The sequence below is a fragment of the Natator depressus genome, chromosome 3 (assembly GCF_965152275.1).
Source record: "Natator depressus isolate rNatDep1 chromosome 3, rNatDep2.hap1, whole genome shotgun sequence".
Lineage (NCBI taxonomy): Eukaryota > Metazoa > Chordata > Testudines > Cheloniidae > Natator > Natator depressus.
Window position 1 is genome coordinate 60,554,739 of NC_134236.1, and position 288,358 is coordinate 60,843,096.

Here is a 288,358-nt window from a genome sequence, read left to right on the forward strand (position 1 = left end):
TGATCAGCCAGTGGCAGGGTAAGACCAACAGACAATTTCAACTTCAGGAACCTGCATATACTGGGTATATCAGAGACAGGTACCTTACACAGAAATACACACAGGCGAGGCCACACAAACGCCCCGATACACACACACACTTCCACACTCCCTCGTCTGTACACGGGGCTCACAAGGCAAAAGCTATACAGAGAAAACGTAGCAATACAGAGTGACTCCGGTATCTGGAGGCTCTCCCACCGCCTGGAGTCAGCCAGCCACACGCAGACTTTCTCAGCCTCAACACTCCCAAGCCATAGACACGCTCCTGCCGAAATCAGACACCCGGGCACGCTCCTGCACATACCGGTGTGCATTTGCAGTCACTGACCCACAGCTCTCGCCTTCCTCCACCCCAGAAGCAGCCTGATTCATACCTGCGCTCACCCATCCAAGGCAGCCTGCCAAACACCAGGAAACCCCTCCGGGCACTGACACCGCCCTCTTTGAAAGGCAGAACTGCAGGACACGTAAAATAAGGTGATTTCTTTTTACAGCCCTGCCCTCTTTAACGCGCAGAGGCAGAGCCGTGTTAGTCGCATGGAACAACAAGGCTTTTTTGCAGGCTACATTTGGTGCTCGGTATGACTTCAAAGCCTTTCAGTGTTTAGCCTTTATATGCCATTTACCACCACGTGTGCAGGAAATCGTAAACATTTATTACAGACGGTTACACTTGCAGGAGGCTTCCCCCCTTCAGATTAAAGTGGGGGCTTCATGGTCACGGCTGGGCGCCAATCTTTCCCCATCCCCAGCAAGTATTTGTAAATTAGGAAGACGCACAAAAGCCAAGCGCACGCACGCACACACACACACACACAAGCTGTGCGTTTGCCTCTCAAAATGCAGCCCGAAGTGATATTCAAATCAGCCAAGACTCGCAGCCACACAAGCTGCCCCCCCCCCCCTTTGGTGTATCCACTGCAGCGGTGTTGCAGAGACATTACACCTGGATGCTCCATCCCCAGCACTCTGCCTTTTCTCCCCGAGCTAAGAACAGGAGCGCCACGGTTCCAGCGCTGCTGCATCCGTGGAAGATACTAGGACTAGGGACCGGATTTCTCTCGCTCGCTCTATGTTTGAAGGTTTTCCCCTCCCTCTATACGAGTTCTCCGCGGCAGCGCCCGCAAAAGAATTAGAGTAGGAGGGGGAAATTGGTCCTAACATTTATTATCCAACAGCGCGATCTAGCGGTGGATTTAAACAGAGACTAGTTAGGAGGCAGGTGCCATCCATCCGCTAACGTGAAGAGGAAGGAAACGCTTCAACTTAAAAATGGCAATAAATCTTGTGAATTATTTAAAAAATTAAACACAATGGTCAAGAAGGACAACAATAAGAACGCCATACTAGGTCAGACCAATGGTTCTTCTAGCCCAGTAACTTGTCTTCCAACAGTGGCCAATTCCAGATGCTTCAAAAAGAATTAACAGAACAGGGCAATTATCAAGTGATCCATCCCCTATGGTCCCTTGTTAGCATCTGGCAGTCCGAGGTTTAGGGACACCCAGATCATGGGATTGCCTCTCTGACCATCTTGGCTAATAGCCATTTGATGGAACTATCCTACATGAATTTATCTAATTATTTTTAAACTCAGATAATAATCTACATGGTTCACCATAATGAAAGAGGAGCAAGAAAACAGAAGCTACTATCTTTCCGTTTATATATTTATATTGCAGTAGTGCCCAGAGACCCACCACACTCAGGTCAGGCTCCAATACTGGTCCATCCTGCAGACATACACAAAGGCATGATCCCTGTTCCAAAGAGCTTAGAATCTAAAAAGACAGAAAGACAAAAAAGATGAAAGGTGGCAAAAGGGACAGGACATACAAGCAAAGGGTGACATTCACTCCAGCACAGAACACAGACTTGTGTACCATTTATGTACCATTTAAGCCCTACTATGAGGATTTATGTGGTACTTAAGTGTGCGTAAGACTTGTGCTGGCCTTCCGTACAGAGCTTAATTTCACACAAAGCAATCAGAGTGATGGCAGGTGAATGGCATGTGAGTCAATGGGACTAAATAATAAAATGGGGTCAAATTCTACTCTGATATACACTCTATTTAGCCCCTTTTAATTGAAGTACATCTCTGCACAATTTGAACCATTGCATTTGTTTAAACTCACTTCTGTTCCATTTAATTTTCCCTGAAAACCTGAAAATGCAACTGAGTGCAAATAAAATTACAATTAAGACTTTAAAGGGCAGGTTTGTTGGGATTGACCTTTCCCAAAAATATCTTAAGTTTGATGGGCCAAGGGCTGCTGTCCTTACTCCGGCTGTAGTCCCATTGACTTCAATAGACCCAGAATGTTTAAAAAATAAGAAAAAAAACATCAAAAAGAGGATAGGCATTTAGAAATTTGGTCCCCCTTTCTAGCATACTCAGAGGAGGATGTCTGTCCAGCTGGCAAGCCAGAATCTTTAGCCAAGGTCTTTGAATATTAACCTGATCCTGAACAATTAATGTACAATGTAGTACGTTTACACTTTATTGTAATTTAACCTTAATAAACAGTTTTCAGAAAGAAAGAAATCTTAGAAAACGTGCATGGATATTTCCAGACACTTTGGAAGTGAGTCAACCACTCTTACAACATACCACAAATTCAACTGTCTGGTATTGCTAAAATGCACTTTCCAGAACTTATACCTCCCCCTCACCGATGGATTATCAAATACTCTTGACCTGCTAACCCCTAAACCAGATTTTCAATTTTAGTTTCCTTTTAGCATTTCAGTATGAAGGATGTTCATTTTTTTAAAAACCCATCTCTGTTATTGAAAATAAATTTTTTTAAAGAAATAATATTTGTTGGTGGTGTGTTTTGGATTTTGAATTCTTTTACTGGGTTGACATAACAAAGACTTCTCTCTAAATTCAGTATGCCCCCAGGAAGATTGTTCCAGAAAGAGGGGCATCATTAACTACATTGAAATATTTTTCCAAACAAAAATAAATGAGTGCATCTCAGATGTTTCCCTGTCTTTCACAGTGAAACCACATTTTTCAGAAATGTGCTTTCGGATGTTAGGATGCCAAAGAGTCTGTGATAATCAATACATGAATAATTAAAATAATCTGGATAAAATGAAATATCAGTAATTGTATCTAAAAACAAAAATTAAATTACTTGACATATTTTTTTAAATGTCACATAAAAGAATTTGGTCACCCATTCTGCAATTGGATTCATATGGATGGAGACCTTTTGAAGTCAATGGGACTCCACACATGTGCAGGAGTCTGCCCACATAGATCTAGATGCAAGACCAGGGATTCACTTCCTATCCCTACCAATTAAGCAGTTTCTATGAATTTCTTGGGCGAAATCCATCTCCACTGATGTCAACAGCAAAAATTCCATTGACTTCAACGAGACCAGAATTTTACCCCTTTCGTTTAATATTTTGTTTAAATTTATTTTATTTTGCCTCAAGATCTTTAGCTATTAGAAGCCAAATATATTGAAGAATTGGATTTAGAATTTGTGCTTTCATATTCTGCAATCATTTGAAGGTAAAATTATATGATTATTTTTAATCTCCTCTGTTACTGTGTACTTTCATAGTCTGAGTACCTAATATGTGATGCAGAAGGTATTTCTGAAATGCATAAACATTTACTGACTCTCTCCTGTCTGCTTGTTTCTTGGACAAGTATTAAACACATTAAGACCATGCACTCTAGCTCCAAACTGCTCTTTCCTATTTAAAGTGAATAAATGGAAACTCTGGTGACATTTACTTAGATATAAAAGCTCCATTTTTAAATAAATATTGTTACAATTTTAGTAATATGTTCATGTCTTTTTATGTGGTTATATGTATACGGGAAACTACAGATTGATTAGAAAACGTGAGCTGCTCTTGAATTTAAAGGAACTTTATAAATGGTGCTCTTGGCAACTTTTCCCATGTTCCCTCAGATTGTATTGTCAGGATAATGCAAAACAGAATATTCTGCAATTCAGAACCATAAAGACCTGGATATCTCTTCCGTGTGGCTATCACAGTGGATTTGGCCTTAGTGGTTTCCTGGCAATTGTGCTTGTAAATGTTATGTGCTTTATGTGGACACAAAGAATCAATTTATTCAAATGCCAAACAAGGAATGGTTTTAGAATTAGGAAAAAAGCATTATCTCTAAAGCTATTCTGTTGAGCTCTGATTTACTGTGAAGTTTCTGCCTATGAGCAGATCCACCTACATCCTGCCTTGTTTCCTCCTATGGATTTAAAGAAACAGTACACATATCCTCAACAACACTTTCCAGTTTAGTTCAATGTGCTGAGGTTGTACAGCACTTCACAGCATGTGAGAGGCTCACGCCCTGAGAGAGGAGGAACAGAACCCAATTATATAATTGTCTGACATGTATTGACATTCATTTTTATTAATTATTATTATTTCTATTCAAGCAGCACCTAAGGATCCCAATCAGTAATCAGAGCCCACTGCACTAGGCATTATAGCAACACATAACTCAAAAAGAACTCATGCCCAAAGAACTCACAAACTAAGACTCAGATAATATACAAGATGAATAAATTATAGAAGGATGGCAATGTAACATGCAGAAGCTGTTACAGTGGCCTTAGGAGTCACAGACAGTCAGGACAAAGGGATTAATTAAAAGTGATCTGCAAAAAGGGGGTGAAATGGGGGTTGATCTCCATTATGATACCCCAAGAGGGATTCCCTCCTGTGACAGGGCGTCCACCCCACACTGGCATACAAGGGGTTAATAGAGCCCTAGGGAGGCTGTGTGGGGAGCAGCCAATAGGAGAGAGGCTGCAAGGAGCAGCCAATCATGGCCCAGTGGGTTCACATAAAAGGAGCTGCAGGACCAAAGTCAGTCAGTCAGTCACTGTTGGGAGCTCGAGGAGAGAAAACTGCCCCAATTAGGCTGCAACCCCATAGCACCTTGGACAGAGCAGTGCAGGCAGGGACCTGGGGAATAGAGAAGCAGCTCTGGACGGGCTGCTGGTACTCAGTAGGGTGCTGTGGCCATGGGGAAGTGGCTCAGAGAAATGCAACGGTAATCAAGGCAAGGAACACAGTAGGTGACTGTGATTCAAAAGGTCCCTGGGCCAGGAACCAGAGCAGTTGGTGAGTCCCCCCCACTCACCACTGTGGAAGTGCGTGGATAGTTGATGCAGATCCCCCAGAAGGTGACATGGCCAGAGGGCTGTGTCATTAAGAGGGTGCTGTGTTCCTTGGAGTGACATGGGTCTGAGAGCAGCCAGGACAACAAGTGAGGCACCATTGGGAGAGAGCGTACTGACCTGCAGAGCTAATCCCCAGAATGAACAGTAGGAGGCGCCACTCTGGTGAGTCATACCTGTCACACCCCCAAAAAATAATGTTTTTTTTTTTTTGCTTTTGTAAACTTTAAATACGTAAGGTCTCCCAGATTTTGCTGGATGATTCCTTAGAAGACTAGAGAACTTGAGTGGGATCTTTCTCAGTGCTCAATTTAAGTAGCAGAGTGTAGAAACTTTCAGGAAGATCTTTCCTCTGATCTGTCAGCGACTTAAGCTATACAGGAGTCAATTCATCGAAACTAAAACCAGAGTTTTAAACAGTCTGGCTACAAATTCCTTACTCATGTTTCACTTCTTTGCTACTTCTGCTAATTGTGTTTATTTAGTCTATATTGTAATTGGTATTTTGTGTAAAATACCAGTGTTTTATTACTACTGGGTAAGGTATACTTGGCTATACCTCTAGGTAGATGCTAAAAAATGCTAGTTTGACCAAAAAAAGACACTGTTAATCCATTGCTTGTTAACTGTTATGGTTCTGGATAGGCTTGTTACCCATTGTAAATGTCTAATCATTTTTGGAATCCCATTAAGCTCTTGGCCTCAGTGATATCCTGTGACAGAGTTCCACAGATTAAGTGTGCACTGTGCGGACAAGCATTTCCTTTTATCAGTCTTAAATTTACTCCCTTTCAATTTCATTGAGAGTCTCCTAGTTCATGTATTGTAATAAAGGGAGGATGAGTGTCTAATCTAGCCTCTTTCTGTCATTCATTATGTTAAATACCTTTCTCATGTCCCATCTTATTAATCTAATCTTTGATGCAAACAGTCCAGTCTTTTCAGTCTCTCAAGTAATGAGACAAATTATACATCCTAACGCAGGTTAGATGGCACACCAAAGTTTGACCCTGATCCTGCAAGATGGCAGGCTTGGATTTCTGTAATTGAGTCATTTCAGCAGGTACATAATAAATTAGGATACAGTAAGACATTTTATTACCGCCTTAACCCATGAGAAATTACCCATCTTAGAAAAGCTGTTCTTTTCCCAGCTATTCCTTACAATATATATATGATCAGTTTCCTTTCCAGTGGTTTTTATATTCCTTGGTAAATTAGGCATTAAACTAATATTGCACATGCCATAAAATGCACAATAAAAATAGAATACATCTTTTAGGCCCTACCTTCCATGAGATTTCCAGCCAGTGACATGAGAAGAACTCTATCCTGCATTTATTTATTTGGACAATTTCAGATCCTTCCATTTCAATACTGGAATTCAGAGGGCAACACTAGTCTGACCGCCCATTATGAGAAATCGCGTCCTAATTTACCAAGCTCAAATTTCCAGCACTGGTTCTATCTTAAATCTCAGCATTTACTGGACAGGATATGAAAGCAGAGCGTCTCAGGAGAGAGCTATGGCAATGAAATCATTGTTTAGGATAGCTCTCGCCAGGTGCATTTTCCTTAGTAACTGTTAACTCCATTTTAGTTTTTATAACTGATCTTTCCCATCATGTAACTTTCTGAAAATGTAAAGTGATCACGTGGATAAACAAACAAAAAGATAAACTAAACAAGTCAGTCAAAACCAGAGATATTAATAGAAAGGAACTAGATTTCTAATTTGATTGGGAAGTTTTATAAGAGCCTGTGCTTTTTAAACAGTCATTGCAAAAATTAATGGTTTCTCTAACATTAACATTGAAACATGAGGAGCAAGAGATGGCAAATGTGAATGCTCCCAATTTCCACATTAATTTAAAAAAGATTCCAAATTGAGTTGTATGTTCATTTATATTATTTCAGAGAGATTGGTTTGTAATTTTAGGACTCAATCTTGGACTTGTTACTCAGGCAAAATGCCCCAGTGAAGCCAATGGCAGTTTTCCCTGAGTAGGAAGCGTAGGAAAGGCCTTAAACTAGACAAATAACAGCCAAGACCACTTCACATTTACCTGTCAATCTGCCAAGGCTCAAATGTAAAACATGGTGTGCAGAATTGTATCCATAAAAGGTCACATAAATTCCTTTGATGAAATCTAACACAATCAGCTATGCTGTCTATATTCAGCTACTGTCATGGCTAGGTTTTGTTTATGCTGAGTTTTTATACTAAGAAAAGAAGAGTCTTATATAAAGGACAAATTATACGTACTCTTTTATATAACCATATACACTAATCCCTGGTACTCTAGTGAAGTTAGACCAGAGATGAATCTGGTGCATTCAGTTTAATTATGTCTACAGCTATTTTTCATTAAATTTTTCCACACATAATGTTGTTCCACAACACCATGACTGTGATCCCTGGTTTTCCTCTAACTGACAGGTCACTGGGTGATCAACAATCTGCCAGGGAGAATTTATCATCCAAAAAGACACATGCTTTCTTGAATTATACTGGCCAGTAGTTATTACTTGTGGAACATTGTAACACAGTATACCTGACACATCCCCTTTTATCAGACATATGATTAAAGGATGATAATAATCAGAACTGGTTTTGCTTGCATTTATTAATTTTTGTATTTCTTAAATAGTGTCACCCCCTACATGGAATTCCAAAACATTAACACAAAAAGAAGCTTGAAATGATACAGGTTTAATTTCTGAACATGGATACACCGATTTGTAACCTCACTTTCATGAGCCCATGTTTCTGATGTCCACGAACTTCAATACACATTGTGATGGCAGATCTGCAGAGGGGAGGGAAAAAGATACATTTATGTCTAAGATGAGAGGCATCCCTGATATAGAGGCACAGAGTCAATGGTTAGAGATATAAGTGGATGACCAAACCATAGCTTCATAGCCAGTGGGTGCTGGTCCTATATATGGTACAATTAATGGCACAGTGGTAACTTTAAAAGCCATTAGGTCCAATGCTGTCCCCATTTAGCTCTCCCCTTGGGTATAAAAGGCCTTAAACACAACAAAACTACCATGGTTACACTGCTTTGAGGGGACAAACTACAAAATGACCACTTAGGGGGACTCTACTCCCAGAGAGGTTTAGAGAATGGCAGGGGGCAACATGACAAACTCTCATAGATATCAACAGGTCATGAGACAGGTCCATAGCACTAAACACCCTACACAGGGGCCTCGGACACTAAACACCCCCAGACTAATTACACAAAATATATTGGTATGTTGATGGGCCACCACTGAAAATCCTCTATGGTATATTTATGGAGAGCATCACATTTGGGGAGTTATATACTGGCAGCCACTAGAATGTAATAACTAGGGCCCTACCAAATTCACGGTCCATTTTAGTCAATTTCACGGTCACAGGATTTTAAAAATCATAAATTTCATGACTGCAGCTATTTAAATCTGAAATTTCACAGTGTGGTAATTGTTGGGGTCCTGACCCAAACAGGAGTTGTGGGGGGCGGGGGGGGGTCGCAAGATTATTGTTGGGGGGGGGGGGTTGTGGTATTGCTACCCTGACTTCTGCGCTGCTGCTGGCAGTGGTGATGCCTTCAGAGCTGGGCAGCTGGAGAGTGGCAGCTGCTGGCTGGGAGCCCAGCTCTGAAGGCAGCAACATAGAAGTACGGATGGCATGGTATGGTATTACTACTCTTACTTCTGTGCTGCTGCTGGAGAGGCACTGCCTTTAGAGCTGGGTGCCAAGCCAACAGCCTCTGCTCTCTGGCTTCCCAGCTCTGAAGGCGGCACTGAAGTAAGGGTGGGATTACCACGACCCCCCCCCAATAACCTTGCGACACCCTCCCCTGCAACTCCATTTTGGATCTGGACCCCCAATTTGAGAAACGTTTGTCTCCCCCCGTGAAATCTGTAGAGTATACGGTAAAAGCACACAGACCAGATTTCATGGTCCGTGATGCATTTATCATAGCCGTGAATTTGGTAGGGCCCTAATAATAACTTACCTTAAGTGACTGTCATCCTATGTCCTTTAGATCTGAGCACAGCAGCCGGAAATGAATTGCATTTACAGGGAGAAAGTGGCCTCTGGAGGAGATGGATTTTTTAAATTTTGCAATTCTACTTTGAAAAGTGACTTTGTAAAAGTGGCATTGGAGAAGTCTGCATCTCTCAATGATTCCATATAAAATTTTCTTAGTTTCAAAGTAAAAATATTATTTTTTTTTCATAACTTGCAGCTCTGCAAACTTAGCCTGGGATCTGAGGGTCAAGCTAGAGTCTTTCCTTTAATATATCATCACCAATAATAAAAAGCCTGCTGGCCTAATTATGTCCTCAATAACACCTGTGCAACTCCCTTATCTTCATACCATGCCCTCATTTACTACTATGCAGCCTTACTGAACAGCAATCAGACTCTAATCTGCATTCCTTGCATATCTAAAATTCCTATGGACCTCTGTGAGTTTTCAGTGAACAAGGAATATAGGATCAGACATGAGCTGAGCTACTTAATATAAAAGCACTGTCTGTCATTACACGCAGGTGTCAGTGTAACCCACACACCTTCTGGGTGTGGTGTTGTGTGCCATCCAGTGGCACCAAGACCACGAGAGAGAGATATTAATGAGTTGCCTCTACAATCTTAGCTACCAGCTAGTGGACTTTTAGCTCATGCGGTAGAGGCTCATGCACTAAGCTCCAGAGGTCCCCGGTTCAATCCCGCCCGGCAGTGACTGGGGTCTGTTGGCATTACATCAGCAGCCCAGTCACTTGAAAATGCCACATCAATTATCCTTAAAATAAACTTGCCATCCTGCATTACTAATATTAGAACTACTCTACTGTGTAAACAATTGAGGGGGAGGAAGCTTAATGATAAAATGAACTCTTCTTGTGCCCTCTCTCATACGTGTATCCTTCACACCAGTGGTCGGCAACCTTTCAGAAGTGGTGTGCTGGGTCTTCATTTATTCACTCTAATTTAAGGTGCTGGACGAGCACAAGTCCATGGGGCCGGATGTGTTGCATCCAAGAGTGCTAAAGGAGTTGGCGGATGTGATTGCAGAGCCATTGGCCATTATCTCTGAAAACTCATGGCGATCGGGGGAGGTCCCAGATGACTGGAAAAAGGCTAATGTAGTGCCCATCTTTAAAAAAGGGAAGAAAGAGGATCCTGGGAACTACAGGCCAGTCAGCCTCACTTCAGTCCCTGGAAAAATCATGGAGCAGGTCCTCAAGGAATCAATTCTGAAGCACTTAGAGGAGAGGAAAGTGATCAGGAACAGTCAGCATGGATTCACCAAGGGCAAGTCATGCCTGATCAATCTAATTGCCTTCTATGACGAGATAACTGGCTCTGTGGATGAAGGGAAAGCAGTGGACGTGTTGTTCCTTGACTTTAGCAAAGCTTTTGACACAGTCTCCCACAGTATTCTTGCCAGCAAGTTAAAGAAGTATGGGCTGGATGGATGGACTATAAGGTGGATAGAAAGCTGGCTAGATTGTCGGGCTCAACGGGTAGAGATCAATGGCTCCATGTCTAGTTAGCAGCCGGTATCAAGTGGAGTGCCCCAGGGGTCGGTCCTGGGGCCGGTTTTGTTCAATTTCTTCATAAATGATCTGGAGGATGGTGTGGATTGCACCCTCAGCAAGTTTGCAGATGACACTAAACTGGGAGGAATGGTAGATATGCTGGAGGGTAGGGATAGGATACAGAGGGCCCTAGACAAATTGGAGGATTGGGCCAAAAGAAATCTGAGGTTCAACAAGGACAAGTGCAGAGTCCTGCACTTAGGACAAAAGAATCCAATGCACCGCTACAGACTAGGGACTGAATGGCTAGGCAGCAGTTCTGCAGAAAAGGACCTAGGGGTTACAGTGGATGAGAAGTTGGATATGAGTCAACAGTGTGCCCTTGTTGCCAAGAAAGCCAATGGCATTTTGGGATGTATACGTAGGGGCATTGCCAGCAGATGAAGGGACGTGATCGTTCCCCTCTATTCGACATTGGTGAGGCCTCATCTGGAGTACTGTGTCCAGTTTTGGGCCCCACACTACACGAAGGATGTGGAAAAATTGGAAAGAGTCCAGCGGAGGGCAACAAAAATGATTAGGGGACTGGAACACATGACTTATGAGGAGAGGCTGAGGGAACTGGGGATGTTTAGTCTGCAGAAGAGAAGAATGAGGGGGGATTTGATAGCTGCTTTCAACTACCTGAAAGGGGGTTCCAAAGAGGATGGATCTAGACTGTTCTCAGTGGTAGCAGATGACAGAACAAGGAGTAATGGTCTCAAGTTGCAGTGGGGGAGATTTAGGTTGGATATTAGGAAAAACTTTTTCACTACGAGGGTGGTGAAACACTGGAGTGCGTTACCTAGGGAGCTTGTGAAATCTCCTTCCCTAGAAGTTTTTAAGGTCAGGCTTGACAAAGCCCTGGCTGGGATGATTTAGTCGGGTATCGGTCCTGCTTCGAGGAGGGGGTTGGACTAGATGACCTCCTGAGATCCCTTCCAACCCTGATATTCTAAGGTTTCAAGTGCCAGTAATACATTTTAATGTTTTTAGACTGTCTTTCTATAAGTCTATAATATATAACTAAACTATTGTTGTATGTAAAGTAAATAAGGTTTTTTAAATGTTTTAAGAAGCTTCATTTAAAATTAAATTAAAATGCAGAGCCCCCGGGCTCGTGGCCAGGACCTGGGCACTGTGAGCGCCACTGAAAATCAGCTCGCGTGCCGTCTTTGGCACGCATGCCATAGGTTGCCTACCCCTGCTTTACACATAAGTTTCTTTCTAGTACCTCAGTATCTCCCATTTGCAAATAGATTTCACACCATTATGCTAAAAATTCCCTTTTCTATTGTCTTGAAGTATCAGAAGAGAAAGTGATAGTCCGAGTCATCTCTCTTTTTGGAAAGAAGCAGGGGCCAACCCTCACATTCCCAGAGAAGCTAAGGCAGCAGCTGGGAACTTCCCCAGTACTTTTATCTCTAGCAGATACTTTAGCAAAATACTAATGGGGAGTGGACATGAGTTATTAATAAATGGATATTAGTGCATAGGTAAGGTGCTGGATTAACCTCCAGGAGAATGGGGTGCTCTGTTAATCTACAGAATGTCTACAGTTCTGACAACAGCAGTGCAAGCTTCAGTGCATCCTCTTCTCAGTACCTCAGACCTAGCCCAAAGAGGAGATAGGATTTTTTTTGTTTGTTTTTAGTTTGTTATTCCATAAGACCTATTCCATCCCTTTTCTCTGGACCAAGACTGCTATCAAGCATGCCAGTTGTTTCCAATTGTTGTAGTGATTTTGTAATGTAAACATCTGCTTACTGGAAACTGGCACGAGCCTAGCACATTTATTTCAAATAGATCAAGCAGCCATCAGATGATAGTGAGTTCCAGTCACTACCAACCTGGACTAGATTTGAACAGCAACACAGAGGTAAAGGTCTCTCACACAGGTATCCCAAACTGCACTCCACTTTTAAAGAGCGCTGTATTAAGGTTTTCTCCCCAATAATTTTTCAGTGGATAAAGTCTCTGCTGTGGGATCATATATGTTTTTAATAGAATTTATTTGTAACCATTAACTAATGAAGTAATATCAGAGAAGGCTGCTCTTGCCTTGTCACTTTCCCCATGTGAGGCAGTCCAGTCAGAGTATGCATGCTATCTCCAGAAGTTAGCAAATCCAAATGCTGATTATGGTTCCTGATTCTGTTTTACCAAGAACTTCTTGTCATGGGAACTTTTGTATTACTTACCTGATCAAAATCAACAGGAGCTTCTGGGTGCTCAGCACTTCTGAAAAGCAGACCATTTATTTAAATACCTAAATACAGATTTACAGGTCTAAGTTTAGGCCCCCATTTCTGAATATTTTGGCCCAAGTGAAAAAATATACTCCGGTACTTCTGCACTGCCCTGTAGATCTGTGGCATAGCGGTCCAAGTTGGACACATTCAAACCACACACAGCACATACTAGTACCCCACACTCTATTTAGCAAAATGTGTCTCGCTGCTTGTAAGAGATCACTGAGAAAGCCTTGATAACAACGTTGGCCTGATCCCTACACAGCTTGTAATTTTTCCACTGAGCAGCAGAGATCAGTAAAATGTTTTATGTACTGTATTTCCATTTAGCATACTGTTGCAATAGATAAGATTGTGTGTGTGTGTCAGCCTTTCCATTATAAATGTCTATTCCCAAATGGGTAGACATCCACAGTAAAAATTCACATCATGATGAACCTTGACATAGAAGCATTTTGTTTTTTAATCAAATTGATTTTAAAAAAATCTGCAGTTAAAAGGGCTTGAGCCAACCTAAACAGCCTCCAGAGCTGCCAGCACATGAAAGCTCCCTGTACTCAACAGGAATGGAGGCTACTCACCATTCTTTAGAGAAACCCCCTCTCTCAGCAGCTGAAGGCGGCCTGATCAGGACTTTGCACCTGCTCCTTCTCCAGAGAAGTGTCTGCCACAATCTCACTGTTCAGAATTACTTCAGTGAACTTCCTCAGGAAGTCCTAGAGACATCCTTACATGGGAGTGAGCACTTCACTAGCTGATCCCACACCAGTCATCCAGCCAATAACTTTAGATGGACCATAGCCCAGAGTTTACTCTAAGGCTCTTCCCTAGTTGGCAGGTCTAGCCCCAGGGTCAGCAAATAAGAGCCATTTATATTAGCTACTTAGTTTCTTTTTTTTTTTGTTCCAGTTTTTGTGAGGAACAAGCAGTTAGAAACTTTTGCTTTACCCTCTGAAGCTGTCCATAGTTTTCTTCCTACTCTGAGGGGGCTTAGGAGGGCTGTAGTCCTACTAATGCTGTGTCTGTTTCCTATACAAATGCATCAGAGTCAGGTCACTATTGTTCCCTCCATATCTTATTAATTCCTATTCTTATGTGCCGGGACATGGTTATGTGAATGAATAAGTGAGAGTGGTTTATAAAACCAATCGGTTTTTAGGAAAGGTCATTAAACCTAATCATTTTCTGAGAGAATGGTCAATGGAAGATGGGTGACATTATTGCATACGCTGTGTCAATGAGGGTTTCCTTGTCATTTCTTTAATTTTTCTGGGCTGTGACTGTCTGAAATTCATCTTGGGGATTATAAATTTAACACTCTAACTGTCTAGTGATGGTGCAAACCTGCTGAGTGATGACAAACTGCTTGAGTTGGACTTTTTTCCAACAGTTCACATGATGCGAAACACCCCATTCATAAGCAACCTCACTTTACTTGATCATGACAATTTGTGAAACAAAACCATGGTCAGCCATCTGTGGAGAACAAAACACAGTCCTCCCAGCAGGTCAACTAACTACATAATCATCAGACTGAAAGGGAGGAAAAATCTCTATGCAGTACAAGCTCTATAAAAGCCAGAATCTCAGCTGGGGTAAATGGCAGGGCTACAGTGGGATTACTCCTGTGCTTAACATTAGGTATGTGCTTATGTAACCCATGCCTGCTTGGTGTGGCACTCTGTCCCCCTCTAATGGTGGCTAGACCACCTAGAGATTGATTGAGCTTGCTATAGGCTTGGTTAAGAGGAATACGCTTTTAAGCTCAGGCAGTAGAGGCTCATGCATTAAACTCCACAAATCCCTGGTTTGATCCGAGCCAATGATGACTGAGGTCTGTCACTTACGTACCTTCCTGAATTGGAGCCAAATTCTTTTGAATGTAGCACTGTATTATACAAAGATAATGGTTTAATTCAGAAAGTGGCAATGTTGCTGTAATACAGTGGCTAGACTTACATAATCATCAGTAGTTCTCACTCAATAACCACCTTTCCACAAAGGCTATCAGTATGCTCAGAAACAAAGTGGAGAGAAATTTACTAATAGCCCTTGCTACAAGAGCTGGTTTTAAAAAAAATTTGTGAATTTTTAAAAAAAAAATTGAATTTTTAAAATTTTTCACGTTTCATTTTTCAATGTAAAATTTTTATGAGTTTTTTTTAAACTGAAAAGGTTAGATGGGAAAAACTTCTCTCTTTTACCTTTTCTCTCACTGGAAAAAGGAAAAAACAGTGGAAAAAATAAAGGTTAATAAAAAAATTTTTTTAAATCAATATCAGTAATTTTATGTGGGTTGAAAACCACTTTTCACCAGAACTTCATGTGAAATTTTGTCTGTCTCCATTTGCTACACCAGTTTTATATTAACTAACAGCCACTGAAAAAAATCAAACTTACAAAAATATGTTAGGTCTCACAAATGGATTTTCTTGTTGATGGACATTCACTCATTTTAACTTTCTTCTACTATCCTCTTTTGGAAGAGCAACTAGACATGACATACATGCTCCCTGTTTGGATGCTTGCTATCAAGGGACAAAAGATATGATACAGGTTTTTAAAATCGCACCTTGATGGAGCGATGAGTGGTTGTTCTTGTGGGAAACATCTCTTGCACCTCTAGAATGTGAGATACTCGGGCCCATAATCTCAAAGCTATTTATGTACCTAACTCCCATTAATTTCAAAGGGAGCTAGGAACATAAATACCTTTTGAGGATCTGGACCTAAGTGTCTTATTTACTAACTTCATTTTATTCCTGCAGGTCTTCAGGAAATTCTTAGATGTGATCTACACTTAAAATTTAGGCCAACATAGCTGTGTCATTCAATGTATGAAAAATCCATACCCCTGAGCACTGTAGCTATGCCAGCCTAACTCCTGGGGCCAGTATAGATACAGCTACATCAATAGAAGAATGCTTCCATTGACCTAGCTACCATCGCTCAGGGACGTGATGTTCCTACAGCAACTGGGAAAAATCCTTACATGAGCGTAGACTATGTCTACTCTGCAGAGTTATGCTGACATAGGTATGGTGCTGTAGCTATGCTGGCATAGCCCACTAGCATAGACAAGGTGTCAAGCTAGAGAGACTATGGCAGGAGAGGCTCCAGTCATTCTGTGCTCTGGATCTTTGTGGTAAATTAAGCTATTTTAGTTAAAGACACTATCAAAAGTTTCTTAAATTTCTACAGAATTTTTTACTGTGGACTAATTTCTTACACCCTGCTCCTTGTGCAATCAGTGGGAACTATATTTTCACTATCCAATGGCTACAACACCTCTGACGGCCTCTGAGAAGAGATTACTATATAGTGTGGCTATTTGCAACCAGGAGTATCATTTTATTACAGTGAGAAACCATGGGGACCATTTATCTTTGACCCCTGGGAACAATACTCCTGTGGCACTGAAATATGAGTTGACAATTTCCCATTACAGACAGAAAAGGAGTACTTGTGGCACCTTAGAGACTAACCAATTTATTTGAGTATAAGCTTTCGTGAGCTACAGCTCACTTCATCGGATGCATCCGATGCTCAAATAAATTGGTTAGTCTCTAAGGTGCCACAAGTACTCCTTTCTTTTTGCGAATACAGACTAACACGGCTGTTACTCTGAAACCTGCCATTACAGACAATATTTAAATACACTGCTTTCCATTTTCTGCAATGTACTATTATAACATTACTGTGTCCTTGGCTCTTTCATGTTTTGTTTTGCAACATTCCTGATTGCTTCCAGAAAGCCTTCATTTGTTTGGGTTTTTTTAAACTATAATCTCCATGTCTTTCTGCACAGTCATTTCTACTATAGCCCCTTATGAGTGTGTGTGTAAACCCTAAAGAGACATGATTGATAGTTATATATATATTCTAATTTTAATGGAAGAACTTGTTCTTACCTGATCATTCCTTTTCAGGTATTCCACATCCACCAGTCATCACCTTGAGATTTTCTATGTCTAAGGCATATAGCAAACCTGATTAGACTTGTCAGGGACTGGCAGGTGGCTCAGCTCCACTCCCAGAAAATCCCATCAGTGAAGATTCCAGAGCTGTGAATTCACTAAATGAGCTAGTTTACACTTAAATATTAGAACAACATAAATTCTGTGCATTGCAGAGACAAGACAGAAAAATATATCTTTATAAAGAGATACAAAAAAGATCCTGCCATTTCTGAGAAATCAGACTGATGGACTTGGGAACCTGAAGAAAGGAAAGTATCAGTTAAGAACAAATTCTTCTTTCTCCTGAATTCCCTTGGGCATGTAACAAGTAACAAATGAAACTTCTGTTAAAATGTACTGTGTATAAATATTGATGCTCCACAGGATGATAAATTGTTTTATCAAGGCACCACAGAGAGCAGTAAATACTCTTCTACCCAAGGCACCAGCTGCCACTATTTTCAAATTTATCTTGGTGGTGGTTTCTAAAGGAGTTGGCTTGATTGCAAGGCTTCTTTGCAAATATCCTCATAGAAAGAGATTGGATTGTACATAACCATTTAGCTAACACATGCCAATTCAGGCCTATGATGATTTAATCCAACAGCAAACATATCGGTGTTAGTCATAGGAATGAGCCATCACCCAAACAAGGCTTGACAAATAGGGAGACAAGGTAGAAGAGAACAGGCCTCAGACTGTTTCCTCACCCTGCTGGGTCTACAACCTTGGGGATTCACTTCTTACCTCAGGAATGCACAAGTATTCCCATTTGCTGCAGAGTATCAAACAGGTAAATATTTTTTTAATGGTACAGACAGCTGGTACCATTAAATATATTGACAGGTACTCATTTGCTGAACACACACTGTACATTCAAAAGCAAAGGATTTATTCTGGTTTCTTTTTAAAAAATAAGTGATCACAGATGATTGTTCTGGAGTTTTTTTGTCTTTTGGGGTTTTTTTTTTTGTTTTGCTTTATGCTTCAAACAGACTTTAGGGAAGCTAAACTAAAAAGGGGTTTTAGTAAGCAGGACTGTCTGAAAAACAAAAGACTGCACAAGCATTCACATGAAAGGATGGACAATAATATATGTTGGAAATGTACATTTAGTTCTGACTCACAACGAACCCTCACCACATAAATGACTTCTTTGCAGTCAGATTTGACTGATCAGGGTCGGTTTGTGCATAATTTTGTCTGACTCGCTTTAGCAGTTATACAGCACAAGCTCCATCTCTTTGATATGTATATACAGCATAATCAGGACGTGATGAGGGGAAGGAAGAATAAGGCACTTCTATCTCAATGACAGAGACTGCTGAAGCAATAGTAAGGAATGATAATGATGGCCAGTATGACAGTTTAGAGAAGCAATGTGGGGCGAGGGGGACCCCATAAGTTACAAGGCCAGAAGGGACCTAGCCTGACCTCCTGTACAACACAGGCCATAGGACTTCCCTGAATAAATTCCTGTTTGAACTAGAGCATCTCTTTCAGAAAAACATCCAATCTGGATATAAAAATTGCCAGTGATGAAGAATCCATGACAACCCTTGGTGAGTGGTTCCAATGTTTATTTACCCTCACTGTTAAATTTGCACCTTATTTCCAGTCTGAACATGTCTAGCTTCAACTTGCAGTCATTGGATCTTGTTATACCTTTATCTGCTAGATCTGCATGTAGTAAGGTGAATATGTAGATCTCATTGTTTAGATCTCCTGAAGAAATGGTAGGTGCCCTCAAGGCTGCTTTTACATCTTTCAGTTGGTATATCTGAAGAGGCTGGCAGCTATGTACAGAGCTGTGGATGAGTGGTTCTATTCTTACCACAGTGATCCCAGAGGATGGCACTGGTCAGCTCAGCATCTGCAGGCATCTCTTCCATCACGGCTCCTGTTTGTGAATGTGAGGCTGCCTCAGCATATGAAGGGGAGAATGAAGGGATGATTTGGGCTGCAGCTCCATCACGTGCTAACACTCAGTCAGCTCCCCATCTTGCAGTTACATTGAGACAATGCAGGTACGGCTCTCCCTCTCTTCCTCCTGTCAATTCCATTCCTCTATCCTTCAGCCTTCTCGTCACTCATGTGTGCCCTTTTCATATACATTGACCTCCCTCATGCAGCAGTCTTCTCTCCTTTAAATCCCTCAACACCCGTTTATTAGGATTGCTGTTTCCTCACTAGTCTCTCCTTATGGCAACAGGCTGTGTACATGTGACAGTTTCCTGGAAGTCTTAATGTGAAAATCTATTCTATTCCTTCCTCACGTCTCTGTTCTATGTATTGCTCCTGGACACACAGACTTGTCATATTTCAGTTGTCTAAAGTAGCACGCTTACCTGTAGCACTCCAAAACTCCATGATTTCAACTGTGATAGTAGTGAGATGTATGATGGGCAGAAATGCTCTGAAAACAAAATATGAAGTAGGCTGGCACCCAGAATCTGCAATCACCTTAGTTTCACTTAGGACAGGAGGGAAGAAATGTTTAAAAACCCCAAACCTTTGCTTGTTGGTCATTTAAATGTGTGCCTAAGTCTTATACCAATAGGCAAACAATAGATATTTTACAAATTGGAAAAAAAAATGACTGGGTAAAAGTTTTTCCCCAAATAAAAAGTTAGTTCTCTGGGATATTTTAGTATGAAAGGTTCCTCAAACAAGATGACATGCCCCTTGTTCAAGTACATTCCAATTCTTTTCCATCAGCTACAGCACTATCTGATTCTGGCTACAAAAATGCTGTTTGGTTGTCTTGCTGGTGCAATTATATACACTAGAGAATTTTCTATGATGCCTTTCTATTGTTAAATGAAGTAGAGCAGTAAGTAATGGCATTTAAAAAAAAATCTGACGTTAAGTCCTGCCCCACTCACTTTCACATTGCTCATAACCCAACACCATTCATTCTCTGTAATGGTAGGTATCTGTGTATGTGCTACTATAATAGGGAACAATTCTGACCTAGGACTTTGGTTACTAGTGAAGTATAAGTGTCTACTATTATAAAACCACCTGTAACTGCATTAGTCAGGGGAGTTGTTCTGGATTTACACCTGGAAAACTGAGATCAGACTCTGTATTACTGTGCTGGACTTTCCTCCTCCAGTTTCGTTTATTGCTTTACCCTATACCAAAACCCAGTATTGCTACTAGTTGTGAACATGACAACAAGAACCAAGTAGTTTACAGTTGACTGCTTTGATTTATCCTGATCAGTTTAGAAGCAGCCTTGTTCAGTTTGAGATTATAGAAGTCATAAAATAAACTGGTATCTCTTACTGCTGCTGAAACGAGCAGAAAACACACTTTTCAAGTATACACATGAGCAAAGCAAGTACACAGAAATAAGATACAGAATTTCATGAAATAGACAAACATGGGGTTTTAATAAGTTGTTTAAGAAAAAGCACCAAGGAGAGCAACCAGAGATATGAATTTAACCCAAAAGCTCCCACCATCACCACACAAATAAATAAATATAATTTTCATTCTGTAAGTATAGTGTGTTCCCTTGCAGGCTGTGATGCTGTCTTAGCTTGGTGAAGCAGTGAGAGGAAAGATACTTTTTCTGTTTTTAAACACAGAGGAAATTCTACTCCTCCTGCAATATCTCCGTTTTCAGGTACTTTCAACATGTTATTTTAAAACCAAAATGCTTAACATATGGCCTATTAAACCTTCCAACTTAAATTTTCTTCACTTCTGACCAAAGATAAAGTTAGATATCAATCAAAACTTAGAGAATTTTATTTTTCCTGTAAATTACTGTAAGGTCTAGCTTAGACTTCAATTAAACTAGAAATCAAAAGTTAGACACTTCACATTTTCTCCTGTATTCAAAACACTTTCACTTTTTACTGAACTCTGTACCAGATGACTGGAGGATCGCTAACGTGACCAATTTTTAAAAAGGGCTCCAGAGGTGATCCTGGCAAATACAGGCCTGTAAGCCTGACTTCATTACTGGGCAAACTGGTTGAAACTATAATAAAGAACAATATTGTCAGACATACAGATGAACATAATTTATTGAGGAAGAGTCAACATGGTTTTAATAAAGGGAAATCATGCCTCAATCTACTAGAGTTCTTTGAGGTGGTCAACAAGCATGTGGACCCAGGGGATCCAGTAGATATAGTATACTTAAATTTTCACAAAGCCTTTGACAAGGTCCCTCACCAAAGGCTCTTATGCAAAGTAAGCTGCCAAGGGATAAGAGGGAAAGTGCTCTCATGGATTGGTAACTGGTTAAAAGATAGGAAACAGAGGATATGTATAAATGGTCAGTTTTCAGAACAGAGAGTGTTAGATAGTGGTGTCCCCCCAGTGGTCTGTTCTGGGACCAGTCCTATTCAACATATTCATAAATGATCTGGAAAAGGGGGTTAACAGTGAGGTGGCAAAATCTGCAGATGATACAAAATTACTGGAGAGAGTTAAGACCCAGCAAACTGCAAAGAGCAACAAAAGGATCTCTCAAAAGTGGGTAACGGGCAACAAAATGGCAGATGAAATTTAATGTTGATAAATGCAAAGTAATGCACATTGGAAAGCATAATCCAAACTATACATATAAAATGATGGGGTCTAAATTAGCCATTACCACTCAAAGATCTTGGAGTCATTGTGCATAGTTCTCTGAAAACATCCACTCAATGCAGAGGCAGTTGAAAAAGCAAACAGAATGCTGAGAATAATTAAGAAGGGGATAAATAATAGGACAGAAAAGATCATGTTGCCTCTATATTAATCCATGATATGCCTACATCTTGAATACTGTGTGCAGATGTAGTCACCACATCTCAAAAAAGATATATTGGAATTGAAAAATTCAGAAAAAGGCAACAAAAATTATTAGGGTTATGGAATGGCTTCTGTCTGAGTAGATATTAAGACTGGAACTTTTCAGCTTGGAAAAGAGATGGCTAAGGGGAGATATGATTGAGGTCTATAAAATCATGACTAGTATAGAAAGTAGATAAGGAAGTGTTTACTACTTCTCATAACACAAGAACTAGGGGTCACCAAATGAAATTAATAGGCAGCACGTTTAAAAACGAACAAACAAGGAAGTATTTCTTCACACAATGCACAGTTAACCTGTGGAACTCCTTGCCAGAGGATGTTGTGAAGGTCAAGAATATAAGAGTTCAAAAAAGAACTAGATAAATTCATGGAGGATAGGTCCATCAATGGCTATAAGCCAGGATGGGCAGGAATGGTGTCCCTAGCCTCTGTTTGCCAGCAGCTGGGAATGAGCAACGGGATGGATCACTTGACGATTACCTGTTCTGTTCATTCCCTCTGGGGCACCTGGCACTGGCCACTGTCGGAAGACAGGATACTGGGCTAAATGGACCTTTGGTCTGACCCAGGAGGGCCATTCTTATGTTCTTTCTTTCTTGCAATTTATACGCAAGATGAGTTGTTTAAGCAGAGTACTTACCATAATGAACACAATTAGTCACACTTAATAAATACGAATTCACTGTTAGGAATCAGAACTCTGAGTACGTAGAACGTGTTTGACAGATTTAGATTACCACAAAATCATGTAAAAACTGCTTTATTGGTTGCAGTTAACATGTTACAATAAATATTGATCCCAAACATGAAATCAACCATTGATGACAAGGACAAGCAAGATCCCTGAAGAATTACGTGAAATTGGACAACGATGTTAATTAAGGAGGCATCTTGTAAACTGGAATCATTTCACTTTCTTGGGCATTGCAGCTACAAACAGCTCATAAACAGCGTAGCATGTTCCTGAAATGGAAAGAGACAAAAGATTAAGTTTACAGAAAGGTACACATACAAATTGAGCTGCAAGTTTGAGATTTTGTAAAGCAAAGACTTTCTTGCAGTATGTAGGATCCAGTTAAGAGACAGACCTGACCTAAACCTCACAGCAAGTGAGGTTATCTAGAGCCTCAACTCAACCTTCGCTTGGAGCACCGAAAAGTTTTTACCAATGAAATTTTACCTTTGCTTCTCTTTTCAGGAGCAGCTTTAGGGTAATTTTATTTTTTATATAAAGAAAACACTTGAAGTTGTATTTATGTGGTGAGTACTCCTAACAGACAGGTTAAATCAGGCTTTCAAAAGATTGTTTCAGTTTCAACCTAAGCTTAAAGTTTTTTGAATTTACGGTCTAACAACACTTTGCTTGGCCTTATTATGGAGTGCTTTTAACATGGGTGCACACGCGCGCGTGCACACACACACACACGACTTGCCATTCACATTTTAAGGCAACTACTTTTCAGGTTACACAAGAAATATAACTGTTTAATAATACAGTTTTCTATCAAACCTTACCAAAAACCGTTAGAGCCATGGTGGTTCTATACAGCAAACCATCTGCTAGTCCACCCTTAAGATGCACTGGCATTCCATTATCCTCCTAATGGAAAATAATAAAAAAATAGGAACATGAATAATCTTATGTGCATGCTGTTTAAGTTGTTCATTTTAGATATTCTAAATTTACCAAATATTACATGACCTACAAATAATTATTTTTGAGAGCTAGGTAGCCATATCATTCTTTCCAAATATTGTTAGTTTTCATTCTTTTTGAAGAATCCTTTTTAGCAAGTATGTTCCCACATATTTTTTAAGTCAGTAACTTAAAAGTCAATCTTGTCCTTCAAGTTCTTTTTTTGAATCAAAAGTTAGATACTACATTCTGATGTTAAGGTTATTTGGAAGTTGCAAATCTCAGCATCTTTCATCCTATTATATCAGTACATTATGTTAATATAGCATCTTTCATCCACAAAATAAGCAGCCCCCAAGGTGCTTTGCAAACTTTAATAGAATTTTATCCAGTGCAAATGATGGCACTTGTGCAGTGGAATGTGGCAGAATGTTTAGTGCCAGAACTCCCTAGATGAGTTCTCTTTAGAATGAGAATTGTAGAATTTCGCCAACTGAAATGACATGGGAGTTTAGGTAGGAAGAGCAGTCACTCAAATTAAGGTTTGGGCTAGGATACTCCTCATCTTGTAAGAGTGCCACAAGCAATCAATGCCCCAATCATCCAAAAGACAGCAGTCTAACAGGAAGTCCTACTTCCACCACTATGTTGGGATATTAATTCAGGTGGAAACCATACCTCCGGCTGAGTCTCTAATACCACTTTCTATAAGTCTTCTCCTGGGACTTGCCCCATCCAAGTTCTGAGCAGGCTCAATCTAGCCTATTTTAGGAGATTTGATATGTATAAAGTTTATGTTGGTATGGCTACAGGCTAAGCATTAAAAACCCCACAATCCTTTAACTATAGAAATACATCAGTAAGTAGTGAATTTGCTGTGTGATGCTTTTTCACATGCACTACCTAAGTATTTACAAAAACAACAAGGAGTCCGGTGGCACCTTAAAGACTAACAGATTTATTTGGGCATAAGCTTTCATGGGTCAAAAACCACTTCTTCAGATGAATGGAGGCCTAAGTATTTGTTTTCTCCCATACATTTTCTACTTTTCATTTGTTCTATGAACACACTTTTTGTACCTGAACTATTTCATTTATCCCATCAGAAGGCTAGTTCAAGAAAGTGAAACAAATTCATATATTTTAAACCATGTAACACGATCACTCAAGCAGTCAGATTGTATAACAGTTGACAAGTCAAAAGATGCACCTTCTTCCATGTACAGAGCACTTCAATAACATGAACACTGCTTAGTCAATTTGAAATATTAGTTTTCCAAGTTATTCCCATTTAAAATGTGAAAGTAGATCTTCTCTACTTATTCCTCTAAACTATCTAATTAAATGCTAGAATCAAAGAACTGCACAAAATATCGATACAGTCTATCAAAGTCTTTTCTATTTGCGATAAAATTACACACTGATCGTGCCTATTCAATACCTGAAAAAGCTTCTGCTTCTCTGGAACTCTGTTCGCAACTTGTCTGCGTGAAGCAGTGCTTATGGTCCTCTGGGAAATTTGCCGAAGAGCCTACAATTACAACATATAGCACTTTAAAAAGCTAGTTATACTTATCCACATTGAAGTGAAAGAGTTTTCACTAACTATTTACGGCTTACACATATTTCTAAAATTACAATGATGAGGGGGTCTTAGCTTTCCAAAACTTGGGAAATGCATAATATTAAGACTAGTCAACTGGAGGACTCAAGTTTTATGGAAGAGATTCAGGGTGTTTTTTGTTTTATTTCCACTCCAACAAACGATTACTGTTTAACTGGTAAAAGCAGAAGTTATAGTTGCATGCCCTCTGTTTCTTCTCTTCTGTGCCAAAGACTAGGCTTATGCTGCAGCACTAAAGAAAAACAACAATCTTAATCAGTTTAATTTTGTTGCGCTGAGTCCTAAGATTACACAAGCCTAGAATCTCATTTAATTACCATAGCTCTGACAGAAAAAGCTACACGAACTGCAAAAATTTTATCTTGCTCATAGCTTTCTATTAAAGTCACCTTTCAAATGATCTCAGCCCAACGTCTCACCAAAATTCATTCAGTCATTTTTGAGTTAGGTACTCAACCATTCTGGCCTTGACAACTGACCAAATCACTGCTGATCCCCTTACATGACACAGATGGAGTGATGACCCATTACTACAATGGCTCAATACCAACTGCACCTTGTCCCTCAAAATACACCCCAAGTCTCAGATCTATCCTGTATTCCCTCATCTCCACTGTACACATAGGACCTCTAGAAGAAAAGAGAAGACACCAAGGTTATGTCTACCTCACTGAACACCTGCGGCTGGCCACTGTCAGCTGACTTGGGCTGCAAAGCTATTTAACTGTGCTGTAAATGTTCACCTCTTTGCTACACTTCCTCTAACTGTAGTGTCTGCCTTAGTTGGCAGTTTGAAACCTTGACCCAGAAAGTGCATCCCCACCAATAGCCTGCCTAGATGGCTAAATTCCTCCAGGAGAATGCAGCTTACAAAGCTCAGAATTAAATGTGTGACAGATTGAGATAATGAAAGAGGATCTTGCTATGGAATGAACTTCCGAAAGAGTCATGTCCAGAGTCTTCCCATCTTCACAACAAGATGCAAGACCCTCCATCCCTTTTGATAGAGCTTTTCCATCACAGACCTTCATGCAGATATTTAATTTACCTGGGAAACCCATCCCATAGCAATGGAGCCCCTCAGAAAACCCTAACCTTAATAAGCAGAAGGGACAACAGATGCTCTTCCATTTTTAAGACTGAAGACTATTTAACCCTTAAAAACCAGTGCCTAAGCACCACTAAGGAGAAGGCATTCATCATTTGAAAACTGTATCTACTGGAGTCATAACGGATTAAGCATTCACGTTAAATCGATCTTGCCCGTGACACCACGGGGCAGAGCGCTACACCCAGGCTGTTTCTCAAAGGTTCATTTCAGCTCAAAGGGCAGCCGCAGACAAAAAAGCAAAGGCGACAGCAGGCTGCGGCTGCCTACATAAGCCCTAACTGCGGCGCTTCCCGCTGTTTTGCGCGGACGGCGATGTCGGGCCGACATCCCCACGGGCCGAGGAAAGAGCCAGCGTGACCTTGCGGCACCCTAGCAAGGGCCTTCCTCAGAGCCGCCGGCTCCCCCGGGCGAACGGCGGGGCCCCCGGGGCCGCTCACGGTCAGGGCGGCGGGGCAGGGCTCCCCTGCAGCCCTCGGGCCGCCAGGCCGCTCGCTGCCCTCCGCCAGGGGAGCCCCAGGAACAGCCCACAGCGCCGCGAGGCCTGGACGGCGGGAGAGACCCAGGGAGCCGCCCGGGCAGCTGAGGGGCAGGGGACGCTGCGGCGAGGAGAGGAGACGCGCGGGGCCCAGCTGCCCCCGCGCTACCGGGGAGACCCGGCCGCGCTCACCAGCAGGTTCCGCAGCATCTTGGCTCTGGTCCCTTCACCTCGCACCGGGAAACAAGGACACCGGAAGCGGAAATCGCTCGGCTGGGGCCGGCCACAGCCCGCTCCTACGCAAACGCACAGCCTCCTATAGAGAGGAAGGGGAAGTGGCTAGAGCGGCTCTATTAAACTCCTAGAGCGTCGCTAGTCATGTGGTACCCGCCCTCCCGCCGAAAGCCCCGCCCCCGCCCCCTGTCGCCTCCGGGCTCCGACGCCTGCGCAATGCGGAGTATATGGTAGTGGGGCGGGACGTGACGTTCCGTGCGACGGCTGTTACCCCGCTAAAAGTCAGGGTGAGTTAGAAGTCCCGAAGGCCCATCGGCTTGCCGGGCTTCCCCAGCTTGGTTCCCGGCTTGTTCAGGGTGAGCCGCTGGCGGGCCACAGGAGGCTTTGTTTACCTGAGCGTCTGCAGGTGCGGCCGCGGTTCCCCGTTCCCGGTGTTTGCCCCGCCTGCTCTTACAAGTCTCCACTGAGGGCGAGTCCACCGCCTCCCTAGGTAATTTATGCCAGCGCTTAGCCACCCTGACAGGAAGCTTTCCCTGATGGCCAACGTAAACCGCCCTTGCTGCGATTTAAGCCCATTGCTTCTTGTCCTATTCCCAGAGGTCTTTTTCTCCCTCCTCCTTGTAGCAACCTTTTATGTACTTGAAAACTGTTATCATGCCGCCCCTCAGTCGTCTCTTCTCCAGACTAAACAAATCCAGTTTTTCCAATCTTCCCTCGGCCGTCATGTTTTCTAGACCTTTAAACATTTTTGTCGCTCTTCTCTGGACACTCTCCAGTTTGTCCGCATCCTTCCTGAAATGTGGTGCCCAGAACTGGACACAGTACTAGAGTTGAGCACCCGTGGGGAAAAAAAATACTGCATGCTCAGCATGCACCGGCAGCCCCGCGGATCAGTGCCTCCCCCTCCCCCCAGTGCCTCCTGCCCACCAAGGACCCGGCCCGTCAGTGCCTCCCCCTCCATTCCGCGGATCGGATGTTCAGCAGCATGCTGGAGGCGCTGGGGGTAGGGGGGCCAGGGGTGGGAAGAGGCAGGCAGGGGGAAGGGGTAGATGGGGAGGTGGGGCCAGGGTCGAGCATCCCCTGGGAACTAGCTAGAGATGTGAAGGGTAACAAGAAAACATTATACAAATACATTAGAAACAAGAGGAAAACAATGCACAAGGTAGGGCCATTACTCAAAAGGGAGGAAAGACAGTAACTGGAAATAGCAGAAGTACTAAATTACTTTTTTGTTTCAGTTTTCACCAAAAAGGTTAGTATTGACCTGATGTAGAGAATGCCAGTGAAAATGAAGTAGGATCTGAAGCTAAACTAGGGAAAGAAAAAGTTAAAAATTACTTAGGCTGTGTCTACACTACACAGAGTTTAGCAACGTGGCTGTGTTGCAACAGCCATGTAAAAGGCATGCAATGTAGCCGCTGTTTGTCGGCTCTCCTGCTGACAAAAAAACTTCCATCCCCAACAAGCGGCATTTGCATTGTCAGCAGGAGAGTGCCCCTGCTGACAATGCACTGTTCACACTGGCGCTTGTCACAGCAAAACTTTTGTCTTTCGGTGGGGGGGTGTCTGAAAGGAAAATTTTTGTTGTTCAATTTCCAGTTTAGTCATAGTTTTAGACAGTCTTCAAGTCACCAGGGCCTGATGAAATACATCCTAGAATACTCAAGATGACTGAGGAAATATCTGAGCCATTATCGATTATCTTGGAAAACTCATGGAAAACACAAGAGATTTCGAGGACTGGAAGACGGCTAATATAGTGTAAGTCTATAAGAAGGGGAATAAGGACAACCTGGGGAATTACAGAATAGTTATCTTAACTTCAGTACCTGGAAAGATAGTGGAGCAAATAATCAAGTAATCAGAGTGCAGACACCAGGTCCTAAAAGATAATAAGGTGATAAGTAACAGTCAACATGGATTTGTCAAGAACAAATCATGTCAGACCAACCTAGTAGCTTTCTTTGACAGGGTAACAAGCCTTGTGGATGGAGAGGAAGCAGTAAAAAAATATATCTTGATTTTAGTAAAGCTTTTGATACTGTCTCACAACCTTCTCCGAAGCAAACTAGGGAAATATAGCCTAGACCAGGCGTGGGCAAACCTTTTGGCCTGACGGCCACATATGGGTGGGGAAATTTTATGCAGGGCCGGGGCAGGGGTGTGGGAGGGAGTGTGGGGTGTGGGAGAGGGTGTGGTGTGCAGGAAGGAGCTCGGGACAAGGGATTGGGGCAGAGGAGGGGTGTGGGGTGTATGAGGGGGCTCAGGGAAGGGGGTTGTGGTGCAGGAGGGGGCTCAGGGCAGGGGCGCAGGAGGGGTGCGGACTGCGGGAGGAGGCTCAGGGCAGGGGGTTGGGGCGCAGAAGGGATGCGGGGTGCGACAGGGCTCAGGGCAGGGAGTTGGGGTGCAGGATGGGACAGGGGGCTCAGGGCAGGGGGTTGGGATGCAGCAGGAGGCTCAGAGAAGGGGGTTGGGGTGCAGGAGGGGTGCGGAGTGCAGGAGCGGTTCGGGCTCCGGCCCGGCGCCGCTTACCGAAAGCAGCACCAGGGTGGCAGTGGCACACACTGGGGCCAGGGCAGGCTCTCTGCATGCCTGCCCTGGCCCCACACTGCACCATTCCGGGAAGCGTCCGGAACCACGTCCGTGTGCAGCCCCTGGGGGATGGAGGGCACAGGGCTCAGAGTGTTGCCCTTGCCGTGCCTCCGGGTACCTCCCCTGAAGCTCCCATTGGTTGTGGTTCCCCATTCCCAGCCAATGGGAGCTGCGGGGGGCGGTGCCTGGAGGCAAGGGCAACGCATGGAGCCCTCTGCCCCCCGTCCGGCCCCTGGGGCCACAGGGACGTGGTGCCAGCCGCTTCTGAGAGCGGCGTGGGGCCCGTGGGCCGTAGTTTGCCCATCCCTGGCCTAGACGAACCTACCATAAGGCATAACTGTATAATATGTAAAACTGAACAACAAGCAACAAAGTTTACAAAATTGTTAAAAAACACATTGTGTTGTTATTTGTTGATTTAAAAACAAAATAGTTCTCCAACTTTGAACACGATAATTAGAAAACAATCAAATATTGTAAATAAAAATATAAAACAACAGTTATATTATAACACACTGAGACAAGGGGTACTCATCCAATACGGTAAAGGAGAAACCAAACTTCAAGTATGTGTCATCATACTTTCTTACTATTTTCTTTTTTTTGGTGTAGCTCTGATGGTCCGGACTTTCCTTATCTTCTCCACCAGTACACCACTGTTCCGTCTAAGCTGTGCGCGTGTGTGCGCGCACACAGATCCTAAACCCCGCGCACACAGTGAAACACCGCGCGCACAAAAATTTGGACAGAAGCACAATAATTTGCACAGAAGAAATTTTTTGTGCACATGGACTGTCAAAAATTAGAGGGAACATTGCAGTGCACCCAAAAATAAATGACTCCGTGTCAGACTGAAATACTGCTTGCCACTTTTTACAGTTGTAAATGGTATACTGTGTGTATGTTGGTAGGTTACCTTGCAGGGAAACTCACCATTGTACTTGCAAGAATTAAAATTGACATATTGCAGCTTGTTGGGTTTTTTTAATAAAGTTTTTTCTGTACTCTGTCCAACATACACAGCTCAAAACGTTACTTTTATATAGCTTTTACTTAGATTTCAGAGTTATGTGGAGTTAAAGATTTACTAAGAGCTTGACTGGAGCAGTTGCGCTGGCGGATCACTCCGGAATGTGGTGTGGCTCACCTTTGGGCTGCAGCCCACAGTTTGGAAGCCCCTGGGTTAGACAAACACCTGTCAGGAATGGTCTGCTTATTACTTAGTCTTGCCCTGAGTGCAGGAGACTGGACTAGATTACCTATTGAGGTCCCTTCCAGTCCTATGATTCTATGCCCAGAGGCAGAAACTTATGTGCCGAGGGGACTTTTAGTCTGAAAATATAGGTGCTGAACAATTTTAGACATGTATAGGCATCCGATGAAGTGAGCTGTAGCTCATGAAAGCTTATGCTCAAATAAATTTGTTAGTCTCTAAGGTGCCACAATACTCCTTTTCTTTTTGCAGATACAGACTGTCAAGGTTCCTTCCCCACTCTGAACTGTAGGGTACAGATGTGGGGACCTGTATGAAAACCACCTAAACTTACTTTTACCAGCTTAGGTTAAAACTTCCCCAAGATACAAACTATTTTACCTTTTGCCCTTGGACTTTATCGCTGCCACCACCAAATGTCTAACAGGTATATAATTGGGAAAGAGCCCGTTTGGAAACATCTTTCCCCCCAAAATCCTCCCAACCCTTACACCCCCTTTCCTGGGGAAGGCTTGATAAAAATCCTCACCAATTTGCATAGGTGAACACAGACCCAAACCCTTGGATCTTAAGAACAATGAAAAAGCAATCAGATTCTTAAAAGAAGAATTTTAATAGAAGAAAAAGTAAAAGAATCACCTCTGTAAAATCAGAATGGCAAATACCTTATAGGGTAATCAGATTCAAAATATAGAGAATCCCTCTAGGCAAAACCTTAAGTTACAAAGAGACACAAAAACAGGAATCTACATTCCATTCAGCACAGCTTATTTTCTCAGCCATTTAAAGAAATCGGAATCTAACGCATATCTAGCTAGATTACTTACTAAGTTCTAAGACTTCATTCCTATTCTGTCCCCAGCAAAAGCATCACCCAGACAGAGAGAGCCTTTGTTTCTCACCCCCTCCAGCTTTTGAAAGTATCTTGTCTCCTCATTGGTCATTTTGGTCAGGTGCCAGCGAGGTTATCCTAGCTTCTTAACCCTTTACAGGTGAAAGGGTTTTTCCTCTGGCCTGGAGGGATTTTAAAGGTGTTTACCCTTCCCTTTATATTTATGACACGCCCCCCAAATCTCAGCTAGGGTGAAACGCTGGCTGTGATTTCTTCCTGGAGCTCTAGGAGAAAACAGAGTTAATAAGACACATGCACCTCTTAATATACTACCAAGTATATAAAGGCTAACAGTATTTTCCACAGCTCAAGGACGATTTTAACCAGTTGATTCTGGGAAACTTTCACGGGAGAGTGCATCAGCCACTTTGTTAGAAGCTCCTGAGATGTGTTGGATGTCGAAATCAAAATCTTGGAGAGCTAAACTCGACTGAATAAGTTTTTTGTTATCTCCCGTGGCGGTATGAAGCCACTGTAGCGCAGGATGGTCGGTTTGCAGGTGGAAACGCCGTCCCCAAACATATGGGCATAGCTTTTCCAGAGCCTAGACAATGGCATAACATTCTTTTTCACTGACTGACCAGTTGCTGTCCCTCTCAGACAGCTTCTTGCTGAGAAACGCTACAGGATGGAATTCTTGATCCAGTCCTTCCTGCATTAAAACTGCTCCCACACCATGCTTGGACTCATCTGTGGATACTAGGAACGGTTTGTCAAAGTCTGGGGCCCTTAGTACAGGTTCAGACATGAGTGTCGCTTTAAGCTGGTTAAAGGCCTTCTGACACTCTTTGGTCCACTGAACAACATTTGGGTGTTTCTTTTTGGTTAGGTCTGTCAGTGGGGTGCCGATTTGGCTGTATTGCGGTACAAATCGTCTGTGATAACCGGCCACGCCTAAGAAGGATTGAACCTGTTTCTTTGACTTTGGGGCAGGCCACTTTTGAATAGCATCCACTTTGGCCTGTAGGGGGTTGATAGTTCCTTGACCCAACTGATGTCCAAGGTAAGTCACTCTGTTTAGGCCTATTTGACACTTCTTAGCCTTAACAATTAGTCCTGCCTCCCTTTTGCGCTCGAAGACTTTTCGTAGATGTTCCAGGTGTTCTGCCCAGGAATCCGAAAATATGGCCACATCGTCAAGGTAGGCGACTGCATATTCTCCTAATCCCGCTAGGAGACCATCTACAAGTCTTTGGAAGGTGGCAGGTGCATTCCGCAGTCCGAAAGGGAGTACATTAAATTCATACAGCCCGACGTGTGGTGAAGGCTGACCTTTCCTTGGCGGATTCATCTAGCGGTACCTGCCAGTACCCCTTGTTTAAGTCCAAGGTAAAGATGAACTGGGCCCGTCCCAGTTTCTCTAATAGTTCATCTGTGCGTGGCATTGGATAGTTGTCGGGGCGAGTTACAGCATTTAGCTTACAGTAGTCCACGCAAAAACGTATCTCCCCATCTGGTTTGGGAACTAGAACCACTGGAGATGCCCATGCATTGCCAGAGGGGTGGATTACCCCCATCAGTAACATATCCTGGATGTCCCGTTCTATAGCAGTTTTAGCTTGAGGAGACACCCGGTAAGGTTGGACTTTAATTGGGTGAGCATTACCTGTGTCAATGGAGTGGTATGCCTGTTCAGTCAGTCCTGGGGTGGCTGAGAACGTCGAGGTTATCCTAGCTTCTTAACCCTTTACAAGTGAAAGGGTTTTTCCTCTGGCCAGGAGGGACTTTAAAGGTGTTTACCCTTCCCTTTATATTTATGACACAGACTAACACAGCTGCTACTCTGAAACCTTAAAATTTGATCTGTGTGATGCATATGCTATCAAAGCCACTAGAGGGCTACTTCACTACTCAGAATGAGCAGAGCATGTCAAGAGTGTGAAACACTGTACCTTAAACATTTCTAATAAAGCCTTTTGGGGGTGGGGGAGAATGAGCAGAGCTAACGTGTGCTGGAATAGCAGAGTGGAGGCTGGGCAGATGTGGTGGGAGAGCTAATACCAAAATCATCTTAATAAATTTAGGAGCATAACACAAATTCTCTCTCTCTCTCTCTCTCTCTCTCTCTCTCACACACACACACACACACACACACACACACGACAAGGAGACTTCAAAAATCAAAACAAACCAAACTATTTTTTTTTTTGTGGGTCTGACTCATGATTATTGAACCTTTGGGATTGGCAATACTGATAATTTTACAGTTTCTCAAAGACTAGATTGCATACAGTATTCATCAAAATGATGACATATCAGCTCCATGTCTGTCACAATATGACCTTGCATTTGGCTGCATCAAAATATGTTGTTCAAAAGAGTCCAGCTGACTAAATCACTCGTAGAACCAACCTATTCTTATTATTTACCACTCAACCAATTTGTGTCATCTGCAAATTTGACCAGCAATTATTTTATGTTCTGTTCCATTGTGAAAGGTTCTGAATAGAATTGGGCCAAGAACAGATTCCTGTTGGAATCCTTGCTTCAGTATTTTCAGGTGAATCTCTGACATTTTCAGCTTGGCATATAAAAGCTGTTACCACCCCAAACAAATCTGGACCTGCATGATTGTTATTCTTTTTGAGGCATGCTATCTATTTACAACTTCTGTCCATCACAGCATATTTTGAACCAAACACAGCCTCAAGAGGAAGAGGTTGGGAACCATTGCCTTACAGGGACAAGTCTGAGGCTAAATTTAAGACAATATGCCCTTACGTCGCTAAACAGACTAGGTCACATGGGTAATATGCTTCTAAGAGATGCTGTAAGAAGTGATACCCTTAATTATAACAATAATTTTCCTTCACTGTGCTTCATCATGTAACAACACTGTTTACAAGAACAAAAGCTTACAACATAGAAGATGAAATAAAATGGATAAACAAAAATATTAGATTTATTCAGGTTATTGGAAAAGAAGAGGTTACTCATCTTATGCAGTAACTGGAATTTTTTTTTGAGATGTGTTCCCCTATGGGTGCTCCACTTCAGGTGCACATGAGCTCCCATGTGCCTTTGATCAGAGATTTTTGGTAACAGTGCCCATTTAACCTGTGCATGCTCCCTACACATCCTCATTCCCTATACTTGGGCTGCATGGGCAAATCATCCTTTGTTCCCTCTCTGTCACAAAGTCCCACAGAGGAAGCATAGGGGAAGGAGGGTGGGTAATGGAGTACACATAGGGGGACATATCTCCAGTAACTCCAGTTACTGTACAAAGTGAGTAACCTCTTCTTCGAATAATGTCCTATGTCAGTCCACAGCAGGTGACTCTCAAGCAGCATTCTCACAGGGAGAAGGGGACTTCGTAGAAGTGTCTAACACTGAAGACAGAACTGCATTGCTAACTGCAGCATCTGATCTAGAGGCATGAACCAAAGCACAGTGCTTGGAGAAAGTATGCACTGACATCCAGATTGCAGCTCTGTAAGTTTCTGCAACTGGAACATCCTTAAGTAATGCTACAGAAATAGAATGAGACCCTGTAGAATGGGCTAGCACACTAGGAGGAGGTTGAATGTTGGCAGAATTGTAATATGAGATAATACATCCTGAAATCCACCTTGGCTGTATTTTGGGTGGAGATTTGGATCTGTCCATAATTGAAATAAACAGTCTGGGAGACTCTCTGAATTGTTTGATTCTGTACAGATAGAAGGCTAATGCCCTTCTGACATCCAAAGTCTGAAAGGCAGCTTCCTGCCTACGCCGATGGTGTTTTGGGGAAAAAACTGTAAAACGAATGGTCTGATTAATATGAAATTCAGAAGACACCTTAGAGAGACACTTACAATGTGGTTCTAATGTGATCTTTTCCTTGAAAAATACCATAGAGGGGTGGGAATCTGCCATTAAAATCCCCAGTCCTCCTATATTCCTGGCAGATGTGGTGGCCACCAAGAAATCCGTTTTCGTGGTTAGATGAAACAACAAACGTGGTTAATGGTTCAAAGAAGTTTTTCATAAAGCAATTAATGACAATGTTCAAGTCCTGTATTGGAGTAGATTTTCTAAGCTGTGGAAGAAGATTCGTCAGTCCTCTGAGGAGTGTTGACGTGGGGTGGGTAAAAACCAAAAAGCCTTTGACAGGTGAATGAACTGCTGTTATAGCCACCAAAAGAACCTTGAAGGAACTAATAGTAAGACCTGATCTTTTCAGTTCTAATGGGTAGTCTAGGATGGTGGAAAGAGAACGAACAGGAGAAACTTGTCAACTGGTACACTGGAGAGGAAAGATCTTCCATTTCTTAACGTAAATATGTTGTGTAGATGCTTTTCCACTGTTTAACAAAACCTGTTTCACCAATGTTGAACAGGGAGTCTCTCAAGAATCATCGAGGACCCATGCCCGAAGTTGCAGTATTTCCAGATTAGGGTGATGCACCTGACTGGCATTCTGAGACAACAGATGAAAACCAGTTGGAAGTCTCAGTGGTGGACAAGAAGCAAGCCAAATGAGGTAAGGATACCAAACTTGTCTTGGCCAAGTCACTGCAATTAAAATGACTTTGGCCCTCTCTTGCTTGATCTGGTTCAGTACTTTCAAAAGTAACGGTGTTGGTAGATGTGTATAAAGAAGACCCATTGTCCATGAATAAGGAAGGCATCCTCGGATGACTGAGGGTCTAGTCCCCCTCTGGAGCAAAATTTCTTGCACTTTGTGTTTGCGGCAATTGCAAAAAGGTCCACATCTGGAAACCCCAAAATTACCATTCATAATTCTGGGAGAAATGTCTGCAGAGGTTGTTGGCCATGGTATTCGGTGTACCAGGGAGGTAGGAAGCAGAGATGACTATTACCAGAGTTTTATTGCTTTGGCACAAAATGAGGAAGAGTGAGCACCACGCTGATGACTGATGTGGAACATGCAAGCCCTGTTGTGTCTCACGAGCTTGATAGATTTGACTCTGATCAAGGAAAGTAAATGAATAAAAGAATTATTGACTGCTCTCAGTTCTAAAAGGTTGATGTGAAGAAGATGCTTTTGGGGACACTATTTGCCCTGGATGGTGTGTGATCCGAGATGCGCCCCCATCATTCCAAGAGGGACGTATCTGATGTTATAACAATGGTAGGAGGAGCCTGGATGAAAGCCTGAATGGAGGGGTCCTTCTACCAATTCAGTGACTCCAGAACCTGATGGGAAACAGACACCTGCTTGTCCAGATTGTGCTTGTTCAGTACATAAACCATCCTGGGCAAACCCTGGAGTCATTGAAGATGTAACCTGGCATATTGAGTTATTAAAGTGCAAGCTGCCACATGACATAGTAATTGGAGACAATTTCTTGCTGAGGTTTGAGGACTTATCTGAATTTTTGAAATGAGATTTCTTAGGATCACTAACTTGTCCGTAAGTAGTTAAGCCCTTGCTGTCACAACATCCAGAGAAGTTTCTGTGAAATATATCTGCTATACTGGGGTCAAAATGGACTTTTCAAGGTTGAGTCAGAGGCCTATACTGCCGTTTGTACTGCCAATAGGACCTTGTCGAGATAAGGAAAGACCATTATCTCTAGTTGACATAGGTGGGTGTCATAAATATAAAGGGAAGGGTAAACCCCTTTGAAATCCCTCCTGGCCAGGGGAAAGCTCCTCTCACCTGTAAAGGGTTAAGAAGCTAAAGGTAACCTCGCTGGCACCTGACCAAAATGACCAATGAGGAGACAAGATACTTTCAAAAGCTGGGAGGAGAGAGAGAAACAAAGGGTCTCTGTCTGTCTATATTCTGTCTTTGCCAGGGATAGACCAGGAATGGAGTCTTAGAACTTTTAGTAAGTAATCTAGCTAGGTATGTGTTAGATTATGATTTCTTTAAATGGCTGAGAAAAGAATTGTGCTGAATAGAATAACTATTTCTGTCTGTGTATCTTTTTTGTAACTTAAGGTTTTGCCTAGAGGGGTTCTCTATGTTTTGAATCTAATTACCCTGTAAGGTATCTACCATCCTGATTTTACAGAGGTGATTTCTTTACTTCTATTTACTTCTATTTCTATTAAAAGTCTTCTTGTAAGAAAACTGAATGCTTTTTCATTGTTCTCAGATCCAAGGGTTTGGGTCTGTGGTCACCTATGCAAATTGGTGAGGCTTTTTATCCAACATTTCCCAGGAAAGGGGGGGTGTAAGTGTTGGGAGGATTTTTCATTGTTCTTAAGATCCAAGGGTCTGTGTCTGTAGTCACCTAGGCAAATTGGTGAGGCTTTTTACCAAACCTTGTCCAGGAAGTGGGGTGCAAGGTTTTGGGAAGTATTTTGGGGGGAAAGACGTGTCCAAACAGCTCTTCCCCAGTAACCAGTATTTGTTTGGTGGTGGTAGCGGCCAATCCAAGGACAAAGGGTGGAATATTTTGTACCTTGGGGAAGTTTTGACCTAAGCTGGTAAAGATAAGCTTAGGAGGTTTTTCATGCAGGTCCCCACAACTGTACCCTAGCGTTCAGAGTGGGGAAGGAACCTTGACAGTGGGCAGCTACAACCACCTTGCTCTTTGGGAATACCTGTGACGTGGGCAGACCAGCCAACCTGTGTATTACCCGTAACAACAAGAGGCATTACAATTGTATCAGGACAGTTCACTCATATGTGAATTTCAAAGAGATGTACTAGACCAGCATCATTAACCCATTCATTTGTAGTATTAGAAACAAAGAATAGTTGCTAAGTATATTTGACTGTGTTTACCTGTGTCCTGTTAGAAGTTTAACAGTGTAACCAAATTATCTTTTAGATGCTAATTCCCTTTCATGTCTTAATTGCCTGATATTATGTATGCAAATATGATCAATTAACTTTAAGAACAAAGATGTGAGATACTGCAGGAAATTAATATTAATTTGTTATCTTCAGTTTAACTATCTCTGTTATAATGAAGGATCAGCTAATTGCCTTATGTGAATAAGTGTAACTAGTTTACTTGGGTATGCATAGGAAATAGAAGATAAGTGTGAAGCAACGGTCCACAGACTATTTGCATAGCGTATTCTTCCTCAGAGGAAAGCCCTGGTGATGATTGCTGTGAGGAGGCTTGTCAGCCTGCTAGAGAACTATAGAAACTGCGGGTCTGATCCTTTCATCTCAGGTCTGCTTAAACTTTAACAGGGAAGGTCTAAGCCCTAGGACCGAGATCTCCCAGTAGTTACTTGGATTATTCTGGAATTCTCATGGAAAAATTCTGACAGACTCTACACCTGAACTGCCTATTGGACTATAATCCTGTGGATTGAGTTGAGAGAGACTTTTACAAATCAGCAGCCTCAGCATCTCTACTCTGAAACTTAACTAAGGACGTTTTACTCATTCATATGTACATTGATATTGTAACCATTTATAACTCTCTTCTTTCTTTGATTAATAAATCTTAGATTTAGTTAATAAGGATAGTCTGTAAGTGTGTATTTGACCTGGTGGGTAATGTGTCTGATCCTTTGGGATTAGAAAGAACCACATATATGGTGAATAACCCCTCACTATATTAGACTTGGCTGTCTAGATGGGAGCCAAGGGCTGGAATGCCTAAAGGGGACTGTATTTGGCTTGTAGTTAAAAGTAGGGTGCTACAGGAGCACTTTTGTTACTGGTTTGATGACTCTAATTATAGAATAAACCACCAGTTTTGGGGAGTGTCTGCCCTATCTTTTGCAGTCTGCCCTGAGTGTGGCATTCTCAGTGTGGCCCATGTACACACCCAGTCACAATACCCTTGGGCAGAAAAGAGGCCAAAAGGGAGCACCCAGTACTGGGAGTGATTATGGTCGACTGTAGAACAAAGAAACCTTTTGTGAGCAGTGCAGAATCAGAAGACTTATGGTCAATGGATTCTAGAGGGGATGATAACTGTACACCCTGGATGGCTGACATCAGTATAAAAGGAGATCTCAATGAAAAATGCAGAGTCAGTGACCCAGAAGATATCAGTGCAGATAAGTGTCCAATACCGGTAAGTAACTGAGATTCTGGCTGATCTGACACAACAAGATGCTTTGAATATCTAAACTTTTGTGGTACTGATACATAAGTGGGAGTTAAGTGCAGTCCTGTGGAGACCAGCATCAGTATGAGGTAGGGACCTGTCTAGAATGTTTCAGTACATCAGACACCAAACACCTTGAGTATGACCAGTCTCTGACTCAGATGGTACTGATGTAGTGGTCTGGGGATCTGGTAAAGGTACCAAGTCTACTGAAAGATCTCATAGTACAGACCTTTTTTAAGTGGAATGTCTGCTTGTATGGACATGAGCACCCAGAGCAGAAGAGGTCTTGGTACTGAGTCTCATTTAGTAGAAGCTTGGCTCTTAGAGGAAGCCTTAGGCTTTTTCCTTGTACTGGGATCACTCAGACCCTCAATAGTACCCCTTTTGGGGGCTCCAGAACCATCTTCTCAGTCAGAGACCAAGACTTCTTGGAAGGAGATCTGATACTCCCTATCCTTTTGTTGGTACCCACAGACTTAGCATGCAAGGGTCTCAGTACCATGGGCATGTTTACACTGGCATGGATACAGTTGCTGTGTCTCATGAGGCTTTCAGTGACCAAGACCAAGAGATGGATTGAATAGCAGCATTTGCATCCCTTGAGACTCTCAGTAACTCGGATCCGGAGGTAAATGGGACACTAAATGTGGTCTTAGGGCTTGCTTCTCCAACTATTTTCTGTTTTACAAGATCTGTTCTTGAATGAGGAGCAGATCTTATACTTGGCTTGTATATGGGTGTCTCTGAAACCACTGAGACACAGAGTGTCCATGGCTAACTGGGATAGCTTCCTGTGAGGAAAGATAGCACTTAAAGCCTGGGGAGCCCAACGTTCCTGTAGCCTGAACAATTATTACATTTATAAGATTACAGATTGGGGTGCAACATGCCCTTGTCACAGATGACATGTTCTTTTCCTAGACAGCTACTCAGAGTTAATTGAGAAGATGGAATTTGGTGAAACACACACAGAAATATTATTTAATACAGACAACTATAATTAAACTCATAGGCAAGAATCAATATACATAACAATTAGAATAAGTACAGTGTAGTGGGTTTACTGCATTGTTCATACTTACAGTCATGTATTGGGCATACTTACAACTTATGGAGACCATTGGAAATAAAGATGAAAGGGAAAAATATGTGAAGCCCATCAGAAGCAAGGTCATGATTCAGTTTACACTGTCTCGGGTACCCAACAAACCTGAAGAAATGGGAACTGTGTGGTATTTTATACCCTTTCTTATGGTAATAGTACAGATATAAACAAGGTAAAGGACCAGTATGGTATATAAGAAGGTAAATAGCTGAGCCTAGCCATATGTGACCTTTAGGGTGCCCATAATTAAGCATAAAGCATTAATATTCATGATTTACATCACTTATTTCTTAATAATTCCTATATGTAAATGTTATCTAACTGCTTAGATACTGCATAGCAACCTAATTGCTAAAGCCCCCGCAAAACTCCTTTCTTGTGGAATCCTCTGGTATACTACACTTGTTTGTGGTTACTTGTTTGTCCCTCAAAATGAGTACAAAATATCTGACCTGGGCTTATCACTTTGGGCGTACACTAGTCAGTTAAATCCTAACCTTTAGCATAACTACTCCTACCAAGCTTTAACCTAATATAATAGGCCCTTAACTATAGCAAGCTTAATACCCATTTACTTATGTTCACCTGTTTGCTCCCCTCCACCCGCACCGTGCATGTTCCAAGCTAATAAGCAATACAGCTTTTCAGTCTTATGCTCCTATAATGCCATTTTACCTCTAGTAAGCATAAAATGACCCTCAAGACATGAGTCAGTGTCATAGATCATAAGATCAGGTCAGGGGGTCAACATATCCCAGATTATGAAAAAGTCCAGAACAACCCCTCAAAAGAAGGGGAAAAAACAAAGGGGAAACAACAAACCCCAACAACTATTTATCTAACGTACGCTAGGGATAAGTGAAGCGAGCATGCCTGAAGCTCCATCTCAGGCCAAAGGCCATTGAGAAAGAACTGAAGGCAATTTGCCTGCACAGCCCCATATAACCTTGATATGGGGCATGAAGGTGCTTAGGGCACATGTGCAGGCCAAACAGGCACTGCTAGCGAAAATCTTTGAACAAAGGCACCTGGGGAGCACCCAGAGGGACACTATCCAAAGAACTTCTGCTCCATAAGCCTGGGGAGAGGAAAACAGTGGCAAAAAGGTTTTATGCCACCCACATGTTCCACAGATTTCCCCTTTTTAGGACACTCCCTGAGCAGCAGAAAGTAACTAGAAGGGGCATCAAGGGTCTGTCCCCAAATTTACAAGCACCTACTGTTTAAAAAGTTTGACTTCACAATCTTAGAGCCTCATGCACAAGACTGGTAGCAATCTCATAGCTTCTCTTTGTTCTGAGATTCTTGCACTCCAAATCTCTTCCTCCTTCCCACTTTTCATTAGAGAACTACTGAAATCAGGTTGCCGTTCCACTGTGCCCATCTGTTATGCTGTATGATTGAGTATGACCATTTATATAATTGATATTGCCACTATTATACAATTGCAACAAATCTTGTACAAAATATGCCATGTAAGATGTCAATGGAAAAGTTACGATTTGCTAAGTATGCTTATACTGTTTATATGCATGAATCATCTTTGTAGCTGAAGTTATGAATATTGGCTATATACTGGTATCTTACACATGTTGTATTTCTGGATAACAGCCCCGTGATAAATTTACACTAGGGCTAGACAGTTATGTGCTGATGGCCCATTAAGGGCACTCAGCTCATAATAGGTCGTTGAAGAAATTGATTTCACTCACTAAGCCTTTCCTGCGGATGCCTCAGAAAAAATATGGGTTTGGCTGCCACTGTGAGTCATCAAAGCATGGAAGGGCATGTGGTATGCTCATTTGACCCTGGACTCCATCTTGGGCCAGTAATTTTCCATGCACCTGGGCTGTGGGCTTTGTTTGGGACAGCAACATTCCATGCACGTGGCAGAGGATATAAAAGGACCCCTGAGATATCTCCATTTTCATGCTTCATTTCTCTGAAATGGATTTCTAACAAGGAAGCTTTAAACAAGGACTGATGACCCTCAATCTGTTTGGGTAATTCCAGAGAGACTTTTGCAAGTTAGCAGGTTATTCTATCACTGCTTCAAACCCGATATAAGAATTTTGAAATCACTTGTATGTATAACCTATAATGATCTATTAACCATTTATAACTCTTTTCTTTTACAAAATCTTTAATTTTAGGATTGGCATCAGCATGATTATTGGGCCAGATCTGAGATATATATATTGACCTGGTTAAGTGACTGATTTCTTGGGATTGGAAGAACTCTATATCCAAGTACATTGGTTTTCAGTAACCACTCATCAGAAAGTCCAGTGTCTGGGGGGTGAGCCAAGGGCTGGAATGCCTAAGGAGACTGTTTTTGGCTTCTTGTTAACCAGTGTGGTGATACAGAAGTTTCCTTTTGTTACTGGCTTTACATGGTATAATGATAGAACCACCACCAGTTTGGGGTGAGTCTGCCCCATTTCTCAGCAGTTTGTCCTGAATTTGGCATTCTCAGCTGTGACCCACTGAGGAACACCATGTTATTTAAAATATTTCACCAACTTGGCATATAAAAGTTGAGCTGAACCAATTTAGTTGCAACACCATGCAGCCTGCTCACTTACATCCAACCAAAAAACCAGCTGTTTCTCCACCTTCAGATATTCAAAGGCCATTTCTTTTGTTTCCTGGCATCCTTTCAACAGAAACTAGGGTTTGTCAACTACAATCCCCACGGTTTTGTCTCAAAGCAATTAAGGTGTTCCTTGAAAATCTGATATGGTAATTTCAAGCCATTCATTTTGCAAAAATGCTTCTTAGATTCAGGTAATTATTCACTCAGCCTTTTACGCCCACTTATTTAGTTTCATTCTCATTGGTTAGAAAATAAAATTATAAAGAAGAATCAGATTGTATCAAACTGCCACAGCAGGTTTTGCATCAGCAATTATCCTAATCTCAAATGATGGATGAGACCTCACCTTTTACAATATAGTTTTTAAGCACAGGTTACATTGTGTTTAAGGTGGAACTAGGAGACAAGGGATAGAGGTCACATTTAAATATGGCTCCAAACAAAACCAGATGATGGATAAGATGCTAATTTATCTCAGTCCAGTTCCTATTCTACCAAAACAATCACCCTTACACTAGCACACTCTGGTAAGGTGCAAAAGAAGTGCATTTATAGCACAGTGGAGTGGAATCTTCACTTATTGCTCCCTGTGAGCAATAGAATGCTCTGCATTTGAACATTTTACTTGTACAATTCCAGCAGAAAGTGGTTCCCTATTACAAAATGATACCACCACATTTGGCAACCTTGTTACAGGATAGAGGCCAAGGCTAAAATGAGGTTGGAGATCAAACTGTTTTCCTCATCCCTGAAGATGGTCTCTACAAGTCAGAGCACAGGCACTTTTGTAAGGGTGGGGGAAGAATGCAATGAGACTTTTGGCAACAGTGGTTATTTCTTCACTGTTGCTGGAGAAGTTACATCGAACTTCTGTCTCTTGCTTTCACTTAATATGTTTCTGTGAAAAGGACTATAGTTCTTTTGTATTTGATTTTTTACCCGTTTAAATTAGTACAGAAGCTCAAAAGGACTAATATTTTCTTTCGAGGGTGATTTTAATGAGGTGGTATAAATTAGTCTTTGAAAAACTTCACCACATTTGAACCTCTAATTTATTCTGAATACACCCACAGAAGTCACTGCAGCATCTTCAGTGTAGAGAGGCATGAGTTGAGGTGGCCCCTTAATCCACCCAGAGATATTGCAAGGGGTACATTAAATATACCTGAGATACATCAGCCTCCAGTTATCAGCTATGTAAAATCCCTCATGGTTCTATGGGACCAGCCACCCAAGTTTCCAATTTCTGGCATGTATTTGTTATAGGGCCTCTACAGATCAGAGGCTCTTCCTGGTGCCCCCAATTTTGACTTAGGAAAATAGAAAGTACAGTACAGTTGTGAGCTGTTCTTTGGAAAACAAGCATTGAAGACACTAGTGCCTCAAGTTTGGTTAGGCACTCTTAGGTCTACTCTACATGGGCTCCACAATCCTGCATTGTGGGGCATAGCACCTCTCTCTGGTAGTCATTTATCTGAGCAGAAGTGGTCTCTGGGACAGCACACTATGTATCCAGTTACCCTTTTCTTTTTTCTATTGCAGGTATAGCAGCCAAGGAAGACCAGTTAGCAGATTTACATCCTCTCAGTGCAGCTGAACAATGCCAAATACTAATAATAATACTCATTGTAGTATCTGCCTGCGTGAACCAAATTATGTAGGGATATATTAATGTCTGCAGATGTCACTGGCTGCTTCTGCCCAAGGAGACTCCTGAATAGTGAGCCTGAGGCTGGCCTTCCATGCTTCTAAAGATAAACTCACAGAGCTAAAACCAGAATTGGGCAAGAGTACTCCAGGCCAAGACTTAGTACCAGTGCCACATACTCTGCCTCTTCCCCCTGCTAAAAGGCCCATGCCATGCATTGGCTTTTGACACTCAGGGCCTCCAAGTTTGAAGTTGGTAATACAGAGCGGTGGGTCAAACAAGTAGAGTTAGCAGGTCCCAACTCACCCAAGGTTCAAGTAACTTCTGATGTGGGAGATACTTATAGGACCACTGCTTGAAACTGGATGGCTGCCATAAATCTGCTCGGTTACAAATAAGTGGGCTTTAACAAGAGATCCAGAGAGAGCTTAAGGACCTGATATTACAACATAGAGAACTTGTTTGGAGAACAGGAGCAAAAGGAGAGAGGCCTCACAGTCTCTCCAGATATTCTTTCAAGGGAAGATTCTGGTTCATAAGCGGACTTTCATGTCAACAACGAACTTCAAGGAAACTCACTACTCCCCTGCACTGGGTGCACTGTCTCAGCTATGCCAGAATCAGAGGAATTTAGAAAATGTGCAATGGTAGTTAAATGAGGAACAGACATTCTGAGAGGACACTTCTGCCAATACCATTGTATAGGGTGCCTGATATAAATGAACAAGGTCACACCTGCTCACATCCAAGTATAAGTGGAAGGACTCCAGAGAGACACACTAACATCCTGGAGACTGACATTGCCCAGGGAAGGGTCAATCAGGGACACTGGAATTAAACCTATAAACAGACTGCATGCTGACAACCTGCAAGAGAAACAAGGTAAGGACCACAGAAGCTACTTGCTGAAGTGAAGCTAGGAGCTTTTACTTATAGAAAGAACATATCTGAACCCTCTATGAGATTACTAATAGAGTCTGAACCAAGGCCTTTTACCTACTCACCAAGGTTTGTTGTAGCTTTGCATTATATGCTTTCATGTTATTTGAGTTTTCTTTCCTTTACTATGGTATGTAAGTTTTACTTTTTAATTTGGGTCCTCAGATTGAGAACGTACAGCAGTGAATTTACCTCAAACAAAGGGAAATCTCTTTCTTAACTCTGACAAGAAGAGCAAAAAGTACCTCACCTGATCCACTTAGTTAAGAAGACCTCCAAAGAGGGACAAACAGGCTACATTCAGCAGGGGAGTGCAGGGGGAAAAGAGACAGTCATAAGTAACAGCAAGATTAGGGAATGAAGTTACATATTCTGCACACCAGAGGAAACATATTACCCTAAGAAAATATTCTCAAACTAGTCAAAAAGTGATATTTACATATTGCTAGAATCAGTTCTTCACCTGAAATGGTATTTCAGTTGTTGCATGTAACTCAAGAGGAAGCATTCCTTATATTTAACATATTGATTATGAACACAGCAAAATATATTCAGTTTACCTTTATTGAGTTGACAAATACCAGACAAAAAACACATTTATAAAAATCAAAATATTTAAATAACCAGCAATTGAGAGAAGTGCCCTTACTAGTTCAATGAATAAGATCTAGCAACTACTCTATAGTTTAAAGTGATTTTTTTTAACCTAACATCTTTTGTGCAGCTTTTCTATTATGCTGTGTGGAGATATTAATCAAAGTTGTATGCCCCAATTCTGTAATGACAATGACATTTATGAAACCAACTCTTTCAAAAAATAGTAAACTGTTCTTTTGGACATAAAATCATCGTGTGTTGCACTGCCACATTCTATGGTGCAGTCAAGTACATAAAATAAATGTTAGTTGGTATGTTATCAGTGAACAAACTATCTAAATCATTAGTTTAACCTCATTTCACATGGTATACAATGGAACTATTTTCACTGCTAACTTGAAATACTACACAAGGAAACAAGCAATTCAGTAACAAATGGTCAGGTCTCCTCAAAACTGATATACTAATACAGTATATTTCAGAAACTGACAAAGTTAAGCTACTAAAACATGATCAAAGTTTTTTTGCCACAAGTGTATATGATTTCAGAAATACTAAAACGTGGCTAACCTGCATTGAAACGGTACAGCTGATTCAGCAGAATACAATACATATTAATCCAGGCAAAAAAAAGTTTAAGGACAAAAGTTTCAACATAAATAATCTGCAGCATTTATTCAATCCTGAATATTCAGATACTTTATCAAGCCAGTTACATGTAAAGTAACCTCTGCCATGTAAATGTATAATGTGCATTATTTAAAATTACTAGAATGCAGTAGCTTACAATTTACAGTTAGCTTTGAATGAACCAAAAAAAGTGAAACTGGTTTTAATATTGAGATTAGAGGGAATAGCGTACACTACCTGTAACAGACATTTAAATGACTTTCAGGGCAAGCTCAATCTATGTAAAAAGAAAAGGGAGTCATTTCAAGAACTATGAATTCTTTCAGTTTAGGATTTGAACACTTACCTTCAAAATTAAATTTGTTTTATTTTTTCCAAATAATGAGGGAACCAAATATTACATTAGATTTACTATAACAAAGCCTGCTCTGAACATCTAAACCCTGTTTCTATTGAGAGCAGAACAAGGAAGGTCCTCCACCGGCAAGATAGTTATTCCACCCAGATTTATGATTGGAAAGAACTCCTTCATTTTTTCTTGATTAATACCTTCAAGCTGCTCATGAAGAGCAAGATCACAAGTACAATGGGTAAACTGTTCTAAATATGACTTCAAGCAAAAGAAATATTCAGAACGAAGTTGCTTTTTTCATCTCAACAACTGTTTTCAAGTTGAAACGAGACTTGGAAATTCACCCACACAGTCAGTTGACACATCTCCTGACATTTTCAGTGGATGTTAGTTCCCATGCCAGGCATATCTGATATCTAAAATACAGAGTTATGTGAATTTATAACAGCACTTTACGAAGATTTAATGTGTAACACACTTACACTTGACACAGGAAATATTTTATAACTTTAATATATTAAACATCTCAGCAAGGAACATAAAGCCTATGCACACAATACAGTGACATGAACAAACACTAAAGACTTATTTTTCCTTTCAATAGCACTGACATTGTGAATGGTTAACAGGTTATACTATATCCTAAAACAGTCTCCTTTCTCCACACAACCTATACATACAGTATCATATGGATATATTACATAGCACAGAAACAAGCAGCAGATGCATTAAGGGAATAGGGGCTATATGCATCATATAGCCTGCCTAGGAAGAGGCAAATGTCAGAAAACCATTTATGCAATTAGCATAGATACAATCAGTAGAGCTAATTAAATACCCGTCATTTTCAAAAGTCAATCCACAGCAAGGGGAAGAAAGGCTTTAGAGAGAGTTTTGCACCCAGCTTCAGAAGCAATATGAGCAGATTAAGCTATCAAAAACTGGGTCCACTCTGGACTGGCCTTGATGCACATGCAGTACATTTGTTTTCAGAATGCAAAATTAATTGGGAATGTCCGCACTATTGTTTCGATTTCCATATTTGTGATGAATGACTAGCAGCACAACTCCTAGAAAGAAGCATATGGACCCCACAGTGATGTAAGCAATTCCCAGAAATGGATTTTTGCCTCCCATCCACGATATGGTGCTCAGGATCATCCGTTTCCGTCCATCAAAACTGTACACAGGGTAATCTGAAGAATATATAGGAAAATTCACCCTAATTCCAGTCATTTCATTAGAAGTATGGCTGGCATATTACAACTTGAGATCATTTCAGTCGGTAACAGAATGTAACACACCGTCCCCCCAATATCTGATTTCCTTAGTAACCTAATTTTCATTCTCAGTTTTCATGTACTTTCCACTACTGTGCAGCAAAATGAAAGACAACAATAAGGATAATTACAATAAGGCTCTCTCACTGACCAGTACACAGCTGCTTGTCGCACAAATGATTAAGAATTCTTGTACAGACCCTGCTAAATTTTTAATATCAACCTCTGCAATGATTCCCTTTTCTTCCTCCTGTCTGGTATTTTGGATTCTCACCTACCTTCAGTCTGTCATCTACTTTACCTGCTGCTCTGACCATCTCCATCTCATTAAACCCCTTCACTGACTTTCATTCACCTTCAAGATCAATTTTAAGCATGTCCTGGAGCAGATCTTCAGCTGGTGTAAACTGTCATAGCTCCAGTGACTACAGTTTCCACAAGTGGAGGGAGATGGTCCTTCACATTCAAGGCTCCCATCTATTTCCTATTCTTTTCACAGTCTTTCTTACTCCCTTCACTACACCCAAACCGCCTGCTTTACTTCCCCCTTTTTCAGTATGTCTTCACTGTAGAAGTAACTGAGATGACTGAATCTGGACATGATTAGCGGCATAGACCTAGCCACAAAAGGCGACAGCGCACAGCTATACTCGAGTGCATCCACTGGACTGTGTCCACATGGGAGCTGTACTCTCACATGTGAAGCATTAAGACTTCTGGGGTAATACCCTCTGGTTTAGTGCTGTACGGCTCTATGAACTATTTCCACAGTGTTTTGTGGAAAAACTTGTTGGTCCTTTATGGGCACCTGTGCTGAAGTGGTCTTAGCCCACCAGAAGTAAACCATTTCCAGTCTGTCACATGCTAGATTTCTGTCTGTAGTCTCCATTCTAACTTGTAGCATGGCCTGAATCCAACACATCTGCGGTTGGCATTAATGCAACTCTCATTCTGGAAACAGGAAGCAGATGCAGGCATGACACTGGTAGGGGGCATTTTGACAGCGGCTTTTCACCCTGAGAATGCAGCAGTGTGCCTTGCTAAGGAGATCACAAAGACTGAATGCAGACATGGAGTATTGGAGATAGCTGATGCAGGTTTTAAACACTGTGGAATCCCTCCAACCTGACTAATGCTTCTGGAGCAGAACCACAAGCAGAGTGATGGGACTATATTGTCATGGAGAGCTGGGATAATGAGCAGAGAGGCCAGAATTTCCACATGAGGAGCTTGTCTTGGCCCATTAGGACCAGGAAATGCAGAAGAGACAGAGAAAAAAAATATACAGCCTGGTGGAGGATTGTGGGAAGGCAATGGCAGACTAGTTGTTCCTCAGTTGATTTGCCTGTGCCCACACTGCAAAATGAACTGGTTACCAGACCATGCATAAGCAGCACTATGCTTTAGCATATAGCCCCAGACAGGCCAGATAGCTAGGGCTGAAAGCATCATAACAGAGCTAGGATCTGTGTATATAGTCAGGAACTAGGTTAGGGACAATATCCAAGTAAGAGCCCAAGTTAACTCTGCAGCGAAGACAAGCCTTAAGTGTCCTCCAGCTTTGTCTCTGGGTTTACCATGCAAGCCCTGTACCTGGAATCCATCCCTTGCATTGCCATGCCTCCACCAGCTCCTCAAAAGGCACTATCGTTCTCTCCTCAGTGAAATATTAAACTGAATGATTGTCTTTATACCTGTCTAAAGGACTTAGCACATTACTGCCACTAAATAAATAATTCCTTACAAAAAACTAGTAAAAGAAAATGACTAAAAGTTACAAAGTCAAGCACTCAAAATTAAGAAATGCCAGGACTAAGGCTGCCACAAGATGGATTTACTTGTGCATCTGTGTATCCTGAAATCTGTGCAGCAGCATGCTTCTGAATTTCTTGACCAGGAACTGAAAACTCATAAATTAAACAGATTACACTAGAGTGTGCCTGACGCTTCTAATTTTCTGGAACCAAAAATTAATTGGTTTAAACAGCTTGCAGACTCCACAAGCATATCCTACATTCTTCCTGACCCAAAGTTATTCACTGTTTATGAACTTTAAAAACTCAGGCTGTTTGACAAAACCCATCAAGAAGTCTCTGCACACCTCAACATTCTCAGAGCTTCAAGTTTTCACAGCAAAAACCAATTCAAAAGCTTACAAAACAATCTGAGGACCAGTTCTCATTTGAGGACAAATCAAAAATGTGAAATGTTTAGGCCAGAAAGTTTCCATGTGTCTGATAAATGCCAGGCTTTTCTTTAGTGATTCATTTGGGCACTCTTTACAGTATCAAACTGGTTACTTCCACTATAGATGCTATGTTGCCCTCTTCCAACCAATTAACAGAGCACTGTTCTTTGCACAAGTAGTAAACTGGGCTGATAATTTCATTAATTTACAAGTAGACACGCTATGTGGTTCTGCTATGCAACTAATAAAATAAAGTACAAAAAGGATATTATTCACAAACATCCTCTGCATTAGCTTCTCTGAATTCATCTCAAAACAAAAGTTTCATATTACATGTTCTCAAAACTGAAATACTGACATCTGACAAATTCTGAAAGCTACAAATACATACATTCAAATATTCCAGATGATATTAGCAGTTTTAAAAGTTTCAATAAAGGATACTGTATGTGATCTCCAAAGAGTACTTTCCAGCTTGTAAGGTAGGCTGCAAGTTATTCTTTCTCTCAATCAAGCGATATAGTTTACGAAATGTAGGCAATGCTGCAGTACGCATCCACACAATAAAGTCTTCATTAATGAACCCATTGTTGTCTGATTCTGAATCCAGCATATACACTGGTTTGGGCCAGTTCACAGGCTTTGTTGTGCCTAAAATTAAATAATTCAATTAACTAGAAGTATTTAGACAAGAGGTACATCTTCCAGGTTTAGATACTGGTGTGCACTTAAGAACTTTTTTCTACGACTCTGAGGTGTATGTGCTTTTCCAGATATTGGCAATCAAAGGTAATTTAGTTTTTGGCCAATTATAAATCAATGCAAGGAATTAATACAGTTGCCAGAGGATCATACTCAGATCAATTTCAGTCAAAAAAATTAGATTTTAGAAAAAAAATGATTTTTACAGAACCTATCAACAGAAATATTTTTAAATTTAAGATTAGTGAAGTACTTTTGGTATCTAAAGAGTTGTAGGATTTGTCAGAGTTAGCAACCCAACAATTACAACGCTCTGCTAGCATATTACAATTAGAAAGTCAGAATGGTTCAAAACTAAGTGAAACGCAAAAAAGAAAAGTAGTTTGAGTGATACAAAATTACATTATTAAAATATATAGTAATCCAAAGCATTATTAGCAGCATAAACAATAACATTTTCTTATGGCTATGATTTTAAGTCAGCATACCTTTAACCATGACACGAAAAGTTAGAACCAGATATCAAAGGATTAACAGAAAGGGTGAAACAAGCAGAAATTAAAAGTAAGCTGGTAATTAAGTGCAACATTAGCTGCACTCCAGCATTAATTGCTAGCTGAATATTTTGTTTCCAACAATGTTTAACTCTTATAAGAATGAGCGTACGCCTGAAAGCCATGACTTTCATGATGATAATTTTTGTTTAAATAAAGAGCATTGCCCCACTCAGTCTCACACAGAGCAATACTCTTCCATAAATATTTACAAGTTAGTTAGTTGTCAAATGCAATGAATGTGAGTTTTTTACACAATCCATATTATAAAATAAAGGATTTGACTTAATTCCCCATGAGAGTTCATAAAGTTAGAATAGCGTGCCTTGATTTTTCTTTTTATGTTTATGACATGTTTTGCTTGACAATCCACTAACTTTACTTAAGAGATTTTCTAGAATTTCAGAAAGATAGGCAGGGAATTATAACATGTTCTAATTCCAGCATTTTAAAATATCTGTTTCTTTCGACGACTGTACTGATTTTAAATCATTAATAAAAATACTACAGTAAAATAAACACACATATGATTGTCTGAAAATGACCGAAACTATCTCTCTGCATGGCAAAAAGTGTTGAGCTTGGTATTTTTAGCAGAACCACAGCACAGTTATATTAGGATGCCCACTACAATGCTTGTACAGAAAGAAAAAAAATCAGTAACAATAGCTTTTTATTAAAATGTGTTTGACATGTTTTCAATATAAAATTTTAAGATCTTACCTTGGAAAAGTGCTGTCAAATTATTTGCATTTCCAGAAGGATTCCTGAATTTAACGTTTTTATCTGTCCACCAAGCAATACCTTTTTTATTCAAAGTAATAGGGATCCTTGTTTCATTAATAACATGAAACAATGCCAATGTATCTAATATGAGAAATTCAAGTTAGAGAAAGGGGGTAGAAAAACCTTCAACTGACTCTAGTTTCATCTTTTTATGATTATTTGATACTTCCACACAAACTGGAGAAGGCAGCATTTATAGCCATGACTATCAGAGTAAATGAATTGTTTCATAGGACACGTGTTACAGAATCATAGCAATGTAGGACTAAAAGGGATCTTGATAGGTCTTCTAGTCAAGTCCACAGCACTGAGGCAGGACTAAGTATTATCTAGACCAGTGGTTCTCAAAGCCAGTCCGCCGCTTGTTCAGGGAAAGCCCCCAGCAGGCCGGGCCGCTCCAGGTCAATGGGGGCTGCGGGAAGGGCGGCCAGCACATCCCTCGACCCACGCCGCTTCCCGCAGCCCCCGTTGGCCTGGAGTGGCGAACCACGGCCAATGGGAGCCGCGATCGGCCGAACCTGCGGACGTGGCAGGTAAACAAACCGGCCCAGCCTGCCAGGGGCTTTCCCTGAACAAGCGGCAGACTGGTGTTGAGAACCACTGATCTAGACCATCCTTGGCAGGTGTTTGTCTAACGTGTTCTTAAAAAGCTCCAATGACAGAGATTCCACAGCCTCCCTAGGTAATTTGTTCCAGTGCTTACCTACCCTTATAGTTACGAAGTTTTTCCTAATGTCTAACCTAAATCTCCCTTGCTGCAATTTAAGCCCGTTACTTCTTGTCCTGTCCTCAGTGATTAAGGAGAACAATTTCTCACCTTTTCTTAAAGCACCTTTTACATACTTAAAGACAGTTATCTTCCATCCAAACCCCCACCCCCCCTCCAAATCTTGTCCTCTCCAGATTAAAGAAACCCAATTTTTTCAATTTTTCCTCATAGGTTATGTTTTCTAGACCTTTAATATTTTTGGTTGCTTTCCTCTGGACTTGCTCCAGTTTGTCCAATCTTTCCTGAAGCATGATGTCCAGAACTGGACAGAATATTCCAACTGAAGCCTTATCAATGCTGAACAGAGTGCAAAAATTACTTCTTGTGTCTTGCTTATAACACTCCTGCTAATACATCTCAGCATGATATTCACTTTTTTTGCAACAGATTTAAATTGTTGACTCTTAATTTGTGATGCACTCAACCCCCAGATCCTTTTCTGCAATATTCTTTCCTAGGCAGTCATTTCCCACTTTGTATTTGTGCAATTGATTATTCCTTTCTAAGTGTAGTACTTTGCATTTGTCCTTCTTGAATTTAACAACATTTCTCCATTTTGTCAAGATCATCCTATTCTCAGCTTGATATCATCCACACACTTCGTAAGTGTACTTTCTATGTAATAATTTAAATAATTTATGTAGATATTCAATAGAACCAGACCCAGGACAGATCCATGCAGGGCCCCACTCTGATTTGCCCTTCCCGCTTGACTGTGAACCATTGATGACTACTAAGATAATCGCTAATGGCTCAGAGATTGGGGGGGAGGGATAGCTCAGTGGTTTGAGCATTGGCCTGCTAAACCCAGGGTTGCGAGTTCAATCCTTGAGGGGGCCATTTGGGATCTGGGGCAAAAATTGGGGATTGGTCCTGCTTTGAGCAGGGGGTTGGACTAGATGACCTCCTGAGGTCCCTTCCAACCCTGATATTCTATGATTCTAGAGATCTCTTCAGCCAGTTCCTTACCTATTCTAGGATGGATTTAATCAGGCCTTCCCAACTTGATGACATCTAGCTTGTCTACGTAATTCTTAACTTGTTCTTTTCTATTTTAGTCTTAGATCCTACCATTTACACTGGTGTTCACTATGTTAGTCATCCAATCACTGTACTTGTTTTTGGTGAAAACAAGCACAAAAGGCATTTAACACTTATGCCATTGGTGCAATTTCTTGTTTCTGTCTTTCCCTCCTCATTAAGTAATGGGCCTACTGGGCCCTTGGTATTCCTCTTGCTTCCCATGTATTTGTTACCCTTTATATTCCTAGCAAGGTTAATCTTGGTTTGTGCATCAGTCTTTCTACTTTTGTCCCCAAATGCTTCTGGTTTTTTGTATATTCATCCTTTGTAATTTGACCAAGTTTCCACTTCTTGTATGACTTTATTGAGTTTCAGGTTACTGAAGATCTCCTGGTTAAGCCAGCATGATCCCTGCCAAACTTCCTATCTTTCCTACATTTCCCACACACTGGGATAGTTTGCTCTTGTGCCCTTAATAATGTCTCTCTAAAAATCTGACAACTCTTGTGAACTCTTTTTTTCTCCCTTTGATTTGCTTCCCATGGGATCTTACCTACCAATTCTCTGAGTTTGCTAAAGTTTGTTTTCTTGAAGCCCATAATCTTTATTCTGCTGTTTTCTCTCCTACCATTCCTCAGAATCATGAACTCTATCATTTCATGATCATTTTCACCCAAGCTGCCTTCCACTTTCAGATCAAATAGTTCCTCCGTTTATCAGAATCAAATCTAGAATAGCCTCTCCCCCAGTTGCTTTCTCCACCTGCTATAATAAAAGGTTGTCACCAATGCATTCCAAGAACTTGTTGCATAAGCTGTGCCATGCTGTATTATATTCCCAACAGATGTCCAGGTAGTTGAAATCCCCCATCACCAAGTTGTGTGTTTTTGGATGGATTTTATTTATCATTATTCATTGTTTAAAAAAAAAGCCTCATCCACCTCTTCTTCCTAGTAGTCTACAGTGGACACCTACCATGACATCACCCCTTCTATCCTTACCCAGAGACTTGCAACAAGTCTGTCGCCTACTTCCCTGTCAACCTCAGTGCAAGCGTATACATTTTTGAATATACAAAGCAATGCTTCCTCCCTTCTTTCACCTGCCTGTTGTTCCTGAACAAGCTACACCCTCTATCCAATATTCCAGTCATGTGAATTATCCCACCAAGTTTACGTGATGCCCATATTTCTTGCATTCGTATATAGATATCCATTTATTAGATTTCCCCTCTACATTTCCTCTGCTCTCCTTTGTCCCTGCTGTGTTTGCCCACGTTTCCCCACAGATTCTGACCCTTCACCCAGAGCTCCATATATTTTATTTTACATACAGTACTATATATATATATATATATACACACACACTCACATACATACACACACACACACACACACACACTAGATAAATGTAACAGCCAGTGCCATGTGGAAGTTATCTCCAACCCTTGCTGCCATAATTGAATGAATCTGATAACACAGTTTCAGAAGGAAAATAAGCAGTAGCAGTTCCCCTAGCATGTTTCCCCTCCAGCACTCAAGTATAACAAAATCTATTTGCTCTGCACAACTAAAGCTTGTCTAATTTAAAGACAAAATCCTCGAACATTTTTAATCAATTTCAAATAATTTATAGCACAATTTGACGTGTGGACCAGATTGCAAAAGCGTCTTGATATTTTTATAAGGTGGTTTAAAAGAAAATACCATACCATTAAACATACTGTTGGCAATAGCTCCACAAGGAGCAATGGGTTTACCCTCACTCGTGCGGTAAGGCTCACACTCCTTACTGGGATTCTAATATTTAAAAGAAAAGAAGAGATAGTTGAGATCTGCAGCTAACTAATCCCATTATAAACTACATTTTCTGTATGCCTTGAACATCATAACTTGAATTGCCAAAAGTCTAAACTATTTAAAATATCATTTTTAATATTAATTGTAATAGTTTTTACTCACTAAACAAAAACTGAATCAGACAGAGTTCAGAACCCACATAGTGCATACATTGTAGACTATAAAGGTTTTTTTTTAATCAATGCTCTATATAGTGGAGTTTTTGTATGCTTTTGATCTAATGCTTCAGCATACCCAAAATATATTTAAATAATATTTCCACCATTAAACCATTGAGAAAGTTGAATATCAGAAAAAAAGACTTAGGCACTTAACAGTAAAATATTTACATACCTATAAAAGACGAATAAATATTATTAAATTAAAATGTAAAATGTTTTGAGACAAAGCATCCAAGTTAAAAAACTGACTTCAGTGGCACTACAGCCACTTACTGGAACTCTCCCACCCTTTTATAAAGGTCACAGGGAACAGAGAGAGAAGTATCTGCTGGAGCCACAAATAGCCAACAACTCCCTTATCAAGAGCCTAAGGCCCAGTCTTCACTTAAAAGTTAGGTCGACATAGCTACAGATATGAAAACTGCATACCCTGAGCACCACAGATATGCTGACTTAATCCCAAATGTAGATGCAGCTAGCTTGATGGAAGAATGCTTCCACTGACCTAGCTATAGCCCCTTGGGTACCTGGAGTTCCTACAGTGATGGAAAAACCCATTCCGTCACTGTAGTCTATGTCTTACACTAAAGGGCATAGCTATGGCACCACTGCTATGCTACTGTAGCACCCATAGTTTAGACATGGCCTAATTAAGAACATAAGAATGGCCCAGATGGGTCAGACCAATGGTCGATCTAACCCAGTACTTTGTCTTCCAACAGTGGTTGGTGCCAGATGCCTCAAAGGGAATGAACAGAACAGGCCAATTATCAAGTGATCCATCCCCTGTCGTCCAGTCCCTAAATCGCTGACTGCCAGAAGCGGGAACACCCAGAGATTGAGGTTGCATCCCTGATCATCTTGGCTATTTGCCACTGATGGACCTATCTTCCATTAACTTACCTAATTCTTTTTTGAACCCAGTTATACTTTTGGCCTTCACAACAACCCCTGGCAATGAGTTCCACAGGTTGACTGTGCCTTATGTGAAGAAGTACTTCCTTATGTTTGTTTTAAACCTGCTGCTTATTAATTTCACTGGGTGACCCCTAGTTCTTGTATTATGTGAAAGGTAAATAACACTTTCTTATCACTTTCTCCACACCATTCATGATTTTATAGATCTCTATCATATCCCCCTCAGTCATCTCTTTTCTAAGATGAACAGTCCCACTCTTCTTAATCTCTCCTCATACTCATTCTTTTTTGCCATTTCCTATACTTTTTCCAATTATATCTTTTTTTGAGATGGGGTGCCCAGAACTGCATGCAGTATTCAAGATGTGTACGTACCATGGATTTATATAATTGCATTATGATATTTTCTGTTTAATTATCTATCCCTTTCCTAATGGTTCATAAAATTGTTAGGTTTTTTGACTGCTGCTGCACATTAAGCAGATGTTTTCAGAGAACTTCCACAATTACTCCAAGATCTCTTTCTTGAGTGGGAACAGCTAATTTAGACCCCATCATTTTGTATGCATAGTTGTTAGATATGTTTTCCAATGTGCATTACTTTGCACCAATCTGCCATTTTGTTGCTCTGTCACTCAGATTTCTAACTCTTTGCAGTCTGCTTTGGACTTAAATATCTTGAGTAATTTTTTATAGTTCGTAAATTTTGCCACCTGTTAATCCCATTTCCCAGATCATTCACTAATATGTTGAACAGTGTAGGTCCCTGTACAGATCCTTGGGTGACCCCGCTATTTACCTCTCTCCACAGTGAAAACTGACCATTTATTCCTATCCTTTGTGTTCCCACACCGCCTGTAGAAGATAAAGCATGCCTAAAGAGTCCATGAGAAACTTCACATAGTTGTTTTGAATACATGCATTTTAGTACTGATATTTGATAACTAGTAGCTAATCAACTGGAATGCTGAATCTGAGTATCCAATTCTAAGCATTGAAATCTGCTATCTAGCTGGGCATTGTTCATTAGTGAAAGATAAAACTTCAGACAGAACAGATGGAGCTAAACTGGTTTCACTGCCTGAAAAGCACCACAGATCTAAGCTAATCAGAACACATTTATTTGCAGTGAGCAATGATCAATCTAATGTACCACAATCCATCAGATAGAAGTACAGAATGTCCATTTAGTGGAACATATATGAAGTCACCAGTATAACACTGATTCTTTGACAATGTCTCCTACTACGTAAAGAGAAGTGTCTATTTCACCTCAATGTTGAAAATGCTTCTGCAGCATGTTGATTTATGTTACCTAATTATTACTAATGATTAGACTTGAGCATAAATAAAGTTTACTTACAAATAAAGAACTATTATCGCCATTTAGTTGGCTGTCATCCCGAGACTTCACATAACGACGATGGTTTTGATAGAAGTTGGACAGTCCATAATACATAAACACATTGGTCTGCAAAATACAAGGTGGCAGATTGAAAGAGGATACTCAATAACACCAATACATAAGATAACGATCCATCAGATACATTAATGTGTTGATACAGCCAGGAAATTGACAAATATTTACATATTGATATTCTATATTTATTCTAGATCAGTAATATTCATAATATATTTGCTCAGGAGACAAATCAAAACAAAATGTTTTATACTTCCAGTATTGTAAACTCAGCCTGGCATCTGAAAGACAAGTTGTGTCCTTCTAGCCTCACATATCACAAGTCATTATCAAGAAATTCTGAAATACCTTACATTCGCTGTTTAACAATTCAGAGGCAACAATGAAAGTTTCTTTAGTGTCAATATCTAAGTTCAAGGGGCTTCCCACACTCACTGTATCCAATACTAAGGCCCATATCCACAAAGGGACTTAGGCACAGCAATGCTGAGTACTCAGCAATGCTGAGTAATTTTTAGGCACCTAGAAAAATCTCTGAAAGAATAATGGAATCCACGAAGCCTGAGTTAGGTTCTTAGCCTAGCTTTTCTATACAATGATTGCGGAGAGATAGGTTACTAAAGCTGTGATCCACACAAGCCAGCAAGTTAGGTGGCTCCTTGCCTAACCTAGCCAATGGGAAATGCCAATGAGAGTGGTGTATCATAAGCCCCATCCCTCTCATGGATTTTCACCGGCAAAATCTGGGCTGCAGAGAGGCACGTAAGCTTGCTTGTGATCCACAACTGGGAAACTCCTCTCCTGGAGTCAGACGGCTTAGCGCCTAAGCATGAAACAACGGAGGAGCAGCAGCCACCTTCCTTATAACTTTTAGCCCACTGGTTAGAGGACTCACCTGGAATATGAGACACCCAGGCTCAGTTGCTTCCCACCCCACCTGAAGGGGAGAATGGATTTGAACAGTGGTCTCCCACTTGTCAGAAGAGCACTCCAACCACAGGACTACTGGATATTCTGATCTGGATCTCTCTCACTTACAACACAGGAGTGATCAGGCAGCATATGGCCACACGGTATTGCACAATTCAGGTAGTCCCAATTTTCCAAATCTTTACATTATACAGAGTGTTTCTGAAATTCACACAGAAACTCAAATTTTCTTTTAAAACATAAGACCCGCAAACTTGTAAAACTGAATGCCCCTAGGGACATTCATAAAACTAGTTTGCAAGCCTTGTTTACAATGAGTTTATTGTCAAAATCTCCTTTAGTTGCACTACCACCTGGGCGGTTCCATCAATGACTGGGAGTGCTAATGTATGCTGGCCACTTGCATCTATACAACAGGGTCATCTAACCTTGGTTAATGATAGTTAAAACATCAGCAGGCAGTCTATGCGAATGCTCCTTCATATTGTACCATCAGTGGTGCAACAGAAAGAGAATTTAATAAAAAGCTCAGTACAGACTGTCAAAGACTCACATGGTAAATCTATGGATTCGTGACTCACGGATCCAGTTTATGTTACACATTTCCGGGTGATGATAAATAAATTAAGACCTGATTCAAACCTGTTGTACCAGATGTAGTTTGTGGAGAAGACATACAACACACAGGATTAGTTGATGGATGAAGAGAAGAGCATAACAGGATTTAATTTTTAAGAATAAGGCAAATATGATGTTCCTCTAACATACAAATTTAGTTTTTTGACTTAAGTAAGCAGATGTGAAGATAGCTAGTACAATACCTTACAAAAGCAATGATAAAATGCAAAAGGCATGAACGTAAAATTATGAGTAATTCTGATGGCAACTCACACACAAAGTAACAGACCTCAAAGGGATGATCCAGTATAAAGTCAATGGTGCAAGTACAAGGTGGTGTGCTATTCCAGGACACGTTCAAACATTTATTGCAGGGACTAGAAGAGTCAGTTCCTGTGTAATCAATCTGCAAGAGAAAGAGGATACTGAGTTACAAAGAGAGAAAGACATATATCACGATTACTAAACCAAACAGACTGACGTAATCTCTGCTGTTTCTCAATCAACTCCATCTCAAATCCAAAGAATATTCCTACACAGAAGACTTCATATAGAATTAAGGTTTCACAGGTGGATTTTTCACATCACAGAAGGGGGGGGAGGGGGGAGAATGTCTGTGCTAAAAACAAATCAACACCTGGAGGTTTACTTAATACACTGTTACTCCCCATTTAGGCACCTAAATGATGAGGCAAGATTTTCAAAAGCACTCGGAACCCAAACCTGGGAGCTGCTGGGTGCTTTTGAAAGGCTAGCTCTTAATGTAAGATATTAAGACAATGATGTTGGCATGTCTTTAAAGAAAGCTAGGAAGAACAGATTACCACTGGATAGTGGAAAATACCATCGGTATTTATTTGATTGATTGTGGATTACCTAACTTTTAAAATGATGTTATTCAAACAACATTAATATGAAGAGTTAAAAACCTCAGAGAATATATACATGGGTCAACTCATCATCCTGTTTGGTGTTTTCAACAAACCTTTATTGCAAAGTATGTAAATGCATGAATTTTGCACTATGTCTTGAAGGATCAGTGATAATTTGAACTGTTTGGATGGTTTTCTGAAAGGCTATTGCACACTGTTTTGTCTGGTCTATTGTTGCAGTTGAACCTATTGCCGACTCCCATTATCAACAATACTTTTTCTAGTGTATACCAGGTTTGAGTGTCGGCAAGAAGGTTGAATTAAATAGGGTTATCTAAAAAATAAATAAGTTGTAGGCCCTGTGTTCACTTGGAAGTAGCACCATTTCAGCAGCCTCTGTCAGCAATGTGTTTAGATATAGATCTGTAACAGTGCTGCCCAGTCTGTCCTGATCTATCCAGGCAGTTAAACAGCAGTTGAACTAGTATTGTACTGACACCTGTACTGACAACAATTGATAGTTTTTCTATGGCAATCCAAACCTAGGATGAAGTATCTTTCACACAGACCTTAACAGCTAGAACCCACTCTATTCTCTAGTCAGCCAAAGAGTCCTACATAAAAAACAAAGCTTGTTATTTTAAGGCTAAAAAGGCAGTTTGTATTTTAAAATGTCAGGTCTTTAAAAAACTGACTGTAAACTCTATGAAGTAGAAAATCTCTCTCTACATGTTTGTATACCGACAATGGGACCACACTCTTGATTGGGGCCTCTTGTCTCTATGGTAATACAAATATTAAACAGTAATTGATAGTAGCAGTAATGCAGAAAGAGAAAGAACAAACCCCATATTTTTTTCATTTGTGGGTCACCTATAATTGATAGCACACTTAACTGCTCTGTTATAGGTCAATTTTGTTCATCCTGATTAAGTAAATAATTGGACAACCATTCTGTATACATTATATTATTGATAGTTTAAAAAAAACTGCTTTAGACCTGGCTCAGTTTGCCAGTATCTTTTAGAATTGATTTTCAATGTGATGTTTCAGCTCCTGAATGATTCCTAAATAATTTAAATTTATCCAATACTTGCTGCACTGTTTCCTGGGTAGAGGAAAAGAAAGCAAGAGAAACTGGTAAGACACTGAAGACACCTTTTTGCTACGTTAAAGCTGTTGGAAAGCTTCCATATTTCAATTTATGACAACTGGAACGAAAATCAGTGTGAAACCTATATATTGTTACTCGACATTTAGGTGAGTGATCAGGACTAACGAAGTATGCTTAAATTGCTTCTTATACATCCCCCTTCATAAATAAAACCAATACAACCATTATTTTTTAAACAGGAGACAGAATAAACACGTTTGCTTACAGTAAGAGGTGGAATTATTCACTCACTCTGACTGCTATTAAATGTATTAGAATAGAGATTCTCAAACTGTGGGCCGTGGACCACCAGTGGTCCGCAAGCGCCATTCAGGTGGTCCGCAGATAGTTCCCTCTAAGATGCGTGCCTGGGTGACCGCACACAAGAGAATGAAGGGCCACACATCTAAATTAGTGGAGCCACACAGGCATGGCTCCAATAATTAGGTGCCTGGACCCTGGAGAAGACGCACATGTAAGGTGACGTGGTGGCCTTGGGGAGAATAGGGGGCAGGGGGCAATGGGGTGAGAAGAGGGGGTGGGAGGGAATTTGGGATGTCAAGGGCTGCGGCGGCCAGAGATAGGGGCAACTTTCCCCAGCTCCAGGGCTGTGGCTGCCAGGGAGAGACGGCCCTACTTCCCAGCTTCAGCTCTGTGGCTGCTGCAGCAGGGGAGAGACCCCACTCCTTCCCAGTCCCAGCTCGGGGACTGCCGCAGCGGGGTAGACCCCCTTCCTTTATTACTGTTTTTTATATAGCGCTTTTACACCGCTGATCACGGATTGGATGCAGATACAAATTTTGAATCCCCGCATGGCTCTATTTGTCAGCTCTGGATTATTTCAGAGAGGCATATAGGCTACTCTGAAATATGCCAGCTAGCTATGGCTCTGAAAGGACAATATATAAGCCAGAAATGGCCCTGGCACATTCACATTCCAGCCACACCCTTTATTCCATTCCAGGGACTGCAAGAATGGCATAGAAAACAACTAAAATGGTTCTCTGCCAGTTAGGGATTTACTCATGCCAAGGGAATCCAACAGGTCTGTTGCAGCACAAGGGGGCTAGACTGCAGAAGAAAATTTGGTTATGTATCTTTAAAAAGACAATCATTAAAGAGTCTGGGAAATAAATGAATGATCCCCATTGGGATATAATCTTTTATCATTATCACAACGTATATTCCATGCCACTGAACCTTAACTTGTCAAAAACACAGTGAGAACAGATTTATTTATTTATTTATTTTTAATTAAACATTCCTCTACAGCTAGCAGATCTATTTTATGTACTTATATAGACACTATGGTCTTAGTCTCAATATAAGAACCCCAAAAAGAAAATGAACAGAATGTTTCACAACCAAGCTGAAAAAGGCAAATAGTACATAAAATGTAAGAAACTAGGCCAAAATTTTCACAAATGGGAACTTCCAATTAAAGCTTCTTAGTCTATATTTAGGCCCCCAATCCCAAAAATACTTATCCACATGTTTAACTTTAACCAGTGGGACTACTCATGCAAGAAATGTGAAGCACGTGTGCAAATGTTTGTTAGGTCAAGGTCCTAGGCACCTAAATAAAAGCAGCATATTTTTCAAAGATATTAAGTAACTGAAGCACAACTGACCTCACACGGTATGTCTTCACTGTATCTGGCAGCAAGCTTCCCAGCTTGGGTTCACAGGCTTGTGTTAGCATGCTAAATTCAATACAGCTGTGTAGACATTGCTTTGACACTGCGGCTCCCAAGCCCACCCTACCTCTTAGGTTAGAAAGCCTGAGCTGCAACATTTATACAACTTTTTTTCTCACACTAGCATGAGCTCCACTAACACAAATCTGTGGACCTGGGCTGGGAGGCTCACTCCCAGATGCACTACAGACATACTCATTGAGGCTGGGAGGGCACAGCTTTTCTGAAAATCAGACTACATAAATTTAGTTATCTAAATATAGATTCAGAGCCTTAACTTCAGGCACTCTGCTCTGAAAAATTTGCCCTTTGATTTTAAATATTTTTTGTTGTAATAATTTATTCTCGAACAAAGCTAAGAAAATTTGTTTCTTTAAAGAAACGATCAGCTACAACGGTGGTTAATGTGTTAGAAGCAATAACTTTTTACTCTTGTTCCAATCATTAAAGTAACACTCAAATTTAGAGTTTACATGTCTATCCTAAGTGTTATTTCAAGAAGTTACTCTATCAAATCCAACCGGGTTCTTTTAAGAAGCTCAGGGTTGATTTGGAGATGGGATGTGTGGCCTCAAATCTGGGCAGAAAGGCATGTATATTTTTAGAAAGCAATTAAGAGCACACACAATACTGGGAGAACATGAAGTACATTTCTACCTTATCTTTCAAATTCCTTTCCTTTGAGGGTTTATTTTTAAGTAGTCTGATATTTATATTCCTTTGTATATTGTATTATGGTAGTGTTACACAACATTTTAACAGAGATATACAAATGAAAAATCTCAGACACTCTTTCAATCTAGCAAATGAAATCAATTCCACAACTACTCCATCTCCACTGACTGATAGACAGAAATGAACAATACTGTTTTTTATATAACTGGTATGATTCGATCTGCACACCAAAGTGTATTTTTAAGGGGCTCAATCTGCAGCCTCATATCCGCTTCACCTTATTACTGCGAGTAAATCCACTGTTTTAAATGGCACTACTGAAAGCAGCATATATGTAAGTGTTTGCAAAATCAGGGTCTAAGTCAACACAACATAGAGAAACTAAGAGCTGATCAGATTTAACAATGATGGCAAGTTTGTTTTTGATGATGACGTGCAACTTTTCAGCTTGGAGCTTTTTAAGAGTTGTAAAGCCAAAGCTTAAGGGTTTATATGAAAGCTGTAGCTAAGTACCAGATGCAAAGTATTGTCTGAGTATTTATACTACACTGTCACTGGAAAATGCAAACTGAAGAGCACACACCTTTGGTGCATTTACTGCTAAATTTATCTCTGACATGTCAGGCTTCTAGAGAGCATCCATACTAGGAAAAAATGTGTTTTTTATCATCAAAAAAATAAACACGACTTTTAACATTCTACAGATGTTTACCTCAGCCTGCTATTAGCATTAAACTACATTTGCCTTGTCCACACTAGGATTTTACCATGTGTTAGTAAACATGGAAAAAAGCCACCTTTTTTCCTAGTGAAATCAAGGTCCTAGTGTTGAAATGTATGCTGACCAGGCTAGAGCAATGGTCACCAACTTGTTGTTTGCAATTGACTGGTCGATCCTATGAACCCTCCCAGTCGATCGTGATCTCCGGTGGTGTAGTGGGGCTGCCGCTAAGCCAGGCTCCCTGCCTCCCCCAGCCCCACACCACTCCTGGAAGTGGCCAACGCGGCCCCATGGGGGAGGAGGAGACAGGGTTTTGCCAATGAGAGCTGTGGGGGCAGTGCCTGCAAAGAGGGGTAGCGTGTGAAGCCATCTTTCCTCCCCCCCCCCCCCCGCCCCGGGGCCACAGGGGCATGTTGGCCCCTTCCGGGAGTGATGTGGGGCTGGGGCAGACAGGGAGCCTGCCTTAGACTTGCTGCACCACCAACTGGGAGCTACCCAAGGTAAGTGTCGCCCGGCAGGAGGCTTCACCCCAACCCCCAGCCCTGTGACCCCTCCTGAAGCCAGCACCCCATACCTCCTACTACACCCCATACACCCTCCTGCAACAGCCATGAGCCTCCTCCCAGAGCGAGCACCCCAACGCCCCTCCTGCAGCCAACCTCCTGCCCCAGCCCTGACTCTCCCTCTCAGAGCCAGCACCCCATGCCCTCTCCTGCACCCCAACACTCTGCCCCAACCAGAGCCCCCTCCTGCACCCAAACTCCCTCCCAGAACTTGCACCTCTCACTCCCGCCTGCACCCCAACCCCGTGTTCCAGGCTCAGCCTGGAGCACCTCCCACACTGTGAACCCCTCGGCCCCAGGCCAGAGCCCGCGTCCCCTCCCAAACCCCAACCCCCTGTCACAGCCCAATGAAAGTGAGTGAGGGTGGGGGAGAGCGAGTGACCGGGGGGGGGGGGGGGGGATGGAGTGGGAGGGGCCTTGGGGAAATGGGTGAGGTAGATCCTAGCTTGCCCTTAAATTCAAGAAGTGATCTTGGGTGTAAAAAGTTTGGAGACCACTAAACTAGAGAAATCAGTACCAAGGGAGGATGCTCACGATAGTAGGCAAGGTCATCTTTAGTGTTTTGAGTCTACCACTCGATGTTCTTTCAACCTCCATTAGTCAGTGCAAGAGATAAAAAAGTAATTAAAAAAAAGAACATTAACATTTGACCAAATTGACAAACACAGTCATTTCCTACAGAAGCCATTTTTTCACCTCTAAAACCACATCAGCATGAAGAGACAGGAAGGATCTGGCAATGCCCAGTGGAACAGCAGAACCCGTTTAATCCTGCAGGCTGCTAGACTGTCATACTACCTACAAAACCTACCTCACCTGACCCTGGTCTGAGGGATGGATGCTCCATGTGGAAGACAGGGTCTTCCCGTTATTGCCCAGGCTGGGGATTTTTGTCTGTGTTTCAGAGTAGCAATTTCAATCTCAACCATAATGTGGTAAATTATGGAAGGCAGAGACGTATTAGCTGCCACCCCCCCCCGCCAGTACTGTACAGCTGGGTCCCTATAGGGTATTTCCCAGAAGCGGTCGGCCTGGGTTTAGAAAGCCCAGCTCCCTTCTCCCAACGTTTCCTGCGCTCAAGATCGTCCCCGCTCACCCTCTGCCAAGGTTTCACCGAGAGGCGCCCAGGGGGAGCTCAGGCACCAGCTGAGAACAGGGAGCCGGCAGCCCCGTCGCCCCCCGCGGCCGGGAGACCCCAGCGCCGGTAACCGCCGCAAGAGGAGGCGCCCGGCAGCCCGCGCCCCGTCCCGACCCTCACCTCGTACTCGCGGATGTTGTTGGAGGTGACGAAGATGCCGATGCCGATGGGGATGAAGATGAGGCCGATGATGAAGAAGGCGGGCAGCACGGTGCCCGCGGTCAGGATGGGCTGCCAGGCCGGCAGCCGCTGCTGCTTGAATGCCGTGTTATCCGGCTTGCGGCTCTTCCCCGCCCCGCCGGCGGCCCCCACTCCCGACGTATGCCCGTCCGCCTCCTCCTTCGCGCTGTAGTTCACCGCCATGGGGCCGCCGAGGAGGGGGAGCAGCCAGCGCTCCGCTCGCGAACCGAGGCCGCCTCCGCTCGGGCCAGTGAGGAACGGCAGAGCACTGCGCCTGCGCGCGAGGAAGGGGACAGTTCCGCACCCGCGGAGCCACTAACAACAAACAAACGTCACCAGCTCGGGTGACCGGGGCCACCTTCTTCCGCCCGCCTTCCCCCAACCTGCGCATGCGCCGTCGCAGTGGGCGAGGCAAGGGCTTGGTTGGATCTGGGGCGCATAATCGATGACGATAAGAGCCATTAACCTCCACCCTTCCGGCGCAGCCGGCGTTCCTTGCCCGTGCCCTGATGGCGCATGCGCAGAGAAAGGGCGCTCGCAATCTTTTCTCTCTCCCGCCCCAGTTGAGGTGTACGACGCTCAGAGTGGAGGCGTCGCGTGATCGAGTTGCGCTGCCTTACGAACAGCGACTCTTGTCCTGTGCAGAGACGCGAACACGTCATCGGGCGGGGAGGGGGGAGTCAATCAGGCCGCCTGAGCTGCGCCTTTCGAGTCGCCTCTCGCCCAGGTCAGGGCAGCCGCGGCCGCCCCTGGCCAGCGGGAGCGGGCACTGATGAGCTCTGCCCCGCGAACGAGACGCCGAGATGGCTGCCGTCCCAGGGCCCGGCGGGGGGACGCTAGTTTGGGCACGGCCAGCTTCGCCCCCCTGGCACCGCGGCGCGGGAGCGCCTCGAGCCCAGCCGGGCCCCCAGCGGCCATTCATCGCTGGCCACTGCCTGCGTCTAAGGGCCTTGCCGCGCCACTGCTGCGCTGGCGGCCCGAGCCCCGCGTGCAAACGCTTATTGCTCGGTTCAGCGATGAGGGAGGAAGCGCTGAACTGTCTGGGATGTCTACACTGCCGCGGTAAATCGACCTACGCTGCGCCACTCCAGCTGTGTGAATACCGTAGCTAGTGTTGACGTAGCTTAGGTCGAGTTACTGCAGTGTCTACACTGCGGAGGGGTCAGCGGGAGAAACTCGCTTCACTAGACCTGCTAAATTGACTGCTGGTGGATCGATCTCAGAGCATCGATCCGGGCTGTAGTGTAGCCCTGGTTTACACTGGGGGGAAGGGGGATTGATCTAAGTTAAGCAGCTTTAGTTATGTGGATGACTGTAGCTGAAGTCGACTTACTTAGATCGACTTACTATGGTGTCTTCACTGTGGTGAGTCGACTGTTGCCGCTCCCCCGTCGACTCCACTTGCACCTCTCACAGCGGTGGAGTACAGAAGTCGACGGGCGAGCGCTTGGGGGTCGATTTATCGCATCCAGACTACCGGTGGGTGGTGTAGACATACCTGTAGACCTGCCCTATTGTCGGGGAGTGTCCTATGGACAGGCCCTGCCCTCTGCTGGCCCAGGGTGAGGGGACCAATGAGGCAAAAGGGACTGTAAGAAGTCTGCTCTCCTTTCATGGCCACTCACATCATCTGCTGCGTTAGCACTGCCAGAATCACCACGAAGGTGGACTAGTGTAATTTTGACTGTACTTAGAAAGTGGCTTTGGCTTGGTACCCACTGCGGGAGCTAGTTTTGGTCTTTTGTCCAGTGTAACTATTTTGATTAGGGGTGTGATGGTTTTTTAAAAAACTGAAATAGTTGCACTAGTACAGTCCCTAGTGGGGCTGTAAATATAGCAGTGTAGCTTATTCCCCTTTTTGTGAAGAAGAAAACTATACTGGAATAAACACTTGTAGATAGATATTACTGCATCTACTTTAACAGAGTTGTATGAATTTCAGTATATACACAGATCGATATTATTTCCAGATTTTACATTAGGGGAATGGGGGAATCACATTTAAGCAAGCAAAAATAAAATATCACATGTAATTTCACATAGTGGTGATAAACTGCTTCCCTCAAACAGTTTTACTTTGTGGAGGGCATTAGGCAACTTGGATAGAAAATGGGAAATAAATACATTTTTTAGAAAGAAGGTACACACACCACTATTCCTTTTCCCCCAACCCCTTTTCTCCATCCCAGCCTATCAATGATCTTCTGTACCTATGCAGAGCTCAGTGTAAGACTGGGGCCTTAATGTGTTACATTTGTTAATCTTTGATGAAATGAAGACTATAGCTGTATCAATTTCAACATTCTTTACCAGTCTTTAACTAAGTTACATTTGAAAGTTAAAATTAATTTTTGGGTGTATATGAAAGAGACACTGTATGTGTAGGAATAATAAAATTTTAAGAAGCTTGCCATGTGGTATACTTCTTAAAATCTGTGTATCCCATTGAGTCTGAAAAAGTTTTTTTCTCTTATTGGTCAGTAACTGGTTAAAAGATAGGAAACAAAGGGTAGGAATAAATGCTCAGTTTTTAGACTGGAGAGAGGTAAATAGTGGTGTCCCCCCAGGGGTCTGTACTGGGGCCAGTACTGATTCATAAATGATCTGGGAAAAGTGTTAAACAGTGAGGAGGTAGCAAAATTTGCAGATGATACAAAACTATTCAAGATACTTATGTCCAAAGAAGACTGCTAAGAGTTACAAAGAGATCTCACAAAAGTGCATGACTGGGCAACAAAATGGCAGATGAAATTCAGTGTTGAAAAATGCAAAATAATGCACATTGGAAAACATAATCCCAACTATACATATAAAATGATGGGGTCTAAATTAGTTGTTACCACTCAGGAAAGAGGTCTTGGTGTCATTGTGGCTAGTTTTTTGAAAACATCCACTCAGTGTGCAGCGGCAGTCACAAATGCTAATAGAATATTGGGAATCATTAAGAAAGGAGTAGATAAGACAGAAAACATCATATAGCCTCTATATAAATCCATGATATGCCCACATCTTGAATACTGCGTGCAGTTCTGGTCACCCTATCTCAAAAAAGATGTACTGGAATTGGAAAAAGTACAGAAACGGGCAACAAAAATGATTAGGGATATGGAACAACTTCCATATGAGGAGAGATTAATAAGACTGACTTTTCAGCTTGGAAAAGATGACTAAGGGGGGCTATGATAGAGGTCTATAAAGTCATGACTGGTGTGGAGAAAGTAAATAAGGAAACGTTACTTACTCTTCACATAACATAGGAACTAGGGGTCACCCAAAGAAATGAGTAGGCAACAGGTTTAAAACAAAAGGAAGGATTTCTTCACACAAGGCACAGTCAACCTATGGAACTCTTTGCCAGAGTATGTTGTGAGGTCCAAAATTGAAGGTTCAAAAAAGAACTAGGTAAGTTCATGGAGGAAAGGCCCATCAATGGCTTTTAGCAAGGATGGGTAGTGATGCAAAACCATACTCTGAAGTTTCCCGAAGCTGGGAAATAGGTGACGGGATGGATCACTTGATGATTACCTGTTCTGTTCATTCCCTCTGAAGCACTTGGCATTGGCCACTGTTGGAAGATAGGATATTGATCTAGATGGATGATTGGTCTGATCCACTATGGCTATTCTTAGGTTCTGCAAGAATTTATTCCATCACATTGTGAACTTCTTTATTGCAACAAAGCTATAATAAATAATTAATATTAATAATTAAAGTGATCATTTATATTATATATGAATAATTAAAGCTATAATTATTATTCATCAGAATAAAACTTGAACTTAGTAGATACATCTGTATGCTGTTAAACCAACTGAAGTATAATATAAAATACCCAAACACTGCTGAAGAATAAAAGTTATCTAGCTTTCATAAAATACTTGAAATTTATGAACCTACAACATTCTTTTAAGTAAAAACAAACATTAATACAAAGTCAATTATTTAAAAAATGTTAACATTGTGACAAATAGACAAAAACCAGGGAATTCACAGTTGAAGATGGAGTGGTCAATGCACCTACGTTAATTTTCTGGTAGTTTCTGATTTTATACAATAAATATTCTAATTTTAGTTCCCCTTTAAGTCCAATGCTGTCCTGAGAGACATCAATTGTAAAACTGCTATTGACTTTAACAGGAAGATTTGTGTTTGCAGAACTGAAGAGTTTAGTTCACTCCCACCCCACCTCAAAAATTAAGTATATTTACTTAAAAAAAAAAAAACTTGAACCATTATATTTCCTCACATACAGCCATGTTAACAATTATTTAAAGGATCTGACTGACTATAGGGGCTTCTAAAGAAGATCATGTTCTTCACCAATTTTTCGTATTTTAATATTGTTGCTATTTATGGATTCAGTGTGGCATGTACATGGCTTCATCTGAAAACATCATGATTATTTCCTTTAAAAAGTGCATGTATAGAAAAATCATTTTTTTAGTATATTTTAATAGACTTCTTTCAATGTACCCCAAAACAGACTAATTTTTCATATTTTGAAGTCAGGATTCAAATCTGAATTAGGTTGCATTTGAAGTCACTAATACTAATTCACAGAAAATTAAAGTTACCCTCCATATGAAGACTCTCTGCACAGGTGTGATTTTCAACCAGAAGGTATTTGTTGTTTTAGAGCTGCTTGCAACGTGCCAGTTCAATCAAACTTTATAATTCCACTCCATATAGAAAAGCATAAGTAGTACCTATCTATATGGTGTTTTATTTTGGCCAGTGCTCTCAGTCTCCCTCTTAGATAAGTAAGACAGTTCATCCAAAATACTTTTAAAAATGGATTAGGATAAAATAAACTATAACTGCATTTCTGTTAAACACCAGCTTAACTTTTTAAACTTTTAAAAGTGTGATTATGGAGTGGTTGGATTGGGGGACGAGTGTTCCTAAAAACAAAAGGAAAATGTTTCTTCACACATACCATAACTAGATTTTTTGTTAATCCAGATGGAGCAGAAAGAAAAACTCATTCTACTGTTACTGAGACATTAATGCTATTTTTAAACCCAGAGAAACGATTTCAGTAGTGTTGCGTTACATTTCACATAGCTGTCAGGTTCATTATAGATTAAGTCAAACCAGTTCTTATCCCAGATGATTATTCATTCACAGGTAATGTTTTTTAAGGCAGTGGGCTTGGTTCATCATTATGTAAATTCCCATTTTGTGCTGTTGTAACTTCATAGACCTCAATGGCACATAAGTGGGTCTGATTCACCAGTCTTACTCCTGTTTTACACAGGAAGTCAATATTCCTCAGTCTGTGTAAGGAAATTGAAATATGCTATGTAAATTCTGGATGTCATTATAACTTTCCCATATTGATTACTATATCAGCACTTTATACCCAGTGAAAGTGAATTCTATATACAAATTTTATACAAAACAAAAGAATATTAGGATTTCAGGAAACTTGGACCCAAGCTGTCACACAAAACTGATTTTTAAAATGCTGTCAATAAGATATACAAGGGAAAAGCATGCTCCTGCTATTCTGCAGCTGTCGAATTTGCTGCAGAATTCCCCCCGCCCCAGCCTTGCTGCAGAATTGTACTCCAGAATAAAGTTTTGCCTTTAAAAAAAAAAAAATTCCAGTTTCAATTGTTGTGAAATAACCTTGCAAAGATGATCTGAATGACTATAAACCAAATGTAATGTTAACGTCTCAAGTCTGCAGACAGCCTGATGGGTTATCTGCTTCTTAAAATCTCAGTGAGATGTTAACATCTACTTATGACAAATTTAAAATGTCGTAATTGTTAACTATTTCACTTTTGATCATTTCAGCAAAAAGGACTCATTAATATGCTTATCCAACAATCTCAAGTCACCTCCCCAAATGCCCCAATAGTCCTGCATTCAGTTGCCAAATCTTCCAGTTTTCCCTGGCAGCTTTACAGTACCGTTATACACTAATAATACAAAAGTCTGCAGCAAATTGGAAACTGAAAATGTGGGGAAAATTTAAAATAAAATGAATTTATTATAAAAAATAAATAGCATGAGGGATACCATACAGGTTCTATTCAATTTCATATATAATTCATTTAAAAATCCATTTTTAATTCAAATGTAGCTGCCACAGAATTCTCATTATGCTTCTTCAGAATGCAGCATCAATCATCGAAGGGCCACTGCTCTAAAATTTAAGTGCACCTTGCAGTGGCATACATGGGGTCTTGTTATATGATCATTTGGCCATCTTTACAATACAGTTTCCTTATACTTACATAGATGTGATATTTGATAGCATAGTGAAAACTCAAAGTTAGAAACAGGGGAGTGGCATCATTAAATTTGCCAGATGATAGATCTTTCTTTATAGCACTGACAATATCTGGATGCATATAGTGTGCACTGTGATATTGTAATGAAATAGCAGCCTAAAGATGGCAACTACAAAAACCATACAATTCCTTTTTTATCAGTAGTACTTACTAGAAAATAAAACAAACAAGATTAACTTCAACACTGTCAGCCTTATGACATTTGTGGCATAATCCAAACACTTTGTTACATTTGTATTCTTGTGAAAATTTATTTGTTACAGTGTGAAGAAAATTGACTTTTTTCAGTACAGGCAGAAGTAAAAACACATTGTAAAATAATAATAATAATAATCACAGCTTAGTGAAAACTGGTTTACAATGTTTAAAAATAATCTTTAAAATCAGGTAGTACTTCAGGGCTTTGGTTTGTTAGTACTCAGTTTTATGCTGAATCTCTCCACAGTGCAAGAAAAATTCTATACCAGTATACCCTTTATGGCAGTCCTTTGAGCATTTAGTCTCATAGTCATATGGTGGCAGGAAAATGTGTTGCATACTTCTGTTAAAAATAAAGAAAGCACTGTTCAGATTAAAATTTAAACGTTCTTTCCTGTCTTTAATACAAAAATATCAATCAACACTAAGAATTTTGACAGTGTATTCTACAAATTAACATGCCATGGACAGTAGCATTTGGAAGGTTTGGGGAAAGTTACATTAAAGTGTTTTATAAAAATAAATTATATGGCAAACACCACCAAACAAAATCAAGCAGGTGCCTTAGGCTTTGCAAAATAAGAGTAACATTCAGTGGGCACCATAACTGCTTTTCTCTTTCTCTACATATTTTCAAAATATCAACAAGGCCATTATTTTTAAAAACTCTACAAATAATCATAATAATCCAATGGAAGCAGTAAAAAACTTCGGTCAGTGATCAGTAGCGCAGGAGACCATGGTGATAGTGGTAGAGGGCTTCAACAGTGATCCATCCAACTGGTGTGGAGAGGAAGTGCACACATATAGAATACATTGAGTATGGTATCTCATCTAGAGTTCATGCGTAACTGATGAATGATGACACTTTCTAAGAGAGAAGAGCAAAACATTTGCTATTATATAATTGGAAATACAGGTAATTTTTAATAAAGTTAATAGAACTTAGCATTTATATCGTGCTTTTTTTATCTTCAGAGACTCCTAATGATTTTAATTAAACATCACAACACTCCTTGGAGATAGCTATTATTCCCATATAAAGATGGGAGACTGCGATTGAGAAGAAATGTCCTGGCCAGTGCTACAGAGGGAGTCTGGGCTAGAGCCAACATTAGAACTCCGAAGTCTGAGACTCCAAGTTCAAAGTTCAATCTCTCTGTCATTATACACAAAAAGTAATTCAACTAAAATATGTCTATAAAATGTGCATATTGACTGTCTCTCCCCTCTTCTTCATAGGTTGATTGTCCTCTTAAGTACAGTTCATGTAAAGATTTACATGCAAAATTACTTTACATACTCCGTAGTCCCATTGAAGTCACTGAACTACTCACATGTTTAAAGACTTGCTTGCATGCTCAATTTCAAGGATGCAAGTAGTCTAAATGACTTAAATGGGACCACTCACATAGGGAAATCCTGGCCCTATTGAAGTCAATGGTACTTTTCCCATTGACTTCAACAGAGCCAGGATTTCACACATAATGGATAAAGCTATGTGTAGACTTTGCAAGATCAGAGCTTACATTTGTACTGTGCTAACATAAGAGGTCCTTGATCCTGATCAGTCTTTTGGTAGTACCACAACAAATATTAAATAATTAACTGTCCTATGGTCTAAAGTAATGTGTTTCCATTGCGCACAAGATGATATTTACTAAATTGGAGTTTAACCATAAATGTAAATTTCAATATGCAGTACAGCTTTAAAGAAACAATTTTTGGGGTCTTTAAATGATAAAATTGCAATCAGACATTTGAAATGTAGTATGATGTGCCTTCCAAAAGCATTTATTTCTATAGTTGAAACTTCTTATATAACTATGTGATTGTCTTCCCCGCCTCGTTTTCAAAAGCCATTTACAAGATACGCAAAATATAAATTCAGTGTATCCTTACCACTTTTATTAACATGTGCCTATGCTTCACCTTTTAAAAAAAATGTGTTTGTAGAATGTTTGATTGTGGGATTGTACAATATTGTAATTTTAAAACAGAAAAAATGTTCAAATATTTCATTTACTCTTTATGCCAGAACCTTACCACTAGATGGCATGTTTTCATTATTTTACTCATATGGATAAAACAAGGCTAAGACAACAATTAGGAGAATGTGGGAACATAAGTGAAACAATGGAATTTCCCAATCAACTGTATTCCTCTACATTTAATTTACCATTTACATAAGGTTTTTCCATCCATACATGTCCATATTTCCTCCCACATTTGAATAATGAACATACAAGAATCATAAACTGTATTAAAAGTTAACCTTCACCACCAATGCAGTTTTATAACTTCAGGTTCTTAGAGAATATGAAGCAAGGTAAAAGCTGTATTTGCTTAACATCAAATTTTACTCATTTCCAAATACATCTATTAATTTCAGTGGGAGTCACATGAGCTTATTTTAAGAAAATGGTTCTTAATATCCAGTATATACATTATATATCTATACACAGAGTTTGAAGACAAAAATTTACAATTTAAAAACAAAAATTTGGTAGGCAGAAAATGTCTTCTTACTTGTACAGGTCCAATTAATAACTGAACAGCGTAACTATAGTAAGGTTTCAAAATCAAAGTCTTCCTCTTATAGACCAAACATAACAAGTATGCAGGAGGAGGTCAGAGACTAGAGAGGATTAAGAATTCATACATTGTGTATGCTTCCATTATTCATGTGTTCACTAATTTCTCTTACACCTCACCCCTTCTAACATTTGACTTTGTAGTAATGTATGTATTCTTGCTATTAAAATAGATGTCCAAAGAGGTGTTTGTCTAAAATTTTCATAGGGTATAGTCCAGGGATGGCCAAACTTACTGACACTCTGAGCCGCATACAACAATCTTCAGAAATTGGGGAGCCGGGGTACACCTGCTGAGCCCTGAGTATCTGCCAGGCCTTGGGGCTTCAGCCCGCTCCTGCTGAGCCCTGAGTCCCAGTAGGTGCACTCCACGGGGCTGAAGTCCCAAGATCCCCCTCCTCACTGGACAGAAGCCCCTACCCCATCACCCTGCTGCAAGGTAGAGGTCCCAAGCTCCCCCCATGCCCATCTGGTAGGTGGAGAAGGGAGAGCCTGGAGGGGCTCCACGAGCCACACTTTAATTGTAAAAGAGCCGCATGCAGCTCGCGAGCCATGGTTTGACCACCCCGATATATTCTGGCACAGTGAGTAGGAATAATCTGGCAATGGCTAGAGAGAGTGCTTCTGGGACTATAAATTTTACAGCTTCCATGAGCTATACATTTACTTAAAGAAACAAAACTTAATTAATTTACTCTAATGAAAAAATTAAATGAAGACATCTGTATGGATAGGAGCAAATTCAGATTTAAATTATATTGGTATAAATCAGAGGTCGTTGTAGTTATTTGCATTTACACTGTTGTAAATGAGTTTAGAATCTGGCCCATAGCGAACAATTTGCATAAAGTCTCACCAATTCTGATAATAAAAGCAAATCACCTGACATTTTAACATTTGAAATGTAAATTAAATTTCTTTTTACAATTTACATGAATGGATAAAACCAAATTATACAAAAAGATGTACTGGAGACAATGTAAGTCCCAGTGACAAAAGTGGAACATCATGTACCAATATAACTATTTCTGAACTTTTAAAATCATGTTCAGAAGAGTTTTTAATATGGGGAGTTGCTCATACTTCTATCTTGCAAGAAGCCAAAAAATAAAATAAAATAAACCCACACATGGTCCTACATGGTTTTGTTCCTGCAGCTGATAGCTCCCAATTTGAAAGTAGTTAACCCTTTCCAAAAAGCCAAAGAAGAGCAGAGACCAAGTAGTAAGATAGTTTCAAAGTGAAGTCAACATCTATAATGACAAATGTTAGAAAGAGTTCTGTCTGGGAGAGCTCAGTTGAAGGGAATGAGAATTACTCACACAGATGGAAGAGAAAAACATTCCCCTAAATGAGAACAAGTTTAAAAGATGAGCTCATCGAAATTACTGCCAGCACACTACAGGTTTCAAACTGACTTAGTGATGTCAGCAACTGATATGCGATAGGAACATATAATTGGTCTGAAAACCATCCTTATTATTGTAGCCTGTGTTGAAAACATGAAACATGGTAGGACGGTAGCCTTCCCTCTTTAAAGATGTGCTCTTGAAATTCTGGCCAGTCACCGAACATTAGTGTTAACCTTGAGAGGATCTGAAAACACGTTTAATATGTTTTAGGTAATAATCTGGTATTTAGTCTATAATTGGCATGAATCTTTGCAGACCAATGCTGTTTTAGAGATTATGCACATGATATTAATCCCCAAGTAAGTGGTTTAAAGTTTAAATATTCTCATGTACATTCTGTATGGTCATATTTATAAAAGTCACAAAATGTTATTTGCTTTTCTAATAACAGTGAAGGACTGTGATCACAAAACGAAAAGAGTAAACAACTAAAGATCAAGGTGGCCATAAGAAGTCAAGATACTGGTTGCTTAGTATATTTTAAGATCTGAAAGAAACCCTTTAGACTAGAGCTTGCATGTCATTATGAACCAAGTTCTGCAACCTTTCTCACACTGAGCAGCACTTAGATCAGTATTTCTGTTTATGGCCATGAGACAATTCACATGAGCAAGCTGTACTTAGCATGAGTAAGGGTGACAGCATCTGGCCCTATATAATCCAGTAGAAAACTTGTGTTAAGGATCAGATTTAAAATCAAATACAGGGAAATTCAGTTAGGGAGGTTACTCTGTCCTTAACTCCACACATAGATGCTGAAACACTTTTGTGATGTAATCTGACTCATTGTTCTGTGACTTTTCTCACAGACAGAGTTATTGTAACAGTCATGCTTCTTTCACTAGACAAAGTTTTTAAGGTGCTGAGTGACTTATCTTATTGTAGTCAGTAACTAGATTGCTACCTTCAGAGGAAAAGGCACTCTGAACTGTATGATCAAGATAGCTAAGATTCAACTTTTTAAGACTTTTGTGCTACAAGGTTTTTTTTTTTTTGCAATTCCCTCCTTGCCCATTCTCTACTTAGAGTAGCAAACTTCAGGTAAATGAAAACATATTACAAAATGCTGAACTCACCTAATTTTTTAACCAAAGACATACACTAAACTTAAAACAGATATTCATAAGTACTTAGAGGCATACAGTTTTCTCCAGTTTATACAAAATATTTCATTTCCATGAACCTCCAATAAACTCTTACATGTCAATATTTAGTAAATAATTTACATTACCCTTTGGCTTACATCAACCCTTACACTTTATCTTTCTTTCCTTTTGAGAACCTTTGTAAATTGTGACCTACCCTCTTCTTGCTAATATTTAAACAAGATTAGTATGTTTTCAGGGTCTTTTCCTACCAATAGTCACAAGTTGTTATTTTTTGTTTGTTTGTGGAGTTTTTTTCCAGATTAGTTTCAAAAACACCCTTTTGACTGATTCTGATTCCTTGACCTTTTGCTAGGTTGGCTGTGAATCAGAGATTTTTCTCTGGTCTGGTCCTGGCAGTGGGATCTGCTACTCAATCCTCAAAATACTAGTCTGACTTGTCAATTCTGTTTCGTCTGGTGTTGCTGCATTCCTTCTCACATACCCTGATAACTCCACAAGTGGTAGTTCTAGTTTGCCTCTCCAATTCTAGGTGTGCTGTGGTGGCACTGGATATCCAGTTCCATCTGATGGTTTCTTCTTCAGATAAAGTAGTCTCTCAAATCCCATCCAAAACAGATGCTGCTTTCAAACACAGGCACATTTAGACTATTGTCCCATATATATAATCACTTAAGTTAAGAAGACCTAGTTTCTTTTTAAAAGCTATGAAAAAGAAGGTTTAAGCCATCTATAGTTCATTACTGTATCATGCCACATTACCAGGAGGCTCATCTACTTTGCAGCATTTAAAATTACTGTTTTTAACTGAGTGGAAGCTTTGGTTTAGCTCCGCATTTAGTGTGATAATGAACTTTTAGCTTCATGTTATTATGTTTAGAATGTCTGCTGAAAAAGCTCTGATACATTAGAAATAATAATAAGAACTCACTAATGATTAATTGACAAATTGAGGTATGGGGCATTTATTGGGCATAACAATTAGCTGGAAGGAGTTGATGCACTTCTGGTCACAAATTCCCAAGAAGCAGCTCCAAGTTTGGTTCTGCTATTAGAGAAATTATATATATAAAGTCATGAGTCTGTTTTTCAGATGTCCTAACACCTACATTTCCAAAGTTAATTGGAGATGCATGTTAATGGAAGATGCTTGAGGACTTGTGAAAATCAGAATCAATATTTTTGTGATGGTTTCAGAGTAGCAGCCGTGTTAGTCTGTATTCGCAAAAAGAAAAGGAGTACTAATCCCCCAATCCCTTGGTTCATTGCATTGACCCTGTACATCCTATTAACTGAATTTGCTTCCTTCAGCCACTTAACTTCTTCACTTCGCATTCTCCCTCCCATTCATTTTGAGTTACACTTGTATTCTTCATGCTGCATCAGTCATCTTCCTTTCTCTTCTCTCCTCCAGCTAGGGAACCCATAGTTGTGGGACTCTTAATAGCTCATTCAAATGGTTGAATCATTATATATTTTTAAAATGCACCCCTGGCCGAGTTACTTCAACCCAGAGTTCCTTTATTGTATCTTACTTGTGTGGAAATTGAGTTTTCTGGGGAAATTCCCTTGACAATTATGGTGCTAACAAACAAAATAATGACATCAATCATTTGCATCCACACCCATTTCCATGCTGAAATATTTCCTTAAAACATGCTAAAAAAAACACAAACGGAAAAAATGCAAATACTTCAGTATAACCAGAACAAAACAGAACACAAACTGGTATGCCATAGCACTGTAAACTGGGTCTGTATTTGAGATAGACACGTACCAAACTTCAGGGAACACGCTGGAATTCAGGGTAAGTTGGGTGCAAAGCCTTCTGTCCCCTACCCTCTCTATCTGAGCAGAGTTCTCCATCAATTACTTTGCACCATTAACTGTCTGTATTAAGGACTGTTCTAAGACAGAAGAACTCTAGATAGCTGAAGTCATATTACAGCACACTTTCTAATTATGGGCCTGATCCAAAGTAAACTGAAGTCAATGGCCTTGTCTACACTACCACGGTAAATCTATCTAAGGGTATGTCTATACTACCTGCTGGATCGGAGGGCAGTGATCGATCCAGCGGGGGTTGATTTATCGCGTCTAGTCTAGATGCGATAAATCAATCCCCGAGTGCTCTCCCGTCGACTCCTGTACTCCACCGCTGCAAGAGGCGCATGCAGAGTTGACAGGGGAGCGGCAGCAGTCAACTCACCGCAGTGAAGATACTGCGGTGAGTAGGTCTAAGTACGTTGACTTCAGCTACATTATTCACGTAGCTGAAGTTGCGTAACTTAGATCGATCTCCCCTCCGCCCCCGCCAGTGTAGACCAGGCCATAGTTACACTACTTAGTTACGTGAATAACATAACTGAAATTGACATAGCTAGACCCACTTATCGCGGTATCTACACCACGCTGTGTTGATGGGAGACGCTCTCCTGCTGACTTACCTTACTCTTCTCGAGGAGCTGGAGTACAGGAGTCAGTGGGAGAGCACTCTGCCATTGACTTAGCAAGTCTTCTCCAGACCCTCTAAATCGACACCGCTGCATTGCTCACAGCAGTGCCGATCTAGCCGAAAGTATAGACAAGCCCAAAGAAAGTAATTCCATTGACTTCCATGGGTTTTGGATCAGGCCCAAATGGTGGCTGTAACAAAAAATCAATTAGATCAGAGCTTTCCAAAGTGTAGTCTGTGAATCGCTGCTGATCCATAGAGAGATGGCTGGTCACATGGTCCTGGCTCTTCCTCTTTGTTTTTCTAGCTATGAGACTTCTTTAAAAGAAACCTAAAAATACATAGCTTTTCTAGCATTACTTCTCTAGGCAAGCAATGCTTTAGTTGTCTCAGGAATGTTAAGTGATCATGAAAAAGGAGGGAAAGTGGTCTATTTGATTGTGAATGAGATGGAAGGTGGTCCCATGAGACAATTTCTTAAGAAGTGGCCCACCCTATCAATACATTCAATAACCCCGAATTAGATCAATGTATAAGTGATGCTGCTCAGTCTGATTTCATTGTCTGCAAACATTATCAGCCTCCAAATAGCTTTTTAGCCCAGCATAGAAACAAAATTATATTGTTAAATTAAAGTCAAGACACACACACCTATTAGTTTGTTATGTTAAGTGACAGTTTCAGGACTTAATTAGTAAATGCAAACACCAGCAACTAACAGACCGGGGGTTGATTTCCATGGTAGCAGTAAAACCTGCACAACATACCCCCTTAGCCACTGCCCTCAGCCCTTCCCCCCGCCCAGGGAGGCAGAGCTGCTGGCTGAAGATTTCTTCAGTTCTATTTTCATAGACTGAGTCTCGGCACGAGGCTCGAATTTTGTCACATTTCCTGCTCCTGGGGCTGCCACTACTGGCTTTCCTGCTTTCATACCTTTTGACACAGGAATACGGGTGGGTGTAGGTCTCTGTGATGACCCATCCTGTCCTGTCTGCAAGAGAGAGAAAGGAAAGAAAAAGGATATAATTGTAAGCAAGATTTTTAGGATTTTTTCTTTAACAGATCCTAAATCTGTACAGTTCCTTATTTGTTTCTTCAAATTTTTAAAATATGCCTTGAAGCACCTATCCAGTGCACTGGGCACCACGAATGAAATATATCCACCCCAACCCAGGCCCTCCTTAACAAAGAGAGAGAAAAGATGGACTTTGCAAGCATGCCCAGAAGGTTAACAAATCTAGGCTCTTGTGTACTAGTGGTGGGGAGCAAGTTCCAAAATGGAGTACCCCTCACAAGGAATGCCCTGCCACGCAGCTCCCTTTCACTTTTCTTGGGAGGGTCCCAGTTTGAGTGCCTCGGCTACTCTCAACAGTGGCAGAAAATCACTGTCTAGGGCAACCAGGTCACTTTGGGCACCTAAATTATTTAATTAGTATTCAACTTTTGAATCAGGGCATCTCCTCTGGTATAAGGATGGTTGTGTTCTTTGCAGCATATTTAAATATTAGTGGCATGAAGCAAAACGAAAAGGTGAAGAAGACACTTCGTACCAGAACAATTACTGCACAATGGTGAATAGCATTCTAGAGACGGACCCAAAATGCAGAGGTCAGATCCAGACCTTAGTTTTCTGGTGTTCAGATCCAGTATTTTGGGTTGGCTCATTAGAGATGGGGATCAGGTACAAAGCTCTGGATCCATACTTTTCTAAAGTTTGGAGCCATTCAGATCCAGGGAATTGGCCTACTCTTTTATTTTTGAGAAAAGAGAGGAAAAGGAGAGAAAGTCTCTACTCTCTCACCTACATTAATGTAGACAAGACCAGCACCTCTACAGGAAGAGATGGACTAGAAACCTAATAGGTCTTTACTATTTCTTGTTCATCTGACAGGCCAATGCATTCTGCAGCAAAAGAATTTGGAAGCCATTTTTTGCCATAGAACTATAGGCCAGAATCTAACCATCATGTAGAGAAAACGTGCATAGCCTTCCTTCATGGTTGAGAACAAAACATAATGCAAGTGGTAAACTGATGCAGCATTGCACATCCATTGCCCTATTTATCTCAGTGGGCTGTTAAATTTGAAGCTTAATTAACAATATTAACTGCTTCACCACTGATCATTTTAAACAGAAAAAAAAATTAGTTATGGTCCTAATCCCAAAACTCCCAGAACACCTCCTCGAGTTCCAGAAGTCCCAGCTATCCTCCACCTAGAGGCTAAAATACTTCCAGGTTCCCTGACAATTTCTACATAGTAATTTTGCAGTGTGAAGACCAAGTCAGCAGCACACTGAAAACAGCAAATGTGGAAACAACATAGATGAAATTGAGTCAACAAAATAAACAGTGTTGGGGTCACTTTGTTGATTGTAGCATTTAGTTGCACATTACAAACCTTAGTTTAAAATAATCAAATGAATCTGCCACAGAATCTCCTCCCTGCTGCACCAGACTGCAGTAGAATCTAAGACCCCTGCCATAGAGTTTAGTTTCAAGTTGCCATGGAGCACACAGGGTCCTGTTTATACGTATGGAGCATTCCAAAAAGGAGGCAAACTACCACCATCCTTACCAGTCAATCAGCGCTCTCCATTACTTAATGTTCCAAGAACAGTACAAAACCACATGCATACATACACAAAATAAAATAAATGAAATCACAATTGGGACATTTGAATGCTGACAGACCGATGGGAAGCAAGCCATTTTCAACAATCAAAAGCAGTGTTTACAACAACATTTAAAGGAACTCACATTTTTATGTCAAAACAAGTAAGAACCATGGAACATTGTATGGCACAACATGCAAATACAGTCAATCGGAGTTGGAAAATATGTCAACATACCCTGGAGCCAAAATGACAAACATCCTGCACTCCCTGAAAGCATTCCCCGGTGTGTAAACATACAGCTATTAAATGAAGTAGCTGGAATGTCAGGCATTTCTTGAGTTTTAACGACACGTAAATTATTAACTGAAGATTCTGGCACTCTAGAGTTACTAGTTTCATGTCTAAAACACTCAAAAATCATTTTAAAGTATTTTGACTCTGCCCCACACCGTCCCCAAAGAGGCACACTAACACGTCGCTCAGATCACAGCGGACACCAGCTCAACACACAACTCCAAACACGTTTTCCCTGCTAAGTGAAGGGAAAATTAGCTGTATGCAGGTCCCCACTGTCTGGCCAATGTGACTGAATAAACATACAGACTGGGCTTCAAACAGCCTCAGCCAGTGCTGGTTCTAGGGGTGGGCAAGTGTGGTTGCCTTAGGTGCCAACTTCCAAGGTGTGCTGTACCCCTGTGCTGCTTGTATGTCTCTCTCTCTCTCTCTCTCTCTCTCTCTCCTCCCCTTTGCTGATTGGCCAGCTGTGGTGTTTTCCGGGGTTCAGCTGCTTATGGGGGGCATCTTAAACATTTTTTTGGTGGTTGGGAAAATGGCTAAAGCTGCTTCTGCCTTAACAGTGTCAGTTGTAGAGAACCTACAGTGCTGTCCCTTGGTATCATTTTGCAGGATGCAGTGTCCAGTTGGTTCCCTTCTGCCCCGCACGTTTGCAGGTGACTGCATTTTTTTCTGCTTTATGCAAATATACAGCATCAGCCAGAATTTGGCTCTCTAAACTTTTATGAAGTTAATGCAGGACACCTATAACTGCTACCTCATTAGGACTTGCAGAGTGAAGCTAAGCTGTTCTATTCCCAGAAGTACACACTAGTGGAACATTATAGGTACCCAGAACTAAATTTTAATGGAGGAATAAACATATGCAACTGCCAGGCTATTTACGCCCATAATGGTGGCTCACTGCAGAACAGGCAGACATGACTACAAGTATACTAGTCAAAGTGTTCACAATGAGGATGGTTGGTTAGTTTAAATAAACAGCAGTGATTTGGACTTTTTGAAAGGTTAGCATATTCTTAAGCAGGTTATAACACAAATCCTCTTGAGTGTATTTTATTACTATCTGAGAATGGCTATGTCACTTGCACATTATCTCTTGTAACATTTTTTAATATGTGAGTGGCAAAGTGGTACAGAGGGGGCAAGAACAGTCATAATGCAATAGAGAATTGGGTCCCAGGCCTATAAGAATGGCACAGAAGGTGTGTGGAACACACTGATGAGGAAATTACAGGACTGTTAATCATGGATTTTTGCGACTTGCATGAGTTAGCCAACCACATCAGCACTTCCAAGATGGTGTCTGTAATTTCATTCAAATTGAGCCTGCTGGAGGCACTTATATAGATTTTTGGAAAATAAAAATAGTTAGACAGACCAGAGGGGATGTCAATTAAAAAAAACAAACCCCTATGTCCTAAATGGCCCAGACATGAAATTACAGCCACCATCTTGGAATTTCACAGCTCAGGCAGGACTCCTAAAAATTACATGCTTGACCTTATAGAAATATCCTCCCTGTATAACTGGTGGTTCTGCAGAGTTTTGTGTGTCGTCCCCCCCCCCCCCCCCGCCATTTTATACAGTTAAGAAAAAGTTAAAACCATGGCAAATCCGTCATAAAACAGACAAGAGCCAGGAACTTCAGAATTAAATCTCTCACTCTGTTCTTTAAAAAGAAAAGGAGTACTTGTGGCACCTTAGAGACTAACCAATTTATTTGAGCATAAGCTTTCGTGAGCTACAGCTCACTTCATCGGATGCATACTGTGGAAAATGTAGAAGATTTTTTTATACACACAAAGCATGAAAAAATGGGTGTTTACCACTACAAAAGGTTTTCTCTCTGGATTTGTGCTGGAAATGGCCCAACTTGATTATCATACACATTGTAAGGACAGTGATCACTTTAGATAAGCTATTACCAGCAGGAGAGTGGGGTGGGGGCAGAGAAAACCTTTTGTAGTGGTAAACACCCATTTTTTCATGCTTTGTGTGTATAAAAAGATCTTCTACACTTTCCACAGCATGCATCCGATGAAGTGAGCTGTAGCTCACGAAAGCTTATGCTCAAACAAATTGGTTAGTCTCTAAGGTGCCACAAGTACTCCTTTTCTTTTTGCGAATACAGACTAACACGGCTGTTACTCTGAAACTCTGTTCTTTATTCACCCCACTGGGTATTGTATTGCTACATACATCATATCAATTAGTTGAGAGCTATACACTAGCTAAGCACAATGGACTAAGTTAAGAACTGACACCTACAAAAAATAGAAGCAGGGTTTCTCTCCGCATTGCCCCCTCTTCCTCTCTGTCCACCTCCCCCAACCACCATAGGAAAGTTTACAGCACCATCATTCTCTCATTTCCTACAGCTTTGCAAGAGCTTCCTCATAAGGCTCACCTCAAGTGATTATAATGAGACAATGCCAAAATGGACCATTTAAAACACAACAGGGCAAATTCTGCTCTAGTTATCCCAATTGAAATCCAGAATAACTCCAGTGAAATCAGTAACATTAACAGTTTTTTGCAACTGTTCTTCTACAAGGCGGTCTCACAGCAAGTCCATTTTATGGCTTCCCATCTCCCCACCATGAGTCTGGGCAGATATCCCATGGAATTCTCTGTTACTTACCACTGATTGTGTTCCTCGTGTGGATGATGTTGTAACTGGAGTTATAGTTATGGTACTTGTCACTTTGCTTGCTCCAGGCCTGGAGGAGAAATGGTTCCTGGGGGAACGAAGGACGGTACCAGTCATAACCTCCTTTTCTGCTGCAACATTAATTGGTCTGACTGTTATCACAGGACTGGCTCCCTCAGAAGCAGCACCAGGGGAGCGTTTAAACTGAGAACCTAAGTGAATGTGAATTTTGTTGTCCTCTGTTGTTATAATGTTGGCATTGGCATTGTACTTCCGGATTGGGGTTGGGACAGTTTGTTTTTCTGGTGTTACTTTGAAAACAGCCCTTCCCATGGTCATATCCTGCAATTCTGGAGAGACAGAGATTTCTGCTGGTGCTGCAGACGTAGATACTGTCATTATCTGAATTGGGGACGTGGGTCTTTCCATGAAAGGAGCTCTCCCTCCATCTGAGGACTTTTCTCTGGAGAATGTAGTTATAGTAACAGGTGACATAGCACGCTCTGGGCCCACTGAGCTCTCACCACCTTTTCCTTTTTGAGACACATTTGGAGAGGGAATGATGGTAATCCGTGGCTTCTGATTTCCCAAGGTTGGAATGACAGTGGTGCTTGAAAAGAATTCCTCAGATGTTGGGCTAGTTATCTCCAGAGTAGCTGTACTATTCTCATGATCTGGAGTCACCCGAATATGAAGAGGTTGCCCCTGCTTTGGGGAAAGGACAACCTCTCCAGGATGTCCAGGGCCACCATGTGTTCGGGCTCCTTTATCATGAGCTGCCTGGGACACATTCTCTCTTTTTCTCATCCATGGTATCCAGGATTTCCTCATTGCAAGCTCATTTGCTGCTGGGGGATACCTGTCAAGCACAGATGAGCGCTCTATGGGTTTTTTCAGCCCTACCTGTCGCAGATTACTCATGATGTGATTTTCCTCTTGGAAGGATTTCCTTATAAACACGGCTGGGGTTTCTTCTTCTGCTGCTTCACTGCTTACTGCATCAGTCTGCACCCCAGTGGATGTCACAGGAACATCTACCATTCTTCTACCATTCATACTGGGTCTGAGGACACGACTGTAACGCTTAGAAAGCTCTAACTCTTTTGTTAAGTTCAGGACTTCCTGACCCATATTTTTGTTTTTATCTTCTTCTTCCATAAATCTTTGCTGAAGAACGGAATAATCAACCTGGAGCTGGGAAAGCTGGTCTTCTTTGTTCATCAGCTCATGAATTTTTTCCTTAAGAGCTTGCACTTCTGCTTTCAAATCTCTGCTTTTAGCTTCTTCTAACCGAAATCTATGCCTCAACTCTGCTTCCTGACTCACCACTTCACCCTTCTCTATTGCTTTGTTTTTGGCAATCTGGAGCTTCATTTCCTCCAGTTGTTGAGAAAGGAAGTTAGCTTTGTTCTGCTCAGTCCTAAATTTCTGCTCCAGCTGATCATATTCATCCTCTGTCTTCATCAAGTCTCCTTCAACCACTTCCAATTGTTTGAGACGTTTTTTCAGTCTTTCAATTTCAGTGGTTAGTTCTTTAATCTTGTTGTCCTCATGATAAGCAAGTTCTGGTCCTTTTCTGGCTCGACCTCTTGCTATTTCTCTTTCTACTTCCTCTATACCTTCAATTCTTTTCTTTAACAAATCAACTCTACAACTCAGTTCAGAGGATTTTTCTTCTTCACTTTTCAGTTTCCCAATTAACTCATCTCTTTCCTTTGTTAAACTGGACACTTTTTCCTCCATTTCAGTTTTCAGTTTCAAAAGCTTCTTACTTTCATCTATTAGTTTCTCAGTCACATCCATAACTTTACCTTGTTCCACCTTAACATTTTTGTTCAGACCTTCAATTTTTCTTTCTTCCTGCTTTATTTTTTCCATCATATTTTTTCTTTCATCCACCAGCATGACAGTAAATGACTTCAGCTTGGTAAGGTCCTCCTTTAAGCTTAGTTCAGCTTTTTCCAACTTACTTTCTGAAGATTCAAGATCTTTCACTCGAGTCTTCACCATGTCCAACTCACTTATTAAGTCTTTGGTTAAATTCTTTTCTTTCTCCAGATTTAAGTGCAACTGGGTACATTCAGACTTACTTTTACTAAAAGCCTCTTCCAGCTTCTCCAGTTCTGACATTCTCTTCTGCAATTTTTCCACTTCAAGTTTCAGCTCTTTGCTATGATGTTCTTCCTCTTGCAGTTTCTTTTTCAGCTCTCTACACTGGGATTCAGTTTTTGTGATCTCCTCATCTTTGCCTTCCATTTCAAGTACACGCTTGCGTAGGTTTTCCACTTCAGCCATCAAGCTAGAGTTTCCACATTCTCCTTTTGCTATTTTATCTCTTAATTCCTGAAGTTCTTCCTCAGCCTTTTGAAGATTTTTGTTAGTTTCTTCTAGCTCCTCAATTCTACGAGTCAAACCAACCAGCTTAAGTCTCAGCTGTCTATTATGTGACTCTTGATTACCCAGTTTAGCGGTCATCTCCTCATGCTCTTGAGAAAACGATAATGTCTTGTGTTCAAGTTCTGCTTCTAACTTAATCAATTTTTGTCCATCTTCTTTTGTTTTTGAACTAATAACTTTAAGCTTTTCTTCTTCTTCCTTTAGTTTCTGAGCAAGATCTTGTATTTTCTGACTTTGCTGACCAAGTTGTTCAATATGCATTTGTCTCTCATCCACCAGCATGAGTGCAAATGACTTGAGTTTGACCAGTTCGTCTCTCAGTTTATTGAGTCTCTTTGTATGTTCTTTCTCCTTACGGGCTTGATAGATTTTTTCCTGTTCAAGAAGCTTCTTTAACCTGAAAAAAATGGAATAAATACATTATTCAAGTGCAATTTTCCCTTTACATTTCAAGTTTCAGCCACATTTTCTACAGGTTTTCATGTTTGCTTTAGTGTCCAAGAGCACTCTTTCAACACTTGGTTCCATATAAGTCTCCCAAAGCACAGTTATTTAAATTAGGAAGCTTACTGGAAATCACACAGAATCATTGAGTATCCTGAAAACAAGTGTCAGGTGTAAGACTTTATCCTCCCTACATATTTTTCCCTTTATCTGGGTGTAAATACATTATTTCAGATTTCCTCTTTAATCCAATATATATGTGGCATCATTCAGTTGCAGAATATGTTATTTTCAGTTGCAGAGGTGACAAAGAAGATTTTAACATACAGCTTTGAACTGAACTATTCTAAATGTATTTCTCCATCATCATCCCACCTGAAAAAGTGTACAGTTTACTCAACAGGACATATCTATAGATTTACTGTCCCATTTATACTGTGCCTACTTTATAAGATGGAAGCCTCATTACTTTGTTGTACATGCAAGAATGCGTGAAATGAGATCAGAATTGAGTGAGTAGCTTCAAGCAGCCAGGCTTCACCAGATCAACACTGGTCAGAAGTGAAATAGCGGAACAGAAGTACAGGATGTCAGAACTCGGTCACCATCTAGACATTGCAGCAGTGGAAAATTAATATAAAAATAAGTTTGTCTGCTTAATGACTGCTACGTTAAAGACTTAAAAGTGTTTATTTTCCTGGGCTCAATTCCACATACAACACAGTACACAACTGGTACCACTCTACTGACTGCGAGGATCAGACTGATCAAAGCTTTGGCTATAACACAAATTCTCCACTTGACATACAGAAACTAGAGAGCAATTGAATTTTCTGACATTTCACAGAATGTAAAGGCTGATATATGAACTAGATCTATTATTATCAGAAAAATGATTTAAATCTGTCTTATGTGCAATGATGCTTTTCCAGCCCTATTCATATAACATTTCAAAGCAGAAACAAAGCACAGTTTTATACATTTTAGGCTTGTGCTTTAAATCCAGAACACACAGATATCAACATAGAAAGTGCTAGTGCATTATTTAGCAGAGATTTGTAAAAGAGATGTTTTTCCACCGATATAAAGAGTTACTGTTGTTGTAGGGATATTTGTTGCCATAAATTTAGGAGTACTGCTGTAAAAAAAGTAACAATATTGTTTTAAAGAAGAAGATACAGATATGTTTACACAAATTACTGGGAAACTACATACTGTTCAATCCATTATCAAAGTACTCTGAGTTCCCATATGAAGATCCATCCAACAATACAAATTCATTTGCTTTCTTCAATCTATATCCAAAACATTTTAACCCTTCACAACCAAGTGAAGAGCTAATTTATCTGAACCTTGATTTAATAGCAAGAACTACATTAACTTGGTTGCCAGTGACAATTAATGTCTCACTCCTGATTCCATGGGGATCAAAAAAGACCAGGAACTGGGATAAAAAGCCATAAGAAAGGGGAGGGAAGCCAGAACACTGAAGGATGCACTAGGCAGGGGAGGCGAGTGTCAAAGAGTGTGACTGAATGAAAGGGTGGGATGGGACGTGGGTGGAAGAGGAGACTAGCAACGTTAGAAATGGAATTCATTGTTGGCTCAGGAGGAAAGGCAACAGTGGGAGCAGCAATTATCAGTGAGGCTACGTTTTAACCATGAGTATTTTTAGTAAAAGTCACAGACAGGTCACGGACAGTAAACAAAAATTCACGGCCCGTGACCTGTCCATGACTGTTACTAAAAATACCAGTGAATAAAACTTGGGAGGTCTGCCCAGAGGCCCCACGAGTGCTGGGGGAGGGCAGGCCAGCTGCTTGCGGGGGTTGGGGGAAGGGCGGCATGTGGGCCGAGACCCCCGCTGGTGATAGGGGAGCACGGGCGGCAGTGCATGGCCCAGGACCCCCGCTGGTGCTGGGGGGGGAGGTAAAGGGGGGTTGGCGGGGCCAGCAGGCTCCCTACCTGGCTCTGCACCTCCCCCCCAGCAGCAATAGAGTTTGGGTGTGGGACGGGGCAGAGGGTTGGGGCACGGGATGGGGTGAGGCAGGATCTGGGTGGCGCTTACCTGGGGGGCTCCCTGGAAGTGGCAACATCCCCCTCACTCAGCTGCTAGGTGGAAGCATGGCCGCCTCCACCTGCAGGCACCGCCCCCGCAGCTTCCATTGGCCACGGTTCCCAGCCAATGGGAGGTGTGAAGTCAGCGCTCTGGGTGGAGGCAGCATGCAGAGCTGCCTGCCCATGCCTCCGCCAACTAGCTGAGCAAGGGGTATGTTGCTGCTTCTGGGGATCCCCCCAGGTAAGTACCACCCAGAGACCGACTCACCCTGTCCCGTGCCACACCCAAACTCTGCTGCTGGGCACAAAGGCGCAGTGGCCTGAGACTGCCCCAGCAGTGGCCAGTGCACCTGATGCAGGGGCTGCCTGAGCTGTCCCTGAGCCAGGTGCACCGACTGCTGCAGAAGTCACAGAGGTCACTGAAAGTCACGGAATCTGTGACTTCCGTGACCTCCGTGACAAACTTGCTGCTTTAACCATCAGGTATAGGATGCTGTAGCACATAGCACAGAGAAATGGGAAGGGGAAAGAGAGGGGAAAATCAGGGTAGCTAGCAGAAGATAAAAGAAAATATACCAGGAACGGGAGTAAATCAGTTTGTCTGTTGCAGCCCCTAAGAGATGTGAAAAAATTAAGTGGAAAAAAAAGAAGATCCCCAAGCAACATGCACTATCTTTATACGTTCTAGGAAATTGTGCATAGGATGGCACTACCAACACCAACCTCCGGACTGCAAATTTCTTAACAAACAAGAACTGATGAACTAAGCTCTTATAAGGTCAGGTAAGCAAAAAGAACTGTATCCTTGAAAACTCTCAGGCCCCTTTTCCCCAAAAAGTTAATTTAAAACAGCCTAGGTGTTTGAATTACTGACATTCAATTAAGATGCACATCCCCTCTGAATCTGGCTCAGTGTAAATTAGATTCATGAGAACATAAAAATTGGTTCAGACCAATGGTCCATCTAACCCAGTATCCTATCTTCCAGCAGTGGTCAGTGACAAATGCTTCAGAGGAAATGAACTGAACAATGTAATAATTGAATGATCCATCCCATCGTCCAGTCCCAACTTCAGGTAGTCAGAAGTTTCGGGAGACCCAGAGCAGGGGGTTACATCCCTGCCCATCCTGGCTAATAACCATTGATGGGCCTATCCTCCATGAACTTATCTAATTCTTTTTTTAACCCTGTCATACTTTTGGTCTTCACAACATCCTCTGGCAATGAGTTCCACAGTTGACTGTGTCTTGTGTGAAGAAATACTTCCTTATGGTTGTTTTAAATTTGCTGCCTATTAATTTCATTGGGTGACCCCTAGTAATGCTATTACATACAGGGGTAAATAACACTTCCTCATTCACTTTCTCTACATCATTCATGATTTTATAGACCTCATTCATATCCCCCTTTCTCTTTTCAACCTGAACAGTCACAGTCTTTTTAATTTTTTTCTCATCGAGACGTTGTTCCATATCCTAATCACTTTTGTTGCCCTTGTCTGTACTTTTCCCAATTCTAATATATCTTTTTGAGATTGGTGACCAGAACTATGTGCAGTATTGAAGTTGTGGCCATAACATGGATTTATGTAGTGGCATTATGACATTTTCTGTTTTATTATCTATCCCTTTCCTAATCATTCCTAACATTCTGTTAGCTTTCTTGACTGCTCCTGCATATTGAGCGCATGTTTTCAGAGACTTATCCACAAGGACTCCAAGATCTCTTTCTTGAGTGGAAACAGCTAATTTAGACCCCATCATTTTGTATTTATAATTGGGATTACATTTTCCAATTTGCATTACTTTGCGTTTATCAACATTGAATTTCATCTGCCATTTTGTTGCCCAGACAACCAGTTTTGTGAGATTCCTTTCTAATTCTTCACAATCAGCTTTGGACTTAACTATCTTGAGTAATTTTATATTGTCTACAAACTTTGCCACCTCATTGTTTGTTTACCCCTTTTTCCAGATCACTTCTTAATATGTTGAATAACACTGGTCCCCTACAAATCCTTGGAGGCCTCTGCTATTTTCCTATCCACTGTGAAAAGTGACAATCTATGTCTACCCTTTGTTTCCTATCTTTTAACCAGTTACTGATCCATGAGAGGACCTTCCCTCTTATTCCACTTTGCTTAAGAGACTTTGGTGAGGGACCTTTTCACAGGCTTTCTGGAAGTCCAAGTACACAATATCAGTGGAATAAGTCTTGTCCACAAGTTCTCTGACCTCCTCAAAGAATTCTAATAGATTGGGGAGGCGTGATTTCCTTTTACAAAAGTCATGTTGATTCTTGCCCAACAAATCATGTTCACTCATAATTCTATTCTTTACTATAATTTGTCTGGTACTGAAGTTAGGATTGCCTCTGGAACTTTTTTTTAAAAAGTGGCATTACATTAACTATCCATCAGTGATCTAGTATTTAAGAAATATATATTGCAGTTAATAGTTCTGCAATTTCATATTTCAGATCCTTAAGAACTCTTAGGTGAATACCCTTTAGTCCTACTGACTTATTACTGTTTAATTTACCAATTTGTTCCAAAACCTTCTCTACTGAGAACTCAGTCTGGGATAGTACCTCAGATTTTCACCTAAAAAGAATGGCTCAGGTGTAGGAATCTCTCTCACATCCTCTGCAGTTAAGACGGATGCAAATAATTCATTAGCTTCTCCACAATGGCCTTGTCTTCTTTGAGTGCTCCTTTAGCCCCTCGATTGTCCAGTGGTCCCACTGATTATTTGGCAGGCTTCCTACTTCTGATGTACTAAAAAAAATTTTGCTGTTAGTTTTTTTGTCTTTTGCTAGTTGTTCTTGAAGTGCTTTTTTGGCCTGCCTAATTATACTTTTACACTTGACTTGAGAGAATTTATATTCCTTTCTATCTTCCTCAGTCGGATTTGTCTTCCAATTTTTAAAGGATGCCTTTTTGTCTCTAACTGCCTCTTTTACTCCGCTGTATAGCCATGCTTTGGTTTTTTTTGTTCCCTTACTATTTTTTTTATTATTTGGGGAATACATATAATTTGAGACTCTATTATGATGTTTTTTAAAAGTTTCCATGCAGCTAACAGACATTTCACTCTTGTGACTGTTCCTTTTAATTTCCATTTAACTAGCCTCCTCATTTTTGCATAGCTCCCATTTTTGAAGATAATGCTAGTGTGGTAGATTTCTTAGCATTTTCCCCCATACAAGGATGTTAAATTTAATTACATTATAGTCACTATTAGAGTGATTCATCTATATTCACCTCTTGGACCAGATCCTGTGGACCACTTAGGACTAAATCAAGAATTGTCTCTCCACTTGTGGGTTCCAGGACCAGCTGCCCAAGAAGCAGTAATTAACGATGTGTAGAAATTTTATCTCTGCATGCCATCCTCAGGTGACACATTCCCAGTCAACATGGGTATAACTGAAACCCCACAATATTATTGGGTTGTCTGTTTTTGTAACCTCATTAACCTCCCTAGGGATTTCACAATTACCATCACCATCCTTGTCAGGCGGTCAGTAGTATATTCCTACTGCTATAGTCTTATTATTCAAGCACGGAATTTCTATCCATAGAGATTCTCTGGTACTGTTTGATTCATTTAAGATTTTTATTATATTTGACTCTATTTTTTCACATACAGTGCCACTCTCCCACCAGTGCCACCTTTTCTGTCATGCCTATATATTTTGTACTTTGATAATCAATGGGACATGGTAACATCAAAGTTCCACCAATTTTCTATGATGCCTATTATCTCAATATTCTCACTTAATTCCAGGCATTCAAGTTCATGCAGTTTAGTATTTGGACTTCTTGCATTTGTATGCAAGCGCTGATAAAATGTATCAGTATTTAGTTAGCTGTGTTCATGTGATGTAATTGGCTGGGGCTCTCTCATTTGACTGCTTCTCTTCAACTTCTACCTGTACTTAATCAACTTCTATCCTCTCCTCTTTAATATGATATAGAGAATCCTCGTTAATAAATCCTCCCCTAAGCGATGCATCTGTCTGAACTGCACGCTCCTCAGCATTTGTTGGCTTTCCCCCAGTCCTTAGTTTAAAAACTCCTCTATGACCTTACACCAAATATTTGAATGAGCATAAAGGAAACTAAATGGGTGTCCAGTACATACCAAAGAACAAGAAAAAAGTAGAATGGATGATACTTTAATTTACTCCCTCTTTCACCGTCCTGTTATTTTCTTTTTTCCTCTTTATGAGTTACTCTAGTTAGACAAGTTTTCAGTAGGATTCAGTAGGCAAAATTTAAAGGCAACACACAGGGAGGAGATGTAAGTTAGTTTTGGTAGGTGGGTACCAGTCTAAGGGCATTTAATGGTATGTCTACACACTATGGAGACTATACTGGCATAGTTGTAGCTATGTTCACATAACCTTGTAGAGTACATGCAGCCTACACCCATGGAAGTGGTCTTTCCATTGGTGTTGGAACACCACCTCCTTGAATGATGGCAGCTACATCAATGGAAGTATTCTTCCATTGATGTAGCTATGTTGCCCTGGGGATTAGGTTGGAATAGTTATACCAAATGGGGTGTTTAATAATGGCTGCCAAAAAAATCCCCCCCCATCCAAATTTATAAAAAACCAAAATGACAACCACACTAACCATTGCACTTGTTCTAGTCAACATCCATCTGTCCTCTGGGGAAAAAACCAGGCCCCTTTTAGAGTATTGCAAATTGGGTTCCCAAAAATCAATCCTCAGTTTTGAAAATCTTGACCTAAATGAATTTGCTTCAACTATACACTTGCTTCTTGCATTCATTTCTCACTAATATCTGAATAAACAACCTTTACTGGCATAAATATTCACAGAAGAGGTGTCAAAGTCACATGGACAAATATTAGCAGAAATTAAGTATTTGCATCAGAAGTCCTTGCACACGCCAGGAAAGGTCATGTGACTTATCTGATTACTCACAGCTGACCAATGCAGTACAATCCACAATGTATTTTTAAATAGCAAGAAGATTATGACTTTCTTGAGGTTGATATTAAAACAGCAGAAACAACAGCTAGCCTTGTTGTGTAATTTGTTATAGATTATTCTCCATGATCTAGTTTTCTGAGACTGTTGGAAAAGGACTGAATGGACATGGAGATTAAACTACGCTAACAGGTGCTGTATCCAGGTTGTGTGTGTCAAGTTAGAGCGTCATCCGACAAAGATAAAGAATCACAGAAAGTGTCACTTCTAACACTGAACAAGGAATTTTATTAGCAAAGCCTATTATTCCCAAGGCTACTCCATCTCTCTCTGCAGTATTCAAGAGTTTCTGCCTAGAACTTTCCCCATACTCCCACTGATGGGCTTCCTGCTGTGTTTTTAAAAACATAGGATACCTACTTTCACTGAGGGTTATGTAAAAACTCTTTTCCTTTACTTATGAAGCCATGGTATAGTGCTGCCAACTCTCACTATTTTATCATGACTCATAATATTTAGTGTTATTCTTAAACACCCAGCTCCTGGAGTCATACAAATATGTGAGAACTTGAGCTTTCATTTAAAAAAAAGAAAGAAATAGTATGTTTCTAGTCCTCAGAGTTGCAGAGAAAAGCTTGGAAATGTGACCCCCACATATCCTAAAGGTTCAAAAATCAGAAGGCAAATAAAAAGAACCAAAATGGTGGGGTTTTTTTGTTTTTTTTTTAAATCTCATGATTTCTAAGCCAGTCTCATGGTTTTTGCATGCCTGACCCCTGATTTTCCAATGCTTATGGTCAGGGCTGGCTCTACACTTTTTGCCACCCCAAGCAGTGCGCCGGATTGCCACCCGAAGAAGGAAGCTGCCACCAAATTGCTGCCGCGGGACTGTGAGGATACAAGCTGCCACTGAATTGCCGTCACGGCGAGAAAACCCAAGCCGCCCTAATGACGCACGGACGCCCTAATGACTGCTCCTTTAAGATTGCGGCCCCAGGCACCTGCTTGGCCCTGCTTGGGGTTTGATAGTACTGGCCATCTGTCAACAATTGTGTATGCCAATTAATCTGCTAAGCAGAGTTAGAACCGTAACTGGAAACTATTAATAATAAAGCTCCTTACAGAAAGAACTGTTTATTAAGATAGAAGGGAAGTTGGGGATGAGATCCAGGAGCAGAGCCACGCAGGTAAGCTGGCACTGCCATTGTTATGCCATCCCTACTCAGAAAGCACTACTATTTCTGGGGCAGTCAGGCTTGAACCTTTCACAAACAGTACAGCTACTTTTAAAGAATTAATGTTACAGTACTTCTGTATGAATGAATGAATTAGTGAGTGTGTGCATTTTTACAAGTGTAGTGTTGGACCTTCAGAGCACTTAACTCTGTCTCTATAACTCTGTTATTATATATATATATGTGACAAATTTGCAGGAGTCTAGTATGGAATATGGTGCAATCCCAACTGGCAAACTGGTACATGATTAAGGTCTGGCAGTTGGGACTGAGATTTGATGGGCAAGTGTATCAATCTACAAGGTTTAGTGCAGACAGAGGTCTTCTTTCATCTGGGCCCCTAACACTCATACGATGAAGAACAGGTGAAAGGGGAAATAGGCTGCTGGACCTAATCTCTTATATAGTAGCAAAATAGGGGAAGCTCAGTGAGGGTTTCTTAGTTGGAATCTGCATTGGACTTGGTCTGCTGGGTGGTTTTACTCTCCTTGTAATGCTGATTGGTTTATGGAAAAAATAAAGTTACAGCCTTAGTTTACCCACATATTGTTGTCCTATGTCTTTTTCCTGCATCTGTCAAGTTCAATCTTTGACACACAAACATGGAACCCCACAATGCCATTTTCCTAGAGTCGCTTTTCAGAGTAGAGCTGGACTTCAACATTCATTACGTATTACAGGTGGAGAAAACATTTTTTAAAAGGACAGTGCAAGTGTGTCACCTGAAGAGTTTAGAGTAGAGTTGTTATGGAGATCTAGTTTACATGGGACTTACTTTGTTTGGACACCAGTAAGAGAAATACTGGAACCTCAACCAATATCGAGGGCCAATTTTGGCTGATGGAGGTGAGGAAAAAGGCCAGAGGGATTTCATTCAGTTGGCTGGTTGGTTCACAATATAGACAGGGAGAAACACTGTTCTTTGCTTCACTGAAACACATCAAGACTATTGCTGTTCATACAGTATGAGTACTTCAATACCAAGCAGTCAACTGCTGCTTATTACACAGCTAAATATAGCTAACAATAGATATAATGGACTGACAACTGAAGGTCTTCTTAAACAGCCAATCTGTTATCCTTTAAAACAGTGACAACCAAGTTTCTTTTGGTGTAGTTCACCTAATACATATGAATTCTTTTCTCTCAAATATATTGAAGATTTCAAAACAAACGTAAATTTTTAAAATCTTTCTGTGCTTTATAACTTCCAACCAATCCTTCTCCGAAGTGTGCATAGAATAAAAACATCATTCTGATCTAAAACATATGGAAAGTTTCTGCTTCAATAGCCATAGGGGCAATTTTACAATGTCATGCACAAATTTGAAATTTACTAAACGTACTTTGCAATGGATGGTGAATAAAAACCGATAATGATAGTTAGCACTTAGAGTCAATATGAGAACCTAGATAAATTTATAAGCCAGGATTTTCAGAAGTGACTAGCAATTTTAGGTGCCCAACTTGAGATAATTTAAAACTCCTGATTTTCAAAGGGAAGGTGCTCAGCAGTCTCTAAAAATCAGGCCCCTTTAGGGTGTTTCAAATTGAGCATCCAAAAATTCAAGTATCCCAAATGACTTTTGAAAATCGTTATAATAGATTATATTGCACTTTTCATTTTTATGTCTCACGGTACTTTATAATGCTGGGTAAACATCATTAACTTCATTATACAGATGTGGAGATCTGGGGCACAGAGTAAAGTAATTTGCCCACGCAAATCAATGGCAGCACCAGGAATAGAACCCCCAGTTCAGTCGGATAATGGATAGCGTCAGAGGAGGGAGAAACTGTGTAAGCTCTTTGGAGCAGGCACCGTTTTTCAGTTCTGTTTGTATAGTGCCTAGCACAAGGAGGACATGGCACAATGGCGTTAGTGGAGCTCCTAGGTGCTCCCGCAATGCAAAGAAGAAAAAATAATAAATTTCAGAATTACTGTTAAAGGATAGAAATACACACTTTAGCTATTTACGTTTCTAACACTGAAAACATCTGATGTTAGTATATTACGTTTCCTGTGGTTTGTGAATGGTGGGGGCATGTATATAAATAAAAATTCAAATCTATAGAGTAAGTTATTATGAAGATGAAGCCAGCTAATGAAAGCCATCTTCCTCTTTGAGGGGGCCTATTGCACCAGCTTACACCACTCCTGCCAGTCACACAACAATCTTGAGGAAGCACCAGGAAAGCAAGCTCCTTTTTCCTGTCTTTCAACTTGAGCCACAGAGCCAGAGGGTATGTCTACGCTGCAGTTACAAACCCAGGGCTGGCCCAGGGGACTCAGACGTTTGAGCTTGGTCTGCAGCCTGAGCTCTGGGGCTTTCCCACCTTGCAGGGTCCTAAAGCCTGGGCTCCAGCCCAAGCCCGAATGTCTACACCGCAATTAAACAGCCCCTTAGCCTGAGCCCCGTGAGCCCAACTCAGCTGGCACAGGTTTTAATTGCAGTGTTGTCATACAGGGAGTTTGTTTCTGCAGGAGCACTTGAGAGGCCATGCAACTCATTGTTTCCAGTTAGAACAGGGGTAGGCAAAAAACTGGCCCGCGAGCTGCACCACGCAGCTAGGCCCTGCTCCGGTGCTCCAGCTGGGGCGCAGGGTTGGGGGCCGCACCATGCGGCTCCGGGAAGCCACAGCATGGCCCACTCTGGCTCCTACTTCAATGGCCCCCTCTGGCACTCCAATGGGAGCTGCAGGGATGGTGCCTATGGATGGGGCAGCATGTAGAGCCGTCTGGCCGCACCTCCACGTAGGAGCCAGAGAAGGGACATGCCACTGCTCCCGCACCCCTGCCCCAGCCCTGATCCCCCTCCAAACCTCCAAACCCCTCAGTCCCAGCCCAGAGACCTTCCTACACCCCAAACTCCTCATCCCCAGCCCCACCCCAGAGCCCGCACCCCCTCCCATACCCCAAGCCCAATTTTGTGAGCATTCATGGCCTGCCATACAATTTCTATTCCCCAATATGGCCCTCGGGCCAAAAAGTTTCCCCACCCCTGAGTTAGAAAGTTAATTGCCCATCAAACCTTGTTAAAGAACACCTGAGTAGAATTTTTTTTTCAATTAAAAATGTATATGTTTTAAATAAAGCAATTCCTTCCCTACTTTATTCATGCTTAAATTACACAAATGATTTTGGAGAAGATATTATTTCATAGGTCACTGGGAAATCCTCTAATTGTCATCCAGATTGAGAGTGTGTGTGGTGGGGGAGGGGGTTGGGGTGTGTAGTGATTCCTAGATATTTAAGAACATTCACTAGTTTTGAGTACCTCCATTTTTGGATGCACATCTTGAGACACCTAGGCCCCGATTTGCATAGATTCTGAGCACCCACAATTCCAGTGAAAGTTAATGAAAGGTGCTGGGGCTCAGTGTCTTCCTGGGAAACAAACAACTAAATCCGTCCTACTATTAAAGGGGATACTCCAGAATATATGAAGGCACACAAAATTAGTGGACATTTTTGAAATTTTGGGGTTCAACCTCTCCCCCAAGTCCATATGAACTGACAAAGAGAAGAGAATGAATTAAATATATTTGTATTAATTCCTTTTCTTGCTAGTCCCTGAAATTCCAACACCATCTAGCACAAGGAAAAGGGAAGGTATGTTGCAATTATCTTGATACAGAATATTTATGAACAGCTGTTCAATTTAGCAAATTATAAATTGCATAAAAAAGTAAAGGTTCATTAAATATGTGATCACCAATGCTGGTAATCTATGGAAAAATGTTACCTGCATCATAAAATTAAAGCATAGACTATGTATGCTAAACTAACTGTTCAATCATGTATTTAGCTGTGACACTTTGAGTACATTTCCCAAATCTGAAGAGCTTTGTGTAGCTCGAAAGCTTATCTTTTATTGGACCAACTTCTGTTGGTGAGAGAGACATTACCTCACCCATCTTGTCTATCATAGGAAAACCACACATTACAAATTTCTGAGAAGTGACTGTGTTCAATGAAATCAGACTTGTACATTAATAATTTTGGCCCTGTGGAACTTCACAACCATTATCAACTTAGAGAGCAAAACTCATTTCCTTTATTTAGGAGGCTACACTCTGCTGACCTGAGACAGCAACAATAGGTTTTTGTTTTTTTCTTCCTTCTTTTGGAACTTGCTAGCTGACAGTTTCAGTTTTATTTATTTATTATTAAAATCACATTTGGTTAACATGGCTCATCACTCTTAACTTGTCCCCTCCTCTTTGAAACTGCGCACTGAGTAAGCTCACTATTTAGAGCAATTACACTTATTAGCTCCAATGCCTTGCCAGCTTTCCAAACTCCTTATTCACTTCAGAAAAGAACCAAGGATCTTCAAACAAACAAACAAACAAAATTGTTCAGTATGCAAGGTAATACTCCAAATACTCAATAGCACTTTACCCTGATTTTTTTTTTCCTTCTGGCTTTAAAAGAAATCATAAATTAAAAGATACAGAATTGCAGCATAGGTCAGAAAAGGATGTGGGCAGAAAACATTCAAAATACATCAGTGGGATAAGGAAGATTTAAAATTTAGATCAGAGATTAAATTCCCCCAAACCATCTTTGGGCTGAGGTTGTCTTTTCCTTAACACTTCAATATGTTGTCTGTGCGCGTGTGCACACACACAGAAACACACACAGAAGCACAAAATATGAGCACCAAAACAAGGTGTACCTTTAAATGGTCTTTGAATTCTTCAAACCCAAACATTCCAAATAAGTTATTTTAAGACCATGATGTTCCAGTACCTTAATACAAAAAAAAAAAAAAAAAAAGAAAAGGAGTACTTGTGGCACCTTAGAGACTAACCAGTTTATTTGAGCATGAGCTTTCGTGAGCTACAGCTCACTTCATCGGATGCATAGCATATTGTGGAAACTGCAGAAGACATTTAGTCTCTAAGGTGCCACAAGTACTCCTTTTCTTTTTTCTTTTTACGAATACAGACTAACACAGCTGTTACTCTGAAACCTACCTTAATACAATTTTTCCTCCCTTCCAAGTGAGTTAAAGTCTTGAGAGAGCTGTAACTTAAAAGACTGCAGAGTTCTCCCTTTAGAACATGTCAGATTAGTCAGTGCTTCATTAATGTACAAACCCAGTTCCCAAGCTGTTCTTTTCAATAACACTTACAGCTGTTTCCTTGCCAAGTAAACCCATTAACAAGTGAAAGGCGCATGTACAAGAACAACTAACATTTGTTAAATAAAAGCAGATCTTGATTTTCTTACCTTACAATTAGGAATATACATATATATATTTGCAAGAGGAAAAAAAATAAAAATAAAAAATAAACCACCCCACGTTTGCTGAAGAACTTTAGCAGGCCATGCTCAAACCCCTGCTCCACAGGGAATTAGCCATCACATTCCAGCCATGTCATCAGAACAATGAAAGGTGAATGTTGTGCAAAACAGCTTGGGACCACTCACTGATGATGTCATCCCTCCCTTATATGGTTCATTATTGTGCAGATTTACTTTGGTCAGTGAGAAGGGGTGGAGTCCAGTGACTCCAGAAGGGAAGGCAGTTCTTAGGAAAAGAAAATAAACTGGCTGCAGAAAGGCTTAGTAAAATGCATAATCTATTCTAGATGGGGGGGGGAAACTGCATCCCTTCCATCCTCCCCTCACTTTTTTCCCTTTCAGAAAAACTGGATTCCAGCCAATTCTATTCAGCCTGGCTGAATGTAAGTAGCAATCACATTAGCTGAAGATGCAGCGTTCTGAACTGAAGTTAGCCAGGGCTTAGGTAAACAATTGATCCATATACAGAAGTCCATCCAAAATACAACACAACTAATGAATAGCAAGCAACTTTTAAGTTACCTTTTCTTGCAGTTGCTTTCTTGGAAGTTATCTTTAGCAAAAATGGATATGAATAAGCTCTCCACGCTGACCTGATGCTTCTGAATTTAAATCAGTTTGACTATCGTCAGGGTTTGCTTTTGTCAGCATTCTGCTATAATCCCATCTCCCCTCTTTCCCCCCTCTCCCCGCCACGGCCCCAGTTTATTATTAACAGCTTCCCACCCTCTACCACCAGGTTTATAATTTAGCAGTTATAAAATATTCATTTGAAATCAGGGAGCATCTACAAGTTACGTTCTTTCAAATTAAACAAATATGCACCAAAGAGAAGTTTACCAGGCTGAGTTGCCACTTTTGTTCCTTTTTAGCTGAAGAAAAGCTTGAGGTGGTTTTTTTTGTTTTTTTTTGCGGGGGGCGGATGGTTAAAGTTAACAGTCATACTCTTCTTGATGATTTATTGACATCTATGGTCCATTCATAAAGGGATTTATATACTTATGCAAATAAAGGAAATCTATTGCTGCCCCCTCCCCAAAATAATAAACTTGCTTGTTTGTTTTTAAAAGCACATGCATGGCAGCAGGACTATCACAAGAAACAGTAACAGGACAAAAAGAAAAGGAGGACTTGTGGCACCTTAGAGACTAACAATTTATTTAAGCATAAGCTTTCGTGGGCTAAAACCCACTTCACTGGATGCATGCAGGGGAAAATACAGTAGGAAGCTATATATATACACACACAGAGAACATGAAAAAATTGGTGTTGCCATACACACTATAATGAGAGTGATCAATTAAGGTGAGCTGTTACCAGCGGGAGAAAAAAAAAACTGATAATAGCTCATCCATTGTTTCATGTTCTCTGTGTATATCTATCTATCTTCCTACTGTATTTTCCACTGCATGCACCCGATGAAGTCGGTTTTAGCCCACGAAAGCTTATGCTCAAATAAATCTCTAGGGTCTCTAGGGTGCCACAAGTACTCCTGTTCTTTTTGCTGATACAGACTAACACGGCTACCACTCTGAAACCAGTAACAGGACAGAAGAGCATAGTTAGTATTGCCAACTCCCAGTGTTTAAAAATCATGAATCAAGCTCCCCTCCCCCTCCAACAATTGAGATTTTTGCGTCCTTTTTAAATGCCCTTTGATCCTCTATGCTGTGTTTGGGTCACCTTTTCAAGCTTTATTTCTCCACAAGTCTGAGGACTAGAAACTTTTTATTTTTTTGAATAAGAGACTTTCAAGCTTTCATTAATCACAGGATTCCAGAAATAAAGAAATAAAATCAAATATATTGTGAGATGGAAACACTACAAGCACTCTATTATTATATGTAAATATTGTTAAGGTTGCAAAGTCAAGCACTCAAAAATTAGAAAATTCCAGCATTAAGGTTGCCTGTGCAACCATAATTCAGCTGCTTTGTGAGTATGTATTATGATACAGCCTTTAATTACATGATCACATACTTTTTTCCTACAGGACCCCTGCCTTGTTCAGTGCACAGAAAGGCACTGCTCTGGACATGAAGATTGGCTGTGCAGTGAAAGAGATTGTTGTAGGACTCCGGCTTCAGATGTTTCAGAAGTTGGAAGGTATATAGTGAATGAGGCAGGGGACTGCAGGAAAATAAAATTCAGTCTTACGGTTTAAGGCAAGTAAATGCTTCCATAGACAATTAGATTCTATCTGTGCCTCTGCCACAGAGTTCTTATGTGATGCTGGGAAAATCACTTCAAACCAAACTTTTCACAGGTGGTCACTAATTGTGTGTGCCTCATTTTCTGTGTTCCCAACTTGAGAAGTGCTGAGCACTCACATCTGCAACTGAAGTCAATGGGAGTGGCAATTTAAACATGTAAATGCTATAGAATGTGCAGTACTCTGAAAAATCAGGTACTAGCCATCTCAAATTGGGCACCCAAAATTAGTGGATACTTTTGACCTTAATCTCTCTGTGCCAAAGTTCCCTATCTGTAAAAAGGGGATAATAATACAAAATTTTCTCATAGGGCTGTTGTAAAAATAAATTCATTAATATTTGTAATGTAATCAGATACTACAGAAAAGCCTTCAGAGCAGGGTTTGAATAGTGGACAGTAAATAAGGCCTGGAACCACACTTAGAACAATGAGGAGAAAACATAATATTGAATAGCTGATCAATAATGAGTACCATCCATCCTATGCATTGAATGAGTTTGGGGGCCTGTGAAAAAAATAATGTGATCATGTAATTAAAGACTGCATCATAATGCATAGGTACTAGGAAGCCAAATGAAGATTACCCTTAATTCTGGCCGTTCCAAATGTTTGAGTTTTTGACTTTGCAACCTTAATAAATGTTCACTTAATGTAGTTTGTAAGTTCCTAGGTTTGTTAAAAAGCAAACTGACAACAGAAATTACATTATGTGGCATCATACTGACATCCACAGGGATCATCAGCAGGGTTGGAACCTTTAGAGTCACCAGATAGACTTCTGCCTCTTGAACTAATGGAGTAGCTGATAGCAGCAGCATGTTGCTATCCTCTTTATGGACCAACACGAGAGGCAGATGGAACACTTTGGCAGTGTATTTCACAGATCTTTGCAGACAGCCATGAGCAGCAGGTATAAGAGGCTTGGGGAGGCTAAGCCTCCCCAACGGTGCAAGAAATGCTGGATGGCCTGCCACCTTTGGAGTGCCACCACCGGCTGCTCCCAAGAAGCGTGGGGGCTACCGGCACCCAGACGATGGACCCGCCTGCGCTCCAACTCGAGGTCCCGTTGCCGCTCGGCCTCTTCCCCTGTGGCCCCACCTGCCCTGTACTTCTTCCCGCCCATACTCCACCTCTTCCCCCTAGGCCATCCCACTACCTGCCACTCACTCCTCTCCACCTGCTCTCCCCTCATCGCTTCTGCTTATGGCAGGAGAGGGTAGAAAGGAGTAAATGGCAGGGGACTCAGGGGAGACAGCAAAGAGGAACGAGCAGTTGGTGGGTAGGGGGAGTCAGGGGAGGGGGCAGTGAGGAACCAGCAATGGGCAGGTGAAGAGGGCATCGGGGAAAGAGGTGGAGTGGGGGCAAAAAGAGGCAGAGCAGGGCGGGCTCTTGGGCAGAGTGAGAGGCGGGGCCATGGTCTGGGTGCGGGTGGCCCCTCCCACTTCTAGGGAGCTTCTGGAGCTCCCGCCCAGTCTCCCCATATGCAAGAGGGAGAAGACAGCAGAGGAATGATGAGACTCAGGAATCTTGGGCTACGTTCCATGCTCTGAAGAGAAGTGTGTGCTAGTGGGCACAGAGTCTATTTCTCATTTCCCCCAAGGGTGACCCCTTCTTCTCCATTCTTTCTAATCTGTCCTTGTCCCAGTCCTGCTTCGTCCCCACTCCTGACTCGTCATCTAAGTTCCATTTTCCTCACCTGGCCAGTCCCGGTCTCCACTCCTCAGGCTTTTCATCCCAGTCTCAGTATTCTGGGTCAGCTCCTAGTCTTGCCAGTTGTGACTTGCCCCCCTGGACTCCCCATTCCAGTCCCAGTGTTCACACCTCAACGCCCCCTGCCATTACCCAGCCATTCTCAGTTCCCCACTTCTTCATTTCATCTCTTTCTCTCCTTCACCCTCGCCCCCCATTGTCCCCTCCCCCAACCCATATTCCTTCATCCCCACTGCCTCATAGTCACAATCTCCTTGTCTCAGTGTCCACCTCTTCCAATTCCCTATCCCTTGCCCACCCAGCCCCACTTCTCTCCTTCCCAACCCTCATCAGATTTGACTCCCCACCCCTAGCTCAGTCCCAGTATCCTGGCCCAGCCAGTCCCAGTTTCCACCACAGTTCTGCCTTTTCCTCAGTCTTTTACTAGCTCCCAGTCCCATCCCCACTAGCCCTATTTCCTTCCCTGGCTCCCAGTCCCACCCTCTCTGCAACTCTCAGTATCAGTTTCCCTCTTCAAAGTCACAATCTCAGCCTCCCCACCCTGTCCCCAAGGATGAAGCTAATCACACACAGAGACTACCAGTGCAGATCCAGCTCTCTTGTTCTGGCTCATTCAGTCAGGCAGCTTCCTCCGCCACACTGCCTGAGCTGGGGATCGTGTCTGTCTTTCTGTCTGTCTTTGAAAGCACAGGAGAGACAGGCTCTCTCTCTGCTTACAGGGAAAGTCCTGCCAGCCCTGGGCTGTAGCTTGTCAAGTGTTCATGGAATCTTTGGGGACATTTAGCTGCTCAAATCTAAGGTTTTTAACATGTGCAAACTGTGATTTTTCAAAGGCTTAGAATAACCATTTAGGCAGATATTCGCAGGGATGGCAAAAGGCACATCCCTGATATAAAGGGCACTTCACTGCCAAATTTCAAGTCCCTGCTGCAAGACTGCAGACCGCTAGAGCCTTGCAAAGAAGAGGTCACCAAAATTTTGTAACATGGGCAAAACGCTGTGTTTTCCCTAGCCTCATTCTTGGAGACAGCTGAACAGTTTGAGCTAAAATAAAAGAGAGAGAGATCAGCCTAAGATAGATATGTGACATGGAACATTTCAGCCCCAGCAGTTAATGTTTGGCAAAGTTATAATAACAACACCTAGGTCTTCCATAGCACTTTTCATCAGTAGACCTCAAAGCACTATACAAAGGTTGTAAGCAACATTATCCCCATTTTACAGATGAAGAAACTAAGGCACAGAGCAGTGAAGTGATTTGCCTAAGGTCACCCAGCAGGCCAGTGGCCAAAATGGAAATAAAATCCTTGTCTCCTGACTCCCAGTCCAATGTGCTACTCACTAGTCCATACTGCCTCCCTATAAACAACTGAAAACAAGGCCTTATAATGGGAAGTGTCAGGCAACCTTTATAGCAGGTGGTGCTTCCACCCCTCCTATGTATTATTTGTATCGCTGTAGTACCTAGGAGCCCAAGTTATGGACCAGTACCTCTTTGTACTTGGCCCTGCGAAACTCTTTTTTGTGTATTGACCTAGAGTCATGAGGCACATTAATGGGAAGAAATTTCTCCTTGTAAAGTTTAAGATACTGATACGTCAACTGTATTTGCATATTCATTTTAGGGCTGGAATTCAGCCAATATGCCCTGACTGCACTTTTTACTAGCTTCATACACAGCTCCAACTGATTGCCATATTTAGGATCAGGAAGCAATCTTCTCCCGGGTCAGAGGCCATGGGTTTTTTTTGTCTTCCTCTGCAGCATGAGGCATGGGTCACTTGCAGATTTAAACTAGTGTAAAAGGTGAATTCTCTGTAACTTGAGGTCTTTAAATCATGATTTGTGGACTTCAGTAACTCAGCCAGAGGTTAGGGGTCTATTACAGGAATGGGCGGGTGAGATTCTGTGACCTGCAATGTGCAGGAGGTCAGACTAGATGATCATGATGGTCCCTTCTGTCCTTAAAGTCTATGAGTCAGTGTATGTCTGTTTCAAAGTGTGTCTCTGTTCTCATGCTGGGTTTCAGCCAGCATAACTCTAGGCATATCCCCTAGAAATCTGGAGGGAGGAGACACTGGGGACTGGAGACAGTGGGGTTGGGGGCCTGTGTATAGCAGGATTTGGGTTAGAGTGTGAGTGGGGCTGGGGCCCTAGAGTGTGAGAAAAAGCAGCACATAGCAAGGGATGAGTCGTAAGCGAGAGAAGCTGAAGTGGCCTGCAGACGTAAGAGGTCAGGAAGGGAGAGAGGAAGGAAACTGGAGAGGCACACGCACACACAGTGGAAAGGAAGATAATAGTGAGGCTGGAGAATAATGAATCCAAAATACTGGAAAAAGGAGGCAAATAAAAAAAGAGAGAGAGAGAGAGAGAGAGGGAGGGAGGATGAAGCTGGAAGGAGGGAGAGAAGAAAATGACAAATAAGGATGATGGAATCAAATAGAAAAACAAGGATGTAACTATGTACGCAGAGTCAGAGATTCCAAGGTGAGAAGGGACCATTGTGATCATCTAGTCTGACCTCTATAACACAGACCATAGAACTTCCCCAAAATAATATCCTTTTAGAAAAACATCCAATCTTGATTTTAAATTTGTCATTGATGGGGAATTCACCACAACCCTTGGTAAATTGTTCTAATAGTTAATTACTCTCACCATTAAAAATTTACACCTTATTTCCAGTCTGAATTTATCTAGTTTCAAATTCCAGCCATTGAATCGTGCTATACCTTTCTCTGCTAGACTGAAGAGCACAATACATATTTGTTCCCCATTTAGCTATTTATAAACTGTAGTAAAGTCACACCTTAATCTTCTTTTTGTTAAGCTAAATAGATTGAAAAACTCCAGGAGCTCACTTACAAGACATGTTTTCTAACCCTTCAATCATTCTCATTCTTCTCTGAACCCTGTCTAATTTATCAACATCCTTCTTGAACTATGGGCGCCAGAACTAGATACAGCCTTCCAACAGCAGTCACACCAGTGCCAATACAGAGGTAAAATACCCTCTTTTCTCCTCAAGATTCTCCTGTTTATGCACCTCATGATCACATTAGCTCTTTGGCCACAGCATCACAGCAGGAGCTCATGTTCAGCTGATTATCCACCATGACCCCAAATCTTTTTCATCAAAGTCACTGCTTCAAAAGATGGAGTCCCATATCCTGTAAGTATGACCTACATTCTTTGTTCCCAGATATATACATTTACATTTAGCCATTGATAAAAATGTTAAATAGAGGAGGGCCAAGAAGTGATGCCTGCAGGACCCCTGTGGAAGCAAACCCACTTGATGATGATTCCCTGTTCACAGTTACATTTTGAGACCTATTAGTTAGCCATTTTTAGTACATTTAATGTATGCCAGGTCAATATTATATCATTCTAGTTTCTTGAATCAAAATGTCATGCAGTAACAAGTCAAAAGCCTAACAGAAGTATAAGTATATTATGTCAATACTATTACCTTTATCAACCAAACCTGTAATCTCATAAAAAATATATCAAATTAGTTTGACAGGATCTATTTTCCATAAACCCATGTTGATTGGCATTAATTACATTACCCTCTTTTAATTCATTATTAATCAAGTCCCCTATCAGCTGCTTCATTATCTTACCTAGGACTGATGTCAGGTTAACAGGCCTATAATAACTTAGGTCATCCTGTTTATTCTTTTAAATACAGACACCAACTAATACCCCATCTTGTGCTTTATCTGTTAGGACACTGATCCATAAACATTCAGGGTCATTTTCTTCCAAGTTTATCAGTTACTCAGAAACAGTAAAACCACTTTTGACAGAGTGCATCTCTCCCTACCCTTTTGCCCACTTGATCCTTTCTAACTAGGTTATAACCATTGATTTTAACATTCCAACTGTGTGAGCCATCCCACCAGGTTTCAGTCTTATCAACTAGACCAAGTTTATGCTCATAAATGAGCAATTTCAGTTTTTCTTGCTTGTTACCCAGGCTCCAAGCATTGGTGCATAGGCAATTAAATAATTTCTTCTCATCATGTCCTTTGGTTCCTTGATTAATTTTGTTCTTAGCATCTCTTTTGTGCTGCGTGCTATCTTCCATTTTTTTACCCTCCCCTTTTGCTATTAGTTTAACCCCCTCCTGACTACTCTAGCCAGCCTGTCCCCAAGCTGATTGGTCCCCCTTCTACTGGATCAAGGATCCAGGCCTAAATTCATATCAGTTTTTATGTGTTTAATGTTTTTATCTTTACTTGCTTTGTGGGTCTGTTACAGTCAGGTCTGTAACTGCATAAATCATGGCCCTTGAACCACACCACCTTTTACTCCCATGTGGAGCACAGATTTAATTTGATAAGTAAAAGTGAACAGCTAAAAAGCATTAAAATCCATTTTCAAAAATAACTAATTTTTTTCTCAAAACATATTGAATCAGAAAGAGCTTATCAGGTTTCAGCTGTAGATTTTATTTCAGTTTAAACTAGAACTCTGTGTGTTTACACATTCTTAGGCCCCAATCCTGCAAACTGGGCGGATGCCTGTGTAGCATTCCATTAGGAATTTCTGCATGAGTAAGGGTTCTGATTGTAGGATCAGGGACCTTTATCAATATCCACAAAACCCCTCACAAACCACCTTGCCTTAAACAAAATCTCCTCCTCCAATGTCCTCTAACTTTCAAGGAAATCCTGTAAAACTAGAGAGAGGTCTTGTTGTATGACATGAAGGTCAACAAATGCATATCATATATAGAATCCCTTGACTCTCAAACAAATGTTTTCCCCATACATTTATCATGGTATGTTTGGCTGGCTGCTTGTTGTGGTTCTTTGATATAGAAAAGCCCATCACGGTATCCAAGACTAAGAGCCTCCCTTAAATATGTCTTGTGTAGTGGGCTTAAGAATTAAAACACTTTCCTTCATTTATTTGAGCTATTGCACTGTGCCAAAGTATAATGGAGCACATGAGGTATAACAGCATGAACTAAGGCTGAATAGAGTTTCACCTTTAACCCTGAGAGATTCTTTTGAAGAGTGGGAATTAAATTCAGAGACTAAGCATTAAATGCCTTTTTAAAATTACTTTTTAATCTCTCCGTTTACACAAGAGGACTGAATAGGTCTAGCTTGCTCCCTACAAGATTTACAGGTAAGCACAACTTTTGCTTCTTAATCTCTACATTTAAGCTTCCACCAACATGAAGCAGTTTAAAACACTAAATTCCTGAACAAATTGCACTCACAACATTTGAGAAACCACATAAGACAAAAACCAGGAAAAGAAAAGGAGGCTGGGGGAGGGGAATCACAAATTCCAGCCTAATTCAAAATTTGTGCTACATTGCTGGGTACAATCTTTTGCTACAATGAAGAGGAGAAACTGAGAAGCAAAAGATGGAATTGATTTAACTGTTTAATGATGTGCTAATAGACTACACATTGCTCTGATTTGTTGCTCTCTTTTGTCGGTGTTCTTAAGTGTCTGTAGCCATTGCCCGTAGCAAATGAGTATTTGATTATAAAATTTGCTGTAAACACTGCTTTGTATTCTTTCCAGGGACAGCCCCACCCTCTCCCTTGCTCTTTATCTTCAGTCCAAGTACATATGTAACATTAATAGCAAAGGCAGTATCTGCAACCTCCCCAGATTCGCTAGCTATATTACAAATAACCCAGATGCTGCTACTAGTGCAAAGCAAAACAAAACAAAACAAAGATTTCTCTGAATTTGTATTTACTTACAGATATGAAAATGCACACCAGGTAGCTTGACAGACTGCAAATTACTGTCCATAAAAAAACCAAAGCAATGAAAACTTTTCATTATTAGTGTTCTCCATGATCTTTTAGGTCACTTGTCTTTGCTATGTTTCTGGATAATTAGCACTCATTTGTTAGGTGCAAATCTGTCTTCAAACTTCCACCTGTCCACATATCTTCCCATAGCTTAATAGATGTTAATGAATTCAATGGAACAAATTCCTGGTAGAGCATAAAAGAAGAACTCAGAAAAAAAGACTTTTTAATATACTGTTGAAAATATATTGAATTAGGTGGTTCCCTGTGCCTTTTGGGAAAAGTATACACTAAAGATATATATAGATATATATATACCAAATCCTTGAAACTGAACCTTGTAGGAAAAGCCTAAGTAAAAACCATAAGTTGGAATCTGTTCTGTTATATATTCTAGGCAATACATTTTTATGTGGTATACGTCATACGCCCTAAAAAACTTCATTTGGTGATCTAAGCTGAACAACTGGCTTTGTTCACCTTTCTTCTTATTTAAAACAGGTTGTTCCATGTAGCTATTTAAAAAAACCAAAAACGTTGTTTTATTATTCCCCAGATAATTTCTAAATAAGTCATGCTGCCTGGATTTAAGATTTTTCTTCTCTTTTCTTTTCAGTATGTAAATTTCACTACATTTTGATGTTGTTGCCTTATGGAAGTATGATCCAAGAGCTAACCATAAATGTTTCTTTCTTTTTGGCTTAAGAGAAATCATTCTTGCTTTCATGGAACTGCTATATGTCCTGATAATATTTCAAAAAGCTGATTTTGGAAGCAATGATATTACACACCTGAGTGGGAGATATTTACTAAAAGAAACAAAACAAACATGATTTAACTTAAATCATAGATAAATCATAGATAAATGCAGAGAATCATAATAGTTGGTTTATGCGACTAATCCTTTTATCTGCCTATGAAGAAAGCCAATGTCAGTGAGACTTCTCTGAGCAACGATGATTAAAGCTGAACATCATTCAGGACCTACCTAGACAGCAAGTTGTACTATGTCAGGGTTCTAATTGCTTTATGGCATGGTTTGTTCTTGCCAGTATGGACAGGATTCAATCATGTTATAGAGCAATATCACGGTTCTTTAACAACAAGGGCCAAGTATATCCCTGGATTAAGTGGCCTCAACTCTCAATGATTTCAGTGTGGTGTGTAGCTGCTAATGTCAGGGCTGTAGCATGGTTCCATGCTACCCCCTATCTACCTGTCTAGACTCTCATGCCCACCTCATCATTGTAGTATCTATGGGCTAGTCTACACTAGAATTTAGCGCTCCTGGTGAAGATGGTGTATGCCGACGGGAGAGAGCTCTCCCGTTGGCATAATAAATGCACCTCCATGAGAGGTGTTAGCACTGTTCACACTGGCACTTAGATTGGTGTAACTATGTCACTCGGGGGGGGGAAGGGCTTATTCACACGTATATAAGCGACAAAAGCTATACCGAAGCCAGTGGTACTGTAGACCTGGCCTAAGCAACTTCCATGTTGCTTCAGAGTACACTACTGATCCTCTCTTGCTCTAGTCAGGTTTCCTCCCTCCTTTTCCTCAACCCCATCTTCTTCTCCACCTCGTTTAGTTCTATCCGTTCTTCCTCCTTTTCTCCAGTTTTCTCTCCTCCCCTCTCCTATATCTTTCTGCCTTTATTTTTTAATTGTTTATGTAAAAACACTAAGTTGAGGCTGTGAAAAATGCTAAGGTTTATATTCTGCTCTGAAGGCCACGAGGTTAGAGGTCATTTGCAATGCAGCAGAAGAAGAATCCATAGTCTTGGGCCAGAAGAAGAATCCACACTCTGTCTTCCATTCTCAGAAGTTTGATCCTGGGGGGCATCAGTTTCATAGTTCTACTGGAATGTATCTGTCATGGGAGATGGGAGATGAGAGAAACGTGGTTCCTTAGGTAGCTTGAACCTGTGTCATGCAGGGCTTTAGAGATGAGAACTGATATCTTGACCTTGACTTGGTGTCATAAAGGGAGCCAGTGCAGTAAACAGAATACCAGAGTGGCATGTTCTCTTGTTACTGAGTAGACTAGTGGTAACATGCTGGACCAATTACAAGCTTTTTGAGGCTAGAACAGTCTTCCTTCCTCTTCTAGGTCTTTCTTCAAGGTCTTCCTTAAAAATCCCCAATTCCACTCCCACCCTCTTTTCAAGCAATTCCTCTTCTCTTATTCTGATCATACCAATCAATCCTTGATATTCTGAACACTGTTTAAAAGCAATTGATTCAGAGTCTCAGTATTTGGGTCTTTTTGACTTGTGTTTGTACAGCGTCTAGCACAAGGGGGACCTAGTCCATCACTGGGGCTCCTAGGCACAACCATAATACAAATAGTAAATCAGCATCATCAATAATTCTCACAGCCCCTCACTCCAGAACTGTAGTGTCCTATGTAGACTAAGTTCTTTAAGTTCTTACCTATTTTTATAAAGCTCCATGAAACCACCCCAACTCTCCAACATCAGCCCTGTTTCCCTTCTTCCCTTCACCTCTAAACTCATCAACACTGAATGAACCATTTACAACTGTTGCCTTGAGTTTCTTTTGTCCAAGCCAGTCATGGATCCCTTCTACTCTTTCTACTCAACTGAAACTGTTATCACTAAGGTCTCTAATAAGTCTTCACAGACAAATCTCAGGGCCTCTTACTCCATCCTCATCTTCCTTGACCTAACATCTCTTCACCATCTATCCTTCCTTCCATTCTTCCACTTGCACAAACCTTAACACATTCTTCTCTCTGACTACTTTATATCTAGCTCCTCTTGTTGCCCTTTCTTCCTTCACAAATCTTCCACTTGCAATCATTTCCCATGTTCACCTCCTCTTTGTTTCTGGTATCATCTGTCCTAAACTGATCCTCTTTTTATTCCTACCATCCTTTCCTCTCAGACCCCTTCCTTTCCCCCGTTATGCTGGTTTTAATTCTGCTGACCTTGTTTCCAGCTGCTGTTCTTTCTCATAATGCCGCCTAGAAGCAGCATGTATGAATCACAGGATGACTATGAGCTGCCAATGTGATGTGGCTGTGAAAAAGGCTAATGCAACCCTAAGATGCATCAGGCGAGGCATTTCCAGTAGAGATAGTGAAGTATTATTAACACTATACAAGGCATGGTGAGACCCAGAGGTGCCGACTTTCTGAGTTTGCGAGGGGTGTTCTGCCCCCACTCCACCCCTTCCCCCCTAAACTGCCCCTTGCCCTGCCTCTTCCCACACCTGCTCTGCCCCGCCCCTTTCCGCCCCATTCTGCCCCCTTTCCTCCCTCTCGTCCCAAGTGCCTCCTGCACACCGCTGAACCGGTGGGCAGGAGGGGGAGGGTTTGATCCGTGGGGCTGTCGGTGGGTGCTAAGCACCCACTATTTTTTTTCCAGTGCGTGCTCCAGCCCCAGAGAATCCATGGAGTCAGTGCCAATGGTGAGACCTCACCTGGAATACTGTATGCAGTTCTGGTCTCTCGTGTGTAAGAAAGATGGATTCAAACTGGGACAGATGTAGAGAAGGGCTACTAGGATGATCAGAGGAACGAAGAACCTACCGTATGAGGAGAGACTTAACGAACTTGGCTTGTTTAGCTTAACCAATGAAGAATGAGGGGAGATATGATTGCTTTCTATAAATACATTAGAGGGACAAACACTGGGGGTGTGGGAAGAGGAGTTATTTAAGGTAAGGGCCTATATAGGCACAAGAACAAATGGATGTCAACTGGCCATCCATAAGTTTAGGCTTGAAATTAGACAAAAGTTTCCAACCATCAGAGGAGTGAAGTTCTGGAACAGCCTTCCAAGGGGAGTAGTGGGGGTAAAAAAACCTAACTTGTTTTAAGACTGAGCTTGATAAGTTTATGGAAGGGATGGTATGATGAGATTGCCTACAGTGGTATATGGCCTATCTACAACTGCTATTAGCAAATATCTCCAATGGCTAGAAATGGAACACTAGATGGGAGGGCTCTGATTTACTTCAGAAAATTCTTTCCTAGGTGTCTGGCTGGTGGGTCTTGCCCACATGCTCAGGGTCTAATTGATCGTCATATTTGAGGTCGGTAAGGAATTTTTCCCCAGATCAGATTGGCAGAGAGCTCTGGGATGGGGGTGGGGGTTTGCCTTCCTCTGCAGCTTTGGGCAAGGGTCACTTACTGGTTTGAATTAGAGTAAATTGTGGATTTTCTGTAACTTGAAGTCTTTAAGCTTGAAGTATTGAGAACTTCCAGTAACTCAGCCAGAGGTTATGGGCCTATTACAGGAGTGAGTGGATGAGGGTCTGTGGCCTGTGATGTGCAGGCAGTCAGGCCAGATGATCACGGTGGTCCCTTCTGGCCTTAAACTCTCTGAGTCTGTAAATCTAGTGAACCTGTTATGGGGCTGGTGGACAGGAACTCCTGAGTTCTAAGCCTAATAATAATTGTCAGTCTCGTCATTGTCTTTCATTTGATACATCAGTTTAGAAAGGCAAATAAAATGAGAGGGCGAAACACACAAAAATGTGGGCAAAACACAGCAGAAATTGCTGTTTTGTGCCAATTAATCCCAAAAGTCAGAGTGACAAAAGTTCTGGGAGAGGAATGGATCTGACTTTCTGGTGAACAGTGTAACAGAGATGAGGGCCATGAACAGAAAAGCTCTCCAAAGCAAAAGTTGAGACTTGTGACTTAGGAAACCAGAGTAGCTCATGTAGCTGTGTATAATGGCATGAGAATAATCTAAGATTTAGGAGAAAAGTGAAAATCACCTGTGTGCAGAGAAGTGAGGCCAAAAAAAAATAAATAGTAGAATTTTCCTAATAGTAGAACAATTGCTAATTGGAGTGCAATTTCTTGGGTTGATCCCACCTTCACTGAAGTCATTAGTAACATTCCCATTGACTTCAATAGTCTAATATCAAGCCCTTCATTTTAGAAATTATTTTTCTACTTTTTGAAATTGTTGTTTTACCTTTACACTTTAATCTTAGCCATTTATATTGTCATTTGCCTATACAATGAGTTTATATTATTAATTCTTTCAAAGATGTTTCTTAGGGTGCCATAACAGAAATACATGGCTTTATTTACTAAGGCTTTTTTTTTCTTTTTAGCAAACTTCCCAAAGAATGGCTTTCTACATAATTTAGCAAAAATGAATTTTCAAGAACTGTGCAACATAAATCAGCGGCTGCTTCTGACCCCAGGTGAGACTAATAGGTTTTAATAACTTCAAAACTGAGTAATCCTGACTGTCACCACAACCTAATATACCATGCCACAACTGTCAGTAGGAAAGGCAGGAAAGGTATTTTCATTAATTTCCATTTCAGTATCTGTGGATTTTGCCTGGAATGCAAAAGAGCAAACACCTGTTCATTACATCAAAACCTGCACCACAAAGTCTCTAGTACTTTCTGTCCCCTTATTTTTTCAGTGTAATGAAGCTAGGAAGAGTAGGTTACATGGATAAAATGTGTATTTGTATCTACAGCCAGTTTTTCTACTGCTTCTTTGCTAAAATTAGTAAACTTCCCAAGTGATAGCTATCTTCTGTGTCTGTGTTAGCATGTTTATTGGTGACTGCAGAAGAAAATGGCTTCTCTGTACTTTCGTCTGTATTTTATGTTATTTCTAGTATTTAGAAATAGAGAGATAGAGAAAGAGACAAATTTTGCCTTCACATATGCAACTCCTCTTGACTTCCATTGGTACAGACACTGGAAGTGTTGAGAGAACTTCTCCCCCACAACTTCGTACTATCATGTTTGTCTTTCCTTTGAATAGCTGCAAGGTTCATGCATCTTCACCCACATCCCGCTCAAATTTTGTATCTGTTTGCCCCACTGTTGACTACTACAAATTCAATTGCCTTGTATATTACTATTGTTTTGATAGGTATATAGTGCCATAAGTATGAAGGTGCAAAGTCCCTTTCCTGAAAAGGTAAGAACCTAAAAATTACCAGTTCATCTGCAATGTGCAACACTGACTGACTGTTGTTATAAAAATAAATATACAGTATTTGGCTACAGAAATGCTCTAAAATTAATACGGTCACAAGTGGAACAAGTATGGTCTGCAAGTTAGTTTGCTAGAGTGGTAACTTTTATTCAGAGACTAAAAGTACAAACTGCAAGTAGGAAACAGCTTATCTGTATACTTTTAAAAAGTTATTATTCAGATTCTGATTGGACTTACACCAACTACAGCATTTGCTCAAGAAACTTCCTGAAAAAGCACAAGATCAAATCCGCACAGACACACCCCTGGAACCCTGACCTGGGATATTCTATCTACTACCCAAGATCCATAAACCTGGAAATCCTGGGCGCCCCATCATCTCAGGCATTGGCACCCTGACAGCAGGATTGTCTGGCTATGTAGACTCCCTCCTCAGGCCCTACGCTACCAGCACTCCCAGCTACCTTCGAGACACCACTGACTTCCTGAGGAAACTACAGTCCATCGGTGATCTTCCTGATAACACCATCCTGGCCACTATGGATGTAGAAGCCCTCTACACCAACATTCCACACAAAGATGGACTACAAGCCGTCAAGAACACTATCCCCGATAATGTCACGGCTAACCTGGTGGCTGAACTTTGTGACTTTGTCCTTACCCATAACTATTTTACATTTGGGGACAATGTATACCTTCAGATCAGCGGCACTGCTATGGGTACCCGCATGGCCCCACAGTATGCCAACATTTTTATGGCTGATTTAGAACAACGCTTCCTCAGCTCTCGTCCCCTAACGCCCCTACTCTACTTGCACTATATTGATGACATCTTCATCATCTGGACCCATGGAAAAGAAGCCCTTGAGGAATTCCACCATGATTTCAACAATTTCCATCCCACCATCAACCTCAGCCTGGTCCAGTCCACACAAGAGATCCACTTCCTGGACACTACAGTGCTAATAAACGATGGTCACATAAACACCACCCTATACTGGAAACCTACCGCTATTCCTACCTACATGCCTCCAGCTTTCACCCTGACCACACTACACGATCCATCATCTACAGCCAAGCTCTGCGATACAACCGCATTTGCTCCAACCCCTCAGACAGAGACAAACACCTACAAGATCTCTATCAAGCATTCTTACAACTACAATACCCACCTGCGGAAGTGAAGAAATAGATTGATAGAGCCAGAAGAGTTCCCAGAAGTCACCTACTACAGGACAGGCCTAACAAAGAGAATAACAGAACGCCACTAGCCGTCACCTTCAGCCCCCAACTAAAACCCCTCCAACGCATTATTAAGGATCTACAACCTATCCTGAAGGATGACCCAACACTCTCACAAATCTTGGGAGACAGGCCAGTCCTTGCCTACAGACAGCCCCCCAACCTGAAGCAAATACTCACCAACAACCACATACCACACAACAGAACCACTAACCCAGGAACCTATCCTTGCAACAACGCCCATTGCCAACTGTGCCCACATATCTATTCAGGGGACACCATCACAGGGCCTAATAACATCAGCCACACTATCAGAGGCTCGTTCACCTGCACATCTACCAATGTGATATATGCCATCATGTGCCAGCAATGCCCCTCTGCCATGTACATTGGTCAAACTGGACAGTCTCTACGTAAAAGAATAAATGGACACAAATCAGATGTCAAGAATTATAACATTCATAAACCAGTTGGAGAACACTTCAATCTCTCTGGTCACGCAATCACAGACATGAAGGTCGCTATCTTACAACAAAAAAACTTCAAATCCAGACTCCAGCGAGAAACTGCTGAATTGGAATTCATTTGCAAATTGGATACTATTAATTTAGGCTTAAATAGAGACTGGGAGTGGCTAAGTCATTATGCAAGGTAGCCTATTTCCCCTTGTTTTTTCCTACCCCCCCCCCCAGACGTTCTGGTTAAACTTGGATTTGTGCTGGAAATGGCCCACCTTGATAGTCATGCACATTGTGGGGAGAGTGGTCAATTTGGATGAGCTATTGCCAGCAGGAGAGTGAGTTTGTGTGCGTGTTGGGGGTGGTGGTGGTGAGAAAACCTGGATTTGTGCTGGAAATGGCCCACCTTGATTATCATGCACATTATAGGGAGAGTGGTTACTTTGGATGAGCTATTGCCAGCAGAGAGTGAGTTTGTGTGTGTATGGGGTTGGGGGGGTGAGAAAACCTGGATTTGTGCTGGAAATGGCCCACCTTGATTATCATGCACATTGTAGGGAGAGTGGTCACTTTGGATAAGCTATTACCAGCAGGAGAGTGAGTTTGTGTGTGTGTGTGTTTTGGGAAAAAGGGGTGGGGGGTGAGAAAACCTGTATTTGTGCTGGAAATGTCCCACCTTGATTTTCATGCACGTTGTAAGGAGAGTGGTCACTTTGGATAGGCTATTACCAGCAGGAGAGTGAGTTTGTGTGTGTGGTTTTTGGAGGGGGGTGAGGGGGTGAGAGAACCTGGATTTGTGCAGGAAATGGCCCACCTTGATTATCATACACATTGTGAAGAGAGTGGTCACTTTGGATGGACTATTACCAGCAGGAGAGTGAGTTTGTGGGGGGGGGGGCGGAGGGTGAGAAAATTTGGATTTGTGCTGGAAATGGCCCAACTTGATGATCACTTTAGATAAGCTATTACCAGCAGGAGAGTGGGGTGGGAGGAGGTATTGTTTCATGGTCTGTGTGTGTATATAATGTCTTCTGCAGTTTCCACAGTATGCATCCGATGAAGTGAGCTGTAGCTCACGAAAGCTCATGCTCAAATAAATTGGTTAGTCTCTAAGTTGCCACAAGTACTCCTTTTCTTTTTGCGAATACAGACTAACACGGCTGTTACTCTGAAACCTATAAATCTTGGGTAGCTCCAACGTCATCAAAGGAGTAGCACCAATGTAAACTTGTGTATGTGAGACCACTAACCACACCAATACATTTATGGATTAGTTGTGCACTCAGGTCTAAATTACAACTTCCTGAATTAGCTTGAGGCAAGGAGCTCAGATGCCATTGTAATGGACACAAAACGGTTCAGGGGTCCTTGGCCTGCCAGGTAGGAGGCGGCTATTTATCGAAACTGTTTGAAAGATATATTCATAGTGGAGGTCCATTGCTAACTTTTGGCTATAGAGAACAGGTTGAAAATATTTTTAAGGTCTTTTCAAGACACCACTTGAACTGGTATGCAATATCAGCATTTTTCTTATAGTTCCATCAGTTTCTGCAAGGTTTTTGAATGCAAAATTAAGACCAACATGCTCAACCTGCAGAGCCTAAAGTCAGAGAGACATGGTCTTTTATTGGACCAACTTCTGTTGGTGAGAGAGACAAGCTTTTGAGTTTACACACAGCTCTTCTTCAGGTCCTAACACCTAAATTCTTAATGCACCCCATTAATATGGGGTGCATAAGTAATATGTTAGCAGGGCTGAGCACCTGCCGCTTCCATTGAAACTGTGCTTCTAGCCTGTCTGTCTGAGAAGAAAACTTTCTAACTGTGACCCTGATTCAGCTAAGGTTTCCTGTGGCTATAGACTGCCTGAAAACATGACTAGTAGAGCTGTTAACGAACAGATTTGTTTCAATTATGTGGTAACCGTGAAAGACAATTTTAATGTCAATATTGCTAGTTATTTCACTCTGCGTGGAGCTTGCAATTGTGAGTGGAGCTTGAGTAGAGTAACTTCCCACCCCCACCCACACCTGACCCAGTGAGTATTTAGAGTGATGGATCTGCAGATGTAGTAAACTTGTTCAGAAATAATGCAATAGATCTCTTCTGCATAATAATTTTCTCTGAAGGCCTGTAAAGCTGATTCTGACTTAGAAATAATCTGCAGTTGGAAGAGTAGCTGAAATACCACATGATACTATTTTATGTGCTCCCAGTAGTGACTATAAGATCTGACAATTTTAAAGAATATCCAAGTGTGAAGGTAGGGATTTGGATTACCCCAAACTCATGGCAAATAGCACATCATGTTAGCCTCACAATATTTCCTCATTGTTTTAGTACAGCTAGATGTAGCTGTATGTTTTCTCATTATTTTAACATTTGTGGAACAGTCCTGTTTAAATCTGAGATCAGGATCACAAGCTTTACAACTCAGCTAAAATATACACCTCACAAAAATCACATGTTCCAGTTATTATCTTAAAGGTCAACTGAAACTGTTAGTCTGTATTCGCAAAAAGAAAAGGAGTACTAGTGGTACCTTAGAGACCAACCAATTTATTTGAGCATAAGCTTTCGTGAGCTACAGCTCACTTCATCGATGAAGTGTAGCTCACGAAAGCTTATGCTCAAATAAATTGGTTGGTCTCTAAGGTGCCACAAGTACTCCTTTTCTTTTTGAAACTGTAAAATAGAACTTGAAGAATGGGTGACCTCAGGATCTTTTGATTTACTTAACTGTTTGGAAGCAGCATTTGTTACTGTCCAATGTTTTCATAATAGACTATCATTAAACTTGAACTACTTAATCTACAATCCTAAAATTTTATCATATCAAGAGAAAAACTAATCTTTCTGAAGTATATAGATACTTATGTCAAGCTAAAGGAATGGGATGAAAGCTGTTTAATGATTGTAAAACTGTTGCCCTTTTCATTGTCATCTTTTTAATTAATTAACACAAAATTCAGTTTATAGACGCAATTACTGAAAAGTCAAAATAGACTGACTCAGTGAGTTACTGTTGCCAAAAGCATAATGGTAAGATGAGTAACTGTGGGCCATGCTGTGGATTCCTACTGTGCTGGCTTTTTCCTTCAGACTCATGATTTAGAAAGCAGGTCAGAAAAACAAATAAATGAGAAAACTCAAAGTCAGAATAAGAAAATGGCTGAGAAGTCTTGGATGGATATACGCAACTCTCTATCCGTGAAAGTTTCCAGAATTTAAAAGAAAAAATATGTTATATAATTAAGGGCCAAATTCTGTGCTATTTTATACGCTCCGGAGCCCCTCTGAAGTCACTGCATGGCATTACACTCAGAATTTGGCCTTAAATGTTAAGTCCGAGAGATTCATTAACAGTGAACATTTCAAAATGACCTATGTTTGGTTAGACTATGCTGTAGATCGGTCACTGGCTGATTGATACTGTGGCCTTTTCTTCATTTTACTAGTGCTCTAAAAATCAAAAGAATCTACAGGTCTGAAGGGGACCACGGGTAGAATCTCTACAACAATCTCAGAATTCTATCCCCTACTAGTACCCCCCGGCTGTCTTGGGTATATTTAAATAAAATGAAACAACTGAAAATGTTTAATAAAGGAAGGGCTTGGTGCTGGCTTCTCATGGGATAAGGGAGAGGAGAAACTTTAATAACAAAAGCAGGAAAAAAAAGGACTTTGAAATCTGCTAACATCGATACTCCCATTTTTGTTTCAAGAAGGTTGTGCTTTTTATTACTTGCAGATCAGTTTTCTTTGCAGGTGATGTGGGCCCAGCATTACATCACCAGAAGAGCAGCCAGGAGTATCTTGATGCCAGGATGACTAAAGCAGAGAGGAATGTATTATCACAGACCGCTGAGAAACTTGCCAATACATTCCTTGCTGGGGGTGCTGCTCTGGGGGAGGAGGAGAGGAGACAATTTTGCATGAAGGGTGAAAGAAAACTTTGTAGAAGAATGATCTGGGGTCAGAATCCTGCTGTCTCCTCTGCGCAGATCTAATTATAGTCATGTACTTCAAAAAGAGGGTTTAACTAAAGCCAGATTTAGCTGGGCATTGCTTAAGAAATACAGCATGAATTCTCAACCCTGCCTTGGAGGAAAATGCTAAATGCTTCTCTGTACTTGGAACATTGTCCCATTAGTTGCAGAGTGCAATTTGAGGCTACAATGAGAAATGCAAACAGCCAATTTAAATCTTTATCACTGTAATGAAGTCTAGCATAAATGTGTGTGTGTGTGTGTGTGTGTATAATTTATATATCCATACATACATTGGTTTTGTCAGGCTGAAATATTGGTTTTCTATATTGACAGATGGGAAAGACATGGTATGTGTTGTGCTATAAATGTTTTATCAGCCTGGCTTTGGGATGTTATTCCCAAGTGTCAAAGCCATGAGTGAGTTACACAGATCATCCCAACTACGTTCCAGTAAAACCCAAATGCCATCCCACTCCATCATGTATTCTGTAAAATATATGCCATGTATATTACAGAAAAAGCTATTTTAGGAATGTTTTAGAGGGCTTTCAGGGCTATTTCTTGTATTCTTCTGCAAGACGACGGGCTTGGGCCTGATCCTGAATCATTAACATCAGTGCCACTGACTTGAATAAGAGAAGGAAATGCGCTTATGAGTCCAACCAAATCAGAATTAGAGGGAGATAAAATTCAAACCAATAAATTTAAACACTTCCACCACTGATGCAAAATAGCTTTTCTGGGGCTAAAATTGTCAGGGTTTTAAGTCTGATCTCTCAGGCCTCTCCAGGACTTGTAGCAAGAGAAGTTTCATGGAGGATCTCTCCATTCCATTGTGCCCATTTCTAGCCCTGCAGGATCACTAGATAACAGACTTTAAAGTTTCAGAGTAGCAGCCATGTTAGTCTGTATCCGCAAAAAGAACAGGAGTACTTGTGGCACCTTAGAGACTAACAAATTTATTAGAGTATCATCTTTTGTGGGCTACAGCCCACTTCCTCAGATGCATAGAATGGATCATATAGTAAGATAGATATATATACATACAGAGAAGGTGGAAGTTGCCATACAAACTGTAAGAGGCTAATTAATTAAGATGAGCTATTAATAGCAGGAGAAAAAACTTTTGTAGTGATAATCAAGATGGCCCATTTAGACAGTTGACAAGAAGGTGTGAAGATACTTAACTTAAGGAAATAGATTCAATATGTGTAATGACCCAGCCACTCCCAGTCTCTATTCAAACCCAAGTTAATGGTATCTAGTTTGCATATTAATTCAAGCTCAGAAGTTTCTCATTGGAGTCTCTTTTTGAAGCTTTTCTGTTACAAAATTGCCACCCTTAAATCTTTTACTGAGTGGCCAGAGAGGTTGAAGTGTTCTCCTACCGGTTTTTGAATGTGATGATTCCTGATGTCAGATTTGTGTCCATTTATTCTTTTGCGTAGAGACTGTCCAGTTTGGCCAATGTACGTGCCAGCAATGCCCCTCTGCCATGTACATTGGCCAAACCGGACAGTCTCTATGCAAAAGAATAAATGGACACAAATCTTCAAGCCGGGCCTTAAAAACCTCTAAGGATGGAGATTCCACCACCTCCCTAAGTAACCCATTACAGTGCTTCACCACCCTCCTAGTGACAGGTTTCAGAGTAGCAGCCATGTTAGTCTGTATTCGCAAAAAGAAAAGGAGGACTTGTGGCACCTTAGAGACTAACCAATTTATTTGAGCATAAGCTTTCGTGAGCTACAACTCACTTCATCGGATGCATCATGAAAGCTTATGCTCAAGTAAATTGGTTAGTCTCTAAGGTGCCACTAGTACACCCTCCTAGTGTTTCACCACATCCAAACCCTTTTATACTTTGGAGAAATTCAGATCTTAATCCAAATATGTCAGCTCAGATCCATTTCTGCAAAATGAATCTGAACACCACCACCTGACACAAATCCCTCCGAGCTGTACAGATTCAGATCTGAACCTGAACATTCAGGCTCAGGCCCATCTCTAAAGCCAATCTATTGTCTAGTTTTAAACAACAACATCCAGCATTGTAGTATCTCAATTCTCAGGCCCAGATCAAAGGCATTTAGGTGCCTAATTCTCATTTGAAATCAATGGGAGTTAGTTGCCTAAATACCTTTGAGGATCTAGGTCTCAGAGCCTCCCAAATGATTAAAAATCAAGAATATAAACAGCCAGTGGCCTAATTTATTTTCTCCATGTGCCTCAAGATAGTTGGGGTGATTTTTTTGTTTGTGTAGGTTTTCTTTCTTTCTTCCATCTCTCTCAGCTCCCTCTCCTATTACTCCCTTTCTTGTTCTTACTTCTTGTCTTCAGCTCTTTCTCCTCCTCTTCCACCTTTTCTCTTCCATGATGTTGTTAGTTGTGACTATATGGAAACCAAGTCAAAGGAGTGAGTTTTACCTTTCATTCTGAAGGCTATGAGAATTGCAGTTGTGCTCATCTCGACTGCTAATGCTTTCCAAAGCCTTGCTCCTCTTGCCAAGGAAACCGTCTCCTCCTCTCATGGGTTTTACCTGTGAGGTTTTACCTGTGAGGTGCAGTGGAGAACTCCCACTGAGGGAGACTGCACAATGGAATCAGGCATTCTCTGTGACTGCATCTATTTTTGAGGACTGCACTGTCGCAACCTGCAGCATTGTGACTGAATCAGTGAGAGTCTGCAACGGTGCAATGCTTCCACCCTAGCCATCCTGCTTTAGGTGTACACAGCACTCCCTGCAAGCATTGCAGGTTCTGGGATTTGTTTCACTGATCCCATAATGCCTACAGCAGCTCCCGAGAAGCTGGGGCCATGGTCACAATCACCCCTGAACCACTGCCAGACTGACTCTGGAGTCGACCTAGAGGCACAAGCTGTATTATGAGAAGCATCACTGCCTATGAGTGATGATGCCTGAGACGTGAGGGACTGGACTGTATTCTTTTCATTCATTTATTCAGTAGTATTTTTCATTTTGGTTTTGCCATTAATGTTTTTTCAGTTCTTATTTTCCTGGTCTTTTGCTTTCATTTGTAGCTGAAGTAATGGCTTTCTTCTCTCCTGAGTGGAGAAAGGGGAGTGATCCAAGCCAGGATCTGAAGAGAGGCCATCTCTATAGGGTACCCTCCATTTAGCACATCTAGTTTCTCCTGCCCCCTGTCCCCCATACAATGCAGTAAGACTTCCAGGATACGAACCATTCCTTGCGGGGACAGTGAGGCAATGAATGGGTGCTGAGGCACCATGGGGAATTACAAGAGAGTAATGGGATTGGGTGACAGCAATAGCCTTACTCTGCATTTTAGCTAATGACCCCTTCCTGTGTTTGATCTCAGGAGTGTGGGAGACACTGAGGCAGTGGATGGACAGTGGTGGCACTCCCAAGTAGAGTGCACCGAAGGGTGTGCCCACATTTCTCTGGTAATTAATCTTTGATTTTTGTCTTTTGCTTTCCAAGTGAATCTCCAGGGGACCAAAGGAAGAGTTTAAAGTTTGTAATAAAGTTGTAGTTTTTGTTATATTTTTATATCTTTCTTTGCTATCTGAGGGTTGGGACTAAGCAGAGCTGAGGGCAACAAGCACTACCTCTTGGCTACACTAAGCCTTGCCCTGAGGAGAGGTTTGTGGGTGAATGAACAGAGCCAAGAACTGCCTCAGCTGCTCTCATGCTTGCATGCAGCCAGCTTGACAGGTGACAGAGCCAGTGCTCTCAGCTGTCAAAGCTGTGACTGAAGGATGGGGAGGATCATTGTGGGACTGTGCTGAAAGGATCAGTTGCAGCTGCTACACCAGCCCTTCCTTTCTATAGTGGCTAATTCTATTCAAGACCCCATCCCAACTCCACCCAGACCCCACTTCTCCCATCCCCAAGACCCAGCCATTCCTGTTTCCTCTGGACCCCACTTACTATTGATGTCTTTGAAAAGTGGCCCAGTGGCTTTCAGCCCTCTCCTTTCTTCCCAGGCTCTCTAGGGGGCCTTAGATTGCTGTTCTCCTCCACACTGGGACTTTAGGGGAGTTGGGGTGCCAGGCACAGGTTACTGCTCTTCCCACCTACTGAATTTTCTGTAGATAGTACTAGGCATTCTCCCCCAAGCCTTGGGCTGGAGGGATTGGCAGTCTGTGGCCATATACAATGTACAGAAATATTTGAAACTATACAAAGACTTCAGCCACGATTTAGCTGAAGGGATGACTGTTCCCTTCTCTGGACACAGGAAAGGGGCCTCCTAGAATCCCACCTCCACAAAAAACTTCATGAATGAGGAAGAGTTGGCCCTCACCTGGCACCTCATCTCCACAGAAGGCCCAGTGTGGTGTGAGTGGCCATCTTGTGCTACTCATCCTATTAACCCTGAGAAGGTGGGAGGGGAATGAAGACTACCCCACTTCCCTACCCAAAGCCACCAAGTATGAGTGAGGAAGAAGAGATGAGTGACAGGGTGCTAACCATGAATGGGAAGGCAAGACAATACCACAGGGCTATGGAGCTTGGATAGCCTAAAGGCTTTGCAGTAGGAGAGAACAACAGAAAGAGACTAAACAGAAGGTAAGGAGACTGTCAGGGAAGTGGCTTGGGAATAGGCCTGGATCTAGCTAATGTGTATGCTAGACCTCAGTGGGTGGGAGGAAAGAAGGGTGCCAATGGAAGTGCAAGGCCTGGATAGTTGGCTGAATGGAATGGTATCACCTGTGCCTAACAGATACTGGCAAATTTAGCAGGCAACCAGGCGTCCTCCTGAAAGACAGCACAGACTGCAAACAGGATTAATTATATCTAATAATATACCTCATTGATGGAGATATTGAAACAAGAACAAACAAGTAGTAAACTTTGCTTAACAGTAGAGGATAGAGAAGTACAGAACTGAAAAAGAGAATGAGGGTGGAGAAAATGGTGATAGAAGTGAGTAAGGGTAGAAAGATAGACTTGTGGTTAAGTTACAGGACTAGGAAACAAGATATGTGGTTTGTATTCCAATCTTTATAAAAATAAACTGTAGAGATATTTACAAAACACAATGGCCACCCTTTCTCTAGGAGCATCTTCTTTTGGAACTTCTGATTCCAACTCTTCCTAGTGTAGAGATGTCTTCTTACAGGATATTTTCCCCAGCATGCCTTTCTGGAGCTGGCTTTTTAAATTTGGTGAAGTCAAACAGCTACAGCCCTTGGGGATCATTTTGTGACTGGTTGCTGCTTGCTACAATTTCCTCTCCTTGATGGGTATGTTTTATACACTCCTGTTATGTTTCCACCCAGTGCTTTGACATTTTTTGATTGAAACTATATAAGTATTATAGCATTATAAAGTAAATATTATAAATGAGGATTGGGAAGATGTAAGAACCACGAGCCCTCTGATTGTTCTTAGAGAGCTTCCGATCTTTAGCTTGAGCAAAATGGTATGGAGCATGTGGTCTCTGAAAGGCAGCCTATAAAGTTATGAAAGGTTTGTTAAGTTCTTTGTAGAGGGAAAGAGACATATAACTTCTAAGCATTATCATCATTATGCCTGGCTCGTAAGAAATGGACCTTCTACAGGATTGTTCTTTCTCTAGGTGTCCACTCTCCATTACCACTGCAGATACTGCATGTATAATGGGGTGAACAACAGTTTAACCTCAGCTCAACTTCTGCTTTCCCTTGCACAAGGGGGACTGGGTATTGTTCAGTTCCGAGCACAGTGGGGCCTGGGCCTCAGAGAACTGCCATAATATAAATAATATAGATGATGCTGATGGTAAAATAAGAATGGCTAAGGGAAGAGAGAAGGGAAAATGCCTTTGGGAGGGTTGGCTCCCCATCCAGTGTCTTAGACTGGATTGAACCTTGAGCTGGGGATGGGTTTTTCTTATCTCAACTTAATTTTCTTTCCTGTTACAAACCCAGTCTCTTGATGAAAAGACCTTGCTGACAGTTTCTGTGGGATTTTGTGATGAGTCATTTCACTAGTTTATCTTTCTCTCTGAATTTGTCCTTCCAAAGATATTACTTTCGGTTTAAAAAATATATGAAATAAGCTATTTGAACTCAGATTAGTCTGGATCCTGAATTCCTTGTGCAGTCAAATCCTAAAGGATCTGTCCCCTGAAGGGTAAGAGTTGAGACCATTTAAGTCTAAATTAATGAACAATTTCCACACCTCACTCATAATGCCACTATATAAAGCCACGGTACACACACGCCTTGAATACTGCATGCAGTTCTGATCACCCCATCTCAAAAAAGATATATTAGAAATGGAAAAAGTACAGAGGAGGGCAACAAAAATAATTAGGGGTATGGAACAGCTCCTGTACAAGGAGAGATTAGAAAGACTGGGATTGTTCAGTTTGGAAGAGAGACAGCGAAAGGAAGAATAAGTGAATTAGGCGAAAGCGAACAAGGAAGTGTTATTTACCCTTCACATAACGCAAGAACCAGGAGTCATCCAAAGTAATTAATAAGTAGCAAGTTTAAAAAAAACAAAAGGAAGTATTACTTTACACAATGCACAGTCAATCTGTGGAATTTATTGCTTGGGATGTTACGAAGGCCATATGTATAACTGGGTTCAAAAAAGAGCTAGATAAGTTCATGGAGGATAGGTCCATCAAGGACTATTAGCCAAGATGGTCAGGGATACAGACCCAAACTCTGAGTGTCCCGAAGCCTCTGACTGTCAGATGCTGGCACTGGATGACAGGGGTTGGGTCACTTGATAATTGCTCTGTTCTGTTCATTGCCTTTGAATTATCTGGCATTGGCCACTGTCAGAAGACAGGATTCTGGGCTACATGGGCCATTGGTCTCATCCAGTATGGCCGTTTTTATGGTATCAGATTTCTCTTGTCACTCAACAGAAATCAAAGAGGCTTCAACAGGTGCAATTCTTACCCCACATCTATTTGCCCTGGTAACTGAGGCAAATGGTCTTGGTCAGAGGTTCTCAAACTGGAGGTCAGGACCCCTCAGGGGGTCGCGAGGTTATTATATAGGGAGTCGCGAGCTGTCAGCCTCCACTCCAAACCCTGCTTTGCCTCCAGCATTTATAATGGTGTTAAATATATTTTAAAGTGTTTTTAATTTATAAGGGGGGTCATACTCAGGGGCTTCCTATGTGAAAGGGGTCACCAGTACAAAAGTTTGAGAACCACTGGTTTTGGCTATTCCCAAAGGATCTGCTTTCAATATATATTTAAATTCAGAATTTCCTTTTTATTGCTGTTTTTGCACTATTCATGGAGTTTATAAAAGCAGGCACATAATGGAGCAGAGAGACTGAGAGAATGCACATAGAGATGGGACTGGATGTAGAGGATTAGTAACAGGAGACAGAACTCAACTCCAGATCACCAAAGAAAAGAGCACAAGCCAGTGATGACCAATAGTTTATCATTTTAGGGCTGTTTAGTGGCCCATATGAATTGAGCTGGTGATCTCAATTCAATTGGCAGTGAACAGGTTTACACATAATAAATACCTGTCACCTTTGAAGGTGCTTTTCTAGGACAGGGATAAAGTGAGGTTGCAGGGAAACTCTCACTGGCACTTTCAAACCATCCCTGATTGGTGGATAAAAAAATGGGCTTTAATCTCCAGGGCTGGTAGTGCTGCCAACTCTTATAATTTGATTGTGAGTCTCAGGATATTAGGTGTTTATCTTAAAGTCCCAGCTCTTTTAGTCATGTGACTATGTAAGACTCTCGGCTTTTTTTTTTTTTAAGTATGTTTCTAGCCCTTATGGCTGTGGAGAAATTATTGAAAATGGGAATGCTAATGGATCAAACATCAAAAGACAAATTTAAAAAGTCCCAGAAATTATTTATTGAAATCTCATAATTTTAAAGTCAATCTCATGATTCTGAGGGGCCTGAGTCATGATTTGTGAACATTTGGGGTTGGCAATGCTGCTGACAAGCCAACAAAATGGTTTAGGGTTGCTCAGTCTGGTTGATCTGAAATGCTCCCACACTGATAGAGATTTGTGTTTGTGTTACACTTTTTAGACCACACTTCAGGGCTTTTGCAGTAGTCACTTTATAAGCTGATCAAATATATAAAAAATAATGTTGGCAAAATCAATGTATAAAAAGTAAAAAGGCTGATTTTGGAGATGTCAGTAATTCACTCTTTGTGCCTTATCTAAAAGAAATATTTTGTACCTGATTCTGTCAGGACAACACTCACCAATAGTGCCTAGCAGGAGAGAGAGTTCAATGTGCAAAACCACATTATTTGGACAACACAATTTCATTGCTGGGATGGTGAGATGGCAATAACTGCCAGATTAAAGGGTGGGTGCCAGATTAAATGAGCTGGGTGATTTGTAGAAAGTAAATCAGAGAAGATAATACTGCAACACTCTTCTAATAATTTATTATCATAATATGTACTTCTATAGTGCTAAAGGCCTGATCCAAAGATCATTAAAGGCAATGGGTAGCTTTCAATTAACTTCAATGGGCTTTGGATCAAACCCTTGTTTGTGTAGTCTCTGGGCATACATATGTATCCCTACATACATGAATACTCAGCATATATAAAAATAATTTATATACAAGAAACCAAAGGTGATAATTGTCATACTCCTTAACTGGAAAAACAAGCCAACATAATTCTTGATATGCTGTGAAGGTGACAACATTTCACATTATTGGGTAAAATGCAGCAGAGTTTGTGCTCTTTGAAATGTGTCAATCAGCTCAGCAATGCAGCCAAGACATACAGACTTTGTAGCTTCATGCATCATCTACAAAAAGATGGTCTTGAACCTCGCTGAGGAAATAGGTAACAAATAATTTACTCAGTGAATCTCGCATCTTTCTTCCTGGAAATGTCTGCAACGAGTCTGAGGTAGCAGATGGGCAGGACTAGGCAATTTTTAGAAAACATTTCCTTCCTGGGACACGCACACCTTGCCTGAAGCATCACTCTTCAATCAATTGTGAATTCACAGCCCTGGATGTGAAGAGTGCAATCAACTTCTTCTCACTTCCGTGCCAAGGCTCTAGAATGTGGGTTTGGAAACCATGTCCTCCTGCTGTGCTAAACGGTGTTCCATTCCATAAGAAGCCTACCACCTTGGGTTCAGCATGCCAGATTAAAATTCAGTCAATGTAAATAAAATTGGATCACTCAAAAGTTTCCAGAAGATGAACACAAATTGGGCACTGGTGTGGCCAAAGGAAATTCATTTTAAAATTCAAGTGCATACTCACAGAAATGCCTGGTGAGATCTCCCAGCTCTGGACCTGAACAATGTTATTAGTACAATGCGATCACGGTGACATTTTACAAATAGTTTGCATGGGCAATAGATGTATCATATAAAAAAACTTTTCACTTCTTAACTGAGGAAGTGTCAGGATGTTGAGGATATGCTACATAGTAACTCTAGTGCTCACCTTTCACGCTCCTGCTCCAAGAGGTTGGTAAAGTCATCGCTTTTGTTCATGTAATCTGTATGTTTATGCTTCTCATTTTCCAGCTCATAAACTGTGCGCCGATGGCACTTCTCGGCCAAGAGGAGCTGTTCCAACATGCGTCGATACGTCTCTTTCTGCTTTTCTTCCAGTCTGTCCAGCTGGATTGTTGAAAAGGAGAATGGACTGTTTGAAAGGTCTCATTCACTGACATTGGCTGATTAACTCACCGAAGAAACTGTATTTAGTAAATGCCAGTTCAGTAATTTTATGTCTTGGGTTTTACAAGGCTAGAAACCAGAATAATTGTTCTGTGAAAAGAATGATTTCTTTATCCAGTATATTTATATTAAACATTTGCATAGCTCCCAGATATATGAAGAACAGAATCTGACACCATTTTAAAATACTGAGTGCTTCCTGCAACATGGTGCTGAGCACCTTCAACTCCTATCAACTGGAAGGGGAAATGAGAGTGTTCAGTGCCTCCAGGGAAGCAGGTCTGAGGCAATGATCTTTTAAGAACCTGAACAGACAAGGTGTTCAGCCTCTCCTGTCTGGTAATGTGTTCTCAGGCCTATTGAAGTCAATGGCAGTTGAGGACACCCATCAGAACAAAAGAGGGTGGACCCTATGTACAAATTAAGATGCCTAATGTTAGACAGCTAAATCCTGCATTCGAATGGCTAGATGGGAATTTAGATGCCTAAACATGGGGTTTGGCACTTAAGTTGCATGCCTAACGCTGAAAATTGGGGTGCGCATCTGTGACATGCATAGATACTCGCAGCTGCCATTCATTAGATTGATTAAAAATAAAATCTAAATTAGCTAGAGTCAGTGTGGATTCTTTTTGTAATACATTTCTGGTTACTGTTCATTTTAGAATTTTTTTCTCTTCCTCTTCTTTTACAATTTATCTCATTACTTTATTGGAAATGGTTTATTTTTTTAATTTGTCTAATGTTATTATTAATTATATTGTTATTAATTATTATTATTATTTATTAGTATTCCAGCTATTTTTCAAACACTAGTTTTCTGGTACACGTGTATAAAGTTGCTAGGAAACAGCAATACCAAACATCGCTATTCACACTGCTACTTTCAGTGTTTTGTTGGGGAGAGGGCAACTGAATCTGAGTTCTCATTCAGTTTGTAACAAACTTCCCACTCAGCTAGACCCACACAGTACCTTTCTGATTATGTGCCTCCAACAAAAATATCACTAGGTCCTGCCCTGATCACACTCAGCCCACCCATTGTGGGAATCATGTCTTCTATAGCCAGGGCTGGCCAAGCTACTTGCTATTTTATGCTATCCCTGTAATGGGCTAACGGAAAGATGAGAACAGGATTGCAGCCCTTTTGAAACAACTCTAGATGATAAACAGGAGAGTCTGAGGTGCTCATTAAACTTCACAAAGGAGAGAGCCTGGCATCAGCTGCATTCTCATCTGGACAATAGACCTTTTTAAGCCAGAAAATATTGTAAAAGCAGTATTTTTATACCAATCATCTTCTAATAAATTCCTTGCTGTACAAGTTTTACAGAGAACAAAGAGTCCCTCCCAAACCATGGGACTCCATGGATACAGTGCCCTTGCCACCTATTACAAAAGAGTCTTGTTAAGTTCTTTTAGCATTGTTCAAAGTGAATATTTAATGTATCCTCCTGAATGGTACAATCTGTTTTCCCCGCTTACTCACCTCACAAATATTCCAGAAGATGTCACATTAAAAGTACGCAGTGTATTTTAAATTGTCTTCTACTAGACACAATTAATATGAATTGTACTGTGTTTCTACCCAGAGAGTCCTTGAAAAATTGTACATACATTGTGCCATATTATACATTTTTTGGCTGGCAGTTATCAGTGCTAGTTTTTTGACTTGTGGGTAGAGTTCATCAGCTGCACCGTTCCTATTCTGGTACTAAGCAATAAAGTGGCTGCATGCATCGTAAGACTCTTGGGTGTTCTGTGACTCACTTTTTTCCTATATGAAGCAAATGTTGGCATGAGTTAATATGGGGGTCTCTTGGCCAATTCTTATGAATACCTAGCCTCATAATTTGCACTGGACACCTTGAATATGGTGAGGGGATCTCAGATAGAATATACATGTATTTATAATGTGTCCTGACCCTTCTTTACATTTTTTTTAACATAACCAATCACCCAGGCATGTTGCATCAGTTTGATCACTCTGTTGACTCTAAATTCTGAAAAGATGTCATCTTATACAGTGGGTTGTTCAACCATTGTATCATTATTACTGTAATTATTGTACCATTATTACTGATGTATTTAGAAAAAGTAGAAGAGATTAACTAAAACCCTAGGGATGCTAGTCTTTACCTTAATAACTGAACTCAAAGATGGCCTTTTTTACCTTAAGAATGTGCTCGGTGCTTAGTTTTGGATACACCCTGTAGATATTAGGACCTTTTTCTGGTCTCCTACCTATTCTACACTGGTATAGCTTCATAGACTTCAAACCAAGGATCAAATGCTATAGGTCTAACTTAGAGCCTGATCTTGCCCCCTATGCGCCTGATTCTCCACACTGTTACACCATTTTAATGCTCATGTAACTTTGTTGACTTCAATGGCATTACACCAGCATAAAATCAGCATTATAACAGAGAATCAGGTTAACTGATGCCATTGGGTACAGGATTATGCCCACAGTCATCGTATTGACAAAATGACTGTTGAAGACAAACTTTCTAAGGACTGAGTAAAGACTACGGGATTTGGTCCCTAGACTTAACTTCTACACCTGATGCAATGATCCAGTCTCATGAAAATTGGGGTGGGAGGGAAATTTATTTTGCATGTGGATTGACTTCCGTGGAGTAATGTTTAATTTACACTGGTGTGAGTGAAATAGACTTCTCATCCTAACTGCTCACTTGATGATACTCTAACAGAAGACACACTGTCAAGAGCACTTATCACTACAGATTTGTACCTATTAATGGAAAGGAATTTAAAATGTAGAGTCAAAATGTAACCATTCACCATCCTGGGAAGGTTTGTCTTTGCTTAACTGCTTCACGTTCACTACTTAGGGGAGCAGGGGGGAAGGAGGGCAAAGTCCCCTAAAGAACATGAGAGGCTTTTGTTTTTGCATTCAGAGCCAATGCTATTATCATGGGGAACATGCTTTGGTGGTTTCGTAACAAGGAAATATTCACCTTCCCTTCAATTCCTTTTATTTGCATGAGCAGTGAACCCTGCATTTGGCTCTTGCTTTGTGCAATGACAGCAAGGTAAATGGGCACAGTCTATTCATCATGACTCATTCTATCCATCCTTTCTTGGGAAATTGGATAAGTTATTACCTCTGAAATGGGTTTCTCATAGACATCTTCCTCTACAGATTTTTCTTGGGCAAGGATGGCATCCCTATGCAACACTCGCAGCACGTTCTCTGGAGCTGCAGATCCATAGTGGGCCTCTAAAACTTCAGGTTTGGTTTTCTCTGTCTTCAGCATGTGGATGACATCTTCTCTAGCCTGCAGGATTTCAATTCAATATAATTAGACAACCTACAATCAACAAGCAAACCACATGTGTATTACTATAACTACAGTGTGTGTATATAGTACACACACAGAGTACATTGCGGGGGGGAATTAAAAGAATATTAAGATTGCAAAATCAAGCAGGTGGGAAATGCCAGAATAAAGATTGCCTTTGTAATCTTAATTTGACTCTTTGTGGGTATGAATTATTGTGCTGGAAATGGCCCAACTTGATTATCATACACATTGTAAGGAGAGTGATCACTTTAGATAAACTATTACCAGCAGGAGAGTGGGGTGGTGGGAGAGAAAACCTTTTGTAGTGGTAAACACCCATTTTTTCATGCTTTGTATGTATAAGAACATCTTCTGTATTTTCCACAGTATGCATCCGATGAAGTGAGCTGTAGCTCACAAAAGCTTATGCTCAAATAAATTGGTTACTCTCTAAGGTGCCACAAGTACTCCTTTTCTTTTTGCGAATACAGACTAACACGGCTGTTACTCTGAAACCTGTTTCCTACCATCACGTATGAAGTCTATGACATTCAGGGGTAAAACCTAGCTCTCCTGGGTCCCAGTCTAGGACCTTAACCAGAATAGAACATCCTTGTTCTTCTTACTACCTCCTGCCTCATCCACTGTCCATCCTGTGCACTGGATGAAGCAGGTGTCTTGTAGAACAAAGAATATATGATCATGTAATTAAACTACACCATACAGCACACACGAGGGGGCTGAATTAAGATTTCATGGGCAACTATAATTCTGTCATTTCCTAACGACTGAGTGCTTGACTTTGCAACCATAATGTTCTTTTAAAGTAATTATTGTATGTAAATTTCTAGATTTTTTAAAAAAGGGAACTGGAAAAATAAAATACATGGAACCATATTAACTGCCACATGGATCAGCAGTAAGGTTTGAATTAAGGACCTTTATATTCATAGCATGGATCTCAAAAACTTGAGCTAAGAGAGTAACTAGTAGTAATAAAGAGCTGTTAACATCTATGTGGACCAGCCACTACAGGGGGACACAGCGACAGTGGCTTACCTAATTATTTGCTGGACAACAGAGGAATCTTAGGAGTTTATTCCTGGCTCTGAATGGGAGTTTGTTCTTGTGGTTACAAATAGCAGAGCTAAGCACATTGATTTGACATGCTGTGGTTCTGCCATATCAGAAACAGAGGCCAGGTCTCAACTGTGTCTGAAGTGACTTTGTGCAATACCTGTTGCCCCACTGGTAAAATGGGGGAATGACACTTGCCTGTCTCTTAACGTGCAGTTATGAAGCCTTGCTCAATAAGAAGGGTTGTGAATTTCACAGAATTATAGTCAGTAAGTAGAGAAGAACTCATGCTTTCCTACTGGCTCTCTCCTTCCCTTAGGTCAAAGAGGCAGCTGCTGCTCCTGCCCCATGTAATGCTCAATCTGTGCAGAGCTGGGAAGACATTTCAGTGCACATGGAAGGTTCAGAGATTTTAGCAGCAAGCTTCTATAAAGCTCTAAACACACAAAGGATGATTTTCAAAGGCTTATAACTTGGATGATTTTCAAAGGTGTTATAACTTATAACACACAAATCTGGGTGTGTTTTCATGGGGAAGAAAAGGTACCTCTCTGTCCCCAGGACTATCACTCTGCCAATTTTACCATGGAGGCACTAGAGCTCTTCAAAGAAAAGGCTTTTAACATTAGCAAAACTAGCTCTTTTCCCTAAACTTAATTCCTGGAAACAGCTGAGCCACTTTTACTGATACTTAAAAATTGAGCCTGAGGTAGAGAGTAAGCAGCCCACATAAGAACATTAACAGTTATAAACAACTAAGAACAGGGGCTTCTAATGGAAAATATTAGGCAACCAGGTATTGCAACTGTCTCTTCCTGTAATATAGAGAATTCATGATAGAGGAGTATAAATGTTTTATCAGCATGAGTCTGAGGAAGCCACATTACTTATGAGTGACAAAATGAATTATACAGGTCATCCCTAACTTATGCCAATAAAAGCTGTACACTACAATCCATCATGTACTCTGTATAAGATTCTTACAGTACATGAAAAAAGTTATTGTAGGAATGCTTTAGAGACGTTAAAGAAAATTTATCGTGACTATTTTTCATACTCTTACTGTAACAGCAGGTACATTACTTATCATGAGTTCAGTGTTTCTGGGCTCAGAGGAAGCCATAAAACCCTCTCAAAGTGGAATGAAACAGTTTTTCTATGCATATAAATATCACAATTTTCAAATCCATTCTCCTGGGCCCTTCCAAAGGAAGAAGCGAGTATTGGATCCCACAGAAAAGCAGAAAGCACTGCAATGCTGCGAGATATTGGATGATTAATTTGTGATGTTCTGCCCTCTACTACAGGACTGAACATAATTTGAGGGGGGAAACAAGTAAATATTTCTCTGTGAGGTTGATTTTATTTCATATATACTGACAACTCATTGAAGATGTTTTTGGAATGTTAAAAAGTTCAAAGGAGGATGGGAAGATGGATGGACAGGGGACAGATGAGGTGCTCAAAGATATATGATATTAGTTCTTCACATAGTTCTATGACTTTTCACATGGATATCACCATATGTGTATATATTTACAATATGTGATATATGTCCATGTCACATTTACTGTATATTCCCTTGTATATATGTGTGTGTATGTGTGTATAAACGAATAAGTGTGTGTGTAGATATAATATGCTCATTGTTCATATCCTCATCTTGTCAGGGGTATCAGCTAGTTCATCAAGTACTGTTTCCTTGTATGTTACCATGGGCTTATGATAACAATTTATGAAAAGCAAACTAACAAACAGATACTCCACTGAGGTTACTAGGAAGCATCAGAGCAAAAATAGGTCTGTGCTAATAATAAACTGAACACAAATTGCTTTTATCTGGTAAGACACAAATCCAGGAGTGGGAGGATTTTGAAGTGCAACTGCTCTTAAATCTTAATGGGCTACAGGGTCACAGACAATAGTGTAGCTTTCAGTAGTTCTCAGGATTTCAGTTAGTCTCCCTACAAACTCCTCATAATGATTGCATGGGGAATTGGCTAAAATAGCTGGCCTGTGAAATTAATGATTTCATGCTTCCTCCAAATGACTAATTTTCCACTTAAACAACAAGACTAGTCCTCATGTTGCTGTTTTGTTTTACGGTATAGTGAAAAAGTATATAATTAAAATAAATTTTAGGACACAGGCCATTTTCAGATAGCAAGCCAAAATAGTCCTGTTGGGAAAGAGCTGGGTTGCCTGGGGTACCATACTTGGTTTTAAAAAAAGAAAAAGAAAAAAGAACCGAGGCAGATTCTCCACTGTGAAGTACTTTTGTTGAAGTACTTCTTGGCTATGTCTTCACTACAAAGGTTCACTGACAAAACTTTTGTCAGCTTACAGCCACCGACATTCCTATATCACAAGAGCTTGTGCACATTTGGCTGCTTTTGTTGTTGCCGCACATCGTAGCCACTAGTGGTTGTGTCAGCGGAAGATGTAGTGCACTGTGCGTGGACGTCCCAGTATCTTCTGCACCACTGTCCGATGCAATGCTTGTGGGACATTTTGCAGCGCATTTTGGGATGCCAGCATAGTGCTCAGATTTATGGGAGCTCCCCCATAATTCCATCCCATAATTTTCATGCCATTTTTAAAAATTCCCACAGTTCCTCATGCCACTTTTCTGTCTATTATGTCACTAAAAGAAACATGAATCCTGAACAGCTCAGGGGAATTTTCAAGTCTGTTTTAGAAACTCAGTGCACATTGAATTTGTGGAACTTCCGCTACCAACTGTAGTGCTGCAATGAAGATAAGACAATTGAGGAGGGGTAATGTATAAGGTAGACAGTGAATTAAAACTGAGGGTGTTGCAGGCATTTGCTGACCAGCTCCACACAGTAGAGTGGTGCTTCTACGCTGGAGCAGGGAGCACTGAATGGTGGGATCGCACTGTGATGCAGATTTGGGGTGACCAGCTGTATCTGCAGAACTTCTGGATGCAGATGGCCACATTCCTGGATCTGTGTGTTGAGCTCACCTCAGCCCTCTAGCACAGAGACATTACAAGGAGAGCTGCTTTGACAGTGGAAAAGCGGGTGGCAATTGCACTCTGGAAGCTGGCAACTCTGGTTGGTAGGTAGTCACTTTGGTGTTGGAAAACCCAGTGGAGTGGTTGTCAGAAAGGTGTCCAAGGACATAAGTATCTCTTGATATGCAGACGTGTGAGTCTGGGCAATGTGCAGAAAATAGATGCGGGATTTGAAGCTTCCTGAACTATAGTGGGACAATAGATGGCACACATATCCCAGTTCTGGCAAACAGAGACTCTATCATCCCAACCGGTGGGTATTTTCTTTTATGTTTCTTGTTTGTTTAAGGACACAATGTTACTTAATATAAAACACATGCGAGGGCACAAGCACAAGGAAGGATTTCAGATTGGAAGTATACTCGCATATAAAATCACAGCCTGCAGTCTCCAGTGGTTTTTGGTGGAATAAATGGGGTTTTCTGGCACTAGAAAACCATTTCTCAACTCCATTCCCCTTGTCATTGCGGTGAGTGGGAACATTCAGAGATATGAGACAATCAGATATTACAACAATTTCTAGTCAATCGAGATTTTATTTTAAAGTTTGAGATTATTTACACAAGAGGTTGAGAATCACTGTGAGGAACTTAGAAAATGGACGAGTTTTCACGTTTAGAAAATCACTTTACCTTTTAAATTCACTCATAACTTAAAATTGTTTGATATGAAAACTCCAAACCAATTTTATATGCTATTCAGATTGTATGTTCTTTAAAGCTGGTACCATATCGAATCTTCCTTTATGCTGTACAGTGCCTACCATGTTGCTGATGCACTAGCAGTAGTTTTCAAGGTGAACCAGCACAAAAGTTACTTTTACCTAGTTAGAGTAGAAAGGTTTTTAGTTACTAGCAGTTTTTGTTTCACCTGGGAGCCATGTGAGGGGCTCTGTGTGTGAACTTTTGAGGGGAGGCTTGTGAATGTTACAAACTCAGTTCCACCTAATCTGAATTTAAGGCCTAAATTTACAAAATAAATAAAATAAATAAGCCATTGCATTTGGGTGCCTCCATTTTTCGGTGCCCAACCTGAGAATCCTTATACCTGTTTTTCATACTATAAGAATAAAGGGCTACCCAGTAAAAATCAGACACAATACAATTTGAAACTGATAAAATGAAATAATTTTTACACAACCTACAGCTAGCACATAGAACTCATTGCCACAAGATATTAAGTCCAAGATCTTACAGGAGTAAAAAAGAACTGGACTTTTATATGGATAATAAGAACTTCCACAGTTACATTAGAAAGGATAAAAGTATAAGGGATATATGCCCTCATGCTTGAGAGCCTAAGCCAAGCACTAGCTTCTCTGTAGTTAGGCAGAAAATGCCTGTTTTCTGGCTTTCCCATTATTGTCCATTGTGAATATTGTTATATCTTCTTCCTCTGAAGCATTGGTTCTGGCCTCTATCAGAGAGGCTAGTGGACTAGATGAATCACTGGTCTGATCTAGTATGGTAATTCCTGTATTCTTAATAACTAGGGACCATATTGTTGAAATTCACACATGCAGCTGGTGAGGGTTTTCAACTCAAAGGTAGAGAGTGACCAGGGCCAGGGTCAGAGCCAGGAAGCTATGGAATTTTAACTCTGGATTTCCTGAGTTTCCAGTGTTTAGGGTTTTTTATATAACATAGAATCATAGAATATTAGGGTTGGAAGAGAACTCAGGAGGTCATCTTGTCCAATCCCCTGCTCAAAGCAGGACCAACACCAATTAAATAATCCCAGCCAGGGCTTTGTCAAACCGGGCCTTAAAAACCTCTAAGGATGGAGATTCTACCACTTCCCTAGGTAATCCATTCCAGTTCTTCACCACTCTCCTAGTGAAATAGTGTTTCCTAATATTCAACCTAGACCTCCCCGACTGCAACTTGAGACCATTGCTCCTTGTTCTGTCATCTGCCACCACTGAGAACAGCCTAGTTCCATCCTCTTTGGAACCTGCCTCCAGGTAGTTGAAGGCTGTTATCAAATCCCCCCCTCACTCTTCTCTTCTGCAGACTAAATAACCCCAGTTCCCTCAGCTTCTCCTCGTAAGTCATGTGCCCCAGCCCCCTAATAATGTTTGTTGCCTTCCGCTGGACTCTCCAATTTTTCCACATCCCTTCTGTGGTGGGGGGACCAAAACTGGACACAATACTCCAGGTGTGGCCTCACCAGTGCCTAATAGAGGGGAATAATCACTTCCCTCGATCTGCTGGCAAGGCTGCTACTAATACAGCCCAATATGCCGTTAGCCTTCTTGGCAACAAGGGCACACTGCTGACTCATATCCAGCTTCTCGTCCACTGTAATCCCCATGTCCTTTTCTGCAGAACCACTGCTTAGCCAGTCGGTCCTCAGCCTGTAGCGGTGCATTGGATTCTTCCTTCCTAAGTACAGGACTCTGCACTTGTCCTTGTTGAACCTCATCAGATTTCTTTTGGCCCAATCCTCCAATTTGTCTAGGTCACTCTAGACCCTGTCCCTACCCTCCAGAGTATTTACCTCTCCCCCCATTTTAGTGTCATCTGCGAACTTGCTGAGGGTGCAATTAATCCCATCATCCAGATCATTAATAAAGATGTTGAACAAAACTGACCCCAGAACCGAACCCTATGGCACTCCGCTTGGTACTGGCTGCCAACTAGACATCGAGCCATTGATCATTGAGCCTGACAATCTAGCCAGCTTTCTATCCACCTTATAGTCCATTCATCCAATCCATACTTCTTTAACTTGCTGACAAGAATACTGTGGGAGACTGTATCAGAAGCTTTGCTAAAGTCAAGATATATCACATCCACCACTTTCCCCATATCCACAGAGCCAGTTATTTCATCATAGAAGGCATCTATTAATATTGTGTTAAAGGACAATATTTCTCATCCTTGACAATCACATTCTTTGGTTGGGAATTTGAGTTTGGGGTTACAAAGGAGCCCGAGGGAGTAGTTTCAATGGGATTTCAGTGCCTGACAAATTAGGCTCTGCTGAAAAGTTAACCCTTGATATTTCTCCCCCACTTAGCATATAGAGGCTAATCTGGTTGAAAGAGCTGGGTAACTGGTAACAGGTTCTGGAAGAAGGGGGTTTGGGCTGAGTGTGATCTGTCACGTTATCTGTTTTGCTATCTCAGTGTGATCTCCGGTGTCAGCTCAGCACTGAGGAATCATTTATGCCTTCTTCCTAATTCTTCCTGAGACTTGAAGGGAGAACAGTAGGATGCATTCCCCCCCAAAGTGAGTCAGAAATCATGTGGTCCTCTGGTCTAAAGCCTCTGAGAATAGCTGTTTAGTGAGCTGTTGAGGATTTAATTTGAAAAAGAAAGCTGTCTGTGAAGCTGAAGATTACAAAGGGTGAAAGACGATGTCTGACTTCATCATGGGAGGATACAGCTCCATTCTAGCCTACATCTTGGAGTCCCTTTCTTATCACTTCCCTTCATTCTACCAACACTGCCAGCCTCACTCCCCTTCATGCCCTCTTCCCACTTCTAGCTTTATGCCTTCATCCATGCTATTACCAGTGGTTGGAATAATCTTTCAATCACATCCTCTCCTCATTCAAATCCTTTAATAAAGGCACACTTATTCTGTAAGACCTTAACACTAATATTTGTCAAGTGCCTTCTCTATCCCAACACATTATAAGAAGAAGAGAGGAATGGGAGCAGAATAAGAGGAGAAAAACATTCCCCAAATTACAAACTAACACTGCCCTTCTCCTCTGGTCACCCAACATATCTGTCTTCTTTACCACTGATGTGGCTTTGATATTGTTTCTTGTCCCAAACTGACCATAGTTAGTGCTTTACAAATAATAAATAGCATCACAGATGTTTTAATTTTGTATAAAATATTCTTGGCCTGATTCTCATTCTGATTCTCACCACAAAGTTCCATTTACACCACTCTGGCCTTAAAGTTGGTATAAATTACACGGTAAATAAGGGCTTTGTGAAAAGGAGTCAGGCTGAGAACATTTTATGCAAAAGAGGCAGTTACTCCTCTGTGCAGTAACTGATGTTCTTTGAGATGAGTGTCCCTGTGGGTGCTCCACTCCTGGTGCTGATGTGTCCATGCACTTTCGCTCAGAGATTTGTACACCAGTACCCACACGGGCCTGCCTCATGCGCTGCTGGTGCCTTAACAGCGTGTGCGTGGCCATGACGACTCAGTTCCTTCTCTACAAAGGAGACTGCCCCAAACTCCAAAGTAGAGGGGAGGAGGGTGGGTAGTGGAGCACCCACAGGGACACTCATCTCAAAGAACATCAGTTGCTACACAGGTGAGTAACCTCCTCTTCAAGAGAGAGATGTCCCTGTGTGTGCTCCTCTCCAGGAGACTGAACAGCAGTATCTCTAGGATGGTAGGGACTTCAGATCTGGTAAGAAAGCTGTAGACAGCACAGCTCGGGCCAGTTGAGTGTCAGTCAAGGGTCCCCGAGTAAAGGCATAATGTTTGGCAAAGGTGTGCTTCAAAGCCCAAGTCGCAGCCTTGCAGGGGAATGTTATGTAGGAATGCAACAGATGTTGACACAGATCTGGTAGAGTGTTCCTTAATAGAGGTTGGAGGATGTATCTTCTTTAGTTGGTAGCATAAACAGATGCACTCCAATATGCAGTTGGGTATTCTCTGGGTGGATAATGATTTGCCCTTAGATCGCTCTGCGACTGAGATACAAAGTTTAGGGGAAGCCCTGAACGGACTAATCCTATCCAAATAAAAGGACAAAGTTCTGAGCACATCAAGTGTGTGCATTGCTGCTTCGAAAGAGTTCGCATGCGGTTTAGGAAAGAAGGTTGGTAGATGGATGGGTTCATTAAGGTGAAAGAATGAATGTACCTTCAGGAGAAATTTTGGGTGCATTCGGAGCATGACTTTATCCTTAAAAAAGATGGATAGGTTCATTAAACTGGACGGATGAATATACCTTCAGGAGAAATTTTGGATGCATTCGGAGCATGACTTTATCCTTAAAATAGATAGTATACGGTGGGTCAGCCATGAGAGCGCCAAGTTCTACATGTCTGGCGGATGTAATTGCCACTGAGAACGCAGCTTTCATAGAGAGGTGTAGTAGAGAGCAGGATGCTAGCAGTTCAAAGGGCTTTTGCATCAAACATGTGAGGACCAAGTGGAGGTCCCATGGCTGAGTGGGTGGTCTGATGGGGGACAGGGTCTGGATGCCTTTGAGGAATCTTTTCGTGGGGTAGGCAAAGATAGCGGTGTCACCGATGTTCCGGTGAAATGCTGTGATTGCTGCCAGATGTACCTTTATGGAGCTGAAGGAGAGCCCAGATTGTTGGAGCTCCAGAAGGTAATCCAGCACGACTGGAAGAGGTGCGGAAGTAGGAGCGATTTGCCTGGCAGAACACCATGCCGTGAACCTAGACCACTTATTGATATAGGTGGTATGTGTAGATTGTGTCCTGCTGTGTAATAGTACAGTTTGCACCTGCTTGGAGCAGCCTCGTTCTTCGTAGGAGAACCATTGAAGAGCCATGCCTTGTCGTGGAGCATTGCTATGTTTGGGTGGTATAGATGGCCCCTGAGTTGGGACAATAAAACAGAAGCAATGTTGTCGGTCATGATCCTGATCTTTTGTTTCTTGATGAGTGGGAGAAAGTGGAGGCAGGCGTTGTGGACCACTCACAGCTCTAGAAGATTTATACGCAGTAAGATGTCTGTAGGGGACCATAATCCTTGAGTGGTATGGTGACCCATGTGTGACCCCCAACCAGCGAGGATTGCATCTGTAGTGATTATAATTGAAGGGGATTCCTGTAAAAATGGGACCCTGGAACAGAGATTGTGTAGTCAAGTCCACCATATGAGTAAGTCCTTGATCTTGGTAGGCATGATGAGAAGTTTGCATAGTCTGTGTACACTTGGTTTGTAGACTGTGGCTAGCCAACCTTATAGGCATCGCAAGTACAAGCATGAGTTCTTGACCACAAAAGTGCATGCAGCCATGTGGCCTAGACGTTGTAGGCAATTGTGAGCTGTGACCTGTGGGCTGTTCCGCAGTTTGGTGACCTGATTCTTTATGTTGATGAATCTCTCAGTTGGAAGAGACACAATGCTAGTTGTGGAGTCAAGGTGTGCACCTAGGAACTCCAGACATTCAGTAGGGATTAATGTGGATTTGTTTGTGTTTATTTGCAGGCCAAGTCCCTGAAAGCAGTCGATGGTCATCTGTGTAGTTAGGATGACTTCCTTGCAGGTTTGCAACTTGAGGGGGAAAGGTAAGGGAAGGGAAGATTATTATTCCTTTTTTCCTCAGTTGTGTGGTAACCCCGTGAGGATCTTGGAGAAGATACAGAGTGCTGTTGAGAGACTAAAGGGTAGGACCCTGTATTGGTAGAGGTTTGTTCCCAGAACAAATATGAGAAAACGTCTTTGGGCAGGGTGTATAGATACGTGAAAATAAGCATCCTACAGGTTGAGGGCTGAAAAACAATCTCCCTGATCCAATGCTGGAATAATGGTCATTAGGGTAACCATTTTGAATTTTTGCATTTTGACGAACTTGTTAAGTTGCCTGAGGTCAAGAATGGGTCACCATCCCCCACTCTTCTTTTGCGTCAAAAAATAGTGGGAGCATTTTTCCCTGTGCTGATTGGGTACCCTCTCCACTGCTCCTGTTTGCAGAGGATGTTGTACCTCTTGGTGGAGCAAGTGGTCATGAGAGGGGTCCCTGAAGAGGGACAGGGAATGAGGGTGAGGGGTGTATGGACAGAAAAGGGATGGTATAGCCCGATCGGATAACCTCTAGGGCTCATCTGTCCATAATGATGGCTCACCAGTTGTCATACAATGGGGGCAAACGGTGACCAAAGGGATGAATAATTAGTGTGAGCACTGGAGTGGGTGGGAGGTCTTCTATGCCCTCGACCAAGGCTTCAGATCTGCTTGTTAGGTGAAGGAGGTTGGGATGCTGCTGATGGCGGGGGGAGGGGGGCGGCGGTGTTGAGGCCTAGGTCTCTGGTGTTGATGCTGTTGCTGATTGTATGGCTGTTGGTGTCTTTGTTGTGTGTACGCCGGGTATCGTGGGCGTTGGTAAGGCAGATACCTATACTGTCTCATTCTAGAGGCCTGTGTATGGATGCCTAGAGATCTCAGTATAGCCTTGGAATCTTTCATGGTGTTCAGCACCTCGTTGGTCTTTGCTGCAAATAATTTCTCACCATCAAAGGGGAGATCCTCCATGGTGTTCTTTATCTCACGTGGGAAAGAAAAAGAGTTGAACCATAAAGCCCAGCGCATAACAACAGCCATCGTGGTGGACCTGGCTGTGGTGTCCGCAGCATCAAGGGCAGCCTGGAGTGCCATGTGGGAAATTATTTGCCCTTCAGAGACCACTGCCTTAAATTGCTGTCTCTTTTCTTCTGGAATATCATTAATAAATTCCATGAATTTCCCGTAATTTTTATGGTCGTATTTGGCTAGGAGGGCAGCATAGTTTGCCACCCTGAATTGCAGTGTGGAGGATGCATAAACCTTGTGGTCAAATAAATCCATTCTTTTACTGTCCCTGTCAGAAGGAGTGGACTGGAAATGCTGCTGCTTGTTTCTTTGGTTCACCACTTCGACTACCAGTGAGTTTGGAGCTGGATGTCTGAAAAGAAACTCTGAGCCCTTGGAGGGAACATAGTATTTCTGATCTGCCCTCTTGCAGGTTGCGGGTACAGTGGCTGGAGTTTGCAGATATTCTTGGCTGGGTCCATGATAGCTCCATTGATCAGGAGGACAATCTTGGAGGAGGTCGCAGGTTACAAGACATCTGTCAGTTCATGCTGAGTCACTGACACCTCCTCCATAGTGATCTTGAGTTCGCTAGCTACCCTTTTAAATAGTTCTTGAAAGTAGGTGAAATCATCTGCCATTGTCAGCGGGTGGTGGCATAATAGCCTCAGCAGGTGCGGAAATGGATTATTGTTATTTGGAGAGGTATCGGGTGGCACCTCTTCTGTATGCACCACTGCAGGTTCCTCCTGTATCTCCAACAAAGAGGTGTGCGGAGGAGATTCAGTGAGTTTGCAGTTTGGTCTCCAAGCCCACTAAGTCTTTAGCCTCTCCAATCAGACTGCTGGCAAAGCTGCACTTTAGTGCTCATTGAGGTGGTATGTTTTGGGATAGGACACTTGTCCACTGCAAGCTGGACTGAATGAGTCAAACTTGCTTCACATAAACCACCAAAGAGCCATTAGATTATATCAGTTTTCAGTCATTACCAAAATGGGCTGGATTGGAGTCAAACCAATGAGTCATTGGTGAAAGTAAAGCTCATACCAAGCCCTTGAGCCAATCAGTTTCTTAACTTCTTTCTTCAATTCTGGCTCTGCATAACTTGCCTTCCTGCTAACTGGCGCCACATCTTCTCAGAGCTACCTGCCTATCAGTAATAATCTGCTGCCTAAAACAGTAATTAGTTTAGAATTTGCTGATCAAAGAGCTTCTTTATTTCAGTAACATAATGAGAATTCCCCAAGCTATTAGGAAGGAGTGTGGTGTAAAGTTAAGGGCAAATGATATCATTCATAAGCAATGCTTTCAGGAAACCATTAGAAGTTCATCTGGTATTTTTCACTTTCAAAAAACTGCCTTTCTAATCACCATGGCACATTGGAACGATTACACAGGTAAAAGCACCGTATAATATAGGATCAAAGTTTACAAAGTCATATTTTATTTCTGATTAATGGCATGACAGTAGCTGTGAAATCATGGATAGGAGGACATTTTTTATTACTTGTGCTGTTATTTTACACCTGCAGTTTATTAATAGTGCAACAGCTGCTGTGTACAGGAACAGAAACTAGATAAGGTCACAGGTTCCTCATGCAGTGTGGTGATCCTACCAGTAGCTAATTTCCTAAATTCCAATAGACTTTGCAAGCTTTTCACATAGTGCTAATAAAGACCAAGAGCAAGGCCTCATATTACACTCCTCTCAAGGAAATCAGGTGGCTGTGCTCAACCTGGTCTCAGCTGTACCTGAGGCATGCTGGGTGATATGTCACTGCAGAGACTGAAGGGACCTTTTGTTTCTGGAAATTCCAGTTAGACAGTTCAGGTTATGCATGTGTACAGTAAGCGTTCATCTAGATAAAATTAATGCAGACGACTTCTTCAGGCAGCTGTAGCCCTATTGTGTCTCAGAGCACATTATAAGCAAACACAGATATCAGTGTAACATTCCTAACAAAAGTCCAAATGCTTAGATTTTGTAACTCTCCTTCTCATTAGATTCTTAATAGATAGACTAATTAAAATTTTTTTTAAATCTTCCTACATTTTGTGTTAAAATAAGAAAAAAATAGAATGAAGAAATAAAAATTGGCCACTCCCAAGATATTAAATTGAGGCTCCTTTGAATCATATAATATTAAATTGTCCCTTTAGGGTCCTTCCATTAATATCCTACCTCCTCAAAGTATCCCTATGTACTCTTACAACGACTTTGTCACAGGGTAGCTGGGCTTTGTCCTTAGAGACTAACCAATTTATTTGAGCATAAGCTTTCGTGAGCTACAGCTCACTTCATCGGATGCATTCAGTGGAAAATACAGTGAGGAGATTTATATACACACAGAACATGAAAAAATGGGTGTTATACACACTGTAAGGAGAGTGATCACTTAAGATGAGCTATTACCAGCAGGAAAGTGGGGGGGGGGGGAGAGGAAGAAAACCTTTTGTAGTGATAATCAAGATGGGCCATTTCCAGCAGTTAACAGGAAAGTCTGAGGAACAGTGGGGGGTGGGGAATAAACATGGGGAAATAGTTTTACTTTGTGTAATGACCCATCTACTCCCAGTCTCTATTCAAGCCTAAGTTAATTGTATCCAGTTTCATTGGAATGAAGCGAGCTGTAGCTCACGAAAGCTCATGCTCAAATAAACTGGTTAGTCTCTAAGGTGCCACTAGTACTCCTTTTCTTTTTGCGAATACAGACTAACACGGCTGCTACTCTGAAATCTGATATGAAAATAAACCTCCTTGAGTGAGGCTGGGCATAGCAGCCTGCTTTGGATCCGGGGAGAAGCGGTGGCCCTGGTAACAGACAAGCTGGGCATGTGTTGTTGGGATCAAATGTTTAGTGAGCGCAAGATCCACTGCACAAAGCTGGAAGCTTGGATCCTGTCCCTGAGCACCATTGCACGTTGCTTTTTTTTTTTTGGTCAAACCCTTGAGAAATAGCTGTGGGAAAATGAAACTGAATCGTGTTATCCCTGTCCACAGCGTCTGTAACTTTTACCTTCCATTATGACACGGTCAGCGTGATATCAACTATCAACTGCATATTGCTGCGAGTCTCTTCCAATGATAATACAGAAAGGCCTATTAAAATCAGTGGGTGGGGGGAGGCATACGTTGGGCCAACCCGTCCCCACTGTAAACGCCACTGAAGTGATGCCAGTGGAGCCACATCAGAGACTAATCTGGCCTCTTACAGTTGAAAAAAAAAAAAAAGGTCCAAGCTACAGATGGCAGTGCTACGGAGAAGTACTGAGCAATATATTACTTCTTACAGAAAGCTTCGAAACAGATCAAATGAGCACTAGAAGGCATCTGTCTGTTATTTCCTGCCCACACAGCTTTGTTCTGCTTTATTGCCAGAGAGCTCCATAGATGATGTCACTTTTCTCTGAAGAGAACAGGCCACCAGAGCCTTTCACTGACATAATTAATTATCTGTAGTCTGGGCTAGGGCCAGCAAATTCCCATGGCAAGGCCCCTAGAAGTATTAACTCCACACTGCTTGATGCTTTCTGACTTTTAAAAGGCTGCAGTATAATTTCTTGTCTGTTGACATTGAAAAGGAGCTCTACTCTGTACTATCAAATAATGGGTAGGTTGCTGCAACATACAGATTTACAGTTTCATGATCTTTGGCAGTGGAGAAACAAACTCAAAAGGTCACTGTAGATTATGTACACAAATCAAAGCATGTTGGGATATGTCTTACATGCTTCAGGAATGCATCACAATGGCTAAACCCGCTGTTTTGGGGTTTGCTATATCCAGCCACATAAATGATATCTTAGCCGCAGTTAACCATATAAAATATTGTGCACATGACTTGTACCCAGCAACAAGTACAGACCACCAAACTGAACGCACTAGCTAACAAGAAGAATGCTTTTCAAACAGCCTGTAGATTGTACATAGGGAATAACCATCCATAGTCACACAAAAAAGACTCTTATCCACATTTCAAGATTTCTCTGGGGTTCTGTGTTGCAGTGAACAATTTGTTTGCTGATCTCATTTTTTATTTTATTCTCCTTCCAGCAGACAGTGAGCTAGTCACAGAATTTATTGGTGTTTAAATCTATGCTCTGGTTTGCAGTAAAGTCATGGTAGTAGATGATCAAAGTTTATACAATTTTCTTCAAGTGATAAAAGGTAACTTCGTTCAAAGCAGATTTTGCCAATAGTTAGTAACTTTGAATGCATAATTTTTAAGGCTAGATGGGTCTGTTATGATCATCTAGTCTGACCTCCTGTATATCACATCCCATAGAATCTCATGCAGGAATTCCTGCATCAAGCCCATAACTTCTGGCTAAGGTAAAACATACCTTTTTGCAAGCTGCCCAGTCTTGATTTAATAACATGATGTGGTAGATTTGGCAGCACTTGCTTTGGTAAATTGTTCCAATGCCTAACTGCCTTTACTTATAAAATGTGTTTTATTTCCAATCTGAATTTTTTAGCATCAGCTTCCAACCACATGCTCTTGTTATGGCATTGTCTATTAGATCAGTGGTCCCCAAACTGTGGGGCACGCCCCTCTTGGCAAGCATGGAGGAAAGTCCGGAGGGGGTGGCACGGGGGGGCCTAGGCCAGCCCCCATGGGGGGCGGGGAGGGAGTGCCACCGAGCCCTGCTTTGGCCGCAGCCGCCAGCACCCAGCTGCACTCCTGGCCCCCACTCCCGGCCACAGCCCCCGCCCCCGCTCCCGGTTGTGACTCAGCCCCCACTCCCGACCGTGCCTTGGCTCCTGCTTCTGGCCACAGCTCAGCCACCAGCCCTGGCCCTGGCTTGGCCCTCAGCCCCCAGCTGCAGCTGTGGCCCTGGCTCCACTCCCGGCCACCCCTCCTGGCCACAGCTCGGCCACCGGCCATGGCCCTGGCTCGGCCCTCGGTTCCCAGGCTGGGGGCGGGGAGGGTGTGGATGCATTCAATTACTGGTAAGGGGGGGACACAAGAGGAAAAGTATGGACACCACTTCATTAGATTAAAGAGCCCCCTACAGTCAAATCTCTTCCCTGTGCTACTATTTGTAGATGGTGCTCAAATCACATCTTAACCTTCTCTTTGATAAGCTGAATAGACTGAATCTCTTAAGTATCTCTCTATAAGGCAGGTGTCCCAGCCCTTGAATCATTCTCATAGCTCTTTTCTGAACCCTTTACAATTTTTCAACATCCTCTCAATAACGCCCTCCTCAACAGCCAACCTCTTAAAAGAAAATTAGTTTCCCCTGAACAAGAACTGGGGATCACGCTTTCTCACTGGTACTAATGTCTTCATAGTCAGCAACACTTCAAGGAAGGATCTTGAAATCACAAAAACCTGTAGGTAACCATTTTACTGCATCTAATTCTGATTTACATGATTTTACACCACTCTAGCAGTGTAAAAACCATTCAAGTGGGAGTAAATTATACCCATTTTAAGGCCTTTTTACACTGCTATACTAGAGTCATGTAGAACAGACTTAGTGTGAATGAGACTCAGGCCTGTTATTTCATGACTAGCTGGAACCTACTTAAAAAAGGAAGAAAAAGGTTGGTGGAATTGTGATATTGGGGGAGAGCTTCCTCTGTTCCTCCTCTCATTCCCCTCTTATCCCAGGTGTTCTTGTGGTCCACACTCTGGATTGGGATCAAGAGATCTGGGTTCTGCTTGTGGTCTGCCACAGACTTCTTTTAAGACCTTGGCACAAATCATTTAATCTCTCTGTGCTTCAATTCCCAGTCTGTATAATGGGGATGATAATACTTCCTGCCCTCCTGGGGATATTATGAGGCTTAATTAATGAATACATTATTGTGGGTTGAGTGAAATATCACTGAAGCGGGTGGGTGAAACTACCACCCTTCATTTAAGAGAGCTGTAAGAAAGTTTAGCTCCTTTACAGCAGCCCCCCATCAGCCAGGAAATAGAATTATGTGGGTGGAGGGCTACATTTGATATTGTTTTGGATAAGAGTGTGCATCTGTATGGATGTGAGGCAAGCTGAGAGAAGCAGAAACAACCAGAAAAAGAAAGCCACACACAGCCAGTTCAAGCAAAATGTAGTGCTGGCCAAAAGAGGTTTGGGGCTCCCACGACTGTGAGTCACCTTGTTACCCCTGCCGCCAACATAAGGGAGTCTTGCCTGTATGTCCATTCCTTAACGGCACCAGTCTTTCAGCCACTCTCCTCTGGGCTATACCAGCCCCATCTTTGCCTTGCAAGTGAACAAGAGGTGCACCCCGGTCCCAGAGTTCCTTTGAATTGTTCCCCTGCGATATCCAGCCTCTGAGGCTGGTTACTCACAGAAATACCAGACCCTCTGCCCCCAAGGGAGCAGTGTACACCAGTTTACCAGTGTATACCAGTTTACCTTAAACCATTGCTCCTGTAAAATACAGAGCACTTGTAAGGACTTATAATAACACAAAAGAAGGCTTGTTTAAGAAAGAATAGTGATTCTACTAGAAATAAGAGAGTGTGCTAGAAACAAATGGCTACAATACAATACAAAATCATGAAACGTGAAGCTGGGTTTACACTTAATAGTTACCTTTTATTTCTAATAAAGTTCAGTCTGTTGCAGAGCTGGCTGGCTTCACAAGAATCAGGATCCAATTTTTCATGAGAACATCTCCACTCCCCAAGATGCCTCCTCATTGAAAGGCTCCAGAGGACCTTTCCCCACTCTGTGTTACACTGAAACAATCTTTTGTCTCTATTCACAGGAAGGATGAATCCCTGTCTTGTTGTAATGTTCCTTTTTTTTACCTTAAAGTGATTTCAATTGTTTGCAGTTGCCTCTGATAGTTTTCCATTGAAACTCTTGGTACTGAGCAAAGCTAAACAATTGAGGCTAGCATTGGATAGCCAGCTGAATAGGATGGGGTGACAACTTCCTCCTGCTTGAATGGGCCATCACTGATATATATTATCCCCTGGGGACTCATTGCTACTCCAAGTCCATAAGTACACTTTCAATATAAATACATTATTCCTTAAATATTACCCATGCATATGTCTCATAATTAAGGCTAAGATTGCGTCATGGTTATTTTTAGTAAAAGTCACGGACAGGTCACGGGCAATAAACAAAAATTCACAGAAGCCGTGACCTGTCCGTGACTTTTGCTGCTGAGGCTCCATGGTTTCTCCTGCCACTGTGGTGGCTGGGAATTGTGGGGTTCCCCCTCTGCCCACAGCATCTGGAAGCTGCAGGGCATCCCCCCTCCACCCATGGCAGCTGGGAGCAACAGAGTGACCATATTTCCCAAATAGAAAACGGGACACCCACAGCCACTTGCCCAAGGCATCTCCTCCCTCTCCCCTGCATGAGGCTGTCACCCATCCCTGGAACCCTGAGGAGGGCCCCCTCAGGAATCTCTCACCTGTCACTGGAACCTTGCAGGGGCCCCCTGTCACAGCTGTCATCTGTGGCTGGAACCCTGCCAGGGCCCCACTGGCTGCCAGCTCCAGAGTCCCACAGCCATTGGGGCTGAAGCAGAGAACTGTTACAGAGATCTCTGGAAGTCATGGAATCCGTGACTTCCATGACCTCTGTGATGTAAATGTAGCCTTACTCATAATGACTATGAATCTTGACAAGTTACAAGCTTTCTGTAGATACCTTACATGCTACTCTTTATGGATAAATAGCCTGTAAGACATGTTTAGTGTAGTGAGTTTGTCAGGTCTGAGGTGAGAGCTATTTGCAAAGAACAGGAGACCCCCAAGGGGTCTCTCTCACAACTATCTCCTGTTGATTGGTTCCTCCTGTGTTCAGGGAAACAGGACTTTGTACATTCCTTGTAAATAAACAAGATTACATCAAAGATACCTGACTCCACATACATTACATCAAAGATACCTGACTCCACCAATCTCTCCTTCTAGCTGGAACAACCTGCAATACTCTGGATTTTTAGCTGGCTTCTTGAGCCAAAATGGGATAGCACAATGTATGGTCAGGGCCAAAAAGGGCTAATAAAATGTAACACTCTCAGATACTATGGATATAAATACGACAGAAAAGCCTATAAACGTTGTAATCAGCTCATTGATAAGTGGTGCCATTGTCACCTCAGTGTAATCTCTCCTCCATTACCCTTCTTTTAAATTCATTTTCATACTGCAACCCAGTTGGGAATGAGTAGGGAACATAATGACAAAAATACAAACATACCTTGCATATCATTATAGTGTTTGCCTAGAGAGTACACCATCATTAAGCTTGTGGGGGGTGCAGCAGGAGGAGACAAGGGGCACTCTGATGCCTCAGTGCCCCAGCAGTCAAGATGATGAACTGCAGATGAAACCCCGCTGCCTCCCTGTGTAAGGTCTCAGCTTAACCCAGAGCATGATACACACAAACACAAATGTGTGCTAGTAGGTGGTGTTGGTAATAAACTGTATACAGAACTCTGCCTTGTCCAAGTGTTTCCTTGGCTTCTAACACGCGGAGTTTCAGTGCTCTGTATGCCAATGATGAACATTCATTTACTGATGATTGACATAGCTGCAGTAAAACTAGGACTGCATTACAAAAGATACTTGCCAGCTTAACCAACCATTTAAAACTATTTTAATGGAAGTTATCTAAAAAATCTGGTCCTCCCAACATATGCCCCAATAGCATATGAAATTTAACACACTTAATATCTCACTATAATTTACCTTTTCAGCCTTCAAGGCAATAGTTTTCCATTATAAACCTGAACTCCTCGCTTTGTCTCTTTCAGACACAGAAGGGACAGATGATTATAAATTAAGAACTATACATGTTTGGTCTAAGGGCACTCTATTTTTGTTGTTGTTGAGGGGGGAGAAGGGTCTGTTAGGAAATTATACTAAATTCTCTGAAAAAAAGAATCTATCATTTCCAGGACTCAGAAATATTTCATTTGCAAACCTCAGTGGGTGTATTTAGAGGAAGGCATCCCTTGGACAGTCTATCAATGATTCTTCATTTTGGATGATAGTCTGGCATTGCTGTCTCTTGTATGCAGACCATTAAAATAAATCAATCAGACTCAACTGTTTTTTTGAACATCATGCAGAATCTTGAGGTCAAAGCCAGTAAGTTATGGAAGATGTGGCAAGACTCTGGGGCATGAGAATAGCCAACAATTCTCTGAGTGAAAATGTTACATTTCTCTCATCTAAAGCAACCAATAGGTGGAGCCTGTAACCCTAGATACAAGCCACTTTCTCAGAGTTCAGGTTTCCCAAAGTATGGTTTGAAAGCTTATATTTGCTGTTATTAAAATGCATTTTTGGAAGGAAAAATATTAGTTTTGATTTCAAGAGATTATCTGCTCCTCAGCTGATGATCAGGAGACACAAACTTAATAAAAAGAAAAGGAGGACTTGTGGCACCTTAGAGACTAACAAATGCATCCGATGAAGTGAGCTGTAGCTCACGACAGCTTTTGCTCAAATAAATTGGTTAGTCTCTAAGGTGCCACAAGTCCTCCTTTTCTCTTTGCGAATACAAACTAACACGGCTGCTACTCTGAAACTTAATAAATACACCATTAGGGCAGTAAAGCCAATAAAACCAGACTCAGAGCCACAAACTCGAACATTAACTAATGACTGATGACTCAGTACTGGCCTGCAATGTGACCTAGGATACATACATTCACCGCAAGTTTGCTTCAAGAATCCCAGATAGTTTAGAGCTGGAGCGACTATAAAACTGCCGTGTGTTACAGGAGTGTCTGACATGTGTCCTCAGTAAAGAATGTGTCTTCAGTGAAGTACATAGGAAATTATACAAGCAATTCCCATGGTTGTTACTACACAATTCCCTATTAACTGAAGGAAAAAAGGAAAAAGGAAAAAATATCTTCTGATGTCAGCTGATCAAAAAAACCTTTTATCCATTAACTTCAAAAGGTTATAATGAAAGAAAAGGCAATTAAAGAATGTGGATCATAATCGGCTCCCCTGGAACTTGTAAGAATGTGTTTAGTGTTTAGACTCTATAAAATGCTTGTAAGTTGCTGCATGCAATAATCTTATTTGTAAAATGTCTGTATTCCATGCTATAATATGTAAATTTTGCTTTATAACTGTAAAAATGCCTGTTCTGAACTTGTGAACCTGGACAGGAAAAGTGGTTCTCCCACCCATCCAGAAGAAATATCAAGACTAAGTGGACCATTGTGGAACATCACAACAAAAAGGCTGGATAAGGGCCCTCTTCTACCCAGGAAGGTGCTATGTGCGAGACGGCAGGTCCCATCAGTTTGAATTCTGGAAGAGGGAATAAAGATGGCTAACATGAAGATTTTTCATCTCTTTGCTGTTTGGACTCTGACAGGGCTGGAGCTATGAAACAGAAGCAGAGATCCCCAGGGTCAACCTGGATTAGCTCTAAAAAGACATTCAGTGCTGATAGATTACTACATCTCTGTCACCTTTTGGAATCATAGACCGAACTCATTTGTGTATGTATCAGGGGTGGCCAAACTTAGTGACACTCTGAGTCACATATGACAATCTTCAGAAGTTCGAGAGCTGGGGCATACCTGCCAGGGCTTGGGGCTTCAGCCCTGCGGAAGGCACCTGCCTGGGCTTGGGGCTTCAGCTGCTTTTGCTGCTGCCTCTCCCCAAGGAGCTAAAGCAGAGACCCCTCCCTGCAGCTCCCAGCTGTTTGCCACTGCCTCTTCACTCAGAGCTAACACCTGGGAGCTGAAGAGAGGAAGTGTGCCTAGGGGTGTGTGACTCTGTGAGCTGTTGGGAGGGCCGAGCATTTAAATTGTGCCTCCCCCCACTCTTACAGGCAGCCGTCGTCTCTAGTGGAAGTCCCTTGCCCCACCATCCCACTGCAGGGCAGAAGCTCTGAGCTCCGCCCCACAGTCTGGTAGGTGGAGAATGGTGGGTTTGGAGGGCTCTGGGAGCTGTACTTTAACAGCAAAAGAGCCATATATGGCTCACGAGCCGCAGTTTGGCCACCCCTGTTATATATGTTGCCTGCTTTCACCTGTAAATAACCCTCTCATTTCTTTTTCCTAGTTAATAAATCCTTAATTAGCTACCATTGTTGTCTTTGGTGTGAGATATATTGTACAAATTAATCTTGGGTAAGTGACTGATCTCTTGGGACTGGGCGCAACCTGAATATTTTGTGATTTTTCGTGTAAATGACCATTTATCACTAAGTCCAGCTTGCCTGGGTAATCAGATAGACTGAAGTGCCCAAGGGGACTGTCTGTGACTCCATGGTCAGACTGTTACAGTGACTCAGGAGTTCACCTGTGTTACTGGGTTGGTGAAATCTAATGATAGAACATACCACCAGTTTGGGGTGTCTACCCAGCTTTTGACAATCTGCTCTGAAATTGGCACTCTCAGTTGTGAGCCATTCCAGCCAGCATTAAAAGGTGCTCTTAGCCCTCCCTCAAGTCTAGTCTAGAAGATCCCGTGGAGCTGATACCCTCCCTGGCTATTCTTTCTCTGTTCTGTTACCAATGCTGAGTTGGCTCAACAAAGTGTGATACAGCATGGCCAGAAGGCAACAGGAGAGTGGTTTTTTTTTTTTTGAAGCAGAAAAGAATTTTATTTGTGTAACACTTACAAAAAATCACTGAAAAGGATAAAGCAAAACTATGCAACAAAACAAAAGCAAACACAAGGTATAACACAGCAGCCTTCAGGAGGGAGAAGTGTTCAGGCTAGCCTGGGCCCAGAGCAGGGGGCTTCCTCGATACTCGTGGTCTTCCACCCTCCTGAGTTACCTGGTGGCCTAGAGCGGGGGCGCTTCCTCGACACCCATGGTCTTCCACCCCTCAAGTTACCTAGTGCCACGCCCAGTGTCACCGATTATTCCTCTCCTGAGAGTGCCCGACAAGATGGGCACGGCTGCGGGGTGGGCGGTTTCGGGGTGGGGGGGACATACACCCATGTGTGATAGGACCCCTCCTAGGTGACAGTGATGATGGTATCCACAGCGGCAACGGCTGGGGCTGGGGCCTCTCTCTCTTCCCCTCAATCAAAGGGTCAGACGGAGGGAACCAGATGGGGTCACCGAGCAGAGAACCCCAGACAGCGCCCACCGCTCCTCGAAGGCGTCAAGGGAGTCAGTGGATGCCGCCCAGAGGAACTCCGCCCGGATACGTGAATGTACTGAGGATCGGAAAACGGCCCTACAATCACAGGACGCTTCATTAGCCAACCTCCCCTCTCTGGTTTTATAAATGGCTGTTTTAGCTAGGGCTAGGAGGAGGTTAACCAGGAGATCTCGCGATTTTGTGGGGCCACGGATGGGGAGTGTGTAGATAAAAAGGTGAGGGGAAAAGTGTAGCCAAAAGCGTAATAAAATATTCGTGAGGAGCCAGGAAAGGGGCTGCAGCCTGGCACACTCTAAATATACGTGCGCCAGGGTTTCCCTCACGTTGCAAAAAGGGCAAGTATCCGGGATGGGGGTGAACCGCATCAAAAACACGCCCGTGCTCACAGCTCCATGAAGGAGCCGCCAACTAATGTCCCCGACGGGCCTTGGGACCAAGGTGGAATACAGGCTGGCCCACCAGGGTTGCTCACCCTCCAAAGGTGGCAGGAGGTCCCGCCACTTTGTATCGAGGCAGGACACCAGGGTGTGGGCGTGAAGGGTGTGAAGTGTGAGTGTGTATAGATATTTCTGTGGCGCAATTTGGAAGCTGACCGGCTGCAGTTCAAGCAGCTGGCTCGCAGTGAAAGGGTGAGGAGTTTGTTGGGATCTACAGGGTAGGGGCCCAATTGAAAGGTCCGGCGGGCCTGGGGTAGAGGGTGGGCGGGGTGCGCCCTCGCGCAGGGCTCAGTTGAGATAAGCCCGAGCAGCGGGCATCAAGGCGGCCTTCACCTCCTGAAGTACACGCCGGGGGGCATGAGGTCTGGAGAACCCCATGCACCGAGCAAGCGTCAGGGGATCCAGCCAGTCTCCCCAGTCGTAGTCCAGGAGGTCTCCGACTCTCGTGACTTCTACCAGGACCAAATTCTGGTGCACCGAGCGGGACTCCACCTCCTGCACACAGAGCTGGGGGTTGTGTAGCAGGGGCTCCGAGAGGAGATCTGCTCCCACGGTGGCCGCCACGGACCTGGCCGTTGAAAACAGTTTCCACGTCTGGAGGAGGTCCTGGTAGAAGACCACCAGACCAGAGAGGTCTCGCAGAAAACCTCTCGGACAAAGATAAAAGAGCTGCCGGTCGTATCGGAGCCCTTGGAAACGGCCCAGGAAGGCGTGCGCCAGTATGCTCCACGTCGAACTACCTGCACTATAAAGGAGCCTCTGCAGGGCCTGGAGGCGGAAGACACGGACGTGAGTGTGCAGACACTTCAGGCCCTGCCCTCCTTCCTTCAGGGGTAGATGAAGAACCTCAACAGGGGCCCAGTGCATTCCTGACCAAAAGAACTCTAGAATCGACGTCCGGAGGTGGGTCAGGAAACCCGGAGCCAGGACCAGGGTGTTGAGCCGGTACCAGAGCATGGACAGGACTAGTTGGTTAAGCACCAGTGCTCTCCCTCGGAGGGAGAGACATCGGAGTAGCCTCGTCCATTTCCGGAGCCGCTCTATCACCCCGCCTTCTAAATTCTGCCAGTTCTCCGGCAGAGAAGGGTGCGTGGCAGAAAGGTAAACGCCTAGGTAGAGCAGTGGACCCACGCTCCACTGGATGGTTTGAAGCGCGGGTGGGAGGAAGATCACCTGCCGCCAGTCCCCCACCGCCAAGCCAGAGCTCTTGACCCAGTTGACTCGGGCGGACGAGGCTGCCGAATAGATGGCCTGGCAAGCCTCCACCCGCGCCAAGTCCCCCGGGTCCTGGACCACGAGGAGCACATCATCGGCGTACGCCGACAGGACCAGCCGCAGCTCCGGCTCCCACAGCACCAACCCTGTCAACCTCCTGCGGAGGAGACAGAGGAAGGGCTCGATCGCCAGAGCATACAGCTGGCCCGAGAGGGGGCACCCCTGCCGTACTCTTCGCCCTAAGCTGACCGGTTCGGCCAGGGTCCAGTTGAGCCTAACCAGACACTCCGCGGAAGCGTACAGCACCTGGAGAAAACTCACAAACTGAGGTCCGAATCCAAACGCCTTCAGAGTGCCCAGGAGGTACCCATGGTCCACTCTAAGCAGGAGAGTGTTAGAAGGGAGCCTTATTCCTTGTAAAGGGAAGAAAGTTTGTTATAGATTAATTAAAGCACCTGAAGCCAGTCACCTGATTAAAAAACCCCTGCTTCAATCAGAAAAGTGGAGGAGTTGAAGCAGAGAGGATTGATGTTCGAGTAGAGAGCAGTTTGGAGGAGCTGAAGCAGAGTAAATTGGTGTTGGAGCAGAGAGCAGTTTGGAGGGAAGCAGAGGAGAGTTTGGAGAAGTGCTGCGGTGGGCTAAGAAGACCAAGACCCTATGTAAAGGGACACCTGGGTTGTGCAGAGGGAGGGCAGGAAGCCGCACAAGCTGAAGGGCAGGAGAGGGAAGTAGCCCAGGGGAAGAACCACTAGTTCTAGTTGTTTACCGCTATCCTTAGGGCCCCTGGGCTGGGACCCGGAGTAGAGGGCGGGCCCGGGTCCCTCCCTCTCCACTCCCCTCCTCTAGGACACTAGTGGGGCAGTTAATACCCCAGTTCAGGGGCAAGAAACAATTCCCTGAACCCCCTCCAAGAAGAGAAAGCACAAGACCCATCATAGTAGTGCCAGCAATTTGCCACAAGAGACAGACTCTGGTGTTCACAGTTCATGGAGGAGGACAGATGGAGCTATTATGAAGGAGCGATTCACCCTACAGTTAACTATAGGTAACAGCTTAAAAACTGACAGCTGATGTTTTTATAAACACATTTTTTTTAAAATGATCTACTTTTAAGGCAATTTTATTACTAAAGAGCCAGCTTAACTTCAGTGGAAACAGGAAAATGCTGAAATAAATCACCATACTTCTGTAAACTGTGTCTTAGTACTTTCTCTAGCAAAGACAGCAGAGTTCCATTTTGTAATTCTAAATTTTTGTGAGTAAAGACTTGTGGTATGCTGGCTCAGATTGCCTTGAATCACAGTGCTTAAGCAATGTAGTGATCGTATATTATAGAAAAACTGATGATTACACGGAATTTACCTCGATAACAATTCCCTTGTTTAAAAAAATAGAACTTTCATAAAGCCCTTACCATCTGAAATCTACTTTAGTTTGGTATCATGTCAAAAACATGAGTTGGCAGAAAAGCAACATGTATTCAGTCAGATCTGCGGGAATAGTTTAGTTCCTTGTAGCAATACTGTTTTTTTGCACTCTCTCTCTCGTACATGGCATCTGCATAGCAACATTCTCTAGATGCAGTTGTAGACCATAAGTCATTTCAAGGTCTCTTCTCTGATGTGTTTTTTGCTACTTTACCATTCTACTGCTGACATTCTGCTGCAATGTCGAGTCCCTCCTTCTCCTTCATTCTCTTCCTTTTTTCTCAATCCCTCCTTCCTTTTCCTTTTCCTGCTCTCTATCTCAAAGTCATTGGTCTGTTCCATTCCTCCTTTTCTCTTTGACTCCCTTCCTCCATCATTCTACTCTTTTATTTCATTTCATTTAACCTACTTCTCTCTCCTCCTACTGACCTTACCTGCTCCTTTTTTCTGTTGCTGTGTATATACCTAGAATGTTCTCAGCGCTTTAGTAAAGTTAACTCTCATCTAAGCAATATGATCAGAGTTGACTAAATCAACCCACTCGTAATGTTCAGCATAGTTAATAACACCTTCACCAAACCACTACATGCATATGCTTCCTGCTCTCCTCAGCTCTCCTCCTCACCTCTCAGACACAGGTTTATCAATCCTGGTCACCCACACTCCATTCCAGATGACAAATGCTTCTCACACCAGCTGATAGTCCTGATGGCTATTTCAGAACTCCCTGCACTTCCCTCACCTCACATACACTCTTTGATTCTGTTGCCTACCTCTGGATTGATTCTCCAGCAGCTTCTCCCCACTTCCCTTTCTAAGTGAGTCCCCCTCACAAATCATAACAAAACACCTCCATATACCACCCCTCCAACAGCTCCACCTTCCCTGCTCAAGTAACTAATTCAAACAACTAATTATTTAATTAAATCAATTCAAGAATGTGAGAGCAAGTGCTCCAGGGGGAAAAAAGTGAGTATGTCCAATATTTCTTTAATCACTTTCCATATCACCCATCACAACAGTGTTTAAGTCTATCATCACAATTTCTGATTGAAACAAATACAGTACAAGCGGACAGAACCAGTTCTTACTGCCACAGTGATAGCACTGTAAGTACCCAAGAGAGATGGGAGGAAAGATGATGTTAGAAGATGGAAAGCAATGATGTAGGTACACATATTTATCTCAAATTTAGACTAATATTGATCTCCACATGTGGAGATAAGGTCTTTGATTTGAGACCAATTCTCCACTTTGTCAAGGCCATTTTGAATTCATCCTCTCCTCCAAAGTGCTTGCAACCCCTCCCAAGTTGGTATAATCACAAATTTTATAAGTCTACTTTCCACTCTATTATCCTACTCATTAACGAAAATATTGAATAGCGCTAGAACCAGGACAGACACCTGCAGAACCCCACTAGATTCATCCTCAGCTAGCCATTGATAATTATTCTTTGAGTACAGTCTTTCAACCAGTTTTCATCATCATCAAACACACATAGTCTACTAAGGACCTTGAGAATCAAAGAATCATAGAAATGTAGAGCTGGAAGGGACCTCAAGAGGTCATCAAGTCCAGCCCTCTGCACTGAAGCAGGACCGACTAAACCTAGACCATCCCTGACAAGTGTTTATCCAAACCGTTCTTTAAAACCTCCAGTGATGGGGATTCCACAACCTCCCTTGGAAGTCTATTCCAGAACCTATCTACCCTTATAGTTCCTAATATCTAACCTAAATTTCCTACCTTCAGCGGACATTGAGAACAATTGGTCACCATCCTCTTTATAATAGCCTGTAACATATTTGAAGATTGTTTTCAGCTCCCCTACCCCAGTCTTTTATCAAGACTAAACATGCCCCTTTTTTTTTAACTTTTCCTCATAGGTCAGCTTTTCCAAACATTTTATCATTTTTGTTGCTCTCCTCTGGACACTCTACAATTTGTCCACAACTTTCCTGAAGTGCAGCACCCAGAAATACCAGCACCTCGTAGAGCAGGACAGTTGCCTTCTATGTCTTACATATGACACTCCTGTTAATATAAGACCATTGCACCTTCCAGAGTGACCACATCTGAGAGCACTGCACTAGGCATCATGTAGTGAAGTGCCCAGCTTTGGCTCAATCCTGCAGATCCATGAATTTCTGAAGCAGCTGCATAGGCAGTGCCAGGTAGGGTCAGGGTGTGCATCCTTTCAAGCTTCAATAGAAAGTTTGACAGCATAGTGCACTGGTTGCATTTGTCCATTCTGGGAACACGGCCAAAGAGCATGCAACACCACTTTTGAATATAACAAGCAATGGAAGGAAGGCTAGATCTTTGTGAGACTCTGACATTTTGCACAGAGTGAAACCACTTTGTGCTCAGGATTTGGTGCTAACACCACATATGGAATGCCTCTAGCCCAGCGGTTCTCCAACTGTGGGTTGGGACCCCAAAGTGGGTCATGACCCCATTTTAATGGGGTTGCCAGGGCTGGTGTTAGACTTGCTGGAGCCAGGGGCCAGAGCCGAAGCCCAAGTCCCACTTCCCAGGCCCGAAGCTGAAGCTCGAGCCCCACCGCTCGGGGCTGAAGCCTGAGGGCTTCAGCCCTGGACAGCGAGGCTCAGGTTACAGGCCCTCTGCCTGGGGCTGAAGTCCTTGGGCTTGGGCTTTGGCCTCCTCACTCAGGGCGGTGGGACTTGGGCTTTGCCCCCCGGCACCTGGGGTGGTGGGGCTCGGGCAGGCTCAGGCTTTGGTCCCCTCTCCTGGGATCATGTAGTAATTGTTACTGTTAGAAGGGGGGTTGCAGTGCAATGAAGTTTGAGAACCCCTACCAGGGATTTCCCTATACCCCCCCATGGGGGTGTTTACCCCCCGTGAATTTCCCCAACACCTCCCCCCCCTCCAGTTTTGTGAACTAGTTACATGCAGTGTTGCCAATTTAGTGACTGTTTGGAAATTTGAATTGAAATTGAAACATTAATACACACTTTAAAAGCATATACAGTGTATGATAAAATATGTGTATCTGAAAAAGTATAATAGATTTGAAAAGTATGAACATAGACTAGCTTTCTTATACAGCTGTTGTTTTTATGACCATGTCAGTGCATTCATTTTGGTGATGTTGGCCAACCTAATAATTTCAAATTATGATTTGTAAGCGAAGTCTAAATGAGCTCTCCCTGACAGCTAGTGATGAGCTGGGGGCTCGGGGGGAAAGGGTTCAGGACCAGATTGTATTTACGTTCACACCTAATCTACCTAGGTATCCAGCAAACAGAGCTGTGTTGCCCAAGTGATAGATTTTGGCTGGGGTTGGTTACAAATCACTTGAATGCGGGGCGGGGGGGAGGTGTAATGAAATGTTGTTATTCTTATTGTATGAGTAAAGGGCAGTAGAACTGTACTTAGCCTGTGCTGATTGAGGGCATCAAGAGAGAGGGGGGGACAGGTGTTTTGCTTGATGGTCTGCCTGAGTCACAAGTACTATGAGACCTGCCCCTCTCCACTATTTAAAGACAGAGCTGATTAGGCTCCATAGATAGTCTTTGTTTTGTTAAGTGATCACTACAGCTGAAATCACTGATAATCAGGTCTAAGTGCTTAGATCTGCTGTGGGACAGTGTTTCTGTGGAAGAGATGGCCCAGTCTGCACTAGCAGCGAGATTCCCCCACTGAGAGCTCAGCTAAAATCACTGAGAGCTGGGTGGAACTTCAAGAGACCAACTCGCAGAGGTCACAGTGGCAGGTGGCAGCAGAAGGTGACGGTGCAGGGCCATTGGCAACAGAGCAATGGAATGAATGGTGGCATAATGAACAACAGCAGCCAGAGCGAACAGTGCGCAGCTGGAGGAACGAGCATGGTGCCTTCTTGCCCCCCACCTGGGAGATGAACTCATGTGAAAGCACCTCTGAACTCTGAGTGTCCACTGATCAAGGATAACGCCGGTGAGTGTTAATGAGGCTGTTAAGAATGTTGGAGACACAACACAGTTCATGTGAACAAACATGGCTGTGGTATCATACTTTCTATTTAAGTAAGAGATACCACACACTACAAACTGGAGGCCAATGTTAAATGCATTGTCACTTGTTCATCCTGAAGTTGAACACTGGTTCCGAACAAGACCAGCAAATGCTCACCATCTTTCTGCAAGAAACTCAACTGATTGGCTAGATGCATGTGGTGCAACAGTGAAAGACTCAACAGTTGAAAAAGTGAAGAACTCTCACATTCAAAAAATTTGCATACATGGCTGATGAATGCACCAATGCACATGGTCATCAAGTATTAAGTCGTTGTGTATGTTATCTTGAACAGTGGTACGTCAGATCACGTATCTTGTACGTCAATGGTAGGCCAGTACATGCATTTCTAGATGTTCAAGTTATAGAAGACAGATTGGCTGCATCTGTGACAACCCACATCTTAGAAGAGTTAAATGCTTGTCAACTGGACCCCAAACAGATGGCTATCTGTGCATTTGATAGAGCTGCAAACTTCTCTGGAAGACATGGTGGAGCACAAGCTTTGCTCAGAGAAAAGTGTAACTCTAGTCTCTCCTATACACACTGCAGAGGCCATCTACTCCAAACAGCACTAGTACGAGCTGCAGACTCTTCAAAAGACATTTTAAAAGCTATAAATTTAATGTCTTTATGGTATTCTTTTTTCAGCAAGAGTCCAAAAAGACTGAATATCTTGGAAAATATAGAAGATACACTGGGACTGAAGTTCAAATTAGTCCAATCTGGGAAAACCCTCTGGCTTTCTCATGAGCGATCCTTGGCTGTTGTCTTAAAATTACTCCAGCCATTATTACTGGCTTTGGAAAGTATCTATCAAGATGGGACAGATCTAAGTAGTGAGGCTGGTGGAATACTTTTGCGACTATGTTCAGAGAAGACTATTGCCATTCTCTCTCTTGTAAGTCTACTGTTGAAACCACTTGGGTCATTAAACAATGCCATCCAGGCATCTGCTACAACAGTAGTAGATCTTTGTCTAGCAATAGAAGCTACGTTTGGATCCATCAGACAGCTATCCATCGACAAAGTACTGGAAGAAACAAAGACTTCAGTCCAGAAGTTGACTAATGAAGGCATTTATATTGAATCCTTAAGTGAAGAGGACAAGAAGTGTTTGTTAAGACAACTGAAAAAGTACACAGACTTGATTCGTTAAAATCTACAACAGCGACTTCTAGATTCTACTCAACCTCTACGTAGTTTTTACAGATCCCTGTCTTAGAAAACACCGACAGTTGAGTGGAGTGAGGCACTACCAGCAATGGGGCTGCCATATACTCAGGACAGATTAGAGAATTTGAACACAGAGTGGAATATCATATGACGAATGAATGAAGATTTGACTTCAACTTCTTTTTTATCATTACTAGTGGCTCGACCCGATCTTTATGCTATGTTTCCTGAGCTGAAAGAAGTAGGAATTCATCTCTTGCTACTCCCAGTCACAATAGCTACAGTTGAGCATTCTTTTTCATCATTGAATAGAATTTTGTGTTTTGAAAGAAGTCCCCTTCTGCCTGATCATGTGAATGAACTAATGAGCATATCAATTGAAGGAATGGAAATACTGGATACACGAGAAGCCACCAAAGATGAATGCACTGCATTCATAAAGTTAATGAACAGAGTTGTGCAAAATTATAACAAGAAACCAAGAAGGATGTAGATGTAGTGCTTCATAGAAGGCTTGAGTAGCCAACTTTAATTTGTGTGATGATTTTAAAATCTAATATAATGGTCATGAAACATTTTTCAGTTTTTACTATAGTGCCATACAGCCCACCTTCACCCTCACGGTCTCACCCCTCATCAGCCCTGACCCCCCCCCTGTAAATTTGAATGCCCCCCCTCCCCAATTTCAATTCTTGGGGAAAAAACTGAACCCTACTCTAGCCATTCCAAGCCCACCTGTGGGAGTCCAGGTTTCTGATCCATATAGCAATACAGGTAGTACACAGATTTGATAAATCCTGAACATAATCTCATAGCAAAGATGTTTTTGTGTCCATTAGTAAGAAATGGACTTCTTACAGGAGGCAGTAAGAACTATTTGTTGAAGAACATCTGGTTTGCTGCGACCATTTGAATTCTGCTTGCAGCCCAGGTAGATGAACTTGACAATGCTCTACATGGTTCTTGACCCCACTTTCTCCTAGGGTTCTCGTGGCCCAGCTGTCAGGTTCTGGACCTCAACCAGGTTTGCACCCACCTTATAGTAATTTCATCTATACCACATTTCCCTAGTTGCTTACGAGAATGTCACACAGGACTGTGTCAAAAGACTTATTAAACAGTCTACAGCTTCCCTCTTTTCCACTAGATTAGTAAGCCTGACAAAGAAGGAAATTAGGTCGGTTTGCCATGATTTGTTCTTGACAAATCCATATTGGCTATTCCTTATAACCCTGTTATTCTCTAGGTGCTTACAAACTGATTGTTTAATAATTTGTTCCAGTATCTTTCTAAGTATGGAAGTTAGGCTGACTGGTCTATAATTCCTAGGTCCTCTTTGTTCCAATTTTTAAAGGTAGGTCCTATGTTTGTCCTTCTTCAGCCTCTGGGACCTCACCTGTCCTCTGGGAGCTCTCAAAGATAATTGCTAATGGTTCCAAGATTACTTCAGCTAGTTCCCTGGAGTGGAGCTGCTGGACTGGAGAGGGTGGTGGAAGCAGGCTAGACTTAGTGCTGCTATAAAAGAGGAGTTTGGGGACAGGGGCTTGATCATTGAAAGGAGAGGGATGGTCGTGGTGGATGGGAGGCATGGAGACAGTGATCAAAGGTAAGTGAGACAGGAGTGGGAGGGGATTTGGGGATGAAGGGTGAAGAAGATATGAGACTGGAGAGGAATGAAAGATAGACCATTGTGGAAAAGGGAGGAGAACATAGCTTTCTCTCTCTTTTTCCTTCTTTTCCAGCTAAGGAAAGAGTGAATGTCAGATACTGACAGAGAGAGAAATGTAAAGCAGAGTAGAATAGAATATATGAATATACAATGGAGGGAAAGAAAAGTGAGGTGAAAGGAAAGAGCAAGAAAAGGCTGTAATAATTTACAATTCTTAATTATTTATTAGAAAGATGAATGCCAAAATGCTACAATAAACTACCTATAAACATTGTTAGAGTACGTGCTGTATATGTACATGTACACACTATTTGAATTTGTAAGTAAAGGGGATTTCCCTACGTCTTCTGGAGGTCATTCCTTTGTGGGGCTATGACTACTGAAATCTCCACCAAAGACCTTAACAAACAGAATAACAATTAACCCTTAAAGCCTTCATCATATGTGACACAGCAGCTCACTGGTGCCAATGTGGAAAGGGTTCACTGTTCTTTACAAGCAGCTCCTGTTTCAGACCAGACAAACTCACTACACCACTTTCCTGGTATTTATCCATGAAGGGTCGCATGTGAGGTTACAACTGAAAGGTTGTAACTTATCAATACTCATAACCAATGTGAGATGTGTACAGATAATATTTAAGGAATAATGGACCTATATTGAAAGCTATGCCTTATGGTCGTAAAGTAAAAGTTAGTCACTCAAAAGTTAGGAACTCATATGTCTCAGTGATGGCCCATTCAAGTGCGATGGAGTTATCACCCCTCCCTGCTCGTCTGGTGATATAATACAAGGTTCAGTTGTCTACTCTTGCCCCATCCCAGAACAACTATCAAATGAAAAACTATCGAAGACAACTGCAAACAATTGAAACCACTTGGAGTTAAAAAGGAACATTACAGCAGACAGGGGAACGCACTGTCTGTGAATAAAGACAAAAGACTGATGCAGCTTACCACAGCGTGGAGGAAGACACTGTGCATCCATTCACTGAGGAGACATGTTGCTGGCTGGGAGTGTTTCATGAAAGATTGGATCCAGGCTCCTGTAAAGTCAGCCAGCTCCATAACAGACTGAACTTGGAGTGGGAGGGGTGAGGAGGAGAAACCTACTTTATTAGATAGGAAAGGTAACTATCAATAAGTATAGGCCCTAGTTACGTTTTATGATTTTATTTTGTATTGTAATACATTTGTTTCCATCATTCTCACTTGTTTCTAGTGGAACCTCTATTCTTTCTTAAATAAACCTTCTTTTGGTTTATTATAAGTATTGTGAATTACACAGGAGCAGTGATTTAAGGTAAAACTGGTAAACTGGGGTACGCTGCTCTCTTGGGAACAGAGGATCTAGAATTTTGGCTAGTGGCCAGTGCCAGGGGCTGAATATTACAGGGGAACAATTCAAGGGGACTTCAACACTGGGAGGCACCAACTGTTAACTTGCAAGGCAAAGACAGGGCTGGCATAGCCCAGAGGAGAGCCCTCGAGAGTGACTGACTAGTTGGTGGTGTTAGGGAGCTAGAACCCAAATACCACAGGCAAGACTCCCTCTCACTAGAGGCAGGGGATAATAAGGTGACTCTCAGTCCCTGGTACCATGAGAACCAATTCCAATATACCTCTCACTGACAGGCCCAAGACAATAGATAGTTAAATCTTACAGCATGCCCTGAATTCAACAAGTCCTGGGTCTGGCAGAGAGAGAATTGCATTCCTTAGGCCTTGCCTATATGGGGGATTTGTCCTCATGTCAGTTACCAGTGGTAACAGCCACTGCATAAACCCTTAGCACAGACAAGGAGCATCACAATTTATACAACATAGTTTATCCCAGTTTCAAGCAAGGGTAAGCTCCATGGGTGCAGTTAGTGGCTTTGTCTGTTAGCTGTGGGGTTCTGGGCTAGTGCAAACACACCAACGGCTGGGCAATGATAGCTGTGACTAGGGCAAACCTCAGTGTAGCCAAGACCTTAGGCAAGGACTCCAATGGAGACTGCCCTGCTATCAGCCCCCTCTTTTTTATTGCTGGAAGTACTAGCTCAAGCACCTTGAATGTATGCAACGGATACAGTGTAACATAGGAAGAGATGCAATCCCTCAGATAGCTAGGCCCAAAGTAGTTAGAGTTTTATAGGTTAAAACCAATACCTTACGTGTAGTGTGAACTGGTAGCCTTAGTCCAGTTCCTAATGTATAGCGGTTCACATTACAAATTAGACTCTTATTAGCAATCTATCCAGAGAGACCAATGATTGAATGGACACACCAAGAAGTAGTCCCTCAAGGCTGGGAATTGGTGGTATGGTGGAAACTTGCACTGCCATTGACTATGCTGGGCCTATTGCTCTTAAGAGAAATGAATAACTCCAGTCTTCAGGGCTCTCAGTCTGGTGCCTTTCATGCGCTAGGCATGGGTGCAAAACGAGGGGTGCGGAAGATGCTGCACCACCCCCTGGTTTTACGCGGGGCTCCCAGCTGCTGGACCCACGCCTGGGGCTCCGCTCCTGGCCCTGCACCCAGGGCTCCACCTCCACCCCCAGGTTTGGCCCCAGCCTCAGCCCCCTTATCCCGTCCACATCACCCCTGTCCCAGACCCATGGCCCTGCTCCTGGCCCCAGTTCTAGAGAGCAGCGGGGGGCACGGACAGGTGTAAGAGGGGGCAGAGCTCTCCCACTCTAAAAAAAATTCAAGCACCACTATTCATAAGCATTAAAATTAATTGTAAAATGAAACCTTGTTTTTAAAGGATAAAGCAAAATGTTTCCTTTACATATGGGTAGAATCACTTGGTCTTATTCCTTAAGCAAAGGATGTTACTCTGGTAGATTAATCTCTGCCCATCTGTCTTGCAATGTTTACACCTTTCACAACAAGCTCCTAAAAAGATGTAACACCTGACAATTTGAAAGAATGATGATTTCTCAGGGCAGCTGTTTTGTGGTAAATCCATACACTCTGAGTTTTAAGAATGAAATTTAATCCATCATATGGACATTCACATTCCCCAGTATATAATCTACAATAGACAAAAATATTTGTAACTGGTATTTTAACATAAATGATTAATTTAGGCCCTGATCTTGTAACTGGCTCTGCGCAGGCATGCTCTGCACCCACATAGAGCTGGCTGTAGACTAAGGGCCTCAAGAAGTATTTTCCACTGTGACCATGTCTACACTAGCGAGCTTACTGCGGCACAGCTGTACCGGGGCACGGCACCACTGTAAGATGGCTTGTGTAGCTGCTTTATGCCGGCGGGAGAGAGCTTTCCTGTTGACATATTAAAATCACCTTCACGTGCAGCAGTAGCTATGTCAGCAGGGGAAGTTCTCCTGCCAACATAGCACTGTCCATATCAGCGCTTCTGTTGGTGTAACTTATGTTGCTCAGGGTGTGTTTTTTTCACCCTCCCGAGCGACATAAATTATACCGACAAAAGTGGTAGTGTAGACATGGCTTGTCTAAAGAGTGCAAGAGACAAATGTAACTGGTAACCTCTGAGCTGTGTCTGATATATACCAGTGCCACGCTAAGGAATCATGCTAACACAGAGGTTATAACTAGAGGGTTGAGTTGAAAGGTGCTTCTACTTTGGTGGGTAGTGTAGCTTTTAAGTTTGGTAGACAGTTTCCTACATCTGTCAGGCAGCAGACAAAAACCTGGCTCATAAATGATTTTCCTTGAAAAAATTAACTATTCCTAGTGGAGTACTGGCTTTGCAAATGAGATTTTTTTTTTTAATCCGAAATAGGAGGGAGGCTAGTAAAAATGTGTATATGCTGCTTCCTGTTTCCTTTCAGGCCCCTGATCAGGAAATGTTTAACATTGGGGTGGGTATTTCTGTAGATTAATGGCTGCTGTTTGGAAAGTATAGAGGGTATATTTTCTTGCCAATACAAACATGTATATGTATCAGACTAAAGTCTGTGCACCACAGATAAGATGACACCTTAGCTGGAAAGATCCCCGATGCCTCTGCTGTTCTGTTATGGTAATCTATGCCTTTTCTTTTGTGTCACCGAAATCACTGAAAGTGTCAGGTACAGGGATGTTATTCTTTCATGTCTGACTGTAGTTCAGGTTCTTTTTAAATCAATTTTTAAATCATGATTTAAAAACCTGGAGACATTTTTCATGTTGTTATAAGGAAAACATCCCCTGCAAATTGTTTACCCCTATGCGTGAGGTGGATGGTTAAAGACTACATAATCTCTGTTTGCTTTCTCAAAGCAGTAAGATACTGCAGAATAACAACTATTGTATCAAGCGGTGTGTGGCTTTTTAAATTAGTTCCTGGCATGAGCTTGTTTATTTCTTATTCCCTCCTGGAGAGGCTGTCTTTAAGGCTTCCCTGCCCATGAATATTGGGAAGAAGTCTAATTACTGCAAGTTTGTATATACATTTTTTCTTCCTGCTTTCTTACAGAACAATGTTTAGGCACTGGTGACTTTAGTGGTTTATGAAACTCTATTCTTCTGTAAATTCAGTAACTAGATATGGCCAAGCTAGGAAATTTGAGGACCAACAAATCAAAGTGTCTGACGTGGCTCTAGGAACCAAAACTCAGGCTAGCTACTGGAGGCCATTGTAGTTTTTTTAAAAAGTTATAACTATCACTGTTAGGAGACATCCGTATGGCTTGTTAGCATTTTCAGCCCCTGGAGCAGAAGCAAGGGATTCCCATCCCATACTAAGGTCTCATTATCAGTACCGACAGCAATGCAACAGAGCACTGGGAGGTCACTGCATTGTTAGAAGTCTGATAAATTAGATCAGTTGCCTTGTAGATGTTACAGACTTTATGGCACTTTTTGCAAAGATATTGGTTAATCCTAGATGCAAAGCCTGCAGTCATTCTCTCAACAAAACCTCGTCACATGTGTCTATATGATGTTTGTTCTGCTGGTGTTTAAATGGTTTCCAAAGACAAGGCTGTACACCCCATTTTATGTGTCCTGGACCCTGTCTCGATATCTTGAGTAGGAAAGGTGCTTTATAAAGCATCTAAACCATGGCACCAGAGCTGGGGCTAACAGGAGTCTCTTGTTCTGGAGATCAGTCAAGTAATGTAACTTGGGCAATCCAGAAGGTTTGAAGACCAAGCTAATCCCAGAGCTTGATTTGGCTCTATGAATCAAAACACTAGTCAAGCCACTACAGTTGACAATAAACATCTGAAAAAGAAAATACGTAAAATGATACAGTGTAGTAGGTCACTGTGACAGCCAGGGAGTAATGCCAGTATATTCACCCTGGCATGATTCTTCTTTGGCATGTCCTCATTTATAATCACAAAGCCCAGACCTTCATCTCAAGCCAGGCTTCTTTGGCCTGCTCACTCCATTAACAATTCAATGCATTTAGCATAACTGGGTAAATAATTCAAATTGGTTTCTGAAGCTATATTAAAAAGCCTGCAGATTAACAATTTATACTTTCCACTCCAATAGCACCTTCCTCCTGAGGATCTCAAAGTGCTTCACAGACTTGAACAAATTTAGCTTCACAGGCCTCTTGTGGGGTAGGTAAGTATCAGTAGATTCTAAGCTCTTTGTGGCAGGGACTATTCATTTGAATAGTGACTAGTACAATGGACTACAATTTTGACTGAGAACTTTGGATGCTACTGCAGTTCAGATGATGATTGTGCTCAGTTGCCATATGAGGATAATGGGTAGATGGATGGACCTTTAATCTTTCTGCTCCCTCAATGCAAAGTGAGAGACAAAGACTGAAGACCCTGCTGGGCTCCAGTGAAGTCCACAGGAATTTACGTGAATGGGAGCAGGATCAGCAATGCTTAATTTGTAACGAAAGAGGTGGCGGGGCTCAAGCTGGGTGGCGGGAGAGTGGTAGTGTTACTTCTGCACTGCTGCTGCCAGCGATGCTGCCTTCAGAGCTGGGCAGCCAGAGAGTGGCAGCTACTGACCGGGCACCTATGTCTGAAGGCAGTGCCGTTGCCAGCAGCAGCACAGAAGTAAGGGTGGCATGGTATGGTGTATTGCCACCCTTACATCTGTGCTGTGGCTGGCAGCAGCGCTGTCTACAGAAGCCCAGAGGTGCTGGGGCTATGAACTGCCGAGCCTAGCAGTGCCGGGACTGAGTCCTGGCAAGCCCCAGCACAAATTAAGCACTGGGGATCAGGCTGTAAGTGACTTAACCGAAGTTAGACAGGATTCTACAACAGAGCCAAGAATAGAAGCAAATCTCCTGCCACGTAGGCTTGTGTCTTCACCACAGAAGTGTACTTCATCCCTCCCCCATCAGTGGTGCATGCAAACCATTGAACTGATTTCTGCTTAAATCTTTCAGGAAACTATCCATATGCTAAATGATTGATCAGAGCAGACTGCATTCAACACGACAGCTGTGCGTGACAGTTTTGCTTTGCAAAAATTAACACTGATCTTTTCAAACATAGTTGCAAATCTCATCCAAGGTGAAATCTTCCCATTTTTAACAGTACACATGGCTCATGAAATTCTGCCCCAGAAGCAATAGCATGACTTTTTGTAAAACTGAATCAGACAGAATTGCATTCTCTTTATTTCCATTTGTCATAGAAAAATTATAGTTGTATTCCTCTGGAAAGGTGCCTTTTGTTTGTGATAAATTAAAGTTGAAAACCAAAGAACAATTTAGTTTCTGCCGCTAAATGAAAAAAAAAAAAAGCTGGTTTCTCTTCTCTGCTGACAAGATTATTTTTCTTTTATACATATCTACTAAGAAAGCAACCAATCAATGCACCTTAGACTGTGCCTTGGTATTTTGGTGATGAAATACTGGATGGAATAATAGTGTTCAGTAATGAGCTCAGGCCTGATATTTTTGCAGTGGTGGTGTAACCCAGGTTTCTCACTGGTTGATCACTCACAACATAATTGTGTCCTGCCAGTGGATTAACGGGGAGGCAATGGGGATCAGTCCAAAACTAAAGGAAAAGTCCAGCGAATGTGGCTTTCAGGAAAAGCAGGGCATAACAAAGTGCTGTGTAATAGTGGTTCACTGGAAAGAAGCGGCTGGGGATGATAAAAAGCTGACCTCATTTAAACTGCACATGGATACTGTTAGGAGAAATGCAGAGAGGGGACACCACTATGAAAAGAAATCCCATTCCCCCTGTTATAGCACCATCCCATCTGTAGGTAAATGTGTCAACTCAGCCAGGAAAATTGGCATAGCTTTTGGAATGTTGCTGTGGTTCACAAATATAAACACAAGTGCAGTATAAAAGGCTAAATTGTTTCATGTATTGCCCCACTGTCACCTCAAGTTCTTTTCCAGCATTACTGATTTCCAGGTTTCTCCCTTGCACTGAATAACTGTCTTCTGGGTTGTTTCCCCCATTGTACTTGTTTGCATCTGAATCTCATTTGGTTGTTTTCTGCCCACATGCCTAATCTCTTTAGGCCTCTTAGTATTTCTCTGTCTCTTCTGACTGGTGTTTGCAACTCCTCCCACTTTAGTATCTGCAAATCACTAATGAGGATTTCAATAAGGCTGTACTTAATAGTGACTTCTGCACTAAACACCTCAACCCACTCAATCCCATTTGTGATTACTCCTCCTTTGGAGTCCTTTGTCTTAAATTTGTGTGCCAATGTTGAGATCCAAGTCTCTCAAGGTACATCTACATTTGGAGCTGGGGGTGTGATGCATAGCTGCAAGAGACATCCTCGCACTAGCTCTTACTGAGCAAGTATGCTAAAAATATAGTGTAGCCATGGCAGCATGAGCAGCAGGAGAGGCTATCTGCCCTAAGTGTCTGCCTAGGGTGTCTCACAGGCAGGTACTCAGGGCAGCTAGCCTGTCCCATTGCTTGCCCTGCTGTGGCTACATGCCATATTTAGTACAATACCTTGGTGAGGGTCAGTGTGAGTACGTCTAGCGTGAGTACGTCTCCTGTAGCTGGGAATTATCTCCCCAATTCCAAGGGCAAACATACCCGCAGAGAAGAGTGTAACAAGGAGAAGACACAGAAGAGTTATATAAGAGAGAGGACGTTTTATTTACCTGCAATTCTCCTTCCATTATACTGAGGAGCCGGATTAAGTCCTCTTTAGAAAGTTCTATGGATTTCTTGTTCTTTCGTTCACCAGGTGCTGGTGATTTTAAGTGTCGTTTTACAGTCCCTGAGACCATGACCTCCTCTTCCTTTTGATGAGATTTGTTCTGTTTATTGGCATCTTCCTGAAGGTTTTCATTCGCTGCATTGCTGACAATGGGCTTAGAACTGGAGAAATGCCCATTAGGAGAGCTTTCTCCACCTTGGTTTCGGGATCTCATCCCCACCTAGAGAGAGAAAATTATAAAGATGCATTTTCTAAGCATGTAAAACTATTTACACGAACACTCAATCTACAGCAGAGGAAGAGCCATCTTTTCATTCTGAATACCAAGATTAATGTTATGCTCAGTGCAAAAGTGCTGAAAAGCTCCCCCATGTCAATAAGTTTGTCTTTGGAAGCCGATGAATCAAAATATTGATTAGAAACTTAATAGAGCCTTAAAACATGGTAACCATACTGAGATGAGTTGCATTCTGCGGTGCTTGAAATGATGTGGGAAACTGGTAACTAAAATTTTCCAGTCTATTTATTTTATCGTTCAGCATTCTGTTGGCTCACTGTAAGAAAAAATGAGAACACCAGGATTTGGAGGCACATCTTGATTTAACATGAGAATTAGCTGAAAGATAAAGACTGTACTTAACATTTATAAAAGCATATACCTTGAGTGTAAGTTTTCTAAGAGACAGAGTGAGGCGGAATGTGACAAATTAGCTTCTCACCTGTGGCGTATTGGGTTCAATGTTGGTAACTGAGATAACCCTCTTATGCAGACACTCTTTATCATTTCCAGTCTTGATTATTGTGACATCAACCTTTCCATCCCTCCCTAACACCTACATCACCTTCCTGGGTTCATACTAAACGGAGCTGTTGAAATAATCTATTCTGTATGTCACTCTGACCACAGAAACACCATTTAATCCTTCCATTGGGCCTCCTTTAACTACACCAAGTTGAAGCTGTTTGTCCTCACTTTCAAGTGTCTTCACCACACTGTCCATCCCTACATGTCTGCTCTTACCAAGTTGCCTCCCATGCAGTTTTCACTCTGCCATGAACAGTCCCATCTGTCAGTTTGTTAGCTTCTCTCACAAACATCTCTGTGTCTTCTTCTGTGCTGCCCTCCAAGCACGCAATTCCCTTCTTGATCTGATCAGTAAGGTCATTATCCTCTGTTCCATCACATCTCTCTCTGAGACTCACCTAGGTCTCAATGCCTATAGGAAATCAGCCAGTTAGTTATGGCTCGGGTGGGGAGGTAGGATTTGTTGGCACTCAATTATAAAATGCAAAATATAGTCAAGTGTATATATCTGGACATATATCTCTACCCTCCCAGCCTTCATGTGTCACTTAGCTAAGGTAAGGTGTTTGACGCAGGGACTGTGTCTTTCTAAGTATTTTTACAGTGCCTAGCACCATAAGTCCCCAGTTACGATTTAGACTCTGGATGCTACTGTAATAGAACTATAAAATAGTAATAATGAATTTTGAGGCCTGTTTCAGGGCCAAATTCAGAGCTAAGGAGTAAGGAGGTATAAGTTAGACTCCCTTACATTAACTTTGTCACCCTAAAACTCAGACTTCCTTAGACCTACTTATTAATGTGTAAGACTTTAAACTGATGTAATTTATAAGCTGAACATTCAGAAGAAGGCATAAAAAAGTTTAAGTTAAAGGAAGGGGGGGGGCCTCTTCAACTTACTTTATTACACACACCCTGTTTCTTTTTGTGCTACACTCCTGTCTTCTGGCCCCTTTTTGTGAGAGTTGAGCCAATTTAGATTCCCTTAGACTTGGTTGGGTTAGGTAGGCAGATTCAGAACTAACATGTAAAGGGGTTGAAGATATAATAAGTGGAAGTGAGTGGAAGGGAGTTTAGATGGAGCATAAGTATAACAAACCTGTCTGAGGGACCTGGAGGAAGGTGTAAATAACGATATCTTAGATACCCTCTAGACTTCCTTTGACATTCTTAGGGCTTGATTCTCTAATCGCTTATATTGGGGTAAAACTGGTATAATTTTATTGACTTCAGCAGCATTACTCTTGATATACATGTTAATAAGAATAGAATCAGGCCCCTATATTTTTCTCAGACTTGCCTAAATTCACTTCTGACTTTAGTTTGCACTTTGTTCTCTCGTCATAGGAGATGATTTTCAGCACCAGAAGTACTACCAGTTTGGTATAATTGCCAATCTGTGTTGATGAAAAACCCAGAAGTAGCAGATCAGTAATGACAATGCAAATCTTAAGGTACACTGGCAAATCAGTCTGGGTAATCTTAGCCCTGGTCTACACTAGGACGTTAGGTCGAATTTAGCAGCGTTAAATCGATGTAAACCTACACCCGTCCACACGATGAAGCCCTTCATTTCGACTTAAAGGGCTCTTAAAATCGATTTCCTTACTCCACCCCTGACAAGTGGATTAGCGCTTAAATCGGCCTTGCCGGGTCGAATTTGGGGTACTGTGGACACAATTCGACGGTATTGGCCTCCGGGAGCTATCCCAGAGTGCTCCATTGTGACCGCTCTGGACAGCACTCTCAACTCAGATGCACTGGCCAGGTAGACAGGAAAACAACCGCGAACTTTTGAATCTCATTTCCTGTTTGGCCAGCGTGGCAAGCTGCAGGTGACCATGCAGAGCTCATCAGCAGAGGTGACCATGATGGAGTCCCAGAATCGCAAAAGAACTCCAGCATGGACTGAACGGGAGGTACGGGATCTGATCGCTGTATGGGGAGAGGAATCCGTGCTATCAGAACTCCGTTCCAGTTTTCGAAATGCCAAAACCTTTGTCAAAATCTCCCAGGGCATGAAGGACAGAGGCCATAACAGGGACCCGAAGCAGTGCTGCGTGAAACTTAAGAAGCTGAGGCAAGCCTACCAGAAAACCAGAGAGGCGAACGGCTGCTCCGGGTCAGAGCCCCAAACATGCCGCTTCTATGATGAGCTGCATGCCATTTTAGGGGGTTCAGCCACCACTACCCCAGCCGTGTTGTTTGACTCCTTCAATGGAGATGGAGGCAACACGGAAGCAGGTTTTGGGGACGAAGAAGATGATGATGATGAGGTTGTAGATAGCTCACAGCAAGCAAGCGGAGAAACCGGTTTTCCCGACAGCCAGGAACTGTTTCTCACCCTGGACCTGGAGCCAGTACCCCCCGAACCCACCCAAGGCTGCCTCCTGGACCCGGCAGGCAGAGAAGGGACCTCCGGTGAGTGTACCTTTAAAATACTATACATGGTTTAAAAGCAAGCATGTGAAAGGATTAATTTGCCCTGGCATTCGCGGCTCTCCTGGATGTACTCCCAAAGCTTTTGCAAAAGGTTTCTGGGGAGGGCACCCTTATTGCGTCCTCCATGGTAGCACACTTTACCACTCCAGGCCAGTAACACGTACTCGGGAATCATTGTACAACAAAGCATTGCAGTATATGTTTGCTGGCGTTCAAACAACATCCGTTCTTTATCTCTCTGTTATCCTCAGGAGAGTGAGATATCATTCATGGTCACCTGATTGAAATAGGGTGCTTTTCTTCAGGGGACACTCAGAGGTGCCCATTCCTGCTGGGCTGTTTGTCTGTGGCTGAACAGAAATGTTCCCCGCTGTTAGCCACGGGGAGGGGGGAGGGTTGAGGGGGTAGCCACGCGGTGAGGGGAGGCAAAATGCAACCTTGTAACAAAAGCACATGTGCTATGTATGTAATGTTAACAGCAAGGTTTACCCTGAAAGAGTGTAGCCACTGTTTTATAAAATGTCTTTTTAAATACCGCTGTCCCTTTTGTTTTCTCCACCAGCTGCATGTGTTTCAATGATCACAGGATCTTCTCCTTCCCAGAGGCTAGTGAAGATTAGAAAGAAAAAAAAACGCACTCGTGATGAAATATTCTCTGAGCTCATGCTGTCCTCCCACACTGACAGAGCACAGACAAATGCGTGGAGGCAAATAATGTCAGAGTGCAGGAAAGCACAAAATGACCGGGAGGAGAGGTGGCGGGCTGAAGAGAGTAAGTGGCGAGCTGAAGAAAGTAAGTGGCGGGCTGAAGACAGGGCTGAAGCTCAAATGTGGCGGCAGCGTGATGAGAGGAGGCAGGATTCAATGCTGAGGCTGCTGGAGGATCAAACCAGTATGCTCCAGTGTATGGTTGAGCTGCAGCAAAGGCAGCTGGAGCACAGACTGCCACTACAGCCCCTGTGTAACCAACCGCCCTCCTCCCCAAGTTCCATAGCCTCCACACCCAGATGCCCAAGAACGCAGTGGGGGGGCCTCCGGCCAACCAGCCACTCCACCACAGAGGACTGCCCAAAAAACAGAAGGCTGGCATTCAATAAATTGTAAAGTTATAAACTTTTAAAGTGCTGTGTGGCATTTTCCTTCCCTCCTCCACTACCCCTCCTGGGCTACCTTGGTAGTCATCCCCCTATTTGTGTGATGAATGAATAAAGAATGCATGAATGTGAAGCAACAATGACTTTATTGCCTCTGCAAGCGGTGATCGAAGGGAGGAGGGGAGGGTGGTTAGCTTACAGGGAAGTAGAGTGAACCAAGGGGCGGGGGGTTTCATCAAGGAGAAACAAACAGAACTTTCACACCGTAGCCTGGCCAGTCATGAAACTGGTTTTCAAAGCTTCTCTGATGTGTACTGCGCCCTACTGTGCTCTTCTAACCGCCCTGGTGTCTGGCTGCGCGTAACCAGCAGCCAGGCGATTTGCCTCAACCTCCCACCCCGCCATAAACGTTTCCCCCTTACTCTCACAGATATTGTGGAGCGCACAGCAAGCAGTAATAACAGTGGGAATATTGGTTTCACTGAGGTCTAAGCGAGTCAGTAAACTGCGCCAGCGCACCTTTAAACGTCCAAATGCACATTCTACCACCATTCTGCACTTGCTCAGCCTGTAGTTGAACAGCTCCTGACTACTGTCCAGGCTGCCTGTGTACGGCTTCATGAGCCATGGCATTAAGGGGTAGGCTGGGTCCCCAAGGATAACTATAGGCATATTTCAACATCCCCAACAGTTATTTTCTGGTCTGGGAATAAAGTCCCTTCCTGCAGCTTTTGAAACAGACCAGAGTTTCTGAAGATGCGAGCGTCATGTACCTTTCCCGGCCATCCCACGTTGATGTTGGTGAAACATCCCTTGTGATCCACCAGAGCTTGCAGCACTATTGAAAAGTACCCTTTGCAGTTTATGTACTCACCGGCTTGGTGCTCCGGTGCCAAGACAGGGATATGGGTTCCGTCTATGGCCCCACCACAGTTAGGGAATCCCATTGCAGCAAAGCCATCCACTATGACCTGCACATTTCCCAGGGTCACTACCCTTGATATCAGCAGATCTTTGATTGCGTGGGCTACTTGCATCACAGCAGCCCCCACAGTAGATTTGCCCACTCCAAATTGATTCCCAACTGACCGGTAGCTGTCTGGCGTTGCAAGCTTCCACAGGGCTATCGCCACTCGCTTCTCAACTGTGAGGGCTGCTCTCATCTTGGTATTCATGCGCTTCAGGGCAAGGGAAAGCAAGTCACAAAGTTCCATGAAAGTGCCCTTATGCATGCGAAAGTTTTGCCTGGCAGAAGATGGTACAATAGGACTGCTAGCAATCCGTATCGCCTGCCTGCTCACCATAAGATGGTTCAATAGGACTGACTGCAGGACTAAAAGAGAATGACCTGGTCAAGTCACTTCTAATGTAGTCCCTGCACCCATGTCTGCCCAGGCGCTCCTGGCCGACGTGGCCAGGAGCACCTCGGACATGACGATGATGGCTACCAGTCCTATTGTACCGTCTGCTGCCACAAGGCAATGGGTTGCTGCTGCTGTGCAGCACCCAGGAGACATACGGTGACGGTTACCTGAGCGGGCACTATGCTTGCCGTGGTATGGCGTCTGCACAGGTAACTCAAGAAAAAAGGCGCGAAACGATTGTCTGCTGCTGCTGCTTTCACGGAGGGAGGGAGGGAACGGGGGCCTGACGATATGTACCCAGAACCACCCGCGACAATGTTTTAGCCCCATCAGGCATTAGGATCTCAACCCAGAATTCCAATGGGCAGCGGAGACTGCGGGAACTGTGGGATAGCTACCCACAGTGCAACACTCCGGAAGTCGATGCTTGCCTCGGTACTGTGGAAGCACTCTGCCAAGTTAATGCACTTAATGCACTTAGAGCATTTTCTGTGGGGACACACACACTCGAATATATAAAAACGATTTCTAAAAAACCGACTTCTATAAATTCAACCTAATTTTGTAGTGTAGACATACCCTCACATAGAGCCTAGAAGGATTTACAATTAAGTTGATTCTAGACAGTGCTATAAATATCTTGTTTAGATTAGCCTTAATTTTTCGTAATGTCATTCACAGTGTGCCTGATTGTTTTTTTTTCATTTTCATCTGTTATATACTGGTTTAATGCTGTTGAATTCAATGAAGTCTATCCTGAGAAGAGAATCCAGCCCAGTGTTTTTAAGCAAGAGAGTCTCGTAATGAGGTTGCTTGCATTGTAGGGTTATTTCCACCCAGACAATATGTGATACAGGTATACAATAGCTACTCACTTCCTGAAAGCCTACACAGTATATTATTCACCAGACAGTTTAGATTTATCACAAGAACTATGTTTTCTAAAAACAGATCTCCATTATGATCATGAACAATACCTGAGGAGTTCAGGAAATCTTTTGGGTCTCAGGTTTGTAATGGAAAAATAAACACTGTACTATGTTTCCTTTCAGATAGGGCTACTCAATTTGTTTGGTTGTAATGGGTTTTAAACTCCATAACCATGTTTCCTCTCCAAGACGGAGCACTTGGGATTTACTTTGTCTCTATTTTCTATGTATTTCCTTTTGAGTCCCTCTGGTGTGCAGCCTCCAGCCACAAGAGCACCTAAAACATTTTTCATGGTTTAGACTTGAGAATGAATGATTTCATGGTTTTAGAGCAGTGGTGGGCAACCTGCGGCCCTCGGGCCGCACGCAGCCCGTCAGGGTAATCCACTGGCAGGCCGCCAGACAGTTTATTCACATTTGCATGGCTGCCCGCAGCTACCAGTGGCTGCGGTTCGCTGTTCCTGGCCAATGGGCGCTGCAGGAAGTGGCGTAGGCCGCAGTAGAGTGTCCTATAAATAATAAGGAAAAGATGAATGCTGTGATTATTTACTGGAACCTATATTATTGTTCCGGGCATACATATAGATTCTTCAGTTTTCAAAAGTTAACACATATAAGCTTTTTTGAAATGTTCTTTCCTTTTATTGTAAGAAATCTTTGTGAGTAATTTGCTGAGTAGAATGTCAGGAGAGGGTAGACTATCCGTTGTTCCAACCCTTTTTCTTCTATCTATTGTTATATAACCTCACTAGGGTTCCTGGAATAACAGGCCAGATTGGAATATATTGTTACATTAGCTGTGGGTTTATTAGAATCAGATCATGCAAAGATTTCTCTGAACCTAGCAGACAGTCCTTATGATAATCAAACATGCTGATTTTGGCTATATAGTGGTTTCTCTTCTCAAAACAAAAAATAGCGTGAGAGTTCAAAAAAAGACTGCTGATTTGGACTCATACTATGGTCATTGGCTGTGGACACAAATTGTCATCTGAAGATTAACAGTAGATCTGAAGAAGAGAAACACCATACGGGAGTGCTGTGTTTCTGTGACAGGCTAACAATACACTGCATGTATGTCCTATAAAAGGCTTTTGAGAGATGAGTCCAACCTGAAGCCATTTCTCGAAATTCCTCTCCCTCAAAGTTTGGCATTCGGGTACTATGAAACATAGATTTGAGTCATCCCTGGCTTTGGTTTTACAAAACACTCCGATGCCAATTTGAGTTATGCTACACATGTAGCCAGAAGAGAATGTAACCCTAATGACTAACACTATGAAGAACGGAACAAACGTTAACCCTTTGTAGTTCTGCAGTTTCCTAAATCTCCAGGAATAAAAAAGGCTAGAGCACTACCCCACTATGCTCTCTAGCTGCCTTTCTTCTCCTTTTATGGGTCACAGACTACCTGTACATCTGAAAAATCAAACTAAATACTAGGGTTTTATTCCTTTTACCTTTACCAAATGTAAAGTAATTTATCAGGGGGGAGAGGGGGATTGAAAGATCATGTCCTTTTGTGATGGAGGATGTCAGGTGCTTGTTTAAGTACAGGTATCTGTACACTAGGTATCACGGGACAAACTCTTGCCTTGGTGCTTAGATAACCAAGCTGCAGGCTGATGATCTTCACCGGGACCAGGGAGGGAGTGCCCTCTCGCCCAGGGCACTGCATGGCTGCTCTATTTGAAATAACACCAGCAGTGCTCCATGAGGTAGGGAGAAGAGCTGGTGGATCCACAGGTCACACCCCTGCCTCTTTCTGCCAGCCTAAACTCCTCTGTGAGCATGAGTGCAGTGAGACCCATGCAAGTGGTTCACGGCCCCTGTGCAAGGCTCCACATCCTGCCTGCCCAATGCATTGGAACAGCACTGCTGATGTCAGGGAGCACAGCAGTCACGGAGGAGAACCTGGATTTGGCCCTATTGGCACTGTCTGGTTTCTGACAAACAGAATGGAGGAGGGGGGTGTATAGTATAAAATATATTGGTATCTAATGTATATTACTGCTTTCTACTATCAGTGGAATGGATGGCTAAACATCCCCTAACCTACTTTGGTGAACAAGAACTTTTTATGTTGGTAGTAAACACTTTAAAAAAATAGAAAAAGACCTGCTCTCTGAGGTGCAGTATTGGCTGCCTTATTTTCTCTCTTTTTCTCATATTTTTAAATCAAATTATTTATTTGTATACCTTTTCGATTTTCTTTTCTCATCAATAAAATGTGTGCTGGATGTGAGAAATTTCTGCATTATTTTAAATGAAAAAAATGTGTATGACTCAGTTTCCCACTTACTTGCGTATTGTGTATTTGCCTCTGGGACAGGGAAATCAGAGTGTTGGTCAGGTAGGCATGTTTGGGTTGGTATGAATGAGCTATCAAGGACTTCAACAACATATGAATGGAGTTACCGTGGCGATATAAAGGATGACCAACAACTGGACATTACTTTTAATGAGACAAGATGGATAAGCATGGGTAGCGGGTGAAGCTTCCCCTTGAGGAGGCTAGCCCCCTGTCCCAGCTCTTCTGACCAAGGCTCCATCCCCGCTCACTGCTCTCGGACCCTCCCTCCTATCACCCCAGCCAGGGGGCTGAGAGCTCGGTCAGGGCCGTGGCGGGGAGGCTGAGAGGTTGGCCCCCGCATGGCAGAGCTCTCTGCCTGGCTGGAGCTTGGAGCCCCTCTCCCATTCTGCCCCTTATGCCTGCAGCTCCACCCACGTTCTGCCCCCACTCCACCTTTTCCACCCTGAGGCCCTGGCCCCTGCTTGCTCCTTCCACCACCACTCCCCTCCCCCACTGCGGCCCTGAGACCGGAAAAGCTCTGTTCCCCTACTGCCACAGCGGGGATCAAGAGCTCCTCCAGCCACAGGACCGTGGTGGGGGGAGATTTTTCTGGGGGCCCCAAATCTGCCACTGCTCCCCACCCACCCCCCACAGCAGCGCAAGGTTTGGAGAGGCTTAGCCTCCCTTGCCCCCATTGCTTGCCGCCTACATGTATGAGGTAATATCTTTTATTGGACCACCTTCTGCTGGTGAAAGAGACCAGCTTTTGAGCTTACATAGCACTGAAGAAGAGCGCTGTATAAGCTCAAAAGATTGTCTCTCTTTCACCAACAGAAGTTGGTCCAATAAAAGATATTACCTCACCCATCTTGTCTCTCTACTATACTGGGACCAACGCAGCAATTAAATTTTGAATGACTGCCAATCAAGGGAGGCTGAACATGTGAAAACAGCTTGTCTAAAGCCTGACACAAGGAACTGAGATGTTAGGGGTCAGACATAAGAACTCTGCTGCTTAGTGTAATGGATTTGAATTCAGGATGCTTGGGCAAGAGAGGCAGGTTGGGTTGCTACCATAGACACTCTTGCACGCTTTTCTTTTCCATTCAAACCTAAGGAGCTACATACTGTCTTTCCTTTGACTAATAACTGCTGGCTTGTTTTGAACAGGCTGTCACTGCTAACATCTCTCTCAAAGGGATAGTGTCTCTGACAGGAATTCAGGTTCTTTTGGACTTGCTGAAAGAGCCATGGTGAGAAATAGGAGAACTAAGCCAAAGGGCCCAGTCGCAGGGCAAGTCTACACTACAGCGCTACATCGGCTGGTGTGGACATGTTGTATCAACCAGACAAGGTACTAACAAGCTTCAACAGGACTTTATTTTCAAAGTGGAAACCTCTTTACCAAGCTGCTGCTGCACCCTCTGTAGCTTTCTCCCAGCCTCTCAACTCCTCCCCTCTCCTTCCTGTTTCCTGTCCTTTCAGACTCCTAACAGCCAGTGCTCCCAATTCTAATAATTACAAGCAATATCTAAATACCACAGGACAGCACAAAACTTGTGTCCCTCAGGGGGGAGGGGGAAGGCTTTTTCACACCCTGGAGCAATGAAATTTATATCGATTTAAGCGGTAGTGTAGATCTGCCCTCTGTGTACTGGACCCGCTGGGCTCTGTCTTGCCAAAAATGGAGGACCTTGCACTAAAGGGTTACACTCTCAGAGAGATTGTCTAAGGGTCAGAGAGACACTCACCCCACAGATCCATGACAAAACATAATAGCATGTGAATTATAACGACCATACAGTTTCTCCACTGAGAAAAGTACTTTAGTTTTGTGCGTGAGAATTGCTATTTAGGAACTATTTGCCTATCAAAAATTTTTCTGAAACTTCCTCAGTCATTGTGAGTTGATATAATGTTCTTCAAAACAAGACAGTTTCACAAAACTAGTGATATAACCTTCAGGGCAAATCCAGTGGACACAGAGTACAAAGCATGTGGTTTATGTTAGTGTCACTTTGATGGCTTCATTGATTTCAAGCGAAACTTTCAGTTACATTTGTTGCTCTTGAGCAATCCACTTTATCTAGCTAAGGAGTGGCATGGACTTGTTTCACAGGGAGTCATGTCCAGCTGCCTTCAACTGGAAAGGCATTTTGGCTATACTGGCTGAGGGATAATCAGGAGAGGAATTTAGGTCACCGCCTACTTAAAATAAACTTTTATCATTTGATCTGTGTCTGTTTCATAGATTCCAAGGCTGGAAGGGTCCATTGTGATCATCTAGTCTAATTTCTTGTGTAACACAGGCCATAGAACTTCCCCAAAATAATTCCTAGAGCTTAACTTCTAGAAAAACATCCAGTCTTGATTTAAACATTGTCAGTGATGCAGAATCCACCAAACACTTTGGTAAATTGTTCCAATGGTTAATAACACTCGCTATTAAAAATGTATATGCCTTATTTGGGGGGATTTACTGTCCTTCCTAGCCTAGTACATCCAGTGCATGTGTTCTCACATAGCAAAGTGCCCACCTACCACTACAGTGCTTTTTTCCTCATTATGATGCAACCTAATTGGGTATCTGGGATGCTTGTTTTTTAATCTGATGTTACAACAAAGTTTGGTTTTAAAAGAAAGTCACTGGTATCACAGTACTCAAGCAGCTGGCTATTTTTACTGCACGGTACATGACTCTAATTCGTTTCCCACTAGGATGTCAATAGGAGTTTTGGCATTGATTTCAGTGAAATCAGAATTTAGCCTACAAATACAGTGTACTGTATAATGGATAGAGCCAGACTGTGCCATTAAGGCACAGGGCTGTAGTGGGGCAGCATATCTGATCCAATGCCTTTTAAGGCCAGGTCTACACTACACACTTACTTTGATATAACTGCGTTGCTCAGGGGTGTGAAAAATCCACATTCCTGAGCTGCATAGTTATACTGACCCTAATCCCCCTTGTAGACAGTGCTATGTCAGCGGGAGAGCTTCTCCTGCAGACACAGCTACTGCCTCTTGCGGAGTTATTAAGCCAAGGGGAGAGCTTTCTCCCGTCAGCTTAGAGCATCTTCACCAGACATGCTTCAGCTGCACCAATGTAAATTTGTAGTGTAGACCTGCCCTAAGCTCCCCAGCAACCTGCACCACCTTTCTAGGGTGTAGCATGTGTGGAGGGGACAGGAGTAGCTGGGTTGTTGCCCAGACTCCTCCTGCCCCTCTCCATCTGTTCTGAGTAGCTTGTCCCACAGTGGATGTTAGCATGGAACATGCCTTATTCTCAGGAAATTGCAGCACTGTAGTTGTGACTGACCTGTTTAGGAAAAAAGGCTCATAACAGGCCTGACTTTGTGGGGTAGTGAGTACGCTCCACTTCTGGGTACTAAGTATCTTTGATACACATTAACTTTCATGGACGTTGAGGTTTACCCAGCACCTCTTCATAGACAAGTAGTTCCTTGAAGAATTGGGTTATGGGTATTTTGTCCTTTGCATATTTTTTCTCCTGCTTTCCACTCTCTGAAGTCCTTCCATTCCTCTAGAAAAGCAGCTCATGACCTTTAATGTAGACTTTAAAGAAACCTTGTCACCATTAATTTTAGTCTACACTTATTAAACATTTGCTTCATCATGTGACAGCAAGAACATGCCTGGAAGATTACCAGGCAGGCAATGCAGTCTAGCTGACCTATCAAAAACTTTCTTTGCTCCTGAAGTGGAGAATCCTTGGTATTAGATAAGCATTAATCATTTCTGTATTGTTAACAATATAGAACCAAGCTTGTATCCCACAAGGTAAAATACACAGTGAACTTATGAACCACACTTAATCTTTGTTAAGCAATTTTTGTTTCCTGTCAGAGGGTAGGCTTCCTCATGCTGGATTCCTTGCTGCAAACACCAGAACCAAGTTCAACACCAGCTGCATTATCTACAGAGTGTTATATAAGCCCTTGTCCCCCACCCCATATGTCTTTTACCTTCTCCCTACGCACAAGATGGGGGAATCACCCCCTCCTTACAATCATGGGCTTCTCTAGCTCTTCCTTCTCCAGTTTCTCTTTTAACTGTTCTCAGCTGAGGTGTTGAATCACCTTGTTAACTGGTGAATCATCCAGTCCTTAATCAATTATCTCCTCAATTTGGCCCATGTGGGGACACTGCCAAGTGCATAGAGTGCTGAGTCAGCCTTAAGCTATTCACACTCCGTCACACTCCCACAACAATGGATTTTCTGTTTCCAAAATGGCAGGAAATGGGTATGCTGATAATACATGCAGCTGTTGGCTCTTCCTTCTAGTCCCTTGTCATTGTCCTTCCAATGACCCAGGAGTGATATAGCACTGCCCCAGCCCTAAGAGTGATATAGCACTGTTCCAGCATGATGTGGAAATTAAAATCTAATCCTTCACTCTTTGGGGCCCAACAACCTCATGTTTACTTAGAAATGTGTTACAGCTAGCTCAGAGTGAAAATAAGACACAGACAATAAGGAAACAATGCTTTTGTATTAGAGGCTGATTTTTTACACTTTAACTGAAACACGGAAAACGATTACAGCTAAATTTTATGTTTGACTTTTAAAAACTGGTGGGGGGAAAGAAAAAAGAAGATACAAACAAATACAAGCACACCCAAGACAAAACCAGCAGCACTATCCACAGCAATAGAGTCAAAAGACGAGCCCTGTCCTGCAGCGTGTCCTGCTAGTTCTAATTCGGCTATTGACCAAAGCGGAGAACCAAATCGCTCACAGCAGCTCCCTCTCTTTTGTGTCACGGGAGCTCAGGCTTGAGCACCAATGCTAGTCTCCATCTAAGTACTGTGTAATCATTCCACCCAAAGGACAGAATTGCAGCTTCAGAAAGACACTGTCCCTCTGAAATCTAGCCAGTTTCAAAAATGAGTTAAAAGTAGTTTCTGATACTAAACCAGTCCCAGAGTCACACTGACAATTTTTGTGGTATTTACAATAATATTTTCCTATTTTAGTTTTTTCTTTTTTTAAAAAAAAATCTCTTCTCCTTCGCCTGGTTGCTGAGTGAAAAATCCACACAACCAAAATAAATAAATAAATAAAGCCCTAGCTGGCTTGACACAGGAAACAGAGACACTCACTATAAACAAACAGTAAACAAACTGGGTAGGAAAAATAGAGCAGCACTCTCATTTACAGTAAGGGTAGGGGGTAGGTCAATTCTCTGCAGGCAGAGATATGCTTTCAAAGCAGGAGGAGTTCTTTTAAGCCACCACCCTTGTTAGTGGGTGTTTGGAGGTGCTTCAGCTCAGAGGGAGGTCTGAGAAGCATTGAGCCTGAAATAGCACCATGTTCCACTCATGCTCGAAGATTGATGCTGCTACCACACTCCTTCAAAGATGGCAGCAACATTCCCGCTTCAAGCCAGGCCACTTCTACTGGCTGTACAAGGAATGGGGAAGATGATAATCCAGCTCTGCCTCTCCTTGTTCCCCTTAGGAGGGCTCACACTCTCCAAGCACAAGACACTTGAGTTGTTACTACCATTTGTGCAATGAAAGAGGAAAGGATTCTCATGTCCTCTACCTGTTTTGCTTCCCTGTGCAAGGCTGACAATCTGTCCCAAATTATTTTACCACAGGGTTCTCAAACTGGGGGTTGTGACCCCTCAGGGGGTCACAAGGTTATTACATGGGGGGTCGCAAGCTGTCAGCCTCCACCTCAAATCCTGTTTTACCTTCAGCATTTATAACGGTGTTAAATATATAAAAAAGTGTTTTTAATTTATTAAGGGGTGGGGGTCACACTCAGAGGCTTGCATTTCAAAGGGGTCACCAGTACAAAAGTTTGAGAACCACTGTTTTACCAGCTCTTCAGTGAGTACCATCCAAATGTATTGGAAAAATTAAAGAAGAACCAAAGTTAACCTGCACCATGTATATGTTTTCACTGGTTTGAAAGAGAGCAATGCTACATGCTGACAAGGAGCAACATAAAATACTGCACAAATACCCCCCTCTGTGCACTGATGGTGACCTCATATGCTTCAGTGGCTTTCAGATATAGGAACCAAATTCATGTATCTCTTCTAATGTTTTGATTTTAAAAAATTCCCAGCCAATTGCTTGACTTGTAAAGAATGATTTAAGATCATTCTTATTTATGAATCTCCATGTTGAGTCGGTTTTACGCTATTCTTGACCATCCTGTCCATTCTAGTTTGCTGAAAGCTTCTCCTGTCTTATTAGCTCAGAGGGAGAAAAAGATGCTAAACTGAAAACATACCACAGCTACCTTAAATATTGGGGAGCAAAAAAGATCCAAATAAATATTCCCACATAACACCATCTTGTTTTCACATAACTGAAACTACACACTGTCAGAATCACCTTGCTTTAAGGCTGTCACCTCTTAAAATCCTGTTTCAACATGGATACAAGGGAGGTGAATATCATTTGTCCCAGTCAGCCAGGCTTCCTACATGTCTCTACGTTTGTTTTTAGTGATACAGACCCTTGAATTTTCTTTTTGCCACTAGTGCATGGTAAAAATTACTCAATTATTTTAAAATAATTAATATCAATGCAAAGATATGGAAAAGGGGCTCCTTCAAACCACATGGGGAAGCTGGAAATGTTTTAATTACAGTTCAGTCAAAATCCGCTGCAGTGTGGAAGCACAAGTGTATCAGTATTGGGCTAATGCATGAGAGCCAGAAAAAGAAAGTGACCATTGTGGCTTTAGGGTCAGATTTTCAAAATTGTTCAACACCAAAAATTCCCCCACTGTGACACTTATGGCCAAAAACAGCTCAGCAACACCCAACATGCTGAACACTCCTGAAAATCTGGACCTGATTTAGGTGCCTAAATAGGAAATGAGCTCATTTGACTATCTAGTCCCAGTTCCTTGAGCTGAACTCTTTTTGGAAAATCTGACCCTTATTGCCCAAGATAAGTAAATATGACAAACAATAACGTATTTTTAAAATTATTTTTGCATTGGTAATGTAAAGTGCTATTCATAAAAGATGTACTGGTAGTAACAGAGGTATATTGCAAAAAATACATTGGCCAAAATTTTCAAACTCCGATGACTAGTATTAGGCACATGATGTAAAAGTGGCCTGGTTTTCAGAGTCACTGAAGGGCATTGTGCAGGTGCCAAGTACTTTTGAAAATCAGGCCGTTTTTTAGGTACCTAAATATGGATTTAGGTGCCTAATTTTAGGCATTCAGGTCTGGAAAATGCACAAGAAAAGATAAGGGACCCATAAGGTCCTGGCTGGCAAATTAGACTAGAAAGATGCCTACAAGTAGAAAAATCACGATTCCTCAAGAATTATACATAAACTGAGAAAATATTTTCCCCAGTAGTTCTGTGCTAAGTGCTACTTATTTGTTTATTTTAATATTTTTCAGCCGACCACTAAGGAATGGTGGGCAACAGATAAAGAATTATGGGCTTATTTTCCCAGGAGTGTTTGCAACCCCTGCATGGGAAAGGAGCTTCACTGTTGAGGGAGTGCTGAAGGCGATGGAGCTGTTGCCCTCTCCTGAGTGTTTTGCCAGGGACAGCAGCTTTATATTCCTGCCAGGGAGCCAGCCTGATTCTAACCTGCCTTGGGAGCTGTAATGCCCAATTCCAGCTCACCTAGCATAACAGGGGTCACAGGCATTTTAAGCCATTGTCCTCACTCTTGGCAGACTTTCCACCACTGTGGATTGTCAGCATGGATTTTATTGGAAGAAATCTATGAAACCCAGGCAGTGAATTGGGCTCGATGCTTTTACCTCCCAACCATCTAAAAACTTGTGGTTGGTATAACTTAAAATATACAGTGAGGGGCAAGAAGAAAGTGTAGTTATACCAGTTGATATTCCCCTATACATCACTCCTGAATTATGTATTGGAAGACATTTTAAAGCCTACTCAATTTTCTAAATTGTGATTAATGAAGAGAAAAAAAACAGTAGAGATTTATATGCTGGAGAAAATGTGGCATCCTCCTTGACTATGCATACCAATAAGATGGCTACACAAGAGTTAAATAGCAAATGTTTCTGGATGGAAATGCTGATTATTATTATTAAAAGCTTAAACCTACCCCTGTATTTAAATTGCTCAAAATTACATCAATATAACTTTTTTATTTTTGGATAGATCTGCTAAGCAGGGGACAACACAACTCCCATCAGCCCCCTTCCCATTTGCACATCCCCGTCCTCCTGGCCAGGTAAGGTGAACCAGAAAGTGGCCAGCCTGTGTTCGGAAGTAGCACCCACATGGTGAGTCAAGAGCTGCAGAGAAATTAAATGTAGAGGGGAACCCCCAGGAACTGTATGCAAAAGTTAACCTTGTGTGAAACAGGCTGTGACAGCTGGGTGCAAGTCTGTGTGAGACTTACGGGGTAGCAGCAGCAGCTGGGCTAGGAGGCAGTGCAAAGGGGCCCCAATGAGAGTCACTAACTGAGCCTGGCTTGGAAATGGGGAAGCTTCTATTTCCTTGAATAGAGACTGACCTAGACAGGGAACTCCAGGCCTGAAGAGTCCTAACCTAATTGCTGTTGCTCACTTTGAACTGTAACTGTTCAAGCCTCTGTATCTAGGGTATTAGCAACTTATCTCTTTCCTGCCAGCCCTAGTAAAATACCCTTTCACTTAGCTGTGTGGCTGAATGGTTACTGGGACTTGCCATAGCTAGTACCAGGGCTATCCCCTACAAGGCCTATCTGCTGAAGTGCCTGCCTTTCAGGAAAGATGTGGACAAATTGGAGAAAGCCCAGAGAAGTGCAACAAAAATTATTAAAGGTCAGGAAAACATGACCTCTGAGGGAAGATTGAAAAATTGGGTTTGTTTAGTTTGGAGAAGAGAAGACTAAGTGGAGGGGCATGATAACAGTTTTCAAGTCCATAAAAGGTTGTTACAAGGAGGAAGGAGGAAAAATTGTTCTTAACCTCTGAGGATAGGACAAGAAGCAATGGGCTTAAATTGCAGCAAGGAAGGTTTAGGTTGGACATCAGGAAAAACTTCCTAATTGTCAGCATGGTTAAGCACTGAAATAAATTGCCTAGGGAGGTTGTGGAATCTCCGTCATTGGAGATTTTTAAGAGCAGGTTAGACATACACCTGTCAAGGATGGTCTAGATAATACTTAGTCCTGCCATGAGTGCAGGGGACTGGACTAGATGACCTCTTGAGGTCCCTTCCAGTCCTATGATTCTATGCTTGCCTCCCTGCTACCTTACATGTTTGTTATACTCCAGCACTGAGCTGCTCATGCAATGACTGGGTTTGGGGCAGGGGAAATTAAATAGCAATTATCCTCTATGGTCATGCTGTGTAATGGAAACCTTGGTCAGTTATGTTTGCATGTTAAAACCTAGTTAACCTATCCTGCTTCCCTAAATGAAGAGGCAATTTTCTTTATATATGCTTGATTATTTCTTCGCCAAATGTTATGATGTAAAATTATATCTATAAAAGTCACAAGGTTTGGCAAAGAACAGAAATTTCCATTCTGCCTCACACCCTAACCTCATCCCCCCCAAAAGAAAATATATCACATTAGGATTATTCTTTGTAATGGAAACTTCTGGGAAAGCTAGAAGTACACTCTGATCTCTGATAATGTTCATTTCTAAACCACCAACAGAGCTTTTTCTCATCTCCCCCACTGCTTGCTCACACATGCACTGCTCTCTGTAGGTTTTTCTTGGGCAACAGACATTTTTCACACCTGCTCAACTGAGAGTTTAATTGCAATTCTCCAGAGTGCAGAGTAACTGATTCTAGAATAATTATACTCAGAGTAACTCAATGGGCCTAAATGCTCTGTATACAGTGAGAATACATCTTCCATACAGTTTTAGAGCAGTCAAGATAAAAAATGCACATTAAAGAAATAAATCCTTACCAGAGGTATTAAGAACACTTCATATTATTAAAGCTGAAAGACTCTGTCAAATCAATTTTACTTTCAGGCATTTGTGTCTTGTTCACTTTTTGCATTTCAGCAGACAGTTTGTCTTCACTGCACTGTTAGCTCAGGGTATAACTCAAATATTGGCCCTAGTCCAACTACGGTTGCCAATTGTCTGATCACACAAACCTAAACACCCTTGCCCTGCCCCTTCCCAAGGCCCCGCCCACTCCATCCCCCCTCCCTCCATCACTCGCTCTTCCCCACCCTCATTCACTTTCACTGGGCTGGGGTCGGGGGTTGGGGTGCGGGAGAGGGTGCGTGCTCTGGGTTATGGGGCAGGGCCAAGGGGTTTGGAGTGTGGGAGGGGGCTCCAGGATGAGCCTGGGTCCAGGGGTTGGATAGCAGGAGGAGGTGTGGGGTGCAAGCTCTGGGAGGGAGTTTGGGTGCTGGAGGAGGCTCAGAGCATTGGGGTGCAGGAGAGGGTGATGGTTTCAGGCTTTTGGAGGGAGTTTGGGTGCAAGAGGGGGCTGAGGGAGGGGGTTTGGGTGCAGGAGGAGGTGCAGGGTGAAGGCTCCGGCCAGGAGGCACTTACCTCAGGCGGCTTCTGGTTGGTGGCACAGAGGGCTAAGGCAGGCTCCCTGCCTGCCCTGGCCCTGTGCCACTCCCAGAAATGGCTGGCATGTCCCTGCGGCCCCTTGGGGGAGTGGCAGGGGGCTCTGTGCACTGCCCATGCCTGAAAGCCCGCCCCCATGGCTCCCATTGGCTGCAGTTCCCGGCCAATGGGAGTGACAGAGTTGGTGCTTGGGGCAGGGGGAGCGTGCGGTGCCACCTGGCGCCCCCACCCGTAACCCCCGCTGGGAGCCGCAGGGATGTGCCAGCCGCTTTTGGGAGCAGTGCGGAGCCAGGGCAGGCAGGGAGCCTGCCTTAGCCCCACTGCACCGCTGGACTGTCAGCACCTAAAATCTCCTGGTTTGGCTTTAGTAGCCTCTGAGAGCTAGGGCCTGATTCTGGGAGACTCCCAGCGAAACCGGGAGGGTTGATAACCCTGAGCCCAACTTTTGTCTGTACACAAATATCTCTAGCTCAAATTAAGTGGTGCTTTCAACTGGAACTGTCTGGCCCATCAGGAGGTATGGGTTGAAGGTGGTGTGATGGTGATGCTTGAGCTATTAATGCTGTATGGACTCATTTACTCTGTGCCTCTAACACTAAACATTCTGTGCTGTCTGAATGTTGTTTTGCAGTGTGAATGCTCTCACTTGAGCTATACTAACTCCAGTGTGGATAACAGGACCTGATGCTTCAGTGAAGACAAGTCTTCAGCCTGGGAAACTGAATTAGACTGGTCAGTTTCCTTATTGTTTCTAATCAGTTTCACTTTCTGATTTTCATGCAGCAGTAGGGTGATTCAGTGTTTGGGGTTCAAACACTGTAGACATATATTTGAATCCAACCAAAAACATGATAAAACTATTTAAATCAATATTAAGTTTTGTAACTTGTTTAACCAACACAAATTTTAAAAGTCTAAGTTCTGATATAGTCCTTGAATTCATCTGTACAACATCATCAGGCATGATTCAAACAGTGACTTTAAGTAAACAAGTCAACAAAATCCCAATCCATTCTAGAACTGCTTAAATGATGTGGTCTGATATGGACATTTTTAGACAGTAACTGCAGCTGGTGGCATGTTGTGTGATTGTATTTCATTATGACACACTGTTAGTCTTTTTGTTACTGTTATCAGAAGAAAGGTTTACATACAGTGCAGTAACAATATGCATATCCTTATGCCTGCTGTCGTGCTTGCAAAAGCATCTTTATTACAGCTGTGTTTATTGATACAAAAGCCAGTTACTGGTTTTTAGGCCAGGAACTGTGGGTCAAGAAAAAACACATTAAAGGAAAGATTTTTTTAAAAGTAGAAACATATGTGGTATTGTCTGATAATGTCCGGTATTGTTTATGGTTCAATGGATGGACTATAACATTGACCTTTATAACTACTAGAAACTACTGAGTACCACTGCAAGGGGAGTATCAGACACTGAGCATCCTTCAGACCTATGATTTGCTGGGGCAAGGATAAGTATGAAAGACAGAGAGTTACCATTGAAAGGATAAAGGGACTCAGAGCATAAAAATATCTTTAAAGCCCAGAAATTCTCTAACATTCTAAGCACTATGAACTGAGCCATTCTCACAGAGTGTCAGCAGTCTCAGTTATCTCCCTCAGTTCATCCTCATAAGCCAGCTTGTTGTTCAGGGTGTGCATTAGCTATGTGCATTCAGTTCCTGAAGAGACCTAAATAAAGGCGAATCTCTCTACTCTGGTAAACCACAACATGCCTGAATAGCTCTGTATTTATACTTGTCATTCATTGGCCCCTTTTACCTCAGACACATATTTATGGTGAGGAAATAGAAAGAGATTTGATCATCTTGAGGTATCCTTCCCCATCCAATAATTTAAATACTATGAGAAAACAAGATCTCAATATACTTTTACTTCATAATTACCCCCTGAAAACCAGAAACATAAATATGAAGAAAAGTACTAAAACCCTTGCACACCATGGGAAGCTAATAAAATACTATTCCCACATCTATTGGTCAGTTCTATAAAAACAACATTTATTGTACTTATTGACCTCTGGGGTTTTCTAGCTGTGACACCAGCCTCTAATGAAAAAGAAGATAAGCTGGAGAAAGCTCTATAATGAGGCTTTTCCAAACCTTGAAGAAACATTTCTAAAGCCATAAAGGAGAAGGCCTGAGGTAAATGCTTTGTTCAAGTAGTGGAATAATTATTGGGCTATAGAACGCCAACACATTTTTAAATAAGACTGCAGCATGATGCAAACACAGTTTACTTCGGTGTGACATTGGATAAGTCATTAACGTACCACAACCACTTGAGGAAGACAGTTATCACTCAGCACAACCTGCTCAGAGAGCCAGTTCAACCTGAGGTGCGAACGCCCAGGCGCTTAGATCATCAGCCCTTGCCCTTTGCTATTCAACAGTAGAGTACTGTGCTCCTGACTGGTGTTGCTCGTCTCACACGAGGCTGGTCGATGTAGAACTTAACAAAGCTATGCATATTGTTACGGAGACTTTACGGAGAACTCCTTTACCACGGCTACTGATATTTAGTAACATAACACCAGCCCATATTCGTCATGAAAAGGCCTGTGTCATGCTGCTGGCCAAGATCCGTGACAATAGCGACCTGCCATTGTACGCAGACTTCTTCAACCACCTGCCAGCTCACCTGTCTTCTAGACACCCTTTATGGTCATTTATGCCACCACAGGACAGGACGATGGCATCTGCTTAGCGCAACGAGTGGTCAACGATTACAGTCATTAATCACCCTCTCACTACTGACACCCTCTCACTCCTAACCGTCTGTCCAGCAGGTTTTGATCCGCCAAGATACCTGTGGATATCTCTGAACCAGTTTTGAACAGGACAAAGCAACTGTGAAGCCAATCTTTTTAAATGATGGTTTTCTAATGACCACTTTAGACTATGTTGCATATCATAGAATCATAGAATCATAGAATCATAGAATATCAGGGTTGGAAGGGACCCCAGAAGGTCATCTAGTCCAACCCCCTGCTTGAAGCAGGACCAATTCCCAGTTAAATCATCCCAGCCAGGGCTTTGTCAAGCCTGACCTTAAAAACCTCTAAGGAAGGAGATTCTACCACCTCCCTAGGTAACGCATTCCAGTGTTTCACCACCCTCTTAGTGAAAAAGTTTTTCCTAATATCCAATCTAAACCTCCCCCATTGCAACTTGAGACCATTACTCCTCGTTCTGTCATCTGCTACCATTGAGAACAGTCTAGAGCCATCCTCTTTGGAACCCCCTTTCAGGTAGTTGAAAGCAGCTATCAAATCCCCCCTCATTCTTCTCTTCTGCAGACTAAACAATCCCAGCTCCCTCAGCCTCTCCTCATAAGTCATGTGCTCTAGACCCCTAATCATTTTTGTTGCCCTTCGCTGGACTCTCTCCAATTTATCCACATCCTTCTTGTAGTGTGGGGCCCAAAACTGGACACAGTACTCCAGATGAGGCCTCACCAGTGTCAAATAGAGGGGAACGATCACGTCCCTCGATCTGCTCGCTATGCCCCTACTTATACATCCCAAAATGCCATTGGCCTTCTTGGCAACAAGGGCACACTGTTGACTCATATCCAGCTTCTCGTCCACTGTCACCCCTAGGTCCTTTTCTGCACAACTGCTGCCTAGCCATTCGGTCCCTAGTCTGTAGCAGTGCATTGGATTCTTCCATCCTAAGTGCAGGACCCTGCACTTATCCTTATTGAACCTCATCAGATTTCTTTTGGCCCAATCCTCCAATTTGTCTAGGTCCTTCTGTATCCTATCCCTCCCCTCCAGCGTATCTACCACTCCTCCCAGTTTAGTATCATCCGCAAATTTGCTGAGAGTGCAATCCACACCATCCTCCAGATCATTTATGAAGATATTGAACAAAACCGGCCCCAGGACCGACCCCTGGGGCACTCCACTTGACACCGGCTGCCAACTAGACATGGAGCCATTGATCACTACCCGTTGAGCCCGACAATCTAGCCAGCTTTCTACCCACCTTATAGTGCATTCATCCAGCCCATACTTCCTTAACTTGCTGACAAGAATACTGTGGGAGACCGTGTCAAAAGCTTTGCTAAAGTCAAGAAACAATACATCCACTGCTTTCCCTTCATCCACAGAACCAGTAATCTCATCATAAAAGGCGATTAGATTAGTCAGGCATGACCTTCCCTTGGTGAATCCATGCTGACTGTTCCTAATCACTTTCCTCTCATGTAAGTGCTTCAGGATTGATTCTTTGAGGACCTGCTCCATGAATCCTAGATGAGTGCCCACTGACTTATTCTGATGGTGGGCTACTGGCTCTCATCTGGCTGATGATGATGCCATTAAATGGCTGGGCACATTGCACATACATTGACGATGAGTTAGCACCTCTGCAGTGTGCAACCTAGGCATTAACATGTAAATTTTGCTCTCACTTATATAGTCTTTGTGTATATATATATTGTTGCACAGGGTACAGAAAACTAGAAATATTTAATGTTTCTGACCTGACAATTTAGTGCATGCAGTGTAGTTGTAGCTGTATCAATACCAGGATATCAGAGAGACCAGGTGGGTGAGGAAATATCTTTTATTGGACGAACTTCTGTTGGTGAGAGAGACAAGCTTTTGAGCCACATAGAATTCTTCTTCAAGTCCATGACCTTTCCAAGACCTGAACAACAGCTCTGTGTGGCTCAGGGGCATGCACGGGGGGAGAGGGGGTCAAGCAGGGGCGTAGGGCCCCAATAACTGGCAGGGGCCCAGAACTCCTCCAGCCCCGGGTCCAGGGTGGGAGCTGACTGAGCTCTTAGCTACAGCATTTGTCAGCCAAAACCCCTCTCCAGGAGCCAGCATTTTCCAGAGCTCACCCACCCCACCCATTTCTCTGCCTCCACAAATCAACAGCTGAGATGATACGGGTGAAAATCCTCCTAACCAATAGTAGAGAGGCAGTGAGCAGAGCCTCTGGGGGTGGGGCAGTCAAGGAAGGCATCAGTCGAGGGGGAAGCATGGGGTCCCTGGTTGTGGTAGCACAGGGTACCCTGTGGTGAGGGTGGGAGGAGAGGGGAGCACAGGGTCCCAGTGGGGCTACAGGGAGAGAGTGAGCTCCTCTGGTCTCAGGGATGGAGGCAGCACAGAATCTGCCCCTCCAAAAAGGGTCAAATTTTTATTCCTGTGAACACCCCTGGTGTGGCTTGAAAGCTGGTCTCTCTCACCAGCAGAAGCTGTTCCAATACAAGATATTTCCTCACCCACCTTGTCTCTGACAATTTACTGTCCTTCTCAATGAAATTAAAACTTTTCAGAACAAGATGTTCTCTTGGATGAAATATTTAATCTAAGGGACCTCTCTATCCTTATTAGTCTAAACATATTCCATTTCTTGGAAGCTGATTGGCTCCAGAGATTGTGCCTTCCCCCCAGTGGCAGCCTGACAGTTCAAGCCAACTGACTCTAATCATTCTATCCCAGCAGTCTCTAGGGTCACAAATAAGACCTGCACAGTTTGTTCACCTCAGCAGGATGTTATTTAATATTTTGCCTCACAGCAGTGAAGTCACATCAAGTGATGTCACCATTTAAGAAATAACCCTGGGGACAACTATAGCTAACCAGAATGGCAGCATTTATAGCAGTACAAGACACATTTTCCCTTGTAATTTCTAACTGAATTATTTGTGGATCCCAGCAGAATAGAAAATAAATGGGAAAGTGATATAAAACCAACTTGACATTTGCAGAACATATAATCTGTTATTGCAATTGACAAATGATCCAAGAGTGCTTTTGAAAACTCTGAATTGGACTATGAGAGGAAAAAGGGAAAATATGTTACGAAATCGGAGCCAGACTCTCCTTTCTGTTAACGTGGTGCAATTCCATTGAGTCAATGGCTTTATACCACTGTACCTGAAAGGAATACCTGACATTATATGACATGATATACTTTTACTGATAAAGAAAATAAATACCTTTTTTTCCTGGAACATTAGAAGAGGAATTTTAAATCCCAAACAACTAGTTCCAGAGTACAATTGTGCAATCTCCTTTTGTTTGTTTTGTTCTGTTTTATTCACAGAAAGCATTTCACACCAGCACTGTAGTCAAGGACATCATATCTGTTATACCAAAGAGCTCTGAATCATGACTGACACTTACACTTTACAGGAGGCAAAGCAGAGATCTCTGGGGTATTGATGTTAATTTGTACAAGATACAGGAGGTGTAAAGAAATCATTGCTTTGCTTCATAAGAAGTCTGTCTTTTGGGACATATATGTGGCTTGATCCTGCACCCATCAGAGTCAATAGGAGTGTTTTCATTCATTTCAATGGGGAAAAGGATCAGGTTTATTATCTTTAAAAACTAATATAAATATGCAATCAGATAGAGCTGATAAAAGATGGTGAGCATTCATTCTGGTAATGAAGAGCTTCATTTTCAGTGCAGTTAATAAATGTTAAGAAGCAAAGGGGGATAATTTTCTTTTGATTTGTATACTTTAGTAGATATTTAAATTATCAGAAGGGTGATTGTCAAAAATACACAGCTAAGGGTAGCATAAAATCCCTCCTTTACCTGTAAAGGGTTAAGAAGCTCAGATAACCTGGTTGGCAACTGACCAAAAGGACCAATAAGGGGAGAAGATACTTTCAAATCTGTGGGGGAAGGTTTTTGTTTTGGGCTTGTGTGTTCTCTCCGGAGACAAAGAGAGAGACCAAGCAAGTAATCTAGCTCCTACTGAATGATACATCTAAACTTACAGAAATAGTAAGTAACAGCAAGGAAATGCGTTAGAGTATCTTTTGTTTTAGCTTTTGAATTTTCCCTAGGCTAAGTGGGCGTTTTATTCCTGTTTTTTCTTTGTTTGTTTGTTTTTTGTAACTTTAAAATTTTGCCTAGAGAGGAATCCTCTGTGTTTTGAATCTGATTACCCTGTAAAATTACCTTCCATCCTGATGTTACAGAGGTGCTTCTTTTATTTTGTTTTTATAATAAAGTTCTGTTTTTAAGAACCTGATTGGTTTTTAGGGTCCTAAAAACCCAACGGTCTGGTCTGTGCTCATCTTGTTTACCTATCTGGTTGGCAGATTATTCTCAAGCCTCCCCAGGAAAGGGGGTGAAGGGGTTTGGGGGGATATTTTAGGGAAACAGGAACTCCAAGTGGTCCTTTTCCTGAATCTTTGTCTAACTCACTTGGTGGTGGCAGCAGTACCCATCCAAGGACAAGGAAGGATTTGTGCCTTGGGGAAGTTTTTAACCTAAGCTGGTAGAAATAAGCTTATGGGGTCTTTCATGTGGGTCCCCACATCTGTACCCTAGAGTTCAGAGTGGGGAGGGAACCCGAACAGTGATTCTGGTCTCATTTCTGCTGGCACATCTCTGGAATAACTCCAGTTTGTTTAAACGAGTTCCTCCAGACTTGGATCATTGTAAGTAAGATCAGAATCTGGGCCATTAACTTGAAAAAGCAACTTGGTCCATGATTTTCTAAGGTCTTGTTCACAGGGCACATAGTTTAAAAATAGCACTGGAGCATATTTTGCCGCCACACTATGTAATTTGAAAACTATGTTACAATTGTGTTAACCATGTTCAAACCTCGCTCAGAAGGGGTAGCCTAGAACATGGCTCCGAATTGCATGGTTTAGCACCATTGATTGTTCATAGAATTCTGGTCTGGCGCAGATGCTTTAAACCAGTTTTGAAAACTTTGTTTCATTCAATCCCAAATCATGTTGCAAAATAATAATTAGTTGTACTTATATAGAAACCGTTGTATATGCTGGTTTCATTTTCTAATCTTGTTCCCAAACTTACTGTCTTCCAAGGTAACTTTCTCATCTCTACCCAGCCATATATTGAGCCTGAGTCTTTTCTCACATACGCTGCTGTAAATAAGAAGCAACACCACTGATGCTAATTAAATTAAACCAACATGGAAACCAGTGTGAGACCACAAATCAGATCTACTGCCACTACCTTTTAGCTAAAGTACCGACTGTGTTTAGTTAGAGTCTTGGGATGAAATCATGACCCCATTGAAATCAGTGGGATTTTTGCCATTGATTTCAGTGGGATCAGGATTTCACCCATGCTTTTTGTATAAGTAGGTTAGAAATCACTCTTTATCTTTGTACAGCAGGATGCATTTTTATTAGCCCACAACGTATCTTTCTCATTTTTCTAGGTCTTACTGTTGAGAATTTTAATCACATGTATATTAGCAGCATCAATATATTACTTTGAAATATGAGGCATGGAAATGTATAAGATAAACAGAGATCTATTTTTTAGTTAGGACTGCCAGCAGATCCATTTGACACCAATGATTCCCATCAATTTGCTTTGGAGGAATTTGTTCCCCCCTGTTCCTTCCCCCTTTCGCATATGCTGCTCTTGCCCCTTGTTCTCTGGTGGAAAAAGGGAGGCCACTGATCAGGAAGATAAGTTTTTAAAAGGAAATCAAGGTATGACTGAGATCTATTCTCTAAATCCCTTTTGGAGACAAAATGTAGTGTAAATCCTCAACATAACATGCAGGGTCATGCAGAAAACACATTCTTCAACATTGCACTGGAGGTCTGTGCAGAGGCCCCAAAACAAGGAAGCTGGATCCATAGAGCAGAGAGCTGGCCAAGATACTCTAATAACCTAAAGATCTAATGATATCGCCCCTTCTTGCTGACTCTCCACTATTATTCTTCAGCAGGCCTATAGGCCCCATTTCTCAGTAAGGCTGACCCTGGCTGAACACAGGAATGGAGGGGCTGGGAGTGGCAAAGAAGGTTTCAAACCTTCTTTTCACTCCCTCTATTTTGGTAGCTATTTAGTGGCTGGGGCAGCCCCAACATCACTGAAAGCAGCCTCAGGACTGCTTAACTTATGGCCTGCTTCCCATGGCCCAGGGGAGACCAGTTGGAATGTGGTGTGAACCTCCCACACTCCAACTTCTTGCACAAGACACGCCCCCTACTCTGGGGCCTGGGGGCAGAGGGCTATTCTAGAAGCCGTGTACCAGTGAGCAAGCCCCTTTGTACAGCAAGTATTCCCTGGGGCCCCTTTGCCGTCCCTTGAAGATTCATCTTTATTACTAGCTGAAATATTCTCTAGCATAAAAGTTTCAATTTTTGTTTACTCTCAGTTATCCAGTTAATTTGTTTTTGATCATGTTTGAGAGCCCCCTTTCCTCTTGCTTAACAACATTGTTTGTGTTTTTAAAAGCCTTCTGTTCATTGCTGGCATTAATCTTCATATGTCCACTTAACAAATTAGGCCTGTGTTGCTCTTTTCCCTACTTGTATTAGGGCTCTATGTCCCTCATGCTGTGATATATGGACAGCAAATAAATATAAAATGAAGTTAAATAATCCTGAAATGAGTGGAGGAAGGGGAGAGGAGTCAACCCAAAATCTCCTCCAATCGCACAGCACTCACACAAGCACCCAAAACCCTGTGGTCAGGGCTCCACAAATCTAGGAAGGGTATGTAGTTTCAGCAGATCTCCAAAGCAGTTGCTCTTTGTGGCATGTTCCCTTTGAAACTTGGTGAAACTTCCAAAATCAGTTGAAATTAAAAGAGGAAAGATAGTCTTGTGGAACTGGAAGTCAGGCGATTTGTCAGGCTACTTAGGGAGACATGCCACCTGGGAGCAGGTACTTCTTGAGCTGATTGAAGTGACAGCCAGTCTACAGATATAAAAAACATTTTCTCTGTGGGTCCCTGGGATTTGCAGGATTGACACTCCCTTCACTTCCACAATCCCTACTACCAATGGGCAACATTGTCAGAAACTCTGCACAATTAATCCCATGGAATCTCCTGGACTTCTCTCCAGGGGTTTTATTACAGGAGAAGTTTGAATTTTAAATGCCATGTCCCCAACTGTCTGGCCTGTTTTCAAAACCGGAAACATTGATCACATGCTGTATGATGCCCCTCAGATTTTTCTCAGCACTTTTTACATTCTATCAAAGTAAACTTTCTTAAGATCAAAACCAGGATACGTTGCTTCCTTCAAGGATTAACCTCATCAGTATTTCAAATCAATTTGCTATTGAGTTTACTGAGGGCTTTGATCCGAAGCTGATTGACGTCAATGGAAAAACTTTTTATTTCATTTACCACATAAGCAAAAAAGTCCATATTACTCAAGCATTTTGCAAAGTAAATATCTCTTCAATTCAGCTGTCCAACACTGAAATTCCTAAGATTGTTGAGAATTATTTCCCATTTGTCCTGTAGCATTGATTTGAGGTTTGTGATAAATATCAAAGAATTTTTTAATTCATAGTTTAAAAGTCTTTATAGCAGAAGTTCAACTATTATTTCTGGTATTCTGCTCTGAGCTAATCCTAATTAAGTATAAGTACTTTTTGTATTTATGCATTTCATCTTGGAAGATACCCAAAAAAATGTAGCCAGAGGAAAAGTATGATAAGCTGAGAGGTTTATTTAATGGTTAATAAAAACTGCTGGCATAGATTATTGTTAGTTTATTTTGATTACAACATGGTTTGTAACTGAGGCCTGGTCTACAATACGTGGTTATTTCGGAATTAGCCGAGTTAATTCAAAATAAAACTGATTCCATCCACACGACCAAACCGGTTTTTTCGATTTAAAGAGCTCTTTAATCCGGTTTCTGTACTCCATCTCGGCAAATGGAGTAGCGCTAAAATCGAGATCACAGTTCCGGGTTACTGGTACTGTGGATGCAATTCGACGTTATTGGCCTCCGGAAGCTATCCCAGAATGCTCCCTTGTGAGCACTGTCAACTCCGATGCACTAGCCAGGTAGGCAGTAAAAGCCCCGGGAACTTTCGAATTTCATTTCCTGTTTGGTCACCGTGGCAAGCTCATCAGCACAGGTGACCATCAGCACAGTCCACCATCACAAGAGACCACGCAGTCCCAGATTCGCAGACGAGCTTCAGCATGGTCTGAACGGGAGGTACTGGATCTCATCGCATTTTGGGGAGATGAATCTGTTATGGCAGAACTACGTTCCAAAAAAAGAAATGCAAATATGTATGCTAAAGTCTCCAGGGCCATGACGGAAAGAGGCTACTCCAGGGACACAGAGCAGTTTCGTACAAAAATCAAGGAGCTCAGGCAAGCGTACCAAAAAGCCAGGGAGGCGAACGGGCGCTCTGGGTCACAGCCCCATACATGCTGCTTCTACCATGAGCTGCATACAATTATGGGTGGTGACGCCACCACTACCCCACCACTGTCCGTGGACACCTGCAAGGCGGGAGTTGCGCGGAGCGAGGAGGATGAGTTATTGGAGGACGAAGAGGAGGAGGAGGAGGACAGTGCACAGGCAGCAAGTGGGGAATCCGTTTTCCCCCCTAGCCAGGAACTATTCTTAACGCTGGAGCCAATAGCCTCCCCCCACTCCCAAGGTGGGCTCCCGGACCATGACCCTGGAGAAGGCACTTCTGGTGAGTGAGAGCCTGATCGGAGCCATGCGGTGGGGGTGGGGGGAAACCCAGCCATGCTGGGCTGTTTGTGTTTAGTTTAAAGGGCTCATCCCTGCTCAGAGCCTCATTGGAGCCACGCGGGGGAGTGGGGGTTGTGTGAAGCAATCATCCCAGAGAGACTGCAGGCCCTCCTTTTATATGGCAAACCCACCAGGCATTGCTTGCTATGGGAAAGGGGGCCCAGGAGTTTGAAAGCACTGAAATGAATGTGGAAGAAGCAGAACCCCTCGTGCCCCTAGGGTTTACCATGGCTGCCTGCAAGCTGAATTCTGTTGCCCAGCTGCGTGTGATGGCTTACTCACATCACAGTGGCAGGCACTTCAGTATTAGAGGCAAAATGCGACCTTGTACAGAAAGAACATGTGCTGTGTACTACGAATTGCCTGTTTCACTGAGAAAGAGTGTCCCCTTTGTTCTCTAAAATATATCTTTTAAAATACTATCCTCCCTTTTCCTCCTCCTGCAGGTGCAAATGTTTCAACGCGGCCCCTATCTACTCCATCCCAGAGGCGGGTCCAGATTAGAAGGCAGAAAAAACGAACTCGGGACGACATGCAATGATAGGGTCCAGCTGAATGTGTAGAGGTAAACAATTGCAGAGTCCTGTAAAGCGTTCAATGAACATGAAGAGAGGAGGGACATGCGCTGTCATAAATATAAAGGGAAGGGTAACCACTTTTCTGTATACAGTGCTATAAAATCCCTACTGGACAGAGGCAAGGTCCTTTTACCTGTAAAGGGTTAAGAAGCTTGGGTAACCTCGCTGGCACCTGGCCCAAAATGACCAATGAGGGGACAAGATACTTTCAAATCTGGAGGGGGGGGGAAGGTTTTTGTCTGTCTGTGCGATACCTTTGCCGGGAACAGATCAAGGATGCAAGCCCTCCAACTCCTGTAAAGTTAGTAAGTAATCTAGCGAGAAAATGCTTTAGGTTTTCTTTGTTTTGGCTTGTAAAATTCGCTGTGCTGGAGGAAATGTGTATTCCTGTTTTTGTGTCTTTTTGTAACTTAAGGTTTTGCCTAGAGAGATTGTCTATGTTTTGAATCTGACTGCCTGTAAGATTATCTTCCATTCTGATCTTACAGAGTTGTTCTCTTATCTTTTTTTGTTCTTCTAATAAAGTTCTGTTTTTTAAGAATCTGACTGGGTTTTGGGGGTCTTAAAAATCCAAGGCTGGTTTGTGCTCATCTTGTTTATTCTCAAGCCTCCCCAGGAAAGGGGGTATAAGGGGTTGGGGGGATATTTTGGGGAAATAGGAACTCCAAGTGGTCCTTTCCCTGTTCTTTGTCTAAATCACTTGGTGGTGGCAGCATACTGTTCAAGGACAAGATGAAATTTGTGCCTTGGGAAAGTTTTTAACCTAAGCTGGTAAAAATAAGTGTAGGGGGTCTTTCATGCTGGTTCCCACATCTGTACCCTAGAGTTCAGAGTGGAGAGGGAACCCTGGTATGCGCAATGAGTGCAGGCAGGATGCTATGCTCAAGCTCATGGGGGAGCAAACTGACATGCTCCGCTGTATGGTGGATCTAATGCAGGAAAGGCAGCAAGACCACAGACCACCGTTGCAACCCCTGTATAACCGCCCTCCCTCCTCCCCAAGTTCCATAGCGTCCTCACCCAGACACCTAAGAACATGGGGGGAGGGGAGGCTACGGGGACCCACACACTCAACCCCAGAGGATTGCACAAGCACCAGAAGGCTGGCATATCCGAAATTTTGATTTGGTTTCTGGACTTGTCCTTCCCTCCTCCTCCACCCCCCTAACCGAATCACTTCCCCCAGTCTACCTTCTCATTTCTCTCAATGTGTTGTGCAACAAATAATAAAGAACGTTTTTTAAACAATTGTGACTTTATTTCCTTTCATATATATATATAGGGGGCGGCTAATGTCAAGAGTAACAAACACAACTGTCACACCGTTCCCTGGCCAGTCATGAAACTGGCTTTCAAAGCTTCTCTGATGCGTAGCGTGCCCTGCTGCACTCTTCTAATTGCCCTGTTGTCTGGCTGTGTGAAATTGGCCACCAGGCGGGTTGCCTCAACCTCCCACCCTACCATAAATGTCTCCTTCTTACTCTCACAGATATTGTGGATCACACAACAAGCAGCAATTACAATTGGAATATTGGTTGTGCTGAGATCTAACCAAGTCACTAATTGCGCCAGCGCGCTTTCAAACATCCAAAAGCACATTCTACGACCATTCTGTGCTTGCTCAGCCTACTGTCCAGGGTGCCTGTGTACGGCTTCATGAGCCATGGCATTAAGAGGTAGGCTGGGTCCCTGAGGATAACTATAGGCATTTCAACATCCCCAACAGTAATTTTCTGGTCTGGGAAATAAGTCCCTTCCTGCAGCTGTTCAAACAGACCAGAGTTCCTGAAGATGCGAGCGTAATGCACCTTCCCCGGCCATCCCACGTTCTTGTAGGTGAAACGTCCCTTGTGATCCACCAGTGCTTGCAGCACCATGGAAAAGTACCCCTTGCGGTTTACGTACTGGCCGCCTCAGTGTGCCGGGGCCAAGATAGAGATATGTGTTCCGTCTATCACCCCGCCGCAGTTAGGGAACCCCAGGGCATTAAAACCATCCACAGTGGTCTGCACATTTCCCATAGTCACTACCCTTGATAGCAGCTGGTCAATGATTGTGTTGGCTATTTGCAGCACGGCATCCCGCACAGTAGATTTGCCCACTCCAAACTGATTTGCGACTGACCGGTAGCTGTCAGGCATTGCAAGCTTCCACAGGGCTATGGCCACTCACTTCTCAACTGTGAGGGCTGCTATCATTCTGGTGTCTTTGCGCTTCAGGGCAGGGGACAGCAAGTCACAAAGTTCCATGAAAGTGGCCCTACACATATGAAAGTTTCGCAGCCACTGGGAATCATCCCATACCTGCAACACAATGCGGTCCCACCAGTCTGTGCTTGTTTCCTGGGCACAGAATCGGTGTTCCACGGTATGAACCTGGCCCAACACCACCATGATCTCCCACTCGCCACATGCCGTGCTTCTAGGAACGCCTGTGTCCATGTCCTCATCAGTATCGTAATCGCGCTGTCATCGCTTCCTCGCCCGGTTTTGCAGGTATTGCATGTACTGCTGGAAAATGCACGAGGTATTTACAATGGTGAAAACTGCAGCGGAGATCTGAGCGGGCTCCATGCTTGCCACACTATGGCGCCTGCACAGGTAATCCTGGAAAAAGGGCGCAAAATGTAGGAGAGCAGAGTGGCAGCGGAAGAGGTGCTGTTCAGTTCATGATAGCCTAAAAAAGGCGGGAAATGGTTGTCTCCTGTAGCTTTCAAGGAGGCAGGAGTCCAGGGCAGACAACATGGAGAGGCTCGGTAGCACGGCAAGATAAGGAGAGCAGAGTTGGCAGTGGAAGCTGTGCTGCTGGGTTCACGATGGCCGAGCAGAGATGGCAGCAGAAGCGGTCGACAAGGAAGAGAAAGAGTAGATATTATAGAGATTACATAGGAAGACAAGAGGAAATGTGAGGTGGATTCATAGTAGCAGGAGACCAACGGTGCACCATACTGCACCGTCTGCTGAAAGCAGTATGGTGTCTGCACGCCAAAAAGGCGCGAAACGATTGTCTGCCATAACTTTCATGGAGGGAGGAGCTATTGACGACACACACCCAGAAACACCCGCAAGAATGTTTTTGCCCCATCATGTACTGGAAGCTTATCCCACTATTCCAATGGGAGGTGGGGACTGCAGGAACTGTGGGATAGCTACCCACAGTGCACCGCTCTGACATTCGATGCTAGCCTCGGTACTGTGGACACACTCCGCTGAATTCACATGCTTAGTGGGGACACACAAGACCGAATGTATAAAATCGCTTCCGAAAATTCGAATAGAATAATTTCACACTGTAGACGTACCCTGAGAGAGGTAAGGCATTTTGTTAGAAATAGAGCTGGACTGAACAAATTGATTTTTGAAGAAACTTTTAGAGCTCTCACTTTTCCTATGGCCAAGAGACAGCTTGAAATGAGTTTCACAACAATGGAAAACAAATTTTTTAACCAAAAAAACCCAAGAAATTTTTGGTAAAAATATTTGGGTTTGGGGGAAAAACTTATTTTAAGTAAAAGTATTCAGTTAAAATTTGGGGGGTTTGGTTTGATTTTTGGTAAAAATTTTCAGTCATTTTTTAAACGCTAAATTTTTACAAAAAGTATTTTTTGTAAGAAAAAAAGTTTTGGGTTCATTTTCTTTGGTTGAAAAACCAAAATATTTTGATGGGAAAATATGTGGTTTTTAAAAAAATTTCCTTCGAAAACAGACTTTGTTTTAAACCAGAACTACCATTAAACCACTATGATCCAACTGAGTTGGATGAGAGTCACTGTAAGGTAGCTTTACAAAAAAGCATCAACACAAGGAGCTTTCTTATATTACTGAAGTGGGATTTTATTATAACAACTAAAAATTACTAAAATATATTACGTATCTTAATCTTATTCATATCTATTCCCACAGCCCCCTTAGGTTTCATAAACCTACAATCAAGGTTGGTGGTCCATTTTATTATTACCAACTCACTTCCTTTGCCAGTAAAATGTAACTGTTCTCATCAGTTTCTGTTAGGAAGGCTAATTGAGCTGTTCGGATCCAGGCTCAGGAGTATTTAATGGGGTAAAACAAGGTACTGAAAGGAGGAGGCAGCTGTCCAAATTTATGTGCCTCTGTGGCTTAAAATATATAGTTAAACTCATGGACAACCGCCATAGCAACTGTATACTTAAAAGGAAGCATTGTGAAAACTGTGCTTCATGTAAAGGACATTTTGGCACTTACATCAGAGCTATTTATTTAAAATCCTTGATGTAATCCATTGAAAAGAACAAACGTACTTTTAAAATTAACTTGTCCTTCTCAGATACAGAGCTGGTGCACCACTACTCTCTTTCCAATAGAGAAGTAACATTTCAAGCTTCTCTTCTATCTTGACGGATACAGAATATTCTAAATTGAATGTATAAGGATATCAGCAGTATTTTGAATAACATTGTATACTAAAGGGACAAGTGGGTGAGGTAATATCTTTTATTGGACCAACTTCTGTTAGTGACAAGCCTTTGGGCTTACATAAAGAAAAAGGTATTACCTCACCCACTGTGTCTCTCTATCCTGGGACCAACACTGCTTCAAAAACACTGCAAACAACATTATGTACTAAAGGCATTCTGGGTGATATTAGAAGTGTGATCTAAAATCAGCTATAAACAAACAAAACCATATATTGAGCCCTACCTTGTGTTAAAGATTCCTCCATGGAACAGACAGGAAAACATTGTATACTATAATTCAGCTAATGGTTAACTAAAGATTAATGCATTGTTAACCAGTTATCTAAATCCACTACCACTTCTTTTTCAGGTTTTGGGTGAGCAGATGTGTTGTGATTTGTTTTATAATAAAAAGAGCAAAGCTACCTAAATATCATGTTACTTATAAGAAAACCATTTATTTTTGTTATACCAAATTTAATTAGGCAACATAGGAACACAGAATTTGTCAAGCCAGATAAGATCAGCTGTCCTTCTACTCCACTATCCTACCTCTGACCAGTATGAGATGCTCCAGAACAAGCAGCCCTGTAGTATCTAAAAGGAATTTTTTTCGCTATCTTATATGGCCATTGTTTATTATTCATATAAAAAAATCTTTTTTAAATTCCTACTAAGCTCTTGGCTTTAATCATCTAGTTTAGCAGACTTAACATGGGTTAATTATCCATTCTGCAAAAAAAATATTTCCTTCTGTTTTAAATCTGTTACCTTTCCATTTCTCTGCTAGTCTGTTGTGCTTGTATTATAAAACAGGTTAAACAGAAGTGTCCAGACCTTCTTCTCTATACCACTTATTGTTTTGTATATTTCTATTGTGTTCTCTTTTATTCCTTTCTTCCCTGAACTAAATAGTTTTTTCAATTTTTCCTCATAAAGAAGTCACTCTGTGCCTCCTAATCATTTTCATCACACAGCTCTGAAACCCTTTTATTTTATCTATGTATTTTTTCAAAGATACTGACCAGGACTGAACTGGGTGTTCTAGGTGAAGGCATACCACTGATTTCTAGAACAGCATTATAATATTTTCAGTATAATATTAGTTTTGCATCCTAGCATTTTGTTAATGGCAACTGCATATTGAGCAGATATTTTCATTGAGCTGTCCACAGTAATCCTCAGATCTCTTTCCTAGGTGGTTTTAGACATTCCAGAACCTAGAAGTGAATATGAGTAATTGACAATTTTCCTTTCAATGTGCATTCTCTTGGTGTTTTTCAACAATCAGTTTTATTTGTCTGTGATGTAAAGCCCCACACCAAGGAACCAAGGGTTAACCAGCAGCTTTGGGACCAGAAGGTCCTGCCCAGCCACACCTGCTTGGCATGCTCACAATGGAGGGAGAGCTCAGAAGGGAATGGCCTAGCTCAGTCAGGATGGACAGAACAAGGGAGCAGTCCTGTGCTGATAGCTCTTGCAGAGAGCCTGCAGGAGCTCCATACTACCTGGACCAAACCCTGCTGCAGAGCTGCCGAAGACCCCCTTGGAGATTGGGAACAGTGGGAGGGGATTGAAAGACCTCTGGATTGCAGTCAGTGAGAACCACCAGCCCTGCCCTGCCCTGCGAGTCCATAAACTGACTCCTGTTGTGACATTGGAGGGCCAGAGGCTGTAGTAGGAAGTGACCCAGGGAGCAAGTTTGGTGCCATCTGCCCCGCAGGCTGCATGTCTGACCTGCTAGTCAGAGGGCCCTGGGTTGGAACCAGTTGGAGCAAGGAAGGTCTGGGTTCCCCTACTGCCAGCCCCATGGGCTCTCACCACTGGGTGAACCTGCTAAGGGCTTGGGCCCAACCTTTCCAACATTTCCATCATACCTTTCTTGGTTAGGTCCCCCTAAAGTTCCTCTATCTCCTGTATTCATGACTAACCTACATAATTTTCTCTTCTACAAATTTTGCCACCCAACTTTTCAAACCCTCTTCCATCTTCATATATTAATTCTGGTCCTAAAATAATACCTCTGAGCACCGCATTATTCATCTTTTGCCATATTAAAATATACTATTAGCCCTGGTCTACACTAGGACTTTAAGTTGAATTTAGCAGCATTAAATCGATGTAAACCTGCACCCATCCACACGATGAAGCCCTTTTTTTTTTACTTAAAGGGCTCTTAAAATCGATTTCCTTACTCCACCCCTGACAAGTGGATTAGCACTTAAATCGGCCTTGCCGGGTCGAATTTGGGGTACTGTGGACACAATTCGACGGTATTGGCCTCCGGGAGCTATCCCAGAGTGCTCCATTGTGACCACTCTGGACAGCACTCTCAAATCAGACGCACTGGCCAAGTAGACAAGAAAAGAACCGCGAACTTTTGAATCTCATTTCCTCAAGAAAAAAGGTGCGAAACGATTGTGTGCTGCTGCTTTCATGAAGGGAGGGAGGGAACGGGGGCCTGACGATATGTACCCAGAACCACCCGCGACAATGTTTTAGCCCCATCAGGCATTGGGATCTCAACCCAGAATTCCAATGGGCAGCGGAGACTGCGGGAACTGTGGGATAGCTACCCACAGTGCAACACTCCAGAAGTCGACGCTTGCCTTGGTACCGTGGAAGCACTCCGCCGAGTTAATGCACTTAATGCACTTAGAGCATTTTCTGTGGGGACACACACACTCGAATATATAAAAACGATTTCTAAAAAAACGACTTCTATAAATTCAACCTAATTTCGTAGTGTAGACATACCCTTATATATTTGAAGAGGAATTAGAGGACAACACATTGTTTGGCTCCAATGTATCTTTTCTCATCTTATTCATTTATTAATACTTAATAGGCAATGGCTGCATAATTTTCAGCCTTCGAATAAAGCACTGAATTTTCCTTGTCTAGCAAGGAGTCATTGTTCATTATTATTGTTTAAGGGAGATAAACAATTCATGACAAGCCCTGGACAAGATGCAGGATCAGTCAGCCTTTCACTTTTAGTTCATTGGTATGAATCCAGTCCAGTTGATAGTAATCAAAAGTCATTACACTCCCATGACTTTTCACTTGTCTGTATGAAATTAGTTGGGTTTTAGTAGAGTTCCTAACAGACAGACGTCCACATAACACAAACAGCACCAGCGCACCTCGCCTCTGCAGAGTTGCTAAACACCGATCAAGCATAGAACATGAACTAATCTCCCACCTCCAAAGTGGATTGATAAAGAGGTGTATAGGCCCTACAAAGCTTGTGAGGAAATCCCTCTGGGCCAGCAATATTTCATTCCAGGGATGCCTCATAAAAATACCTGTGGGACAGGGGACATCCTCACTGAGGGGGGAGGAAGGGTTCTCTGGGAAGCAATCTGGAGTTTGTTAGGAAGCTCAATTTGCCAATTCTGGGCTTAGGCCGTAAAATAGGAACTCCATGTGAAGGATAGATTGGAATCCTCCTCTAGCCTCACTGGTGAAGGTCAAGGCTGGATCAGGGTAGTTCTGGTTAACTTCTCTCTGAGATCTGGGAGAGCAGTGTTGCTAGGAAACTTAGTCCTTCCTGAGACCCATATTTTAATCCTGATCTGATGCAAGGCATCAGGTAAGGCCATAAAATATGTCTTTCCCACAGCTGAGGAGAGATCTGGAAGAAGTGAGACTGTGTTGGTATTGTCTCCTGGAAGCTCTGGCACGTGAACCCATTGTTGGTTGGTTGGTTTTTGTTTTGTATTGGGTTTGCAGCAGACTCCTCTGAAGACGGTCTCCAGAAATTTCTGGAAGACTATGGAAACACTGTACTGCCTTTGCTTGCAAACTTAACTAAAGCCCCTGGCAGAGGAACATTTTCTGTTAATAAACATGATAGATGAACATTTTGGGTTGTATGGCCTAGCCCAGGCTCCCTCTATAGATGCACATAACTAAAAAACTATTTTAGATATGTTTTAAAAATATACAAGACTTGCCATTTTCCCTGCACCTACTATTAGAAGCTTCCTTAGTAGTGTGTGACCAATATTATACTACATACCAAGCTTTCTTAGACCTATAGATACTGCTGGGGAGTGTAAAGGTGAGAATCTCAGTCCTGATAGGTCATGGGAAATTGAACATAAGAACAGCCATACTGCGTCAGACCATCTAGCCTAATATCCTGTCTTCCAACAGTGGCCAATGCCAGGTGCTTCACAGGGAATGAGAAGAACAGGTAATCATCAAGTGATCCATCCCCTGCCTCCCATTCCCAGCTTCTGGCAAACAGAGGCTAGGGACATCATCCCTGCCCATCCTGGCTAATAGCCATTGATGGACCTATCCTCCATGAATTTACCTAGTTCATTATTGAACCTTGTTATAATCTTGGCCTTCACAACATCCTCTGGCAAAGAGTTCCACAGGTTGACAGTGTGTTGTGTGAAAAAATACTTCCTTTTGTTTGTTTTAAACCTGCTGCCTATTAATTTCACTTGGTGACTCCTAGTTCTTGTGTTAAGAGACGGAGTAAATAACAATTCCTTATTTACTTTCTCTAAACTAGTCTAAACTGATTTTATAGACCTCTATCATATCCCTCTTTAGTCATCTCTTTTCTAAGCTGAAAAGTCCCAGTTTTAGTAATCTCTCCTCATATGGAAGCTTTTCCATACCCCAATCATTTTTGTTGCCCTTTTCTGAACTGTATCTAATTCCAGTATATCTTTTTTTGAGATGGGGTGACCATATCTGCACACAGTATTCAAGATGTGGGTGTACCATGGATTTATATAGAGGCAATATAATATTTTCTGTCTTATTATCTATCCCTCTCTTAATGATTCCCAATATTCTGTCTGCTTTTTTGATTGCCGCAGCACATTGAGTGGATGTTTTCAGAGAACTATCCACAATGACTCCAAGATCTCTTTCTTGAGTGATAACTGCTAATTTAGACCCCATCATTTTATATGTATAGTTGGGATTATGTTTTCCAATGTGCATTACTTTGCATTTATCAACACTGAATTTCATTTGCCATTTGGTTGCCCAGTCACCCAGTTTTATGAGATCCCTTTGTAACTCTTCACAGTCTTCTTCGGACTTAACTATATTGAGTAGTTTTGTATCATCTGCAAATTTTGCCACCTCACTGTTTGCCCCTTTTTCTAGATGAGTATGTTGAATAGTACTGGTCCCAGTACACACCCCTGGGGGACACCACTATTTACTTCTCTCCATTCTGAAAACTGACCATGTAGTCCTACCTTTGTTTCCTACCTTTTAACCAGTTACTGATCCACGAGAGGACCTTCCCTCTTATCCCATAACAGCTTACTTTGCTTGAGAGCCTTTGGTCAGGGTCTTGTCAAAGACATTCTGAAAATCTAAGTACACTATATCCACTGGATTCCCCCTTATGCACATGATTGTTGACCCCCTCAAAGAATTCAAGTAGATTGGTGAGGCACAATATCCCTTTGCCAAAACCATGTTGACTTTTCCCCAACAAATTATATTCATCTATGTGTCTGACAGTTCTGTTATTTACAATAGTTTCAACCAGTTTGCCCACTACTGAAGTCAGGCTTATTGGCCTGTAATTGCTGGGATCTCCTCTGGAGCCCTTTTAAAAAATTGGCATCCCATTAGCTATCCTCCAGTCATCTGGTATAGAAGCTGATTTAAATGAGAGGTTACAAACTACAGTTAGTATTTCTGCAATTTCACGTTTGAGTTCCTTCAGAACTCTTGGGTGAATACCATCTGGTTTCGGTGACTTATTACTGTTTAATTAATCAATTTGTACCAAAACCTCCTCTACTGACACCTCAATCTGGGACAGGTCCTCTGATTTGTCACCTAAAAAGAATGGATTAGGTTTGGGAATCTCTCGCACATCCTCACCCATGAAGACTGATGCAAAGAATTCATTCAGTTTCTCCACAATGGCCTTATCGTCCTTGAGTGCTCCGTTAGCGTCTCGATTGTCCAATTGCCCCACTGGTTGTTTAGCAGGCTTCCTGCTTCTGATATACTTAACAAAAAATTTTCTATTACTTTTTGAGTCTTTGGCTAGCTGTTCTTCAAATTCTTTTTTGGCCTTCCTAATTATATTTTTACACTTGGAATGTTAGAAGTCATCCTGGGAGAGATGGACTAATGAGCAGAATTGAGGCAAGGTGATCAAAGCTGCATGATAAATACAGCTTATCGCATAGCTGTTTGCACCATATAATAATGTGTTTAATTAGTCAGTAGTTTGCTACCAACATTAAAAATCAATTGAAAACAGAAATGTATACTAATGTGTGTACATATAACTCTTTAAAAAAGAAAGGCCAGATTCTTAGATTATGTAAATCAGTGCAGCCCTATTGAAATCAATGGAGCTATTGCAATTTAATCTCACTGAGGGTCTGGCCCAAAATGTTTACTGCTACATAGTGAGTTATATCTTTGGTAAACTGTTTCAAACAAATGTATTCATTAAATTTAGTATATTGATATAGTGCAAAAGATCTCATTTTTAGAGTGATTGAACATTATACTACATATTCCATAACATAGTACACAGGCTATCTGTATCTTCAACAGAAGTCAGTTGAAATCAAATGACAGGCTACTATTTGGACCTTGGCATCTGCCTTTTACTTGTTTTATGCTAGACAGTCACACACAGGAAATATTTGTTATTACTGAGCAGAAATTGTTTTTGTAAAACAGAATATTTAAAGGACCTGAGAGTAAGAATAAAGGAATGGTGAATTGCAAAATTCAGAAGCATTTGCTTGCCCTTAAAATTAAATCTGAAGTCTACTTATTTCCCATGGAACAAGAGCTAAGTGTTGAGAATGCCATTTGTCTCTGGGAATTCAAATCAGTTGCATGCCACGGCTGAAGTGAAAGAGCGTGCTTTTCATTAATGCCCACAATCTCTGTGCTCAGAAAAGAAAAAGTGACTATGTCGCTTGCACAGTTTTAAAACACCAAGACTTTTAATGTTACACCATCCAGAGACTTATATTTACTAATATACTAACTATTGTGCCTCATAGAAACTCTTTAGTGACATACTTCTAGCACCAACATCAGTGCTGAAATGGTTGCTTATTTCCATGTTGTCCGTCATTCACTTCTCAGTTAAGATAAAGAGACCAGCCTTAGTGTAAAGTATTGGAAATGTGATTCCCTTTGACAGAGCTATCTGAAGGACCACTGAAGTGCTTTAACTGCAGAAATAGTTTAATATCTGAAACATTAGCAGGATTCAGACTACAGGTATTAATTAAAATTACTGTTTCAGAAATAATTTCCTTATATGACAAGCTGTGTTCAAGATTCTCTCCCTCATGGAAGAGCTGGTGAAATTCCATCACGTAAAGCATTATGAAGAATGCAGCCCCTGCTCTACTTTGTGTTGGTGATATCATCAGCTCTTAGAGAAAGAACACAGAACCTTGAATTTGGTTCTTGGCAGATAAAAACTGCTCAGTTCACTTGTAAAATGTATTTGTCTTTAAATGTAAGGACACATTTGTTGTATTAGATGCAAATGCTTTCCCCAGCCTGAATCCAGCCTGAATAACATGGCTGGGTACTGGGATCTCTGCAGAGACAGAAGTGGGGGAGGTACCTTACATCCCCTCTGTGGACTCAGTGAGGAGTCATTTCCCAGATGCTAGTCCACTAATGGATTGAGAAACTGCTAGCACCACCCTTCCACAGATGCAAAGGGCCAAAAGATTCAGTCACCATCCGATCCTCCTGCCTTGCTCCAAACCCCACTGGCTCTCCATTTGCATGTGGCAATATAAAATAGCCCCTGTGGACCTGAGTGCTCTCAAACACAAAAAAGTGAGCTCCCGCTGTCTCCATGCTCATGAAGCTGAGGGCATGACTTGCTCACTAATGATTTAAAAATCTTAGCCTTCTGCGCTTTTTTTTTTCCCAGCTCACCCTTAATTGCACTAAGGAATTAGTATTATTTGTATTGTGGTAGCTAGAGATGCCAATCTGGGCTCCATTGTGCTAGACACTGTACCCACATGCCCCAAGACAGTCCCTTCCCCCAAAGAATTATAAACTTAAAATACATTTTTGTGGACATTTTTTCTTTACATTTATATATTTCCTTTTCCTAGGGACCGGTCCTGTGAATTACTATGTAGATCTGGGTTCTTTGCTGTCATATACCCATTTACCTTTAAGGAACTAAAAGGATCTAACAAGGATAACATTATCACAGCTGAATTTTTTGATCATAATATTATTGGGTGTGTTCGGTAATACTAGCATTTCAGGTCCATCGTATCCAAGAATGATTACAATTCTCTTAGCTTTTCGCATCCATCAAATGGCAGCAGAACAAAAAGCCAATCTTCCCTTTTAAGGTAACAACAATGGCAAGCAGTCAGCATTGCAGTTCGGGGAAGATGTTAAAATAACATCTAAAGGAACGTACTTAATTTCAGCCTACTGATGTAAATGAAAAATTCTTTTCAAATATATTTTGATATCTGATGTGCTGCGAAATACTTTTCAATGCTACGACTTTGATATGAGTTCCATATATTCAAAATTTTGTTGCTACAAATATTTGGCATTAAAGTTAAACACATTTTAGATAGTCTGAGATGTTCTTGGAGAAAATTAGTTACTCCCCCTCTGTCTTATGTCAAGTCTGATTATATAATAATATATATGTCTGTATTGTACAGCAGATTTTATGCGGGTGCTCAGATGCCCCCACGATGAATGTGCACTGAATACATGAAAAGTTGTTTCCTACAAGTCCACAACTGTTTCCATAAAATAAGCTGCCATGTAACTTTTCAGTGGGAGTAAGAATTGGAGGTGTGAAGCCCCGTTGTGGAGGTGTGAATTCTCATTCCACAAAACAGCGGCAGCACTGCTGTGAAAGCTAGCCTTGCTCCTGAAGCCCTGACTGATGATGGGGAGTTGGGCAGAGAGATGGCAGGAAGTTCTGCACAACTTCCTGGGACTAGGGCTGGTGAGAAGCAGGAATGGCTGGGGCAACAGTGGTGCAGGGACAGCATGTTGCCCTGGGTAGCCTGCTCTGCACTGTACATGAGACTAAACCAGAACCTCAAAAGGAAGGAGATGCCCCCATCGGTGACTGAGGGAGTGAGTGGACAGATGTGTGGTGCCCTTTATGTCCTGCATATCTGGGCAGCCTGGGACTGTATGTTACTTTGACCGCTAGAGGGAGAGCAGGAAGCAGTTCAACCAGAATCTGCAGCTGGGGGGTCAATCAGGGGACCAGACCCAGGGGCCAGTTGAGACTCATCAGAGAAATCTGGGCCAACACCGGGGACTATAGCAACAGACACCAAACACAACGTAGACCTGGAATTCGCACTCAAAGCTTACACACTAGAAAGACACAATGGGGCATTTTGGATTCGGAATCTGTCTGTTTCTAATCAAGGTGACTGTTTGTACAAACTGAGTGTTTGTACTAGTAATGGCATGGGAGTGATTCCTGGGTAAATTCCTGCTTCTCCAAAAGCAGTAAGAGAGGTCTCCACCCCAAGCCAAGTCTTAGTAAGAAAAATTGAAGTAGATGGCTAAGATTGAATAATTCTCTTTCTTGATCTAAACTTAAATTGTCAGACAATGGGAATGAATGTTGATGCCTGATCAAATCCATTTTACCCAGACTCCACATGTCACTTTTGGGGTACTATTAAATCAGTACACTAGATTCTCAGAGAACATGTGGTATCTTACTTTAAAAAAAATAGTTCCAAGTAAAGACTGAAGTTTTCTTCTTTTGATTTATTAAATTCATTTTCCTCTTTTCTCATGCTTTCATTGAAAATCAACCAACTGAAAGTGTCCTTTCTCATTGTCTTCTCCTCCCTTTTATTGGCTATTATGTTTTAGAATGTATGTGAGATCTCTGGAGGACAGAGGTGGCACATTTTCAAAGATGCTCTGAGAAACCGTCTAAATATTCTGTATAACAATGGCAGCCAAATTTATTAATTTTTCTCCTTATCTGAAAAAGATTCATTTTGGCAGTGCTCTGGAAATATATGGGAACAATTTAACATCTGTGATTTATGTTTTCCTGCCTCTAATGTTTTATGACAGCTTTTTAAAAAGATGTGCTTATTTGACACTCAGCCAGTGTAATCTACTATGTCCTTAGGAATTCTGACCCTTTAAACCACAGTTGAATTTTTAATATAAGCTATTCAAGGCAGGGGATATTTTCTCTAAGAAGCTGTTTTGAACTTCAAGAACAACATGGATGAAATGCTACAGAAGCCTGCCCTTAAACTAGAACTAGACAATGCTACTAAATTCTGCTGTGGCAGCAGGTATGTAGATAACATCCATTTCTGCCCTGCGCGATAGACTTGTGGAAGAAGAAAGTCACAGGAGAAGATGTTTTGCAAGAAAATAAACCTAACCTAAAATATAATACTGTAGCTTCTAAAACTTTCTTAGAATGTCAAAGGCTACAGAATCTGGCCCCTAAAAGTGATTTGCAAAAGGGGGAGGAATCCTGGGGTTTGGGTCATTTTTAGTACTACTGTGGCATAAAAGGAAGGCAGCAACTTGTTTTAAACATGGGTATTTTTCTTGTTTCTTACCTTGTTCTGAGGAGGTTTGGGGAAAGAAACATAGGGCTAGCCACTAAGTGTCCCATATTCCTTGCATCTGAATGGATTCTGGGACCATCTGCACAGGGCCTCCTGCAGCTCCATACCAGCTCTGTGCCTCAGGACCCACTCCTTCCAACTGCTTCCTGGCAACACAAGCTCCACTGGAGTCACACTGCCACCACTTTGTCAGCCAGCAGCAACCCTAGGGACTAGCCTTAAAGGATGATGCCCATCACCAGGGGTCCAGCAATGGAAAACGTGGGGGGTTATTATTATTAATTATAGCCTGGGTCTGTAATAACTGCCCTATGGAATCTCCATGGGATCATCCAAAGGATGAGGCATTTCCGCTCAGCCTTACCCTGAAGTGCCTGCTGCTCTCCAGTCCCAACCTCTCTCTTCCTCTTCTCAGCTCACAGATCCTTGGACCTATGGTGCACCCTTTGCAGGATGTAGGACAAGACTGGTTCTGAGGTAGCTAATTCCCCACCCCTTCCCCTGATCTATGTGTGGAGAGCCCACTCTGCATAAATCACTAGGGCATGATTAATTATTAAATGAAGGGGGGAGTTATTAATTGAGAAACTTGACTGTACTTACTGGGGGATTTTTATTTTATTAACTTGGGTAGCACATCTTTCCACTATTATTTTGATTATGCATAGTAAACATAGACACTATTGTATTACATATCTACCTGTACATGGCTACTGCCATTGTCAAATTACATAAATTGGTATTTATGCCAATTCTTTGTGCACAAATTAAGGGCTTGTCTTCACTACCAGGGTAAATCGACCTAAATTACGCTGAATAATGTAGCTGGAGTCAACGTAGCTTAGGTCAATTTACCGCGATGTCTTCACTGCACTGCGTCGACGGAAGATGCTCTCCCGTCAACTTACCTTACTCTTCTCGGGAGCTGGAGTACTGAATCAGAGTTGACTGGAGAGCATTCTGCTGTCGATTTAGCAGGTCTTCACTAGACCTGCTAAATCGATACCCGCTGCATCGATTGCAGCAGCGTCGATCTCCCCAGCAGTGAAGACGAGCCCTAACACTGATAAATAATAAGTTTCTATCTTCTTTAATACTGCACATGAAAGTGCCTCTTTACTGTTTTCTTTCACAGTTATGGAATATCTGCAGTCCCCTGTCATTTTAGTCTGGTGTCCCCTTCTCCTTCTTTCTGCTCAAGATCTCTGGTCTATGAGATTATTTTGATGAGATTCCATTTCAATGCATCACCAGAAATGTGCTCCATTAAGAATGTGTTCTGTAAAGGCAGCAAGAATAATTGCACTGCTAGGAGCAGAAGGAGATAAGTGGTATGCAGGTAAACCCCTGAGAAAGCTAGTTGTTATAGTCAAAGTAAAAGAGCTAAGAGGTAGTGTTGGTGTTGGGATTAACTGAAATGTTATCTGTAGCTGTCAGCAAAAATACTAAAGAAACAGCAGCTGCATCATACCGCTAGCAGAGGAGTGGAGCAATCCTAGATCCAAAATAGACTTCCGAGTCAGTGTTTTCTTCTAATGAACCCCATTAAGAGTCATGAGCTGTTTATTTTAAAGGCTAGTTTGACCTGGATGATAACGCTGCTGCTATTAAAATGCGTGACCCATAAAATATTTGAAATACAAATACAAAAGGCAGAACTATTTCAAGTAGAGGTTATGTGGGTATATTACTACATATCAGTTGTGCAACTTGCCTTGCTAATGATTCTCAGCTACTGTATCCCAGCTTCATTTTAATTAACAGAAAGGATAATTGCTAATAAAAATACAAATTACATTGCTCAGTTAAAGCAAAAAGAATTGGTTTATTTTCAGCTATTGTAACATTTACTTGTCCTTTTTGGAAAAATATTTACAAAAGTATATCTTTTCATCTTTTTTGGCTGGTCTTATAGAATAAAAGAAACTGCCATTTTCTTTTGATCATGAATGCCAAGATAAATGTAATAAAGCCTGTGGGCTTTTTGTTGTTTTACTGTTTAGAAAAACCTATGCAACAGCCTGATGCAGTTCTGATTGTCAAGCTAATGAAGTACAGCCAGACTTGTGATACTACAATGGGTCAGGAGACCTGGACATTTCTGAACTGAGGCCAAGGGAGCCCAGACACATCACAGAGGTGATGCATACATAACCTTTGTGGGAGAGCATGCTCAGTTGATTTTCAGCACCGCATAGCTGCCAGATTCAAGGAGCAATCCTGATTCAAAGAGTGGCCTAGGTAGGAAGAAGGGGGCAGTTGTGCACTGATCAGTTTCCCAAGGGTCGTTGCCGAGAAAGCAGAACAAAGACGATCAAGCCAGAGTGGCTTAGTGGTCTATGCTTCAGCATTTAAATTAGACTCACTGGACCAATAGGTCCAAATCTCAAGGTCCTTTCCCAGTAGATAGATGTACCATACAAGCTATTGTCTGGGGAACGTCTGATGACCTTTTGAGGACAATGTTCTCTGTGTACATAAAAAAAATACATGGCTCTCTTCATAAGAATTGTGGTGTTGTCACTGTGTCCATGAGAAGGACAAGCTGGTTGACTGGCAGCTACACTCACTTAGACCTTGCTACGGTTCAGTGGTACCCTGTGGTATGCGTACAGATGCACAGCATTTTTGATCATTCAGAAAACTAGTCATGATGGGCTCAGTTTTGAGCAGTCTGGAGCACTCACTACTTTAAGGTGAATTGTATCCTGTGCCATAATGTTAGCAGTTCTGTTTCCAGCAGGGCCAATTCCCATTCCCCTCTCTCCTCCTTCTTACAACTAAATGTAATATCTGCCGGAGACCCTCTCCCACTACCCTTCCTTAGGTGTGCCTTCTCTCACCCATCCCAATGGCTTCTCAAAGCTACAGGAGCTTTCACTGCTGCTCTAAAGAAAATTGGGAGCTCTCAGTGGTTCGCCCTCTGAACAGTGCTAGCTTGACTGCTATTGGGGGTTTCCACTGGTCCTGGACCTCCACCTTTTGTCTTTCTCTGGAGGGAGCCTCAGGACAAGGAAAGCCCTCCCCCCTCAGCCCCGAAATCCAATGTGACCTGTAACCCACTAAGAAGGATCTCCCAGATTTCTTGTTCCCAAGCCCCTTGGTCTTAACCAGCTAGCAGATCTCTATTGGAAGTGGCTCTCCTTGGTAGCAGCAACAACTGCTAATTTGCAGCAGAGCCTTCACACTGATATCTGCCTTCTGTGTCTCAGCAACTTTGAGCGTGACCCCCAATCTGTTCACTCTTTGGACTGTGATTAACATGTGAACGTTGGACCTTCCACTAAGCTCAGACTCACTCTCCCTTCTCTCTAGTAGCATTGCCAACCGCAAGCATTCAAACTTCAAGTCAAGACCCAAAAATTGAGGTTGGCTGGAAAATCATGACATTTAAAGCAATAATTTGAGGGGTTTTGTCCCTTCGGATACTGGAATGTTTAGGATTCATGTTTTTTATCAAAAAGAAAAGGAGTACTTGTGGCACCTTAGAGATTAACCAATTTATTTGAGCATAAACTTTCGTGAGCTACAGCTCACTTCATCGGATGTATAATATCCGATGAAGTGAGCTGTAGCTCACGAAATCTTATGCTCTAATAAATTGGTTAGTCTCTAAGGTGCCACAAGTACTCCTTTTCTTTTTGCGAATACAGACTAACACGGCTCTTACTCTGAAACATGAATTTTTATCGGATTCCAGGCTCTAACAAAAATGCCAAATATCATTGTATTTGTGATGAAATTGTGAGAGATGGCAATACTGTGTGAGCAAACTGTAGGTGACGGGCTGTGACATTTAAGCCTCTCTCTTGTCTCACCAAACGGAGTGCACAACTCAGGATGACAAGATTGTTTTACAGCAACTTTTTTCCTCACAGGTTCATTGGTCCCCTTCCCTGATCCTCCATGACAGTTTTCCCTCTGGCTTTCCAACTTAGCTAGTGGAACCCAGGGCCCTCTGGTTAATTAGGAACTTCTGTGTTCCTCTCAGCTACTGGGTTACTCTGTCTTCTCCCGTTGACCGATTTTGCCCCCAATTTTCTTTTCCTTCGGCACTCTCCATCTTGCACCAGAAAGATCTTTGGAGTGCTGTCAGTGGTCTGCCTACCATAATGTTCCCTTGTCTATAGTAGGAAGTTTTAGAAAAAATGTCCACTGGTGCATATGCAGTAATGGGAGTCAGAGTGTAGAGGAGGTATTTTTACTACTGTACCATTTGTTGACACAGCAGTAAACCCACCAGTAGCTGCCCAAGGCTTTTCTATGCACCCCTCTGCTACAGCTGAGCCAGCTGATATGTTTTTCTAAAGTTTCTTAGTGTTGACATTACTTAGTTTTTATTTGCGTGGGTTTCCCTTATTGCAACATCATGGAGACATCTCACGTCTTCACTTCCCCTCTGATGTCCTTTCAGTGCTGGCTAACTAGCTGTTTTCCCTACCTCAGAACGTAGGCTGTCCAGCCACACTTCATACTGTCCCCCTCCTCTGAGGCTGCATGTTCTTACCCCAGCTTCTCTTCCCTCTTTATGCTGTAGAATCTGCTTTCCAAGAGGGAAGAAGTTTCAACTCTATTTTAGGTACAGTATCTGAACCCCTCACACTCTTAATGTATTTATCCTCTACCCTGCAAGGTAGGGAAGAAATGAGGCACAGACAGACTATGCGACTTGTCCAAGTCTTACAGGAAATCTGCAGTGAAGCTGGGACTGAACCTACATCCTTCAATTCCCAGGAAAGCATCCTAACCCCAGGACCATCCTTCTCATCCATTATTATCTTGAAGATCTGATAACACCGCATGAAAACTGTATAAGAGGGATGGACTGTGCATTCAGAACCTAGGGTGAATCGATTATGGAAGATCATCTGAATTTAGCAATGTGGCCTTCACCTACCAGGATATTGTCTCATTAATGGGAGCCACTTGTCAGATGCTTTGTCATGCCTCAAGTATCTCCACTTTAGTATACTGAACTCATTGTTGAGCAATATCTAAACACTGCTCCTCTCTGCATTTATGACTGTCACTGGAGCTATCTTTAGGTATTGCTTGCTTCCTCTGAGGGATTTTTTGAGATCACAGTTGCATCCTGTGGAATTGTTGTTCCTGGTATAGTCATTTCATAGCCAGCAATTAGGCCTTGCCAATATCTTGGATTCTGTATCTGTAAAACTCAGGCATAACCAGGACAGGTATTGAGCACTGGACAGCTAGTGGGTATTATTTGTTATGCATCTTTCCTGTGCTTCCTTTGTGATGCTTGAGCTAAGGAGAAACTCATAGTAATTCACATTTTTTGCTTTTGCAGCACCTTGTAGGTTCTCAGACATGACTGATATATGCCTCACAATACTGTTAGGTAGAGAAGTATTCTTGACTTCGTTTTGGAGATAGAGGCTGAAGAAGTGAGAGACTGTGTGAGTTGCCCAGGGTGACTTAGGAGGTATGCAGTAGAGACAGAAATAGAGTACAGGATCACTCAAGGTAACCTGTTTCTGTGGAAAAATCAGTTGATTATATTACTGTCATTAAAGTGCTGTAAGTCTAAGTATCAGCAATACTGAGGGCAGCTCCATGCCTCAGTCCTCTGGTCTGCTCTTATCTATTGGTTCTCTCATTTTTCCAGCACACGTGAGTAGATTCCCAGATGTAGGCTTCCATTCCTTTGACCCAAGATAAAGGGGCTTGTGCTAGAAAGTGTCTTCTCTACACACCGACATTGGTAAGGAATTCCCTCTGTGCTGATTTGTCAAATCCCAGGCACACCAGTTTTTGTTTTGGGGCCTTCAACCCAAGGCTGGGATGCCTGTTCCTGGGACTGAGAAAAGGGAGTTTGGTTATCTGTTCCCCTGTATACACACTTTTTACTTCTCATGGCCTGGACCCTTTGCAAGAGCAGAGTGGACAGAGCAGTCATTATCCTAGTTGCCCACATAGTTTAGGGGCCCTGCCCCCCAGGCTTACTGGACCTTGTATGAAGTATATATGAGCTCTTTCAATCTGATCTTCTCTTTCAGAGGCCACCACCTCTACTCAGCGTCACCTTCTTTGAACCTCTTATCCCCCACAGTAGCAAATATGCCTGCTAAATAGCTGCATCCCTCAACAAAGAAGCTCTACTGTGGTTGGGATGACCTTTCTATAATTGTTTGGGCAGACACATTACAGCCTCAGGTTCTTCCCTTCAACAATTCTGAGTTTTGCCAGGTACAGCAAGGGCTTGCAACACTCTTGTCAGAGTTGTTTCAGCTAGCTCAGCCTTCCAAGATCTAATGGGCTTTTTTTACCGTCTTCATACTTCCAAGTTTTCAGTGCCCTCTTATACAGAGACTCCCTCACTTGAACCTGTCATCTGTGCTTCACAGGCTGTGGGGAACTTGTGTGAAAAGTTCCCATGCAGCTGTTGATGATGAAAGCAGGTCCTTTAGTAGTTATAGCCCTGACTTATCTTATTAGATAATTAAGATCCCTAATTATTGACTCCCCATTCTTTGTGTTTTCACAGGACTGAGACTTTTAGGAAAACTAAGGCTATGTTTTTTGTTGTTTTTCATGGTCCAAACAGAGAAGAAAAGGGACTCCTGGTTTCTAAGACTGCAGTTAGTAGCTGATAGAAATCTTGTATTAACATGACTTGTCAGCAGATGGGTAAACCACCTTTGCAGGCTCATTACAGTAGAAGCCTTTTCATTTCTTGGGTGGAGAGAGTGCAAGCCTCATCCCTTTGAAACAGCAGGGCTGCTTCTTGGTCTTTGCTTCGGTCCTTCACCAACCACTACCAAGTGACCCTAGACACATCTGCAGAGACTTTGAGCATAAAATAGCCAAAACTACTACTCAGGTTAATCAGTGTCGCCTCTGGGGACACTGTTTGCCACATCTGCTTGCTATTCGGGTCCTCAGCAGGACAGGAGTAGAAGGAGATTTCAACATGGGAAGTTGACTCAGCTGTGAAAGCGTTTTTCAGCATTCCCTTTCTTCTATCCAGCATCCCTGCTCCACTTCCCTATTTACATGTTCATTTTACTCTCTCTCTTTCTCCGATAGTTCTGGTGTTTGGACTACCTGGAAGGATGAAAGGTGAACTCTGCTTCCATATATTTTCAGGCTTTTGATTTTCTTTACCTCTTTGCTTTCTGATAGATAGCACCCTAATTCTAACTGTGCTACACTGCCGGAGGGAAAGGAGGAGGGATGGACAAACTCCTTTACCATGAGCCATCTTCCCCTAAGAACACTTTTTAAGTGAAAAGGAAAAAACACAGCTTTCAACTGCTGTTGCTTTTTTGCCCTGATGTTGTTTCTGTTAATACTTAACAAAAAGGAACCAAATTGTTTCACTGTTACTACTGAAATCCTGAAACTGTTGCCAGAAAGAAACCCTGGACCTTCTCTCTGGTTTACTTTGTCTCGATGGCACAGTGAAGAGGATTGATTCCAATCTACTTACTACTACTAAGGAGTAGTACTACTTATGTTCAAGCTTTCTTGATCCAGAGATGATGGGAAACACAAGAGGAGTTTAGAGAAATGGGATTTGGGGTAAGATTGTGTCTCATGTGTCTATCACCTGACAGTGATACTAGCTGGACTTGTCCTAACTTGTGGTAGCTGCTGCTGAATCTGGCACTTGATCCCAATGCCTCAGTCTTGTGGCTCTGAAAGGGGAACTTGAAAAACCCCTACCATCTCCAGACCTTGTTGCTGTGTGGCTTTGCATACCGGGGATCTCTCCATATTCTGTCTCCCTACAATCAACACTGCTCAGGGAACGCTCTGCCTGGCATTTGTCACTCTGGGGGCTAACAATTAAAATAAAGGGTATTTTCTTTTGTTTCAAAGGGTTTTTCTAGAGATGGCAATTGAACTCCTCACCCATTTAAACTAAACACTGCTCTACCCTGCTTTTGGTATGGGGGAGCTTGCTCCTGTGGCGGAGAAATTAGAGGAGAAGAGAAGTCCTATGGAAATAAGCATTGTTATCTTTGAACTGAGTTGTGATCTCAGAGGTGGTATGATCATAGTTACTGTCTTTTGACAAGTAGGGGTTTCTTCAGCATTTGATGTGTTGATTGTTTAGATAAATGAGATTTTTGGATAACTGAGGCTTAGACAAACAGAGTTTAAATGAACTTTAAATGACAGATCTCTGCCTAGAAGCTATTGTGCTCTGGGCAGCATAGCACTGAACCATTCAAGGCTAACCACAAATGCTTTGCCACTTTTTCATTTGTGCCCAGGACTACGTCTTTTAATGGCACAGTTAGTCTCGTGAACAATCTACATTATATAGTAGAAAGATAATAATAGCACTTGAGTCACATAGCTAGGTATTCAGGGAACTTAAGAGTCCTCTCTGGAATGTTCACAAACTCTGAACAGGAGAGCAAATCACATGGTTTTATTTTCTTTTACTGTTTGTTTGTCAGTACAGTAACTACAAAGCTAAAGGAAATGGCATCATTTCATTAAACATTCAGGTTGCTTCACTGAAATGGCATCATGAACTCACCACCCATTCTCTTTCCTGTTGTTGTCAAGCTGTTTGTCATTTAGCTACAAGAACGGGTACTAAAATAACTTACTTTAGACATGAGCGCATTAGAACTATGACTCACATGTAAGGGTCTGGTGGAAGACCTTCTTTTCAAAGGCCTCTTGGATAAACAAGGCAAGTTAGCAGTAATTCAGTTGTGCTGATTTCAGGAATCTGCTGCTTTCAACCACCATTAATTTAGTTTACATTTTCAAAAAAAAAATTAATCCATATGATAAAGTAATGGAAATTCTTGTAGTAATGTTGCAGTATCTTTTTACTTTCAATGACACTCTTAAAACAAGTTAATAAAATTCTCTACTTACAACTGTTGTAATTGTTACACCAGTAGAATCTAATTTTTCAGTTGTTTAATCTGTTAGTTTTATAAAGCAATGATATGCGCTTGTGTACATATATTTATATTCTCATGTATCTCTCAGTTAAATAGTTGAGAGGTTGGAGCAAAAAATAATAATAATCCACAAACAAAACAAAACCACCCACCTCATCCCTAAATCTTATAGACTTTAGGGAAGAAAGATGCCCTTTAGATAAGAGACTTTAGGTTCTAAAATATTACTTTTACTCTTTCAATAGAACAAACCTTAGAACAGCATAAATCACACAACATTATACAGATTGACATCATTTCCCCAAAAAGGAAGTGCAACAAAAGCAGCTCTTACTGAACTAAAGTGCTGCTGGGGTTTAAATCAAACTAGAGCTTATTGCAACTTCACTGTGGGGTTTTCTCTCCTCAAATCCCATTGGTTAATATCCAGATGGGATAGGTCACTTCATATATTATTTTTAAAGTTTTATGAAACAAAATGAAACTCTTCAGTTACTACACAGAAATCTCTTCAATTCACCCCCCTCCCCTTAATTCTGGCTTACTCATGTCAGCTAAACTGCAAGAGGTGGCCATTTAAGGGAAAAAATACAAGCTCCAGCTTATTTCCCTGTAGTTTGTATGTTTTTCTCCCACTCCCTCAGCATTCTGTGATGCCAGATAGCATTTTTTAAAGGGAAAAAGACAAACACTTCTGATTAACTTTTACTGCTAATGGCACATCTGCAGAATCAACGAGGTTTCCATTAAAACATTCTATTTTCTCTCTTTTCCTCTCAATTCTGTAGTATTACAATTAGCAATTTCCTGTTCATTGGGAAAATAAATAAGCAATAGTGTTTTATTGCTACACAACACTGATCTCCACACATATCATTTTTAAACCATTCTTTGATTGTTTTAATAACCATGGGGTCAGTTAAAATGTCTCTTGGAATGAAGAAAATTCATAAATTGCAGAAATATTGTATAATTATGCTTTTAAGCTGTGTGCTCTTCATGGCAGGACCTCTGAAAAGTGCCTAGCCTATTATGGTGGCTATTACAATCTATATGATCTTACAAAGTCATCTTTGAATCTAGTACTTGTGGCTTTTACTTCTTCTGGATAAGATTTGAAGAGGTACGCCAACAAAAGCATCAAGGCAAATGACAGATAAAATATCTTAAATGGAAAAAATCCCTTCATTCCCATTTAGTACGGTTTTATGTATGCACTGACTTTTTTTTCCTGACCTGGTAATGAATAAAAGTCAGAGAAAAGTACAACAATATTTGTGGGGAAATGAAAATGATAGATCTAATAATTTATGCTTCCCCAGAGGAACACTATTCCCAAATACATTATGTACACTGAAGTCTTCAGTTACAGTTATTAGTCTCAATCCTGCTCCCATTGAAATTAATAGCAAAACTCCCATTGTCTTTCTTGGGAGCAGCATCAAGCTCTTGTACAAGAAAATATAAGTACCCTGCCACCCTTCCCCCACAACAGCCACAAACAATAGGCCATGGTCTGGATTATAAATAATTTATATATTAGTATCACTAACTCTATAAGAACAGTCGTTGCTGAGTGACAAGAGAGAGCTTGAGAAACCCTAATTCTTTTCAAGAAAGCTGGCTTCCACTCCAGCTGTGTATCCCTAGAACTCAACAGCACTGCACATTCCAAACAGGATTCTGAATATCAGTGTATACAATTCTTCTGCCAGTTTTATGTGATGAGCGGATTCTGAAGTTTGTCAAATATATAAGTGGACAAATATTTTTAATGGTCAATGGGAAATAGATGAATGGAAATATCCCCATGTCAGATCTTTGTTAACACATTAGGATAGAACTATAGAACTGAAAACTGAGTTTGTGATTCATATAAAGAAGTGCTAAATGTGCTTTTTTACTTTAATGGGAACCTTATAAAATCAATGTCACAAGCCATTTTCTGTTTAATTATAATTCTTAATTCTTGTTCAGGGTTTTCAGACACTAAATTTCCTCCGTGTCATTTCATATTGGATTTTATACAGCTACCTTGCGGTGCATGGTATTTTACAGACATGTAAGAGGACACAGTCCTTCCCCAAATAGAGTTGACATTCTAAACCAGGGGTGGGTAAACTACAGCCCACAGGCCGGATCTGGCCTGCGAGCCATTTTAAGCCGGCTTGCGAGCTGCACCACACTGCTGGGCCCTGCTCCGGTGGCATGGCCCCACTCCTGCTCCTTCGTGCTCCAATGGCCCCCTCCGGCACTCCAATGGCAGCTGCAGGGGTCGTGCCTGCGGATGGGTCAGCGTGCAGAGCCGCCTGGCTGCACCTCCGTGTAGGAGCCAGAGAAGGGACATGCTACTGCTCCCGGGAGCCGCTTGAGGTAAGTGCTGTCAGATCCTGCATCCCTGAGCCTTTCCCCATGCCCCAACCCCCTGCCTCAGCCCTGATCCCCCTCCCGCTCTCCAGACAACTTGATCCCAGCCCGGAGCACCCTACTGCACCCCAGACCTCCCATCCCCAGCGCCCACACCCCCTCCCGTACCCCAACTCCATTTTGTGAGCATTTCTGCCATACAACTTCTATTCCCCGATGTGGCCCTCAGGCCAAAAAGTTTGCCCACCCCTGTTCTAAACTAATATGATGACAAACAACAATAGACTACGAGAAAGGAAGGGGAGAAACAGGAAACTTGGGAAAAAGTAAAATAGCTCTTGGGAAAAGATTATTTACAAAGAATTCAGCTGCTCTATTTTTGTTTGATGTTCCTGTGGGGGAGTGGATACTTGTTTGTAATAACTAAGCACTTAGACCCTAGAGGCCTGATTCTACTCTCATTGAAGTTAACGGCAACATTCCCCTGGGCATTAGTCATATGGATTTGGCCTCTGATTCAGCAAAGCGCTTAGGCATATGCTTAACTTAAGTATGAGAGTATTTCCATTGAGTTCAGTGGAACTATCCACAAGTGTAAAGTTAAGCATGTGTGTAAGTCTCTGCCGGATGAGGGCCCTCGCTTTTGCAGTGATGAGCACTATAGATAAACTATAGCTTGCTAGATTAGATTAGTGTTTTAATATAGCCACTGACATAAGAGAGGAACCAGATAATACCAGAGCTGAGATTAACGATCCACAGAATGTAAGATGGGGAAGGTAGAGGAAATGATAACTGATGGAGGCAGGGGCAGAACTACATTGACCTTTGAAGGTGAATTCACGGTCTTTGAGCCTGATGTGTAAAGTGACATGGTCGGAATAGCAGGATAAGATGATGATTTTAGCTTTGGGTAGACTGAAAAAGGGAGGCCATAAAGGAGGAAGTTGCTATAGTCAAGATGAGAGAATTGAGCCATGAACCAGAGTGGTAGCAGTAGATATTGAAGGAAAGGGCTTGACAGTCTTTAGCATCATTATGACACAATTAGTTTCCCAGTGGCCACAGGTTCCAGAGGCTCAAATAAGGATGCTATAATATGAAGGACAAATAGATATGACTGAGAAAATGACGGTCTGTGCTTATGCCAGCTTATCTTCCCAGATAATCTGTATGGAGAAAAATACAGGCAACACCTGAAGAACTTTTTCTGTTTAATATAAAATTTAAGTTGGTTTCCATTCTGAAGAATAGTCAAAGCTATAAACAATCACAATGAAACCAGCTGTTGAATGGCTACATTGCATATTTCACAGAGTTGATTGGAAAATCTCAGAGCCTCTTTCTGGACACCTGTTGAGAAGAGTAATTTTAGCCTGCGTGCCCATTTTAAAATGGAAAGAGAAGGCAGAAGAATGCATAATCGTGATTTTTCTTTGGATGGAGGTTGTCAGCAAACTATTTGAAAGTCACTTCATTTGATTAAGTTTTTCGCTAATAAGATTAGCCCCCCCCCCAAATAAAAGGTTTATGGAGGAAAATTAAAATTACAATATAAAATGACATTACATTAGTGGTATTTTTGCCCCGAGACCATAGTTATCCATAAAATGAGAGGTGAATCTGCTATTTCTTCTCAGCACTTTTAGTGAATTATCTACCACTGTATTCAGGAAGAAAATGACAAGATTTATTCTACTCTAATATCAATGAATATTAGAAAACAAACTTTAAACAGTTAATATTTTCCACCCTACAGTTTTCTCTAGAAAAAAAAAACTTGCTCAAGAAATATCTATGCTCTCACAAAATCTCAGAGTTTCCACTGCAAGCTTGAAAGAGGTCACAATAGAGCTGAAATAATTGTCATTATTAACTTATGGGGTCACTAATTACCACTACATGCAAAAGAGTTTATTTCTAAGCAAGCAATGTGCCCCTTTTTAGGAAACAATCTGGTAAAAATGTAAAACATGGTGTCTTTTCAGAATTCTTTCCTGGCCCCAGCACTTCATCTTTTCCACTGTTTCACTGGCAGTTATATCCCTTGGCACTGCCAAGTCAGAATTGGTTTCGTGTATTGTTTGTTTTATCCAATTTGTAAACATTTCACAGCTGAACTATGGTACTGATGTAATGTATCTAGTATGCCGGGATGCATCTAAAATCCATTTTGACAAAGTAAGAAACTCTACATTTCCTGCAAGAGTCTACACCCTGAGTGTCAAACAAGGTAGAGGACCCAGTCAGCTCATATCTATTGAGAGAATCCCAGACTACAATCTCTTGTCAGTGCTAACGGGATTTTTATTACTCCCCTAGTAATCTTTGCCTTCAGACCTTAATTGGTATGGTACGTGGAATAGCTTTTGTAATGAGCACATATTCTTTATCCATAAATGATAAAATTGTATAAAGAAAGCTGCTTTAGAAGGATATGGGTTAGTTTTTATTATTCCTTCATTTGACCTAGCTGCTTTTGACAGTTTTGACATAGACTAATCACTATGAACAATTCCTGCTTAAATTACTTCGCAGTTCATGAAGCTGAAGGATACATGTTTTGAATAGATTCTCTTGAGCTGTTAGGGGAAAAGGTTTAACTACTGACTGTCTTCTCCATTTTTTTTTTTTAAGAAACAATCAGTTAGTGGCATGCAAAAAATTACACAGTTTAAGAACACTCAGGTACTAAAATCATAAGGGCTTTTTAAGAAGGCTCTGATCTGCAACTATCCAAGCAGCAATTTGATATTATACATATCGAAGTAGAAGCAGAAGCACTTAGAACTGTTGTCACAAGGGCAGAACAAAATGTACCAGGTGATACTAGTGTGCTTAGAGTTATGGAAAAAAACAGAAGAGTAGAAAGCAATAGCTCACAAGAACATACATAATTCAACCACTGTATGGCTATTTCCTCTGGCTTACTACGCAGGCTGTTGTTAGTTTTTATAGCAGTTAAATCTCTGGCTGCTAAGGGACAATAACCACTTTACTATTAAATCTTGGTGTGTCTTCTAACAGCATGAGTTTACAAAAACAAATTTTGAGAGTCTCAATCCATACTCCTTTTTCATGTGATTACTAGCTAGTGTCACTAGTCTTGTTTCAACCAAGTTTCAAAAAATGGTCTGAACAACAGTTTGATTCTCTGCTAAAACAGAAAAAAAAAAAAAGACATGCTCAACTTCTTATTTTAGCTTTTCTTTACTGAATTTTTCAAATTAGTAGAAGACTAATCACAGAAGGAAAAAAGACAAGCAACTTTCACAGGAAAAAATATAAATTCCATCTTACAAAGATAATGTATTGGAGTAGTTAGTTCATTCTTACCTGACAACAGTAGGAACCTGGGAATGTATTCTACAATGTCAGTTTGTTCTTGGTAGATCACAGCAACTTGCTCCACACTACCCAGGCAGATTTAAGACCTAGAAAAGTATCCAGTGCAGAAGCACCCACAGAGATAAGCTTTTTCCACTCTTCTAGGTCTACCAGCAGCTGAAGTAATGCAGAAAATAGGGTAGAGAGCAGAAGAGGAATGTAGTTTCTCCTCACAGAAATCCCAGTCAGGAGAAATAGGAGGTATGCTCTGTCTGTCTCACACCCAGACTTTTGTTTAAAAAGTTTTTCAACTGTTGCTAGGTGGTGTTAGGCTTTGGCAGTTTAGTTCTGAGATTGTATTTCCCCTCTTCTGCTCTCTTCACACACTGTTACAGCAATGACTTTGTTGAGCTCAGCTTGCTTGTTCTATATTTAACCAGTGTTCTCAGCAAGTCAAGCCTGTCAACAGCTGAGAAGTTTGAAGCAGGCTTTACTGAGTTCCTCAGCTGCTGAATTATCAGTGGATGTAGAACTGCATCGCCTGACAACTACATTAATGAAAAATTGTGGAGAAACTGTCAGATCTTTTTAAGGCCTTCCAGTGACTTCACTGGAGTAATTACTATTTTAAGCAATACATAGAAGTTCTGTATTTGGGAATATATTTTAGAATGTTAGAAAGATACTTGTGTTGATACTCGTATTAACATCAAATCAATGTACACAGTAAGGAGTTTAATAAAACCTAGGATGTTTGTAATTTGAAAGGTATTCCCAGCCCTTGCAAAAAATAAATAAATCACACATTGGGAAAACATTTTAAAATATGTTTATTCTGAGTAAATGAGTAAACCATTTTCTGTTTGCACAGTTCAAACGTATCAAGCTGGCATGGAGACATAATGAAAGGCTTAGCTAGAAAGTGTTCAGAGTAACTTTTATTATGAATAAGACAGTATCAACTGTCTTCTTCCACTTGGACATTGCTGTTGTGATCCATCCCTTCATTACTTCCACATTTGAGTATGTCAGCTCTCACTAGCTAGGGATGAAGGTGAAAGCCAGGAAAACTCCAATTTGTGCAACACACAACAGGCAAGAAAGAATCAGGAACACATCACACTAGTACTCTGCCCACTACACTGTCTCCGCATGTGCTTCTGGATCTAAATCATTGTCCTAGTTCTTAAAGTCCCTTAACAACTTGAAGCCTGACAACTTTAGAGACTGCCTCTTTATCTACAAACCATTGAGAGAACTACACTGTCCAGGGAAGGGAAGCTGCAGTTGACGGAGTCCAGAGCAATGCATAGTTCTCCAGTGCTGGAGTGACATTCTCTGCAAATGGCCCCTGGCACTAAAACTCTTAACCACAGGAGTTCAGCCTGAGCCCAGCCTGTTTTTAGAACACATTCGTCTCTTCCCAAAAGCCTTTGACCAGGAACCTTCCCTGGCATCTTTCCTTGTGGTCTGAGGAGGGAGAGAGAAGGAACAAAGAATAGAGTGGAGAATAAAGGAGAAAGACATACTGGGAAAAATACTGATAATTTATCATTGATTTGTTTCTGGTAGTACCTCCTATGTGCTAATCACTTTCCAGACAAGTGAGGCAAAAGAAAGGAATAGTTCCAGCTCCTGATCTAAGGAGTCAGACAGACAAGTAGACAAGACTGAGGGGTGACATGATAACAGTCATCAAGTATGTAAAAGATTATTATAAAAAGGGGGGTGATCAATTGTTCTTCTTAACCCCTGAGGACAGGGCAAAAAATAAGGGGCTTAAATTGTAGCAAGGGAGATTGAGGTTAAACATTAGGAAAAACTCCTATGTGCTAATCACTTTCCAGACAAGTGAGGCAAAAGAAAGGAATAGTTCCAGCTCCTGATCTAAGGAGTCAGACAGACAAGTAGACAAGACTGAGGGGTGACATGATAACAGTCATCAAGTATGTAAAAGATTATTATAAAAAGGGGGGTGATCAATTGTTCTTCTTAACCCCTGAGGACAGGGCAAAAAATAAGGGGCTTAAATTGTAGCAAGGGAGATTGAGGTTAAACATTAGGAAAAACTTAACTCTACGGATAAACACTGGAACAAATTACCTAGGAAGGTTGTGGAATGTCCATCATTGGAGGTTTTTAAGAACAAGTTAGACAAATACCTGTCAGGGATGCGGTCTAGATAATGCTTGTGTCATCTAATCCACTCCCCTGCACCGAAGCAGAACTATGAAGGTCCCTTCCACTCCTGCATCTGTGATTCTATGATTATTACCCTTAGCTTGTGTTCTTGGTGCTTAGACCTCATATTGATGGATTGTAAATACTCTCTGTGCTTAATGTGTCAAGTAGACTTTATTTTGGTGACCTAGTAAGAGCTAATACTTTCTCATTGTATATTTAAATATTTGGCTTGGGTAGAGGAATAATAAGACTAGAATATAGCTAAGAATTTTTATAAACACAGAGATCACTGGTTGGTGGAATTAATCGAAGTATTAGAAGACACAGAAGTCAGGAAATTGAGTCCTATTCAAAGCCCAGTGTCATGTAGTCACTCTTTGAACTTTGACAAGTCCATTCAGCAACATTTTAAAAGAAGCCTCAAATTTTGAGTGCCTCAGAGTTACAATTGAGTTACCTAAAATCACCGGCCACTTTTTAAAAGATTTTGGCCTTAACTTCCCTGTTAATGGATACACTACTGCCAATATTTCACTAACTACAAAAAAGTTCAAGAAAATACTCAAACACTGAATTCTTAAGAAAATTCAACTTTCACTCACCCCATCCACTTTAGGAGGTGCTACAATATGGGAGACCAAATACAATCACTCAGGCCAGTGGTTTGTAACCTGTGATGACAATCTTCTGATGAAGTAAATCTACTCAGCCTTGTGCAACTGCAACCTCAGCAGCCAGAAATGCACCATAAAGTAGTGTGTGATTCCTGTAGGGCTTCCTATGAAGCCATACAGGAATTTGTGCCTCATTTGCAGTACTATGGAAATTTAAACAAAAGAGTCTGAAGCAAACATGAAGATGGGTTGCAAATGAATGATTATGGTATAGGTTCATAACATGAAACAAAGAAAAGCTGAGCACCTCCTACCTAAGTACACTGGGATATAAAGGAAGTATTTGTTTGCATTTGTGGAGTTATCAGACCCACAACCACATGAAAAGTTTGACCATATGGAAGCTGTTTTGTGTTTATTTCCAATTATTTATTTTATGGGGAAAATGTTTATAAATGGATAGAGAGAACAGCAGCAAAACAAGCTACCAAAGGTAACAGTGAAAGTGACCTCCTGGCTGATCTACTAGCCCCACACCAACTGGAGGTAATTATATCTCCTAAACTAGCAGCACCGCCACTTTCTACGAGAGCTTTCTTCTCAGGAAAACAGGAATCAGAAAGGGATAAACACTGCTGCTACAAAGCTTGCAATGGCAGTTAAAGACATGGCAGTTATTGCAATAGCAACACTAGAGGCAGGGGCCCATGCTGCGTCAACAAAACTTGCTGTACCATTATCTTCTCCACCCACTGACCATGCCTTTTATTCAAATCTAATTTGTTGGCACTCCACTATTAGCTCTCTGCCTACTACTAAGCAGCACCCATTAAGGTAACTATGGGCCAGATTCTACCACACATACTCATGTCAAGTAGTACTTTGCTTTGAGAGTGTCTTGATTGATTTCGATGGGACTGTTTGTGAAGTGGTGTACTATTCAGTGCGAAGAAAGAGTGGCAAAATGTGGCCCTTCAGAAATCAAGAAAATCATCATAATCAATCACCATCTTTGAATGTAATGTTAGCTGCAGACATATAGGGATGATCATCATCAAACATGCAGAGTCTACTAAGGACCGTTGTGCCAGCCAGAGGGGACCACGGTGGATAGTTTCTCACCAGGCCTTGTGTAGTGAAGTTCCCACATCTGGCTCAATCTTGAGACGCCACAAATCTCTGGGGTGGCCATACAAGTGGTGCCAGGTAGGGTCAGGGTATGCACCACTTCGTGTGTTGAGGGAGAGTTTGAGAGCATGGTGTGTTGGTATCTTTTTGTCCATCCTGGTGATGTGGCTGAAGAGCATGCAACGCTTTTGAATAAAATGAGCAACTGTAGGAAGGCCAGATCTTTCTGAGATTGTGCATTTGCACAAAGTCAAACCACTTAACACTCAGGATTTAGCACTGACAGTGCATATAGAATACCTCCGGATATAGAGGGATGACGTGCACAAATTTTGCATGTCACGGTCTTTTGCGATTTCTGCTAAGATCTTGGGACATTTGATATTACCTATGATGATTATCTGTGGAACGGAGGTTTGTAGTCCTTCTCAGTAATCTAAAAATCTCACTAACAATGAAAGCCTGAAATGACTGCAGGTAACCGCACTGGTTAGTGGCAAAAAGAATTAATGGCCTCACCTTATCTTTCACTATCCTCGTTGTTACATATCACCAATGCAATGCTATACTTTGCCACAAAGGGTCAAACCCATAAAGAAATGGCAATAGGGTTGCAAAAGCACAAGCTGAAGGCAAAATGATGTGTCCAGTTCTGGTATCCATGCTTCAAAAACAATGTTGAAAAATTGGAAAGCGTTCAATAAGAGCTAGAAGAATTATTTGAGCTCTAGAAAACATTCCTTATAGTAAACACCTTAACTTTCTCAGAGATTGAGCTTTATAAGAAGTTGGTCACCGTCTACAAATACCTACATGGGGAAGATATTTCTGATAATATAGGGCTCTTTAATCTAGCAGACAGCCATAATTAATGCAATATTTGGAAGCTGAAACTAGACAAATTCAGACTAGAAATAAGATACACATTTTTAGTAGTGAAATTAATTAATTATTGGAACAACTTACTTAGGAACATAGTGGAATCTCATCACTTGAAGTCTTTAAGTCAAGATTGAATGTCTTTCTGAAACATAAGCTCCAGCTCAGTGCTTCTCAACTGGTGGGTTTTGACTCCTAACGGGGCCCATGAAAGGCAAATGGGGTGGCTGTAAGGTGTTGATAATTTCATAATAATTAAAGCAAAAAAATCACACTCCCTCACTTCCCACTCACTCGGCTCCTTCATGGTTAAGTATTATCTGTCATCCACTTGATACACACATACATTATATCTGTGTATCAGTATTAGCACTGATAAATTGTTTAACTCTTACTTTAACAGTAAATGTAAAGGGATCATGAATTTTTTTTTAATTTCAAATAAGGGGTTATCAACCTGAAAAGACTGAAAAACACTGCTATAGCTCAAACAGAAGTTATGGGCTTGATGCAGAAATTACTGGGCGAATTACTAAGGCTTGTTTTAAGCAGGAGGTCAGGCTAGATAGTAAAAATGGTCTCTTATGGCCTTAAAAATATCTATGAATCTATGTAATGTTCTTTTAGAAGGCAGAATATAGAATAAGGATTTTATTATCATCTCATCTGCCGATCACTTTGGTATCTGAGCGTATCTTATTTCCTGCAGCAATGAGGGTTCCTAGCATGTAGTCTTTATTTCTTGTTGCTGTTTAAATATTTGGCTCTTTTGCATAAGAAATATGTATAGCTTTATTTCCCTGTGTGTCTTGTGGGAATCCCATTAATGACACTATGGTATTAGTAAACATTTACTTTAGTGCTGTGATTTACAGAAGGGTGAGAGGAGTGCAACATTTTGTTCCTTCTGCAAGTTAGTCAAACTAAAATTGAGATCTAGTACTTTGTGGTCCTCAATTTTTGTGACTGTGAGCAATAGGACTCATAGGAATAAAAAGCATGTTGTTATTTTAGGTTCTGCTACTGCCTTTGGCTCTCTCTTGGCTTCTTTATATTCCTGGCTTATAAGAAGCTATAAGAAGTTGGGTTTTGGTCATGTTTGGATCAGTGTTGTCTTGGCTTTTGCCTGTCAATTCCGTATTTTCAGAGGGTGGATATCTTTTTTCATTTTGGGGGGTACTGTTATTACCTCATAAATGCTGATATTGCTTTCTAGATACTGGATCTGCCATATTCCCAGCCCACCCAGAAACATGCTTTCCCAGTATCAAAAAATGAAACACATCTTTACCTTTTAGCTCACAGAAATAATTTAGTTGCCTAATCTATAATCCTGCCAAATTCACGGAAGTAAATAAAATTGTGTAAGACTTCACAATGCAAAGATTTTTCCTAAATTATGTGAATTATTGTGCAGGAAACAAAGTGAAAAAATACACGTCATCAATTCTACTAACGGTTTTCATATTTTTGTTTCTCTGTACATTTGCTCTCCTTATTCTGATAAAATATGTGCCTTTTAATCTAAGTTACCAATGGTATATATGTGAACTACATGCAGACAGAAAGATTCAGTCACTCAGGTGCCTTATCAAAAATAAACTTCCTGATGCTCCTAAGTAATAAATCCAAACTTCTGAGAACAGGAACATTGAGTGCAATTTTATGGTCCTTGCGGTACTTTTTTTTTGGATACTTTAAGCAATGAGTTTTAAATAGTGAATCTTCCATTTCCTTCTTTCACAGACTATCCTGAGCCATATTCTGCCTTTAACTGTGCCAAAGCTATTTTGGATTGTTGTGTTACTTAAGTGAAAGATATGTTGTAAGGCTCTGTCATTTCAGTTATTCAAAACTAGTATTTTACCTTAAATATTTTAGCATTTAGCCAACAAAAATATAGCATTTAGAGGGACCTCTCCAGATAAAATGAAATAAACCAAAGATGGCCAGGAACACATATAGAGGTATGTAAGTTGGTCAAAAACATAAGTTATATAGATTCATAGCTTTTAAGTTCCTCTGGCACAATGGAACTCTCAACATAACAGTAAAGCTCATCTGAGTGGGAAACAGACCTTTCTACAGAATGGTCTGAGACCGTGGAGTAAACTCCCTAATTAAAAAAGTTACTACCTGCTCTGTAACTGTTCCTCTTCAAGATGTGCTGCACATGTCCATTCCACTTCAGGTGTGCATGCATCAAATGTGTGAATGTTGGAGACTTTTCCCTTAGTGGTACCCACTGGGGAAATACGTGCACCCCCTACTGCTTCGTGCTGCTGTGCCATGGTATAAAGGACAAAGCCACCTCGACAACCTTCAGTTCATTTTTACTGGATAGACTCCAATATCATAGAATCCAGGACTGCCCCGTCAACTCTTTTCTTTGAACAGAGAAGACTGACTTTTCCTCATTGATCAGAAGCCTCAGCACCCTGAAGATGGACTGGATCTTGGTCACACTGAATTCTACCTGGCTCTTGGACCAACCTCTCACCGGCCAGTTATACAGGTATGGAAACACTTGAACTCCTGTTTTCTTTAGGAACACAGCCACCATTGCCATGCATTTTGTAAATACTTTCAGAGTCATGAATAGGCCAAAAACAAAGGACTGTAAACGGGTAGAGTTAGAGTCAACCAATCCCACTGAGGAATCTCCTATGGATTTGATATATTGCCACATGGAAATGTGTGTCCCTCAAGTCACGGACAGCTACAAGCTGGACCGGCCATATATATTTGTTTAGGTTTCACAGGTCTAATTTGGGTCTGAGACCTCTTTTTGCCTTTGGAATTAGGAAGTGGTGTGAATAAAACCCTTTCCCTCTGTGTAAAGGAGGAACCTCCTCGATGGCTCCCAACCAGAGGAGAGACTGGACCTCTCACAGGAGAACCTCCTCATGGGTGTGGTCCCTGAAGAGGGACTGGGAAAGAGGTGGGGAGGGAAGGATAGAAATACACTGAAGGCTGTATCCCAATTCCACCAGGCTTAGGACCCACTGGTATTTACTAATATTGGTCCAAACACTTAGGAAGTGGGATAGAAACAGGGATAAGAGAAGCTGGCATAGGGCAAACTGCTAAGCAGTCCTTGACAAGGCAGTCAAACATACTGCTTGGCATTCCCAGACTGTTTGGATGGGCTTACTGCAGACAGAAAGTTAGGTGGTGATCTCCTTCTATGACTCTTCCCTTTCCTCCTCGACTGGACAGATTGCTAAGGCATAAAGGGCTGGTAATGGTGGAATGATGAAAGGTGAAATTGCTTCTTTTAAAGAGTGGAGTATAAATTCCTAAAGACTGTGAAGCTTATCAGTCCACTGGGAAAAAAGGCTCAGCTCCTCAAAAGTGAGATTCTGGACAGTCTGTTGGACATCCTGAGGAAGGTCTGATGATTGAAGCCATGAACACTATGCATTGTGATAGCAGATGTCATGGCCCTGGCTACAGAGTCTGCCCCCATTCAAAGCAGTCTAGAGAGAGGTCCTAGCAATCAGCTTTCCCTCATCCATCACTGCCTGAAATTCTTGTCTGGCATCCTCTGGTAACTTGCCTGCAAATGTGAGAATGTTGTCTGAGAGAGAGAGAGAGAGAGAGAGATAAATCATGCTTCCCCACCAAGGCTTGCTGGCTCAATATATGAAATTTTAGTCCTGCCCTTGAATAAGTTCTTCTACCGGAAAGACAGAGTTTCTTTGCCTCTCTTGACTTTGAGGTAGAAGCAGGAAGGAGACGCTCCTTCTTGTTCAGTGCCAAAACCACCAAAGAGCCAGTGTTTTTGTGTGTGTACCTGTGTGAGGGGCCTGGTACCTCTGTTCAGTCCGTTTGGTCAATGGAGGCAGAGAAGATTGTATTTGTCACAAAATCCTCATGGGCTCCAAAATGGCATCTGTGAGGGGTTGAGCTAGTTGGGAGGCCCTGTTGAGCCCAAAATGTCCACCAATTGATGTGAGCTCTCCTGAACTACCTCCATTTGTATGTCCATGGAGGAAGCCACCCTCATAAAAAAGTCCTGTTGTGCTCTGTAATTATCCTGAAGAGGTGAAGACATACCAGACACCATTGCCTCATCAGGGGATAGGGAGGAGGTACCCAAAACAGACTGAGGTGGAGCCTCCCAGGTCTCTCCAATGGAGGTTCCACTGGGGCAGTTTTTTGTACTAAGTATCAGGGGTGACTTTGCATGCCTTCTCACATGAACTATCCCAACATCTACTTGGGGGTCTGGAGGGATGAGGGTCTGGAGAGGATCTGGTGGTGGGAGGAAACCTTCACAGATTCCAGTATGGCCATTGGTTAGGCATTGGAGCCAATCCCTTCTGTGCCACTTCACCAATGTGGAACCTCTGCTGAGTATCAAGGGTGAAGACCCCTGCATGGAGAGTGACAGCTTCTATCCCGAGGCCAAGATACATAAAAGCCAACCTCTAATTTGGAAGATGAACCCGAGTTACCCAACTAAGGTGATGTGGTACCTCAGTCTCATGGAGCATCATCAAGATGCCAGAGATGATGGTAAACAAGACAGCCTACTAGACTTGTCCCTCAATGGCCCCAGGTGAAGAGGTACAGGAGGGTCTGAAAGAGGCCACAATACTGAAATTTGAGCTCTTCCTGCAGAGAAGTCAGTCTGAGGGTTTATCGTTACTAGACAAGATGTCTCCTGAGTTGCTGGGAAGGCTGGTGCTGAGAGACACAGGACATCTCATGCAGACACATATGCATCTGGCATTGTTGACACTTAGAGGTTCAACTGATGCTGATGCTGTTGCATCAAAGGGTCGGTGCTGTAGTAGTGGTTGGTCTCAATGGCACTGGCATCAACAAATCCACCCGAGGTGCTATCAGTACCAGTGAGAATTTCCTCTCCAAGTGCACTCTACCCTGCTTTGTTTACTGGTTGACAGTGCCAAGGACTTTTATCTTTTAGAGGATGAGTCCTTCAGAGGTCTCTGCTGGTGTCTCTTTCTCAATACTGGGAAAAGAGAATGATGCCGAGACTCTGCAATGCCTGGAGGAGCCTCCTTACAGACTTAGACATACTCAGAGCCCACCCCAAGCAGGAAGGCTCCATGGGTTGAGTCAGGGCAGCCTCTATGAGGTAGTGATGCAGCCTTATCTCCCTATCATTTTTGGTTCAGGGCTTAACGTCTCTGCAGATGTGGCACCAATCTCACACATGATCCTCACCACGGCACTTCACACACTGATATCAAGGGCGACTCAATGACAGATTTTCTGCAGCTGGTGCAAGGCTTAAAGCCTGGAGACTGAGGCATTCCCTGATACTTGATGTTGGTATCCAGAACAAGCAGGAATGGATGTATATGCTTACCTACAAGACAAATAAGAAATTAAACCTATACTAAACTAGCTATAAACTATAAAAATGAGTGCAAACTATGTACAAGAGAAACAATTTCCTTAAAAGGGAGCAAATAACAAACACTTGCAGAAGCACTCTAGCATACACCAACTTCTGACCAGGGGTGGTAAGAAGGAACTGAGGGGGGTCAGAGGCAGCTCTGTCCTTTATACCATTGTGCAGCAGCAGGCGGCTACAGAGAGCACTACCCCCAAAGGATACCACTAAGGGGAAAAATTCTGATGATAGCACACTGGATGCACACATATCTGAAGTGGAATTGACGTGTAATCACTCAAAGAAGAACTAAGAACCCTCACAACACTCACCACTTTTCACTTCCATGCAATGCACATTTGTTGACCTTCCCTTCTTCAGTGTAAACACATTACAGGTATATTTATAACAATTAAACCAAACTAAAAGAAGCTTACCAAAACATGACAATTCCACTGCACATGCTTCTACTCTGGGGAGAGCATGAAAGAGCAAATATCACATGATGGATGTTGTCACATTGTTTATGCACTACTGGAAGGCGTTCAGGAACTATGACGATGAGAGTGATATAAAAACCTATATAGAATAGAATTAAAGACAGAAGAAACTATAATGATAATCTAATCTGACCTCATGCACAACACAGGCCATAAAATTCACCCATCTCACCAAGTAACTTATGATTTAACTATAGACATCTTTTAGAAAGAGTTTTTAAATCAAGACTGGATCTCTAAGTGATTGAGAATTTACCACATCTGTTCCAAATGTTAATTACACTCACTGTAAACAAAAATAATTGCAATTTATTTCCACCTTGAATTTTGTTGACTTCTATGTCTAGCCACTAGATCTTGTTATGCCTTTGTCTACTAACTCAATGAGCCTTCTAGTAACTGATGTCTTCTCCCTATGTACATTATAGATCATAATTAAGTCACTTAACTTTTTCTTCAGTAAACTAAATATATGAGCACTTTTAGTCTCTAATAAGGCATATTTTCCATACTATGAAAGGAACCACTCAGATTATTCCCATCTATAAACAAAAGCCTAGTGCTCCAAATCTGTGACATTAGATTATGCAGGGAACAACTTGCAAACTTAAATATCTGCTTAAAAGGCAGCTTGGAATTTGCTTCACAAATTATCACAGTAGTCCCGCACTTTCAAGTATTTATTGGTGCACTGTTCAACCCACAAGGGTATTACGCTGAATTTCTACAGAATTTTAACACAATATAAAAATCAGCTTGCATGTAACACTAGAATGAAGCTCACTTTCCTAAATCTCATTTTAAGGGGTCAGAAGAATGGACAGAAGCATTCTGATAAAGCTGGTAAATGACCCTTTTCAATCACATGCAAAGGATATAGCAAATAATATTGTACGCATTGTTCTTCCTCAATAAAACAAAAGTTTCACTTTTGAGTTTCATGTCTTGTAACAAGAAGCAAGCTATGAGGTGGATGAGGACCTGATAGAGCATCTTTTTCATTGTGCATTGCTGCTTAATTCTATCTGGGCTAGTTAATCCCATACTGGTTTTGAAAAATCAGACAAGTTCTAAGACAGCTGTAGCTTCATTGAAGTTATAGCAACAGTGATTTACCCTACCTTAGGGTCTAGCCACCTATCTTTAAAAAGGCTTAATTTCTCTATCCTCTTCTCTTCCTTAGATCAAGGAACTTGCAGGCAAATCCAAATTACTCAAATGAACATTTGTTTTTAATTATTTAGTTCATAATATGAATGTAAGCAGAACCGAGGAAAGGTTTATTTCCTATAGCCCTGCTCTTTACTGTCTCTCATATAATATTGTTGCCCCTTGGCCCAAGCGGATAGCCAGTATTCAAGGCCTTGATGGGTTGTTTCCATTAGGAGAATAAACTGATTATACAAGAAAGGTATTTCTTTGATGCAATCTTGTTTGTTTATAAAGAATGTACAAAGTCCTGTTTCCCTAAACATAAAACAAACAGTAGGCAGTTTCCTTGCTCACAATTTCCAAGCCTGCCTTTCCACCCAGCATGCTGCCCAAAAGCACCTCTGTTGGTTTCCTCCCATGGCCACAATCACACTGCTTTCCTTTCTGTGTGCTCACTGTTCCCTTCTGCTTCTCACACACAAAGACATATAGCTCCATGCATCTATGCCCCAGCATTTTCAAATCAGTCCCAGGGAAACCCCTGTCATTCTGTGTTGCATCTTGTTCAGTTCTTCCCATGGGGTCCAGTGGCTTCTATTGTTTGGGCAGTGGCTTCTATTGTTTCAGCTATCTTACTCCATAAGGGAGATTAATTGCTTCCTCCATTTAGCTTGAAATGAAAGGTGGCTAACAATCCATCAGCTGCTTTGAGTTCTCTGATTGCTCATAGATCAAAGACACACTGTTTGGCAGCCGTCAACACCTTCCAGCACAACAATGAATGATTCATCCACAAGTAAAATACAGCAACCTCTGGGGTGAAACATGGCAATTTTAGTGCACTGTACATCAGAGAAACGGAAGAATAATTTTGTCGAAATGAGGCTGCAGTAGAATATTTTAGATCAGCTGAATGAATTACCAAAATTGGAATTTGACGAGACCATCAGGATTAGCACTGCTATTCTTGCAAGCAGGGCTCTTTAATGTCCACAAGAGATCAGAACCTTGGCTTTACTTCTCATCCAAAAGGCAGCACCTCCATTCTCACAGTGCCACCTACCAACACACTGGAGTTTTTGTTCAGTACTAATTCAAAGAGAATTGCACCAAGTTCTGCAGCACCAATGCTGCATTCTGACACCACCTGGGTTTTCTTTGGATGCTTTCATTCAAATGCTGACCCTTCCCCACCAGCTATGTTTCAGATATTTGAGATCACCATCTGACATCATAAGCTACTGTATAACAGATTTTGTTGGATGAAGCCTAAATTCACTTCAACACTTATGGATGTGTCTGTGTTGTGGCTTGGGGGGTGAATGGCAGCGTGTATAAACAAACCCTAGCTGTACTCTAGCTAAGCTTGCTAAATATAGAAGTGAGGACACCACAGTGCAGGCCTCAACACCGGCTACATAAGCCTGCCTGCCTTCCCCTCAACCCCGGAGCTACGTACTCACTTGTGCGGCCGTCACTGAAGCCTGCACAACAGTGTCCTCATTTCTATTTTTACCAAGTTAGGTAGAGTACAGCTAGTGCAGGTAAGCTGCCATTCACTGCACCGGCTACATGTAAAAATTCCGTATGCGCCTGATTCTGCTATGGTTCACTTGCTGGGAAGAAACGTTTAGTTTAATCATTTGATTAGTTCATTCGCTTCAGTGGATTTACTCAAGGTATATGTGAGGGCAGAATTTGGGTCTCAAATCTCTTTTCAGATATCTGATTATTTATACTACATTAATATTAGTTTTCTCATAGTAGCCTTTTAGTGAAAAGGGGTTATACATTAATATGCCTATCAAAAATTCATGTTAAAAAATATCTAGGCTAAGTTCTTGCAAATCAACCTAGGTAAGCACCTGCTTGAAAACCTGCACCCAGCAAGGGTTGGGCCCTCCCCAGTTTGGAGAAAGTGTCTTGGCTCCCTGAAAACTTTGGACACTATCTTTCAGACAGGAGTCACAGAGGTGCACTGCAGCTCCAAAAGATACAAAAGTACTCTATGCATATACCTCTGCATAGGCTGTTTATGCTCTTTCCAAGAATAATCTGTGTGCGTTGACAAGGCAGAGGAGAGACTCAGTAAGGATGAGAAGGGTGGAGAGGGTATCCAGAATACAGGCACACTTTCATATCTGTGGGGCTTTATGCACAAGGCCAGAATTTGACCTTTTGCTTTACTCTGTTCTGTGCGATAAATTCAAGAATATAATCTCCACAAGTATCAAAGAGACACAGAATTGGTTTAAGCATAAAGAAGGGAGGAGTGTCTGTACATTATCTTGTGAATCTGTCAAACTGTTCTACAAACATTGGGCCCTCTGTTTTCCATTTACCACTGTATCATCCTATTTTACATTTTTTGTTTGTTTAGGGGGAGGATCCTGCTTAAGTACTTCTTGCTACTACCTATTTAACAATTTGGGGAGAGCTAGTGAAAGGAATTAAATTGTAGTTGCCTTCAATTGCATGCATATATATGACTTGTCAGTGGTTTTCAAACGTGAAAAGCATCTTCCACAACACCATTCAAATAGCAATACTATTTGGAACACAGTGCTCAAAGTGCAATTTACAGGAAAGGACAGAGGTAGCATTGGGGTTTTTTATTGCCTAGAGAAAGGCCAGGAGAATTTAAAATTAGTATCAACAAACGTAAAAGAAAATAGGAAATAAAACATTTTATTGCTCCAGAACCCATGATATTGCCCTTACTTTTCCATAGTAGAATATGATCCTTCTGTATACTTTGGCACTAAAGCCATAAAACATAAAACTACTCCTGTTTTGCAAACAGCAGGGGGTTTGTATCTTTTAAAAATATTGTTTGGAAAGTATTGTCTATATAAAGCAACTACTCCCACAGTGATTAAGATAACAGAAAAAGTTATAACATCTTGGGGCTGAATTCTCTGTATGCATCTCCCTTTGACTTCAGTAAAACGTGCAGGGCTCCTCCAGAGAAGAATTTGGCCCCAATAAAGAGATGGGGATAGGAGATAATAAACCAGTCTCCCTTTTTTGTATTAATATTCTAAACCTATTGAATCCTTATTATCTATTATGTACCCCTAAGAAAAAAGGAAATGAGTAATCATCCTCTTAGTACATCTCTAGCTTTTCTAGTGTGATGTTGCTCAGAGAACCCCTCTGGAACAAAACATAACATGCATGACTCTGACAAGCTCACTGATTTGATTGGTCTCTAACCTGTCCCTTTTGGGCAAGTTTATTGAGAAGGAAGCCCTGACAGTATCTGAAGTACTTAGAAGTCCTTGATCCTTGTAAATCAGGTTTCACTCCTAGGCATACTATGGAAACTGAACTAGACTGATTGCTGGGAAATTCTCCACCAGTAAACAAATTTGATCTGCACAGTGCAAGATTGCAGTGTTATGGGTATAAGAACAAGGTAAAAAATGGTGAACAGAGGAATCTGATTCCACATTAACAAGACCACTGCTGAACATCCCTGCAAATCACCTCTGCCTTGGAGCAGAAATAAAAGCAAATAGGGAACTGTGTACCTGAGTGCCTCATTGCATATTGAGGAATACACCTCAGAACACAGGACTGGCAGGGACTTCCTGGGTAACTGAGTCCAGTCCCCTGTTATAGCAGGCAACCCTGTCATATAATCCCATTCATAAATTTTTGAAGGTCCTTCTTAAAAACTAGCTAGGTATTTTGCTCCCACAACTTCTGTTGGAGCACTGTTCCAGAGCTTCACTCCTCGGATAGTTAGAAGCCTTCTTCTAGTTCCAGCCTAAATTTATTCATAGTCAGTTTATACCCATATTGTGCCAGCACTGTCCTTTAGCTTAAATAGATCTTCTCCCTCCCAAGTGTTTGCCACCCTGGTGTATTTGCAGAGAGCAATCCTATCCCTTCTCAGCCTTCATTTTGCTAGGATAAACAAGCCAAACTCGTTTTGTCTTCTCTCATAAGATAGCCTCCGCATTCCATCCCCTGATCATGCTAGTAGCCCTTCTCTGCACCTGTTCCAGTCTGAACTCCTCTTTTTTGGGAATGGATGACCAGAAATTGTATATAGTAAGAATTATATACACTGATACTTCAGATCCTAAGAGCCTATGTCACTTTTGAAAATGGGACATAGATGTTTAAGTCACTGTAGGTACTGCTCCATTCAGCATTGCAAGGCCTAAATACCTTTAAAAATCTGGGCCTACCTATCTAAAGAAAAGTCTCGGGAATCTCTTGAAACACACATTTTAAATGATACTCAAAACTCAGGAAATGTAAGCTTCATATATTTTTCTCCACAGTTATTGGATCTCTAATTTTACTCTATTGTACTATTCACTAGCTTACGCGTGACATTTCTTCAGCAAACAGTTAACTTCATGTTGACTAGTCTTGCCTCCTCACCCATCTCTCTGCAGCAGGCATTAAATGCTTTTGCCATGTTTTCGACATATTTTGTTTCATTAAGGACAGTTTGCTTTCTCAACCTTAAAGAATGCCTTGTAGAAAGTCGAGAACATAATTTTCTCATTTATTTCAATTATTCTTCCCTCCTTTTATCACAAAAACATCCCCGAAATCAGTAATCCCTAAACATTTTCAATTGCGCCCCCCCCTTACCCAGGCCGTGCCTCCCTGGGAGGCAGGGCTGGAAGATGGAGGGTGAGTGGGGCAGGACACGGAAAAGCTAGCCACGCTTGGGGCAGAACGGGGGAGCTGCCGGTATCTCTCACACCAGAGCCATCTCTGAGTGTTCCTCCAGGCTCCAGCAGCAGCTACTGCTCTTCCTGCCCTCCCCCCACCCCTCCCCAGTGGCAGAGGACTTTCTGATCAAAAACTGGCACCTGGCAACTCTAACTGCTGGGGCTGGAGGCCACAGCTGGAAGCTGGGGCTGGGAGGGGAGCCATGGCTGGGGCGGAACTGGGGGCAGAGCAGAGCTGGGTGGTGCTCCCTCCCCGCCCACTAGGGGGCTGGTCTAGGCCGACCACACTCTGTGGACATTACTCTGTGCCCCCTAAGGGGGTGAATCCCACAGTTTGAGGACCACTGCCCTAGATCATACATTAAATGCCTGCTGCACAGCTTACCCTTATTCGTTGTATGCTTCACAGGGAGAGTACTAAGATTGCCAGCAAGCAACAACCATGGAGAGGTATCACCACTAATCCTGTGGTGAGCTACAAACTGCTTTCCCCTCAGAAAAGAAGGGAAAAAGTTAAATACCTGAATATCATAATTGCACACTCCGGAATAGACTCAGAGTAGAACAACGTATGTAAGACATTGCATAAATAAAACAATCATCCTGAACACAGAGTGCCAAAGTTCAGAAGTCTGACCTGAGCACCTTCATCCAGGAAATTACCTGTATAATTCTCCTGTAAATGAAGGGTGGGGTATTCAGGGAAGGGTGTGGGGAGCTGGTTATGTCTAATTAGTGCTTTATAAAATAAAAAAATGCACAAAGCTCACTGCTAGCCAGAAAGTAGAAGAATCTGAAAAAGAAAAGAGTCCCATATCCTTTAGCTAAAGTTTTAGGTTGAGTTGGGCCTGTTCTATCAACCCATTAGCCCTCAAACCATAGAGAAAAGCCATGAAATAAGAGGAAGTAGTAAAAGGGTGGGAACAGGAAGAAGGGTGAAAAAGGAAAAGACTTAGTGTAGACAAGAACAGAAACCACACCGGACAATGAAAGGTTCAGCCAGCATACTCTGAAATAGCATGGCTGGAGTACAAATGCATAAATGATGAGAGCAATATAAGAACCTAAATAGACAACCTCTTGTGATAAATTACTTTCTGTTATTGTGGAATCTGTTTGGCTCACTCTGCATGCTGTTATGAAAAGGTCCAACCAGTCAAGGAGCAACAAAAATTCTTTAGCATAAGAGTTTGAGCTTCAAGTCTTTACTGGATTTGAGGTTTATTCTCCACATTTTTAATAAAAGCCGAGGCTTTCACCGGGGTGCTGGAACAATTTGTATAGTGGGGGTGCTGAGAGCCATTAAACAAAACTGTAAACCCTGTATATGATGGAAACCATTTCAAGTCAGGAGTGTGGCTGCACCCCCCAGGACCTCTAGTTCCAGCATCTATGGCTTTCACATAAAGCAAAAGAGCTTCCAAGGTAGCCCTTCAGCTACAAAGTGTGGCATTCTACTTTCTGTTTCCCATTCCTTATAAAGTTATAAGGTTTCCAGTTAGCTCTGAGCACCTGACTGGACTTAATGAGTCATTAATAAATGAGATGCTCATAGATTATGGTAATGAGCCCCATAAAAAAGTCTGTATATACAGTTTAAAAGCCAGTGAACCACTGCAGCTGCAGTTATTGTGGTTTCTTGTCCACAGTGGGGAGGGACTATGGTAGACTTCCTTGCTTCAGGGAGGCCTGAGCTAAAGATCTCATCCCAGGAGTTGTAATTAGAACTGGTCAGAAGTCAGAATTTCCATTTTGCAGAAAATTCCAAAATTGGGGGAAGGAAATTTGTTCCGTTTCAGAACAAAACGCAGAATTTCAAAATTTCCCACTGAAGGGAAATCCAAAAAATAAAAGTTTCAAAATAATTGAAACAGTTCATTTTGAAACTTTCCAAACAAAATTGACCCTGGGGGCCCATGGCTCCCAGCTCCGTGGCAAAGAGCCTGAAAGCCCTGAGAGTCCCAGAGCTTCCAGGCTCCCTGGAAGCCAAACCCTTATTAGATGGCAACTTGGAATCTGGGAGCCCTGGAGTCCCTGGTCGCAGGCAGTCTACTCATGGTGGTACTGTCACAGAGCGACAGAGCCTGGGCTCCTCAGAAACCCACCACGCAAGCTGGCAGGAAAACAAGCAGGGTTCTGATGGAACCTGCCTGTGGTTTGTCGGAAGTTCTAGGAACCCAATATGTTTCCACAAAACATTTTGGATTCAACAAATCACCATGTTCCAATGAAACCCTATTTCATCTGAAAATTCCCAGCCAGCTGTAGTAACAACCACTCTCTGGGGCAGCAGTTGTGTGTGAAATGTATCATACAAGCGTTGTAAGCTCAAAGTATTCCATTTGTTTAGGTTTCAGTTTTTTCTGTGTAACAGGTGTAGGGTCTTTGGCAAGAAATTAACTCCCTGTCCATTTGCCCATGCTTATGTAAGTGCTTTGCATCCTGCCACACTTGGGAACAGAGCAAATAGGAGGTGTCCCAACTGCAGTAGGAGCAATCCCCACAATCTTTTTAGCTAGTATAGACTAAAATATGCATCTAAACAAAGGAAACAACTGCTGCCTTTGCAGATTACAATGTAGCTCCTTTCTCAGATAAGGGGCTTCAGGGAAGCAACTCAAAGCTGTTCCCACAGACAGCACCACAGAATTAGAGACTGGAATTGAAACTGAGATTTGCCTGTTTTCCTTTTGCCTGAGAGACACAGCGTCTGGAGGCTGCATTACACAGCTGACTGACAAGCAGGGCAAACAAATGCCAGCCCCCAATATCCTTCACATGGCTGGAACTTTCCAGACTTAAACTGAACAAGGACAGATATGGGAGGAGTTTTCAGATCACAGCCCATTTGACATGCCTGGGCAACAATTGCAGGCCTTGGAGAGCCTGGGACTGCCCTAACATGTGAGCCAACCCTGGGTGGTGTCCGGAATCAGGGCCTCCAGCTCTCTGACTTCTTAACACTCATGCCCACCACTATGCCTGCCCCTGCCTTACTGTGTTCCTACTGCTCTAGCCTTACCTTTGACCTACCTTTGCCTTGAACTCCTCCTTGCCTGTTACCCTGCTTGTTCCAGCTCCTGACCTCTGGTTTGACCCTCAGCTCTAGCTCCTATTGACTCTATCTTGACCCATTGCAGTGCCGGATTAACATATAAACTAACTAAACTACAGTTTTGGGCCTCACAATATGAGGGGTCTCTAAAAAAGAAAAAAACTGACTCCATTTCAAATTGTATCAAATTCGGTTGATAAATAAAGAAGATTTTCTTTAAATATAGACATTTTCATTCAAATATGACAAAAATATATACATCTGGCTACACAAATACCCTTACCCTTCACTAATTGTTCATTATTGACAGGCGGAAGGCCAGGGCTGAGAAAAAAAAAGATAATTGGACTTGTAAAATTATTATTTCTATGAGTGAGTCTGCTATCAGTCTCCTAAGGCAGAGTTTTGTTGGCCAGCAGCTACTGGTAAAATTCTGACTGTGCCTTCACAACTTATTTAAATGAATAAATAATCTCACTGCTGATAAAATCGGGAAAAATATGAGGTCAGAGGCAGCAGTGTCGTGAAGCAATCCTGCCAAGTTCATACTTGTATGTTAGTGTGTTCTTTCTTCTTTTGATCTGTACATATGTACAATTGTGTGTTTTAGTGCACACACCACTTTCTGCTTCATGCACTATCCATGCCTCACATGATTGAATTTGCAGGCTATTGTCTTATGGACTTGGGTCGAGTGGATCTTCAGGAGGATAAATTTGTGTTGGCTTCCCTCCATCAGTTTTGGGAACCTTCACAGTAAATATCAGAGTGCGCTGATGAAAGGATAAATAGAGGGTTTTGAGAAAAGGGAAGGAAGATATACATATATATCAAAATATTCTGAGTACTTGGTGAACAAGTTATTTCAGACAATGTGCATATATGAGTTATAGGCTAGTAAAGCCTATAATATTCATTATGTATGCTTGAATATAGGTTAGTTTTTCTCACTTTCTCAATGCCTGTCTAGAGATTACCAGTCTTTTTTATTGGTATATTCTTTCTTTCTGTTTCGCACATAGAGCTTGTTGTTACTCTGTTTGTCCAAGGTGTTTACTCGAGATGAATTAGTGGTCCTGGGGGAGACAGAGGATAGAGAAGTAAACGCAAAGAGAGATGTCTACCTAGAATAAAGACTGAGATTTTCTGCTTGGTGGATTTGGAGCACGCAAGATAATATTTTATTACAGGTAGTATGCTATGTAAAAATTCTTATATAGACTTATAAATCAGATATCATATGCATAATACATTGTGTGGCAAAAGAGAAATCTCCACGATTCATTGTTTTGTAGTGAAAATTAAATCGGAATAAACATTTGTAAATATATTGTCTGGATAAACTTTGTATTTCCCTAACCAAATTCAAACGTTTTTTCATTTATTCATATGAAAAAAAGGATAATTTTTCTTATTCATGGTGTAAAAAAAATTATATATCCTCTCTTATTTTTCTGTGAGAACATAGACAAAATAACATGAACTTTCACAGAAATATCATGGTAAAATAGCACAGGTTTCTGGCATATATATATGTTAATAAAAATATTATTTGTTGTTGTGTAGATATATAAATCTCAATATTTATAATACAAAATTAATTTTTTTACTGATTTCAATAAAAACTTTCTGCTACTAATTTTAGTACCAATGTTAGGTAATTCAGCATAACCTTCTATAAAAACAAAACAAATCAGTTTATTAGAAAAATACAACCACATCCAATTTTCTGATTGTTTGCTTATTACCTGGGTGTAATTCATATCAATATAACTAATAGGTGAGCTTTAAGCTTGTGGGTTACCTGCATCCTATATCCTCTATTGCCATCTTATATCCTCTAAGAGTCCCATTGCATATTCAGACTAGGAATTCCACAATTTAGATGCCCCAACAGAGAAGAAAAATATCCTGAGAACTCTTCTAGTAAACTGTATTATTTACTGGGTTTCTTTATTTTGTATTTTTTATATTGTATTGTTTACTTCTACTTTACTTATGTATGCAATTAGTTCAAAGAATTCGTCTAAAATTTATTTCTGTCATGTCGTCATCATTACAGAGAAGGCTGCTGAAAATGAAGATTTTTATTCTATTTTTACAACTTCTCCTTTGTATATATACAAACATAAAGCTTTTGTGTTTATATATTCAATGTCCTTTCTGTGAAATATTTATTTATTTATTTTATTATATGGGGCCTCTTACACTTGACGCAGTTTAGGGTCTCAGAATGTCATAATCCGGCCCTGGCCCCCTGGCTATGGTATCCAGTTCCTGCCCTCCAGTTTTGACACTAGGCTCTGGCTCCTGACTCCAGACTGACCCTTGGCTCTGGTTCCTAGTTTCTGCCTCATGGTTTTACCCAGGACTTTGGCTCCCAATGACTGGCTACAGCTCTGACCCCAGCCATTAGGCCTGCTGCCCACTCTGGCCACTAGGCTAGACCACCCTCATCTTGGTCAGCCGACAGGTAGCCACTCTGTTTGTAGACAAAAAGCTGGATGCAGGGAGCAGCAGAAGAGGATGCAGTTCCTGAGTTACTTTCAGCTGCAGAAAACTGGATACTCTAATTTGTCTCCTGAACAAGAGGCTGCCTGCCAGCTGAGCATAGTGGAGCTGCCTTCCCATGGCAAGTCAGGGGACGGACAGGTCTTGAGGCCAACAGGAGCAGCCCACTCCGCAAAGGAGAGGCTGAGCTTGGTAGGCCTCCCCTGCACCAGAAACAAGGGAATGACCAGAGTTTGTGACAGCCTGGGATCCATTCCACCCGGAAGAGAGAAATATCATCTGCCCAGAGAAGAGCACCATCCCCTTTCTGTGAGCTCCAACTCCATCAAATAGCCAAGGTCTGTGAGGAGACAGAGAGAATTCTTATTATTTAAATTGTGGAAATTTGGGTATCTAAGGAAGGGAATGTTGAATTACTGTTGTGTGATTTGGTTTGTCATTCATTTAGTTGTTATCCTTGACTCCCTGTCTTTCCCCATAGTTCCTGCTCTTGCCTCACATTTTTCCTGGATTAAAATGTTGTTTATCCTTATCTGTTGGCCCTTGATTTCCCATAATTATAATTTGTAATGTCCTAGAGGTCTTAGGGGTTGTCTACTAGTTTATGTCCCCCAATAATTAGGTACAGGCACGAAGTGCAAAAAACCCAGAGCCCTTTTGGATCCTATAATAAGGATGAAACTTGTCTCTGCATGAGATGGAAAACTCCCACAGGAACTAAGGGCCATCAAAAACCTCACCACCTTCCACTCCAAGTGCAAGGCATGCTTTGTTGAACATCTCTAATGTTAGCGTATAGCAACATGTACATAAACAAACCTAATAAAACTCTATGATAACAATTTTTTACTGCACACACAATTCTTTCCCTGGGAAGGCAATGAGAGGGCAAACAAATATGACAAATTAGTCACATTGCTTAATGCACTTCCAGAAGGCACACTCAGACACTACAGTGATGAACACAGTATAGAACCTGTATAGCAGAATTGGCCCTAAGGTGGGTCATCAAGCCCCTGAGGACAATAAATGTTTTATTATTTATAATGGTCTTTAACCTCATACAGGAACTTATTCTTTCTCTAGCAACAAAATAAGCATCACACAAAAGCCATGGCCCATGATAATACTTAGCCTCTGGTATTTGGGATCTCCAGTCTTGGAGACAGATTGGAGAGGGCATCCCATAGCATGGAATAAGAATAATAATACACCTAACCATAAATAATTTGAGAAATAATAAACCTACCTCAAACTATTTGAACAAATTTTAAAAGATTTTTAAGTGGTCAATTCTGAAAAGTATAGAATAAAACTGTACTTTTCTAAACCATATAGAAACTTCTAAGAGAACTAGCTTTCCCAATTATCATCAAGCTGCCCACCTAAATTACATAATAGACAGTACGTACACAGTTTGCTTGTGCATGAAAAAATCCAACCTTCTGAAATTGCTAAAGTCTATACCCTTTAAAAATCCCACAAAGAATAAAACACATTACAAACTAATGTGGGTCAAATATACCTTAAATATTTAGAAACTCATTCATAAAATTGGACATCAATATTTCCCTATCCCATTTAATAATTTGAAAACTTCTCCAACAATACTGTCTTCAAAGATCAGAGTTTTATAAATACCAGTGTATGAAATTACCTCCACACCAGAACAGATTGAGCACAAGTTTGAGCAGCAATTTAAAAAAGGTAAATTAAATTGTTATTCTCTATGCAGCCTCAATAGTGCTGAAATAGGTAAGTTATCTTATATAAGAGAACCAAGATACAGTAGAAGCGATTACAGGGCAGACCCTTCAGAATGCCTCTTCTACCACCTACCCACCACTATGAAGAGAATTCTTATGGAAAGTAAACAACTTTGTTCTATAACCCAATAATTGCCAACAAAATGAAATCAAACTTCTTCTAGCCTTTACCAATATTAAACAAATGCAGCATGGAAATGCATCACCATATTATTGCTCATAAGATGAAATCCCACAATCATTCTTTTTATATACAGTATGGATATGAGAAACTGTACGTGTGAACAGAATACAGCTCAGATTAGACTGTCAAGATCCAAAATGAGTTTATGGAACACTGGGCTTCAGCCAATGAGCTACTTGTTAAATGCAAGAAAAAGACAAACCATGATGACCTCAAACTAAAATTTTATTATACTATAAGTAGAAAGATGTCAAATAATACCTACTTGTGTACCTATTAAGGTATAATAATGATGCAGCAAATATATACATGCCACAGACACCTGTGTTCTTACCTTCATATAAAACTGCCTCAACGAAAACTGAAACTTATTTATTTTACATATGTTTACATAAATATTCATACGAAAACTTGCTGAATACACCAGTAGTTAACCGGTGTTACCTCTGTACGAACATTATACTGATACATTGTATACTGTTCTGTCTCACTGATTTTTGCATTAAAACCATCGCGTACTTGTGCCCAAATACATGTTTAAATGTCCACTAAAAAATTTGGCACCCACACCCTTTATTATGAATGTATCCTGCAGTATCTAAAGATGTCACTTGTAGAAAATATTATAATCTATATATCATCTTTGTAACCAGATGTTCTTGGTTCATAATCTTGAGCTTTTCTTTTAAGCAGATATCCTAATTTTCTGATTATGGGCTTTCCCACTTTCATTTCATTCTTTGGGCACAATATGTTCCTGTTTCTTCTTCAGCTCCTTCATCCCATCAAGCTAGCTGACATATAGCAGAGAAATGAGACCTGTTGTTGCTTTAGTCCTGGCTATAACACTGCTTGGATACACTGACAAACACTGGTGTAAAGAAGAGATCCAGCAAGTTACCTTTGAAAGCTATCTGGTTTCTAAAGGCTTGCAATAGCAGAAGCCTTGGATTGCTGTTGAGCCAGGGTCTCCTATAAACCACTCTACCAAAGCTATCTTAACTTATATATTATTTTTAATATATTGTTCTTCAGTCTGATAAGATAGTTGTCTTGCTGAGTAGAATTACTCATTCCTGAATTTACTGCTTTATTTGGGAAAGCTGTACAAAGTGTAGATTCAAGTTTCTATGGGAATTTTAGAGGCTGGCAATGCATCTGACAATAATGAAGTATCAATGTTTAAGATATCATAGAAGAATAGAATAAAAAGCAAAAGAGGTACTAATTTACCATTCATTGCTGCAAAATGTAGTAGATTGGATACCATTCTTAATTTAATTTAAAAATAATATTCCAAAGATGTATGTTTGGAGTAAAAACATTTAGTCTAGCTCAGTGGTTCTCAACCAGGTGTCCAGGGCCCCCTGGGGGTCTGCCAGCAGGCTTCAGGAGGTCTGCGAAGCAGGGCTAGCATTTAGATTTGCTGCGGCCCGGAGCCCTGCCACATGGGACTGAAGCCAAAACCTGAGCAACTTAGCTTCATGAGGCCCTCTCTGGTGTGGGGCCCTGGGCAGCTGTCCTGTTTGCTACCTCCTAATGCTGACCCTAGCTTTTATATGCAGAAAAACAGTTTTTATAGCATGTTGGGGGGCAGGAGAGGGGGGACTCAGAAAGAAAAAGGTTGAGAATCTCTAGTCTAGCTAATAACATTCCCCTCCAAATTTTAACTGAGCTCAGCTGCTTGATCTTAAGCTTTGGTTACCTGACATGAACTAGCCCTGTGGTCATATGTGTGTCAGCTGAAGCCAATGTAAATAATAAATAAGAATATAGTGTAGAATAAAAATGCCTGAAAGCACCTTGATTAGGGTGACCAGACAGCAAATGTGAAAAATCGGGACAGGGCTTGGAGGGGTAATAGGAGCCTATATAAAAAAAGACCCCAAAATTGGGACTGTCCCTATAAAATTGGGACATCTGGTCACCCTAACCCTGATTATCTTTGGAAAGTTTAATGATTCACTTCCTACCCCTATTTATGTCAGATCTTTATGAGGAAGATTACATCACATTTGGTATGGGGGAAAAAAGCCAGAATAAACATAACCATGCCTCAGAAAGGCTGATGTCTAATAGCAGACAGGAATTTACTTATGCAGTCGTGCTTTCTTTTTTACTCAGATATATGCCATGCCCATGGTATGGAACCAGCAAAATGCAACATTATAGTATAATGAGTCAAAATACCTGCTTTGCTTATTGGGCCTATAAGCACTCCATAGGTGAAACTTGCTTTTTATGAGGGGACCACAGTAAACCCTCCATATAGGGCCTAAATTGGGCTTCAGTGGTGCATAGACTTAGTGATCTGATGCTTTAAAAAGAGATGAATTTCAGCCCTCACACAAAATTCTCACTGAAGTGATTAACAAAATGTTCCAACATGCCTGAGCATTCAGGGACATAACATACCTTTCACTCATTTGTGACTGGTTTTGCTTTTGGTGTTTTCTATCAAACTTTCCATTCTCTTAATACAGGACCAGATCCTTTGTTTAGTAAAGCCAACGAGAGAAGATTAAAGGGTGAGAAAACATTCATTAGACTTGTGTGGAAATGTGAATTTATTAGGGTAATGCTAAAAAGGACAAACATCTGTATAACTTCAAGGATTATATCTTCTGTTCACATATGTTAATGTTACAAATAAAGAGTTTAAAGGTTGGAAAAGCTTCCTCCTGAATCATTCCATTGGGGGTTGCTTATCCAGTCACACAGAACAGGCTACCATTCTGCTCCCAAACTTTATGGATTTCCTGGATCTAAGGAAGCAAGGGTCACACATGTGGAGAACCTGTTCCTTGAGTGGGTCTGCAGACTGTCATCCCCTTTCTGTTCCTTGGTACTGTACAACAGCGCCAATGGATCCTATTACCTGGGTCTCCCCTAACTGCATTTACCCTAAATAGCCCCACTAAAGGGAAGAGTTCCCTAACACAGAGAGGCACCATGGAAATGATTTTTAAAATGCCAGTTGCTTTTACTTCCTCTGCTTTATCTTCAGGGACTTATAAACAATTGTGGAGAACAATGTCTTAGCCCCTCCTAAACCCAATGCAGCTTTGCATTCATTAGCTGGGAACAACAGAAAGGATGGTGTTATTTACTCAAATTAGGGACTCTTGTCTCCACCATACATTTTAAAAATAGAAAAGTCAATTTTCAGTAACATATAAAATAAAAATCCCTAATATTTTTATTTAGGCTCATATTTTAAAATAAAATAAAAACTTAATTTTAAAGCGCCCAGAACATTTTGGGCCTAAATTTTCTCTCAGTTAAGGGTGAACCAATGAAAGTTCCACACCTCTGTAGCTGAGGGCAGAATTAAGATCCTTTATTGATAGGATAAGCCACTGGGTTTTGAGTTGTGCCTGAATAAGGACTGTAGGATTGGTCCATTGTAGGTTCATGTCTGATAGATATTTACTCACAAAGAGCCGTCATAGAAACTGGTAAACTGAACAGTCTTTGCTAAAGAAAGTCTGAAGGACTGTAGAATTATTAGTAGAGATATACTCAGAGAGCAATATTTGGACCTCAGTCAACCCAAAGTGCAACAACAACTGATTCCAGGGTTTTTGCTTGTGCCATTATAAAGATGGGGGCCACATGCAGAAGTCCTAACCGGAAATGAATGTTAAACACTTTCAGGGTTTGGAGTTATTCATCTCCAGAGTCTTGGTTGAGGCCCATTTCTAGTTGTAAGACAAAACTTTACTGCACTGGAAGATTGGTAGGTGGAACCTAACAGTGCTTAGCCATAATACCCCCCTTTTGTCCCTCACATTCAGAAGTGCCAAATTTGTGACAAGCAAAACTACTAAAGCACAAAGGATACTGAGGATTTAGTTGTTAGAGTAAAAAAGCCACAGAAAATGATTACTAGCATCTCATTACAAGGGCATTACTCAAATGCAACATTCACAAATAAATCCCATGGTGAAGTATCATTAGACAATTGTATGAGTGACCTTTATTTTTATTTTGACTTTATTTTTAAGATTTTGTTGTAGTGAAGTTATTCTTATGGATTTTCATATTAACTGTATATGTTATTAGTATTTTCTGCTTTCCCATACTTACTGAATGATTACATAGCACCACCTATTGATACAGCAACGTTCAAAAGAAGCTTCAGTGTGTATTTGGATTATAGACAATTTGTGACCCTAGATCGTGCATAACCAGTTGGATTTGTTTGCCACCTGACCAAAGACAGCAAAATTGGGATACTAGCATTTAAAAACAGACAACCTCTAAGCCCAAAGAAGATTCAAGATAATGGTTATCCATTCATATCAGTACCATAACACAATGGTCAGTGCCCTCATTGACTACATGGCTAAGGCAAACAGACTTTGGCCATTAGTGAAGGAATAAGTATGTAGCAAAGTAAAAGTAGATGGTCATCCATCTGTAACAAACCAAGGCCTCTTTCATACCTAACAGACACTAACCTGCATTGACATTGTGCATACTTATTATAAGTCATTATATTGCACAGGGAAAGCACTCTTCAGTCTATGCTTTCATTTTAAGATACATTAGAACCTCAGAGTTATAAACACCATGGGAATGGAGGTTGTTTGTAACTCTGAACAAAACATTATAGTAGTTCTTTCAAAAGTTTACAACTGAACAGTGGCTTAATACAGCTTTGAAGAAAAATGCTGCTTTCCCTTTTTTTAGTAGTTTACATTTAACGGTACTGTACTTGCCTTTTTTTGGGGTGCGGGGGGAGGAGTCTCTGCTGCTGCCTGATTGCATACTTCTGGTTCCAAATGAGGTGTGTGATTGACTGATCAGTTTGTAACTTTGGTGCTTCTAACTCTGAGGTTCTACTGCAATACAGTACTAGACATTTTCACCGAGAAAATAGTCTTTAGAATGTGAACTGAGTACTAGACTTCTAAGTTTGTTAATGATTTCTCCTAAAAATTCACAGGTTACTTACACTAACCTTTAGAAAAAACTACAGTTCATATATTAGCTGTACTCTTCTGCTTTTCATAAAGTACATAATCTGTTGCCACTAGATCAGGGAATCTGTAGGAAAGGGGAAATTCTTAAAAATAAGATAGATATAAATTGTAAGTTCTGTAAATATGTCACTTTTATGTTTCTTATTTCTATGTATCCAATAATCTCAATTAATAAAACAAACTGTTAAATGTATGCATGACTGCCAGTCTTTGGGCTATGTAGAGTATGCACATAACTAAGAAGAAGGTAATTAAGTATTTATTGTTTAAGCAGTAGAGTCCATTTTTTTTCATTGTATTGAGCTTCAAAATTAAAACAACTTCTGATAAGTTTATGGCATAGTAGTACTATTTTAACACAATTGACAGAAGAAAGAATGCCCTTATCATAGCCTCTGCCACACTTTTCCAAAAGTTTCTGAACATTATAGTTGGCTAATGAACTCAGAGTCAAAGAAAGGAGATTGGACATGTTTCCAACATTTTTGAAAGTGCATAGAATAAAAATCTTCTCACATCCAGAAAGACTTCTTCATGTGCAAGTAAAGTTAACAAATAGCATATACAGGATGTTTGTCAGTTGGACTTTATCAGTGGGTAGTCTCTAGAAAATGTCTTACAGAATATTTTGATTCAGTTTAGGTTTAGATGTGGGATGTACAGTGTACAACAAAACTATGCCTATTTTTGTGATACCGAGAGCTCTGGATTCAATGAATAAGGCCAGTACAAATTAAACTTACCAGTAGAAATAAGGACTGTATTGAATAAATATCTGGCATAATTAATGCATTCTTGTTCGTTATTTAACCATTACTATGTTCAACTTGAAGATAGAAGTAATAGATAATATGTAGCTTTGATTTGAATTGATATTTCAATTAATGAAAACAAGAACTAAAGACAAGTTGCCATCTTAATCATAAAAATTTTCAAACATTTTAACAACAGGGTTTTTGGTCTTTCTGATGTCTTGTCTCGGATATGTGAGCTCCACTTATTTTGGGTACATCTACACTGCACACCATTGACAGCAGCCTATGGTATCCGTAGCTACATGCCTCAGAGACAGCAAGCAGTATCCACATAGCAGTGTGTAGATACACACATTAGTGAAAGGCTCTGTAAGCGGGGAATTAACAGGAAAAAGGCTCCAACAGCTCGCTGCTGCAGCAGGGAAAGGCTCTTGCAATGGGACACTACACTGCTAAAAAGAATAGTGTAGAAGGGGAAGGCATTGCTTTGGCACATAGAGAGCCATTGTAGGGTACTTATCCACAGACTTCAAGTATATCTTTATTTGCCTAAGCAGCGCCACACTGTCTACACTGATATTTATACACATGCTAGGAGTGTGCGCTATGTATGTCAAATATATGTTAATCTCCCATTTAAAGTAAAGGGAATTGTGTGAGGGTAGAATTTGGCCCTTATACTATTCCCCAAATTGTATTGGGACCAACATTTGCTGGTATTAAGAGATTCAAATTTTCTGTTCCTTTAATGGAACAAAGATCACCATATACTCTTGATTGTTATATGTAGCACTACCAGCTAAGTTAAGGTTGCCTGACATTTCCCATTATAAGACCCTGTTTGAAGATTGGCAAAGTCATAAGAAACAATCCATTTGGGCTGAAATTTTCAGTGTACGGTGTCTGCCTCAGGCTGCATTATTTATTTAGAAAGTTCCAGCAAAAACAGCTCAGCGGTTTCCAAGAACAAGATAGTGAAAAATGCAATGTTAAAAAGATTCTGGCAATCTTTTCTTTGAGAAGCTCTAGGACCTCCAGGCTTAGGAGAAAGGGGATAAAATTTGACAGGGGGTGGCCTTTGCCTAATGAATGTGCCTTATACTGTTCTACTGGAGAGAAGGGAGAACACCCACATTTGACCAAGTTATAACCGTTGAAGAATCTCAGCTTGTAGATGCTCAGTAGAGACTTGTTAGAGTTTGGCAGCAAAATTTTCTGAAGATTCCACATTTACTGGGCATGCACCATCCTGGGGCTGTTTAGGTTGAGTAGGATTTTTCCTGTTATTGTTGCTGTAGCACCAGGCAGCAGAACAGACAACAGGAAGTCTCTCTCTCTCCTGTTTTTTCAATGCTCCACCTGCTGGCACCCAAGCAGCATGGAACAGGAAGTCACCTGACTCAAATGTTGAGGGAAGAGCCACATGGGGTGCAATGGGAGGTGGCAAAGGAAACAGATTGGGACAAAGAGTCTGGGGAGTTGGGGGGACACTGAATGAGAAACCATGGAAGTGGGTAGGAGGATAAAGACTGATTAGAGAAGAAGCCTGTGAAGGGAGAGATTGGGATGAGGACTCCTAGGAGGGAGGCTGGGATTTGGACAAGGAGCCTGGAGAAGGAGAGTGGGCCTTAGATTTGGATAAAGAGCTTAGAACTGGCACTGATTGTCAGGTGTTCTTTGAAAAATATAGGATATGATCAGGTAATTGAAGGCTATTATCATGCACTCAAAGGAGAGGGGCACAAATTAAGGTTGCACAGATATCCGTAACTTGGTATTTCCTAACTTTGGAGTGCTTGACTGTGCAACTGGAATAAAGTTTCTAACCTAATGGGTGCCCAATTTCCTAGATTTTTAAATCAACTGGAAAAAAAATCCACTAAACTGTTATGAGAATTAGCTATCATCCTCAGACTCTCTCCATAATTTTGGAGACAAACACCATAAAAGAACATACAGAAGGATGAAAAGAAAATAGGAGCAGTTTGATGAGTTTAATCTATGATAGCTGATTAGGCTTCTTTTTGAAGCCTCTTCAACTCTTTCTTCCTCATCTTGGTCATTCTTGTCAGCAGCTCTCTCTTATATTGACAAGATGGGGGTTGGGGGGAGGAGGATGAGGAAAAGCAGGAATCTTCAGTTTCAAAATTCTCTCTCTCTTTCTCTCTCTCTCTCTCTGGGAGCAACACCACTAGGTAGTGATATGAAAAGTTCATCAGTTCATAAGAGTTCCAGGATTACTAGTTTACATATAGTCTTTCAGTACAAGCCCAAAGACATCTCTTTACAGTAAGTGTATTCTCATGCTAGAAGAGAATTAAAGGAGAATTTTAATTAGAGGCTAGATTCTGCTTTCATTACAAAAGGCACTAAATTCAATGACATTATTCCAGATTTACTCCAGTGCCACTAAACACAATTAAACTCTGTCTTAAACTCCAATTCAGGGGAACATTTAAACACATGCTCACATCCCGTTGACTTCAATGAGACACCAGTACAGTCTTAAGTGGTTTCCTGAATCAGGACCTTACATTGTAAAGTCTTTGGGGTGGGGACTGTCTTACTAGGTCTGTGCACAGACTAAACACAGTAGGGCCCAGCCACAATACAAATTATTATTTTTTCTACTAATACTGTGAGTCTTACAGAAAAATTAGGACGTTACCTTTGGTAATGCTGGCATGAGTATAAAATGTATAAAACGATAAAAGGAGGGCACTGTAAAAAAGGAGTGTTAAAAGTAAATCAAGTTATGTTTCTGGGTCTGAGTATGCTAGTGAGCTATACGGGCAGTGAATGAATAAAAAAGTGGAATGTAATTTAAGCTAAACTGATATAGTTTATAGAATATCAGGTAAACAGAATAAAGTTAACAGTGTGTTTTTTAAATGGGGGAAATTTTCATTAATGACAAGTTATTTATTTGAAGAGATTGTGCCAGTTTGCAGTATGAATACTAACAGCTGAGCATAAAGAGTTGAAAGTTTAAGAAAACAAGCCTTACTGAAATATGTAATGTTTGCATTGATAAGCAAATTATAAAATTGTCAGCATCAAGTAGTTCTGCAGTAGTTGGACTAAACGCTTTATAAACAGTGAAAAAAGGTGGAGGGAAACTCAATGTGAATCACTGAGATTAACTTTGGTTTTGTGCTATAATTTAATTCAGAAATACTTATGAGAATTCAGTCCTACTGAGTGGGATTCATTCTTTGATTGGAATATTTATTTCAAAAATGCTTTAATTTCAATAAGAAAAATGCAACTGATGTATTAATTTGATAGCTTCTCAAGTAAGCAATGCGATTATTTTGTCCTTGAGAAAAAACTGCCGATTGATGGATTAGCTGTAGTATAAATCTGCCCCCTAGCGTGAGACCAGAATAAAATCCTGCAATTTTTAAAAAGACTATCAAGAAATGAAAGGTCATCAGAGGGGAGATTGGAATTAAAGATAAGAATAATTAAACCATACCTCCATCAGCAGGAACCCTTTTGATGTGATTACAGTGAATAGGAGTATTCATTAAAACTCAATCAGAGATGGATTCTTCACACCTGTCACTGCAACAACTGTTGACTGTTCAGATTGAATGAGAAATGGTTGCTGGATTTATTTCATCCTAATGTTACTGGCTCTTTGTAGACTGCGTAGGTCACAAAAGTATGGTGGAATCAAATGGGAAAGCCATTTTTGTGCACTTTGTGATGTTCCTAAAATTTTAAGAAATATTTCATTAAATACACTAGCAGAGATTTGACAGATTGTGAAAACTGATACATAGCTTTGTTTACAAAATAGCATGAACACAATGTGTACATGCCTCCACTTTATACAAATGCAGGATTTGCAGTTGTAATTTAGGTGCCAGCCTCTGAAAAAATAGTTCTAAAAGAATAATTTAAAAAGAAAAATATCCCATTTGCATGGGAACCCATTCTGCCTATTATTCTATATGTGGAAGTTTGAAAAGTCAGGGTGGCCACTGCTATTGCTATCTAATGGAGCTTCTACAGCTCAATAATTCAAGCAGTCACTCAAGTTTAAGAAGGTTCCAGTTTCAGCTTCACAAGTGAAAAATCAAGAGTGTAAAATGGCTTTTGTCAAACAAACATATACATCCCTCAGAAAACCACAGATGGTAGATCTATCATAGACCAACCTATTCAGCAGAAAAGTCATTCTGCTGCAGAAGGCAATGCCTACTAAGCCTGCCTCACAACTCTGATTGCCAGTTTCTGAGTTGATCAGAGTCACTGGGACAAACTTGGAAGTTGTGGTTATTTATTAATATGGAGTGACATGACATTGCGTCAAAATAGTTTTGTGGTATCTTACCACATGTTTATGCTTCCCACGTTTTTGACTTGTGAACATCCCACAAAAGATGGTTGGGCAGGGGGGAGAGAGAGAAGGAGTGAGTGCCAGGAAAAACAAATGTATGCAAGAAATACTAGAAAGGGTGTGTAATAGGATGCATTCTATTCCTGCCTTCAAGCACCAGAGACACCACCCCAGCTCCATTGGCTGTGTAGCCACACTGCCATTTATTTGTTCCCTCCACCAACATCTTTACAGTCCTATGCAGAAGTGCTATATACAGTGTCCCCTGCACTTCTAGCCTTTTCCCCAGTGCCTGAGTGGAGCAAAGCTCTCCCATCTCCAAGTTCTGTAAGAATGGGTTCTGGCACCTGGCCGTGCTCCTCTGTCCCCATCACTTCCTTCCTGTGCCCTTTTTAATCAGACTTGAGCTGATGGGCTAATTAGTTCTTTAGATAATTAATATCAGTTACTCCAATCAGCCTTCTCTAGGGGAGCTAACTGGTATTAATGATCAGAGTGCAGCCTCACCTGTTGCCACCCATGACTGAGTTAGAAATAACTCCCTGCATTTTATCCCTTTACAAATATGCAGCGTATGTTACTATTACATGTTCACCTAAGATAGGAGTAAGTGGACATCCCTTTGGGGTAGTTTATTATGGGTTAATGACCCTTTTTATAGACTTGGTTCAGATGCTATTTGTAATATTAAGATCATACAGGTTAAGCATAGAAACAGGTCCTGGAACACTGCATTTCTAGAAGTCAGTAGGACTACTTGTAAATGAAGCTTATATTCACTAAATGTTTATTAAGTATATAATAATTACCACAAGTACATTTGGCCCAGGTGTTACAATGAATTTGACCTATTGTCTAATAAAAATAGAAGGGAACAGAATCTGAGTTGTCAATCTGATGATTAATAAGAATCATGTTTAAATTATTTTCTATATTAAGCTTTATTTGTATTTAACTGTAGTCCCTATTGCATGATTATGCCTATGTATATTCGAAGAAATCTCTGTGAAGGCAGTTGTAAATCCTTCCTCTCCTTGCTTGCAGGAAACATGAAGGAGGTAGTGATAGAGGTTTGTGTAGAGAAAGGGAGTTTGGGGAAGATAATAAAAAGGAGGGTTTTTTTTTTAGAAGTTTAACTATATACTAATAATTATAGCTATTTGTATTGTGCTTGTGCCTAGGGTCCTAGTACATGACTAAAGCGCCTATCATGCTAGGTACTATACAAACAGAACAAGCATGACCCCCACCACAAAGAGCGTACAATCTAAGATATTACAGTTTATTCTCATTTATCCAAAACCCCATAACATGGAGAATTCAGATAATCTAAATCCCTTCCTTATCCCCCAGCATGATATACATGCCCTTTGTAGCATGCTGGGGAACAAAGAAGGGCATCAGATAATGCAGAGGTTCAGATAGAGTACAGAACCCAGGCCAGAACTGCAAGGGGGAGGATGACAAGTCCCCAGCCATGGGGGATGCTGCTACTAGATGGCTCATGCTCTCTCATTTATCCCAACTCCTGATTGCCCAAATAAAATCCATGTCCCCCATGCTATTGGGCAAACCAGGAACACACTGTGCTAGCCTTTCCCTCTCCCTTCCTGGAGAGCTCTCAGATGGAATGCTGGGGCCCAAACATTCCACGGCAGTTGGAAGTGACTGCTAGGCAGCAAAGGCACATGAGGAGAAATGCTAGGAGAGGCAGAAGGTAGTGTAGGGTACTCACTACCCATAGCACCCCCTTGTGTCAGGGTGCAACACTACAAAGAATCCTCATCTCTGGCACCTCCTGCCTCTCAGTGGGTTTTCCATAGCTCTACCCTTTATCTTCTCTCTCCCCTTCACATACAGTTCAATCACCTTCTGGGGAAACAACAAGGTCCAGCTAAAAGTTAACAAGATATGCCAACACATACACACACCACAATCTTCTGCCCCACTCGTGGGCAATTCCTCAGCCCCACCCAGGGCTCCATATTTCTTCCCTTGGACTTGCATGTCCTTTCCTCAGGGGCTAATAGGAGAGCACAGGCCCATCATCTGCTCTAGGTTCCAACCCAAGGACACCATATTAAAGAACTAGGTCTCTTCCTTTAGACAGGCTACTATTTCCCTTGGCTACTTCCTACCTCTAAGGGCCTTTGCTGCTTGTCTACAGCCTATACATAACACAGCCTCCTTTTGGTTCCTAGGCCTCCCCCCTCTCCATGAGTCCACACAACTTCTTCCCTCTCTGCTGAATTAACCACTCTTCCACCCCCACTCTACTAAAGTGCTTTTATTGACCTTATCTCAGGGTCTCTTCCACCACAGCCTAACCTACTTCCCAGGGCTCCTTCTCCTTGCTGATTTCCTGCCTGTTTAAGCCCTAGCTCAAGATTCCTCTTAGAGCCAAATTAACCCTTGCTTTACTTCAAAGTAAACCCTACCTCTACTATAGTCCCTCCACTTCATTATAACGCATGAGCGCCTAATGATCCTTAGCTATTTCCACCACATTGGCCAGAGGAAATCAAACACAGGTGTGCTAATAGGCTCTTAATCCCTTGTGTAACAGGTGATGGGAGTAAGCCCCACCACAAGAAGGAAGAGAATTAATTTATTCTGCCAATCTGACAGTCAAGTGTGAATGCTAGCACCCAAGCCAAAAGGGGAAGTGTTCAGGCAGTAATACAGGAGGGGCCTCTCAGGAAATCTCACCCAGTAATTACCCTGACACATCAACACCATTTGTGCTCCAAAGTGTTTTGTTAGTTTTTCTTTCTCCCTAGGTAGATGGACCTTCTTCCTCAGCAACCTAGGAAAGACCTCACCAATGTCTGCCTCCTCCAGGCAGCTGTTGCTAACTTGTAAGTACTATATGAGACTGAGATTTCATATTGTCAGTAGAAAAAGAAATATGTGATGGAAAAATGGATCCCTCCTTCCCATAGAAACATGTTGTGTAAAAATGGGTTTGCTTTTGATCAGTCCTAAACTCTAGTTAACTCAGGTACAGAGCTCACCATAGACAGGTCCCATTCACCATGGGGCACTGCATGCTGATATGTGGGACACCACTATCCCCTTCTTCCTGGTAGAGGAAATGGTGCATTGTGGCAGCTTTTTAATGAGGGTAAAAGATATCTGCAGGATGAGTGAAGGCTGGGCTGGGATTCTGAAGCTCCACTTAAGATAGGATTGCTGCCTCGTGGTACCTTTACTTGCCAGGCGGAGATGAGTAGTGATTATTATTTCTCGGAGGGACTACTCCATATTTCAGATGGTTAACCTCTCTGATCTGGTGGGACTGACTGGTTGTGGTCAATAGAGTATGTGACATGATTCTGGGATTTGCTAGTGATTGAATGTGTTGAGTGTCAGATTCCTTGTGAGCTAACAGTGGATGAGTGTCAGCTGTACCTACCTGTTTAACCACTATCAACTGCTGATATAGTCCCTAGGTCTTCACTATAGATCCATTTCATACAGAAATCTGAATTTTGGAGAACCGCATATGCTGTAGCACAACTGGGGGAATGTTATGCTTATTTCTCTTGTATTATGCATATGTATGTCTGTGTATATGGTATTCCTTGGTTTTGTCACCCACTTAAACTAATTTAAAAACCTACTCCAAATGAGTCATCTTCCATTTAGCTTCCCAGAAGCAGTTGTATCACTACTCTTTCCAGTCTCAAATTGAATATAACAAGGGTACTATTATTATTATTATTTATTAATTATTTCTGTTACTGTAACACCAAGGAGTCCTTGGAGAACTAGGGTTATTTGGTTACTAGAGAACCCAACTCTACCACCTTCCCTCACACCTAGTAGTACCTTACTCTGAGAATAGTCCCTTTGAAATCAACAAGACTACTTTTATAGTTAGATACTACTGGGGTGATAGAATTTGTGAAAATACATCAAGAAACCTATACTTGCTTCCTATACTTTATTACATTTTCTATTAAGTTAGGGAGATAAATAACTAGTAGCATTATAAACATCTCAAAAATTCACTTACTAGTAAGATTCATTTCACTGATAATGTTATATATTTTCACGTAAATCTTTAATACTAAATTACCTGCTGTTTTCAGTGTTGTAGCTAAAACTTACATGTATGCAGTATTGCAACAAATCACAACTTCCCTTGAAATAATTGGAGAGAGATTTCTTTTCTATAGCCTCTATAAGTATATTATATATATAAAACCAATGCTCTATTATTGGATAGTATGTTGCATTCTCTTCTCTAGCAATATGTGGTCATGTAAGAAAAGACCCTATCACGCAGACACAGGAGGAGACACAGTTAAGGTTGCCATGGGAACCTTAGCTCTAAATGGTCTGGCTTTTGTTGACTTAAAATCTCAAACATTGCATTAATTATGTTTTTGTTGGGGTGGGGGTTGCACTGAATATATAATTATGTTGGATTTGCTCTTTTATAAGGTTATGTATGAATGCAGAATTTGTAAAAACAAAATTACATGCACTTTCAAATACAAAAAGAGCAAAGATGTGTTTAACTACCAAAATTCTTTAAAATGCCAAATAGGATTATGCTTTATAAATAGCGATGGGAAGAATTCTTTTTTTTTTTTTTTATTCATCTAGATAAGTAGTGGCTACCAGTTCCACCAAATACTGAATGTGGATCTTGGATACTGATAGACACTATCACAGAATGAGCTGCAGTAGTGGGGAGCCATGAGAGGAGAATCTGGAGCCAGGAATGGGGCAATAGCTGTGGGAAGGATGGCTTGGGGAAAATCTATATCTCAGGCAGTAGGAGGGAGCTGGGCAATGGGAGGATGGGTAGAAGGATGCTGAGGACAGAAGCTGTCTGAAGGAAGGGAACCAGACAAATGGACAGAGCAGGGAGAGGGACTTGAGCAATGACAGGCAGCAAGTTGAGAGACTGATCCTAAGGCAGGAGTAAAAGGAAGTAGTGAGGCAGTGAGTGGAAACAAAGGGACTGTGAAGCCAAGGTGAGTCAAGCTGTGAAGTGGGAGGGAGGGAGATGGGAGATGGACCACAATTGAATGGACACTGTCAGTCATTATGGTAATTAGAGTGGTATAAAACCCTAAATATAGGATCAAATAAAATATATATAAGTTGTATAAATACTTTGATTCAAACTCCTACCAATTTTAAATGGGCAAAAAATAAATTAAGATATATAACATGTTATTCTATAGAACAGAATTTGTACTTTAGCCTCTTTCATACTTGGCAGGTATCTCAAAATACTTTAGTAGGCAAAAAACAGCAATGCCTAACCCAGTTTTAGATACTAGAATTTTTTTAATGAGAAAGGAAACCTTGTCCAGGGCACAGAGTTTATGCCCTTCTTTTTTCTGAAAGTGCAATTTGATCATTTTCTTCTTCCTGGAAAGCCACTTATAGATAATGTAATTTACAAGAAGGAAAATTAAGCCATATGCATTATCTGTTCCTGAAGAGTTTATATTTCATCTGATAAACTTGCACCAAGACAGTCACAGTCTTTATTCATCTTTATGGGTGGCACAGAATCTGGAGCTTTTGTGATGAAAACTGGTACAACACTTAAAAACTTTTCTGTCCTTGAAAATAATTCATTGCACTACAGGGTGGCAGCCACAACCCAGGTATTAACAGTATGTTACTTAAGCCCATTATACATGTCCTTATTTTAAAAAAAAAAAAAGCTGCTAACATTTCATAGCATCTTAGCAACCTTTTGAAATGCCCTCATCATCCTATTGCTGTTTCTTATACCATCATTTTACTGATACCTACCTGTTGTTCTCAAATGCAAACTGGCATGTTAAACATTCAGTTTACTTGTCATTGTTTATGCTATGTTTTTAAGTTTTGCATTTCTGTCAGTTTGGACAATGAAAATCAATTACTCCTTTCTCTTAGAAACCGCAGGGGAAAGAGGTGCAAATTAATAATCTGATTTACTTTACATGAGTTTTCCCTTTATGTTGTGGCACCATCATAGGGCATTTATAGGTGTAATCATAAGGGAGAAGATTTTGAAAGACCCGTTACTGCAGGAGTTGTGCTATCTAGGGACTGGGTGGGACCCAGTCAGTTGAGCAGAAGCATGGGGCATCTGTACTTCCTGCAAATTCCTGATACTTCCTGCAAAGCCCTTATCATCTGTGGGTTAAGGAGGTTGAGGTGGAAAGGCAAACCCTGCTTCCATCTTCCATTCAGAAGAATTCCTGGGAAACTCTGAGTTAAAACTCAAAGTTTCTTCTCTCCTGTGTGGGTCTTTTCACATACCCTCTGTGGCAGGTATGCATTATGGCTTAACTTTAGATAACACTGACTGCTATGAATAAAGTCTAAATTTTACAGTCCCCTTTTAAATAGTAAAGAAAGTTCTCAAAAAAAAAATTGTTTCCAGAAGTAGGATTTGAACCCATTCAGATACTTGTTCTTTAAGTCTACTTCCTAACCACCCACCCACCAGCATAAATGGAGAGAATAGCAGTTATGCACACTGAAAAATGTTATGGGTTGGGTCCTTATATGAATGGCTTTGAGAAACTAATTGAAAAGCAGTGGATTGAAGATGCAATACGATGTAACGGGGTAGTTTGCCTCTCTAAAGGCCAGAGGGTCTGGGGCCAGCCAGTGCATTTTGATTATCAGACCAAGCTGGGAAAGGGTCAGGTGTTTTCTATAAACTGCTGAGGGAGCTCAGTTGGAGAGTATGGCAGGAGGGAGATTAGTGCCTGTGACTTACAGAGGAGGGTTGGCTCTGGGCCACTATGATGTGTGTTGGTCATTGCTTTATTTTGTGTTACTTTGTGAGTGTTTTGTTTGAATTAATAAACTTTGTCCTGAGGGAAGGGCCCGAAAGAGACTAGAGTGTCCCTGAGTTTTAACTAAGGTGGTGAGGGGACCCACCAGCCTATATAAAGCACCTTTGAATAAAGAGATAATTTTACATTTTAAGCATAAACTTCTTTATTTAAACATGCAGTCACAAAGTGAATTTCATAAATATGGGGGAGGGAGGGAAGATAAAGAGATGTATCTTTACCTGATACCAGTGTTACCAAAGATGAAAATGACTTAAATATGATACCTGAAGATTTAAAGACTAAGTTTTATGAAAATGGGGTTCAAGTGAGACTTTTGAAGTGAGGCAACTGATTTTTTTAATAGAAATTTTGGAGTAGTCAACAAACTTAACCTAGCCAAAATGTCTTCCCTTGGGAAATACCAAAATCTTGGTATTTGCAGTTGATGGCAAACAATAGCCATTGTGATTGTATAAAGCATACAATGGCCTCACAGTCAAATTCATTTTTAAATGCCAGTTGTATGATTTATTGTAAACAAATGAAAGTAGACATTTTAGTCTAAAAGCTGTTTGGCAGAAGCACTTTTTATTGTATGTGAAATGATTAGTGCAATTGGTTGGGGCTTCTAGGTTCTACTGCAGTACAAATAATAAATCATAACATCTTTAAATATGTGTTATACAGAAATTATAAAACACTTGGATTAAATGAAAACAGGCACAGTAACTTTTTCCTGATATTACAGTATTAAATTGGGTAATGGAAGAGCCAAATCAAAGGGTGCCCAAAGCATGGCCTTGGATTTTAACAGTTGGGATGGCTATGATGTTAAATTTGTTCAATACTCCATTATATGCACTCTTTGTGCAAAATCAGTTGCTTCAACCTAAAGAGTGACTGAGTGAAGAGTGTAGGTATGAAAGGAATGAAGTTGTGTTAGGTACAGTTGGTTCAAGGCAGGTGTCTTTCAAGGGACCACATAAGTTGTTCAGTTAGTGAGGGCCTTCTAAACGAGGACCACCTATTGTGTAGGGCAGTGGTGGCCAACCTGAGCCTGAGAAGGAGCCAGAATTTAACAATGCACATTACCAAAGAGCCACAGTAATAAGTCAGCAGCTCCACATCAGCTCCCCAACCCCACTCCCAGCGCCTCCCACCCACCAGCAGCCCCAACGATCAGCGCCTCCCACTGCCTCCCCACACCTCCTGATCACCTGTTTCGTGGCATGCAGGAGGCTCTGGGGGAGGAGGGGGGAGAAGTGAGGGCACTGCAGGCTCAGGGGAGGGGGCGGGGCCTGTGGCAAAGCCAGGGGTTGAGCAGTGAGCACTCCTGGCATATTGGAAAGTTGGCGCCTGTAGCTCCAGCACCGGAGTTGGTGCCTATACAAGGAGCCGCATATTAACTTCTGAAGAGCCACATGTGGCTCTGGAGCCACAGGTTGGCCACCCCTGGTCTAGGACCTGGTATTTTAATTAAGTACCACTATAGGTTTTGAGTTTGCAAATGATTACCCTTTTCATTTCAGCTATAGTGAGGTTGGGGGCACATATGCTATTTTATACATGCCTCTAGCCATCAGGATTTTCCTTTCCTATAACATTTCACACGAGGTTAAGTTGCTGGAATAAAAATGCAAAGCAGTTGAAGGACATGGAGAAAACCCTCCCTGTTAACTCTATGTAACTTTGGGTCTTTAGAAGTGAGAAAAACTATAATAATGCTCATCACTATATAAGGCTGTTTTAATGAACTGAATGATCTAGAGTCCTAAATACAGGTCAGGTATCCAGGAACTTCTGAGTTCTAATCTTGGCTCTGTCACATCATACTGTGTGCCCTTGAGTATGTTAGTGATCCTCAAGGAACTACATTAATCTGAACGAGGAATCTTTTAGTTCTCGCCCGCAGCATCCACATGGGGGCGTTACAGTGCAGCACTCTGATGTGCACTGCTATTCACACCCCATAATCCGAGCTGTGGGGCAGTGTAGATGTACCCTTAGTTTAAACTGTTGCAGCAGGAAAAACACTAGCTCCTGCTCACGGAGGGGTGAAATTTCTTCATTAATGCCTGTACTGCACTTTGAAAAGTGCTTCATGAAGTCTAGTTACTTCCTACAATTTCCTAAAGCTCTTCCAATAAATTATTATTATTAAACCTCTGTTGGATATTTAAATTTTCACAGTTACAGTTCATAAGCGCCCACAAAAATGCGTTAATAAAATAACATCACTAATAGCTTTATGGAGGAAAAACAGTTTCTTGAACCACAACATAAATATTCCGATATTATTTTTCATCTGTGCTTGGAAAAGGGGGTTATCTTTTTCATTTGTCTTATGTGAACAAATTAATATTAACTGTAAATGAGCTTATGTGTTCTCTCTGTGTATGTTGGCAGAAAGCAATTTTTTTTTATAATTTTGATGGATAATATTGACGTTTGTAAACATTTTTAGATTTTTTTTTTAATCTATTTAAATTTTCACGGTTGTGGGGAAATTCTGGGATGGTCAGACAATATAGGGTCAAACAATAATAATTTAATGATGGTAGATGTTGAGATTCAAAAAGTTAAAGCTTTATAATTTAAAATACAAATTGTCAACATCATATGTCAAAATATGCAAAATGAATAGCCTTAAATCAAATTCTAATAAATTCTCCAACAGCATGTTTCTTTCTTTGCCTACCTGTACATTTTGATTATTAATGGAAATATTTTTCATTGTGTACTTGTGTGTGTACAGTGAAATAAACATTTGTTGATATTTACCAATAAAAATATAATCCTTCCAAGTGTAAAAATAATGTTGTTAAAACAAGTATGAGTGTGTGTACATATTTTTGAGGGTGTCTGTACATGTACTGCATGCATTTAGGTTGGTGTATATAGGCTTTGCACACAACTGTAGGCATGTATGGATAAGGGAGTTTCATGATTTTTACCTTTGCCTTTTCTGAAATAATCATGTATGTCAACAAGGGGTTTTTTGTGTGTTTTTCTGCATGTGTATATTACATTTTGTGTTTCTATTTATGTGTACTTGTGCTGATTGCACTTGATGTTCATATTGCCCTTGTATATATTTGCAAAATTTATAAAGCCAGTCTGGTCGGTAAAATCTGTATGAATGTGCATTAACTTTGGCACAAAGGCTGTCCTGCAGTTTTCCCCTAGGTTTGTGAGAAGTTCATTCTATCGGAGCTTGACATAGAGGGGAAAGGAGTAGTGAGAGGAAGTGGTCTATAAAATTATGTATTTGCTTTCACACTTTGAGCCTAGAACTTTATCTCTGATTCATAGCCTGAAAAGAAGTGTTAGGATAGAAGTAGCCTCGCTATTAATTCTTCTAACAATAACAAAACTGTCAGAAAGAAAACCCAGTTTTCGGAAGGGACTGCATGTGGGCAGTTAGGCCTACTGGTATTCTGCACGTTTCCTTTCATTAACTTTTTTATTTTTTTTTAAATCAGCCACAGCCAAGAACAACATTTATTTCAGAAAGGAGAGGGGAATGTCTATGTTTGTCTATCTAAGACTTTCATGATTTTGATTTGGTTTTATGTTTTGCTAAATAAATCAAATTAAGAATGTGAAATATTTATTGCTAAAGCATTTAAAATATGTTGAGAACATTTTCTTTGTAATTTTTTGGTTTACAACTACTAAAATGTAGCTTCCACTAATATTTCAAGGCTATTTTTATTGTAGTGAAATTCAAATGTAATTTCATGAAAATGGTTACATTTCATTATTTAAAAACACAATAAAATAAAACACCTGTTTGTACTTGGGTATCTGGGTGCTTCATATTCTGAATGAGTTACAGTTAAGGGTATGTCTACACTACGGAACAAGGTGGAATTTTTAGAAATCGGTTTTATATATTCGAGTGTGTGTGTCCCCACAGAAAATGCTCTAAGTGCATTAAGTGCATTAACTCGGCAGAGTGCTTCCACAGTACCGAGGCAAGCGTCGACTTCCGGAGTGTTGCACTGTGGGTAGCTATCCCACAGTTCCTGCAGTCTCCGCTGCCCATTGGAATTCTGGGTTGAGATCTCAATGCCTGATGGGGCTAAAACATTGTCGCGGGTGGTTCTGGGTACTTATCGTCAGGCCCCTGTTCCCTCCCTCCCTCCGTGAAAGCAAGGGTAGACAATCGTTTCGCGCCTTTTTTCCTGAGTTACCTGTACAGACGCCATACCACGGCAAGCATGGAGCCCGCTCAGGTAACCGTCACCATATGTCTCCTGGGTGCTGGCAGACGCGGTACTACATTGCTACACAGTAGCAACAACCCATTGCCTTCTGGCAGCAGACGGTGCAATATGACTGGTAGCCGTCATCGTCATGTCCGAGGTGCTCCTGGCCACGTCGGCCAGGAGCGCCTGGGCAGACATGGGCACAGGGACTAAATTTGGAGTGACTTGACCAGGTCGTTCTCTTTAGTCCTGCAGTCAGTCCTATTGAACCGCCTTATGGTGAGCAGGCAGGCGATACGGATTGCTAGCAGTCCTATTGCATCATCTTCTGCCGGGCAGCCATGAGATGTGGATGACATGCAGTCCTTCTGCACCGTCTGCTGCCAGCCAAAGATGTAAAAGATAGATGGAGTGGATCAAAACAAGAAATAGACCAGATTTGTTTTGTACTCATTTGCTTCCCCCCCCCCCCTTCCCCCGTCTAGGGGACTCATTCCTCTAGGTCACACTGCAGTCACTCACAGAGAAGGTGCAGCGAGGTAAATCTAGCCATGTATCAATCAGAGGCCAGACCAACCTGCTTGTTCCAATAAGAACAATTACTTAGGTGCACCATTTCTTATTGGATCCCTCCGTGAAGTCCTGCCTGAAATACTCATTGATGTAAAGCCACACCCTTTTTTTATTTTAATTCCCTGTAAGCCAACCCTGTAAGCCATGTCGTCAGTCGCCCCTCCCTCCGTCAGAGCAACGGCAGACAATCGTTCCGCGCCTTTTTTCTGTGCGCACGCCATACCAAGGCAAGCATGGAGGCCGCTCAGCTCACTTTGGCAATTAGGAGCACATTAAACACCACACGCATTATCCAGCAGTATATGCAGCACCAGAACCTGGCAAAGCGATAGCGGGCCAGGAGGCGACGTCAGCGCGGTCACGTGAGTGATCAGGACATGGACACAGATTTCTCTGAAAGCATGGGCCCTGCCAATGCATGCATCATGGTGCTAATGGGGCAGGTTCATGCTGTGGAACGCCGACTCTGGGCTCGGGAAACAAGCACAGACTGGTGGGACCACATAGTGTTGCAGGTCTGGGACGATTCCCAGTGGCTGCGAAACTTTCGCATGCGTAAGGGCACTTTCATGGAACTTTGTGACTTGCTTTCCCCTGCCCTGAAGCGCATGAATACCAAGATGAGAGCAGCCCTCACAGTTGAGAAGCGAGTGGCGATAGCCCTGTGGAAGCTTGCAACGCCAGACAGCTACCGGTCAGTTGGGAATCAATTTGGAGTGGGCAAATCTACTGTGGGGGCTGCTGTGATGCAAGTAGCCCACGCAATCAAAGATCTGCTGATATCAAGGGTAGTGACCCTGGGAAATGTGCAGGTCATAGTGGATGGCTTTGCTGCAATGGGATTCCCTAACTGTGGTGGGGCCATAGACGGAACCCATATCCCTATCTTGGCACCGGAGCACCAAGCCGGTGAGTACATAAACTGCAAGAGGTACTTTTCAATAGTGCTGCAAGCTCTGGTGGATCACAAGGGACGTTTCACCAACATCAACGTGGGATGGCCGGGAAAGGTACATGACACTCGCATCTTCAGGAACTCTGGTCTGTTTCAAAAGCTGCAGGAAGGGATTTACTTCCCAGACCAGAAAATAACTGTTGGGGATGTTGAAATGCCTGTATGTATCCTTGGGGACCCAGCCTACCCCTTAATGCCATGGCTCATGAAACCGTACACAGGCAGCCTGGACAGTAGTCAGGAGCTGTTCGACTACAGGCTGAGCAAGTGCAGAATGGTGGTAGAATGTGCATTTGGATGTTTAAAGGCGCGCTGGCGCAGTTTACTGACTCGCTTAGACCTCAGCGAAACCAATATTCCCACTGTTTATTACTGCTTGCTGTGCGCTCCACAATATCTGAGAGTAAGGGGGAGACGTTTATGGCGGGGTGGGAGGTTGAGGCAAATCGCCTGGCTGCTGGTTACGCGCAGCCAGACACCAGGGCGGTTAGAAGAGCACAGGAGGGCGCGGTACGCATCAGAGAAGCTTTGAAAACCAGTTTCATGACTGGCCAGGCTATGGTGTGAAAGTTCTGTTTGTTTCTCCTTGATGAAACCCCCCGCCCCTTGGTTCACTCTACTTCCCTGCAAGCTAACCACCCTCCCCTCCTCCCTTTAATCATTGCTTGCAGAGGCAATAAAGTCATTGTTGCTTCACATTCATGCATTCTTTATTCATTCATCACACAGATAGGGGGATGACTACCAAGGTAGCCCAGGAGGGGTGGTGGAGGAGGGAAGGAAAATGCCACACAGCACTTTAAAAGTTTATAACTTTACAATTTATTGAATGCCAGCCTTCTGTTTTTTGGGCAGTCCTCTGTGGTGGAGTGGCTGGTTGGCCGGTGGCCCCCCCACCGTGTTCTTGGGCGTCTGGGTGTGGAGGCTGTGGAACTTGGGGAGGAGGGCGGTTGGTTACACAGGGGCTGTAGTGGCAGTCTGTGCTCCAGCTGCCTTTGCTGCAGCTCAACCATACACTGGAGCATACTGGTTTGGTCCTCCAGCAGCCTCAGCATTGAATCCTGCCTCCTCTCATCA

At 41.8% G+C, this 288,358-nt stretch overlaps 3 protein-coding genes and 2 long non-coding RNA genes across 10 annotated transcripts; 2 read left to right on the forward strand and 3 right to left on the reverse strand.

Annotated features, from left to right (window-relative positions):
• Positions 1–22,574: 22,574 nt before the first annotated feature.
• Positions 22,575–26,996, reverse strand: COX7A2 (cytochrome c oxidase subunit 7A2). Its single transcript, XM_074946853.1, has 4 exons — positions 26,873–26,996; positions 24,912–25,001; positions 23,350–23,434; positions 22,575–22,797 (listed from the first exon to the last, which is right to left on the reverse strand). Exons 1-4 carry the CDS (start codon positions 26,888–26,890, stop codon positions 22,739–22,741), a joined length of 252 nt encoding a protein of 83 aa, XP_074802954.1. The 5' UTR covers positions 26,891–26,996; the 3' UTR covers positions 22,575–22,738.
• Positions 26,997–27,121: 125 nt separating this feature from the next.
• Positions 27,122–37,117, forward strand: LOC141983863 (uncharacterized). Its single transcript, XR_012638543.1, has 4 exons — positions 27,122–27,201; positions 32,441–32,614; positions 34,877–35,046; positions 35,937–37,117. It is a non-coding gene; the product is annotated as an uncharacterized LOC141983863 (long non-coding RNA).
• LOC141983864 (uncharacterized) lies at positions 27,232–30,428 on the forward strand. Its single transcript, XR_012638544.1, has 3 exons — positions 27,232–27,404; positions 28,514–28,675; positions 30,119–30,428. It is a non-coding gene; the product is annotated as an uncharacterized LOC141983864 (long non-coding RNA).
• A 9,307-nt stretch (positions 37,118–46,424) lies between the features above and the next one.
• On the reverse strand, positions 46,425–68,095 carry TMEM30A (transmembrane protein 30A). Its single transcript, XM_074947994.1, has 7 exons — positions 67,605–68,095; positions 60,955–61,071; positions 59,061–59,168; positions 56,471–56,558; positions 52,905–53,048; positions 51,370–51,576; positions 46,425–48,653 (listed from the first exon to the last, which is right to left on the reverse strand). Exons 1-7 carry the CDS (start codon positions 67,845–67,847, stop codon positions 48,460–48,462), a joined length of 1,101 nt encoding a protein of 366 aa, XP_074804095.1. The 5' UTR covers positions 67,848–68,095; the 3' UTR covers positions 46,425–48,459.
• Positions 68,096–73,826: 5,731 nt separating this feature from the next.
• On the reverse strand, positions 73,827–241,002 carry FILIP1 (filamin A interacting protein 1). Of its 6 annotated transcripts, none has more exons than XM_074947996.1 (7): positions 240,617–241,000; positions 179,389–179,667; positions 137,821–137,994; positions 134,454–134,632; positions 87,286–90,088; positions 82,665–82,722; positions 73,827–75,035 (listed from the first exon to the last, which is right to left on the reverse strand). In XM_074947996.1, exons 2-7 carry the CDS (start codon positions 179,659–179,661, stop codon positions 74,995–74,997), a joined length of 3,528 nt encoding a protein of 1,175 aa, XP_074804097.1. In that variant the 5' UTR covers positions 179,662–179,667; positions 240,617–241,000; the 3' UTR covers positions 73,827–74,994. The 6 variants fall into 6 exon arrangements, with proteins under 6 accessions (XP_074804097.1, XP_074804098.1, XP_074804096.1 ...); XM_074947997.1 differs by lacking the exon at positions 73,827–75,035 and adding an exon at positions 79,645–79,897; XM_074947995.1 differs by lacking the exon at positions 73,827–75,035 and having other exon boundaries at positions 82,501–82,722; positions 240,617–241,002.
• Positions 241,003–288,358: the final 47,356 nt, after the last annotated feature.

What these genes read in the sequence shown, in the direction of transcription:
- COX7A2 (XM_074946853.1), bottom strand. An exon ending in AGAAGCAGAAGCTTTTTCAG is followed by an intron (nt 23,435 to 24,911) that starts GTATTGAATAGG and finishes ATTTTCCATTAG; the next exon opens with GAGGATAATGGAATGCCAGT. An exon ending in CATGGCTCTAACGGTTTTTG is followed by an intron (nt 22,798 to 23,349) that starts GTAAGGTTTGAT and finishes TTTCCATTTCAG; the next exon opens with GAACATGCTACGCTGTTTAT.
- TMEM30A (XM_074947994.1), bottom strand. Translation starts at nt 67,847, where the DNA reads ATGGCGGTGAACTACAGCGCGAAGGAGGAGGCGGACGGGCATACGTCG. An exon ending in TACTGGATCATCCCTTTGAG is followed by an intron (nt 59,169 to 60,954) that starts GTCTGTTACTTT and finishes TGTATTTTGCAG; the next exon opens with ACCAATGTGTTTATGTATTA. An exon ending in GCGATAATAGTTCTTTATTT is followed by an intron (nt 56,559 to 59,060) that starts GTAAGTAAACTT and finishes TTTAAATATTAG; the next exon opens with AATCCCAGTAAGGAGTGTGA.
- FILIP1 (XM_074947995.1), bottom strand. Translation starts at nt 179,661, where the DNA reads ATGAGATCCCGAAACCAAGGTGGAGAAAGCTCTCCTAATGGGCATTTC. An exon ending in TAATGGAAGGAGAATTGCAG is followed by an intron (nt 137,995 to 179,388) that starts GTAAATAAAACG and finishes GAAATCCTGCAG; the next exon opens with GCTAGAGAAGATGTCATCCA. An exon ending in ATGAGAAACCCATTTCAGAG is followed by an intron (nt 134,633 to 137,820) that starts GTAATAACTTAT and finishes TCAACAATCCAG; the next exon opens with CTGGACAGACTGGAAGAAAA.